Here is a 288358-nt window from a genome sequence, read left to right as displayed (position 1 = left end):
TTCTAGAGTACCGGCGGTACGGTTCGACAGGAACGTGCAAACCTTCCGGTTGTACCGTGATAGCTTTTTAAGAAAACTCGAGAAAATTTCCTGGTACGCTCTCCGAACGAGGCTTAGCTAACCGAGTAAAGGGGGGCAACTAGGGAGACAAAAACAAGAGCAAAAAGACAAAAAGCAAAACAAAAACCAAAAAAGAATAGAAAAAGGAACAAAAACCATAAAACGAAAAAAGACAGTGACTTTGACACCAGATTAGTTGGATCAAACCTTTATATTAATTAAATAGTATACCCATACTGTTTTACAAGTTCGATCGTTTCGATCAACCTAGCAATTTAAACCAGTAAACTGAATAAAGTGCCCGAAGTGGGGCGTGGTCAAAGGTTTTCAGATAGCTTGGAACTTAGCTGGACCAATAGGAGACTTGACTGGAAGAGGTGACCAGCCGAGTGGGAAAGTGGTTCAGGGACACTTGAGCTGAACCAATAGGAGACTTGACTGGAAGAGGTGACCAGCCGAGTGGGAAAGTGGTTCAGGGACACTTGAGCTGAACCAATAGGAGACTGGACTGGAACAGGTGACCAGTCGAGTGGGAAAGCAGCCAAGAAGGATTTGGCAATTCTCGAGTTCTCAAGTTGGGCAGAACGGGTATCGTTAGAATCCACATTACATTATAGGAGATAAGTGTAAAATTGGATAAGCGAAATCCCCCAGTTTTGAGGAACGTTTTTACTTGAGCAGGCCTGGAAACAGGTCTACGGTTTTCTCTTGAGAGGTTTAGCACCCGGCGCTTAAAGTAATTTTTAGGCTTAAGAAGGGGGGCTAGAAAGGGGGGAGGTTAGAAGGGGGGCTGGTTAAGTTAGAGGTTGGCGGTTGTAAATTGTAAAAAGGGGGAAATTAGAGTAACTAATTAGTCGACATCGTTGACTTAGTTACATTAGAAATTAACACGCGTTGGTAATATTAGGTGGAGATCCAAAATTCAACTCGAGTTAAGACTGGCACGCTGGTTGGTTTGGTAGGGGGGACCGGATATAGACAGCTTTTGTGATACCCCATAAGATCACTAGTGGGGGGAGGAAAACGCGTGGCAATTAGGTACCAGACATTTTTTTTAGACGAAAGGTAGACATTGGTCACCTTTGAATTTCAGGTGGGCTCATTTTTCTGTTTTTATTATTTTTCTTACTTAGATTTTTGTTGCATTTTAGTGAGGATTTGTGTTTGGTTTTATACGAACAGGTGATCACAAGATACCTGCGCACCTACATTGAAATAGAAACAACCAAAAAGAAGAGGGGGGTCAGCATTTGGCTTTTAAGAGAGGGTTTTTGGGAAAATTTTACTAGAGCTTGAGTGGTGGTACAAGGTACGGTGATTCAAGAAGACCCTACAACGAGGAAGACACTCCGTGACGAGTATTGGGACAAGACCGAAGAAGTTTTGGGACAGAGCAGTCTTGGGACAGTGGTCTTGGGACAGGGTCTTGGGACAGTGGTCTTGGGACAGGGTCTTGGGACAGTGGTCTTGGGACAGTGGTCTTGGGACAGGGTCTTGGGACAGGGTCTTGGGACAGGGTCTTGGGACAGTGGTCTTGGGGCAGGGTCTTGGGACAGTGGTCTTGGGACAGTGGTCTTGGGACAGGGTCTTGGGACAGGGTCTTGGGACAGGGTCTTGGGACAGGGTCTTGGGACAGTGGTCTTGGGACAGGGTCTTGGGACAGGGGTCTTGGGACAGTGGTCTTGGGACAGGGGTCTTGGGACAGGGTCTTGGGACAGTGGTCTTGGGACAGTGGTCTTGGGACACTAGTCTTGGGACACCAGTCTTGGGACACCAGCCTTGGGACACTGGTCTTGGGACACTACCCTTGGGACACTAGTCTTGGGACAGTAGTCTTGGGACACTAGCCTTGGGACACTAGTCTTGGGACAGTAGTCTTGGGACACTGGCCTTGGGACACTGGTCTTGGGACACTGCCCTTGGGACACTAGTCTTGGGACAGTAGTCTTGGGACACTAGCCTTGGGACACTAGTCTTGGGACAGTAGTCTTGGGACACTAGTCTTGGGACAGTAGTCTTGGAACAGGGGCCTTGGTACAAGGGTCTTAGGACACTAGCGGAGAATACTGTGATAGTGACGAATAGTCTTGGGACGGTATAAAAATTGAAGTAGAATTACAACAAGTGTGTTTTAAGACAGAATAAGACAAATCGAAACAGGTAGGGTTAAGACCAAATTAGGGAAAATTTTTCGGAGATTTTAGAAAGAGAATTGGATAAGGTTTTTAACACGTTGTACAGAATTTGTTACCACAAAAAATATTTTTTTAACCCTTAGAATAGAATCGTGTATATAATAAAATTGTAAATAGAAGCAGTTGTAAATAGAAATAATGAGGCGGAGTAGGGTACCGGTGCTCGAAAAAAGGTCAAGTGGATCAAACACGAAATATAATTCATCGCTGCGCGGAACGACATCAACGGGCCCAAAGATAACGAAGACGAACTTTTCAGTTAACATGGTCAGCACAAGGAGTACAGCGGAGAACAGGGCGAAAGAGGGCACGGAAGGGGAGCGAGTAGAACCCACCATCGAGATTGATCTAGAGACACCCGATCAAAGTGTGGATGAAACAAGGAAGATGGCGACAGAGTCAACTCCAATGCCCAATGCAGAGGAACCGAACCAGAAACCCATAGAGTTCTCACCGATAGATGACGCGGAAGATGCAATAGGCAACACCGAAGAAACGGTGAAAGAAGACTCTCAAGTAAAGAGGACATCTTTTACGGAAAAATTGGGAATAATGTTCGGAATAAAAACGAAAGAAAACGTGACTGAAGAACCAAAAGCAGAAAGAGCACGAACATTTGGGACAGTGAGCACGAAGACCTCAGAAGCCAATCCAAGAGAGGAACAAGCTAAAGCAGAGGCTACGGCCGAAGAGAGACCGACGGCTGACCATGAAGAGACTACCATTGAGCTGGGTGACTTGTTGGCGAAATTAAATCAGATTGACAAAAGACTTAAGCATAGTGAAGAAGACAGAGAGGTGATAAAAAAGGAGATAAGATACAACAAGCACGAGTATCTAGACAGTTATTTTAACCTAGCTAAGGCAACAGATGAGAGACTCAAGGAAATGTCAGATAAGGTAGAAGCCACCAATGAAGAACGAGAAAAGAACATCAAAACAGACATGCAACAGTTGAAGAACCGATATGATGATGTCAACAGCCAATTAGGGAGCCTGGAAAGGAGAATGGACACAATGAGCAAGAGTCAAGCCGAGAGTTCGTGTGCAATACAGGCGAAGTTGGATGCAATCTTGAGAGATTCTACTCCACAAGAAAGACCGGCAGCGGATCGTACGCAAGGCACCAGAGTCGACTTTGTAGAACCACAAAGGAACAAACGGCAATCGACACCGTTGCCCTTAACCAGGGATGCGATAAGCATAGCACCAACAGCTGCGAAAACAATAATGAAGAATGGAACGTCGAATACAACGACTGCTCTGGGAGATTCAACAGCTAACAGCAACACAGGACCGGATGTTATGACATGGGCCAGCACTTGGGAGATGATGAACAGGACTCTAAAGGCCTTCGCCACGAGGAACACTGACTCGAGCGACAGGAGAGAGGGAAAATCAAGAAAGACATTCAAGAAGCCAAAAGAATTCAAAGACGACTCCGATGGATGCATTGACACTTGGGTGGAAGTGATGAGATTACATCTAGAACAAGATAACTTGAGTGACGAAAGACAAGCATGTACAGCCTTACTGAGCAACTTGGAAGGAACGGCATTAAAATGCGTGGTCGCAAAGAAGGAGGAAGAACGCGACACCGCGGACAAGATCTTCGAGATATTGCTGAATCGATTCGGGTCAGGCATGAAGGGTCACCAAGCGATGATGCGATTTGAAAAGAGAAGGCAGAGGGACGACGAGTCAATAGATCGGTTCCTAGATGACCTCGAGAGCTTGAGAAGGAGGAGTGACCCAGAGGAGTCGACAAATAGACGGAACTTTAGCATTGCCTCGAAGTTCATCGATGGGGTGAAAAGTGATGACTTAAGGACAATGTTAGCAACATACTACACATTGTCGAAGGACAGCGCACCCACCCCAGAAGAAATGAGACAGAAATCAAGAGAATACATGCTGATGAAACCTAAGAAGTACTCATATTCCGAAAACAGGAACACGCAAGGGGGAAGCCAACCCCAGAGGTCATCATGGTACAAACCTAGAGATGATATGGACAAGCGCAGATCATGCGCGAACTGCGGGTCAGCGGATCATCATGTGGCTGACTGCACAACGTACAAACAAGGCATGAAGAGCCTAGGTTATGCACCGGATGAAGAGGATATGAGTCAGATGGAGGAACACGAGTACTATAATGGCTTAATCATCAAGATAGGCGCCAGATGCTTCTTCTGTAACCAGGAGGGGCACTTCAGAATGGATTGTCCCTTGTTCTGAAAAGCGGTCAAGGACCAGAATCACCCCAAACATAAGTTGGCATTAGCGGCGGTGCAGAATCAGCGGAACAGGCAAAACGAGTTTGAATCTAGGAACTTGGGGGCACCAAACACCGAATTGCCGACGAAGACAGTGAAAGCTGTTACACATGTTAGCGGTGCGTTAGAGTCCGCGGCCGGAAGCTCTCTAGAGATAAATTATGAGAAAGCGGCGACGGAAGCAATTGCCAAAGTGAAACAAGATCTGGCTGCGAAAGAAATAGAGCAACGACTAAAGTTGGAGATCGAAAGACAGAATTTTAACGAAGCATTAACCGGATCGAACTCAATACCAGAGGCTAGAACGGGCTCAATGAAGACCGGGAATTGTAACACCGTGAAAATGGTGACAGGTAAACCTTTTGGAATATCGAAAATCGGAGCAAGAATAATGTCGATAATCACAGTGGGCGGACACGAGGTAACCAGAAACTTGAGCGAGCCGAGCGACCAGACGATAATGCACATTGACGTGTATGCAGACTACTTGAGTGGAATAAGTCCACAAACGACATCCAGAGCGCTCAGGGCACTACTCACGAGAGGGGGCAGCAAGTCGGTACGTGTTGATAATAGGTACACTGAAGCTTATGGTCCACACGAGGTCATGCTAAATATAGATGGAATCAACATCTATACCAAGACGATGATAACATGCGACGAAGACCTAATTGGACAAATCTATGTAGGGAAAGAGGAATTGAAAGTAAGATCGATTGGACACTGTGCTATGCTTGAAGAAGATGCAATGCACATCGGGACGGAAGCAGACGTGACAGGGCACGTGCTAGACATAAATGGCAAAAGGACTCAGTTACGTGGATTACTTGACACGGGAGCAGTCTTGAGCGTCATACCAATCGAAACATGGGAAAAGATGGGCTTTGACAAAGGTGACTTGATAGACTCGAGAATACGGCTGTCAGCTGCAAACAAAGGGGCCCTTCGGGTGTTGGGCAGGACGCCGATAATAGCCCTCAATTTGGGGGAACGTAACCTGTGGATGAGCTTCATCGTGGTAGAAAACCTAGATGAATCTGACCAATTCATTTTGGGCAGAGACTTCATCAGGAATTTCGACGTAACGATAGATCTAAATAATGCAATGTTCAGGATACGGAACCCGGATAGGAGGTACGCAATCAAACCGGTAAATTTAATAATGGCAAATGAGAACAAAGCACCGGTATTCTTGAGTAGGAGAGTGAGGTTAAAAGCTAATGAAGCGGCAATCGTAAGCTTGAGGATGAAAAATTATAATGAACTAAGTGACAACAAGCAAGTGTGTATAGTTCCAAATCCTAATAGTCAAAGCGCTGCTGTTTTAGGAAGATCATTTTCGATAACGAAGAGCGGCCTCTGCGTCAGTGTCTTGTTGAATACCCTTGATATACCGATCACGATACAGAGAGGGAGGAAGCTGGGATATGCTTTACCGGTTAAAACTCGATATGAAACAATTGAAAACTCAAAACAAAATGAAGTTGTTGATTGTCCCAACCACAGGGACAAAATTTGTATCTTGAGACGATTGCAGAGAATAAAAGATTCTTCAGGTCTTATCAAATCACTTAAGTCAGAAACGGACGATGGGCTTTCGAGCTGTTCGAACTTTCCAGAGCGACCCACACCAGATGAAATGCAAACTGATAAACCGGTTCTGCCGGAGATTGAACATTTAAGGGGCAAACTGAAAGATGAACAGCTCGAAGCTATCAAGGACGTACTAGAGCGGAACGAGGAGGTTTTTTCAAGGCATAAGGCGGATATCGGGTGTTGTAATTTTGTTGAACATGAAATAGAACTTGAGGAAAACGCGGTACCACACAGGGAGGGGGCGAGGCGCTTGACCCCACACAAATCGGACGCGTGTAGAGAAGAAATCGAAACGTTACTAGAGTATGACATGATAGAACCATCCAAGTCACCGTGGGCGTGTGGAGTAGTGATGGCCAAAAAGAAAGGCGACCAGTTAAGGTTTTGTTGTGACTTTCGATACCTGAACTCCGTCACGGTGAAGGATGCCTATCCCATACCTAGAATTGATGAGAGCCTCTCGAAGTTAGGTGATGCGAAATTTTTTACGACTCTTGATTTAGGCTCGGCCTTTTGGCAGGTACCATTAAGGAAGCAAGACAGGGACAAGACAGGGTTCGCCTGCGAGTTGGGTCTGTTTCAATGGAAACGGATGCCGTTTGGACTCTGCAATGCAACAGCCACGTTTCAGCGGCTGATGGCACACGCGTTGATAGGCGTGACGAAGAAGTACGGCAACCTGGTAATGTGCTACGTGGACGACGTGGTAATAGCAACGCCAACACTAGAAGACCACATCGAGAGGCTTGACGAGGTGTTTGCGTGCATGAAAAGATCGGGGCTGAAGTGTAAACCATCAAAGTGCGAGATACTCAAGGACTCGATTAAATACTTGGGCAGGATGGTAGATAAACATGGTATCAGACCTGACCCAGACGCCGTGGAAGCAGTCCTAACCTGGAAATCACCGAAGACGGAGCACCAGCTGATGAGCTTCCTGGGTTTCGCCAACTATTATAGAGAATTCATCAAGGGCTATGCGGACAAGGTATACCCGATGCAACAATTAATGAGACATAAGGGCAAGAAGTTCACGTGGAACAACGCGGCAGAAGAGTCATTCCAGAGAATAAAGAAAGAGCTGTGTGAGGCACCAGTACTGGGTATGCCGACTGAGAAGGGGATGTACGTGCTAGACACGGATGCGTCAGTAGTCGCTATTTCTGGGATTCTCCATCAAGAACAAGAATGGAATGGGAAGACAGTCTTGAGACCAATAGCATACGGGAGCAAGGTCCTAAGTGACACAGAAATGAAGTACGGAGCACCGAAAGCTGAGATGTTCGCGGTGGTCACCTTTGTCGAAAAATACAGAGCATACTTAGGCAGTGAGCCCTTCAAGCTGCGAGTCGACAACCGAGCACTAAGCTGGCTGAAAACGTACTCAATGGACCAGAGCTATATTGGGAGGTGGATAGTTCGCTTGGATGGATACAACATGATAATTGAGCACAGAACACGAGATAAACATCAAAAAGCTGACAGCTTGAGTAAGAAGACGGAGTTCTACGAGAGGCAAGAACAAAGAGAGGCGGACAGAACTGAGATCAAAGACGGCTTCTCCTTTATGGACAAAGAAACGTACGACAGTCTTCCACTCACGAGATGGCTGGACAAATCAGGCAAACCGATTGAAGATCATCCCGAATTGCCGAAAGAGCCTCTTGAAAAGACCATCTTGAAGAAAAGCAGAGGGATTCCGATAGGAAAAATGCTCAAGTCCAAGATCGTGAGGGAAACACTCAAGGCAAAAGGTTATGATCTCATCCAGGTAGAGGAGGGAACGGTCCGAATAGATGAAGACTTAATGAGGTTGCTTGAGATCCAAGCAACCCGTGATCCAAGGGAAAGGTCAGGAAGCACCGGAACTAACCATACTTCGGAGAGAAGAAACAGTGAACAATACTGACGTCTCAAAAGGAAGCATCACTGATAGCAAGGAAGTCGTGCGATCACTAGTTGAAAAAATCCCCGAAAAAATTCTGGAGCAGACAAAAGTCAGGGATAAGAAAGTAACATTCAGAGAAGAAGTTGAACACCTGGGACTAGATCAAGAGTCCGGGGAGTGGTCCAGATTCATGGAAGAAGACGAAACCGGAGAAGGGAAATTGTCCGGGGAGCGTAAAGAGTGGGATGAAGACTCGGATGAGAGCAGCGAAGACCAAGACAGTCTATGCATGATACTGGCGGAAGAGAAGATAAGACAGCACGACAGGGAATTACAGACGGATCCATCTTCAGGGACGTATAATCTGGAAATACAAGAGGTACGAGGTGGTGAAGAGCTCGAGAAAATAGCAGTTTCAAGAAAACCACTAAGGGAACTATCGTGCAACTCAAACGTCAGAACGAATCTGGTACCAGAAGACGACATGAAAATCGTGAAAAGGATGATATGTGTGAAACTGAGCGATGACATCCACAACCCTGGTGAGATGAATGGACAGATCATGGCGCTAAAGGAGCACGTTAAGGCGAGATACAGGCTGTCTGACCTAATAAGGGCCCAGAAGAATGACAAAATGACAAGTAATCTCTCCAAATGGATCCATTCGGGAGTCAAGGAGAAGGGGGAACTTGAGGAAGACAGCTACAAGATCTTGAGCCAGTTCTACAAAGAAAAGAGAGACTTACTTTATCACACAGCTGAAGGGGTGGTAGCGTGCAAGAGAAGAGATGAGGAAAAAATATTACACAAACACAACCTCATCATACTACCACAATAGTACCAAACGGAGGTGCTTTTCAGATCACACGACCAGATGGGCCACCAGGGGATAGATAAAGTACAACAAAGGATACTTCACAGGTTCGACTGGCCGGGAATGAGAAAAGCTTGCGAGAGATGGGTGAATGCCTGCCTAACATGCCTTCAAGTAAAAGACCCAAGGAAGATGAAGTTTCCCCTCAAGTCTGTCGAAAGTTCGGAATTCAATGAAGTGGTGCAGATAGACCATCAGAAAATCTGCATGACGGAGTCGGGTTATAACCAAATACTAGTTATAATAGATCACTTCACCAAGTTGGCGGAAGCGGTTCCGTGCCAGACAGCCTCAGCAGAGGAGACATGTGATCACCTGATAACGCATTGGATATCGCGGTATGGTTGTCCAATGACTTTCCAGTCGGACAACGGCAAGGCTTTTGTGGGGGACTTGACAAAAGAATTGATGAAGAGATCACACATTGCTCAAGCACACTCGACGACCTATCATCCACAGACCAATGGGTTGGTAGAGAGACAGAACAGGACACTGGTCAACATGCTCAGGGTGTACTGCTCGAGATACATGACGGACTGGGACAAATACCTGCCACAGGTAGTAGGAGCCTATAATAGTACTCAGCACTCGACGACGGGTATCAGTCCTTTCATGATGTTGACAGGCAGGGAAAGGGCAATGCCCATAACATTCTTCTACCCGGAGTACGAGGGGAAGATGACGTCACCTCAAGCATACGTGAAGGAAGCGATCAAAAGACAACAAGAGCTAAACGAGCTATGTCGGAGAAACACGGCGCAAGCGCAAATGAGGCAACGCAAGAAATATGACGAAAAGATACTAAGAGCAAAGCCATACGAAGTGGGCCAATACGTGTGGGTCTTCCAAAATGTCATACCGCCCAAGGGAACAAAGAAACTACTCAAGAAATGGAGAGGACCGTTCATGATTACGGAAGTACATCAACAAGGACGGTTCTATCGCTTGAGTACAGGGCGAGCAGCACATTACGAAAATCTGAAGCCTCACGTCCCGTCCCCGGAGGACTGGTGCCTACCAAAAGACATGGAAGGTCTTGAGTACCTGGTGGTGGAACCAGCGTGCGAAGTGAATGAGAAAGGCACTAGAGAGAATAATGATGGTAATGAGAACTTGAGTTTGGACGACAACGAAAAGATAGAAGTGGAGTCGGATGCAGGTTCATTTGTAGAAGAAGACTGGAACGACCCAGAGCAAAACGAGGTACCGAAGTGGATGGAGCCGGATCGACCAACACCACCGGAAACCAGGACTGGCAATCGTAAACAAACAGGTATGAGGTACAATAGGTACGGGGATGACTTCTTGATCGATAAGATACAGCCAGACAAGTTGGGCGATGAACTACTAAGCGCAGGCGAACTGGAAGCCGAAGAGGAATGGCAGGTCATTGACGATGGTGGACATTATCCGCAGGATGATTACTCGACGCCAGAATTGGAGACGGATCTCGAGCAGAGTGAAATAGAAAGGAGGGAGAACACGAACTTGAGGATTCTAGAGTGGATGCGTGATGTCAAAGACGAGAGCCGCGAAGGACAAAGCATTCAGCAAATCGATGTATCAGCAGCAAATTACATGAAAACAGAGGACCCTCTTTTCGGATGGACAGCAACAGACAGGCCACTGGACATCCCCAAGGACAATTCAGACCCGACTACATCGACGGGGACGTCGATAAATATTTTTGTCCGGGGAGTGGGGGTAGGACTTACCCACACCGAAAATTTGATGATAAAGAAGCTCAAGGAAGTGAGGGAAACAAGCGGATTGGAACTGGAGGAAGAAGAACCAAAGCCTACCATAGGAAGGAATTTCAAAACGAAATTCGAAATACCCAATGAATACTCAGAGAACATCATGATAACGGATAGCGACTTCATCCTGTCAAACAGGACCAGCGCGATCTGCATCACGGTGGACATGAGTTTCAAATCAAGATTGGAGGCTGACTTCAAAAGAGAGTACCAGAACGTAGAGTTTCTGTTCAGACAGAGGCCAGGACTGGGAGGCATAGCAGCGCTTCCACCGTCAGTGGCACAAGTCCCGGGCAAATACCTCTGCTTCCTAGTAACGAGAGTCAACGACAGAAACACAATTGATCCCGAACACGTGATATTGGCACTGACAAGACTACGTGACTTCATGATTGAAAGAGGAATAGTGGAGGTCTCGATGCCGGTGTACGACCCAAACAGGGGCAAACTGAGCTCGAGGGAATTGTACGCTATCCTACATGTGGTCTTTGCAGAAACAGAGATAATGGTGCATCTTCACAAGAAGTACTACTTGAGCATCGCCTGAGTCGGGTACATGGAGGTATCAGGTCGGGTGTGAGGGAGGAGTCTTGAGTTAGGTACTGGGGTGCGGCGCAGGTAAAGGGATCTTAAGATGTGATTGGCATGACAATTGAATTTTAAAAGAAAGAATTGATGGTGCTAAAACATAAAATGAATCTGCATGTTCTTAAGGGAAAATCCAATCGAATTGCTTTAAGTGATATGAGAATGATAAGATTTTAACCAGATGGGTAGAAGGGGGGTCTCTAGGTTAGGAACGTGACATGCTAAGTTTTAATGAGCTTTCTGTTTTCAGATCAAGTTTGAAAAACAAAGTTGAAAATCCAACTACACTCAAGCGAGTAACAGAAAGAGAGAATCTTGATTGAACACGCGATAATCCGAATCTACAGCAAGTACTTGCAAGAGAACAGTTCTAGGTAATTCTTGAGTTGGTAAGGTAATTCTTGAGTTGGTAAGGTAATTCTTGAGCTGGTTAACATCTACCTACATACATCCCGAAGTTACAAAGAATGGCAGACCGATTCTGGAACTCCGTGCCCGCGGCCCTGAGGAAGCCCACTCTTGATGAGCTATACAGGCGCCTGAGGGACTTGGACTATACCCAAATAGACGAGAGAATGGCGGTGATGCTGAATGCCATCCTCCAGTTGGAGGACCAGGGTGAGTGCAGGGAGTCTGCAACGGAGGCTGTCTTGATGATCGGCTACACCACCGAGGGAATATCGAACCAAGAACAGACCAGATGGTTGTCTTGGAATGTGGATGGAGGAGTAAGGGGTTTTGACTTGGCAAGGAATCCTGGCCTGAATAACAATACCGAATATGGCGCAGGGGAATTCCCACTACCGACTAGGCCAACAGTAAGGTCCACCAGCCAGAGCTCGAGTAGGGTGCCATCGATGTCACGAATGCAACAGACGACCGAGGCATATCCGGATCTAGGTGTTCTAAAGAAAGAGCTCGAGAAGACGCAGAAGGAAAGGAATAAGGCGAACCTCGATCGGGATCAGGCAAATCTGGATCGGGAGAAGGTTCAGCTGGAAAGGGACCAGGCGGTCAATGAGCGAGACCAGGCTCTGAGGTTGCTTGAGATACAAAAAGCTGAGCATCAACAGGAGTTAAGGGTGCGGGAGAACGTCGCGAGTCGTGATCAATTGAAGTCGGAGTTGGAAAGGATAGAACAGCGACAACGCGAGCTTGACGCACAGAAGGGAGCCAGGTCAAACGAACGAGTGGTGACCAGCTCGAGGCCAGAGTCGCGCATGGAGGTGGATGAAGCTCCCAGGGCTAGAGGACGGTTCAATCTTGACCGCGAGGCCAGAGAACACATGAGTGAAGGGTTGGAGGTCTGGATACCGAATGACGTGACGCCTTCCCTGCGCAACCTAGAGACACAACCTGTACGTCCCCTGATTGATGTGGTGTTACCAGGATATACCCCAAGCTCGACCTCGAGTGGCAGTCAGGTGAGCGGCGCCTCATCGCGCCTGAAGGAGCTAGGCGAGAAATTGCAGCAGCAGAGTCGTGAAAGATCGACAAGGCCAGAGCTTCCCCCAACTTGGAGGGAACAGCCGGTCAGGAATGTCGTGATCGCAAGCTATAAGAAGAATACAGAAGGGAACTACCACAGGCACAATCGGCTGGACTGGAGTGCGGAACAGGGAGCCAGGAGGGACTGCTTCCATGACGCAGCCTGGGTGGAGTATCTAGCGCCACCTCGTGTGCCAGAGGGTGCAGTTCACCTAATTATAGGGGATAGCCTGGTGCGGGTGTTGACCCAGATACGGTCACATTGGCAGACAGGAGTCTTGAGTTTCGCTGGAGCTGCCACGCCACAGATGTTGGCAACCCTGGACATGCTAGGGATGACCAAAGTTTACACAGTGAACCTGATGGTTGGGACCAACGACGTGTCAAGGGGAGAAGCGAGGAAAGTAACGAGGTTGTGCGACAAGATGAGCTGCCTTCTTGAGGAACTGAGGATCCAGATGGACCCCATCCTGCTGACGGTATGCACAGTCCCCTACAACATGATGTTTGATCAGCACGCCCTAGAGATGAACCAGAAGGTGCGGAGCCTGAACAAGGTGATCCGAGACATACACCGAAAGAGTGTGCTTCCTCTCAGGCTGTTGGACATAGCAGAACGTATGGAGAAAAAGGGATTCCCTGAAGACACCTCAAAAGATGGAATCCATTTCGATAGGCCAAGGGGAGCGGAGTGGCTGAACGACGTCTTCCAGGAACACATAAACACGCTAGAGGCGGACCTGCTGGAGACAGCCCAATTCACTTTAGGACCACCTCCCAACCCACCATTCCTTGCCTCGAGGGCCTTGGCTGGTCGTTTGGGAGCGAGAGTTGATACTAGAGACAGTTCAAGGAGCAATCAGACCCGATTGCAGAGTGCCACGCCAATGGAGTCGGAGGAGGTAGAGTCATCAACACCTCCGGGCTCGGCGATGTCCTCTGTGGTGGTGGCAGATGGCAGGAGAGAAAAGAAGTCTATGGAGACTGCCCGCTTGAGATATCCTGAGAAGGTGAAGGAACTGGATTTAGAGAGTTTGGAATGCAGACGAGAGTTGGCGGAAACCCTGGGGGTCGAACGAGTGTCGCACGAGGATTTGAATAGACATCATTGCGTAGACTGGTTGAAAGCTCACGAGGCGCACTTCTCGAGAGCGAAGCTAATGGAGACCACAGACCTGACTGGAATTTCTACAAAAACGATCATGGGACCCATTAACTACAGGCCTCTCAAGCTGTTGGGGAGTCCTGGACTTATAATAGAACCTCCCAAGCACCGAACTGGCATCGCCAGGATCAGGTTGGCAACCCCGGGGCAGGTTAAAGGTGGTAGACAAGCTACTCAATCCGGGGGGAATGGAATTGCCTGATGCCGCTTACGAAGGTCCGAAGTTGGCAGAAGATCCCAGGTACGGGAAGCCCTGTGGTGGCACCCAACTGGCCAAAACTCTGGCAGTTTATGATAGAGCAGATCCAGCTGCTGCAAGAGTAGTCATTGTGGCGGGATCGGACTTCGAAGGAACGTCTCCCAAGTTGTTCTGGCCGGAGACTCTGGTATACTCCTTGCCAGGAGCCGAATTGAACCAGATGTTGACTCTAGTGGCGGCAATAAAGTCGGAGATGCCCTGTGAACCTGAGCTGCTATTGTTTGCAGGAATGAATGATCACCTGCACGCGATGGGACTTCTTGAGCGACTGAAGGGCAAGGAGATTCCGACATCAAGGAAGATATGGGAGGCTATTCAGGCGTTATTTGCGGCGATGAATGAGGTACAAGAGAACGTAGCCTCGAGATTTGGGTCTAAGACGAAGGTGGTGTTTACCACATCCCCAGGATACGCAAATATGCCACCCGCCCTACAATTCGTGTACGCGGTCTTGATCCTGATAGCAGAAGGGAGTGAATGGCGGATTCTGATGGCAGCCCCCAATCGAGAGCTGGAGCCATCGAACTTGAGGCTTTACAAATCAGAATTGCCGGCGGCATGGGCTGACATATCTCATGCACTGAGGGGTTTTTACGGACTGGCCGACGTCCTGATTGTATTGGATGAGGTACTCTTGCTAGAGATATCGAACTTTGCTAGACAACTCAAGTTCAGCCCAGTCATCGGGGACGACCACCCGGCGATAAACCAGTTGACGGCCAGCCTGTGGTTCCGGAGTATGGATGTGAAAGTCGCAAATTCCACCAGCAGGTCTAGAGGTCCCAGCAACGAGAGAAGAAATGTGGTCGAGACGGAGAAACAGTTAGAATCGATGAAATATCGCTTGACTCAAGAGAATGGCTGGTGGCCATTCCTGACACCAAGGCTGGAGAACGTCACGAATAAAACGAGGGAGGAAGCACCACTCCTCGTGAAACAAATCTGGAGTTTTCTAGAGAAGCAACTGGAGCTAGCTGAAACGAGAGACATGACGGTGGCTAGATTTGTCTCGGCCGCCAATGAAGTGACGATTGGAGGATTTTGGAGAGAGCACGCCAACGGCGAATTGAAGACTAGGAGAGATTACGAGATTCTCAAGTTCTTGAGTCCTTGCTGGGAGAAAGAATTCTTGGCAGGAGTGTTCGGCACCACGGCGACTATCTTCGGAGCCTTCGTACAGGAGATACTGGGCATGTCCATCAGCCTGCTCTTGGCCCTGTATTTGGTTTACCCCAGATACTTGTTCAACATGGGCCCAGCATACATGTTTAGTCGAGGAGTGGAGACACTTCGAGTTGATGGGTATCTGGCACTAGTACTCTTGACCCATGGGGAATTGGTGTCGTTTCATCGGTTAATGGAATATGGAGAACCTCTGTCTATGGGGAGAGTCCACACGAGCATTGAAACCAGCTCCTACAAGTGTGCCGCAGGGTTGAAGACACTGCTGGTGCAATACCTCATGATGCAGAATCGATACATGACGGGTGAAGATGAGAACCCAACCTCGAGAGAAGAATGGGAGAAGGCGAACAGAGGGATGCCTCTGTTGACGGACCTGTGTCTGGCAATGAGGTCGGACCCAATGGGGATAATCCGGGGTCTAGAGGAGGTGGTGACCTGCATCTATGGTCCAGCAGTGACGTACGCGTTTCCAGATCCCCTGGTGATAACGTATCGTCACTCGGTGACGCACTTGAGTCTCATCAGCGTACTGGATGGTACAGCGCTGAATTGGTGTCAGCAGGAGGTGCTCAGGGCGCGTATGAGCAACACGGTACTCTTCGGAAAAGTGAAAGATGCCGAGATGATGGTGTGCAACTTCAGGGGACAAATGCAATGTAGAATGGGAGGCAAGCGAGAGGGCCCCATTGAAATGTATCCAAAGTTTTGGAACCTAAACCCATTGACGGCCGACGGACGAGAAGTCTTGAGAATCCCCGCCTGGAAGGAGTGCTTTGCACTAGTCAAGAGGGAGCTGGAGGCCATAATGGAGAAAGAAATCCTACCAGCCACCATGCCTGAGTTCCCGACAGTCAGGAGGATGACCTTGGGAATGAATAGTCCCTTGGTGGTTCCCTCCATAATGGCGAAGATGATGACGGAGGAAACGCAGAGGCATTTCACGGATGGCTGGGATCCCCTGTTCATCGGCTACACGGCGGCAGTCTACTTCCACACCAGCGAGATGAAGGTAAATTCGTGGACGACGCAAGCGAAAAAGAGTAGAGGTTTGCAGCCCCCTGGATATGAAGTGCGGAAAGTCTTGAGGACTCTTGAGAAGGAAGGACTTGAGAATATGCTACCCATATGGGATGATGGCAGGATAATCGTGATGGAGGGGCACGTCGCATTGGTGGACGAAATGAAATTTGCCACGAGAAAATACAAGGCACCCTATGGCTTGGAACAAGTAGAAGTGACACAGGAGGGAACAGAACTAGATGCAGCAGGTCAACTGCATGTAGCCCTGACGGAATATAAAAAGCTGGATCCTACGACACCGTCACCACTGTCTGTAGACACGCCTGGAGACAAGAGGAGTGGACCCGTTGAGGATCGATTCAAAAGAATTCTCGAGAGAAGAAGAAATGAATCAGAGGAAGAGAGTATGGATGAAACTCTCAGTGAAGCTGGAGAAGACATGGAGGTGGGGAATACGCCTGAACCAGGGCCATCAGGGGAGGAACTCACCACTCAAGAGCTGTTGAAAGACTTGAGCGAAGAGAATTGGGCAGATACTGCCACCCCACCTCTGAACCCGTCCCCGCGGAAGAACCTAGAGTTGCCATTGGCAGGTGAGACCTTCAATATGGGGATGTTACTCTTGAGCTCGGAGGAAAGGGAGAAGAACACGTTCGAAGGGAACAGGGACATATTCTTGGGATCTCTCGAGGATGACGCTTGGCAGGAGTTCCTGGAGGAATTCAATCGAGAAGTGGGCAGCGAGACGACGCTGGACAAGTTCAAGAAGGAACTGTGGGACGCAGTAGTGAGATTCGGGGAACCGCTCCTGATAGGAACGGGCCTGGATGAGAAAGCAAGAAAAGAGCTGCTGAACAAGCTAGTGGAGCTGAGGAACGCACGATCGAAGACTAGAAAAGAGAAATGTGAGGACAGCTCTACTCTGAAACAAAAAACTGTGGATAAAATGGTTGATGATATAAAAAGGGATAAGGTTGGGACTAGTAATATGATTAAAAGTACTAATATCCTTAAGGCTCGAGCAGGGGGGAGGCAAGAGTTGGAAGGAGTGGATGGAGAGGTCGAATCAATGATGATAGCCACAACACCCTCGAGCAGAGATGTGAAGACTCGCAAGAGGAAGAGAGAAGTGGAAGGATGGGGTAGTCCTTCAGTGGATGCTGTTTCGGAAGGAAACTTGAGAGAGACGGCGCCCATCGTTTTGGCTCGATGCAAGACGGCGGCATACAAGAACAGCTCGGAGCTCAGGAAACCACTTGAAGTAGAAAAGGAAATAGAGGTTTCCGCCAGTTCGACGTCAGAAGAAGACTTCAAGCCTCAGAAGGTAAACGTGAAGAGAGGTTCAACGAACGGACAGGTAGGGGAAGTGGAGATCAGCAAAGAATGGATCTCGAAGGCACATCAGGACATGGGCAAGCAAGTGACGAGTGATCCATTGGAGAGGAACAAGACGAGGAACACTTCCCGGACGTGGTGGGTGGCCCTCGAAACATTGAAGGAAATGGAGGACTGCTTGAAGAAGTTGGACAGTGGAATAGCTCGCAAGCGACGCAATTGGGCCACCCAGCAAAAAGCCGAGGTTAATAAGATAGAGATGGCAAGTCATCTGAAGAGGTCCTGGCAGAGTTTGTTGAAGGATCATTTTGAAGAGGCGATGAGGACATCCTCATCAGCACCGCCACTGATGGCGAATCCCTTCGTTAGAGTTGCGGGACAATTAATGTTCACCTGGAGTCTGGTGGGAATAGAGTTGGAGACATTGACCTCGTATGACAGGCTGAAGTTGGGAAGCAAGAAGCTAGAGGTGTATCAGGCACTGATGCAACACGTGGCCAGGGACAATTCAGGCTTGAGCCTGGCTAGAAGAAAAGATGCCACATGTTTCTTGAGATGGATAATGTCAATGATGTCTGATAGCACCATCCTGGCATGCCACCAGAGAGCAAGTGGAAGTAAAACCATGGAGAAAAGAGTCTCAACGATCATCTTGAACGTATATCAGAGTACAGGAATAGAGAAAGAAGATGGTTCCAGACTATCCTTAGAGAACCATCGAAAGCTGGACGAGGTACGGAGGTTCTCTAATAAGAAGTTCGAGGAAGAACATGATGTTCACCGTAACCTGGCCTCGTCAGAACAGTACTCGAGACTCAGTGAGAGGGGGGAATACCAATATGTGTCTGGAGTGATGGGAATAGCCTACAATCCCTTCTTAGCCTCGGAAGCTGGAGGAGCCCACAGGAACCATGAGGTAGCAGAGCTACTGAAGTTTTGGACAGAAAGAATAATGGAGATAGACGCGGTGGAGAAAGAGGGGCCGAGCCTGGGCCTGATTCTTGAGAAAACACCAGAGGTGATAAGCATACCGCGCTCAAACAAGAGAGTTGAAGTGAACGTGGGCGGTGGAAATGGCTTGTTAACTACGAACTTGGGAGTGATATGGAAGCTACTAAGACCCTCCTGGTGTCCACATCCCCATGCGAGTCTAATCGAGGAAACCACCGAGCGAGTGAGGTTAGCACCAACGGAAGATGAAGATCTGGCGAAGTTGAGTGTGCTACATAAGCTAATCACGCCCCAGATGCAAGAGCCAAGCGAAAGGACGAGCGACCCCGGGTCAGCAAAGAAATTGGAGCCGGGTAGCTGTCTGGATTCGACGTGTGGGAACGGAGAGCACATCTGCGATGGACGGTCATGCGTCAGAATACTGTCGTTTCAAAAAGAAGACCTGGTCACTTGGTTCGAAGACATCACAGAAAGGGAGAAAAGTGAAGTGCAAATAACAGCGGAATGTTACGCGAGAACCACGGTGAATATAGCGACAGCTCTCGGATTCTTCTCGAGAATGTGTGGTCTGCAGGCACTGGAGAGACTGGAATCTGAACATCATTTAGTGACGGCGTTGAGCGTAGAATCATGGCCCGGGGTGTTGCAGGTGACTCAAAAACACATCCGGAGCTGGAAGGTTGGTCTTGAGGCGGAAATGGGATTTCCCATGAGCGAAGCTTATGGCTTGCCATTGAACGCGAAATCGCTGATAGGGTCAATGATGGCCAACTTGTGCGGAAGTCACTACCCGCTACACATGGCGATGGTGGAAGTGTCCAGCCAGAGAATACTGGTGGACAAGGCCTTCTCAGTGCCCAAGTGCGTGAGGTTGGCTCGGATGTCGCATCACTCGCACAAGCTGTTGAGAAAAATCAAAGGGACAGTACCAAAAGAATTGAGAGATGACTTAAGCGAAATCTGGGGAGAAGATCTTCTGAAGTTGGAAAGAGAAAACACAAGCGATCACGAGAGACAAAACGTGATCGGGAAACCTGTGGGAAGTACTCCGAACCTGGAAGACAACGACACGATGCACGAGAAAATGATGGAGCTTGAGCCTCTCTTGGAAGCCTCAGGGGAGCGTAATCTCAGGAGCATTGAGATCTCTCATGGGGAATGCCCATGCCACTGTTTGGCACAAACGGTGTGGTATCCAGATCACAAGAACCTTTGCCTGGTGTGGGATGTGGAAGAGATTCGGTCGATTGGACTACCGGATCACCGGCAGAAGGTGACGCTCGTAGTAGTGAGTACGATGTTAGCTCTGAGATGGATAGAAGAGAATATAACGAAGTATCGGGAGGCGACGACGCCAACGGCTGAGTCAATATACGCGATAGACTACAGCAGGAGACTCGAGTTGTTTGAGACTGCGTGCAAAGTATTCGCCATACCGACGGAAGTCAGGCACGTATGGAGTCGCTTGAGGTACTTTCCATGGTTTCGGGCGACACTGACGTCTTGGTTGTACATGACAACGAAAGATCACATGAGAAAACATCAAAAAGAGTATCGACAGTTCCAGGCCGAGATTGGGCCGGAAGCTTTCAAGAGACCCCTGCTAACCCATCGTAATGCGATCATGACAGGATGGAAAAGAGTGGGTAAGATGTCTAGAGACAATACCAAAGCGAGGGAGTCAATACTAGAGGAAGACCTGGCGAAGAACGTGAGCTTGAGCCTGCACAACTCCTTTTGCTTGAACCGAGAAGCTAGGGTGAAGGCACTACCCAACCAAGCAAAGAGGTTGCAGGAGCAGAGAGAATGGATGCGATCCTATGAACGGCTGAAGGCTTGGGAGGAGATTGTGATTAGTTCCGATGATGAAGAGGAACTGTTGAGACAGTTTGCCGCATCTAGCACTTCAGGATGCAGTACCTCCAAGGCGAAGAGTACGAGATGAATGGGCAAATCGGATGGATCTTGAGTCTTGAGAGGGAAGGGGGGCTTGAGCGTGGATCCGAGTGAAACTTGGATTCACGAAAAAGAAATTTTAACAAAGCAAATATTGTTACTAATATACTATATTTATTATATAAATCGAAATGCTGCATGACAATTTCCTGATTGAATAGGACAAAAGAGATTTTAAAATGATTGGCTTGAAAAGCGAAAATTCAAGGGTGCAGGTGTATGCAGATTTTGTTTGCTGTTTAGCAATAGTGTGAAAATTTTAAATGGCTGTGAATTTTGGGGTGTAGATAAGCTTAAATCTGCTGCAAACTTCTGTAAATGACCACTGGCACTGTATCTTGAGCAACACTCGGTTTTTCTGGGACTCACTGGCAGAAGACAGCGCGCGATGAGGAAATCGATCTCGAGTCCGGGGAGTATGTGCCAGTCGGTCATATTTGGAAGTTTGACCTTGAGAGAAGCAAAAAACACTTGATTTTGGAGTGAAATTTAATTTTTCAAAATTTCGAATGGAACCTGTCATGCACGATTTTCTCGCGAGAACTGAAAATCAGAAAAAGAGAGCAGAACAATTTCAGAACGATTGAGACACACACGCGGGAAAGTTGTAAGAAAAAGCAGTAGGAAATTGCTATTCGCAATTTCCATCACTATCATAATCGAGAGTAGAGCTGTCCCATCCGTGGCAGAGACGAGAGCATTCCCACGAATTGGATTATAGCGACTGGAGTGTTATTCGGAACTGGACTAGAGTGAACCTTCGGTGGAAAGGTGGACAACTTGAGTGTCCTAATGGTTCACAAGAAAACTATTGTCTAGAGTATAAACTCGTTCTCATTGTTAAAACTATAAAACATTAGACTCATTTAGTTACGTTATTTAATTCTTGAGTTAACTACCGACTGGATTATTTCCCACTTCTTGAGCGTGCTACTATGTGAGTACAAATTTAAATTCTAGAGTGTGTTTTATGATTGTTATGTTGAGGTAAGGCGAGTTTTAGGTTGATCCATCTGAAATGGATCAAAGTTCCACTGTCTAATAAAAAAGCAACTTAACGGATTGTTCCAACCCGGTTTTTAACGGCGTTCATGTATTTTGGGTATCTAGAGACCTAAGTATGGGGACGTTTCTAATTCTAGAGTGGGGGGATATTTTAGTAGTAGCCTTTAAGCTGTAACGGGTCGTAGTCTCATGTCACAAGCGAACCGAACTGGCTCCGACCGTTCTTGAGGTAGAAAAACACAAGAGATGGTGTCCCTGACCCTTGAGCCAGTGGTTATAGGGCCTATTTTTCTTAAGCCTCATGTGTGACTGCAGTAGACGAATGTTACAAGAATTGCAAAATTTTGTTCTTTACCTTATCAATATGCTGATGAAAATTCAATTTACAGTCAAGGAGAATTCCAAGATATTTAAAACATTCAACATCTTCTATTTGGGTGTCATTTAAAAAAAAATTTAATGGTCGTTCTTCAATTTTCGTGCTCCGAAAGTATCTCATGGTCTTGGTTTTTTTGACATTCAGTGTCAGTTTGTTCTTGTCTAACCAATCATTTACTTCAAGCAAAGCTGATCTATGTGCAAAAGCAATATAGTCTTTGTTGTTTGTGGATTTCAGAACAGTGTCATCAGCATACAAAAGTACCCCTGTGTTTTTTGTGGCTATTTGTAGATCGTTTATGTATAATATGAACAAAAGGGGGCCAAGGATAGATCCTTGAGGTACACCAAAGGATACCAGTTTAAGTTCGGTCTTAAAAGAGTTAGTTTCAATGTACTGATAGCGATTGTCAAGGTAAGATTCCAATAGATTTAAGACAGGCCCTCTGAATCCCATTTGTTCCAATTTTATTAACACACTAAGTGATCAACTGTGTCAAAAGCCTTTGTTAGGTCTAAAAACTTATTCTGAACAGTTAGTTTTTTTGTTCGAAAGCGATGTTGAAACTTCTTCCAACAATGTAAGGATGGCGTCAACTGTGCTTCTATTTGATCTGAAGCCAAACTGAGTGTTTCGGATGATATTAAACTTGTCTACATATGATTGGGCTCGTTCAAAAATTAAACGCTCAAAAATTTTGCCCAGAACTGGAAGAAGCGAAATTGGTCTATAGTCTGAGGGGTCATCGATGTCTCCCTCCTTGAAAATAGGAACAATTTTTGCAATTTTTAAACCATTTGGATAGATTCTTGAGGTTAGGCAGTCATTAAAAATTTCAGTCAAAGGGCCTGCTAGTATAGTTTTTAAATGCTTGACGAGAACAGTGTTGATATCATAGCAATCTGTACTATATTTATTTTTTTAACTTTCGATGACTTCAATGACTTCAATTAAATCAATTTTTTTCAAAAACAACAAATGCTGCTGACGTTTAACATTATTTTCCATGCAGTTGGGTTTGCTCTGTGTGAGTCTGGCGCCAATATTTGCGAAGTATTCGTTAAAATGCTCAGCGTCCCCGTTAGATAGATTTAAAGATTTAGATTTTTTCCCTTTACCACTCAATTCCTTAAAAGTTTCGAAAAAAGTTTTCGTTTTACAGTTAGACCCAAGCATTAGTTTATTTTGATAGTATTTTCGTTATTTACGGATGATAAAGTTTTTGACAATTTTATTTTGGGAACTATACTTATTCCGGGCATCCGTTGTTTTAATAATCAAAAACTCCTGTCGTAAAGGTCGCTTTTTTGCTGCTGCATTTTTTTTTACTTCATTGTCAATCCATGGATGTCTTTCTGATTGTACTAGTAAACGCTTTGGAAAAAAAATATCAACTGTCTTCATAAGGATCGAATTTATTTTTTCTAAAATCTAGAAGACATTTGAGGGTTATCGGGATTCCATAACTGCATACATTTGCCAATCTCATGTTGCAAATAAAAACTTAACTTCTCACTTAAATCTCTTGTTTTTCAACTTGTTCCAGTTTCTAGCAAAAGTTTTTTCAGTAAAAACGTCCTTTTTCAGAAAATTTGAAGAAAACTGAACACCAAAATAATCAGACACTGAATTTTTGATGGTTTTGGTTGAGAAACTTGATGTACAGAAAAATAAGTCAATCAAAGTGCTACTACGTTCTGTCACTCTTGTTGGAAGGCAGCTCACTTTGTTTTCTAACATGCCATTTCCTATCATAATATCCTCAATTTTTTTCCGCTTTGTCGAGTTTAACAGAAAATTTACGTTGAAATCACCACAAACTATGTGATCAGTTTCAGGCCCTAGCGTTACTCCATCCAAATAATTTTGCAGGCTTTCGAAGGTAGCGTTGTTTAGATAATTTGGTGGAATGTAAACACAGGTTACTACAATTTTCTGATTTATTTGTGTTTTTATGAGAACTGACAAGATTTGGATATTGTTATCTTTTTTTTTGTTTTTTTTATCCTATGATCTGACCCAGTGTTAACATATATGCCAATACCTCCTCCTCGTTTAATTCTAGCGCAACTATAGAGGTTCGTATCCTTGAATTTGGAAGATATCATTGTCAGAGTTATTTTTGAGCCAGGTTTCAGTTAAACAAATGATATCTGGACGTTGGGCCAACTGTTCTATTTCTAATTCATATTCTTCAAAGTTTCGGGGCAGTGATCTGATGTTTTGTAAAAACAATGAAAAAATTTTAGAATTTGTTTCCTCCATGTCTCTGTTAACCATATGACCTGTGTACAGTATAATTCTCGCGTGGTTTCTTAACTAGTTGAAAATTTAACCACTTTTTGAAGATCAATGAGTTGTCAGAAATCAGAAGCCACCCAGGGCAGTGCGGAAATCGCACAAACTCTAGGTAGTTTCTCCTTGTCTAGAATATTCGTTTTCTTCGCAAAAATACGAATATTGCTAGCTTTCAATTTTATACCCGTATAGGGTTCTTTAATTTCCCCTCCAATCCCTCGCATCCTTCTTTTCCTTTTTCAGCTTACAAAATTTTCCTTTTTCCTGACTTTTTCCATTTTTTTTTTCATTGTTTTCCTCATTTTCAGCATCTACAATTAAAGATCGCAAGAGCAGCGCGGAAAAACTATAACATAATTTAGTTTAAATAACCACAAAGCAGCGCGGAAATCGCACCAACTTATTATTGGTTTTTCTTTTTTAATGGAAGACTACTTGGACTGTTCTTCTTTATTAGGTATTAGAGCAGCAGTGCGGAAATCACACAAACTGACCTAAGGTCTTGTTAGAGAATAATCATTTACTTGTTTGCTGATAATTTGTTAAGAAAAATATGAAAACTAAACGCAAAAAAAAATATCTAAGAAAGAAAAAAATTATACGATAAAAAAATAGAAAAAAAAATCAATTTTTGTCACTCGTATTTTTGCTATTTTGTTGTCCGCCTAAGGGGAATAATAACAGAGAGTAATTCAACATGTTTTGTCACAAACATAACCACTCTGGGCTAGAATAGCAGTTCATATGCTTTACAGTTTAACTCAATTCATTTTGTGTTTTTCTGTCAAAGTTTAACAGGCGGCACACATTATCCGTTCAAAATCCAATCAATGAGTTGGTTTTTTTGTTTGCAGGGGATTCCCCTTCATTGTTGTCATGACGAGAGTCGGTGTAGATTCGTTTTTTTCGCTTAACAGCATTAATGGTTTGCAATTCATCTACTGCGTCAACTCGCATAAACTTTGTTTCGCCCCGACGCTTTTCATCATGGACAAGCACTGATACGATGCAGTTATGAATGGTAGTTATTAAGTCCATATCATTGGCCGCTTTCTTAATTATTGCCTCTTGTTCAGGAAGACGTTCCGTAATAAATATGTTACGCTTGTTTAAAATGTTTTTCTGATATTTCAGATTCCTCCTGGCCTTGTATACAGCGTGCTTATCGTCGAAATATACAAACTTGCAAAAGATAGTGGGCATATTATTTCCGTAATTTCCCATATACATGTGACAAGCTTTAATTCCCCCACGATAAATGTTAACTTTCAGACTTATCCTGAAAAAGTCAATTATCGCATCCGTAACGTCATCTACTGCCCTTGCATCGAATGGCGGATTCCATACAAGCACACTATCCTTGCTAGTATACCTTTCCTGAGCTTGCAGCCTGGTATCTATGTTTAACTGCTTAAGTTTAAGACCCGTAATTTCACATTCTTGTTTTTCAACTTTTTCCCGCAAAAATAACAGTTCCGTTTCCATATTACTCACTTTTTTATCTCCCGTATTTTTACTCACGGATACCTCTTGGGTTGCAGAAACCTGAAGCTGAGTTCCACTGTCGGTTTCCATCATAATAACAAATACTCAAATTGATAACAAAAAAAATCAAGGAAGAATCGCTTTTTTTTAAAACGTCTGAAATAATTACTCAGTATGGGAAATTATCTGAGAACTTTTGGTAACATCAGGGCTTATCAATTTATCAAGGCTTCCGAATTTGCCGTATTTTTGAATTTATTTGAGGCTTGATTCAATTTGAGGGGTTAGATTCGTAATTTTGTCATTCAAATTTTTTATTGTTTGATCATTTCTTTGTCGTTTCGAAACACGCGAGAAAAAAAAACGTTTAGAACATTTGCAAGGTCAACCGACCGATTTCCAAGTTTGAATTGCTCTTTTTTTGGTCGTAGGATCAAGGTCGTAGTGATCAAGAACATTATGTAGTCTGCGAGTCACCCGCAGTTCGGCGATATTAAATTAACTCTTTGTTTGATCATATTTTTATATGCAATATGTATTAATAAGATAAAAAAACGAGAAATACTTTTTTGATTTACCAGGGGCGGATTTAAGGGATCACGCTTTCGGGTTCACCGAAGAGTCGCATACTATCCCCCTCTCAGAGGTTTGTCGTTTGACCCCTACCGACTCGAAGGGTCACCCTTTGTACGAATTTATGACATCCATTCATGGCTGTCTGAAACTTACTTTTGAAGGCATGTTTGGCGCAAATATATATTGATTTTGATGGGGGAGCGCACCAAAAACGCAAATTTTTTGGTCAACATTTTCCTCAAATTGGCCAGATTTTAAATCCTGAAAGCCTAGTAGATTTACAAAAATAAATGTTCACTGGAGAAATATCTAAGATTTGAGCTCAAAACAAGAAAACCGTTCGTTGGAGGTGGAAAAAAACACCCCGAGCGTTTGTTTTGCAAGCCGGAACAGTAATTCGAATTTGTAGTTTTTGGTGAGATTTTTTGTGTGCGTGTGTGTAAGTTATCATTTTGATGTAATGCTGGGTAAAAGTCAAAACAAGGCCAAACTATTTCATGCGCTGATCTTCAGACATTCAGTGTGCTATTATGCATTCTATACTGCAACGAAAAAAATATATGAAAATTTAGATGTCATAAAACCCTTCTTTAACCTGAAACAAGGTTTGTTTTCATTGACGCAGTCAGCAGGTTTTACTAAATTAGCGAACAGGATGGCCTGAGAACTGTTTTCTGAGCAGCTCAAATTGTGGACCCACGTGGTCAGAAAAATTAAATTAGATCCGCAATTGTGTAAAATCAAAACAATTTACTCCCACCGCATACAGTGATTCCGGGAAACCAAACCGAAGACCGGAATCTCAGAAAAAAAAGAATTATCTTAAAAGAAGTATAAATCAACCACGAAGACACATGAAGCCAATAGATAAATGAAAACGCTTTAAGCAGCGTTTTTTGTGCAAGTAGCTAGTTCGGAACTAAGAGCTTTGGAAGAAGAGCTGTTAAGCGATTTGTTCAAATTCCGGATGAAAAAGGTTTGTCATAAAACACATTGTAACTTGTGTAAATGTTTTTCTCATTCCCCATCTCTGTTCGTGTTGTTCCTATGAGACCATTGATTCTTCAAGTATCTGCTGTTCGTTTTAAAAATTTATCTATTTTTAATTTGTTATCCTGAACTGGTCATGTTTTGCTCACTCCGTACTTGTGGTAGTGTCTCAAGGTACAATGTGTTTTATGACAAACCTTGTGTGTTTTATGACAAACAATGTGTTTTATGACAAACCTTTTCCATCCGGAATTTAAACAAATCGCTTAACAGCTCTTCCAAAGCTCTTAGTTCCGAGAGGGGGGGGGGGTGGATCTAACGAATTATCAGACAGCACAAAAAATGAAGCCTCCGAATGAAATTGAAATTATGTTGACCGAGATGAAAAACATTGACGACATCGAAAGTTCTTTTGAGAAAAACAATTGGAGACAATAACTAAAACGTAAAAACAGCATCAATTCATAACAAGAAAAATCTGACGTGAAGACACATATTTATTTTTCACTATTTGCATTTGTTAAATTAGACAACAATAATAAGCATTGTGGAGCCCAACCTCCCATAATATTTGGACAACGGCAACAAAAATCTTTGAGGCACAACGATCAGCAACAATGACCCATGGCAAAATGAATATAAATACAGTTTACTGAAAACAAAAAATGCCTCACAAAAAAGCCTCACAAAAAATGCGTGCTAGGGGCTGCAAGCAAAAACTAGACATCGACGCTTTGCGCGGTAAATCTCCGTAAATCGGTAAAAATACGAAATCAAATGCTAGAATTAATGAGAATTTGACTTCGAGCCGGCCTGAGCGCTCTGTTCATACGCAAGGCTGTAAACCTTTGGTCCAATCATTTTCAAGTTAGTCTTTCTTACGTTCATTTTATTTTCTCATTTCAATTTAAGCTATGAGCGAGAACCTCCAACGCCCATAAACAAAAAACAGGAGCGAGCTTAACGTTCGTTGCGGTCTTAACAAGGACGGATCGTGAGCAACCGTCCTTTCCATAGTTTAGCTTAACGATTCGGGCGATAGGTAGTACCCACGCCGACTATCAGGTTCAATCACCCATACAAGATCATACGCGAAGCCATGTAATTAGTTTATTTTCAGTAAATTCAGTGTATTGTGGTCTATTCAGTACCAATTTAACCACTCTCTATTGTTATGTTACGGTAAAAGCACATATGAAAATTCAGATATCAAATAACAGTTTTTTAACTTTTAACAAAAAGACAGTATCAATGAAAAAATCAAGTTATGAAGGAGTAGCCTTCGAAGTTGGAAATTTTGGCACGAAAGAAATTTCGACGCGAAGTTCTAACGAAGTTTAACCGAACAAATATATCGCAAACACAAATTGTGAGCTCTAAAATTGACAACACTATTTGCCCAGTCAAAGGACATTCTTTGAATAGTGAAACCAAGCAAATGATTGGACGTTGATATCGTTTGTTTCTTTGTACCAATGTACCCAAATGGAACAAACTCGAGAAACTAACGCGAGAACTTTTCACGATTGAATGGACAACGAAAACATTCGAACAATATCTGTTCGAAAAAAAACACGAGAGGAAGAGATCATCAGGCAATTTTGTCAGTGTTAAAAACCAAAAAGGCTAAGAAAGACTGATCATTCAGGATCAACACGGTTGTTCGATTGCTAACATTTTTTTAGTATATATCATCAGGGGCGCATCTAGGATTTTCTCGAGGGGGGGGGGGGGGGGGAGGGGGGAGTTTCAAAAAAATTTCGACCTTTTTTTTCTTTAGGTCGACCAAATTGATTTTATGAGCTTTTCCAAATCACTAAAAACTCCCCATTTTGACCGAAATTTTGCCACGTACGCAATTTTTTGAAAAAACAGTCCAAAATGACGTTTTTAGGCACTTGATGAAAAGTTTTGACCAAAATAGTTTTTTTTTCTGCGCGCGCTCCTCTCTCGCAATTAGTATATTTTGGCGCCAGAGGCACCTTCAGAAAATTTTCAAGCTCAGTCAGCCAAAAAGGATATCACAAAAGGTATCCCTAAGCATCCGCCCCCGCCCTCACCCCCTAAATTCGCTGGTGCATATCATGCATCTACCGGGGAAGGACATAAGTATAATAGAGTCTAGGATCAGTGCGCAGAATTGTTAGAGTAATCGAAAAGGAGTCGTCTAGATGAGAGACCCGGAAAAAAATTCTGTTCGAGCAGTGGAATTTCGGGATGATTGTAACAGCAATGCGAAGCAGTCGGAGGAGCTACGGAAGGTTTTAATAGACGCCTACAGAATGGAGTTAGCAGAGCATTAGCAGACCCAACGCAGAAAAGATTCAATCAGTTGGAGCAGTATCTGTTTAGATGGAAATGTGGCCCTAGACTTAAGCAGGACCTAGGATGCGAAATGGGAGACGAGTCTGGACGAACAAAAAAAGAAGTCGAAATAGAAAGGAAGAGAACCGAAAAGAGACGATTGATAAAGTATAAAAAGGTTAACGAAATTAACCGTTCCGCTTTAAGCAATGTGCGAGAAAAACAGTTCTTTAAACAATGTGCGAGCAAATTATATTACGTTATCTTATAGAAAAAAACTCAGTTGTGGTAGAAAATTTCTTCCAACGAGTGGGGGAAGAATGGACACTGCGTAGCTGCAGTAGCCATTTTTGGTCTTATTTTTGTTACTAAAATAATTTATTGATATCCAAGTTGCTTCATGTGCTGATCTTTAGGACATTCAGTGCTTTATTACATATCCGAAATTGACGATCAGTTACTCACGCTTTGTTTTTATGAAATGTTAAAAAGATACGTAAAATCAGCTTTCGCACAGCAGTTTTTCTAACCTTCAACATAAGGCTAGCACAGTATGATGATACAACTGTTCTTTAATCTTCAATCAGCGAGAAAAGAAGAAAATCAAAAAAGAAAATTCACGCAACTGAGAATCACGAAACTGAGAATATAACTTTGTTTTACATATGCTAAAGCCAAGAACCAACGCTGATTTTTTTCATCATTCAAACGATTTAGCACTCCAATCGGCGTTGTTGGTATTTAAAAAATACTCCATTTTCCTTTTTTTAGTTCTGCAGAAACACAATTCTTCCTAAATTATGCTGCGTTTTTCTATTTTTCACGATATTGATTCTAAGAAGTATGGCTCTTTTAGCTAAAAAGTTTTGTGCATAAAATTTTTTCCCAAACAAAATCGTTTTTAGATACCTACCTTCCTCTTCAGAAAAAGGTTATTTTGAAGCCATAATCGCCTTTCAATCATTCTGTTATTCAATTGGCAGAAAATCTAAGCAGTAAATAGTACCAAAAGCAGATCCAATTTCTTTACTAAAAAAATTTAACAATTTTGAAGCAAAGTTGACATAAAATAAAACCAAAAAGTAGTCCGGTCAGAAAATATACAATGACAGGCGCGCAGTCGCTTACACGTCTTGTCAACACAAGTTAAAAGCAGATGCAAAAATTAAAAGCAGATGTTATCTTGTTGTTCAGATTTTCGAAGGATATATATGCGAGGTTTGGTTTTTGTTCCATTTTTTGAAGAAAAGAGAATGTTTATGCTTTTTATGGTTTTTTATTCAGGCAACTTTTTGCGATCGAAATCTTAGTTTTTACCCAAAAGTTTTTTATGCCCCGTTGAAGATATTGACTCTCTGGATTCAAAATTAAAAAGTTATTTTACTTTAAACTTTTATCCATAAATTTAGATTTTATCTACAATTCTGACAGCGTAACGCTAATTATCCCGCACCACAAAAACCTTCTAAATTTGAATTGAGGCTAGCAAAGGGCTTACATAAATTTCGTACGGAAAAAAATTCACACTTGACCTTTGATATTGTCCAAAATTTATAGTTTATCAATTTTTTTTAAAGCTATTCGATGTGGATAGAGGGGCAGTCGGGACATTGTTTTTCATTCAGATGGATTATAGAAAAAATGACTGAGTATGGACAACGATCCCTAAATTTTGGGATTGTCAAACGACTATGCTTGCACAAGACTAAAGAGCTGCTTTGATGCTGGAATATTTTGTTTCAATAAGCAAATTGTTTCTGCGTGGCAAATTATCCGCGCTCATAATTGTTCCAAATTGAATTGAGGCAAGCTAATTGGCCTTATTAATTCCATAAACGACTCAAATTTTAACACTTTGATCGGCCTAAAATTTGTAGTTTGTCAAAACTTCACATGCCAAAAACGATTCCAGACCAAGTAATGGGCTAAATTGGAACATTCAGGTTTTATTAAGGTATTATGACCAGGTATACACGCTGGAAAGGACCAACATAGAAGCTGTACAGGTCAACGCGACGAACCTCTCTTGTGTCCTTGTTTAAGAACGACATGCAATTTTTTGGTTATTTTTCTGGCTGGGTAAGGCCGCCTCACCCTACAGAACTGAGCATGGATCATGGTGCGCCTCGTACATCCGACCTTTCGATTGAGAGGCGGAGACGTAACCACTTCACCACCGCTCGCTTCGTTTTGTCCTGCTGTGATCAGTCTTGTTACTTTGTATTTTAATTTAGTATTTGATAATGTTAGGTTTGTCCTAATAAAACCGACTCAAAAATTTCATAGCTAAATCAGTGTATCATCACCTCTGTAACCTGTTATCGCTGAATCAATTTTATGAAGCATTTGTTTCGAAAAACCATACCCAATGTTTGTTGCAGAATATTTTTACATATATAACAGCCTTCTGCATTAAACCGAAAGATCCTCAGAAAAATGACTGCCAATCACAATTCAAAGAGTCAATGAAATATGATTAAGACCGAAAAAACACCATTTTAAATTGATTGTTCTGCATATTTCACAAATCGAGCTAACTACAATGGTTTGAGTTATCAAATGAGTCTATTCAATGAGCTATTCGCGACTGCCGCCACATCCGTCAGACAGTGAGTCATCGTCATCGCTTGTGGAGACCTTTTCCAAGTCGCTATGCTTGATTCCATAGAAGAAATAAATCAACAGCCCGATGGAAATCCACACAAATGACCTGAAAAGCAAATGAATAAAAACTAAGAAACAACGGGTGACTAAAAAAATAAAACGAAGTGCGAAAAAGCTAGAATTTTAGCCATTTTAGCCTACTTATTATCAGAAAAATTATCACTTAATTCCGAATGGGTGGGATTTACAGGGATTATTTAGGAAAAAGCTAACAAAAAATCAGGATGAGTTGCAAGCTTCCTCATATTTTAAATTGAAAAGTAAAAATTTTCAGGACATGCCTCGACAAATCGCACAGTTTTTATTCATGTCCTTGGTTTTGGGATCTCTTTAACTGTTCATCCCCCTTTTTAACGAACGAAGTAGATTAGTTACAAGGCACAAAATTCACATATGCTTAACCGTTGAATTAGTTATTTTATGGGGTAGAGGGGAGATTCGTTACTTGGTGTCATAGAGGGAAGGAAATTATAATAGTTCTACTTGTAAGCGAGAAAACTAAGTCTGTCTCTTTTATCTATTGCCATACTGCCTAAATAATTTCAAATTCCTAAGCTTTACAAAACTCTGTGGTTACCTGATCCAAGTGATAGTACTCAATTGGACCATGAGGTAGAAATTGACGAATATTGAGAAGGCGGGAAAGAAGGGGACCAATGGCACTCGATAAACTGTTTCTGTGACAAGGTTCGTGTTCGATAGTCTCCAAAAGCACACCAAACAAGACATCATTGCAACCAGACAACAAGCACTTATCACTTGTCACAACAATAGTAGCTGAGCTGCTAAGCTCCGAGTTTTGCGCTATCCTCAGAAAAATACAAGCCAGAAAAGCAAAGACAAGAAGCCCCACTGCTGATATACACTGTCGCTGGTTCCACGTGTTATTTTTATCATTTCGGTTATCAATACTTAAGTTTTGATGATTTTCAGGTTCATTTTTGTTCTTTGTCTCAATCAGGGGGATTTTTTCATCGGATAAAAAATTTTATTAGCCTCCTGCTGAAGAAACTTTAGTGAAGTTGTTCTGAGTTTGATCACGGCGAAAGCGACGAATGCGTACGCCAAAAGGTTGCCGAACGCCAACATTTCTGTCAAATCCTGAAGTGGTATAAAAAACGTCATCAGAATTGTAATTGTGGCGCCAAAAATAGTTGCAAAAATTGGAACCTGGGTGGACCTATTGACTCGTGATAAAAATCTGAACAAGAGTCCTTCGGACGAGATTGCGTACGTGATTCTAGAAGTGCACATTATGTTGGAAATAACCGTGCAAGAAAGAGCAAAAATTGCCCCAATGGACACTATGTTTGCAGCCCAATGCATTCCGTTGTAATCGAGCGCCGAGGACAATGCAGTTGTTTCGGATATTTCCAGATATGGTACCATCAAAGTCAGAGCGAGCGCCAACGAAGACATCAGTGCTGTCATAGAAGAGATCAAGTTAAATCACGCTTCTTTCTACCCCAAACTAAAAGGACTCAAAAAAGGCTATCTGTCAACCTGCTTTTTCTAGCCCCAGTTTCTTATGTTTATGTTTATTTTTAAATTGCCTAGCTAAGTAAAAAGTCAGCGTATAATATAATATCAACGATGAGAGTCGACCAACTCAGACAGTGTCGGAAAATTGAAACAAAAAGTGGGACCTTCAATTCCTGCTTCAAAATACAACATGCATATTTTGAAGCAGGAATTGAAGTCCTGAATGAAAGGGAGAGAGGGCGTCACTTATGGGAGGGGCGGGCCGTTATTATCTGACAAAATATGATAACTTGATCCCTGTGATAAAAAGAACGGTGAAAATGAGTGCTATGGGCACTGATCGATTGGGATCTTTGGCTTCCTCGCTGCCGACCGTAATGGCATCGTATCCTGTGTACGCAAAGTATGCCCGCGAAGCTCCTTCGAATACAGAAGAGACTCCGTTCGGTAGAAAATCGTTCGTCCAGTTGGGCCAGTCGGCCAAGATGAAGCCCATAATGACAACGAATAAGAGCGTGAGAAGGTTCAGACTGGATAAGACATTATTTACCACAGTCGTCTGCCGAATTCCTAAAAAAACTAAGAATGAAATTTCTTTAACAAAATACGAAGTTATCGGAACAAAGGTGAAAATAAGACACTCAAAAATGTCTTGAACGTTAGCCTAATTTTGTGGTTAAACTATTAAGCAACAATGGAACCTGTTAACCTATCAAGCAAATAGTTCATCGCACACAAATAGTAGACCGACGAAATGATCCAAAAAAATGAATGCCCAACTAATGTTGAATTAGTGAATGATATTATTGAAGAAACTTAAGATCACAGTAATCAAGGTACGGCATACTTAAAGTAAGAAAGATTGAGGTGGCGGATCTAGAGCAACGGATATCAGACAAGGAACCTCCACATATCAGTATCAAGAAGGCGGCATTAAAACTGATTGACACCAGGAAAATTATCAGCGAGTTTTCATGAGCAAACGTGACGAAAGTGGTTTAGCTGATATAAAAGCTTTTTCCATCTCAGTAAGAATAATGGAACGTTTCCTCCGAAAGTGATAACCAATTTGTATTTTTTGAAGACAACAGCAACTTGTACCAATAGGCGAACCAGAGCTTCGCATCACTTGCGATGCAACACAGACATAAAAAACCTAAGATTTCGGAAAAATAAAAAAATTTGGAAAAAAACTAGGTCTACCAAAATTTTCGATAAACGCTCATTCTAGACAAACATGCCAAACAAAACATTTGAATATTAAATAAGCAACGGAACCAAACTTACGAAACGGAAGCAAGCCCAACAATCATTAAACAGACACCAATTGAGCCAAAACAATTTTTTCTGCCACACCATGGATTTTCCTAGTGCTGAGAGAGAGCAAATTTCGCTATTGCTGCAAAGAATGTATTTTGTAGTTTCAGTGCAAACTTGATTTTTTTTTGACAACAGAATTTTTTTTCCAGCTCAAGTCCGCCGTGAAACTGCAATGAACAAAAGTTGCAACTCAAAAGCAAACTGCTAACAACACAAGAAAAGTCCGTGATGTGTAACATTCGCCCGGAAGTACAAATCGACGGGAAAAAAGCTAGGTTCTAAAACGACTGGCCAGCGTCTAAACACAGCTCTACAGGCCTAAGCCAGTTCTTTTGATGGTCTTTCTAACATCGGGTCGACAAAACGTTACTGTTTCCGGCTTCGATCAGAACGCTCTAATTAACTTAATTAGATGCATACACAGTGAGCGCATGGCTGGGTCTCAGTATCCCCAGACCACGAGGTCACTCCTAAAAACAGGGCTACTACATATTTATCATATTACTATTATTTATGTTCAGTAGATAAAAATCATCATCTTCATCGAAAATGGATCAACCTTTCCCTCAACTCCTAGCTTCTCATAATCTGAAAACAAATTTAGATGTTATTAATTCAATTCAGGACATGACCAGAAGCTAAAAGTTCATAAAAACAGAGAGTTACAGTTTTGTCCCGAGACCCCTCCGGATTCTGGAACCGGGCAAATAACAGTCTTATTTCTTCCCGGAAGGCTGGGCACGTCGTCCCAATACCCTTCCTGGTTCTCGGGATTCGGGTTGTGACGATTGTAGCGACACAATCTTTACAACTCGGAATGGTTTTCTGATAGTTGTGTTCTAATTCAATCTCGATCTGTATCGCACAATTGCCGTTCACCGTTTTTCTCCACGAATTCTGTTGGTCTTTTTCTTTTTGCAGTTTTCAGTTGTCGCAAATTTTTGACGTCGTAATGTGTGTTTCTTTTCAAACGAAGTCTTAAAAATTAACACGTCAGTCCAAATTAATCATTCCGCGTTCGTCAAAACGAACGCTTAACACCGTTAATGTGCTAAAACCGCCAATTTTCCCGCTCAGCTGTCACAAAAAAAATTCGAATTCGAACTTGCATTTTGAGACATTCTGTTCGAATATCACATACTCCCCGGACAGCCCGGTCAATGTCATCATTGAGTCTCGTAGTCTTCATCGAAATGGTACAGTGTCATCGAACAGAATTTATAAAATGCATAAAATCACTTTTATCCACGTCATATCGACTCACTGCAGAAAATAAATGGCATCATACCACACTATTTTTGCCTTCCAAATTCTTTCACCAATCTGCACTTTTCGAGGATATACTTAAGATAAAACATCTTTTCAGACTTCCAATGTCTATGTCCCGACTTAAAAATTTTTCTCCTAGGTTTAAAAAGTGTGGGAACGCAGGACAGTCCTGCCAACCCACAAGCTAAAATTATCCTACTATGCTTCTTCCTTTTGTAAATCTAGTTGTCATTGGTCCTGAAGATTGAAATTAAGAAACTCAGTAGTTAGAAGGAACAATGAAATATTCTCCCTCTTCAAGAGATTACTCAAGCCTTTCATATCACCACAAAGTTGATTAAAAACAATCATGCAGGCTAGAATATTCAAAATACTCTCCACTCAAGCCTCTCTAAATGAAAAGTAAGTGTCTCTAAAGCCATTTACTAAAATCACAATGCAAATTTATAAAAGCAACAAATTCTTTAATCTTTAAAAATCAACTAAGAATTTTCTCTTCAGTTTTAATTGCCAGCTTAGTTGCTTTGTTTTTCATTTGAGTTTTTGACATACAAAAAAATATTTTACATTGAGTTTTTTACATTTTCTCTTTCAAAATTCCTTTGCTCGCTTTTTTGTTATTTTTTCTTTGTTTTAGTCGTTTAGAAGTTGTAAGACTTCTAAATTCTTCTAATTTTTTTCTTTTTGCGTCTTGTTTTTCGACTGTTTGTCATTGTTCCATCTCCTCCTCCTGCAAAACTGACTCCGCACTTTTAGTCTCAGTGTCTTGCAACACATCGGTGGCTATTCTGACGCAGTTGCAGGCAGTCCTCCAACACTTCTGCTCTTCTACTCTTTGTTTGCATCAAGGTAGAGGATCAACGTTAGTTTCCCTATTTCGGCAGAAGCTGTTAGGGAGGCACAATGTCACGTTTCGCTCCAAGTCTTCCTTCAACATTTCTTCTCCTTCTCTCCCGTCACATTCACTCTTTCTAGACCTCCACTTCACTGCGGTGGTCACTGCATTCCGATGAGTTACAAAAGCTCGCTTGAAAGCTCGTGCTTCAATGTCCAGCTGATACGCACTATACACTCTTCTACGGCATAATCGTACAACCATGCAGTCCTGTTGGCTCTAAACCATGGCATCAGTCGTCTTCTGGCCTATATCTTTTTCACTTCCATCGGACTGTTCAGGATTTTGCACGTTGTTTCGAAAAAATTTAAATATTTTAGACAATCTAATTACTGTAACTGTTCTCTCGTCGGCGTCTCCTGTCTTTTGTTCTCCTTTACATGAGCTTCCAGCCATCGTATTGCCATCATAACACCCACTATCACTATCGCTATGGGCTGTGATGAGTCGGGTAAACTCATGGAGAGAAGCTCTCCACTGTCCCAGATCAACACCAGATTACTACGCCCGAGGTGCCATCATGTTTGTAGTCAGCAATGGCAGGGGAAGTCACATCATGTGTGAACATACTGCTCCTCCAATTTCGCTTTCCCGACGCTTCCAGTATTGGTTCCATTTCCATCATCACTGGGTGGTTTTCATCATGCTCGTCTACTGCATTGTAATCTGTGGCTGTTGATCCTTTCTGCTTCTGTCTTTCAAAATCACTGAAGTTCCCACTGGCGTATCCCAGGAATTTCTTTCCCAGTATCGGTTCTAACTCTTCTTTGGTTCTCTCTTGAACTCCACTTTGTCTTCTCCGTTGCTCTTTGAGGCGGTCGTCATCAAATTGTAAATGATGTTCAGGTCACGCAAGTTACAGTCTGAATTCAATTCCCTCTGCACATCCGGTGTCGCACGCAATATCGAATCGGCGTTAGGACTCGGACACCATGATGGTTTCATCAGTTCCCACACTACCATCAAACTCGTTCTCAGCAGTTCATCTGAGAATCCCAATTCAAACTCCACTCGATTGTCCGATTTTGGCACTGAAGGTGCAGTCACCTTTTCTTCCAACACAAGTCCCAGTTAGCCTGCTGATTACCAACGCTTCTAATCGTCGCAAATCTTGACTTCCAGAATCTTAGCAACACTGCTTGTTCGTAATCGAAGAAACAATCGCGTATGTTTTCATTAATGAAAGGGTTGTTTGCCATTCCTACGATTCCGGATACGTAACTGTACGATTTCTTCCTGGTCGGTCCGCAATATTCACTGGAGTTCGGCGGTGCTCCCATGTATTCTTTTGTGAGCCTCAGCTCTTTGTTCGAGAATCTCCTAATTTTGCCAACCTTCTGCATTGGTTCCAGTTCCACAGGCTCCTTCATGTTCACTCGCATCAGTTTACTCTTATGTATGTCCAAAAGTGCTAGTAAGAGCAAGGCTTTCGCTCGCTCATCGCCTTCTCTTAGCATCTTGACACAAGTGTTCAACGCCGGCACTGATAATTGTTCTAGCATGAATCGAACGAAACAGAGAGCGTCTCTCCGCTTCGCGCAGGCTACTGCTGCTCCTTGTTGGGTCATCAGATCTCTCACACTCGTCATTAAGAACACTTTCTCCTCTTTCGATCTTTTTCTTTCTTCCGAATAATATTCCCCGCGAGTCAGTCCAATCATACACCAAGCTAACCTAAGTTGCCATTCTGTTCTCGCATAGGGTATCGCTATCAGAGCGTGTATCTTTGGCATGGTTTTCATCTCTTCTTCGAAGTATCGTAACACTACCGCTCTCCATGGAAGGCTTGCCAACTGCTCAATCGTTTCTGCGTGCATTTCGGACGATACCAAAGTCCCGTATGCCTTCTGTTTCAGGGTGGTGCCTTGCATCATCATCTCCAAGTAACCTTCCATAGCGCTTTTGTTTTCTAGAGCAATCAAGTGTCCTCTAGTCGAGTTTCTGTACACCACCATCTCCATGTATCCACCAGCGGGTTCATCAATCGAGAAGGTTTCTGACACTGTCAGTCGGTTCTCCTCCATTGGGATTAGCTGTCCTACGACGCTTTCCTTTCCATGATTCATGGAAGATGGTTTGAATTCTCGTAGGGTACTTTCTCCACATTGGCTGAGTATTTCCATTTCTAATGTTGCTGCAGTCAGAGTGTGGGCACTCATCTTGGTTTTATAACTGGCTGATCTTAATCCTGCCATGAGAATGGGTGGCACCATCGCTACGTCAGTCAACATTCTGTCTGTGCCAGGCAATCGGTCATCACCCTGTCCCATGTCCATAGCTTCTTCGACAAGCTTTCTTTTGGCTGAGTTGACAGCTTTCATCGAGGTTTCAGAGTCCACCTTCGTTTTTCCAGCTTTCCTCAATGTCACTTTGCTGCCAAGTTTCCTTTTCATATCGTTAATCTTGTCAATTCACCATCTTTCATCGCATCGTTCTTTTTCGGGTTTTGACGGATACACTACTTCATCATTGTCTTCTTGCGGTGTTGCCTTTATAGGAGAATTTGCTTCACTTTCGTCAGTGGCCGAGTCGATCAATAACTCGCTCAATCTCCCTTCACACTCGTCGAGTTTGTCAAGGATTTCCCGCATCAGTGGTCGGTTGAGACCTGTTTTCAGCATAGACTGCGTCACGTAGCTCTGAACTACCGTCCAGACCTCTTCCATGAAGGCAACTCTATCCATATTGCATCCTGTCCTATTCTCGTGGTCTCTGTGATGAAATTCCCACTTTTCTATGGCCAACGTTCCAAAAAAAGGTATTCTGACAGTGCCTTCTATTCTTCTTCTCCTCGGAGATTTCATCAAAAGTTTCTTTTCGACATTTTTAGAATCGCTCGGAGAGCTGCTCTCCAGCAAATTCCGGTTCATTTTCATGAAGGCCGACGGAGGTTCCAGCGTAGAAGTTCCCTCCTCTGCTGGCTCAGTCGTTCCTTCCACTGAGCCGGCGTCCAAGTCCGCCCTGCCTCTCATAACCATTGGCGCCAGGTCCAGTTTCGCCACTTCTTCGTGAAATCGTCCGGGTTTCGGAGTGGCTACATTATTCATACGTCTCCTCGTCGTTTCCTCCATGTAGGCGAACTGATTATACTGCAGCACAGCAGCGTTTCTGCCCACGAAGCACGGGTCCATCATCTCGGAGAGTTTTGCCACTCTCCCTTCGTTGGTTTCGAAGGCTCTCAACCTAAGGGTTAGTACTACGGAGTCTGCTCCGAGCAATATCCTTCTAATCAAGGGAAATTCAGGGCTATCTTCCGGCAGTTTCTTGTAGTCACTCCAGACTTTCGTTTCTTCTCACACGTTTCACACGTTATGATCGGAGGGGTCTGGCTGAGTTTCTTCAGTTGATTGTACTTGATTTATTTGTCTTTGATGTTTAGGTGTATTACTCCTATAATTTTGTTGCGAATTTTGATAACGTGTGTTATTCCTATGTGCTGATTGAGAGTAGTTTCTTTGTCTGTTGTTATAGCTTGAGCTTCTGTTCTGTAAATTATCGCGTGATCTATTTTGACAAATATTATATTTTGATCTGTTGTTTGAATAATCGCGTGATCGATTATTTTGATATCTAGGGTTTCGATTGTTTGAATAGTTTCTATTCCGATCTTCTCACAATGCAAATTTATAAATGCAACAACTTCTTTAATCTTCAAAATTCAATTAAAATTTTTCTCTTCAGTTTCAATTGCTAACTTAGTTGCTTTTTTTTCATTTGAGTTTTTGACACACAGAACAATTTTGAAATTTTTACATCTTCTCTTTCAATAATCCTTTGCTCGCGGCATTGTTTTTTTTCCTTTGTTTTAGTCGTTTAGAAGTTCTAAATTTTCTAAATTCTCCTAATTTTTCTTCTTTTTGCGTCTTGTTTTTCGACTGTTTGTCATTGTTCAATCTCCTCCTCCTTCGACACTGACTCCGCACTTTTAGTCTCAGTGTCTTGCAACACATCGGTGGCTATTCTGACGCAGTTGTAGGCAGTCTTCCAACACTTCTGCTCTTCTACTCTTTGTTTGCATCAAGGTAGAGGATCAACGTTAGTTTCCCTGTTTCGGCAGAAGCTGTTGTGGAGGCACAATGTCACGTTTCTCTCCAAGTCTTCCTTCAACATTTCTTCTCCTTCTCTCCCGTCACATTCACTTGTTCTAGACGTCCACGTCACTGCGGTGGTCACTGCATTCCGATGAGTTACAAAAGCTCGCTTGAAAGCTCCTGCTCCAATGTCCAGCTGATACGCACTATACACTCTGCTGTGCTTCGACATATGCTTCTGGGCATAATCGCACAACCATGCAGTCCTGTTGGCTCTAAACCATGGCATCAGTCGTCTTCTGGCCCATATCTTTTTCACTTCCATCGGAAAGTTCAGGATTTTGCACTTTGTCTTGAAATCTTTTAGACAATCTAATTCATGTAACTGTTCTCCCGTCGGCGTCTCCTGTCTATTGTTCTCCTTTACATAAGCTTCCAGCCATTGTAGTGCCTTCATAACTCCCACTATCACTATTGCTATGGGTTGTGATGAGTCGGATAAACCCATGAAGAGCAGCTCTCTACAGTCCCAGATCAACACCAGATTACTACGCCCGAGGTGCCACCATGTTTGTAGTCAGCAATGGCAGGGGAAGTCACATCATGTGTAAACATACTGCTGCTCCAATTACGCTTTCCCCACGCTTCCAGTATTGGTTCCATTTCCATCATCACTGGGTGGTTTTCATCATTCTCGTCTACTGCCTTGTAATCTGTGGCTGCTTATCCTTTCTGCTTCTGTCTTTCAAAATCACTGAAGTTCCCACTGGTGTATTCCATGAACTTCTTTCCCAGTATCGGTTCTAACTCATCTTTGGTTCTCTCTTGAACTCCACTTTGTCTTCTCCGTTGCTCTTAGAGGCGGTCGTCATCAAATTGTAAATGATGTTCAGGTCACGCAAGTTACAGTCTGAATTCAATTCCCTCTGCACATCCGGTGTCGCACGCAATATCGAATCGGCGTTAGGACTCGGACACCATGATGGTTTCATCAGTTCCCACACTACCATCAAACTCGTTCTCAGCAGTTCATCTGAGAATCCCAATTCAAACTCCACTCGATTGTCCGATTTTGGCACTGAAGGTGCAGTCACCTTTTCTTCCAACACAAGTCCCAGTTAGCCTGCTGATTACCAACGCTTCTAATCGTCGCAAATCTTGACTTCCAGAATCTTAGCAACACTGCTTGTTCGTAATCGAAGAAACAATCGCGTATGTTTTCATTAATGAAAGGGTTGTTTGCCATTCCTACGATTCCGGATACGTAACTGTACGATTTCTTCCTGGTCGGTCCGCAATATTCACTGGAGTTCGGCGGTGCTCCCATGTATTCTTTTGTGAGCCTCAGCTCTTTGTTCGAGAATCTCCTAATTTTGCCAACCTTCTGCATTGGTTCCAGTTCCACAGGCTCCTTCATGTTCACTCGCATCAGTTTACTCTTATGTATGTCCAAAAGTGCTAGTAAGAGCAAGGCTTTCGCTCGCTCATCGCCTTCTCTTAGCATCTTGACACAAGTGTTCAACGCCGGCACTGATAATTGTTCTAGCATGAATCGAACGAAACAGAGAGCGTCTCTCCGCTTCGCGCAGGCTACTGCTGCTCCTTGTTGGGTCATCAGATCTCTCACACCCGTCATTAGGAACACTTTCTCCTCTTTCGATCTGTTTCTTTCTTCCGAATAATATTCCCCGCGAGTTAGTCCAATCATACACCAAGCTAACCTAAGTTGCCATTCTGTTCTCGCATAGGGTATCGCTATCAGAGCGTGTATCTTTGGCATGGTTTTCATCTCTTCTTCGAAGTATCGTAACACTACCGCTCTCCATGGAAGGATCACCAACTGCTCAATCGTTTCTGTGTGCATTTCGGACGATACCAAAGTCCCGTATGCCTTCTGTTTCAGGGTGGTGCCTTGCATCATCATCTCCAAGTAACCTTCCATAGCGCTTTTGTTTTCTAGAGCAATCAAGTGTCCTCTAGCCGAGTTTCTGTACTCCACCATCTCCATGTATCCACCAGCGGGTTCATCAATCGAGAAGGTTTCCGACACTGTCATTCGGTTATCCTCCATTGGGATTAGCTGTCCTACGACGCTTTCCTTTCCATGATTCATGGAAGATGGTTTGAATTTGGCTGAGTGTTTCCATTTCTAATGTTGCTCCAGTCAGAGTGTAGTCACTCCTCTTGGTTTTATAACTGGCTGATCTTAATCCTGCCATGAGAATGGGTGGCACCATCGCTACGTCAGTCAACATTCTGTATGTGCCAGGCAATCGTTCATCACCCTGTCCCATGTCCATAGCTTCTTCGACAAGCTTTCTTTTGGCTGAGTTGACAGCTTTCATCGAGATTTCAGAGTCCACCTTCGTTTTTCCAGCTTTCCTCAATGTCACTTTGCTGCCAAGTTTCATTTTCATATCGTTAATCTTGTCAATCACCATCTTTCATCGCATCGTTCTTTTTCGGGTTTTTGACGGATACACTACTTCTTCATTGTCTTCTTGCGGTGTTGCCTTTATAGGAGAATTTGCTTCACTTTCGTCAGTGGCCGAGTCTATCAATAACTCGCTCAATCTCCCTTCACACTCGTCGATTTCCCGCATCAGTGGTCTGTTGAGACCTGTTTTCAGCATAGACTGCGTCACGTAGCTCTGAACTACCGTCCAGACCTCTTCCATGAAGGCAACTCTATCCATATTGCATCCTGTCCTAATGTCGCGTGGTCTCTGTGATGAAATTCCCACTCTTCTTTGGGCAACGTTCCAAAAAAAGGTACTCTGACAGTGACTTCTATTCTTCTTCTCCTCGGAGATTTCATCAAAAGTTTCTTTTCGGCATTTTTAGAATCGTTCGGAGAGCTGCTCTCCAGCAAAATCCGGTTCATTTCCATGAAGGCCGACGGAGGTTCCAGCGTAGAAGTTCCCTCCTCTGCTGGCTCAGTCGTTCCTTCTAACGTGTCTGTGACTTTTTCAAAGTCGATGAGGAAGTTGAAGCCCAGGCTGGACATCTCGCCTGTCAAAGCCTTGTCGTCCTCTTTTTCAGCCAGATCGGGATCCTATTGCATCGGCTCTTCCGATCGCCGGTTTCCTCCCAGCTCATCGTCTCGCTTCTGATTTTTTCCTGAATTCGAGGGGCCTTGCTCCTCACTCCTCGTTCTGTCTGGAAAGTTCGGTATAACTAGTCTGCCAGCTGATCGATCTTCTTCCTCTCCGTGTATTACTTTGACTTCTTCGCAGCCAAAGGAGCTAGCACAGTTCTAGTGTGTAGTTTCCCGCTCACTATTAACTCCGGTTTTACACTTATCAAGATCAGTGAGGCCTCTTGCAAGTCCGCCCTGCCTCTCATAACCATTGGCGCCAGGTCCAGTTTCGCCAATTCTTCGTGAAATCGTCCGGGTTTCGGAGTGGCTACATTATTCATACGTCTCCTCGTCGTTTCCTCCATGTAGGCGAACTGATTATACTGCAGCACGGCAGCGTTTCTGCCCACGAATTACGGGTCCATCATCTCGGAGAGTTTTGCGACTCTCCCTTCGTTGGTTTCGAAGGCTCTCAACCTAAGGGTTTGTCCTACGGAGTCTGCTCCGAGCAAGATCCTTCTAATCAAGGGAAATTCAGGGATTTCTTCCGGCAGTTTCTTGTAGTCACCCCAGACTTTCGTTTCTTCTCACACGTTTCACACGTTATGATCGGAGGGGTCTGGCTGAGTTTCTTCAGTTGATTGTACTTGATTTATTTGTCTTTGATGTTTAGGTGTATTACTCCTATAATTTTGTTGCGAATTTTGATAACGTGTGTTATTCCTATGTGCTGATTGAGAGTAGTTTCTTTGTCTGTTGTTATAGCTTGAGCTTCTGTTCTGTAAATTATTGCGTGATCTATTTTGACAAATATTATATTTTAATCTGTTGTTTGAATAATCGCGTGATCGATTATTTTGATATCTAGGGTTTCGATTGTTTGAATAGTTTCTATTCCGATCTTCTCACAATGCAAATTTATAAATGCAACAACTTCTTTAATCTTCAAAATTCAATTAAAATTTTTCTCTTCAGTTTCAATTGCTAACTTAGTTGCGTTTTTTTCATTTGAGTTTTTGACACACAGAACAATTCTGAAAATTTTACATCTTCTCTTTCAATACACCTTTGCTCGCTGCTTTGTTTTTTTCTTTTGTTTTAGTCGTTTAGAAGTTCTAAATTTTCTAAATTCTTCTAATTTTTCTTCTTTTTGCGTCTTGTTTTTCGACTGTTTGTCATTGTTCAATCTCCTCCTCCTGCGACACTGACTCCGCACTTTTAGTCTCAGTGTCTTGCAACACATCGGTGGCTATTCTGACGCAGTTGTAGGCAGTCCTCCAACACTTCTGCTCTTCTACTCTTTGTTTGCATCAAGGTAGAGGATCAACGTTAGTTTCCCTGTTTCGGCAGAAGCTGTTGTGGAGGCACAATGTCACGTTTCTCTCCAAGTCTTCCTTCAACATTTCTTCTCCTTCTCTTCCGTCACATTCACTTGTTCTAGACGTCCACATCACTGCGGTGGTCACTGCATTCCGATGAGTTACAAAAGCTCGCTTGAAAGCTCCTGCTCCAATGTCCTGCTGATACGCACTATACACTCTGCTGTGCTTCGACATATGCTTCTGGGCATAATCGCACAACCATGCAGTCCTGTAGGCTCTAAACCATGGATTCAGTCGTCTTCTGGCCCATATCTTTTTCACTTCCATCGGAACGTTCAGGATTTTGCACGTTGTCTTGAAAAAATCGAAATCTTTTAGACAATCTAATTCCTGTAACTGTTCTCTTGTCGGCGTCTCCTGTCTATTGTTCTCCTTTACATGAGCTTCCAGCCATTGTAGTGCCATCATAACTCCCACTATCACTATTGCTATGGGCTGTGATGAGTCGGGTAAACCCATGAAGAGCAGCTCTCTACAGTCCCAGATCAACACCAGATTACTACGCCCGAGGTGCCACCATGTTTGTAGTCAGCAATGGCAGGGGAAGTCACATCATGTGTAAACATACTGCTCCTCCAATTACGCTTTCCCGACGCTTCCAGTAGTGGTTTCACTTCCATCATCACTCGGTGGTTTTCATCATTCTCGTCTACTGCCTTGTAATCTGTGGCTGTTGATCCTTTCTGCTTCTGTCTTTCAAAATCACTGAAGTTCCCACTGGCGTATCCCATGAACTTCCTTCCCAGTATCGGTTCTAACTCTTCTTTGGTTCTCTCTTGAACTCCACTTTGTCTTCTCCGTTGCTCTTAGAGGCGGTCGTCATCAAATTGTAGATGATGTTCAGGTCACGCAAGTTACAGTCTGAATTCAATTCCCTCTGCACATCCTGTGTCGCACGCAATATCGAATCGGCGTTAGGACTCGGACACCATGATGGTTTCATCAGTTCCCACACTACCATCAAACTCGTTCTCAGCAGTTCATCTGAGAACCCCAATTCAAACTCCACTCGATTGTCCGATTTCTGCACTGAAGGTGCAGTCACCTTTTCTTCCAACACAAGTCCCAGCTTAGCCTGCTGATTACTAGCGCTTCTAATCGTTGCAAATCTTGACGTCCAGAATCTTAGCGACACTGCTTGCGCGTATGTCTTCAGTAATGAAAGGGTTGTATGCCATTCCTACGATTCCGGATACGTAACTGTACGATTTCTTCCTGATCGGTCCGCAATATTCACTGAAGTTCGGCGGTGCTCCCATAGATTCTTTTGTGAGCCTCAGTTTTTTGTTCGAGAATCTCCTAATTTTGCCAATCTTCTGCATTGGTTCCAGTTCCACAGGCTCCTTCATGTTCACTCGCATCGGTTTACTCTGATGTAGTTCCAAAAGGGCTAGTAAAAGCAAGGCTTTCGCTCGTTCATCGCCTTCTCCTAGCATCATGACACAAGTGTTCAACGCAGGCACTGTTAATTGTTCTAGCAAGAATCGAACGAAACAGAGAGCGTCTCTCCGCTTCGCGCACGCTACTGCTGCTCCTTGTTGGGTCATCAGATCTCTCACACTCGTCATTAAGAACACTTTCTCCTCTTTCGATCTTTTTCTTTCTTCCGAATCATATTCCCCGCGAGTCAGTCCAATCATACACCAAGCTAACCTAAGTTGCAATTCTGTTCTCGCATAGGGTATCGCTATCAGAGCGTGTATCTTTGGCATGGTTTTCATCTCTTCTTCGAAGTATCGTAACACTACCGCTCTCCATGGAAGGATCACCAACTGCTCAATCTTTTCTGCGTGCTTTTCGGACGATACCAAAGTCCCGTATGCCTTCTGTTTCAGGGTGGTGCCTTGCATCATCATCTCCAAGTAACCTTCCATAGCGCTTTTGTTTTCTAGAGCAATCAAGTGTCGTCTAGCCGAGTTTCTGTACTCCACCATCTCCATGTATCCACCAGCGGGTTCATCAATCGAGAGGGTTTCCGACACTGTCAGTCGGTTATCCTCCATTGGGATTAGCTGTCCTACGACAATTCCCTTTCCATGATTCATGGAAGCTGGTTTGAAATCTCCTAGGGTACTTTCTCAACATTGGCTGAGTATTTCCATTTCTAATGTTGCTCCAGTCAGAGTGTGGTCACTCCTCTTGGTTTTATAACTGGCTGATCTTAATCCTGCCATGAGAATGGGTGGCACCATCGCTACGTCAGTCAACATTCTGTCTGTGCCAGGCAATCGGTCATCACCCTGTCCCATGTCCATAGCTTCTTCGACAAGCTTTCTTTTGGCTGAGTTGACAGCTTTCATCGAGATTTTAGAGTCCATCTTCGTTTTTCCAGCTTTCCTCAATGTCACTTTGCTGCCAAGTTTCATTTTCATATCGTTAATCTTGTCAATCACCATCTTTCATCGCATCGTTCTTTTTCGGGTTTTTGACAGATACACTACTTCATCATTGCCTTCCTGCGGTGTTGCCTTTATAGGAGAATTTGCTTCACTTTCGTCAGTGGCCGAGTCGATCAATAATTTGCTCAATCTCCCTGTCCTATTCTCGTGGTCTCTGTGATGAAATTCCCACTCTTCTTTGGGCAACGTTCCAAAAAAGATACTCTGGCAGTGCCTTCTATTCTTCTTCTCCTCGGAGATTCCATCAAAATGTTCTTTTCGGCATTTTTAGAATCGCTCGGAGAGCTGCTCTCCAGCAAATTCTTGTTTGTTTCCATGAAGGCAGACGGAGGTTCCAGCGTAGAAGTTCCCTCCTCTGCTGGCTCAGTCGTACCTTCTAACATGTCTGTGCCTTTTTCAAAGTCGCTGAGGAAGTTGAAGTCCAGGCTGGATATCCCGCCTGTCAAAGCCTTGTCGTCCTCTTTCTCAGCCTGACCGGGATCCTGTTGCATCGGCTGTTCCGATCCCCGGTTTCCTCCCAGCTCATCGTCTCGCTTCTGATTTTTTCCTGAATTCGAGGGGCCTTGCTCCTCACTCCTCGTTCTGTCTGGAAAGTTCGGTATAACTAGTCTGCCAGCTGATCGATCTTCTTCCTCTCCGTGTATTACTTTGACTTCTTCGCAGCCAAAGGAGCTAGCACAGTTCTAGTGTGTAGTTTCCCGCTCACTATTAACTCCGGTTTTACACTTATCAAGATCAGTGAGGCCTCTTGCAAGTCCGCCCTGCCTCTCATAACCATTGGCGCCAGGTCCAGTTTCTCCCACTCTTCGTCAAATCGTCCGGGTTTGGGAGTGGCTACATTATTCATACGTCTCCTCGTCGTTTCCTCCATGTAGACGAACAGATTATAATGCAGCACGACAGCGTTTCTGCCAACGATGCACGGGTCCATCATCTCGGAGAGTTTTGCCACTCTCCCTTCGTTGGTTTCGAAGGCTCTCAACCTAAGGGTTTGTACTACGGAGTCTGCTCCGAGCAACATCCCTCTAATCAAGGGAAATTCAGAGATTTCTTCCGGCAGTTTCTTGTAGTCACCCCAGACTTTCGTTTCTTCTCACACTTTCTGATACGAGGCCGTCAGACGAGGAATTCTTGTAACTTCGCCGTTCGTCTTATTATAGTGCCTTAATTTCCGATATGGCCTCCATCCACTTCTCCCATACAATCACGGAAGGTATCATCAAAATTTATGACAGTCATCTCCGGCTCTGATATTTTTGCGAAAACCAAGTCCTCACTCATCATTTCTCGTAGTGCGTGCTGTTCACACCAGTTAAGTGCACTTCCGTCCACTGCTCAGATGAGGTTCAGGTGCAACACCGACCTCCTGTATGCCTCCACCCTAACGTCGGGGAACGCAAACGTGACTGCAGGACCGTATATCACCGTCACGAACTCCGTGCTCCTCTGATCAATGCTAAGGGATTGGTCCTCATAGCTAAGCTCAGATCAGTTAGTAGGGGCATGCCCCCAGCTTGACGTCGCACGTCTTCCTCCGCCTCAATCGTTTCATCCTTTCCTGTTCCAAAGCGATTCTGCTGCAGGAGGTACTGAATAAGAGTATGTCGCAGATCTCTCATCTTGGTCCAGGAGTCGGTGGGTCGCTTCACGTCGAGCCTCCTTACGTTCTCCCTCATTTGTTTTTGTGTATTTACTTACGTGTGTATTTACGTTCTTCCTATTTTCAGTGTATTTAGATTTACCACATCGGTAAAAGAATTTATAGATGAATTTACTGCTATGGAAAAGAAATTTTACTGCGTCATTTATTGCGGTTAGTTAATAAAAGTTTATGAATTATAAAAGAGTTTGCTTATTTGAAGAATTTATAATGTATAAAAGACTTTGCAGTTTTGTATTTCTGTTTTCTGTTTTCTTGTTTGTAGATGATGGTGATCTAAAGAGTAATGAAAAAACATTTAATAAGAAATAGTTAGTTTGTTTTGAATTTATTAGCGTAAATTTATTAATTCATACTTACTTAATTATCGGGGAAGAAGCCATGAGGGAAGATATTGTGTATTGAATCTGATGTGGTTACTAATTTTGCTAATATGCGGATGATGTTTTTAGTTTCGAGTAGTGGCCAAAGCAATTCAAGTGCTTTTATGGTGTTTAGTTCTTCAGTGCCAATGGAAAACTCGTGATCGGTGTGCTGGATGAGGTTAAAAAGCTTGTGATTATATTTAGTATTGTGAATGAATTCTAATACTGGGATTCTAATAAACTCATGTAGGACAATGAGGGGTCGGGATTCTTCTACATTAAAGGTCTTGGTGAGTGGACAAAATATATACATTTGGGTTATTGGGTCGTAATTTTTGAGGATTCCTTGGAAGTTAGTGTTTTTAAAACAGCATGTGATTTTTAAAAAAAATGGTAAAGTGAACTTCGAAGTAATAAACTGAAAACGATGGTGGGGTTGTCGTGAAGATCTGTGTAAATTAAAATGATTTTGAATGAATCTATAATATGTGTAAGTGTGCGTTTGTTTAGTTCGTAACATGATGTCGTGTGAACAGTGCAGATTTCTTTCTTTTGGGGTGAGGAAGTGAAAGGTTAGTGAAAAAATTTGAAATTTATCGTAAAATGATTCATAAGCTTGGATGTCGATTAGTGCTTCGGAAAGGATGTGGTCATGTTTTTTTATCTAGTGAGCTTAGTGTAAAGATGTAGCGTGTTTAAATGAAAAAATTTTCGATTAGTTGTGCGTTAGCGAACTTATCTTCGTCGAGAAATTGATCTTGATTAGGTCTGATGATGTTGTGATCATAGTATTCAACAGAGTGATCATTACCTCGGAGTGCAGTGAAAATTTTTAGTAGTTTTTATATCCTACATGCGTAAATTGTCTAGGTGTTAGTGCTGTAGTTAGTCTAAAAAGGTCAAGCTTACATCTTTCTACTTCGTGAGGTGTGTTATTTAGTGGTATACAAAGTGGATTTGAGAAATAATAAAATGATGTCCAGTGAAGTGTGGGGATTAGTAAATGCCTATCGACATAGTGGGGTTGTTCAGTGTGAGGGTTGGAATGACTAATGGTATAATGGGGGAAGAGGGGTAGGGAATTTTGGAGAAAGTTTGGAGTTCTAGTGTGGTCAGGGTGGTTTACATAATCGCGGGCTGTTCCGGGTTTGGAAGGAAACGGGTGGTTAGGAAATTTTCTTTTGAATGTTCTATATGCACGTTTAGTAGTGGATGATGAATGGGTTGATGTTGAGGATTGAGCTAAAGAAGAGAAATAATCTGAGGAGGGTGTAGGAGTTGGTGGATTTGATGATGTTATATTTGATGATAATTGGTGAATGGTTAGGGTGTGAGGGTGTTGTATTTGTTGCTGTAGTGTTATTAGATTATTTAGTTCTTGTGAGATTTGCGTGGTTTCTGGGGAATTATTGTTGGAACGGTCATTGTTAAAGGGGGAGTATGTCGGAGTTGCTTGAGAAAAATGAGAAATGGTAGAGGGGGAATCATTTGTGAATTGGGAGTTAATAGGTCGAAATGGGGGTTGAGAAAATGTTGATGGGCTGGGTTCGGAGTTTGCAAATTCGTATGGGGTTTCGATGTCTGACTTATTAAATTGGGAAATTGTAAATAAAAAAAATGATGTCTGAATAAGTGTCAGAATCCATGCCGGATGATGTGTTAACATGGGGTGATTCTTTGGCGGGAAAGCAAAAAGTGGGATGATGGGAATTGGGTTTTGGAGGTTGTCTGGATGGGAAATGGAACGGTGAAGGGATCCAACTTGTCGGCTCATCGTGGGCTAGAAAAAATGATTGTTCTGAGATTGAAAACGTTTGGTATGTGGTTGTTCGGTTATTTGTTCATATGTATCGTCATTTTGAGGTTGTTGTGTTACAATGTGTTGAATTAGACTTTGTATATGATTTGTTCTTGAATTTGCGATGATTACTAGTGCTAAGTTTCAGAAGTTTCGTGGTACTAGTGATAGTGGATGGTTACGATTTAAACTTGGTAGTTGTGGTGCTGTAGGTAATGTGTTTGCGTTATTCTGTGATTCATCATATGTGTTTGGTGTAGTTGATAATTTTGTATTGTATTCTTTTATTTGTGCATCTAAAAGTATTTTATTTATAGATGTGGAAAATATTCCAAAAAATCCTGCAAAAAGTATGCGTGCTACGCTTGCTTGTCTAATAACTTGTGTGTGGATTGCGCATGTGTTATAAATTCCTTTTAAAAAAGAAAAAATAAATCCAATAAAATTAAACATTGCGTATAATTTAGTCAATCTTTCTAAGATGTAATATGGTCAAAGGCTAAAAGTTAGTTTTTAAAATTTACAAAACAAATCATCTTGTGTCGATATTTTTCGACATTTAGATAAAAATAATCTTTTATATCTTTAAAATATCCGCTGTAATCTTGTGCGTAAATGTCTGATAATCCTGCTGTTTCTGCAAGTTTTCGTAAATTTTGATCTATTGATTGTCGTTGTATAGTGTCCATTTTGTAAATAGTTCTTGAAATTGTTGTGTACGTATGTGGTGTTGTATGTCGGATTTGGAATAGATGCCTATCGATTGTAAATCGATATTTGGGTTTCGGGCTATAGCTCTAATGCTTTCGGGTGAAAACTTTTTTAGTGGTGGCATTAATGTTGGATATGGTGTAAGTAGATAGTATTTATCTCCATCGGGATTTAATTGTACAATGTTGTGGCTATTTTTTGATCCACATGGTACTGCTGTATCCCAAAAATATGTTCTTCTTGAGAGTGTATCAACAAAATATTCTTTATTTTTGTAGAATTTTGGGATTCTTTAGTAACATCGTTTATCTTCAAAAACGTATAATGGTGATATTTTTTGGTACAAATTTAATACCATAAGATGTTTCCTTCATAATCAAGTAAATTTGATCTATTTCCGGATAATAAATATCCTGCATATGGTATTTTTAGAATTGCTAGTGGTAGTGACTGTAGAATTTGTGTTCTTTCAAGTTCACATAGTTGATGTGGTGTTTCTAATTCTGAAAGTGACCTTTCTTGAAAAATTCTGCTTATTGTGTAGCCTAATTTCATATCTAAATGTATATCATAGTGAATTGCGCCAAAATGTGTGATGTTCATAAGTGATAGTTCTTGTAATCGTGTACTTTCTGTGTCTTGTGGTTTTATTTTTCCACCGATTCATCCTGCGTTTTTCTGAAATTTTACTGAAACGTAGGGATTTTCGACAGTAAATGAGCGAGATGTGGCCATCGGGTTTACGATTAAATGTCCTGTATTCATGTCGGAACCATTTTCGTATTCGACAAGAATTTCTGAATACTGTGTTTTATAAATTGGCCTGTTGTATTTACATGCAAGTTCTGTTTCTGGGTATACTTGAAATCGTGTTAATTTATTTTCTATATTGTGGATGTTTCTAAATTTGTGTTTTGTAGTTCTGATTTGGTCAGGGTTTACATCTTCAAATGGAATTGATTCGATAAAATATTTTTGGTGAAATTTAATCATTCTAGCGTGTATTTTTGCTACTTGAAAAACTGTACAGGTTTCTTCGGGAAACCATACAATGGTTGCTTGTGTGCGTGTTGTAGGATCGCAACATCCTTGGTCATTTTTGCAAGGGAGTCTAATTCCTTGGTAAAGAATTGTATCGTCTTTTAAGTCGCGTGTAATTTGTACTTTTTCGAGTTGTATTTTCCAATCAAAAAACATTATCTCTTGGTATCCTTTGATCAATAGCATGGACACGAAACTATGATTGCTGCTAAAGGTTGTCGGCAGTAGCTTTTTTCCTGAAATTATAACAAAAAATTTGAAATTCTTGACATAAAATATCAATTCGACACATTAGGTTAAGCGTCGTGAGGGCAACGTCTGTGTCTGGCCCTAGAGCTATTAGATTTAGTTGATTGGAGTATTTTACTGAAAATAAAGACAAAGTTTGCATTGAGTCGTGTAACTCTGTCGGATATTAACCAATTTTAGATTAAAGACAAAAAAGTGTTCTTTTTACTAACCTATACATGCCATTATGGTGACGGCAAGGACTATTGCGACAGCATATGGATCCCAGTGCAGCTTACGGCACCAATCCATTGTCACTTTTTCCACAAAATTATTTGATACATCGTTAGTGTACAGAACAACACCTCTTGCCGCCACCGCAGCAACAAGAACATGCTCCAAGATTAAGTTCCAACCAATCACAAACGCGATACCTAAACGATTAATTACAACACAATATGCCGATTACAGCTAAAGCTAGAAAGAAGTCTATTGATTTTCAGGAGTACAATTATAACGGTTATTATTTTATTATGATCTCTCAAAACTGACATTACTAATCGAGAAACTTCAGTTGGTTCGAACCGCAGAAGTAGAAATTTGATTTCCAAAGGATGGGGGAGGGTCATTTTGTTGACCTGTTTTCATATACTTTGGAAAGTTTTTGGATTTTTGAAAGACGTTTTTAAAAGGCGCTCATCGTTCAAGCGAAATATATATTGGCGCCAAAGATAACAAAAGAAAAAACTTAGGGATGATTGGTAACAAATGGCCGCCGTACAAAAATAGTGGCAAAATGGGACCCTTTGGAAAAAAAATTGCATCTTCAATTTGACGTCCCCACCCCTCGGCCACGTCACTGTTTTTAGGTTTAATCGATTGTTTCGTCAAATGTAAGTTTTTTTAGCCAACCAGCCTGACCCAAAGGCTAATTATTTAGGTTGACGAAGCGTAAAAAACAGCGCCCATAGTAAGCTATGACTTACTTACAAGAGCTCACCAAGCAAATTGCACCCGCACTCATATGATTGCTGGGCACGATCACTACAGGAGCACAACTCTTTTTCTCCCCCCCCCCCTCGACCTGCAAATTTTTTAGAGTATTTTTAAATGCCACAGTAGTCTATTGTCTTACCTCGCCTAAAGTGATGTACGTGTAGAGATAGGATGCGCCTGTTTTGGGCATCTGACAACCGAACTCGGCGAAGCAAAGAGCCGTAAGTAGGTGTGCGAATCCAGCAATGAGAAAGGAGAGAAACAAAGCTGGCCCCGTGAGGTTATGTGCGATGACTCCCGACACAACGTAAACACCCCCGCCCACCGATGCTCCCACTCCCAGCATCACCAGGTCAAACGTCGAGAGACATCTTCTCAGTTCAGTTTTGCCCAAATCCGCCTCAAGTGGCCTCTTACGCAACAACTTATGACAAAACTCATTACAATTTATCGTCGAGAAAAAATTCATCTTAGAAATATGTTTTTTAAAATAGATATAAGCCCGCCGTCGCCGCTTTTTATTTTGTATATTGTTTGAACTTCATAACTTCAACCTCCAAAAAGGCTGCTTCGTGATTGATCATCATAATGAACTAAATCTTTCAACTACAAGCAGAGCCATCTCGGAAAAACTCACTCTACAGTTCTCAAAGTCCTTTGAATTTGGCAAATTTGATTTTGATTTAGTACTGTGAAAAAAACGTTGGTTAACAATCCGAGTCAAATGTGAGAAAAGGTCATTCACACAGAAATTTTTTCATGTATTATAGAATATTGCCAATAATTGCAGTAAGAGAAAAATCCTAGATTAACTTCGGTCGCAAAATGAAAAGAATTTATCAAAATTGAAACACAAAATGGGAGGCGAGAAAGCGCTGTGGCGGCGAGCCCAGTTTTTCTGTAAAACAAATGATCTAGAAACTTGTGCTATTTTTTTGTTTCAGAAAAAAATTGTTCTGACCGCTTTATGAATTGGGCTGAAGACGGTTTTTTCTAACGGAATTTATGGCACCTCAAAGAAAGCTTCTGTAGTGAAGACTGACGTAACCTATACATAGACTATGTTACTATGTATTATGCTTATTATGTATTATTAATGAGTACCACCAAGGTCAAAGTGGTAGTTAGCTTCACGTTTGAGTATCGCCATTGGCCACCGTGACCGATTAGAACTCAAGTTGGTTCTCTTACGTTTTGTCCGTGTTCACGCTACGTCCAATGTTCACGCTACTTCTACAGCCTGCAGAGGATCAAGTAAGACCATTCATTAATTACCGTTCACGAAAACCTATTTCGTTAGAATTCTTACTTATCTTTCTTGACTCGGGAAAACGGTTATATGTTATGTTCACAAAAAAAAAATTGGTGACTGGGCATTTAGCACAAAAAATTTCAATCACAGCCATAAGTATTTTAAGGCAAAATTTTTTCACATTTTGTTTTTTTTCTGATTTTTTCAATAGTTTGTGCGAAAGGGTCGTGAAGTCGCTTATTTACGTTTAAATCCTTGTCGAGAGGCAAATGGAAGTGAGTTAATAGTCTCAAGAACCGTGAGAACAACACGTTTTTCATCATTTTTAAAATCGTTTTTCAAATATAGGAAGCTTGCTAACTAGTTGGCAAAAGGTTACTTAAATCAACGAAACCAAAATCATAATCAAGAATTATTTTCTGAATATTTTTTTGAGTTTTAATTATCAAAAAAATACCAATTTAATGCATTCCAAAGTAAAATTTTTTTATGATTAGCACATTTTTGGTATACCCAGTTTGAGAAAATTGGATCAAATCAAAACCTGCTGGGATACCTTAAATGTTATGTACATTTACAAGAAAAATCACTCACATTTCTTCGAGCAGTTTGGACATGTGTTGTTTGAGTGTAACGTGCCTTCTACTCGACAAAGAATTCTAAATGATTGAATAAAACAACTTAAAAATTCAAAAAAGTTTGACAGTGCTCAGCTGTTAAGGTTAAAAAAAAACAAATAAAAACTATAAACGATCTATAAAACCCTAGTTGAGTTCACATCAAAAATTAGAAATAAAAATGAGAAAAAAAGCGATCGTCATTGATAGATTAATGATGTTCATGCCACAATAGAAAATGTTCTTGATAGATTATCGCTAATCTGGCTAATTTTTAGCAAGGAAACGGCAATAAAAAACCTATTAAAATGAGCAGAAATTAAGCGCTGCCGGGGTTCCCTCCAGTAACCATCAGTTAGGCAGACATTTAAGCTATTTCTGCACCACGCAGACTAAGCTATACATGCGTTATAGAGTTTATCAACCACACTATCATTTGAAAGCTTCTAGAACGACTTAACATTTCTCAGTTTTAGCGCTGATTTTTCACGAAATCATTACTGAAATAGCTCTGATTTATCTTAGGTTTAGTTATGCAAAAACTCTGATATATACATGAAACAGCGCTGGAAAAAGCGATCACTGGGATACTAGAGAAAAAGCATTAATTAACGGTGAGACTTCAACCCGGGAGTAATTTTGTTTTTTCAATTTCATTTGTGTTTAACCATATTAAATATCTAACAAAATTTTTTTATAGAGACTCTTTTCTGACAAAAAAAATTGATTTTGAGTGAACTGCATCAATGTGTATTTTCTGGCATTCCAAATTTTTGAATTTTTTGAAAGGTCAAGCACTAAGATCAAGTTCTATTTTCAGTGCCATTTAACATTTGTATAGGAAAACTCTTCTCCTTTCATTGGTTGAAAATTAGGCGGCGAATCAGGACGTTGTTGAAAGTCAAACTACCAAAATAAAACTGTGCAGATTTTTCCAGCAAAAAGAGACCAACAATTAGACTGAATTAACAAATAATCAGCACTTCGTTCAGTGAAACCTAATTCCAGTTTTTAATTGTCAAAATATGAAATATTGTTTAGATCTGTTAAATGATTTTATGTTCAGTCCTGATTTCGCTCTAAGCTTTTAAACTTTTTTCTGCTTTAAGCTGGTCTGAAACGCAAAATTGTTGACTGTTTTTGAATAAAAATGAGAGAGCAATTTGGAAATTTTCCATTGATTCAATTCCTTGAGGGCGTCAATACGATTTAACTTCAGTTGATGTTTTTGTGGCAATTGGATTTTTGCGGAAAAACAACGCAATACAAATTTTTTCTCACTTTTGGTGAACGAGACAATGAAGCAGGTTGGTGAACGAGACAATGAAGAAGTTTTTGAAGCCTAACAAAAAAGCTTTTTGGAGCCTAACAAAAATGGGGTGACCGATGCATAGACATTTGTGTCCCAGACATTCGATTCCTTGACAAAACTCTTCCAAATTAAAAAAATATACCAGACATTTGTGTACCAGTTAAAGTTGTCCGAAACTAAATTCTTTGATTTGACCTTGCGATCTCTAGTGCTTTGTTTTGCGTCCGTCCGTTTGATTGTTCTATAATGAAAGTGTGTGTGTACAAGATAACCATAGAACACTCAAAGCTATACCAGTTTTCCAAAAACCATTAATTAAAAAACTAAAGCGCGTTTGGTCGAGCGGAGAAGTCATTGGTACGGGGTACGGGTGTTAGAAGCTTGGGTCGGAAAGATCATTTCTCAATTTGATTAAAATTTCAAATTGAAAACCCAAAATTGGGTAAAGTAGGTTAATGGGTTGACTCGGTTGGGTCAAAAGGAAAGGGGATTGGAAAAGCTTGATATCCTTGATCTTTTAGTCGTTTAGCTCAATTTTGAAATTTTCTAAGAAAATAATCAATTTGGAAAAGCTAAGCAAAAGTTATTGCTTTTCTACGTCAATTTTGGATCATAGAATAGTAAACTGAGTTTTAATTTAAATTTAAAATTTTTGCAACAGTCTTTCAAAAAACTGAGAATTTTACTCCTCAGGTCATAGGCCGTAACAAACAGAGAAACGTTTTTGGCAAAAATGACACAATTCGGTTTTTTATAAGGGGAAACTCTTTGCCCGTCACACACTTTTTCTACAAAATTTTCGGCATTTTTGGTTCATCTTGAAATTTTTCGATGAGTTTTGACGAAGATGGGCGTTTTGCGTTGAGAGTTTGACAAAGTTGTTATTCCAATCTTGATCTGCTTTGTTGATTCTCGGATGCCCCGTTATGACACGTTGATGGCAACGCCAAATGTCCATATCAAATCTGGGTTTTTGACGTTGCAGTGTATGACATTACAATATACGACGTTGCAGTAAAAAATGTTACAATATGCTGCGGTCATATAGAGTAACCTAGATAAAAAAAAGGCAAAGAATAGACCTCAGTTTAAAAGCCTTTTATTATTAATCATGACAATTGAGGATTGAATGCAAAGGATTTATTTTTTTAAAGCGAAAAAATTTGTGTTAAAGTTCTATCAAAATTTCATAAAGATGATTCAGAGCTCCTCTGATTAACAGATAAAAATGTTCGATCACAGTTTGAAGTTTCAGAAATTACTTAAATGTTGTGATTACAATTTCGAGAAAAAGAATCATAGAGAAAATATGCACTATTTTGGGAGACTAAGGGAGAGGCATATTATAGTTCTTTGTTTTACAACCAATTAGTGACTTCTTTTCTGCAATCAAGCAAAACTTTTGTGATCTCAATGATACAACTATTCTTGTCGCTAAAGAACACGCCTTAACACAAGATCTGTTGTACGTAAAAAGGTTACTTAGAAAGGATGAAATTTATTGTGCGAGCACTCCCTTATTTTTTATTATTGAAAACAAAGCCAATGTTTGAGATAGAAAGAATGCAATGCGTTTCTTTCGAGGAAATCAGATGATAGTTTTCATTTTCATTGATTTTAATGAGAGATTATAACAAAGTCAGAGGCTAATAGCCAACAACTTCTCAGAACCAAACTGTACAGAAACTAATCTATTATATAAGGATCCAAATCAGGGGCGGACCTAGGATTTTCTCGAGGGGGGTTGGGCGGATTTTCAAAAAAAAAAATTCACAATTTTGTCCTTTTTTTAGGTCGACCAAATTGATATTCCGAGCTCCTCCAAAGCATTAAAAATTCCCGGTTATGGCCAAATTTTCTGCGCCGCAGGCAAAAAAATACAGGCCAAAAAAAGGCGTTTACAGGAAGTTTTTGGAAAATTTTGCCAAAAAACTGAGTTTTTTCGGCGCGTACTCCCCCCATCAAGGCGCCTTCAGAAATTTTTAAGGGTCCGTCACCAAATATGGATATCTCAAAATAGTACAAAGGGGGGATCCTTTGGGTCGGAAGGGGGTCTAATCCCCACGGTTGCCTCGCAGAGTTTTTTTTTTCTTCTCAGAATTCTTAACGGCTATTGTTAAATAGATATTATACTCCGATATGAGAACAAATGATTTTCGGAACTCCCTATTGGAACCAGTTCAAAACAAGTTTTACATATTGAAATGTATTCCATGATAATTATCTGTAAAATATTTAGAGCTAACCAATCATGATCCATTACTAAAACTCATGATAAATTGTAAAGTTGAAGCTATTTATAGTTTCAGCCAGAGAAGAAAAAATTGACTTAGAAAGCAGTTGGTCTTCCCCTCTTCTCCCTCTTAGTCTTCGGTATTAGACTAAGAAGTTGCACGAATGAATCTATCCAGCCAAAAATAAGATAGCGTAACAAACAGACGGTGTACCCCATCCGAAATTACTCTATGAGAAGGCCACCCCGGACCTAAACTCACTATATCTATTTTCAACTCCCTAGTTTCTATAAAGCTATTATTAGAAGGACTTGAGCGAAAACATAACTGAACAAATTTTGCCTATACAGATGAGCTTGTTGAAGATATCCACCTAATTGAAACGAACAGCAGGCGAATGTAGAAGTCACTGATTTTCAATTTTTCCACAATTAATAAATTTAGAATATGTCTTGCGCCCGATGGGTTTTTTCAGCTAGACAAAAAAATTAATAAATTTGGTTCAGTTAATACCAAGAAGAGTAGCAAAGTATATCCCACAATTATTTTTAAAAATTAAGACAAAGTAAACAATGCTCAAGCCCTCATAAAGTATGACGAAAGAACACAGGTGAAGAAACATTTCAAAACAAAATTATGCCAAAATTAGATCCTAAAAACTTGACTGTAAAAACAGCGACATGTTTTTCAAACAAGTTCAAAATCATTGCAAGAATCAAGAACAATAACGATCTAGCTATTCTCTTATACGTATGATTCATTAACATGACCAAATCAAACCATGCAAAATTGAAAGAAAAATAAACAAAATAAGTCGACAAAAATTAACCAGACAAGCAACACTCGGGAAAATATTCTTCGCCGAGCGGAAATCTTTTCGTTCTAAAAAAAACAAGTCCTGATTGGATCCGAACCAAATAACTTTGTCGTCTTTAGCATGAATGCTACCTCCGCGCTGCATGGTTCAAATTGATACCAGGAACTTCATATTTTAATAAGGTAAGCTTACCAAATGATTCAGTTATATTGTTGAACTGGTTGTCAACCCGAAGAAAACCTATTTTTTGGCTTAATAACACTGGCTAATCGCAAGCGTAAAAAAATCTGTCAAAAATTTTCATTAAACGAAAATAATTTGTAACCATGAAAAAATTTGCCTTGCAACTTCAGTCACTGTGCCAGCAATACGTGGGTAGATGCCCACTGAGCCAATAAAAAATACGAAAACATTGAACTCTTAAATTTTAAATTTACGAACTTATATCATAACCGACCTGAAGTACTATGTTAAAAACATAAATCAAAAATTGCAAACGAAACCTAAGGAATTTGGCTTAGCGGAAACCATGTCGGCCGAATGAAGAATTGAAGTGAAAATAATTACAAATTCTAAAAGTAAATCTGCAACACTTGCATTTTCAAGAACAAAATGCAAGAAACATAATGCAACAGCCACTGGGAACTTCAAGCACCAGCAAAAGTCATAATGTGGCAACTAAGTCGACATAAGATAAGCAGAGACACAGCAAGCCGACAATGCGAATTTCCCGGAATTTACCTACTGGAAAAACAAAGTACACTAGTGCAAAATATTTCCTTGAAAAATCAGACAAAACAATGTAAGTACAGTGGCAAAGCGGAGAGGTTCGCAACATTTGCGACACATTCAAAACATTGCATTAAAAGATGTTGATAGTGAAAAAACCTTTGAAGTCCTTTTAAACAAAATCTTTAAAAGATTTCGATTCAAACCTTTGAAGTCTTTGCGAATCAGTGAACGAGCTCAGGCAAAAAAAAATCATCGACCCTCATTCAGCCGAAAAAGAAACTGTAATAAAATTTTAAGCCATAATTTTTTTGAAATCGGAATTTTCATAATCCATCCCTCCTGAAAACGGCAGAAGCATTCAAAAATTCGCCAATGAAACTACACAACAACAGTTGATTAGGACGATAAAACATAATCCGAACCCAATCAAACAAAATTCAATACTTTTTTTTTAAATCACAGTTGATAAATTACAGCACAACCCTCAGCTATAGTTCAAACTACTAAGTGTCCAGCTAAAGCGACCGGTACTGGTTTGATCAACTTAAAATTTTTTACTGATGCACAAAGAAATGCGTTATTTTAAGCCTAAAATCTTAGTTGTTTCTCTACTAAAATAAATGATTAGCCACTAGCTTAGCTGAGATAGCTTTTTTATCTTATTACAAATAAGCTCAAAATAAAATTAGGCAGGGTAAAGACTTTTTCAGCAACCTGCTCACTTGATCGAAGTCGCGTGAATTTGAAGCGACTTATTTCGAGAACATTTCATAACCTGTGTTTTCGGTTGAACTCTAAAATTCAGATTTTTCAGGGCAATTTTCGAGACATTAAATTGTTTTCAAAAATTTTAGGAATGAATTTAGCTTCAAAATGTGAAAATCAATTCATTTTTATGAAAATTTAAAAAACAAAGCTTCTGCGGGAAAAACTTTCAGAACCACTTTAATTGATTTAATCCTGAATCTCTTTAATAGTATGGTACTTTATAAGAAGTCAAAAACATTTCAAAAAGTTTACTTTTCTGGGTATTATAGTTTTTTCTACAAAAAACAGGGCGAACCGGCTTATGCAGCGAAGAAGCCTACAATCTGTTTGTTCGATTGAACTATTAAACTGATAATTGGCAGGGTTGTTTTCGAGAAACACAAATTTTCCAAAGAACGGTCAAACGTTATTTCCGAAGGCGGTATTTTTTTTAAATAAAAATCACGGGTGGTATCTGCTTTTGCAGGGGAGCTTCTCACATCCAAAACTTGAGGTTTGACAGGGTAGTTTTCAGTAAAAAACCTAAACACGGTAAAAAAAAACAAAAAAAATTGACTTTTCCGAGAGCCATAAAATTTTCCGAGAGACATTATAACACGACCAAAAAGGAGCTCTATCGAATAACATTAAAAGTAGAAAAAGCCTCGAATTTGCAAAAACTCGAAGCTTAGCAAAAACTCGAATTAGCAAAAATCTGCGTCTTAGCAAATTTGAATCTCACGAACTAACCTTTCAGCCACGGATGCTTAAAATCCTCAAAAACTAGCCAATAATAACGCAGCTTTATATGCTAACAGATTGCCATTTCGATGCAGCAAAAGTAGCACCAAATACAAAAAAAAAAACAGTTTTATAAATAAATTATGCATGTAAAAAAATTGCGAGATATATTCAGGAAGAAAATTTCTGAAATCGAGATTTTATTTTTGTTATGTTGTTTGAAATAAATAGCTTTCTTCGGTTCACTTGATGAATTACAAATGCATCAATTGAGTAGACTTAGAACTATTCGAATGTCAAAGCACATGTTATTGATATGCTGTAAAACTGCAACAAATTGCCAGTCATTTTGTTTTGCCAATCCAATCGCAACAATATTTGGGAAAAAGTTCGAACTATAACACTTTGCTTCGCAAGTGTTAAGACAGGTTAGAGTTTAAACTTCCAATTTGGGTGGATAGTTATCGAGAAAATGAAAAATAATTGGGTCAAACACTCCTGCTACAAAACTTTTGAAAGCTGTAGAAAAAGGAATGAGGTGAAAAACTAATTAATTATTAACATAAATAGAGGAGTGGGCTGTCTTTTATATGCTTGAAAGTCGTATTACAAAAAAATAATTTACATTGAAAAAAAACGGAAAACCAGACGACAGAAATTGGGACAGTAAGAAAAACTGACTTTTATGAGTGCCATATAGTCTCCAGACAAAAAGACTTATGCAGAGGAATGAAATCAGAAATAGCTTTATTTGATTTTTGATTTATTAGAAAATTGAAAGTCAGCAGATGTGAAGCAGAAATGTGTAAGAAAAGTATTTTACGGGGAAAAAGTGTAGCTTCCAATTATAAGTCACTTGCTCTCTCAAGTGAAAAAAAAAACTACGCGTTAGTGTGAAATTTTTTAATTTGTGTTTGTGCGTGTTTCACAGGAGTTTCATACCAGATAAGCAAAGACTCATAATGCATCACGAAATCTGTTAACTATTCTACACCGCGAGTCGATTTGATCACAAAATTTATCGAATCAATATATAATCAATATTTTTTATTGCATATCAACAAATCTACAGTGCTGATTTAAATCAACCGGACAAAACGCGTTAAACTTGAAATTTAAAACCCGTTTTTCTCAAATTGGGTTGAATTTAGGTGAAAACTTATGAAGACAAAACTTGCTGAAAATTTTAGCAGAATTAATATGGTGTAATTTGTTTTGCGAAATTCGGGCCCCAAATTTTACCCCAAAAATGGGTCATTTTGGCTTTTCTTAGTTAATGAATAGTTTTGGCCAAAAATACCCAGTCAATCACAGACATAATTATATCAAAGTGAGCCCCTCATGTAGCCCAACAAACTTTAAGAAGGGTATAATCTCCAAAAAAATGCAAATTGTTTAAGAATTGTTTTGAAATAAAAAGTTGGTATTTTATGTAGTAAAAATGACCTTTTTTGCCTATCAAACAAAAATAAATTAACTTATACAATATTTTGGAGATCATACCTTCTTAAAGTTCGTTGGGCTACGTAAGGGGCTCAATTTGATATAATTATGTCTGTGATCGACTGGGTATTTTCAGCCAAAACTATTCATTAACTAAGAAAAGCCAAAAGGACGCATTTTCTGGGTAAAATTTCGGGCCCGAATTTCGCAAAACAAATTACACCATATTAATTCTGCTAAAATTTTCAGCAAGTTTTGTCTTCATAAGTTTTCACCTAAACTCAACCCAATTTGAGAAAAACGGGTTTTAAATTTCAAGTTTAACGCGTTTGTCCGGTTAATTCAAATCAGCACTGTACTACTTAAAAAACAAGACATAAGTAAGTGTCTGAAATGCAAATCCAACTAATTCACTTCGACTGTGGCAATTTATTTAATTCGGAGATACCATGTCCACCAGAACTGATATAAAGCTCGCTTAAGTTTTTTCTTTTGTTTTCTATCTTGAAACCACCAATATCGCATATTTTATTAAATTCATTCAATGAAACTACATTTTAAGCCATTACTTTAGTTGTTTAAACTTGATAGAGTTTGATAGCTTTTCGCCCAGGCACCTCGTCTTGCAGTATTTTCACTTTGGTGCCCGGTGCAACTGGTCCCAGTTTATCCAGCTCTTGTTTCACTCTTTCCACAGACTGGACAGGGTCAGGGGACTGCAAGGGAGCACAGTGTCTTCCTGCCACCCATCTCCATTAATTCATCAGCATGACTGATTTACTTATTAAAACCATACATTTTCTTATTCTCGTGAAGAAAAATCCGAAAGAGAACAAACACAGCCAACAAAAAGTTGGAAAATAGTCAACGAACGCAAGTAAACAAAAAAACTGACTTATGTTTAGGAAAAAATCTCAACTTTTGAATTTCGGAGGAAAAAATAGATGGCCTTCAAGCTGTTTGAAGTTCTAGTACAACTTGTGATTGACACTTTTTAAATCAATAACATTCAATCAATTGAGAAAACTGGAGCAATCAGGAAATTTTATATTTCGCTTGGAAATCTGAAAGTTTAAATCCACTTTCGAAACTAGAATTTTTGCTGTTCGATAGCGGAGCGAAAACTTGAGAAAAATAAAATTCAAACTGCCAAAAATTAAATTTGAGCGTGAACAAAATTTAGGACTTGCCTGAAAAAAAACCATTACGACCTTTATAAGAGTCTTCGCAACGTTCATCGACTCTAAATCATCTGAAGCGCCAAATTCAGGAGTGGAAAAAACCCAACTTTTTCTTCAACCATACAAATCTACCCCACATGCCACAGTTTAAGCCTTTCAATTGATGCGCGAAATAATTACACTTCCAAAATTGACCCGACCGAGTAATTATGTTTCAAATTTAGTTGTAACAAGCGAGCAACCGAAAACTCTAATTGTAGTATGGTCTTTGGGGATGAATGAAAATGGGGATGGCTGGTTGCCTGCTCTGATATGGTTCGCTCTCTCCATTGCGAGGCCTAGGTTGTTGGCTCTGGTTTCGAACGAGGGGTGTGTGCTCAAAAACGAGCCCTTCTCTTTGCCACCGCCAAAATCTTCCACCTGTACCTTCATAGACACTAGCTTCCACATGGCACAAGCCTCTCGGATGTCGTAACAAGCCTAAAAAAATCAAATTCTGATTTCTATGTTCAACATCACTGAACGATTTTGTTCAAGTAACTTTTCAAATTATCACTCTGTTTTTCGTGATTTTAACTCAAGCTGATCAGTATTTATCATCATGAAATTAGATCGATCAATGCTCGCATCCAAAGAAGTGATTTCAGTTAGAAGGAAAGAAACTATTTTCGGCCGGGATAGTTGGACTACAAGTTTTCAGATTGAGCCACGAGTTCCTTCTAGTATTAAGAAATCTTTGTTCCGACCAATGAAAATGGGGGAGCAACTGTCTTCAAAAGTGCTATAGTTTTTTTTTGCTTTTTTGTTCTCCACGTAAAAACAATTGCCACGAAAAATTATTGGAAAAAGTCGAGTGATATATCATATTACACCCCTTTCAGTCATAAATCGAACATTAAAAACTTCCAAAAACACTATCTTCCGAGAACACAGGTTTGAAAATTTTGACTTTTACTCGAGTTTCGAACAAAAAAAGCGAGCGAGCAGGTTTATAATGGACTAAAATAGGCATTTAATAGCAAGTTGATAAATCAAGTTCAGTCGAGAAAACTTATTTTCATTCCACAAAAACAATTTTTTGAACATTCTTTTAGCGCCTTCTGGAGAACTTCGAAAAAATCGAAAGTTAAAAAATGTTTTTTTTTTCGGGTTAGAAAAAATATTGTAAAATGTACCAAAGTTACTATAACTATCGAACCTTTAGGCTTTTTTTTAGATCCTCTCATCACACCGTGGACAAATAATGCGGCAATTTGAAAAAAAAATAAACATTTTTTAAGTTTTTTTTTACATTGAGGTCGAAACTTTCTGGGCTACTTGCAAAGAAATCGGGTATCGTTGACTTCATTTGTTGTCATTAATTTGATCTTCTGATGGATTTAGTCTCACCTTAGCAATGAGCATGAGTCCTACTTCGTCCGCCTCATTCTCCATCAGTCGCGAGTAAGGCTGGTCAAGCGCCAGCTAAAATGAACATTCTGTCTCATATCACCTGAAAAATGATGGGAGGGGATTTGAAGCTAATTAAAATGAGAAGGCAGCTTTCTTCCCATCGCTCATCTCTGAAATTAAACCCTGGCTTTTAATACTAAGCTCTTCCCCATCTGTCATTTTTAAGGTGACCAGTAGTTTATAAGATTGTGTATAAAGACCAGATGTTAATGGATTCCATTTATCCGGCCTCAGTTCAAGGTTTACAGAGGCTATGAGGAGCTTCGCACAATTTGCATTTCAAAAAAATCATCGAATGTTAAACTTGCCGGAAAAAATGAGACGAAAGCCGCCAAGTTGAAAACTATTTAAAATAACCTCTCGTTAAATACAATAGCTGAATATTAAATTAGCATCAGAAAACGAAGTGGTAACAAAATGAAAACGTTTCGAGCAGACACCGTTGAGCCCGACAAGGTAAGATGCGCGAAGGGTAGTAAGGTACCGCACTGAAGGATGGGGTTCTTCGTTCTATTTAGTAGCTGGACGTGGGGTTATCTCGGCGCCTGACTCTGGGGTGGATTGAATTCCTTAAGTGATAACACCTATCAAATACCTGTTCCTACGGGGGGCGAGGGGCTGGCAACCTAGGTTTAATAGCCTTTGTTTGAATTTTGTTGCAATCTTCTATTCAAGTCAACTTGTTTTCCCACTCATGTTAAGTCTGGTACTATGTTTACATTGAGATGCGGGAATAATCATGGTACAAATATTTACACAAAAATGCGGGAGGAATTCTTAATCAGTTCGTTCAATCATGAACACCCTTGCGGCGACCCGAACAAGAAATGGGTTTAAGGAACACATGTTCGAGCCTGACAGCAGGGCGGGCAAAACTCCCTAGAGCGATTTTCACTTCACATGACCTTGCTATACAACCGGGGCTTATGAATAGACGTATCACGCGTCCAACCGGCCGGATTCCACTTCCACTAAGGGTCCATTCTTCAAGTAGCCAAACGATATCGTCACTTTCTAACGAAGATTTTATGAGTCCGTTTTGATCTGCTGTTGAGATTTTACAGGTTTTCAGTAACAAGCCTGCCCTGGTTTTTTGTAACTTCTATTTTACTTGCGTCGAAGCTGAAGACTTGAGTGTAGAATTTTCGTTGAACATGAAGGATGGCAAAATTACTGAAGGCCTCCTCGGTATGAAAGTGTTGCATGAAATCAATGTTTTAACGATTGCTTCGTACATGGGTTAGTGGCCTTGAGTTCGAAAAAACTTCTGTTTCTACAATAGTTGTATTGAAGTTGTCCCATATAAATTTTAGCGAACCAAGGCTCATGAGAACAACTCGTTTGATAATCTGAACGAGTATCTCCCACACACCGCCATGATGAGGAGCGGACGGAGGGTTGGGCGGGCAAGGAACTATTGAGCATATGGTGTTCCAGAAATTCTTCATCCAGAGTGAGCGCTTTTCTTCGCAATTTATATCTGGCATCAAGGAAAATAGAACCGTTGTCAATAAGTTAAAAATGTAGGTTGTCCAAGAAAGCAAATGGACCTTCGAATAGCCGAAATACATGTTCTAGTCAAGTCCTCGGTAACTTCTGAGTTAATTGCCCTTTTTACGAGACAGTCGAACAAAGCAGATGTAGGCTTTTTGTACTTCCTTTTTCGCACAACAGTAAAAGGTCCAATGTCATCGAGGTCAACGTAAGAAAAGGGGACAAGTAGCTCGCTATGTGAGAACCTGATGGGAAGCAAGTCTGCCATTGAGTTTGAAAGTATCTACCTGCAAATTGTCGACAGACGAAACATCTGATTGCAATTTTCCGTAGAACATCTCGAAAACAAAAACGTAATACGTCAACTGAACAAAATTTTGTTTGTATTCTGTACTACAATGCATGCAAATTTCGTGGCACTTGATTAAAAACAAATGTGTAACAAAATTTTGGCACTAAGAATGATTGGGTGCATTACGCTTAACGGTAAACAACTTCATAAAGTTCTTCAACCAATACAAAGAAGATTGTTGTGGAAAATTGGAGATAGTTACAATATTGTGTTTTTCGTGGGTAGGGGTCAGTTGTCTGCTATGTCTGAGATCTCATACATATGTTTTGATATATTGTTGAACAAGAAATTACGTGGTTTGTCGAGATCTTTGATATGTAAGTTGCGATGATAGAAGTATCAAGGTTTTTCATTTAAAAAACTCTTGCGGTTGCGCCCAAAATTTTCGTCCATCGAGGAAACCTTTCAACGGTTACTGGTTTTAAAGTAAGTGCCTTGTTCATTGAATTCGTTGATGCACTTTATTCCACAGTTTTTCATCGCGTAGAAGGAAGTCTGGTGAATTCAATCACAAGGTATTTATATCTTGAGGTTGAAGACCACGTGTTATACGGACGGCAGGATTGAGTTTTCCCCTTATAAATTCCGGTTTTCAGTAATAACTTTCTCTTAATTTTTACGCACGCCATGAGCTACATAGCTATTCAGACGCTTTAATCCAGTCGAGCACAGCAGTGCTGTCACATAAAAACTATTTCAACTTGATTTTTACGAAGCGTTGGCTAACGATGAAGTTGGCTAAGCGAGCTCCAAGTACAGCTGCTTCTAAGTCGAATTTCGGCAAACTTATCTGTTTTATCGGTGCAATTTCGGCCCGACTTATCTGAAAGGAATACGAGATTTGATTATAATCACAAACACTAATTTAGATCACTGCGTCATAGGTACATTGTGATGCGCTGATGAAGACGTATAACTGATAATTTGGGTTAGAATTTTTTAAATTGAAACATCTTGGTATTTCGTTGGAAGGAAAAGCTAGATACCTGTCAATCCAAACTTGTATTTCTTGGCGTCTGTTTTTCGGCCGCAGGTCATCCCATGCAAGGCCTTCTGTCCAAACATCTCAGGACAATCTTCAAAGTTATCACTAATGGGGCGATGATACCAAGAGGTGTTTCCGTATAGTGTACATATTTTCTGCAGTATTCAAAATCGAAAAAATTAGCTGTAGGAGAAAGTCTTTGTTTTAACCCATATCAAATCAAGGACACGATGGTTGGACTCGTCTGGTCACACTGATCAACTAAATCAATTCAGACAATTGATTGAAAAAACTGACAGGTTGAATCCAATTTTTGAAAGGGTAGACTTAAGACTCTTTGAGGACGAGATTGCAGTTGTTTTATTCATGTGGGTGCACTAAGCCGTCAATGTAGAATCCGTTTCGAGATAGCTGCTTAACTTCCTCAGTCGGTGCGAATTCATCAGCTGTTTGCTGTAAAACGAAAATGGCGATTGATTGCGAGCACCTCTAAAAAGCAGCCGTCTATATTGATACTGTTTTATGACGGTCGTTGTTGGGCATGGGAACCGATGGACGGATCGATCTTTTTCCATGATAGCAATCCGCATGAACATGGCTGCCATGTCTGCTGTTACAGCGATTGGGTTTTCGCGAAACCGTAGGTGGAAACCAGCTAAACTATTGATAAGATCAGGCCCAGTCAGCAGACTGTTGTTGAATGAGTTTCATTTGAGCATTGATGCTGGATTGGACACTATTCGATTTTTTCCGGTTTGTTTGCGTTGGAAACAACATAATGGGCATGGTACCATAATCCTTCTGGTGGTTGATTGCTAAAAACTGCTTTTTTATGTAGTTCTTCTCAATGTCTGTTTCTAGAGTCTCAAAGTTTATCTCTGAGAGAAGTGATTGTTTTTCTAATCGCTTCTGAAGGCTTAGTAAATATGCTTTACCAGAGTTGTAATTGTTGAGTAAGTTGACTTTTTCTCTCCACAACAGACTAACCATTTTCTAACGGTCACCTACATGTATTGTTTCACGTTTCATGGAGAAATTTGTAGACCTGTTTTTCAATGACAGAAGACAGTTTATGGTGCTCCTTTTCGTTGGACTAGACAGATCAAAAATTTGTAAGAAAAGCTGCAAGCGGTCATTCGTCATCCGATGTAATTTCTCTAACGAATGCTTTATAGGTATGCGAAACTAACTGTTCCCATGGTTACCTTCTGTCGCTGCTTGTTGATTAGCCCGGTTTTAGTACAATCTAGGTTTTGTATTGCAAACGGTGTAATTTGAGGCCCTTGCTAAATTTCTCGCTCAATGATGTACTGCATTGCATTGCGTCAATTCCCAGAAGAACTTAAATTGAGGGAAAGCAATATACCGAGATGCCTGGATGAGGATACAATGCACAGACTTGATTGAGTTCTCAAACAGGAGCGTGATTGAATACTGAGTCTTCGAGGGAGTAAACGACGTTCAAACGGAACAGAGATTTGTTGTAACGCCTTACGTCCAAACGGACTAAGTTTGCGTTCTTTGATGAGTCCCCAAAAGCTGTTGCTACAGATAGGGCTGTTTAATTTCTCGGAGCGTTAACTTTCTTTGCTGTTGTGTATATTGCATATGATAAGGTCCTGCAATTGTCTAAAATTGCATAACATGAATAAAACAGTTAGAACTAAACAGTTTGATTGACATTAAAGGCAGTTCATTTATCATTCTTGAGGAAAACGCCGGTGCGCATGTTTAGGGGCTTGTGTTTCAATGGCAGCATTTTCCAGTGACTCGCAGAGCGATATTTAGTTGTGTATGGTCTTGGTTAACTCCGCTCGATTGAAGCTGTGATCATGAAGCAATGAATAATGTTTCCGCTTGTTAAGCCGGCAAAAAAAATGGACAAACCTTCTCTTGATCCGATTTCCACTTTAAAAATTATAGCAAAAGTAAATTTTTCTACTTCTTTTATTCTTTGATTTGCTAGAATTTTTCAACTTTAGGTCCCTTTCCAACCAAATGATAATGCTGATCGAGATGACATCGTTAAATAATGCTTCGTGAAAATTGTGATGAGTCGTGAATTGAAATCAACTTGATGCTGCTACTTTGTCGATTGAGTGTTTAAAACAGTTTTGAGCACAACTGCTGAAGCTATTGATCCATTGTTTTAATAAAAGAGTTGGAGTCGTGGCAAATACCTCAACTAAAAGACTGTACGGTTCTGATCAACTGCGCCGCTTTTCTCAGAAAACTGGTACAATTTTTAAAGCTCATGGGTTTAACGCCGCCCCAAAGTCAAGCTAATTGCTGAGAATAGCCAGCAGTAGATTACTTCTTTCACTAAAAATGAAGCGGAGTGGACTTCTGTTTGACAAAACATAGCATATCCGGGACTGGAAGATTTTTTATGGCGGATGCATAGACAGGCACGAGCCTGTTAACAGTTCCAGGCAACCATAAACTCCAAAAACCCATCCTCTCGGCAAACAACAGCCGTTTTTTGAGGCAAAAATTAAACGTTCAACATCCAAATCACTGGAAAGAAAACTTCAAAAACCAGTTTTTTTACATTTCTTGCTTGACCTATTGTTCTTCCCCATTTGTGCATTTTCACATAAGCTCAATCTCTCTATTTTAGTTTGGGAAATTAGTTTGGAAGTTTGTTCGTTTTCTATTGTTTTAAACTTTTTGTGATCTTCACTTAAATTCAATTCCCTGTCACCGTTGTCTATTTTCTGCACTTCTGCCAACAAATCCGTGTTATAATTATGCCAGTTTTGAGTGCAAAATTATCCTGCAAATGCTTTATGCCTAACTGTTCACCAGTGAACTTCCAAGCGTGCATTATTCTGCTAAGACTTGTTGTCATTACATTCATCTGCTCTTTCTTCTGTACATAGTTTAAACACTCTCTCGGCCTGTAAAAATAAATTCCTGTTCATGGACTAAATAAACGGTACAAAAATTCTGTTGAAAAAATTTAATAAGTGAAGCGTGTTCGGTTTAACAATCTTAAAGAAATTCTCCTTGAGTCATTTATGAATCGCGGAGCGTGCTCTTTGTATCACGCTATCCAGACCATACCACAGAGACAACAACGTGAATTGAAGAATTTAGTCATTGCAATTCCCGGACTTTGTTTAACCAAAAAGAAAATTGATCAATATTTTCTCAGAAACGATGTGATTAAAACAGCGAGAGTTATGATCGGGTGAGACATGATCAATTACTCATTAACGAAACATCTCAGCAATAACTTCACTACAAAATCAGGATTACAGACCGTGGAAAAATTTAACTTCTTTTCAAAATAAACCAAAGGAGTAGTGTTCTGCAACAGAGACGGAGCACCTGATATTTACTAATTTCGAAGAAAATCACAAAACAACAATAAAACTTTAGTTCTGAAGAAAAAAAAACACTGATATTACCAATAATTTCGTGTTTTTGAATTTTTAGCCATAGAACTCAGAACACTTAGAGCAATCTTCAATAGCCTTGATGCTCTCAGCAGACGAGGTTTGAGGGAAAACCTTTAAAGACTCTCCGAGAAACAAAAAGTTAACAGAAAAAGGCCGAACATTTTTGAATTAATACTTGCAGTTCTGATTTTGACAAAGGTTCATATTTGATTCTTCAGTGACAAATTTGAAGTATTAGGGCGCCTTTCGATATTAAACAGTGCTTAATCATTCTAAGTCATCATCGCCTTGATATCACCTTTCGTAGCCTTCCTAGGCATTTTATCACCCCTCAAAAAATTTCCTGAAAAGTACTGCTACATCGCTAGCATCTACTTTTTCAGACAAACTGAAAAATGCTTCAAGTCATTTTGTGTACCCCAGTCATTTTGAGTGCAGTTGAAAATGTAGCTCAAAAATCCAAACCTGAAATTGTAGTTCAAAAATAAGAGTTCAACAAACTACTCATTCAAGTGACAGATTTCATCGATGTAATGAGTCAATCGGATAGCTCAATTGTTAGTTGACCATTTGAAAAATTGAAGCTTTCTTTCTAGTGATTTGGAGGTTGAGTATTACTTTTTTTTGCCTCAAAAAATTGCTGTTGTTTGCCGAGAGGATGGGTTTTTGTGGAGTTTATGGTTGCTTGGAAAAGTTAACAGGCTCCTCCCTGTCTATCCATTCACCATAAAAACTCTTGGAGTCCCGGATATGCTATGTTTTTTCAATCAGATATTCACTCCACTTCATTTTAGTGAAAAATATAACCAACTCCTGACTATTCTCAGCAAGTAGCTTGACTTTGGGGCGGCGTTAAACCCATGAGCACTAAAAAATTGGACTAGTTTTCTGAGAAAAGCGGCGCAGTTGATCAGAACTGTACAGTCTTTCAGTTGAGGTATTTGCCACGACATCAACTCTTTTATTAAAGCGGCAACAAGTTTCCAATTCCCGAATGTTCGGTTGAGTTCATGTAAAACCATAAAAAAATCTTGGAGGCCCGGATATGCTATGTTTTGTCAATCAGATATTCACTCCACTTCATTTTAGTGAAAGATGTAACCGACTCCTGGCTATTCTCAGCAAGTAGCTTGACTTTGGGGCGGCGTTAAACCCATGAGCACTAAAAAATTGGACCAGTTTTCTGAGAAAAGCGGCGCAGTTGATCAGAACCGTACAGTCTTTCAGTTTAGGTATTTGCCACGACTACAACTCTATTATTAAAGCGGCAACAAGTTTCCAATTCTCGAATGTTCGGTTGAGTTCATGTAAAACTTAACGAAAAAATCAGGGCTGAAATGAATCCCGATATGGCTTCTCTAGCCGATCCTACATCCAGTGTTTGTAGATAGCTCATTCTTTCCTTGCTTGTGAAGTTTGAATGCCAATCTTAACATGTTAATCCGATCATTCTATTGGACGGATCTCCGTCAAACTTCTGGACACGAGTTTCGGCAGTTTCAACGAACGATGATTTCGGTATTTGTTTTGATTACGTGGTAATATGGTTGATTGTGGTTTATAATTAATGTTCCCAGTGAAATTAGTTGAAGGCATTTGGTTTGCAATGTAATTGTTTGATAGACCAAAGAGCTGCTAGCTCTAAAAGAGCAATGTTGTCATTCAATGTATAAGGATTGCTAGTTGCTGTCTATTTCTTTTCTGCAACGCCGCTGTTGAGTTCAGGCTAAAAACTGTTTTTTGATGATTGATTGAATGAGCAAAACTGAATACAATAACAGTTGATGAGCAGAAATGCTGCAGGACGAAACTATTCGGCTGAACACCATAAGAATTTGCATGATAATTTTGCAATCAAATTCGTATAATTATAACACGGAATTATTGGCAAAAACTCAGAAAACATAAACTTTTGTGAAGGTACACAAAAAGTTGGAAACAAAACGGTGCCCAAAAACTTTAAAACAATTGAACAATCTAAAACCGAGGGATTGAAATTTCGTGAAGTTACACAAACGGGGAAGAACAAGAGGTCAAGCACAAAACTGCCAAAAAAAATTATGCTCATCTTTATGAGAGGAGAACTGAGATGTTTGCGATATTGGACAAAATGTTAGACACAATAAGTTGCGCGTAAAACACACCCTAAACTGAAGCAGGAGATATGAGTTTTTTGTGCTATTGCACAAACGGTTACGCATAATGACTGTGCACAAAAAAGACCCAAAACTTTCACAATGAATTCACATCCGAACTGTTCGATAAATGAGTTTTAAAAATTCTATGTGCTACAGAAAGCAAACTTGATATAGCAAAAATGTTTTTCTGTCCAGCCTAACTGCAGCTGTCGGGGTTAGTGTCTAGTTTCTGCCAAATGGCAAGGAAAGATGGGTAAGGGGTAGAAGGGTACTCCACAGGGGGTGGGGTTTCTCGTCTTCTTTAGATGGAGGGTGGTGTTACCTCTGTACCTCACTCTGGGGTGAGTGTAAGTCTGTACCTCCTTCTGGGAAGCGGTTTATATCTCCGAACCTCACTTATCCAATAACTGTTTCTACTGGGGGTGAGCGGCTAGTAGTATTGTATCGTGTCCCGGATCCTAAGGGGGGGGGTCCTTCCTAAGGGGGGGGTCCTCACGTAAAGCAAAATCCTAGGAAAGGGGTCCTTAATTTTTTGGAGGACCCCTATCCTAGGATTTTGTAAATGATCGCAAGTTCCCACCCCTAAAGTAAAAGACCCCCTCCTTAGGATCTTGTTAAGCTGAGCTCAACAACCGGGACGCGATACAATAATTCCTTCTAATTCCTTTGAAAGCGGTCCCTTTTCCCGCGATAATTAAAATTAATCGTCCTAATTCCTGAACTTTTCTTTTTTCGTCCTAGTTTCATGTGGATATCATTTCCTGGCTTTCTTTCTTTTCGTCAAAGATTTGTCATGCTATTAAAGTTTATTATTCAAAACAAGCCTAAGGATTTCACACATTTGTTTGAATTAACACTTGGTTTGTGTCTACTAGTTTATTTGCCTGAAGCTATTTATGTTAAAACAGTGATTGAGCTCAATACGAGTATTTTATTAGTTGTAAATTGGTAAAAACCAAAACATATACAAGTCGAAGTATAAAAAGGACGAAGAGTAAAAATCATCTGAAAATATATGTTTCAGACTTTAATGTTTATTGTTTTGGTTTTCTTTGCGGTGTTTTTTAGATGGTCGTTCTTCTGAAGCTTCAGATAAAATAAATGGGTTTTTTATAGGGGGACGTTCACGGACTCGGCTACTAGAAGCTTCTTCTTCTTCTTGCAGCTCTGCTTCTGAGTAGGGCCGCTGTAAAAATCCCCAATCCGGGAGTGTAAAATCGGGAGAACTGTTATCAGTTTCATTGTATGAGTTGGCCCACTCGGTGTCCATGTAAATGTCTTCTAGAAAAGCATTTTCTTCAGCGGCTTTATGGCCAAAGGGCACTGTCGAAATTCCGTCGAAAAGTAGAAAACGTTTTGAGTCGAATGGTGATAATGCAAGTTTGTTTTGTTTCACTGTCATATTGGTGTGACCTTTCGAAACTATATTATAGTTGTATACTCTCATTGTTTTTCCAGTGAATAATGTGTCCCTGAAGGTTTGGTGGACCAGTTCTCTCTGTGCACTCCGTTTAATTCCTTTGGCACTCAATTTTTGAGTGCCTTCTAAACAATAGCAAAATTATTATTCTTTTCTACAACGTTGGGGATAGCTTCATTTCACTTCAGCAACTCAATTTATACCGAACAAAATTTGATTCATTTTACCAAAAAAGAGCAGAAGACTCTAAATTATGATTAAAAAAGAGGAAACAAGAGGGAATATGTTGTCAGATAAATCAACGTTTAGGCAACATTGTATAATGTTGCCTAAATCAGCTAAATGCCCATAGTTTAATGCAACAAATTAAGGGGTGTAGGTAGGTTGGTGGTGGTATTTTTGTTCTGTAAAAGGTAGGAATGGGGGGTGGAAGGGTGGCTTAAATTTTATTTACCATTAAGGACGACCGAATATAGTTTCGGTTTTAGGGCGATGAATTCTCTGATCGGCTTCCCACCAGTCTCGTCTTTGAACTTCAGCACAACTTTCTTGTTGGTATCCTCGAACAAGAAATGGTCCTTATCGTAATTTGAAAAGTCGAAATCAGCTTTTATTTTCTCCAAGTCACGGTAAACGTCATCAGTTTTTATGGCGTAAATAAAACTATCCGTGTCGGAGTAAAGGAGTTCCAAGTTTAGATTTGGTTTCATTTTTTGATAGTGAAACTGAAACATGAAACGCTTGGCGAGGTCTAGGATGGTCGCACCAACTATCATAGGTTTATCCCACAATATTTTTGTTACTGAAAAGCTAATTGTGGCTAATTGATCGTCAATGATTTGAAAGCTTTTCATTGTGCTCAGAGCTGTTTTTTGTAAAAGTTCTCTCTCATTCCTTACAATCTCCAGCTTCTTTCTTCCTAACTTAGACTCCATTGTCTTACCGAAAGCTGAATTAACAATTAGCTTGTAGAAGTTCTCCTGGAATTTATTTACCGCGGCTTTTCGTAGGCGGGTGTTGAGGTCGACAAAGGGTGCCATCCAGTGACTTTGGCGGAACTGAAGAACTTTTCCGAGGTGAGTTATTTTCATTCCCAGCTCATGGTACAATTTTAGGGTAAGGTAGTGCAAAACATAACCTTCTTTAGGATGCAAGGTCTGTAGAAGCTTTGGCACTTTTGGCAGTGTGGTGATTCCCAATTTTCCCAACATGTCGACTTGCTCGTTGCTCATTGCACCGATGTCCACTACTTCACGAGAGGGGGCAAGGGGGTAATCAGCAAAGAAGTCGTGAAGCTCTTCGGGTATGGTTAAATTGACTTCAACTATATAACCCCACTCTGAGGTTTCGCTGGTGAGCAGTATGTCTGCCAGACTTTTTTCAACTATTGAAAAATCGTTTAAGGGCAAAGGGCAGTGTTTCATTATCCCCCCGTACAAATTGTTTGCATCAATATTGAGGATGTAGCTTGATGGTTCTGAGGGCGAAAAATCGTCGAGGTATTTATTGTTTGCTTTGTAAAATCGGCGCGCGTAAACCGACGACATGCCTCCTCGTATCATTCGCTGCACAAGGTCTAGATGTTCACGGTCCGTTAAGAGTTTCAGTTCGGGCTTACAAACTTTTAGAAAGGCGTCCCCGGAAAGGTTACTTGCCGTGAAGTAACAGGCGCAATCCAGCCCGTATGTTTGATAGCAAACTTCACGAAAAGCTTCGAAAACGGAAGCAAGCAATAGCACATCTGTAGTCAAGTACAAGTCGTGGTAATCACCAAGTGAGCCACACTTCAGTTCGGTGAAAACTTTAAGGGCATGATTGTACTCGCTTCTTGAAACACTCACATCCCCTCCTGTTAGACTATTTTTCCACATTGCTCGTGGGGGAAGGCGAGTTTCTCGGAATTTTTCGAATGAGTTGAAGTATGAGTAGGGGTAATGCCCTTTCTGTTTCAACAGACTGACTTTTTCACGTGAGTGGCCGAGTTTTTCAAAATAGTTCTCCAGCAGAAAAAACTTTTCGTTGGGCAAATTATCGACAAGTTTTGCCAACGATGCTAGCATGAACCTATACGAATCGATGAATCTCAGATTTTCGTAGAGTTTTTTGATTTTTCCGTTTTTGTCCGTGTACGTTTTTATGTAGACTGAGATTGTCAAGGATATATATTTTTCTTCAGATGCGGGTATTACGGAAAAAGTGTTTTCCGAATCGCTTTTTGCCAGCGCTTTGATTATAAAGTGTAAATCATAATTTGACAAATTATGAGCTACCACTGGAATGTAATTTGTTGTTTTTCTATTAACGTTACACTCATTGTGTGCCCAACCCAGAAACTTGTTGGTGTAATGGCAATGATCAAGTACCACTTGATCATTGTCGGAAAAATCATTCTCGCATATCCAACAAATTGTAGCATCTTCCCGTTCCTGGTCTGTCATACCAGTGAAAGTGTAATATTTCCTTTTTTCTACGTAAATTTGTCTCGCTAACGATTCAAGGGAGCTAATTAGCTCTTCCATCACATTCGGTCCTCTTTTAAGCTCAAACTTTAACAGGTCTTTTTTCCCAAATTCGATTACTGCTAACGCGTAGCCGCACGGTTGATGGATTTCAATTGTTTGCGTGCTAGATTTTCGCGGATCAGGTTGCGGTCCGTATACTGGTAAGAGCAGTGACTCCAAATCAAAGTAGATTACTCTGGGTACGTACCAACGAGCTGTTAAGTTTTTGAACTTGTGGTCATCTTTTCCCGGCTTGGGCATTGTTATGACGACATCTTCGTCTTGGTAGCACAGTTCTTGATGTCTTCTCAAAGTTTCGAATGAAGCGCATGTGTGGAAACATTTGCGACAAATCTCAGATTGAAATCGGTGCACTTTGTGCCGCACGTACTCGACCAGTTTCTGGAGATCACTTATCAACACATAGTGATATTTTGATCCATCTGTCAGCAGCAACAAGTCCACAATCAGGCTAGTAGTGAATCTGCTCGATACTCTTATGGGCAACAATTCGCCATCGTTGTACCTGAACAGAAAAATAATTTTTATACCTAGGTTTGAAATGAAATAAAAAGGGTGTTTGAATAGGTGAAGAACATTATTGAAGGAATTTTAAAATTTTTAGAAGGAAATTAGAATTTGCTTACCGGAAGACGTTGATTTGACAATTGTTCAACTTTTCAAATCTGTCCATATCCATCAGACCCATTGGCATTTCGTATTCCCCATTGATTTTCACAATTCCTTCTTTGTCGAGATTGTAGGTTGAGACTTTGTTTTTCTCCAGCCACCGTCTAGATGTGGGGTAGAGGGCCGGCTCATTCACATTGTGATATGCGGCAACAAAGGAGTAGAGAAAGCAACGGTCATCATCTTTAGTGTTGATATTTGTGAGCAGAGTAGATGCTGCGCTGAGTGCATCAGGTAGCTCGAGGTAGGATCCTGCTCTTATTGGTGAGAAGGCCGCGAAACTGATTTGCAATTTTTCAATTCTGTCAATAATCCATCCGCTACCATGAGAAGAGAACGAATTGACTTGGTTGACCATATGTTCAATCAGTTCCAAGAATTGAACCCCAGCTATTCCCTCGAAGTACACTGTCAATGTCTTAGTGTTCAGAAACAGCATGGTCCTTTCGAAGTTTCCACTGTCCCCGTCTTGCGCAGTGGGAATTTTGATCATTCCCACTTCCACATGGAATTGCACCTTGTTCGGACCCTCTTTGACCCTTTCCAGTATAAGAGCATCTATTTCCTCCTTGTTTTGCATCATGACTTGAAGCAAATCCATTTCTTTTTCACCAACTTTGAGATCGTATCGACGCAATTTGCCTCTGAACGCGCTTTCCGTTGGGGCAGCGGAAGACGTCGTCTCAATGCCGTCCCAAACAGGCAATGCGTGCTTCTTCAGCAAGTGTTGTCCATAGCTTTCCGCGGTGAGAAATATTGTATGGCAATAGATACAATGACTATTCGAAGTCATGTCATGTACCAGCTCGACGTGCTCTCGGGCTTCCGACAAACTCTCGAATGACTCTAGACACTCATCGCAAACAGTTTGAGGAGGAGGGGGAGGAAGGATCTTGTGAACTTTTTGCTCATGTCTTCTCAAGTTCCTTTTAGAGCTCAGTATTTTTCCGCACTGCTGGCAAGGAACAGGTGTCGCGATAGAAGTAGAGTTCGGCATTGTTTGTTGAAGTTACTGAAGTAATTCAGGAAAATTTCAAGAAAATTTAGGAGAATTTCAAGTAGAACTGGTTATGGAAAAGCAAAAGCGAGAAGTGACTAGCACCAAAAAACTTTGCGGGTAAGGGCAAGTAGAAGCCATTAACGAGAGTTATACTTCGCCGTCTTGGCAATAAGTCTTTTCCTTTCCAAAAACAGGGTTTATTCTAGCTTTAAGCTCTATATGTCTCATCACTCTGCTCAAGTGGAGGGGTTTTGTATACTAAAAACTGATTCATTTACAGCCTCAAACTTTTGCTGTTAATTTTAAGGGTTAGCGATAAAATTTTGGCTTTTTTTAGGCGACTGGTTTAGACTTTCAATTAACATTTCAGCACTAAATTACAAAATTTAATGCTTAGAATGATTCAGATAGAGCCTAAAACTTTTTCTGACTAATTTTAACCGTGAAACAGTAATTTCCTAATGATTTCAAGCCCACTTCTTGGTTTGCGTAAATAGGTATAATAAAAAGTAGATTTATGAGATAAAAGTATTCAGAAAGTAAAGCCCTCAACTAACTAATTAAGTTGAAAAAATAGTAAACTTAAAAAATGAAAATTTTGCAAATTTGACACCTTGATAGTTACCGATGCATGATAAGCATAGATTGTCATTTGAATGTGTAAAAGATATCGGAATCAAAGTTTCCTTCATGTCATTCGGTGTCCCGTGAAACATTTCATATCATGTCCTTCGAAATATTAAGGCATGGCCGTTTGGTTTAAGGGGCAATAGCTAACCCGGCGTTGCTCGTCGCTACGCTCCTCGGGAACGCCTCCCGTTCTGTAATTTCAAGTGAAATTTTTTTTTCAAAATAAAGGAAAACCTCAAACTTTTTATGTTGTGAAAAAAGGAAAAGTAATGTTTAAAAAAGTGTCTTTTAAATCTATCAACAAAAAAACCAGTAAGTTTTGTGGGACCTCGAGCACAGTTCTACTGGTCAAGTTCGAAATTTAAAAAACATAATTTTTTAACTTCTTTTTTCCTTCATTTTTAGCTTGAATTATTCGTTCGTTTTAAATTCAAGTGAATGTGGTTTGAAATTTTTAGGAGCTATCTGATACGTAATTAGGACAAGCGTAGAAATTCAAAAAAAAAAAACAATTATAACCCAATCAATGAGAGTAGACGCCTGAAAAGTTGTGATTTTTTGAGAAAATCTGATTTTTGTGAAAATATTGAAAAAAAAAAATTGGGAAAAAATTTTTTTTCTCTCCAAATCCATTGAAACTACCCTCAATCAATTTGCCATGAATTTCTGAGCAGGGTTAAGGGTCATGTTCATTTTTCGAAAAAAAAAACATAATTTTTTTTTTTTCACATTCTTACCAAAAAATTGTCCGTTTTTCACCCAAAACATGTATATGAATGTAATATAATGCAGATTTATGGCTTAAAACACTCTCTGTTACTTTGCGTAAGACCTGGCTAACCCCACCGGGCACAAAGTATGATGAGAGAGAGAGGACAGAGAGTGTTTGATAAAAAAGCCAAATAAATATGGTTGGACTACCAACAAGAAAATGTTGGACCCTTCCATATTTATCTTTCTTTTGAAAAGAAAGCAATATCCCGAAAAGGATATTCCAAATGGGGTTCACTAGTGAGCAAGTGTATTTATCTCTCTCTCTCTCTCTCTCTCTCTCTCTCATTCTTTCTCAAACAACAATTTTAGCGTAAAATTATTCTCGATTTCTGATTTTTTTCTAGTTTTTCTCTAAGATTTTGCTGAAAACTTTACGGGGCAAACTTTAATTGATCTATTAAGCAAAATAAAAACTGAGACAAAAAATATACACACAGTAATGTTAAAACAGCTTAGAAGTCAAATCAAACAAAAATGAAAATATAAAACCTTGGAATAATATTTGAAACAAAAGAAGGAAAGTTTTTTGTTTAAGTTATTAGAAACCTCGAAACTGTAGTTTTCTCTTTTTTGGCGCATAGCAAGCTGCATTTGGAGGAGTGCCTTGAATGAGATCTGGGGTGGCTAGATCAATTGTCTCCGCACTAGATGAAACCCGAGCATCCGAATAGGAAGTTGATTGTTCTGGAGTTGAAACTGGTCCCCTAACAAACGACTCGGGAGACATTGCTGTCGGAATATCCCAGTACGCTTCGCGCTCTGCATAGTCACGAATACATCCCTCCTGATTTTCATACAACGGCATTGACTCGCAGTCATACGCGAAGAGAATTTTTCTTGGTGACTGCTCGAGCGAGGTTGTGTCGTTTATCTCCGTCTTTTCTAATGCCGGATAGCTCTCGTGAATAGTGCAACTCTCGTACATTCGTTTTCGATTCTGTCTAAGTAGATCGATGTGATCAAGGAGGTAGTTTGGTAGCATGATATGACTTTTTGTAGTCCATTCCTCGTTTTGATTCTCGTCGTTTTTTCGGGGAGCCAAGTCATTGAACGGACTTGCTGTAGACGGAGAGACTCTCTCTTTCTGTTGATGGATGACTGCAATCGACTCTCTCGTGTATGTTTGGTAGATAATGGTTCTTTCTCGATCAGACACTGAGATTATTTGTAAAGGACTAGTCATGACTTGAAGAGGTTTAAAGTTTTGTTAAAATGAAATGACTGAACTACCGAAATGAAATTGAGAGAATGAAAAGTATGAAAAGTTTATTAATGAAAATGAGATCAGGAAAGGGGTGGCATAGTTCAATTAGGTCAAAGCTAATAACTTTTTAGGCGAGGCTATCAAATTTTATTCATTCTTTTAAGCATGACGCCTGAGGTCATGTTAGGAATGAATGTGAAAACCCGATTTTTTAGATTTATGTGACAGCTTTATTATAGTGGTTACGGGCGAAAGCACTCAAAATCAAGTTTTCATGATAGTTTGCCAGACATTCATTGTTATGCTGTTAGAAATTCATTACCATGATTCATAACAGTCATTAAAATAACCGTCACAATAAATAACACTAGAAGATTTTTAGACAATAGCCGGGGGAAAAAGTAACTAAATACCCATATAAAAAGAGGTTTATCGTTAAAGAAATTATATCCTTGGTGATTAAGTCTTATCAATATGGCTTAGGGCGCTCGTAAACTTTAGCACCTAAATTTTTACTTTGGGAGCGCATGATCTGTCTCGTATACTGTGATCAGTCATTCTTCAACGTTCCACACTAAAAACCAGTTGGTTGTTATTCATTTATAATGTACGCTTCTCTTGACACGGATGTAGACTATTTCGATGATTTTAGGGATATATCTTCGAATGATAAACGTTTAGTTAGAGTCGGTGCAAAAACATTCGCACAGACCGGTACTTACATAACTATCAAATTGTACAAAAAAGACGAAGAGGGAACTTTTAAGTATCGACAAGGAATAACTTTGTCAACTGGTGAATTCGAGTCCTTGGCGGACAATTACACAAAAATTAAAAGGTTGACGAAAGCAAAAAACTGCGACGTGACTGAAAAACTTAGAAAAAAGCGAAACAAATCTAAAAAATCTTCATGCTCTGAAAAGGAATGCGAAAGTGAAAACGATGATAACTGTCGGGTTGTGTAACATTATCAACTCGTTATTCGATTGAAACTTCAAAGCAATGGTTGAAGCAATGTATGAGCAATCCCCTGATTATTTCAAACAATTCCGTAAAAATTACAAATTTTTCATCCTGAATCATGAACCCAACTTTTCAGGCTTCGCTTCAAAAGCAAATTTTGCAGTATCCTCCCATTCGAATAAATTAGATTTTTGCAACCATTCGATTGACAACGAAAAACATTATCATGTGCTGGTCGAATTTACGAAAGAGTCTACCGATTTACTTAACAAGATGACTTCAAAAGCCTTCGTTGTTCCTTGTCTTCTCTCTACATTCAAATATTTAATTTTGGGTTGCTCCAACTATGAATTGTCTGGCCCTCTGATGGAAAAACTGAAAATAGCTGTGAATTATAACTCTATCAACAACTTAGATGTTAGTGGTGTTCCAGTTCGCAGACGATTGCCTCAAGTTTGCTTCGGCTCGCAGACTAAATCTGTTCAAACTCAAACTGACCTGATTACTAACGTAACAATTGAACGCTTTACTAATATTTTGAATGGTGAAAACGCTGCTGAGTTTTCTAAAATAATTGACATAATTTTAAGTGGGTATGGTTGTATGGAAATTGATTCAAACACTTTGTTTGTGAAATTTATCATGGAGAAGAAATTCAAGTTTTAAATATTGGTTTTCTTTCGCTCTTGTATACCAAAAAACAAAAAAAAAAAAAAAAATTGTTACTACACAAGCGGGAGGCGTTCCCGAGGAGCGTAGCGACGAGCAACGCCGGGTTAGCTATTGCCCCTTAAACCAAACGGCCATGCCTTAATAATTCGAAGGACTTGATATGAAACTTTTCGCGGTTCACATAAACTTGCAGAAAAAAACTTTGTTGTTAATAAGAATGAATTGAAAAAAAAAAAACGAATTTATAAATTTTACAAAAACATCAATAAATTAATTTAGAATAACATATGTTTGGCAAATCTTATCAAATCATGATCATTAAGTTTGAAACCTATTGGAAATTTGTTTGTAATTATAACATGAGCAACATAAATACAATAAAGTCCGCATAACACTGAATCAGCTGATTGTATTGGTTTTTTCAACAGTAGCTGATTTCCCTCGTGAATTGTTCGTCGCATATTCTTGTACACGAGGGGATAATCACATAATCGTTTACCTAGAGGATCTGCGAAGAATATCTGTCCTCCAGCTTGAGCAAAAAGCAACCAGTGGGTTCCAGGTTGATCCGATGGTGAGGCATTCATAATCATGAACGTATTATCGTTTTTCAGTACTGAAGAGCATGGCAAATCTGCCGGAAAAACACCTCTAAAGCGATGTTTCAAATGTTTACAACGGTTAATAATTTCTACTAGTTGAAGATTATCCATGTCTATCTTAGGTCATAAGAGTGTTTTTGGTAATTTTTCTATCTGAACGCACATAAACTGTTGATGCACGCTCTCCCATAAACAATAACTCGACGTTATTAGCGAGACCTGCGTCAAACTTGAGTTCGAGCGAAATAGTGCAATTGGTCAATTCAGGATGAATAAAATCGTGTGAAGCCTCCTGAGTAGACGTGAGATCAAAAGCCATAATATAATGATTATCATAATTAGCGAGACTGATTCCATGACTAGTGTTTAAAACAAAATCAAGAGCCTCAAGCGTATTGTAATAAATTCTTTTATTGTCTGATGTTGAGATGGGAGTTCCGGCAATGGGTAGACCGTTTCTGTAAACAATGATCTCATTCAACCCAAATTTCTGGTAATGAAAAGGGTTTGTTCTATTAGTACCCAAATATGCTTCGTTTATGCTCATTGCTACTATCATTCTTCGAACAGGTTCTTTTGCAAAAACATCCTCTTGTCGCCAGCTTTGTACTCCTGCAGTTGCGAGAAACGTTTTTGGTACTACTTCGATGTAATTGTAAATTGCCGGGTTCTTCAACAAAGTTTTTTCTATTGATGAGAGAACATAGTCAGTCACAGTCATCTTTCTGACATAGAGGTTAGCTTCGATTATTTGGACCTTGTAGTGTTTAGCTGCATCTTCAGATATGACAACAAAATCATTAGGAGAACGTCTAAGAGACAATCTTATTGTCACACCGCTAAGTAGATGCTTGTCACACGACAAAAAATCGCAAGCAATTTTACCAAATAGCTTCAGCTCGCTCGAGGCCGCAACGAGACCTTTACGCTCCGTAACATCATCAGCTCTCCTTCCAGCACCGTCAATGGCTGATGGATTTTCTTCATAATAATAACCTTGACAAGCCAACCATGTTTTCTTGGCATCATTACCGTATGAAAACTCGGTCTCAATAAAGCTTTTATGGGCAAAATTAGCATTGGTAGTTGATATTTTTTCACCATTCAGAGACAGTGTACACTCAGAAAATAATGAAGATAAAGGATTGTTAACAAAATACGGCGTATCTCTGTTTGCCGCCTCTGTAGCATGTGTTCGAAGCACGTTTCCATTGCTTCGAACAATTCGTGCAACTATTTCCAAACGAGTACGTTGAAGATCGATGAAATTATTTCTGTCGCCGAGTACTTCAAACTCTAGCATAGGACCATCAGGGGAGTAGGAAGGTCCAATTTTTTGGGTGAATGCATTTTCAAAAGTGACAAGCAAAGGCGGTTTCTCAAATAAGTCCAAGGAGCTGTGAGTTGCTTCACTCGGGATTAAATTAGAAATCATTTTTAACCCTTGTAAAGAAATCGGAGCGACTTCTCTGTGCAGTTCGTTTTCTGGGAATGACGCGTCTCGTTTTTCGTTTAAACGCCGTCGTTCTTTTCGGATGACTTTTCCGAGATCTACTTCCTCCTCCTACTTGCTTTTTGATTGTTTTTCTAACGGTGCTTTTGAGTGCCTGCTTAGGACTTTTTCTTTTTGTTGCAACTTCTATCAGTTCTGGAGCTGCCTGAAGAAGTAGTTCTTTTCCGATTTTTTTAGCCGCGGGTATCACAAATTTTCGAGCCAGTGGAAGTGCGACTCTTCCTATTCCCAAGGCTAATGCACCGAAGCCACTGCCTCGTTGTCTATAATGCCCCGAGAAATGTGGTAGGTTTGCTTGGTTGTGGTAATATGAATCCATTTTGATCAATTGCTAAACTTTTGAAATTTCAAAGTCAGAACAACTTTTCCCCCTCCAGCGAAAGGAACAAGTCCTCCAGTTTCTGTGCGCAAGTTCACAGAAATATTGGAAATATTATTGAACAAAAGTTTTTTAAAATCCAAATTACTAAACACTTTACGATGATTCGGTTCAATTGTACATGCGTAACCGTTTTTCACTCGACGATTTGTATCAATGACTCGTAAAAGGGGTGCTTTTGTGTCTCCGACTATTTGATAATGAATTATGTCCAGATAAATAAACATAAGCTGAGTACCAGCGCATACATCAACGGGATAGTCAGCAATAAGATCTTGGGTAGAGAATGTGCTATGTTTCGTGCTTCCTTGTTTGTAACCTATATGATAACCAGTTCCATCTCTGACGCCTTTGAATCCAAGTAGACTAGGAATTTGCGGGCTTGAAAAAGTTATACCTTCCCAAAAATGCAGCCATAAGGAAAGATGTTTGGTTATTGGATCTATTACGTAATCCAATTTCTCTAATTCTGTCTTTCGACGAATCTCGTCCAGTATTTGATCAATGCTCGTATATTCTCCTTTTGTTATTTTTGCTGTTTCTCCAAGGTAAGGTCTGGAGATCTTGTCTTTCTCAACTTTCATGCTTGCTATAACCCGATCTTTTTTGTAGTACACAATGTTGTTGTCAGTTACGTTGTTTATCTGAGTAGGGAAGGTAATTTCTGTAACTGCTACTCTCCATTCACCTTGCAAATTTATTTCTTCACTCAGGAGATTTTTGAAGTTGGCCAGAGTGTTATCCTTAAAAACGTTCATTGATGCAGATGAAACTAGGGTAATTGTGAAGGAAGGGGGAACATTATGGGTGAAAAGACTGTCGGAAGTGCCCTCAGTCATGATTGTCCTTCTCCAGAACGCGAATCAGTTCAGACTCGTAAAATTTTCCCTCAATCGGTTCTCTGTTAGAATCAATCAAATTGTATGTTGGAGGATTTCGTGTTGGTATGTCAAAAACTTCAAACACTTCATCGGTGAACGATTGTTTGTAACCCTTGCGAAAACGTATGTCTACTTTGGCAAGTCTAACATAATCACCAACATAAAGCTTTGGACGTCGAACTAACTTCAAAGACTGTTCTGCTCTTAATGAAATCAGGCGAGGAACATCTTTTTTAGTTACTTTATTTGGTGCAAGATTTGTGACACGATTTGTTCTCGAATTAATTGCATTGACAAAATCTTGCAATTTGTCAATGTATGAGTAAGTCCATTTATCCTCCAAGTACTTATAAATAAGATTTTTCAAGGAACGGATATTTCTCTCAGCGAATGCGGACTTTTTCTCGCTCTCTGTGCTATATGTGTTTATGCCTTTCTTTTTACATAATGCTTCGAAGGACCCTTTAAACTCTGTGCCCTTGTCCACCCATACTTTTTCCGGTTGTTTTGTCGTTATCATTAGTTTGAACGCTTCTGCTGTTGTAGTAGCATACTTTGATTTCAAGGGTTGCACTCTGAGATAGCGGGACATGCAGTCAACTGCAACAAGCAGATACTTAACATCATGGTTGTACTGGGCAAGTTTATCAACAAAGGCCAGATCTAATGACCAGATTTCGTCGATATCGTAAACTATGACCTTGAGTCGCGGCGTTTTTCGGATCACAGTTCGATATTTTGTGTAAGCAGGTTCAGTATGAAGGAAATGTTTAACTTTCTTTCGCGACAAATTGCTTGCTTTTATCAAGTTGTTCACACTACCAAATAACGCGGGACCTTTGTCACTGTATTTAGTTTTCAACAATTTTTCTTCAATCTTGGTAATTTTCCCATTGTTTTGTTTGCGCCTTCGTCTTTTCTGACGTTGGAGAATCTGAATCGTTATGGGGCGTTCCGTATGAGTCAGAGCCTTCTTCTGACTCTTTTTCACGTTTTTGGTTTTGGGTTTTTCTATTACCGCTGAGACTTTTTCGTTTGTGTTTTTTACTTCTCTTAAGGTTTGCACTACTTTTTTCCTGCCAAGTGGGCGATGTTGAGCGGGTTCTTGAGGGTCCGGGTTCTCGTTTCTCTTGAGCGTTAAAAGACGCTGACTGAACCGCGTGTTTGGCATTTCGATTTATTACCAGGTTTTCATTCAAGTTGAGAGCAGTTAAAATGTTAATGAACGCCGGATTGTGTAGTTTTTTCGTTGGTTGTTGTATGTCGTATAAAAATATTGTAGCTTTAAGTCCTGTTGGTACTTTATCTACATATATCACCTCATTGTCATGGTTTATGGTTACTCTTTCTGAATTTTCTATAATTTCAAGTACGGTTTTTGCTCTAACAAATTTTTTGTCTTCTAAAACTTGTAACTGTCCTAAAATGCTTTCGGTCTGTCTATTGTGTTTCTCTTCTAGTTTTTCGTCTTTAACACGTTCGACCGGTACTTCTTCATCGTCCGTTAACAGTTTAAGCTGTTCTTGTTGGGGCTCAACATTATCCGTAAATGTTTCCTTCGTTGCAGTAGTCTTACTAGTTTGTGGAGGTAATTGGGGTCTAAGCCGGTTAAGATAGGACAGTTGAGCATTTTTATGTTTAATATTATTATCATGAAGAACACGTGCAGCATGTGGCTGCTCTTTAACATATAAATGTTTCGGAATTAGAATGAATTCTTCAGCAGTCATCATTAAGTTGTGAGGTACTTGTAACAAAAATAAAGTATTTGTCGAACTAAATGGAAGCCTTCTTTACTCAAAATAATCGCACGTTTTTTGACAACACTGGTTTTTGGAGTTAATAAGTATTTGTATGCTGTCTCGAATCGTTCGATGTTTGCGATTTTAACGGGTACGTTTCCATTGACTACATTGAGCAAACATTCACAAACAAGTGTTATGATCTCACGATTTGAAGTTTTTCTAATTAATCTTCTTAGCTGGTCAGGTTTCAGTTGTACCATATGCCGCAGAATAGATAAGTTTTTCTTTTTCATTTGTGATTGGAGTAGTTTCTGCTTCAGATAAGGGTAAATAAAAAACTGTTGGCCCAGGTGGTGTGATATTTGAACAATATCTCAAACAATCTGATGTACGGGGGTCCAAGTCGATTAGAAGATGTCCAAAAGAGTCTCTGGTAGCTAATTCGTAACAGTTTCTCAAAAATTTTGATACATTCAATTGTCTTCCTAATAGATCTAGTTGCTGAACGTCGCGAGGCGATTTGAACAGAATGATGTGTGAAGTGTTCAAATCAATCGTACGCGACCATCGACTTTGTTGAAACAAGTTATGCTTAACATATATTACATCTATCCCTCTATGTCTACCCGCTGTCGCTAACCTAACAAATTCCTTGTCAATATAGATGTCTTCACATGAATCATCGAAAACTAGAAGAACATTTTCTAATTTTCTCACAGATTCGAATCCGTCGAATTTCATGAACTCCATATTCACTTCGCGAGAAGACACTTTTTCTGAGAATGCAGGTTGCATCTCTTTGTAAAGATATAGAACGGTTCCAAATTTAGGGTAAAAAGTATTTCCCATCAGAAGTTTCAAAATTAACTCAGTTTTCCCGGATCCTGAAGGTCCCACTATCGCCATAAAAATTCTTGTCGAAGTATCAATCACTTTATTCATATTCTTGGGTTTGGTAGTACGTAACCAACCAAGCCTGATAAAATCGAGAACCAAACTGACGTTTCTTCGCAACTTAATTTAGTGAAAGAAAGTTTGAGAATGCAGAAAGTTAGTAAAATTAGAATTACTACCATTTGCGCAACAAAAACTACTTCAGACCTTGGCAAAGTTACATTGTTACAAAACTTCCATGATTTTTTTTCACTGTTTGTCTCGTTATAAACAAACTCTGTTACTAATGTTGCGTCAGGTTCATCTACTGCTGTTGTTGCTTCTGACATTTGAGAAACTATTTATTCTACAGACTGCGTTAGACTTTTTCTCTCTGCGAATGAAGCTTGTAAAAAATTAAATTACTTTTGAGAACAGTAAAAAATTTCATAACGTGTGAAATCTCTATCATTTATGTCATGCATTTCTAAAACAAAGTTTGCTGGGATATTTGCGGTTTTTTTGTAGTACATTATTTTCTTCACAGTATCCTCTTTCACAATCGTCTTAATCTCATCTGGCAATTCACTGCTGTTTAGATCCATCTGAACTCCTGGCTGACGTTTGGGTACTAAGACTAGTTCGGGAAGACATACTCCTCGCTTGCTGGCTAACATTTCTGATAAACTTGAATCTCTGGAAGTATACAAATTGATCAATAACTGGAAAAAACCTCTTCAACGTAGACAACTCTTCTTCGGAAATTATTATTTGCTCCTTCCTCTGAACAATTTGGCCACTGCAATCAATACGCTCTATTCTCGTTAATGAAATTTTAATATCACCCTCTGGAGTCATCCACGCACAAAGCATTGAATTTTGTGATAGGTATGTCTCCACTTTCGCTGATCTCTCGCTGTTGTTCATTTTTCAACCAATCATAAAAAACCTTGGTTTTCTTCAAGGCACAATGATTCCTGGAGTTGTAATGTGGAATATGTTTATTGCAACTTGGATAATTTTTAAAATATAAGTTTTCAACCCGAGGACAGCCCAAATCATCTAGGTTTTCAATCTTTCGGTCCAAGTACTTGGCCAAAAATTCTGTCTTTTCTTTTCCTTTAGCGTAAAAAACGGCACCAGGATTTCTCAGCACAAAACTCTGAAGTATTTGATTCAAGTTTATATAAAGATAATCACCGTTTTCCCAATGGAGACCGTGTAAATAATTAGTTAACCAGTTGTAAGCTTTTTGTTCAAGCTTTGGTAGTATATTGAAATTCACTGGAGGTAGGAAAATGAGTCGATCGCTGTAGTCTGAAGTTGTTATTGCTAATTCTTTAACCACAAAGGCGTTTTTCTTGTAACGAAAGCCTTCCACGTCAAGCACAACTGATCTCTCGCCTAGCATTCTAGTAAATGATAAACTTCTGGTTTTTTCAACTTAATGAAAAGGCAGAACGCTATTCCACTCAAATGTCCCAATAAGCTGTTGTTACAGTTCCAGGGCAACATGTAACAGTACGTGGGACCCTGTTGATAAAATTCGTGTATAAATCCGGCCGCATCGTGCAAAATAGCGTGCAATCGTAAAATTTTGGAATTTTTCAAATATTTGTCCAAGGAAGAGTTATCAATACCAATCAAGCCACCATAAGGTCTCAACTTAATTAAAATGTCGTAGTTAAGGTTATCAGAACTAACAAAAAACAGAGAACATGCAGCTAGAAAATAGTTGCGTCGGTTAGAATTATCAGGATAAGTTTGTTTCAAAGACGTATAAATTTCGTGAATTATTTTCAAATCAATAGGAGTTACTCTGCTTTTTTGCAATTTCATTATTTATTTTTTCCAACACCTCTCCAACCTGCTGAATTTCAAGCCAGTGGAAATAAAAGTGACCTTGCAAATACCATTTAGACTCATTAAGATAACGGTGGTAAATAATTAAATAAACCACCGGAAGTTTTTTGTATTTTGATAGCTTGTTGAAACATAGACGGATTTTTCTCTCCAAGTCTTTATCAACCCATAATGAGTTAAAGTCAAACGAATAGTCGAAAACGTTTTCATAATCAGCAATATTCAAATCGCTCACAGTGCCATACTTTTGTTTTGTAGAAATGCACCAAGAGATTTGTTGAAGCTCACTCAAATAAAATTGTTCTTTGAAAATCAACTCGTATTCTTTCTTTGAAATTTCCTTTGCCCTTTCGAGGAAGACGACGTAGCGTTCATTACATAATTTGAAAAATGAGTTTTTTTCTGCGGTTGAAAACACTCTTAATTGTAAATGTTCATTATCAATATCTTCAGTACACCAAGTTCCCTCTAATTTCATTTTTCTTATTTCAAAATTTGACAATTTTATCATTTGGTATATTTTGCCCAGAAACGGCCGCCGCCTTTTGAGAGTAATTTCAATTTACTGCCTTTTCACCATAAAATTTAGGTCAAGTTAAGGAATTAGTTTACTGCTGCCAACAGTTAAGCTACGCTGCCAAAATGGCCGGCGAATTTTTATTATATACCATAAAAGTCAATTCCCCGTTCACTAACAAATTTCAACTAGGTCGAAAGTTCATTTACCCTAAACAAGCATAACAATTAATATGATTCATATAATTAATCAGGACCAATAATTGGGACCCCAAAATTTGGAATTAGAAAGATTTTTGTATCGTGTCCCTTGTTGTTAAGCTAAACTTAGCAAGATCCTAAGTAGGGGGTCTTCTGCTTTTTGGGTGGAAAATCTCTTTCGTTTACAAAATCCTAGGATGAGGGTCCTCCAAAAAATTAAGGACCCCTTTCCTAGGATTTTGCTTTACGTGAGGACCCCCCCCTTAGGATCCGGGACCTCACTCTGGGGTGAGTGTAAGTCTGTACCTCCTTCTGGGAAGCGGTTTATATCTCCGAACCTCACTTATCCAATAACTGTTTCTACTGGGGGTGAGCGGCTACCTTGAATCAAAAGCCTTTGTTTGGATATTGTTGCAATCTTCTTTTCAACTATTTTACTTTCACACTCTTGCTAATTCTTTGATTTCGAAATAGTTACTTTGAAATGCGGAAATGATCATGATTACGATATTTACGCAAAAAAGCGAGAGGATTTCTTTATCAGATTGTTCAAACATTAATAGAGCCACAAAAACTGTTACCGATTTTTTTTTCGCTTTTGTCCCTTTTCAATTTACCAATTTTGACCGTATGATATGAAGCGCTTTACTTTTCGCAAAAGTAAAGCTGAGCTTCGCAAAAACAAGCGAGAAAGTGACAAGAAAGCAGCTCTATAAAATGAAAAAAAAAAAGTAAAATAAGCTTTGACAATAAAAAAACTCGAACCTACGACTAATCGATTTCGAGTCCCTTGTCCTCGAATCTGCGCCTAGAGCCTAGACAATTTACTAACACAAACCAGAAACAAAGCAGCTACAAATGCTACGAAATTGCCAAGGATATGCAGCAAAATTGGCACCAGATATAAAAAGACGCATATTTTTCACGTAATAACTTGGAATAAACTAACTTAAGGCGTCAACACTAACTTTGATGTAATCAATCGGAAAGCATGAAGCCAAATTATGAAAAAATTATGCATTTCAAAACAAATGGCAGATATACTGGGAAGGAAAATTTCTGAAAAGTAATTTCTATCATTGCAATTTTGTTCAAAACACATTGCTTTTTTCGGTTCATTTGATGAATCAAAAATGTTTTCGGTTCATTTGATGAATCTGTGTTAACTTATTGCTTATCGAACGTCAAAGCACATGCTATCAAATCCTGCAAAGGTGCAGCAACATTGGCATCAATAATTGCAACTTCAGTTGGAAAAAAGAATAGCCGTACTATTACACTACGCTTGCCAGTGTCAAAAATCTTTCTCATTTTGTTAAATATCTAAGAAGTTTTGTAGTTTTGGAAATTTTCTAACCACAAAACACTTTGTCTATAAAAAAATTCACCAATGGTATTATCACAGAAGCTAAGCATAGTTTCGTACTACTTGTCATATTCGGTAACATACTACGGCAAGCCAGGAATGCATACGTTATGAACGATGTATAAAAAACTTTCTCAATTGAAAACATCAAAATTGTAAAACGGTCGAGAAATTCGCTCGTCAGTATTATCAAACCAAATTTGACACTCACCAAAAGGTGATTTTTCAGTTTTTTTGGAAGGTTTTAAAACAAAAGCTAATCAAAAGTTCCTGCCGGCCACTTTCTTTGACACAGTCGGAACAAGTATTGGGTAAAATTAATATGAGCTTGAAAATTTATTCTCCTAGGAATCACCAGTTGAGTCATACCTCGTAGAAGTAGGATGCCATGATGGAGAGTAGAGAAGCAGACCACTCGCCCAGACCGACAAAAGCCAACAGAGTCACTGCCACATCGAACAACAACTTCCAGCTCAGTTGACTGTTCTTCTCCGCCTAGAACAAAAAATGAGTTTTAGTATATCGAAGGATAATCTTTATCGCATATAACTCTTAGTTTGAAGCCATAACTCGCAGGCAAAAATGCGCTCCCACATTTTTTTGAGAGCTATAATATCATTCCAAAATGCAAAAAAAAATTTAGAAAATTTTTGAATAGCTTTAAAGAAAATTGCGATGAAGTAATTTGAAAAATGTAACTTTTTCTATTGACGCCATTCTCAAGCAATGAATGTTTGAAATATTTCCTATTTTTTTTATAGCGCGAGTCAGTTTGCTTAAAGTTAATTTTTTTTGCGCATGGAGGTTACTGTTTTTGGTTGATTCGTTTCACAATGAAATGAATCTAAAAACGCAAAATTTTGGACAAAAATTGGGCAGAGGCTGTCTAGCCTTGAAGTTGAATCGAGTTCATGCTGTTTAAAGAGTTTCGGACTTTTTCAAAAACATTCTGAATATTCCAGACTGATTGACAATTCTTGCCTAAACGCCTTTCAACAATTGAGCCTGATGGTTGCACTGAATGATTCTTAAGCGTTCGGATGTAAGCCTTGTTAAAGGTTGTACTCGAAAGCAAAGTTAAAAAGCTGCGTCCATAACGTTATAAGACTTTCATTTTCTGCTCGTAACAAGACATAAGCCCTGAATGTTCTGACTGCTCTTAATTGGCCTCGGATAATTTTTGGTTCAAAAAATAGGCAAAACTATAATTTTTAGGCTGATAAAATCAAAAATCAAGTGTTGCAATTTGAGTCGTGAATGGAGTTAATAAAATTAACAAGCGTGTAACGCACCTCCGGTGCTTCGAATTTATGACAGTCATAAAAAAACGGTATATATTGGAAATAATATTTGCATCCTTTGAGTGTACTCTGACAGCACCCAATTACAGGGCTGGCAATTTCAAATTTTGCAAAGTTAGTCAAGTTTTTTTTTAATTCAAATTTTGAAAAAACATACAATTTTGTGATTCTTTTCTAATCGAAGTTTGTTGAAAAATTTTAAAATGACAGTCAAACCTCTCATCTCGGAAATTAAAAGCAATTGAGCATTTGAATTTTGACGCAAGATTTGTAACTTCTGAGGGTACTGACAGTAGTCAACTACAGGGTCGGAAACTTCGAATTTTGAGAAAACTCAAATTGAAGTTTTCTGATTATGTTTTTGAAAAAACCAAAAGTGCCATATCTCTAAAACTACAAAAAATTGAGCACTCATTTTGGAGGCAAGATTCGCAACCCCTGAGAATACTCTGGCAGCCCCCAACTTCAGGGTTAGGAATTCCACAAACTTTGAAAAATTAAATTTAGGTTTTCTGAATTTTTTTGAAAAAATCATTAAAACGACATATCTCGAAAACTACGACAATTTAGGCAGTCAAATTTGAAGTAAAAACTCGCAACCCCTAGGAGTGCCCTGATAAAGCCTCACTAAAAAGAGATGGGAACATAAGAAAATTTTTAAATCTAAATTCTTTGAACAATTAATAAAAACTACGAACGTCACATCTCAGAAATTGAAAGCATTAGAGCAGTTGCATTGGAACGCAAAACTTGTAACATGAAACCTTGAGAGTACCCTTACAGTACCCAACTACAAGTTTGAGAATTTCAAAATAGTTTGAATTTTTTAAAATCCAAGTTTTCTGAAAAATTAAAAAGAAATCATAAAACACGTCATATCTCAAAAAGCTGAGCAGTCATATTTGAAGGCAAGATACGCAACCCGAAAGACCCTGAGATGACTCTGACAGCCCCCATAACAAAAATTTCAAATTTCGAAGAAAAAAAATTAAATTTAAGTTTTCTGAAATTTTTTGAAAAAATCACAGAAAACTGGGAAAGTACAAGGATTTGAATAGTCAAATTCACAGGCAAGGTTATCCGCTACCATTGAGAGTAAGCTCAGAGTTTCTAACTACAGGATTGAGATCTTAAAAACTTTAGATTTTTTTAATCTTAGTTTTTTTTGAAAAGTTTTGAAAAAATCATAAAAAACGTCATATCTCGAAAACTACAAGGATTTGAGAAGTGAGATTTGGAGGAAATTTTTGGAGGAAGTGAGATTAGGAGAAAAATTTTTGGAGGAAGTGAGATTTGGAAATTTTCTGAAAATTGTTTGAAAAAATCCTAGAAAACGTCATATCTCGAAAACTACAAGAAATTGAGCAGCAGCCATATTCAGAGGCAAAACTTCCAACCACCTGAGAGTACCCTGACAGATTCCAATATCAGGATTGAGATCTTCAAAGTTTTTGATTTTTAATATTTAAGTTTTTTGAATATTTCGGAGAAAATAATAAAAAAAACATTATATCTCGAAAGAAAAACAAAGATTTCTGCAGTCATAATTGGCGGAAAATTCGCAACTCCTGAGAGTACCCTGAAAGAGCCTCACTACAGATACAGAGATGGTAATTTCAAGTTTTGTGAAATTTTTTATATCTTAGTTTTCTGAAAAATTCTGAAAATCCAAAAAACGTCATATCTCGAAAGCTACAAGGAATTGAGCAGCCACAATCAGTGCCAAAATTCGCAACCCCTGAAAGTACCCTCACAATATTCAACAACAGGATTGAGATCTTCAAAATTTTGGAATTTTTTAATATCTTAGTTTTTTTTTTTGAAAAGTTTTGAAAAAATCATAAAAAACTTCATATCTCGAAAACTAAAAGGATTTGAGAAGTGAGACTTGGAGGCAAGATTCGCAACGCCTGAGAGTACCCTGGCAGCACCTAACTACAGGGTTGAGAATTTCAAACTTTAAGAAATTTTTTAAAGTTACGGTTTCTAGAAATTTTTGAAAAATCTCAAAAATTGCCGTATCTCGTAAATTAAAAAGATTTGGTTACTCATATATGGAGGCCAAAATTGCAACACCTGGTGAAGCCCTGACAGCATCCAAATATTGGGCTGCTATTTTCAAACTTGGTGAAATAACACTGAACTCAAACTGAAAAATTGAAAAATCTTAACCAGTGCAATATACGATATAGCTTAAACGTGACAAAATTCTTTTGTTAAACATGCAAAAATAATAGGTTGAAAAAGCTTAAACATGGCGAGATAGTGAAGCCCTCATTTAAATATATAATAGATTAGCTGCTTCAATTCAATGTGGAACAATTTTGTAGTGCGGGATAATAAAACAAGCATTTTTTTACTAGGCTGGCCCCATGAAGATCAAGAGGTCGATCCCCCGAGGGTCCAGAGTTTTATACAAGTGGTCTGAACCTCCCCGAGCATATATATTCCTCACTTACTTTGAATTTCGGAACAATAAGTAACAGCAGGAGCAGCGGAGAAGCAAAAAAATCTACTCACAGAATGTTTCAGCAACACATGTGCGATCTCGTGTGCAAGCACAAAAGCCAACTGATGCTCATTTTGAACGAACTCTGTAATAAATCCGGTGAAGACGAAGATGTGGCCATTCTACTGAAACAAAACAACGAGTAAACACTTCAAGCTTCTTAAGGTGGAAAGACTTCTCCGCTGAGAGAAACATCTAAAAAAAGACCTGTTGAGCCAAAAAATAAATCTGAGTCCCATTTTAAAAACTAAGAAAATTCACGCGTATTAAGCGTGAACTGAGAAAATTCACGCGAGCGCGCACAAACAAAAAGCAATAAATTCGGATAGCGTCCCATATACTCACTAAAACTATCAGAAAAAATTTAAAAATCCAAACTTTATTCTCCACGTTGGGACAAATTGTCTATTCTTGTTTTTTTTAGCGTTTAGTCTTAAGTAACTGAATCATCAGTCTAGCGTTACACTAACCGGAAGCACGAATGCATTTTTGGTTGGTGAATGAACAACCGTGAGTTTCCAGGGTATGTTACTGACAGCTTCTAGATCGCGATTTGCTCGTAAGACTTTAGCGGCCGCTAATTCCACAACCTGAAAAGGAATTGGAATCTAAATACACGGGCGGATCTAGGATTTTCTGCACCGCAGGCTGAACTTTGAAATAAACAAGCCAAAAAAGTCGCTTTAGGCGCCTTAAGAAAAATTTAAGAGTCCTAAGCCAAAAACGGATATCTCAAATTACTACAAAGGGGGGACCCTTTAGGTCGGCAGCGGGTTGAATCCCTGAGGGGGGATACGCCATCCGCCCCCCTAAATCCGCTGGTGTCTAAACATTACATACCGTTGAAAATAATTTTCATTCCGCACATTGAATTTGAGGGAAAATTTAGTTCGTTAGTTACATTTTTTGCAATCAAAATGCATTCTATGCAATCTTATTTTGCAAAGAACATAGCTGAAATTAGGGAAAAAAATCTTTAAAACATTTTTTTTCCAATTTTTTCCAACCCTTCGTTTTTTAAGCAAGTCACAGGGGACTAAACTGATCAATCAGATTAAAAATAGCCAATAAGAGCAAAAAAAAATATTTGAAAAATGAGGAATACTTTGAGGATTGCAAATGCAGTGTGATGTCTTACCGGTCTGAAAAATAGTCTGAAAAAAGGAAAAAATCAGAACAATTTTTTTAAAAATCCAAATAACGGCTGAAAGTGCTGTAACATGATAAGAAAATGGACTGAGGGTTCTAAGAATGGATGCCTCTACGAGGCTGGAACACGCATCACCCAACAGAGTGGTGCCCAATATCTATTCATTTTACATCAGTCTCTTGTCTCTCTAACTCAATCAGAAGCTCAGCGCAGAGATCGATGTAGCTACAACAACATCAACAATATTGACTGAGTTTTCTTTAATCTTGTCAAAGTTAGGATCGAAATAAGACTGATGAATTGTTTGCTCATTCTGATATTTTTCTGAAAGTTTGAAAATGATGAACTCTATGTAGTACAGTCAACAATTTATATTCCACTCATATGAAAATTTCAAGCCAAATTTTCTCAAGCTAGGATGAAACGCAAATAAAACTCACTCAAATTCGGGCCTAGCTTAAAAGGCAGTCGGAACATTCAGGGCTTCGCCCTGATACGAGCAGTCTTGTTGGATTTGTTATCACTGAACAGTTTTGTCTGAACGAAAACTTTCGTACACAAAAATTTTGTTCACACTGAAATCGTAGAAAAACGAAGAGAAATTTTTTTCTTCTAGCTTTTGTTATATTTGGTTTCCGTTTTGCGAATTCCAATAACCATTTGAGAATAATTGGAGCTGTTCCAAATTTTGCCAAACTTGCTTGTCGACATTTTAAACGTAGCAGTAATTTGGAACTGAACTCAACTTTGCTATTTTGATGTATAATCCATTGTTAAAACTTTCTACAGTCCACGTACAAAAACAGCTGCTGCACCTTTGAATTGAACCAATACTTCTCTTTAAACCGAAAACAGCATTAAAGCCACACAGGTAAAGATTCAATTTTTTTTTCAAAATTAAAATTTAGTGATGCATCCCTTCACTATGTTCACTTAGAGACAGGCTGTCATACAAATCTTGGATTTTCTCGATCGGGTATTCCAGAAACTTTTTTTCACAACAAATCAAATAGTTCCTCACCAAAAGCTACAAAACCAGTTTCTAATTTCACTTTTCTTTTGCAGTCGAGCCATATATTCTATGTGATTTAGGTCAAGTGAGTGAGCTGGCCAGGTGGTCTGGTTTATGTTGTTTATCCAGAAATATCTAAGTCATTTCCTGGCTGTATGATTAGACGCATTTTCCTGATGAAAGACAATTTCATTGCCACAAAAAGAGTCAAATATATTGGGTAAGTAGGATTGTAGGGAATCGATATACTTATCTGCAACAACATTTGCACCTAAAGGACATAGTCATATTTCAAGAAATTTTGAAAAATGGTCAAAAAGAGGACGTTACTCTGCCCAAATTTCTAGAGAATTTAAGGGCTTTTTTCGCGATGTGGATGAGGCGTTAACTAATTTGTAAAAAAAAATTTAATTTTTTCTTTTTGCTATTTGGTTTCATAAATATTATATTTATCACTTATTCATAACTCATTGATGTGCTTTTCTTTTGTGTAATCTGTGGGGTACGCTCCTAGTGGGTTTGAAGAAAACCCTTTGCGTATCCTCACTTAACAATCCTGGGTAAACTGTTGACTCATTTATTATGTAATAAAAAATATTCTTTTTGTTTAATATAATAGTGTATCTGATTTTGTTAAGTGAAATTAATTCTTCTTCTTCTTCTAACGTTTCCAGACAATTTAAATACTTTTCTGGCTCCGTGAAAGGTAACAAACGCCCACACCATTAGAGCAAAAATTTTTGGATTTTTTGTAGCACACTGTTGATAGCAATAAGGTTGAGCTTTTGGACACCAAATACGTAATTTACTTTAATTATTTATCACAACCTGGCATTTCTGAGAAAATAAAATGTCTCCATTGAAAAATGTTCAAATTTAATCGAGTTCTGTACCAAACAATCTTCAGTTTCCCGTTTTTTGTTCCTAAAATTGCTGCAGATTTTTCTAAAAACTGGGCGAACATAGTTTGCGAGATACAATTTCTTATTGTTTTGTAGTGAACTTGATAATGAGTTCTTGCTGTAAGCATTTCATTAATATTTTGTAAAATTTCAGCTGGATTTTGGCGACAAAATTGCAATAATTTTCTAATTTCACGATCAGATTAAATTGATTTTCTCTTGTAACGCTGTTTTGCACTCGACAGTCTGTCTTTTGATTTCTTTCATTATTCTATGAATTGTAATCCTTGAGCAATTTAAAATACGAGCAACTTTTGTTACCTAGTAGTTCTGGCTCTTCAGTCTTAGAGCAATTTCTCTGAACTATTTTCATATTTTCCGCACTATTGTAAATGTCTTTATAATCGATTTGTACTATCTGTATTAATCTGTACTGATTAATCTGTACTGCTTGTAAAAAAAATCCACCTAGCCTTAAGCACAAATCTGTTACACTATATTTTACTACATGATTGCCCTGTAAGTTGTTTTAACTATGGTAACCATTTTTCAGTTTTTTCGAAGATCAATTGCGATATTTTTGGTCGGAACTGTCTTTGTTATTTGCAGGACAACAGATTAACCTTTTAAATACGATTTTTTCAACCTCTGTGTATCTAAGATCGATGCATAATTTTAGTTTAGGAGCAGAAACCACAAAATAATAGCTCGAAATAACTCGAAATATCAGTAAATTTTTCGGTAAAATCTCGGGCGATCCTCGAACTGGAAAAAAATATTCGGTTTCACTCTTATTTTAAATATTTTACTTTTTTTAAAATACTCGACTTCACTCTTTAAAATAGTTTTACCTTTCTTTGGAAAGGGAACTTTGTTGAAGGGAAATGCACTGCAGAAGAAGGAAAAAAAGCCTAATTCACAGATGGAATAATAGTTAAGCAACAATGAATTTTGGCTAAACAACAATGCATTTTGGCTATACATCTAATGGCTGAACATTATCACATTACAAATTGAATAAGAATTTGGTCTAAATTAGTTTCAAAAATAGTAAGTTGCTCTGTATTCATTTAAGTTCTCGATAAACCTATAAAATGGCAAGTTCTAAGAGCGACAACTTCGGCAGTAGTATTTAACGTAAAAAAAAACACAAAATATCAAAACCGAAAGCTCTCAAATTACTTTTGAAATAACAACTCACAGCCCGTCAAAAGATATCGAATTAGGCGCTAATGTCAATAACTTTAAGTCCCAATAGTTCATTGGCAGTTCTTGAACCACTGAAAACATGAATCGTCTGACTTGTGTTTGCTGTTTTCGCTTAGTATAAAATGACCAATTTTTTTTTCCAAATTTAGAGTCATGAGAAGCGAAAATAGGTCTCTGAGGGATGTCAATTCTTTAATTCAAATTTTCTACAGCAGAAATACATATTTTATCCAACTAAAGTTCCGCAAAATTATAATGGTGCAAATTTCAGCTGATGTTTAACGCTGATGAAAATGATTCGTTCTAGATTCAACGATATTTTTGAAAGGATGCTGATTGACCTTCAACTTTTTGTCAAATATGAAATCGATTGTATGTATAGTAGTAACGAGTGCTCTCTTCCAGCAAGATGGCTATTCATACAGGGGCGGATTTAGAGGAGGAAGGGGGAAGCGGACGCCCCCCCCCCTTCCCTCGTGAATTCGACCCCCTGCCGCCCCAAAGGGCACCCCTTTGTACTATTTTGAGAAGCCCTTTTTTGGCCTGTTGTTTTAAAAAATTTTTGGTGTTTTCAAAATTTTGCATGCGGCGCACAAATTTTGAACAAAACAGGGACTTTTTAGTGCTTTGAGAGAGCTCGAAAAATCAATTTGGTCGACCTAAAAAAAAGGTCCACAGCATTTTCGAAAAAATTAGGACAACAGATATAATTTCTGAAAATTTATCAACGACCACAAGTTTTGATTTCGAGTCGAATACTGAACTGAATTATTTATGGGAACCCACTGCTTTTTCCATGTCACTAGTTGTTCTTTCTAAACTAAATTGACACCAGGAACTTAAATAAATTAACACCAGGAACTGAACTAAAATGACACTTTCTGAACTAAAATGACACCAGGAAAAATGAGTTATTCTTGCTGATTTGATTTATTTTTGCTGAGCGAACGTAGGAGCTAAAGATGTTTTTTTTTGGAAATTGTCATATTGCACTTTTCAGCCAAAAGATACTCGTTGAGTTCAAAAGAGTCATTCAATTCAACGGTTTATTTTCTTGACTAGAAGTCAGAGCCAGAAAAGTCATTTTTTGTCGAGTTTATGTTGCATTGCACGTCGAGCCTTTAGTAATTTCAATGCATGAGAAAAATAAAAAAGAGCTAACACCTTTTTTTTTCTTGGTGAAGTAAGAATCAAAGCAGTAATATGAAACGAAATTTCCCATTTAAAAAAGAAGTTGATTTTGTCGCCATCTCAAAAGTTCAAAAGAGTCATTCAATTCAACGGTTTATTTTCTTGACTAGAAGTCAGAGCCAGAAAAGTCATTTTTTGTCGAGTTTATGTTGCATTGCACGTCGAGCCTTTAGTAATTTCAATGCATGAGAAAAATAAAAAAAGAGCTAACACCTTTTTTTTTTCTTGGTGAAGTAAGAATCAAAGCAGTAATATGAAACGAAATTTCCCATTTAAAAAAGAAGTTGATTTTGTCGCCATCTCAAAAGTTCAAAAGAGTTGAGTTCAAAAGAGTCATTCAATTCAACGGTTTATTTTCTTGACTAGAAGTCAGAGCCAGAAAAGTCATTTTTTGTCGAGTTTATGTTGCATTGCACGTCGAGCCTTTAGTAATTTCAATGCATGAGAAAAATAAAAAAAGAGCTAACACCTTTTTTTCTTGGTGAAGTAAGAATCAAAGCAGTAATATGAAACGAAATTTCCCATTTAAAAAAGAAGTTGATTTTGTCGCCATCTCAAAAGTTCAAAAGAGTTGAGTTCAAAAGAGTCATTCAATTCAACGGTTTATTTTCTTGACTAGAAGTCAGAGCCAGAAAAGTCATTTTTTGTCGAGTTTATGTTGCATTGCACGTCGAGCCTTTAGTAATTTCAATGCATGAGAAAAATAAAAAAAGAGCTAACACCTTTTTTTTCTTGGTGAAGTAAGAATCAAAGCAGTAATATGAAACGAAATTTCCCATTTAAAAAAGAAGTTGATTTTGTCGCCATCTCAAAAGTTCAAAAGAGTTGAGTTCAAAAGAGTCATTCAATTCAACGGTTTATTTTCTTGACTAGAAGTCAGAGCCAGAAAAGTCATTTTTTGTCGAGTTTATGTTGCATTGCACGTCGAGCCTTTAGTAATTTCAATGCATGAGAAAAATAAAAAAAGAGCTAACACCTTTTTTTTCTTGGTGAAGTGAGAATCAAAGCAGTAATATGAAACGAAATTTCCCATTTAAAAAAGAAGTTGATTTTGTCGCCATCTACTTCGGAAATCAAATGGACAAAAAGGTTTCAGGCTCCGTTGAACTTTGAATTTTTGAGCAAGGCATTAAAAACCAGAGTCGCTGCTACCTGCAATCTAGGTGAGCTTGTGTGAAAAACTACTAGACATTGGTCGCTAAAATATGTATCGGGAATATCGTAGGCCGAAGAATTTTGGTTGTTGAAAACTAAATCTATTTTTTCCGCCCCTGCAATGAGTCGCTGAACTGATTCAACCCAATTTCGAAAACATGGAAAGAAATAGCTAATAAACCGAGTTCGTTGCTGATGATAACCCTAGTTTATTATAGGTTTAATTAAATTGCCCATTAGAAATATGTTAAAGACAAGAAAAAATGCAAACTCGTGAAACAAAAGCGGATAACCGTTTTAAAAATTACATAATGTTGAAACATCTACTGGCACTAACACGTGGCTAATAATCAAAATTTAAAAAGACAAGAATAATTACCACTAAGAACACACACTGAAAAATTGAGTGTTCGAGAATCGAAAGATTGTAAGAGAACCTGAATTCATCGAAATAAGTTGCAATAACGGGTTCACCGTCTTTGCCATAACTTCAGTCACTTCTACAGAAGACTCATGTTTGCGCCATTAAAGATTTCTGGGCTCTTGATTTTATCGGATAACCAAGTTTCGGAAAAAAACGAGGCCAATAACAGAATTAGTAAAGATTATCTTTTGCCCATAGTACGCAGAGACTGATAGTTAATTGGTATCGAACTCAATTTCACAAAGCAATAGCTGTTTTCAGTTGTCAATAGAATGCCCTAACTGAAAAGTCCACTTTTTTATGCTGAAATATTTTCTTTCTTTTCCTTCTTTCGTTCATTTTATAACTTGCGGAAAGGATTTTCTTTTCAATTTCAAATTCCGCTTGAGACAGAAGTTCTTTCATAAACATGGATCTTAAAACGAAAAATTCTATGGTTTTTGAAATCGTTTTCTTTTCATTCTTTTTATGTTTGGTTTACATAGATGACATTTTTGCTCTGAGGAACACATCGGGCTCAATGCAGTTGTCTAAAATCCACAGACAGTTTTAAAGTTTCCCGAGATAAATCACATCGTGACTTGATAGATTTTTGCATATTACAAGGGAACCACCTGGAACAATTTTCACAGCATATGGCAGAATCGTCATCTTTTGACATTTATTGCATTTAGCAAACTTGATGAACCTATTTGAGATGAAATAGTTGCAGCTTTTAATTTTGAGCTACATAGAGAATAGAAAAATAGACGGAGTTTAAGCTCTAACAAGCTTACGGAAAAAGTAAAAAAGAGCCAACAGACAGTTGCAAAAAAAATAAAAAACTCAAGTAAATAGAAAAACATAGCCAACTGAAACTTGGAGAGTAATGAACGCAATAATACAGAAAAAAAACACTGACTTTGTTGAAAAAATTTCAACTTTCAAATTTCAAAGAAAAAATTTGATGCCTTTCAGCTCTTTGAATTTCTGGAACACTTTATGATTGCCACTTGTCTGATAAAAAGACCCAAGTTGAGAAAAAATGATCAATAGGTAAACTTTTTATTCCACTGCAAATCTACAAAAATAATTCCACTTTCGAAACTAGAAATCGTTCACGTTTTTTCGCGCCATCTCCACGTTCGTATTTGTAGAGTGCTATTCACGTAACTTTCAGCAGATGAATTTCCAGTGAACTCAACAAGTCCATATGTACCTAGTGCACTTCTAAATGCATTAATATGTACACAGAGGCGAAGCTGAGCTTCTCACCACTTGCGATACAAATTTGATTTAAATCAAACAGAAAAATTTGAAAAAAAATCAAACAATAGTTTTTGTCAATAAAAAATGTCAAGGAAACTGCAGTCTCAAGCAGTTGTGTCACCTCTACGCCAGATGCTTGATTGAATTTGAATTTATAATTACCATGTGGTACCAAAGCCGAAAATACCTGAGCAAAAACTTTTCATGCAGAAAAAAACTCTGAACAAATTAAAAAAAAAATTCTGTCCTTCCCCTCAGACAACACGCACGCATGCAAACTTTTTTCGATCCAGGAACGGCGCAATAAGTGGCTACTAGGTCGATATAAGTTAAGCCGAAACTTATTAACCCGATAAAAAAGACAAAAATGAAAACAAAAATTGACAAATCGAGTTGGTAAAATTACAACTAGTATTAGAAACAAACTTCGATTCTACCGGATTTTAAAAAAAATTAAAACACTTAAAGCAACTACGGAGAAATTTGTTTACAGCAAAAAAAAACGATTCTTAGATCTGGCAACTAAGCCGACAAAACATAAGCAGACAAATTATAGGCCGAATTTTTTCCAACCGGAATATTTACCATTTGAAAAACAGGTCCTAGTCAGATTAGAAACCAAGACCTTTACCGTCCTAGGCGTATTCGTTACCTCCAGGCTAAGTGTGCAGGAGACACTAAGAAACTTGAATTCATTATGAACCAAGGTACCACAAGTTCAGAAGAGTCCTGTGGACTAAGTTGTTTACGGGGGGAAAAGTCTAGGACCCGATTGCAATACCCCTGCTTATCGCAAGGGTAATGAATGCACATCTGTAATTATTAGAACATTATAGGAATTTTCCTGAAAAAAAAAACAAAAAAAATACCAAAACCTATATACGAGTCTTCACTACGTTCATTTCTCTTAAAAAACCACTAACTCATTCGTTGGAAAAAAATGGTAACTTACAAATTTCGAAAAAAAAGATGGCCTTAAAGCTCCTTGAACTTCTAGAACAATTTCAGATTGACAGTTTTTGATAACATTAGATCAATTTGAGAAAACTGGATCAATAGAAAAATTTTTCATTTTGCGTGGAAATTTCAGTTTCGAAACTAGAAGTTGAACATGTTTTTCCTGACCTGTACACTTTTGCAGTTGGATAGTAGAGCTTGCTTTCCTTTAAAAAAAAACGAAATGAAATGAACTTAAAAAGAAATCGAGATGAACTGAACTTAAAAAGAAATCAAAAGTCAAACTGCGATAAAGTAAATTTGAGCCGGAACAAAATTATGAATTTTCCTGAAAAAAAAATCAGGACCTATCCCGAGAGTTTTGCAGCTAGTTTCAATTGGTGAGTTGTATCGGTATCATCATCATCATGCAGCCCGATCTGTAAAATTTCTTCGTAAACAAGGGCTACCCAGTACTAATTGAGATTTGAAATTATTTAGAAATCTCTTTATCTACGATTGGCACAGCGTTTCGATTTAAGAGACACCAAAGTATGATTACCAAAGTATCATCCAACTACTAATACTTTTTTCCTCAAACTCAAGCCCTTTCGCAAATTACCCACATCAAAACAAAAAATGAGAAAGTCAAACTTTTGATTTTTTTCCAATATTTTTTCAGAAAGTAAAAGTGCACAGCAACAATGACCTCCGCACCATTTCATTTAAAAAAAAAACAAAATATAGTTGGTTACATATATTGAAAAATTTAAAACCGTAAATCTTCCCATTCTCAAAAAATCATAAAAAACATAGAAAAGGGTAGGATTACTCAATTGATCCAGAGAGAAAAAACTTCGATAAATGTTAGAATTAGAAAACATTTCAAATTTGTTCCACGTATTACCCAGAATTTGTAACCTGGGTTCAGAGCTGCACAGAATATCGATTAAAAATCTTCAATCATGAGCTTTTGGACAATTTTATTCTAGGAAATTATCAACTGGTTAAACTTATTTTTGAGTAGTAGTATTCAAAAGAAATTTTGCTGTCAAGGGTAGGTATACTGCTGAAATTTCCCTTTTTTTGGTTACACTTTTTTTTCACTAAATCATTCTTATTGATTAACTATCGATTTTACAAACCAACAGAAGTCATAGCAGGATCAGAGGCGCCTGAAAACGGGCTGCAAAGTTCCGCGGCTTTCTCGCAATGGGATTTCATTTGGTTGTAAGCGTAGTAAATTTTACAGTGAATGGAATCTACATTACAAACAATTTATTATTATTAATATAGTCGCAAAAAAATTGTGGTGATATGTTACAATAGGTGGTAATTTTGAGTCTAGAGCAGGTATTAATTTGAGAACTATAATGCAAAAAATAGTCATTTCATTTTCAATCACTTGTACTAAGACTAAGATAATTTTTGTAAATACATTACTCTGCCAAATGAGATGCTATTCAAAAATTCAAATTTCACACCTTTTGCTTAGAAAAATGGCTTTGAAATAATTTTTAAATAATGTGCGAAGTATAACAAAAAGCGATTCAGCTATTGAAATTGAACCTACCACCTATTGTTTTATAGCACCAAAATTGTTTATGCTGCTGACTTACACGGTGAATCTGTGACTTGGCTGACAGAACTTTGCCTTCATATTGATCCAAAATCTAAAACATCGAAAGAATTCAATTAGGGAAAAATGGATGTTAGGCAATACAAATTTGGAAGTCGATGACGGTCGTGTCAATCAGCCTCACACAAATACACATTTGTGTGAGGCTGATTGACACGACCGTGAGGCTGCTTCGCACCACTTACGATACAAAAATGAATGACTATAATTACCAGCAAATCAAAAGACAAACCAAAAATTGAAAAAATAATCTTCAAAAAAATCGTTTTTTTGTTAAGAAAAATTACGAAAAGGACAAAAACTTCCTGGAACAAAACTACCTGTACCATTAGAAACATTCTTCGAAACCTATTCCGACCGACAGAAATTAGAAGACACGAAAGTCTAAAATATTCAAAAAATTTTCTGTTTCCACTAAAAAACAAGTCCCGACAGGAATCGGACTTCATTGCTATGGCATCTCAAACATGAGTGTTACCACTGCCTCAAATGCACAGAACACTCCTTGATTTTGTAAACGAAACAACTTCCGAAACTTTTTTGTGAATAGCATAAAAAAATCAAAAAATAGCAAAAAAATAGGCAAAATTTCGTGGAACTCAATTGATTGCCCAAAACCGGAAAACACGAAAAAACAGGTCCTGGCCGGATTTGAACCCATTACCTTTCTCTTTTCGGCAGGTACGTTAACTCTATAACGTCTGAATTTTGATTTAATATGAACCAAAGGTAGAAAGATTCAAGTGATTCTGTTAAAAACTAGTTATTAGCCCGAAAAAAATCTATATTCCGTTTTGATAACACTTGCTAATTGCAAACGTAAACAAAAAAAGGCGTATCTTTGAACAATTTTTTTTAAATGAATGAGTCCGGAAACATATTATTCTTATCTGCAAGCGAAAAAAAAACGTGAAAAACAAAAAATGTGCAAAAACTACTGAGCTATTTTATTTGCATCAAAAAATAGAACCGATCGATCAACCAAAAACAAAAGATTGAACCAATTCGGTTACTTGAACTAAAAAAAATGTGAAAACTTTTTCATGTTGATGTTTTTTAAGAGTCTGAAAGGTAAAGTTACAGTTTTTAAAAAAAAAAACATCGAAAAAAAAACATTCGGAAAATAAGCCGACGAAATTAAAGTCGACCTCTTCCAGCGCTGAAATTCTACCGAAAATTTTCGGCACAGAAAAAAAATACTCTCGAAACATTAACAAGAACCTAAAGCCCATAGCTTAAATGCAACTACTACACTAACTTTGGTGCTATTGAAATGAATAAAAATTTTGCCCATTCTGTGAACAAAGTTGTTTACGGGAAAAGTCTAGTACCCGGTTATCAATATTGTTACCTAACGCATCTCTCATGGAACGATGTCGTTATTAGTAGTATTAGGTACCGAGACGCTACGTTGCACCTCGCATACGAACAAAACACGACTGTTCGTATCTGGAGGACACCCTGAATTTTCCGACTCTCCATTAGCGTTTCTGGAGTAGTGTTCAAAACAAAAAGTAAATGGCGACAACAAATTATCAAAAAATGATGACTTTTTCTGAAACATGCCTCATTTCAGTTTTGAAGGTTTTCTAAGCTGGATTAACTCGGCATTTACGCAATAGTGCTGGATTTCTCGCCTGTTGTTCCAAATTGACAAAGAATACCGCCAAAAATGGCTAGTTAAATTTCGAAAATGGTCTGCAGAAAAACCACCCCGAGCACAAATATTCTGTCACTTTCTTTGAGAGCCGGAAAAATTACAACAGATAACACTAGAAGAAACCAAGTCTTCGTATGCTATCACAACTCAAAAGATATCGTTTTTCTCTTTTCGCTGTTTTCCGGTCGAAACAAAAACAGTATAAAACTCCGGCCATTAAAAAAGAAAAAAAATAGGGTCGATTTTCCTGACAAAATACGCGCTGCAAACCGGTTTCCAACCTCTTTTTTCAACCTTGATCTGATCAACAAGAATTTTTAACAGACATGTGTATCTAAAATGATATTTCTTTTGTATTGAATTCTACTCATTTAATCTTACAGCTTTCTCTGTGAGGTCGGCAATTTCGCGCATCTGTTTTTCTCCAACTGTTACAGACCGCTTCCTTCCCGTGAACAAAACTCTGTCTCTGTGCTTCAAATACGACACTGACATTCCACACACTAATGCACCGCTCAAGATCCCGAAAAACTTCAATAGCGATTTCTTCTTCTGTTTTTGTTCCAACTCGGGAAGTTTAGATAGTTTTTTCCTCATAGACCTGCCTAGTAGAGCCGCACTAATCCGGCCACCGAAGCTAAGAGCTGAATAGATTATTGGGTGGAAATGTCTAGTTTGTTGTACTCCAATGGGTTCATGTAACACATGGGAGGACTTAATTTGAAATGATGGCTTCCGCTGGCGACATGTTACTCGCGCAAATAGGGTAATCATGCCTCTTTATGTTGTATCTATATGATTAATCTGAAATAATCTGCAGCTCTTCAAAATTCGAAAAACCGTAAAAATTCTAGGAGACATTTCAGTAAATTGAAGCGAAAATACAAACAAAACCATGCAGAATTAAACTGAAATCAGCATCATTATACCCTATTGCACTCAAATTGCGAAATAATAATAAAAAAGACTCACAGGTTATCAAAAAAAAATCAAATTTCAATACTGAAGTTGATCAAATTATAGTTCCTCGAAATCATCAGGGTTGTTAGCAGCCGAGGCAGCATTCGCCGCTTTGTCTTTCGCTTCTGAATACTCGTACTTCCGTCTGATTATCTCTTTAATCCTCAGCGCCTTCACGACTTTTTTCCAATTGCCTATTGCCCTTGTTTCTCTCACTTTCGCTTCTGCCGCACGTCTTTTCTCCTGCCAAAATTCTCGAAGCAGGTCCTCGTTTTCCGCACACACAACGAATCCCTCCAGAACTGGCCTCGCGTGAAAGCCACTGAAGTCCCAGCCTCGCATGGCCGGAACACAGTCCACATCCAGTTCTTTCGCCACCTTATCAAGTCCTGGCAGGTCTAAATAGACAGATCCTGGTGGCAACATGTGCATTTTGAACAGATTCACGTTATTGTACTCATTACGTGGGATTCGTCCATCGACTACAGGAGGCGACTTGTATAGTTCAACTTGCCAATCGCCGAACAGTCCGACCATTGGAACCTCTTGGCCTTCTAGTTTCCGCAACTTGAACTTCGATATCAAGGGACGCACATATTTAACCGCCTCCTCCCCTTCTTTTATACTCATTCCTTCCTTCATCCACGTTTGCTCTGTGTGACAAATTTTGACACATTTCCTAGAAAACACCGGCTCGTTGCGAACGTAGCCAAGTACTGGCGCTGTTTTCGGGTGCAGCACTTCAAATTTCAGCAGATGGCGCTCCAACACGTACAAGGGGTGGTCTTTTAATTCCGCGACTGTGCCTGGAATCGGCATGTTTGCCATTTGGTCTTGGATTTGAATGTCTTCTTTCGCATCAGCAGTTTTTTCCAGGGGCGCAAATAACTTGCATAATGAGCTATACCATGTTTTGCCTTGGTGTTTATCAATCCAGTCTAAACGGGTTTTTTGGTTGACTGATCCCCATCTTAACGCATATCGTTTCGTAACATCTTTCATACGATTTTGGTTATCGAAACTGAACACATAAGAAACTGGCTTCTGGGCTTGTTTTTCTAATACATATGGTTTATTGTAGATTTTATCAACAGGTGAGACAGGGATCCAACATTGCTCTTTAGCGAGATACACTTCGCACCAAAGATTGATTCCGAAATCTTGTGAATCAATTTCGGATTCCTCGGCTTCATCAGAAGCTTTTTTAACCTTCGAAGTTTCCTCTTTTTTATTTGATTTCGGCTTCATCTTTCCAGTCTTTGCAAAATTTTTGTCGACTTTCACATTTTCTTCTTTGAAATAAGACGATGTGGTTTCGTTACATTTATTTAAATCACTACTTATCAAGCTGTTTCTGTCGGTGTAGTTTTCAGTCTGCATCAAGAGTGCCCTCATATTTTCGATGTCATCTGGATTAATTTCCGGGGAGTTTTCAGGTTCACTTGCTGATTCCATTTCACTGTCATCCTCGTTTGATTCTTTCTGACCGGATTCAGTTTTTGTTTTTTCAGACTTTTCCTTTAATTCGACGCATTTTGTTTCTTGAAGTTTCTTTTCCTTCTCGATTTGATCGCGAGCAGCTAAAATTTGATTAGTAACTTTCCTTTCACATTCGGTCAAGTCACCTTTCGACTTAACGGCCGGCGGTTTTTGACAGTTCCAAGTTAACCTGCACTGGAACCCCAAACTTCTTAGAGCACAAACAAAGATCATAACAAATTCTGCATAATAATTGCAATTTCTAGTTTCAACGTTTGCTGACATGCTTTCAATTGTCACCCGATTTTTCCCAAACAAATTTTCTTTAATTTTAAATACTTTTCCAAACCAAGAATCAAATAATTTCAATGATTCGACATTCCAAGATTTCAACGGCTTCGATTGATGTTCTTTTGGGATTAAGCTAAATACTAACGATTGCAACAGAGGCGAATTACAAATTTCATTTCTGTACCGGCCTGCCGCACAGAAACACATCAAATAGGCCTTCAGCACTCCGATTTGTTGCAGTTTTCTGTTTTTCCGATAAACTTGACCTACATAACTCCTGAAGGCCTCATCTTTGTCTTTCTCGATTACAACTGTGACATCCTGTGAACTTTTCATCTGGGCCAATCTGTTGATAACTTCATTTTTGTTCACACCTTCGATCTCCTCCCACTCTTCTTCAGAATTCGAATCTTCACCAGACAAATTTCCGCTCTTCTTCGATTTCTTTTTACCGGTAGTGGCTTTTACTTTAGTCTTCGCCTGGTCTGATTTAGATAACTCCCTCTTTTTATTTTCAACTGGATCTTTTTTCGAGATTTTATAGGATTTTTTCTTCTTTTTCTTAGGAGCATCCGTTCCACTGTCCCAGGTTGATTCATTTATTGAATCCAGATCATCCATTTTCATCATTTTTTCATCTTCGTCGTCTGCATCAGAAAAATACTCAGATTTTGTTGCTTTCGCTTCTAATTTTGCTGACTTTTCCAAGCATTTCACAGCGTTTATCTTACTTTTTCGTGACAACCTCCCATTTTCAGTTTTTTGGTTTTCTGACGCATTAGATCTGTTTTTTCTATTTTGGGTTTCATTCTGATCATCATTTAACATTGGTTCAGATTTCACCTCTAATTTAGAAACTTTTGGAGATTTCCGCTTCCGCCCAACTTTTGCGTCATCTTTACCTTTACTAGAAATTAGATCTAATTTTGACGACACGCGACCTAAAGGTTCATCATCGGAACAAGGTTCAGCTTTCGGCTCAACAGTTTTTGCAGCTTCATGCACTTCCGTGTCGTCTTCAATACCAGCTCTAGTTGATCGTGTTTTACGTTTACCTTTGGAGCTCATTTTTGAATCACATGAAATGGACAGTTTTCTTTTCAGAGGGTCTCTTGTTAAATTGTTTGTTATTTCCTTCAAAATCGGAGACTGTCTCGCGTTCTCATTTTTGATTGAATCAACTTCAGCATCATTCTTTGATCTGGTACGCATCAGAAATCTAAAATTATGTTGAAAAAAAAATAACAGGAAATACTAAACTCCCGCTACAAAAAAAAATGTTTTTTTTTTCAACCATTGTACTTTGCGTAATGAAAGTTTCTCAACCTGCCGATGATGCACCTAAAGATATCAAAACAAAATATTAATAATAATAATAAAAACAAATTACACAAAATGGGAGCAGTTTAAATTTGCAGAGCGAGTTTCAATTATAAGGAGATTTGTCAGAAGATAATCCATGCGTTGGAACATAAGGTGACAAAAATATATTGATATTACATACATACAAAAAACAAGATCAGGCCGGGATTCAAACTTCAGACCTTAAAATCCAAAAGCACGTGTATAACCACTAGACAATATGAATCTAGACCACTAGATTCCATAATAAAGCCCTATTTCTTACAGATTTGTTTACGGGGAAAAAGGTCAAAATCCCGATTAAACATCACACTCCTGCAGGTGAAACAAATTACAGGAAAAATTGCAGGGGCGGATTTAGGGAAGGGGGGGCGGACGCCCCCCCCCCCTCAGGGATTCGAGACCCCCTGCCGACCCAATGGGTCCCCCCTTTGTACTATTTTGAAATATCCATTTTTGGTGACGGACCCTAAAATTTTTCTAAAGGCGCCAATACATACTAATTTTGAGGGGGAGCGCGCGCCGAAAAAACGCGATTTTTTGGTCAAAATTTTCCAAAAAGTGCCTATAAAAACGCCTTGTTTGGACTGTTTTTTAAAATTTTGCCTGCGGCGCAGAACATTTTGCCCAAACAGGTACTAAACCGTGCTTAGGGAGAGCTCAAAAAATCAATTTGGTCGACCTAAAAAAAAGGTCGACAAAATTATCGCCCCCCCCCCCCTCGAGAAAATCCTAGATCCGCCCCTGAAAAATCGTATTAACTTTCTGTTTGAGTACAGTTTATTTATATCCGCAAAAATTATGCTGTGAAAAATATACTGACGAAAAAAAAACAGCCAGCAGACAGAAAGTCAACGAACGCGAGGAAACAGAAAAAAAATACAAACCTGTGAATTTGTGAGTTAAAAATAGATGGCCTTAAAGCCCTTTGAACTTGAAAAAAATTTGATGAGCACTTTTTTGATAAAATGAACTCAATTTGAGAAAAATGGATCATTATACGAAATTGTTATTCCGCTGAGAATTCTGAAAAATAAAAGTCACTTTCAAAATTAGCGAATAACGTTTTGCTTGGCCTTTTCACTTTTGCTGTCCGATAATGGAGTTTGTCTTCCTTTTGAACGGAGCAAAGCAAATGAACTGAAGTTAAAAATAAATCAAAAGTAACACCGCAAAAAATCAAAAAGGAGCCTAGACAACCTTAAGACATTTTCCTGAAGAAAAACTTTAAAAAATCATCACATTTTTCAGTCTAAACTACGCACATCATTTCGTAACAAGCAGACAAAAAGGAGACCAACAATTAAGTTACAAATACAAGTTCCAGAACTCTTTTCAAGATCAAGAGTCCGCTGTAATAGCAACCAGTAGTTTAATCCCATTTTTCCAGAAATTGAGTATCTATTTAATAATGTTCACGTTTACTATTACCAATGATTCAGTAATTCTGGTGAACAAAATTATACCTGAAAAAAGTCAATGTTCCGATTGAATAAAGCTAACTTATCACAAGCGTTATCAACTCAGAGCAATTTAATACGTTTGGCTTGATACGTTAATTCAGATGAAAAAAATTTGTATGAATCAATGGTGTTGAGTTTTACTAGACATTCCATGTAAAACCAGATATATCATAAAATTAACTCGAAGAGTTTTACAAAATCTTATCGAACTCAGATTGATACTTGAAGAATGTCTGAGATACCAAGAGTGGCAACACTAGTGAGGCTTCTGAGAACACTTTTACCGGCTTCGCATTCACGTGAATTTTCCCCCATGACTTGCCTTCATCCGGTCTAGCTCCCGAGTCGCATCCGTCGAACTCCTGCGCAGTATTCACGAACACCGCATAGTCGCCACCGTGACGCATCGCGTTTGCATTTAGAATGTGATGTTTGGACACTCCTCCGCCGAGAAGAAAAAAGGCAGTAGACTTGGACTTGACAACAATATTCATAATTTTGCGAACGTCTTCAACAATATCAATTGACAGCGTGCGTCCGTCGTGTTTGTAGGCGTGGAAAAAGAGCAGATCCCCGATTCCTCCGTCTGTAAGCGCGGGACAGAGAACAGGGATGTTGTTTTTGTACGCCCAGTAGTAGACTGACTCTTCGTTGTTGATTTCTTTTCCTAGTCGTCGGATAAACCTTCAAATAACATTTATGCGCTAAAGTGACAAATAGATGTTAGGCATACTGTTATGCACCTCAAATCAAATCGCCCAATTCAAAATTTCGCGGTGGCAAAAAACAAAAAAAAAGGTAACTGGCGACTTTATTTCTGAAGAGTTCCTAATTATCAGAGCTGAGTTCTTTATTGAGTAACTACCAGAATCAGTTTTAAAGGCTCATAAATTCGAATTATTTATTCAGAAATCCAATTGGTTCCAAACAAAATAAATACTCCATCCAGTGCGTGAAAACAATTTTTGTATGTACGGTATGGTATCTAAGTTATATATTGTTTGAAAACAGATTGAAATGATTTGATAGTTGAATGAGTACCTCGACGGGGTCCAATGGTATCCGGCATCCTGCTCCTCCAGCATCTTGTCCACGATTGGTACTACCCAGTCTTCGAAGAGGGCGTAGTGCTTCAGAGACAGCAGAATATTTCCGTTCCTAATAATATGAGAAAAATTCAAGAAGAAAAATTGAAGCGGACCATAAGACTTTCATCAATTAACAAAGAAGAAAAGTTTAATAAGATAGTTCTTTATGACTGCAATTAAAAATTTGAATTAGAATACAAGTTTTTCTTTACAACTACTGATTAGCTCAAATTTTTAATTGAAGTAATGCAAAATCTGTAATAAATGACTTTGAAAGCGAGTGCTAGCATTGCAAACATTGCTAGTAGACAGTTGGAAAAAGGTGAATGAATTCGAGGAAACAGAATAAACGCGACTATTTTTTTAAATTCTCAAGTCTCAGAACAAATTATATCACTTAAGAGCTCTTCAAAATTCCAGAAGCTTCAATATTTGCATTTCTGTACTGAGAAAGCTTAAGTTGCTGTCCTTGTTTTGATTGAATTTGAAAAGCGATCTTCAAAATGAATCAGTTGTCAAACTTCCCTTCAAAAAAATTCAAAACCTCTCAAAAAAAGGAACAAAAACTTTGAAAAATCTATTATACAACCTAAATAACTGAAAAGTTACTTTAGTTTGTTTACGCTTCAAAAGTAGCTACTTCACTCCAAAAAATTTGCGCCGACTAAAACAAATCTACTTGAACTTATACACACCTGTTTATTCTCTGCCTGAAGAGATCTTCCCCGTCCAGGTCGAATGAGCCGATGGTGGTTGGGATCAAGCACTTGATGAAGTCCTCTTCGATACCCCCAGCAGTGCTCACTATACAGTCCACCATCTTGTGCTGCACCAGGTACCTGATGATCTCCCGGGTGCCTGCTGTCATCAAGTTGGACGTGTAGCCTAAACAATCCAGCTATGTCATGAATTGCAGAAAACCGTTCTTAAATAATTATTTCTTCAATTTTTGGCAGACCATTTACAACGAAGATTAAAAAAACTTACAATTTTAAAATTTTCTTTTTTATACAAAAACGTGCTTTTTTGAGTCATTACAGTCTAATAAATCTCACTCCAGAAAAAAAAAGAAATATAAAAAAAACAATTGAATTCAAACTTTTAATAAATGCATTATGAAAGTTGAACTTGAATGAACTGACTCATGAAGATGGTACAGGGCGTGGGTTTCCAGTCCACATCGGGCATCTCCTGTTTCTTACTCTCCTCCTCCGTCAAGTGTCCCTTCAACTTCGCCTCAATCATCCTCTTCAGTTCCACCACAGCTTTGCCAAACATCGTCGCCTGCGAGAATGCGGAGTTTGAATAGTGTTCTCACACTTCTTTTAAATTGGTGAGTGAAATTGTCATGAAACATTTATGCGGAAAAACTTTTTCGAGACCAATCTTTACAAAACATTTAGCGACAAGAGATCTTAACAGCTTAGAAAAAGAAATCATGGTCTCATTGAGTTTTTGATCCAAAGAAAAGCAAAAGTTTGCGGGCTATATTAAAAAAAAGTCATTTAAACTTGAGCAATTATCAAACTTTCAGCTGGAAGGCGATCTTCGTTATTTATATAACGTTATTTACAGCTGAAAAAAAATGACGCATTTGATAACAATTCTCATTCGTCTGCTATTTATTACCAGAAACTTTGTTTAACCTTCGGTTTTTTTTTGATACTTACTATCTGCAGTTGAGATATAATATCTCCACTTCTCCATTAGAAAAGTTATCAATGAAGAATTACGAAAACACCGACCTGAAGTCCAGTCGCGAGAGATGCCTCCGACAACATCTGGTCGAAATCAACGGTGTTTCCACACTTGGCAAAATCAAATCCGGATACTCTAGTGTTAAACTGATCCGGATATTTGACCTCTGTGTAACCTACTTGAGCTGCGAGGTCAGGAGGTAACTTCCCATCAAAACTGTCGCGATGCTCTTCCATGTTGAAGCTAATTTTTTAAATGGCAGATGTCCGACAAAAAACCGGTTTTTAGTATTTGCGTACCTATAGTGATACAGTTGCGGACTTAGATCCCTTCTAGAATCGAACTCGTTTGCCAACCCAAGCATCACTTTTGGTATAAATTTAGGAAATTTATTTGACTGTAGGCTACTTTGGGTGATATGTTACAATAGATGGTAGGTTCAATTTCAATAGCTGGATCGCTTTTTGCTATACTTCGCACACTATTTATAATTTATTTCAAAAGCCGAATTTTTTGGCAAAAGAAGTGTAAAATTTTGAATTGCATTTCATTTGGCAGAGCAATGTATTCACAAAAAAAATCTCAGTAGTAGAACAATTGATTGAAATTGAGATGATTATATTATGCATTATAGTTCTCAAATTTAATACATGCACTATACTCAAAATTACCACCTATTGTAACGTATCACCCAACTTTGATTTCAACAAAAAATATGTACTTTGCCAAACTTCTAAAAATGATGCCTTATAAGGCGAAAATTTTTCAAAATTTTTTCACTTTGAGATCTCAAAAAATTATTGTTGCCGGCTTGAAATGGTAAGAAAAAAAAATGAAATGAGGTGAAAATCTGGCTCTAAATCCGCGCCCGCAATATTCGATATATGTATGTGTTTTTTCAGTATGAGAATATTACAAACTGGAGTTTAAATCGTTATCTGCACAAGTTGATGCGCAATTGCTGTCAGATCATTAAACTGAGCTAAATACAAGATGGCGATAGTGGAAGATTCAAACACTAAACTGATCGCTAGTTGATTTAAGATACTGGTTAAAACAGCAGATGTAACGCAATCAAGCAAATTACTTCAAGCTCACCTTCATTATTAATCAACATCGGAGTATCTATCTTTAAAGCACAACGCTCCATTAATAACGCTGTTCATTCAAAACAGTCATTCCCAGAGGCGAATTCAAACAGAAACATAACCAAATCGAAAAAAAAAACGCAAAATTATCGTCCATCAAATTTAAAAACAAAGAAGATGCAAGAGCTTCATCTCACTTGCTATAAAAAATGAATGGTAAACAAAACATAGCCAACAGATGGTTCAAAAACTGTAAAAGAACTAGGAAGCCGATAAAAAGTTGAAGAAGCCGAAATTCTTTATTTTGAAGAAAAAATACATCACGTTGAATCTATTTGAATTGTTCAGGTTCGGCGATTTTTTTTTTTAGCTTATCCCATGTAGAAACAACAGGACTAAAAGGGAATTTATATTCCACTGAGAATTCAGAAAAGGAAAGTCCATTTTTGCAATTAGAAATCATTCACGGTTTTCGAGATTTTCACAATTTAGCTGTTCGATAGAGGCATTAGCCTTCCTTTAACAAACGGAAATGAAGTGAACTTAAAAAGAAATCAAAAGCCAAAGCACAAAAAAAAACAAATTTGAGTGTGATGAAAGTTTCAAACTGTTTCCAGGAAAAAAAAAGCCAAGAAAATCATCAAGACCAACATTATAGACAAATAGGTTGCACGCACAAACATCAGAAAATTGCAACACACATCCAATATTTTACAAAAAAATTTCTGAAAAGAAACATCACGCATGCGAAAATGCTTTTGGCGAAAACAAGCAAACAAAACTGCAAAAGGGAGTTTAAGGGATTCAAAAAATTACCAAAACGTGTCTGGAAAAATAAGTTGGTAAAATCTCTATTAGGAAAAAAAAGCCAAGGAAAATTTCCAGGAAAAAAAAGCCAAGAAAATCATCAAGACCAACATTATAGACAAATAGGTTGCACGCACAAACATCAGAAAATTGCAACACACATCCAATATTTTACAAAAAAATTTCTGAAAAGAAACATCACGCATGCGAAAATGCTTTTGGCGAAAACAAGCAAACAAAACTGCAAAAGGGAGTTTAAGGGATTCAAAAAATTACCAAAACGTGTCTGGAAAAATAAGTTGGTAAAATCTCTATTAATTTTTTGCGTAAATTCAACGACACGCAAAAAAATGGGGTTCAACTGTCTGCGAATTTCACTTGCAGAACATGAGTACTAGCGTGAAATAAGCAACTGAGATAGAGGTATCTTAATAAAAAATTAACACTCAAAAGTATGGCCTAATTTTTTGAATACTATGAGCTAATAGATGAATCTGGAAAGCCAATCGGTTTATTTGAAGCGAGAAAAAACAGAAAAAAGAAAAGGGGAGAGAGAGATATGAAACCTGTTTTTCTCAATTAAAAATTAGCATAAATTATTAGCTTAAATGATATTCAGACTTGAATAATTTGCAAAACTTTGGTATCTTCATAAATGGGGAAAAACTTCTCCACTCTCATTATTAAGCTTTAAATGAACCTTTTTTTCGGTAAATTTTTGCAGCAATTTATCATTCCAGCCTTAAACGATTTTATTGTCAAGTTTATAGTTTGAATCTGATTTTCCCTGCAAGAAAAACAGACAACACGATGCGTGTAATTACTAAACAGACAACACGATGCTCTTCTCGTGTAATTACAGCTCGAATGTTGGGTGGAAAAAACCATGATGATAAAATACATAACCCTGTATTTTCCCATCGCTAGGTTGCAAATTAAAAGAAAAACCAGCACGAGACTTATATCAGTGACATGGCAATCCGTTGACATAAGTTGCCACCCTTTGTTTCTCATTAAATTGTGATGCGTATCTCGATGTAAAGCAGCTGATTGTGGATTGGCAGTAAAGTGACCAAAGTTCTCGCTTCGCAGTCAAAAGTTCGAAGGTTTTAGGTCCACCATGATCCGTATCCACTGCTTGCATGTGAGGCAATAACTCCCTGCCAACAGGAACATAAAACAAATGAACTAATGCGTGTTTCAATAAGGGTCACAACAGCGGTTCTCTGTTAGGAGCTGAATAGTTTGTTTGGTGGTCCTTTTTTGTACATAAACGTTCTTCACTATTTGCTCTTGATAACATGAAATTATTTTAAAATTTGAGTAATTAAGACAGAAAATCAAATTCAATTCAGTTAAGAGGTAAGATGAGCAAATTAAAACCTGGGTTTTTATTAGCTGATTAAAATCAGAGAACAAAATTCAGCAAAATAAGGCAACACAAAAAGGCGTTGAGCAATATGGATATGGTAACATAGAATCAAGCAAATAAATTAGTGTTTAACAATACTCATGATGGCAGTTTTTGGATTGCTTAACAAGACTTCTAGTAAAAAAAATCAACATCGCAGAGAACTGCGATGTATAAACAACGACGTAGTCGAGCTTAGGTCTTTAATCGATACGAGTTTTTTTACTGAAACAGTCAAGCATCTGGGATCCATTAGTTCATACTGAGATACTTCGGTCCAAAGTACATATGATTTCTATTTGATGTGAGGCAAGATCGTGAGTCACAACGATTAACTAGATTTTTGCAGATCCACAATCATGTACTATATTTTGTTCTCAGCAGATCGTGGGATTGGGTTCGGGGTCATGGACCATTTGATGTGTTTCTCGTAGAAGGCGATGACCTTTTGAGGACAACAAACATCGGCGTCCTCGGCTGGAACCCACTCTGAAATGTCGTCTACGTCTGCCCACTTGACGAAGAAGAAGTGTTTCCCATCCTCCACTTTGGCACTCTCAATTTGTTCCACTTGGAAGCCTCTGTCGAAGCCCTTAAGCGTGGCACCTTTCGATCCCGGCTTCTGAAATTACATCACAGCCATCTCATATTACACTGATTCGTTTAGTCAAGAAACCGTGCACAAAAAAAACGAAAACCCTTTATGAACATCAACCAAATTTTCAACCAAAACTGCGCTGTAGTTGCACTCAGCTGTAGTTCAGCAACCTTGAATACCCACCCAAACTAACTAGAACTGCCAAAATTACAGCCCAAAAAAAACTAACTATTCCACTGCAGTTAAATAGTGGTTTGCCGATATCGGATAACTTATTAGCAATTGGAACAGATTTGCAACTTAGAGCAAGAAAACTCTATTGGCTGATAGGTGAGCCATTTGGTGAACCGAAAGGGCAGAAACAGAACATTCTGTGAGGTTGGTCATTCAATATTTCAATCCTCGATGCGACATTTTGTCTTCTGTGATAAATCACTTTGTTCAATCCCCTTGTCAAATAAAAGTTAACTCAACCATAAAATTAGAGTTTTATCAAATGGCTAAATAGTAGATACGTGAGGAAAAGTTCGAGTTTACTTACCAAATACCTCTTCTCCTCAAAGTTTTTGAGGAACACCTCGTAATGCTCTACCTCCTCCATGGACTCTTCGGGTTCCCACGTGTTCCACTTGCTGTCCCAGCCCCTCCACTTCACGTACAGGAATATAACGCCCTTCTCATTCATCCTCCGCTTCAATATCTTCTCAACTTCATACTCGTCTTCAGCCATGTCTTCTTCCTCTTCTTCGCCTTCTCCGTTTTGCTCCCCCTTTCCTGTTAATTCACATGGTTGAAAAGCAGCAACTTCCTCGAATTTTGTGTTAACATTCCGAAATGGACCGTTTTTTGCAGTAAAAAATAATTTTTTGTTTCTAGTCGTCCCTCGCTTCTTTGTTAGTTTCATAACGGATGGTTTTTAATGCTGCGTTTTTGCAACGGCTACGAAAGTCCAGTGCTATCAATTCATTAAAAAATAAGTTACATAAATTTGCACGGTTTTCAGGGCTTTTTCGAGAATTTAATCGACTATCGAAGCGAAACCAAAATAGATAAGATTTCAAGAAGTCGGATAAATCCGTGCATTTTATTTAAAAAAGAACTGCGCATTATCTAAACTTGCCTTCTGATTGCTTCAGCGCTTATTTCTGCATTGTCGATGTTTTATATGTAGAAACAATAGTCGATTTCAAATGAAAAGTGTTTACGTGAGTCGCGGTTTTTAAGGAAGATCAAGAATGAAAGGCTTTACATTGAGTCAAACATTTGATCTCTATTCCTAACCCTAAGAACCAAAAACAAACTTTAAACTTAAATTTGGCTGACTTTTTAAAAAACTTTAAACTTAAATTTGGTAGAATTTTTTTTGACTCAATATAAAAAAAAAATTATGAATGGGAAACAGGCCTATCCAACACCTCCACCAAAACTTCCCTCATGTTATATCCTAAGGTGGTTAAGCCAATACAATAATTGCAGATATTTTAGACAGAGGCGAGGCGGAGCTTCACACCACGTAAGATACAACACAAAGATAAGAAACAAGAGTAAAAAAAAAAAAAATTATGAAAAAAAACTTGGCCTACCAAAACTTCAATTTCATTCTAAGCAAATAAACCAGACACTTGAATACATATTAGCAATTGAGGAAAACTTAAGAAAAGGAAAAGCTGTTAATCTTTGGGCAGACGCAAGTTGAGCCGAAAAAACGATTATATAAAAAAATTAAAGTTTAAGGTCTCTCCTGAAACTACAATAAACAACACTTGCACTTGCAACTACAATGAAATTTGCTAACAGCACCTGAAAAACTGTAATGCGGTAACGCAGCAGATCAAAACTTGAGCAGAGGAAACAGAGTCGACAATATTTGAGCAGACACAAGCTGAGGTGAAAAAAATCATAAAATATTTTAAAAGTTTCAAGTCCATCCTGAAACAACAATGAGCAACACTTGAATTTTCAAGAACTATGAAACCTGATCACAGCACAAGTGAATCCCCTGACGTCCCAACTAAGCCGACATTATTTGAGTAGACACCGGTTGAGCCGAAGTTTTTTTTGTAGATTTCTTTCAACTTTCAAGTCCCTCCTGAAACTACACCGAACAAAACTTGCGCTTACAAATACAATCAAAATTGCTTAAAATTTCAACGACATACATACAAAAAACTAAGGTCTGACTTGGACTCAAACCCCAGGCCTTAGAGCGTTAAGGCAACGGCCTTACCTCTAGGCCAAGTGGGAAGGAAGCTGGAAGCTGTTCAGGTACAATGATGAAGCAAGTAAGAAAATCAAGTAATATTTGTAAGAAAAGATATTTACGAAAAAAAGTCTAGTTCCCGATTACAAGACACTTGCTCTGACAAAATTAAAAAGATCCAAAACAACTTCTTAAAAACACAGCAAAAATACAGTTGGACAAAAGTTAATGCACTCAACGAAGCCGAAAGAAGAGAGTTTGAGAGAAAACGTACCACCTTATAGATCTTTCAATTCTGAAAAACTTTTAGAATAAAACTTGAACAAACTTACCATTTTTGCGTCATTTTCTCTTAGCGAGCTTTATTTGTCTTTCATCGAGCAGAAGAATTTTGAATGATAACACTTAAAAAACTTTTCGTATCAGGGCACAACAGCCCTGAAAGCTCCGACTGCTTTATTACTGGTCTCGAAAAATTTGCTGATGTTCCTTCCAGGGGCCCATTTCAAGAAAAAATACAAAGAGTCGCATATGGACTTAATTGAACAAACTAACTTAGCTTACACCAATTTGAAAAGTTTTGAATACATGATAACTCGCCATGTTTATATAAATCGGGCTTACGCTTTCATCATTATCGATAGTCTTTTAACGAGCGTATACTTATTGGCAATCTTGGCAAACTGGCAATTTTCAAGACAGAGGCAAAGCTGCGCTTCGCAAGCACTAGCGATAACAAGACAAAAAACATCTCTTTAAAGGAAGAAGAAAAATAAGCTCAAATTAGTTTAAAAAATCGGCTACGACTCGGATTCGATCTGCGATCTAGAGTTTATGAGTCGATGAAATAAAGCAGAGAACAGATTCTATGAAATTTTACGACAGCTCATGAAAAACCGCATATATTGGAAACAACATCTGCAAACTTTTAGTGTACTCTGACTGCACCAAATTACAGGGTTGGTAATTTCGAACTTTTACATTTTTTTAGTTCCCATTTTAAAAGCGTCATCTCGAAAACTTAATGGGCCTCTGGAGAACTTTGAAGGCCAGATTTGCAACCACTAAGAGCACCCTATTATAGGGTTAGGAACCCCAAAATTTTGTGAATTTTTTTAAACCTAAGTTTCCGAAAAAAAAATTAAAAAAAAAACGTCTTATCTCGGATACTAAAAGGATTTGAGCATTCATATTAGGAGACAAGAATTGAGACGCCTGCGTGTACGCTGACAATAAGGTTGTATCTTCATCAAATTAGTATTTTCAAATTTTTTGAATTTCTTTGTAGATAAGTTCTTCGAGAAACTTTGAAAAAGTCAAAAAACGTCAGATCTCGGAAGCTAAAAGCATTAGAGCAGTCGCGTTTAGCAGTCGCTTGTGGCAAGGTTTGCAACTCTTTAGAGTACCCTGACAACACCGAACTATAGCGTTGGAAATTTCAAATTTTGAAAAAATAATTAATTTAAACTTTCTGAAATTTTCAGAAAATTTTTGGAAAAATCACAAAAAACGTCATATCTCGAAAACTACAAAGAATTGAGCAGTCATACTTGGAGGCAAGATTCGCAATCCTGGAGATTACTCTGACAGGACCCAACTACAGGGTTGGGAATTTCAGATTTTACGAAAAAAATTAATACGTTTTCTGAATTTTTTTTTTGAAAAATCACAAAAAACGTCATATCTCGAAAACCACAAAGATTTAAACTGTCATATTTGGAGGCAAGATTTGTAACTCCTTACAGTACTCTGACAGCACCCAAATACAAGATGATTATCTTTTCTTTCTTCACAAGCTGGATAACTTAATCAGAACTGCCACAAAAAAAGAAAATCGGCTACGTGTAGGATTCGAATCTTCGACCTACTGCAATTAAGAGATTTTGAGTCTCACGCACTATCCCCTCAGCCACGCAAGCTTAACAACCAACAAACGCTAGTCACGAACAAAGCAGCTACATATGCTAATAAATTGCCAATGCAATTCAGCAAAAGTGGCACCAAATACAAATAGACTCAATTTTTCAGTAACAATTTGGAATATAACAAACTGAAGGCATCCCTACTAACCACACTATGTATAAATTATTTGTTTCAAAAAATTTATGATATATTGAGTCACAAAAAATTTTATGATATAAATTTCTGAAATCGAGTTTTTGTTATTGTGGTGTTGTTTGAAACAAATAGCTTTTTTTCTGTTCATTTGATAAAATAAAAATGCATCAACTGTGTTAATTTAATACTATTCGAATGTCAAATCACATGCTATCAAAAAGCTGTAAAGATACCCCAAAAGTGGCACCAATATTTGCGACTTAAGTTAGAAAAAAAGGTTCGTACTAATACACAAGCTTCGCAAGTGTAAAAAAACCAATACTACTTTACCTTCTGCTTTTTCTTCTCTCTTGTCAACTTCCATTTTCTCAGTTTCACTCATTGTGCATAAGAGTGCAAGGATGATATTCTCGGAAGAAATATGCTGATCACAGTACAATCGGATATTCTACTTCAGAATGGTATAATCTAAATTCTCCGGTCTAATGAATGCAGCAGCACCATTGAACAATTCCCACGAGCACAAAGTTTTTAGCTCAATGAATCGACCGTTTCGTGCTCTTTTAACAAACTTTCAAACGTCACAAAATTCTTCCACACTTACTAGGCAGCACCAATACGGCAGATTTTCCGTTCGTGAAGACAAAAATCGCAACAATCAGATATCTGAAATTTAATGCAGACGTTCAATATGAAGAAGTTAGTTTCTGGTTCTCCTCAACTCAGTAGAGCGCCTCCGAATGGCTCTACTGGGCTTCCAATTTGGTTGAAAAAACTTGACCTCCATTCTGGTTGCCAAACGTTTCCAAAGACCCGCCTTGAGTACTACTTTACGACAATTATTTATAGTCGAAAAACCCGTGGCCGACAAACACTGAATTTTTTCTAATGAATCCAATCAATGCACTATCAATATGAGTTTGGACAGGCGTCTGGAAGATTTTTTTGACATTGAATTATAATCAGTCGTTCCAAGCTTTTGAGCTCTACTGAAGCCTAGAAGGATCAAACTTGGCATAAGCTTCTGCTTAGCCGGCTATTTGTGGAAGAGCAAAGCGTTTTTGGAAGGGTTTTATCCAAAAACGAGCGTTTTTCAGGGCGCACTCCCCGTAAAAATGGATAATTTGCGCCAATTATACTATTTTTGAGGAGTTCGGCCAAAACCACTGGAAAGCAGCATTTCCTTCCACAAAGAGCCGACTGCGCGGAAATTTTGCCAAGTTTCGTTATTCGAGGCTTCGGTAGGGCTCAAAAACCTATTTAAAAGCCCGTCAAAAAAGCATCCACACACCTGTCTAAACTTATACTGAAGATGAGTTGATAAGCTTCATTATATCTTGATGTACATTACGGTACTAATACTTTATCAGACCTTTTCACCTTTCCACTAAAATTAGACACCCAAAAGGTGTGGAAATACAAAAAGCAATTCAGAACATAGATGAATTCTATTAGATTAAATTAAGTGTCTAATCTATAAGATCAGATCTGAGTCCGGGATGGTCAAATTTGAATCACATGTGATCATCCATGGTTAAGAATCTGACTAATAAAGGTATCAAGGAGTGTTTTAATTAAGGAGTGTTAAGGAGTATTAAGGAGTGTTTTAATTGTTTTATGGATTCCAGGAAAGTTTTCAACAAGCATAAATTGAAGCCCCCCCCCCTATTGTATCTACTAAAGAACATCCACCCTAGTAAATAAAAACAGTAAATTCGCACTAGAGCGTTGTATGTTAGTTCGAATTTTGCTGCATTCTGATTAGTAGAAAATTCGCTGCTAGTAATCTACTTAACATTCTCCCCCCTTTCTTGAAAGGGGGGGGGGGGGGGAGATTGTTAAGTAGATCCAAATTGAATAACAAATAGTTTCAAGAAATCAACCAACAAACAAAAAAATCATTTTCTCGACCACTGATTTTTAGAAAACTGAACTGAGCGGTAATTTTATAAACAAAACTAAGCGACTCGATTCAGTTTGGAACAACATTTTTAGCCAATTTAATTCGCTAAGCGTTAATACAGAAACTATTAATGTTTAACACCTCGAATATCACAGATTTCAAGAAATGCTAGTTTTCAAAAACGATAAGACAAAGCAACAACAAAAATTGAGATCTATTTTCATGCAGCAAGTACAGTGTGACTTTATCCAAAGTTCTAATTATGGATGCAATGCACAAAATTGTTCAGAAGATAACTATGCAATAAATTGTTCGGAAGATTCGATGCAATGCAATAAATTGTTCAGAAGATTCAAGCGAGATAACTAGGTGAAAATTAGGTAAACTATATTGGGTAACCTTGAAAATAAACAAAATCAGATTGAATGCGAATCGACTATTTTTCTGACACTGGAGCTAAAAACGAGCTATGGTCTAAGATGGACTTTTGTTTGACAGAGTTTCAGTTAGTCTAAAAAGCACTCACAGGGATACGAGTGGTTAACATTCCAAAACATATTTCAAAAAAAATTCTACATGAAGAAAAATTGGTCTGAAATGTTTTTCCGTTCGAATTACATTACCGCTAGACATGGATTAAATAAAAAAATGGGCGTGAATAAGAAAGCCTCATATCAGGAGGCTTCTTGGAAGTAGTGCTCCTTAGAGGGTAAAAACCATTAAAATAAAGTTTACAAGTAAAACTGATTAACAGGCAAAATAAGAAAAAAAAACCTAACAGAACGTATTGAAAAATCAAAGTTGTTCAAAACGTTCAAAACTTGTTGATTGTCGAACGTACAAATTTAGGAAATGCATTCAAAGATTTTGTTAGAAGGAAAAATTAACCTGAAAACAGTCTGGTTCGATTTGAAAGCCTGTTTCGCAAAAGTTAAAAATTCCGGAATCGTTAATTTATTTTCACTTACGCTCAATTCTTGGGTACATAGAGACTGATAACATAACGCAAAAATTAGCTGAAATTATCCTGATCAAGCTTCAAAATTTTTTTATTAAAATCTGAATAAAATTATGTGGAATTACTTGATCAACAACAAGTTGATTCAAATAAGAGAAGATATTAGTCGCAAAACGGAAATATTCAGCAAATATTTCTCGACGATTCCAGATACGCGTTTTGTTTAATATATGATTGAGCCAAAAAGTCAATAGACAGAAAAGTAGCAGTAATAACATCCATGACCAGATAAAAAGGAAGTTGCTAATGCAGCCACTAAAAATATTTTGAAATAAAAACAAGGCTAGCCGGTTACAGTGCTAGTAGCACAGAATGTTCCGACTGTTGTCTAAAAAATTACAAAAAAGTTTTTTGAAATTAGTGTTGTTTTTCTGTGTGATGTGATTAAAGGGTCTGAAAATATTCGACTGTTAGACAAATTCGACATTTATAGTAAAATTGGCAAAATGGACAACAGCTTTTGTAGAAAAAATGACTAGAAAACTTAAAAAAAATCATAACAAATTTTTCAAAAAAAATTTTCAAAGTTTTTGCGGACTTTTTTTGAACTTTTGAAGATTCTGATTCCCAAAATGGCGTTAAAAAGCTCTAAGAACTAACTTTAAGATTAAATTTACAATTAAAAACAAGTAAGTTATTGTAAACGGCTTAAATTAAGCATAAACAAGCCTGGTCGCTGCTCGCGAAGTCAAAAATGTCGAACAGATTTTTCTAATGCACTTCGAATCACAATGAAAGCGCTTTGTTATGATCTCTACTTCAACACAGTCTGATGATTATTTGTGGTACCTGATTTTACGAGGAAAAAAACAAAAACAACCGAATACAAAGCTCCTCCCCATTTTCAAGGATCGGAACAAAAAAACTAAATCGCCCGAAAACAAAGTTCCTCCTCCCAAAAAAACAAATTAGCAGCTAAATTACAGCAAGACATGAGATTAGCCAACATGCAGTTGAAAAAACTCAAGGAACAAGGAAACCGTAAAAAAACGATTTTTTCCGTTATTTTTATATTTTCGAACTTCAAAGACAAAAAAAATCCCAATTTAAAGGTCTTACAGTTTCCAGTTGCACCTTTTACAAAAAACAATTTAAAAAAACTTATTTAATCGCTAAAATTTTCATTACTTTGGAAATTTTAAACACAAAAACCACGTTTGAGACTTGAAGTCATTTGAGAATTGGAGAGCGTTATTTGCCCTGTTTTCAGCATTTGATTTCGAGTTGAAGATCACAAAAAATCAATATTCAAACCGCGAAAAATCTTTGAGGAGCATGTGCAAGTTTTAGGACGTTGTCCTGAAATAAAATCACACAACCTAAATGAGATCTTGCGATACAACACATACATAAAAAGAACATAGAAGTACGAAAAAAATGTTGAAAAATTAGGTCTACTAAAATTTTCGTAAGTCTCGATAAAATTTCAATCCAGGAAAACATGCCAAGCTAAACATTTGAATTTTAAATGAGCGACGGAACAAAACTGACGAAGCTGAAACAAAGCCGACGATTTCTGCGCAAACATCAGTTGAGCCGAAAAAAAATGATTTTTAAAAAAAAAATTGTAGGTCCCCTTAAAAAAAACGAACAACACTTGCAACTATAATGAATATAGCCAAATTACAGTAGGAAAAGAGAAATGAATGCGAAAAAAAACTGATTTGTGTTCTGAAAAAATGTCAACCTTCAAATTTTGAAGAAAAAAATAGATGGCCTTAAGTCTCTTTGAATTTCTAGAACAACTAATTATAAGCACTGTTTTCATAAAGCTAAACCAATTTGAGAAAATTGGCTCAATGGGTAAAATTTTTATTCCGCTGGGAAATTGGTTAATTAAATCCAATTTTCAAAATAAGAAGTCGATTACGTTTTTCGTAATTTTTACATTCGATAGTGGAGTTTGGCTTCCTTTTACCAAAGGAAATGAACTGATTTTAAAAAGAAATCAGAAGTCAAACCGCAAAAAAAGTAAATTTGAGCCTGTACAAAATTTCTTTTCCCGAAAAACAAAAAACTAATCGTCGCGACCTATATAAGAGTCTGAACTACGTTTAACGAATTAGAAAAGATGGCAGCGTCTCAGATTCGAACGCTTGATCCTTCGCGATGCAGCCCCGCTCCTTGCCAACACACAACTGGACACATATTTTCATTAAAATTACTTTCATTAATAAAGCACGTTATCAAACGACTCAAGTGATTCTGTTAACCTCGTTATCACTAGAAAAGTCTTTATTCCAGTTTGATAACGCTTGCTTTTCGCAAACGTAATTAAAACCTGGAATAGAAACTGAATTGATTCAGTTTAAATTCAGTTACTAAGAGTATAGAAAAAAGAGTAACTGAAAGCTCCGCATGTGACAGATAACATTTTGACCTCACGAAAAAGTTTTGAAAACCTTCCTTAGTTTCTATTCATTTACGTCAGATATTGTTTTATTATTTTAATTTAGCACTTCGCAAGTAGTAGCAAACACAGCGGCAGGAAGGATTTTTTTGAGTGACATGACACTCAATTTACATGACCGTATTCTAATTACGACTTGATGGACTTATCTAGATGTATAGCAACTGATTGAGGAGCGGCATTTAAATACTAAGTTTCCGCTAGCCCTCAGTAGTTTTGGGCCTTCTAAGATCTATACTCAATGATTGAGGTGGTGAGGCAACAATTCCCATCCCACAGAAATAGCATATGTTTTAGCTATTTGATGAATGATTATAAAAAGATTCTAGACTAAAAACAGTAAACCAAAAAAAATCAAACCAGGATTTTCGATGACAAATTAAAATCATAGCAAAAAATAGCATAAACTTTAGCATAAAATAGCATAAACATAAGATAAAAATAAAAAAGCATGAAAAGTCGGTTGAATTTTTTGAAAGATGTTCAATTACATAATAGCCAATCAGATTTCAAGATACTAATACTATCCACAAACTTCCGGGTACCGACCTAAATATTTTATATGAAAAAATTGTTGCAAATGAGCAAAACGAAAGAATTGACTTAGCTTTTATTCAGTTTTTTGTTAAGAAATAGCCAAAAGGAATAAAATGTCATGCATCTGTCACAAAATGGTCATGCCGAAATGTTCTTCCAGAACCACGACAAGTATTGCTTTTCCAGAATGGCAAATTTAGTTACAAAAAGCTAGCAAACATTTATGCTATTTTTTCAATGTGATATTTTATACAGTCCCCATATAAACAGACAGACAATTTTATATTAATCATTAATTGTGATGGCACTTTTTGGACTCTTAAGTATAAGCAACAATAAGGCAGAAAAACGAGAAGGAAAACACCCACTTTTTAATCGAAAACTGTTTGAATTTTTGTATTAACTGGATTTATGTGAAACACGTTTTTCAAAACCCTGATTAATGTTCGAGCAGCAAATATTGTTACAACCGTTATCTCTGCAAAATCACTTTTGTATGGTTCATAGCTTTTAGGGGATGGAGGCTGTTTTAAGTTAGTAAATAGCAGCTTCAAAAAAGAATTAAAATATTCTTTGTTTTCTCATTCAAGTTATTGTTGAAGGCTTTCGATTTCCTTGACGTTTAACTTGATTGGTGATTGTTCCCAAAATACGAAAATTTCCAACCGAAATATCTTGACAACGAGATAAATTTTTAAACTTTATTCATTATGCTCAACTTTTGGCTAAAAAGATTTGAATATGATAAACAACTTCACCTTGCTTTTTTAAAATATGCTGGCCTGAAATTTAAAAAAAAAAAGACAATCAACGCAGTTGGATTTTCAAAAATGTTGATTTTTTTCAACTTTTAATTTTCAAAGCAATAATTTTATCCCTTCAAGGCTTTTTGAACTTCAGACATCTTTAAAGACTGACATTTTTCAAAAATACATAGGCAGTTAAAGTAGACAGTTGGAAAGTCGTAATTTCAAAGAAAAAAAGAAATCCTGAAAGCTCTTTTCATTTCTAAATTAATTTATGATTGATACATTTTGCTAAATTTAAACATTTGAGAAAATTGGATCAATACATTTTTTTTATTCCGCTGAGAAATCTGAAATTAAATTCCACTTTCGAAACTGGAGTTCAATCACGGTTTTTGTGACATTTACATTTTCGCTGTTCGATAGTAGACTTTGCCTTCCTTTTAAAAAAGGGAATAAACTGAACTTTAATCGAAATCATTTGTCAAACCTTGAAAAAGTGAATTTCAGCATGAACAAAGTTTAAGAATTCTGCTGAAGAAAAAATCCGAAAAAAATCACCGAGACCTATACAAGAGTCTGGAGCTACTTTCCCGACTCTAAAACAGTTTTTTTGCTGCAACGCAACCGCTAAGGCAAAAAATAGCCAACGGGAAAATGGAAAAGAGTCAATAAACGCAATTAAACAGAAAAAAATACCGACTTGTTTTTGAAAAAACCTTCCACTTTCGAAAAGAATTTTTTTTTCATCAATTCTTAAGAAAACCGATTGAATTAGAGAAAACTGGATTGTTAGCGAATTTGTACAATCCACGTTTGAATATAATAAATTCACCTTTTTGCGCTATTTGAAATTTCGTTATCAGAAAGCGTAATTTTCCCAAAATTTGGCGAATGAATTTGAAGTGAACTTTGAAAAAATAAAAATAAAAACCGCGAAAAAAGTGAACTACAGCGTGAACTATTATCTTGACTTCGTTGATTGACACCCAATAATCACTTTCAAATGTAGTAGTACACAGCTCAATCGTAAGAAAGTTTGGTCTGACATTGCTCAATTGCCCTGACATCTAAAACGACCAAGAAACAGACAGTCGATGGTCCGACAATTAAAACTTTCTACCCGGAATCTTTTCATCTACACTTAATGTCCCGAATCAAACGCTTGAATTGATATGATCACACTCATCGTAGGATTTTCAAATTAATTTAAAGAATCGTCCGGATTCAATATATTCATTCAATTTAAATTTTAAAAAAATGTTTCCGCAAGTTGACAAAAATTTTCTTATTTGAATAGAAAAAAACTATTTATTCCATATGAAAGGGTTCAACGAACTTTGAGATTAAACATAGACAAGGTATTGCATCACTATATAATACAAACTGATACAACTCTCTCATGTTAATTGTAATTGGATAAAATTTCTCAAAACCTAAGACCAAAATATGATGCCGTAATCTTGCGATGTTAATTATATTAAGGACGAGATTTTGGGAATTGCCCGATTTGAGAGCATCAAGTCAAGGAGTTGCATAAAAAATAGGCTGAAAAATCTATAAGCTGCGCCCATTTTTTTAACAAATGCTTAATTTTCAATATTAGATCAAGTGTCTCTATTTAAAAGTCATCGAACGAGGTGCAAAAAAATGAAGTCAATCCGCTATAAATCAGTTTGTTCTATATAATAACACTTCAAATGCAATTTTTCCTACTAATACACAAAAAAAACACTCTAAATTCCCTATGCCACAAAATGTGGCTAAAAACTATTATTTGAAAACTCAATTAGGATGAGAATTTTCAAGTTTTAAAACATAGCCAACAAACAGTTGGAAAAGAGCCAATGAACGCAAGTAAATTGAACAAAAAACTGACATTTTTTTGGAAAAAATCTCAATTTTCGACTTTCAAAGAAAAAAGAATAGATGATCTGAGAGCTCTTTGAAGTTCTAGAACATTTTATGATTGACACGTATTTGACAAAAATAACCCAATTTGAGAAAGCTGGATTGATAAGTAAATTTTTTATTTCGCTGGAAAACCTGAAAAATAAGTTCCACTTTCGAAACTATAAGTCGATCACGTTTTTCGTGACCTTTACAATTTCGCGGTTCGATAGTGGAATTTGCCTTCCTTTAAACAAAGGAAATGAACTGAACTAAAAAGAAATCAAAAGTCTAACCGCAAAAAAGTAGATTTGAACCTGAACCAATTTTCAGACTTTTCTTGAAGAAAAATCATCGCGACCTATATAAGAGTCTGAATTACATTCATCAACTCTTAACAAAATTCCCGCTTCATTTTTCGCACCAGTTTACCATTGAAAGCGTAATTTAACCTAGGTGTGGAAAACGAATTTAAATTAAACTCCAAAAAAGTCTGATACGAAGACCGCCAAAAAAGCTAAAATAACGTGGAAACTAGGTTCCCACAAGACACCAATCAGAGCTGGAAAAAAAACAACACAAATTTTAATGAAGTCAAATAAAGAATATTCGGCGTGTATAAAGAATATTTGATATCAAACTAAACTAAATAGATTTCAAGAAATTTATTGAACGTTGATTATGTGATAAAAACAGACCGGTAAAAAAATCAAAATATAAATCTTGCTTGCATTCGAATTGATCTCGCTTTCGATTTTTTGTGATACAACCGAAAAAAGGGGCATACGACATTTTCTAAGGGCAAACTAAGACTTTCGTTGAAAACAGTCCCAAACGAATAAACACCCCTCTATAAGAAAAATTCCTTTCGCTCATTAACACTGTCTAGAAGTCAGAAACAATAGAAGTTCAATGGAAACACACAAAAAAAAGCAGCAAGACCCAAATACACTAATTCCTTCGTTCAATAGAATTTAAACCCATAGTTTATTCTCGCCTTACGGCCCTAACCGAAACAAAAAACTCCGAAGTAGATTTGTACTTTAAACAGACTGCTACATGACTTTCAGAAAAGGAAATTCAAAAACAATGAGACAAGGAACTTTTAAATTTGAAAACAAGAACAACTAATTCTCCGAAAAATACAATTACAGGAAGCATATCTGTGCTTGCTGCTATTAAAATATACTGAGAAGTTTATTCCAAGCACGAAGCATATCATATATCCTTTTTTTAAATTTTTCATGGTTTCCACAGTTTAAGCAATCCGTCTTCAGCAAAAGTCGAAATCAGATTATTATGTGGGTGATGCGCTATCCCAATTACGTCTTTTTCGTGGACGGTTAAAGTTCGTTCCAATTTTCCTGTAGTTGTGCTGAAGCAATAAAGCACCTTGTCATCTGCAATGCAATAGACCCATTCGCCTCGGGGTGATACCTCGCAACAACAAAAGTCTCCGCCCTCCCGCTTTCCCGAGGTGAAACTCCTAACTACATGTCCTTGTATATTCATAATGACCAATGTACTCGATTTATTGCACACGACAAAATGATCCGCGTTCTTAGCCAGGAGATGGACACTATTGACCGGAATGTCGCCTCCACCAATCGACTTGAATGTGTTTATACATTCGTTCGTTTTCACGCTCCAGATTTTTACTGACCCGTCTGATGATGCACTTAGGATGTAGTGTCCATCGGCGGAAAAAATGGCACAGTTCACAAAAGATGTGTGACCTTTAAACTCTTTGAGGATCTTTCCCGATTTCAGACCCTGGATTCGAATAAGCTGGTCGAAAGACCCAGTCAGCAACTGACTTGAGTCTTTTGAGAAGTTGATTGACGTCACGCCCTTGCTGTGCGCCTTCTCGAATCGTCTCAGACATTGTCCAGTTTGGATCTTCCATACTTTAATTTTCCCATCTTGGGATCCACTCGCTAACATTTCGGAATCGGTACTGAACGCTAAAGACAAAACTGCGTCGTCCATCAACATGAAGTTCTCGGCAGCCTGGTATTTGAGATCCTTTCTAATTTTTCCAGTTTGAAAATTCCAAACTTCTATAAAGCCATCGACGCTTCCCGTAACTAAGTACTGACCATCCGGCGAAAAAGTACAGCACTCAACGTGCGAAGTTTGGCCAAATTTGATCAACTTTGACATCTGAGTAGGGTACTTTTCCTCTTCCAATTCTTTTACAGCCGCTTTTCCTCGGAATACATCAATAACGGTTCCCGGAGGAAGCAATCCTTGATATTGCTGCCATTTTAACGCCTGCGTAAGCAAGGCGAGGAGTCTCGATGATGGTACTACGGTGACTTCGTTAGACAGTGCGTCTGCGATGGCTTGACGGCGCTTTTCCTTCGAACTTCCGCCGGTATAAACTTCACGCGGATCGAAGTATGACCGAGTCAGTAAATTCTCCAGGTTCACAAACCTGTCAGGGAACTGTTGCTTCATTAACTTCATTGGTTCTGTTTGTCTCAACAAAGTCCTCGCTGCCCCTAGTTCTCGCAACTCAATGAGCTCCAGTACAATCTGCTCATAGAGTTCGATCAGGGTTTTATCTGGTAACTTCAGGGGTTGTATGGCCTCCAAGACTATGTCCCAGTGGCCTGATATAATATCATTTGTAAACTTTTCAAGGTTGTCAACAGTGTTGAGAGATATCGTACTTTCCTCTTGGAGAACCTGCAACGTTCTCTTTAAGTTGTTTTCCTTCAGAAACTGTTCGATAAGACGAACGACATCTGATGATTCGATTTCAAGAGACATATCTTCTGAAAAAATTGAGCAGTAAGTTCGATTCCTGACTTTTTGTTTGTTGCGGAGCCAGTCAAAAATGTGAACCACAAAGATCGATGAAGCTTATGACCAATGAGTGCAACGACCAAACCTTTAAAATTACAGAAATGTCACGTCTTTTTAAGTTTGGCGTTTCACTGAAAACATTCATCATCTTGAAGCTCTTTGTGTTTCAAAATCTTAACGAGCAGACCACCAAAACAATACAGAGCATGAACAACCTTTGAGAAGTTACTCCCCCACTCCCCTGCCTGTAAATACACGGACTAAATACGTAAAAACTTACTTCGGTCATAAACACTTCAAAATACAAACCAACAACCTCGATTTGCCCTTCCTAATGTTATCAACTAACGATTATACCCCCACCTCACATAAGCATAATCAATTTCATGGTGTAACGAGTAATTTGATAAGGTACAGTAAAACGACAAAATATAATAAGAAGAGCTTAATTAGTCTGCCTGCCATCTTGAAATAAAATGGCAGGAGGGGGGAGTGGGTGGGAGCAACAGCTGAGTTTCCCAAAATTTTGCGTGCATAGAAAGCAAGATCTCACCCAAAACTTTTCGTGCAAAACCAAAAACTAATACTCGTACTACGTCTATTATAGAACACAAGCACCGTATTTCCCCCTATTTACCATTGTAGTACTCAGCCCGTGATATACACTAAAATTGCTGATGAAAAAAATCGCTCATTTTTAGGGTATTAGGATAGATTGGAATAGGGTAAAAAGTCTATAACGTTTTTAGTGACCTTCACACTTTCGCTTTTCGACAGTGGAAAGTGCCTCCTTTTAAACGAGGAAACGAACTGAACTTAAAAAGAAAAGAAAAACCAAACCGCGAAAAAGTAAATTTGAGCCTAACAAATTATAATTTTTCCCGAAAAAAGGGGAAAAAATATCACGACCTATAAAAGAGTCTGAGCTACGTTCATCGACTCTTAATAATTTTAATTATTTGTTTTAATTGAACTCGGAGCTCGACTCTGCTGATATAACTAATCGCTCATCTTATTTAATAATTGGATACAACGATACCTCGCCTAATATAACGATACAACGATAATATTTAAATTTATAGGTTCCATGCCAATCTACCCGATTCCAGTCTACCCCATGCATTCTACCCGGTGATTCAATCTACCCTATGCCAATCAACCCTATGTTTTTAAAACAGTTATATAGGTATAAAGGGTATAATGGTATAGGGTAGTTTGGAATGGGCAACTTGTCCTGATGATTTCAAGGGTGGATTGAGAGGAATTCAACACTAATCAATTAAACGCCCCTACCCCTGTGATACATTCCGACATCAATTTTTGGCCGACTAACCTCGATTATGTAAAAAAAGTGCCTTCGGCTTCAACATATACTAACTATTTCCCCCCGCCCCGACAAACTCGAAGATCGGCCTGTTGCTAGATTCAAGTGTCATGAGGGACACACTGATAAAACAAAACAAAAAACATTTTAATTGACTTAAATTTTATCCAAGTTCAACATCACAACAATTGAAATCAAACACAGCAAAAAACGTTTAAAATAATACAAATTTCAGACCACAAGGGTGTAAGTAAATTGAAGTAAACTTAAAATTTGTTAAATACTGATGCACGGTTACTCAAATTTGTTCAATCAAATCGCAAAACAAACGCGCCAGACTCTAAACGACAGAGGGTAGATTTAGAATACAGCAATAAAACCGAGCTCAACAACACTCGCTTCCCCAAATGAAAATGTTATCTATAACATATTATTTAAGGATTCCAAGTGAATTAGAAAAAAGGACTCATAAAAGAAACCGTCCAAGTTGAAGCACTTATCTGATCAGCAATCATTTTTAAATAGATTATTGAAGAGCTTTTCTCGAAGAGACTATTTTCATTTGGAGAAGCATTGCAGAGCCGTTATAATAATGCGCATTTCCCGCCACAACTATTTCTATATTACAATACAATTTCCAGGCGCTAAATCAGAATCAGATCTGATCTGCACGACGAGTCCTTGTGCTTTGCTCTATTTTCTCTGTCACCTCAAAGGAGACGTGAAATATCTGGAGCCTTTCGTGATTCCCACATTCTTATATCTGGTCCTGTGAGCAACTGCACTGCTTGGCCCGTACATCACAGGGGTATCTGAATCAGTTCCGGTTCCAGCACTATCTAGGAGTCTGTCTTCACTGATTGTCCTCAAAACAGCTCCTGGAGTCCGCGGAACTCCAGGGGTCATAGGGTTATCCGATTCAGATGAGGTTGCATCGGTGTCATGTTGGACACCGCCACTAAAAAGAAATCTTTGCTACTTCTCTAAATTATACTTTTTCGAAAACTGGGATCTGTAAGAACAGTAACAGACAATCGCGATTCAAGAGTAACACTGGGTACAGACAGAAAGTAACATTTTGATAAACTAACATTTTCAATTTCGAGAAATACCGCAGAAGGTTATTTGTACATCTAATCAAACACAAAGGACAACAAATCATCAACACAGAGGCGAAGCTGCGATTTGCAAACACTAGAGCGAGAATACGACAAAAAGCAGCTCTATAAAGTGTAAGACAAAGTAGAAAAAAGCCTCGAATTAGTTTAAAAAAATCAGCTACGACTCGAATTCGATCTGCGACCCATAGATTATGAGTCTCGCACACTTACCACTCAGCCACGGACGCTTAATGAATCACAAACAAACACTAGCCAAAAATAAAGCAGAGAACAGATGCATTGAAAATTCAAATACTACAGATCGTGATTATAGCAAAAGCGCCACCAAATAAATGAACCATATTTGCGAGTTAGCTTAGAAAAAAAGGTTTGTACTAATACACTAATGCTCGCAAGCTGGCTAGTGTAAACAAACACTGAAAGAAGAAAAATGGATCGTCATCTGTGCTTAATGCGACAGTCGTTACTACTGTACGCGTTGATACTTTTTCTCATAATCACAGCTGAGTTTATTCCTGTAGTTAAAATTGGACGACATTTAAAATTTAACGCATACCTGGAGCTGGGTGTTAGGAACTGACTCCAAAAATGCTCGGGTATCTCAAACAACCTCTGCATCACAAGTGGATGTCGCTTAGACTCCTCTAGAATCATCATCTGGTTGTCTGAATGCACACTTGCGAGAGAGTTTCGGATAAGTGTGGGTCCGAAGATCTTACTGAGGTTGTCGGTGCCCATAGAACAGTGCTTCCACGTTGAAACTCTCTTCAGATGGAGCATAATAAATGCTAGAGTGTCCCTATTGACATGCGGAAGCTCCGAGACGAGAGAAAGCAGCGTTCTGTAAACAGATAAACACATCACAGTAAACGCATTCTTCATCACATATAACTAGATACCAATCTCTTCTATCAAATTATCATTGCTAGTGCAATTTTGTTTCACTGAGATACAGGTTGTTTTTTAAGAAACCAAAAATTCATCAAATAAAGGCACTTTCAAAGGAAACAATTTCGAGGTAAAAACAATGAGCTTTTTGCTTAAGACACTATAAATAGCGTCTGTCATCAATCAACAACTTAAGGAAATTTCAATCTTAATTAGTCAAATCAAAAATCAAAAAAATTCCAACATGATTAACAGGTTCATTGTGTCTCCAATTACGATCAAAACGATTCTTAATATAAAATATCAAAAATGCAAAAAAAAGTAAATTCCTCCCAGTCCCCACTACATGATGGGAACAAAAAATTCAGTAGAAACAACAGGATAAAACAAATCAAGTTTTCAAGGTATATGTACGAAGTGGCTTCGGAGGGTGGCAAGTCTGCTACTGCCATGAAGTGGTCGTGGAGTCTGTATGTGACAATGGGTTCCTCCAGGCGTCTGATGAAGTCCTTCATAACACTGCACACTGTGTGCACATCATGGCCAGACAGGTAGGGCGTCTTGTTCCTCGAAATCTGGTCCATAATATCTCCCACAATCCTTAAAAACATACAATAAATTCTTACTTTAACCAACTTCTTTCATCTGCCACTCATTTTATAGCTTGCAAGTACACTCAGAGTTGAAGCAGCAGAATGATTTTTTTCTTGAAAAAAGTTCAAAACTATCTATCAAAACTTTCATACCTTTACCTTGATTTTGTCTCAAACAAAAACTCATTGAAAAAACATGCCAAGTAGGACAATTGCATGTTAATTTAGCATCGGAACAAAGCCGACAATTCTTGAGCAGACTAGGCCGAAAAAAAAACTTTAAAAGCACGAAGACAAGTTTCCAAGTCTCTATGAAAACATTTAGATTGAAACAAACGTTGCTCATCCAATCTGTCAAAATAAGGACGCTAAGCCGATATTAAATAAGCACAAATACTTTGAACCTGAATAAAGAGAAGAAAAAAAACGATATGCTGAAATCTGAGTCGTTAAACTTACAATCAACACATAAAAATTTCGTTTAGAACGGGCATTTAAAATGCCGCCATGCTCAAAAAAAATTCGCGTAAGTACAGTTAGTTAACGTAAGTACAGACTTGGGGATGACTGAAAATTCAGTCAGCCTGTGATCAAAAAAATTAAATGGGAAAAAAAAGTTTAGGGCCCGGTTGCAACACCCATGCTGATCGCAAGGATAAAAAATTTATTTGTTTAGGCTTGGCAGGAAGCTATGTCTTATTTCGATGTCAAAACAGTTTATTAACTTACAAATTTCACAGGAAAAATATCACAGCATCATTACAAACACAGAGGTGAAACAGGTGAAGAGGAAAGGAAAGAAGAGTCACTAAGTCCAAAGAAAACGGAAAAAAATTTCGAAGAAACCTCAACTAAAAAAAAACTCAAAATTATGTCTGGAAGCATGTTCTACTTACGGAAACCACGCCCAGAAACATCATTTGACGGCGTTTAACGAAAATTCAAACACATTTTTGAGCGACAAAAAAATGTTGTCATGAAAAACTAAGAACTACAATTTCTATTCTGAAACTTTCAACGTTTTGCGCAATCCGGAGGAAAACGTACAAATTATGGTTCATTCGAACGACCTAAAATTGGTTTAGTAAGCCGATAAATATAAGCCGAAATCAAAACAGGAAAATAGACAAAGTCAAGGCTAGTAGAGTTACAAACTGCAGGAGTAAATGAAATTATAGAAAAGTAACTCCAATGAAAACTGCATAGAGCAAAAAAAATCTACGATGTGGCAAATAAGCCGACAAAACATAAGCAAACAAACAATCCGCCGACAATTTTTTTGAAACTGAATAATTCCCGTTTAAAAAAAACAGGTCCTGGTCAGATTCGAACACAGGGCCTTTGCCGTATTCGTTACCTCCAGGTTAAGTGTGCCGTAGACGCTTACAATTAGAATTCATTGTGAACCAAGAGACCAGGTGTTATAAGTTGTAAACAAGTTGTTAACCCGATAAAGTCTATATTCCACTTTGATAACGTTGCTAATCGCAAGCGTTACAAATTCAATGAAAAACAAAGCCAACTGACATTTGGAAAAAGTAATGAACGCAAGAAAACAGAAAAAAAAGACTTGTTTTTTGAAAAACTCTCAACTTTCGAATTTCAAAAGAAAAAAACTGATGCTCTTAAAGCTCTTTGAAGTTCTAGAACAATTTATGACCAGTATTTTTTGACAAAATTGACCCGATTGTAGCAAATTGTAACAATCGGTGAATTTTTATTTCGCTTGAAAATCTGAAAACTAAAATCCACATTCGAACACAGAGGCGAAGCTGCGCTTCGCAAACACTTGCGAGAACACGACCAAAAAGCAGCTCAATCAACAGACATAAGAAAGTAGAAATAAGCCTCGAATTTGCAAAAACTCGAATTAGCAAAAATTTGCGACCTAGCAAATTTGAGTCTCACGCACTAACCATTCAGCCAAGGATGCTTAAAATCCCCAAAAACTAGCCACCAATAACGCAGCTACACATGCTAATAAATTATCAATTCGATGCAGGAAAAGTAGCACCAAATACAAAAAGATACAACTTTGCATGTAATAAATTGCAAATCATAAAGCCACATTATGCGTAAACTATGCTTTTCAAAAAATTGCGAGATATATTGCGTTAGAAAACTTCTGAAATCGAGATTTCATTGTAGTTATGTTGTTTGAAACAAATAGATTCTACGGTTCACCTCATGAAATAAAAATGCATCAACTGTGTAACTTATACTTATTCGAATGTCAAAGCACATGTTATGAATAAGCTGTAAAGGTGCAACAAATTGCCTATCATTTTGTATTGCCAATTCGATGCAGCAAATATTGTTGCTTTAGGTTGGAAAAAAAAATAAAGTTCGTACTATAACACTATGCTTCGCAAGTGTAAGTAAGAAGTCGATCACATTGTTTGTGACCTTCACATTTTGGCCGTTCAATACTAGAGTTTGCCTTCCGTTTTAGGAAAATAAATTAAAAGTCAAACCGCGAGAAACCAAAATTGAGCGTGAACAAATTTTATGACTTTTTCCTGAAAAAAAAAAACAAAAAACTCACCAAGACCTATATAAAATTACTCTGAATAACTATGTTTATGACAATGTTGAAGAGACAGATCATAATGATTGTCATGGTCAGCTGTTCTACTAAATTTACTTCTATTCGAACTCGAGTTTTTTATTTCGTTGGAAGTGGAAAAATTCCATATTGTTAGGCTGTCCAGGTTACTTGCCTGTGTGTTCCTGGGATTCTGTAGATGCCCGACTCTGTTCGGCCCCTCTCCTCAATTTCCTTCACAATTGCAGCCAACACTTGGGGCACATAGGGTGCATGGCTGGGACAGAAGTTCGCAAGAGCCCCTATTGACCTCTTGTCATTCGTCACATTCTTCGGACATGGTCGAGTTAGCGCATGTAATTTGCATGCTGTGTGACAGACGAACTTGCAATTCTTGCATTTTTGAGCTTCGTTTCCAAACTTCAGTTTCTTCCCACACTGAGTGCAGTCTTCTGCTCTCAGAATGGTTTTCTTAGTGAATGCGTGCTGAAATTGAACACTTAATACTCCTCGTATAGAATCGAATTGAATAAACACAGCCAACATAAAGCTGGAAAAAAGTCAATGAACGTAAGTAAACAAAAAAAAATCGACTTATTTTCTGACAATCTCAACTTTCGAACTTCAAAGAAAAAAATAGATGGCCTTGAAACTCTTTGAATTTCTAGAACAATTTATGATGACTCTTTTTTTGATAAAATTAACCCAATTTGAGAAAATTGGATCAATTAGTAATTTTTTTGTTTCGCTGGTAAATCTGAAAAATAAATTCCACCATCAAAACTAGAAGTCGATCGCGTTTTTTGTTACTTTTACACTTTTGATGTTCGAAACATGCTTCTGCTCGACTATTAACATATCAACGAACATAAGAAAAAAGTTTTTTTTCATCTTGAAGCTTTGTTGCAGTTTTTTGATAAATTGAGCCTACTTATTTCAGATCATCCATTTCGAATTTTTCAAAAATTTCTCAGCCAAGAAAACTTGTTAAGGGTAGGTCAGCCAGAAATGGCGGCCATAACAAAAAACCCAAGCGGGGATACTTTGAAAAGTTTTGGCAGCCAGAATTGAGAGGGGGTCGACCGCCTTCTCGGAACGCTACTGGCTATGACTTGAAACAGTTTAGTACAGCCTTAAAAACTACGTACCTTTACGCCTCCAGACAAACTTTCCAAACTGGCCGAAGATGAGCCCCCGCTGGGTAGAACAGGAGCACTTCCCACTTGCGCACTCAGAGGCCACTTATTAGAGTTCTCGTATCTCACGTGCTTCTGTTTAGGAGTCTCCTCTGGTAAGTGAACACTCGACCTAATGTAATTAATTTAGATTTATTTCAAAGATAAAAACACAATTTGAATATTAAGTGCGTTCAACACGAAGAATCCAACTCCAAAAACTTGCAAAAACATATCTTGAGTTAAAATATAAAAATCGCAGGTTAAAGAAGTGATTATCTGCTACGGTTTCCACCTAGCAGTCGAGAAGTCGAAGACCAACCATGATCCGCGCTTGTAGCTCAAAGTTGAGACAACATTACCCAGAACACAATGTTAACCAAAATTTGTGTGCATTTTTTTACACAGAGGCAAAGCTTCGCTTCGCAAACACTAGCGAGAACACGACAAAAAGCAGCTCTATAAAAAGGCAATAAGAAAAATTAGAAATAAGCATTGGGATTTATTTAAATTCGGCTACGTCTGAGATTCGAACCTGCGATCTAGAAATTAAGAGTCTCACGCACTAACCACTCAGCTTAATAGGTACCAAATACTGTGCACAAATAAAGCAGAGAACAGATGCTATGCAATTTCCAATTCTACAGTGAAATTTCCAAAAAAGTGAAGATTTTATTTGCGAGGTAGGTTAGACAAAAAGAAGGTTCGTAATAATACACTGCGCTGATCGCTAGTGTAATAAAGGCAAAACAGCTATTATCTGATAAAAAGTAGACACCTCGAATGCGAGTCATTTCCCTCGAGAATAAACCGTCGTTAGCTAAAACTGAAGGCTTATTGGGGAACCGTAAATTTGACTACTGCCTTTGCACGGATCTATGGTCTTCATTTTGATCTTCTTATAGCGAGCAGGGCTCTAAAAAAGCTATTGTTCGGAAAAACATTTACTGTTTCATAATATAAGATACGTGAAATATACCAACCTTCTTTTGCTCTTTCGTTGGATCTCTTTCATTTTCAGATCCTCTTCAGATGAGAGTCCCTCTGGCTGACTGCTCGTTTCCCCGTCACTGCACCAGGAACGATGAGCACCCAGATTGAAGTCTGGAGTTCGATTCCATTTGTCTGAGATTCTCGGTTTACTGCGTCGCACTGTCTTCTCTCGTTTCAGAGTGTGTTGCGAGGCAGCCATGTCCAGCAGTTCTCGGTCTTTGTCACCTGCAAAAAAGCATACAACTTTCCACAAATAAATCATCAATATATAGCATCAATTTACTATTAAAACCTTAAGGTAATGGGAACCGAAGACTATAACGCACCTCGCATTTCTTGGAACTTCTACTCGAAATCCATGAAAATTATCCACGCCACTTTTCAATAAAATTTTGTTAATAATTTAGTCTCACAGTCAACATATACTGCAAAAAAGACTACACTTGAATTTGGGGAAAATAGACAAACAATTCTTCTATTTGAGCAAACGTTAATTTTTTACACAGAGGCGAAGCTGCACTTCGCAAACACTTGCGAGAACACGACCAAAAAGCAGCTCTATCAAGTGACCTAAGAAACCGTAGAGAAAAGCTTCGAATTTGGTTCCGTGGACTGCTTAGCAAAAACCCGAATTAGCAAAAACCTGCGATCTAGCAAATTTGAGTCTCACGCACTAACCATTCAGCAACGGATGCTTAAAATCCCCAAAAACTAGCCACCAATAACGCAGCTACAAAAGCATCAAATACAAAAAGATACAATTTTGCATATAGTAAATCGCAAATCATAGAGCCACATTATGTATAAAGTATGCATTTCAAAAAAAATGCGATATATATTGAGTTAGAAAATTTCTGAAATCAAATTTTTAAATTGTTATGTTGTTTGAAACAAATAGCTTTCTTCGATTCACTTGATGAATTAAGAATGCATCAACTAAGTAAACTTATAACTATTCGAATGTCAGAACACATGTTATCAATAAGCTCTTAAGGTGAAACAGAATATCAAAGGTGCAACAAAATATCTAATTGCCAATTCGATGCAGCAAATATTGTTGCTTTAAACCGCAACAATAATTGCGACTTAAGTTAGAAAAAAAGAAAGTTCGTACTATAACACATTGCTTCGCAAGAGTAAATAGGCCCCCGGTCCTGCTCTCGTAATTTTTTTATTAGCCCCTCGGTCCTGCTCAGGACCCACCTTAGGGAGGGAGATGTCATCTTTTTCGCCGCTCCCACCTTGAGGAGGCGGATGACTCTAGGAACCCTTCAACCGTGACCGAAGTGGGATTCGAACGCATGACCCTCGTCTTACGAAACTTGTGCCAAACCCACTCGGCCACGGCTGCTTTAGCAAACGTAGTCCTTTCTACGTAGGGCATCCACCAGTGCAAAAATCTATCCGTGCATCCACTAGTTTTATGAAATATTCAACACCGACTAAGTCAAAAAAGGTTTTTTTTATCCGGCGCGTGCTCCCAATCAAAACAACTTTATATTGGCGCTAAAATCACCTTAAATTTGTATCGTTTTGTTTAAATCGTGGTGGACTGTTTTTGTGACGTTTAAAGAAAGACAGAAAGAAAGAATAAATTTCTCCGGTCAATCATAATATAAATTTGTCAATTCATCGTTATTATTCATTATTAAAATGAGACTCGGAGAGGTTAGACACCGTGGCCATGTGCACACACAAACGCCTACCCTAGCTATGCATGTTTCTTTCACTATCTTTCACATTTAATCTAAAAATTCCACTTAATTTCTCGAAATGATTTCACGCTTTGGTGTTAAAGTTCTGGATGTCAGACTGAGGATATGGTCGTTAGAATTCTCAGAGTTTCAAGATAATGCTGGTTCAAAAAATGATTGAAATTTTTTTTCAGTTTTTTGTTTTGCTTTTTGGTTTTTCCTTTTCTGCATTTTCTTTTGAGCTGTCTGTTACTATCTAGGTTACAAATGTACTATATAACATGGCAGTATCAGTTGTGAGTTATTTATAGAATTGTTTATCTTCGATAAACAGATTTTCACTGAAGAAATTATTTTGCTCAAATTTTTAATGTTTGATATTTAAGTTCACAGTATCTGTGTTTACGGGTAGCCTGCTAACCATGCTAGTACCAGAAGTTCTACTGACCTAATGCGCTCAGATGTCCATCTCGATTTGTATTGCCAGAGTTGATCAGTTCTTTCAACAAAGCAATCAGTCTCGTGTAGTCTTCTAGTTCCCGCTCATACTTCAGTCTCAACTCTGCCTCCGAACTAACTGTGTGTCTGACGTCATCCAATGAGAAATGGAGTCTTTCCACCTCTGCTTTTAGCTTCATATTTTCGGCTTTTAGTCTGTTCACCTAATAACCAAACAGTTTTCACTTAAGTCACTCAAACGGGGCAGACATCCAATGGTTCACTTAGCATAGAGATATTTCAGATAGTTGGCAAACTTTTTTCTTCCCGCTTCTCGGATGTATTTAATATTTTTTGCATCCAAGTTTCTGATGACTGACTACAATATCGTTTAAAAAATATCAGTTTAAAAATTTTTTTCTCAGTGTATCTATGGTTAAACAGAGAATTCGATGCGACTTGTTACCTCGTCTGAGTTGACGAGGAAGCTGGCGTGGTAGTGTTGGAGGATCTCGAGAATGCGGACCATGCTGGACTCTGTCGAGTGCTGCAGAGGTCTGTGGTTAGACTGCAGCTCCATAAGCTTCTCTCTAGCTAACTTCACTTTAAATTCACTACTCATAACTAACTGCAACACAAAACCAATATTTTAACTCAGCGCTCGAGAGAGAAAACAATAAGACATATCTTAAAAGATTGAGATTTCGGACCAACAATTCGCAAGAAAAGGCACTAACATAGGAGTTATTCAGCTCATAACTACCAATCACTGTTGTGCCCCCTCTGTTGAAATTAAATGCCATTTATCAGGGCAATTCTCAATTACGCCTAAGCTGGACATAGAACAATAACTCTTCTGATGGAATGCAGGCTTAATTACACTACATAATTACGATAAAATAGATTTCATTTAAATATACTCAAGAAACCAAATGAACCAACTTTCTAGATTAGCACCAAACTGTAATCACTGCGAAGTCACATAAACAGTTGTAATATTATTGAAATCATAAGTCTTTCTGAGAAAAGAGTCGAACAGTTTGAAACCACTTAAGATATGGCTGCCAGGGTAGGATGCCACCATCATGGCATCAAATTTAATCGAGGCCCCCGTCTTGCTGTCTAGAGATCCGAGACTCCTTCCCGACACTCCCAACCACCTCAGGGGGTTCGCCTCCAAGTTCTGAAAGTGCACCTGCAGTTGCAACAACCTGTCACTGCAGTTGATTATATTCAGCGTGATTGGAAAAGGTATTTCTGATTGGATCACATGGGGTAACTTTTCCACGGTAACCCTGATTTCACCTGGATTCAGAACTCTTCTCAACAAATTACTTGTCTGAAGTCTTCCACGTTCTCCCATTTGCGTTCGCCATGTTATGTCTAACTTGCCGGCCACTTGCCCTTCAACTGACCTGTGAATTGCATTTGGGTTTTCAGGTGTCAATTTGTATATGTATTGTCTCATATCGCGAGGGTTCATATACGATACACCGTCGAAGCTATAAGACGCGTTGTTCATATCTGTAACTTTGTACTGACTCGAAGGTTCGAACAAAACACTTTCCATAACCATGGGGACGCTTGTTATATTCTGGATCTGGGCTTGTAAGTAAATATCGTTGGTCAATGGATTGAAGAAAGTGGTTTTCACGTCTAGTGGTTTGGCAACTTGAAACTTTTGATTCTTTTTGAATTTGTTCTTTTCACCGGTCAAAGTCACATAAGACACATGGACTACGATGTTGTGTGCTCCTATATCTTTGATTTCGTGATTAAGTACTATGTCGATTGAAGTATCCGCTTCCAGTGATTCTAATGGAGGGTTCCCGGAATTCAGAAGATGGGTCGTCGATGTAGTCTGAAGATCAATTTTTACAGATACATCTTTTACTTTCTGGTGACTATCGTTCGTCACTGTGACATAAAACGAGTAGGTTTCTCCGAGGTATACGCTTCCAAGCACTGTCGGTAATAACATCATTTGCGAAGTTGCAAGAGGTTTCTCGCATTCAGTGATGTCACGAATGTCCTCAAGAGCCATGCCTGGTGAGTCCCTCAGGTCTGATTTGATAGGATGACACTGGACGAACGAAGGCTTCGATAGCCGGTGCATCTTGACAGACAAGTAGTGATCTCTGTTAGATGCTGTTTCGGGAGGCATCATTTTATGATCTAAAAATTTAAGTATACTTTTGAAACAGTCATTGAGATGAGATACTGATATCATTTCATCACATTTTTCACACCGAGGCGAAACTGCCCTTCGCAAACACAAGCGGGAACGCGACAAAAAGCAGCTCTATAGGTGCAATCAGAAAAAGTAGAAATAAGCCTCGAATTAACAAAAAATAAATCGAATACATCTCGGATTCGAACCTACTGCGACCACAAGATTATGATTCTCACGCACTAACCACCCAGCCACTGACGCTTAATTGATGACAAAAACTATTCACAAATAAAGCAGATAACAGATGCTATGCAATTTCCAATGCTAAAGTGAAATTTCCGTATAAGTGAATAATTTCAATGAACACTTCTTTGCGAGTTAGGTTAGAAAAAAAATAAGGTTCGTAGAAATAATCTACGCTGATCGTTAGTGTAAACACATTGCAAGACTAAAATATCAAAGATAAAGGTAAATTCCGTGTCTAAATCTACAATTTTACGCCTCCAAACCAAAATGTTTCAAATTAAAATCCGTATTTCATCTGAGTCGCCTTTCTGTTCATTCGGTTATCTGCCCACTGGTTTTTCAACTGCACTTCTCTCGCCTTGGCCTGAGTGACGAGCCAATTAAGCTGGTGCTTGCTCTTCGCTCTTCTCTGGGTTGGATCTCCTTTGTCGCCCTGTTGCCCGGGTCCAAATCCAGTCGTCTGCTCCTGTTCTTCCGAGAGTCCTTTCGTAATTTGTATGCTTACATCTTCAAGCTGATCTTTAGCATTGACATCCACAATCTCAATATTTTCTTTCTTGCGTCTGCCTTGAAGTCTCTGCAGTACTTCCGAATCCAAATTGCTGCTAACAGTAGCATTTGACATTGACAAGGTACTACTATTAGAAACTTGATCGTAAGACGCTGACGTTTCTTCTGGAGACACTTCATCGTCGTAATAACTTTCAGTCCAACTATTTTTATTTTCACTCGCAGATGGGTCAGAAAAGAAGCCATTTGTTAGCGATCTACTAGAGTGAGGCTCACTTTCAGATAAATTAAAGTAAGACACCGGTTCTGCTGATTCTGAAGTTTTCTGTTCCTGAGAATCGCATTCTTCATTTACAGATTCTGAAGTTGTTATCTTTGTATTTGAAGATTTTTCTGTAGATTGATTGGTACCTGCTAGTCTTTTTCTGTTCTTTACGGAATCTGGCACCATAATTTGACTCTTCTTTAGATCTATCGATGTTTTGGCTTTGGGTAGTGAACCTGAAACGATTACGAATTGTAAGATACCTTATTAACGCTAAAACACACCTCTTATAAATGATCCTTTTAACGCAAAAACTTGAAAAACTTTAACGCAAAAACAGAATAAAAAAAGTAGCGCCCATCAAATGCTTTGTTAAAATCTTTAAGCATCTGATTTCGGTTAACCAAAACTTCTTTCAAAAATACGTGGCAAAAAACCACAGCTTAAGAATACCCAACGATTAATCGTTACATTTCTTTACAGGCCAATAATGCACCATTGAGAATACACTTGCATAAGAGTGGGTTGCTGAATTGCGCTGCTTCTGGTGCGTCGCTTGCAATCACGGGTGTCTTCAAATTCGACACTTTAGCTGACTTGAGATCACTGCTTTGAGCGTCTTCGTCTACGTCAGAATCATCTGATTCCTTTTCGTTTTCGGATCCAGACTTCGCTTTTTTGGAACTCCCGGTAAGAGATGTTAGTTTTTTGGGCAGAAGAAATTCGTTGAAGACAGATTCAGTCATCTTCACTCTTTTGCGTTTAGGCGGTGGAAGACCAGACAACAAGTCACTAACTGATGCAGAAAAATTTAGGGAGGAGAGTATTGATGTTGGTTCTTCATCCTTCAAAATGCTACTTTCCTCTACAATAGCGAGTCCATTGCGATCACATTCAACTTTGTTACTAGAACTTTCGGCTGCTTTCGAGCCTTCAACGATCTCTGCTTTGTTCGTTTCTTTCGAAATAACAGTTGACCTGGCGTCGTCATCTGATTCTGACTCACTATCAGAAGCTCCATAATTTACTATTGAGAGCATAATCACAGCATCTTAAACATTAAAATTTGGATATGACCTCTAGAACACCTTGAGATTAATGAAGGGTAACTTTCAACTTTGATCAACTTCAATTCAAAACAAATATATTGCAATTTTTGAAAATTAGAAAGAATACCCCTTCTCAGGCAGAAATGATTAACGACTAAAAATAAGTTTTTTATATTCAATTTATAATTAAAATCACATCTCTTTGATCACGTAGTCGACGTTGAGACAGGTCTAAAATTCGCGTAATAGTTCCTACAGGCCTCGTTCATCAGAAACTGTTGCGTCTCTGGCAAATCATCAACCCACTGTGCTGGCGAGCCTCCAAATATTGCAAAAGTTGGAACTACCGTATCTTGAGGAAGATAAGATCCGGGTAAGATAGCACAACAATCGCCCAGCTTGGCTCTTTTGCCGATAACCGATCCCTTCCCTATATGGACATAGCTTCCAACACTGGTCGCCTGAAGGATCACATCTTCTTCGACGTAAACACAATCTCCTATCTGCACAGGAATGAATGAAATCTTATTGGCTGATCGTTTCGAGGGCGGTCGGATCACAGACCGTTCACTGATGACACAATTTCGTCCAAACCTAAAAAAACTCCATGACATTCAACATCTGATATAATCTATAATCTGAGCTCACCTTTTATTCATGTTGTCCTGGCCCTTAGGACACAGACACAATCAACATAATCACTCATCCTAATACATAATCATACACCTACACGGGCATCTGCATACAAAAGTGAATAACAAAAAAAATGAAACCAGGGTACTTAAAAATTCAAGCTGTACTTTTCTGATCAACTCAAATTTCGCTGCTGATGACTATAACTTATCGTCCATTTGGTCAATTAAATTGTAGGTAACTTAAAAACAGGAAAATGAGAACAAATTTGTTGATTAAAAAACACGAAACATTAAATGAAAATCACTTCTTTCATTAATGCTTAAGATGTCTAAATCAAAGATGAAGCATATCAAATAGATAAACTCTCAGGTAAAAATATGGGAAAACACCGATGAGACAGAACCGACAAAAGTTGAGACACTTTCAATTACCTCGATTACATTTAAAAAACTCTTTAATAAAAAATATAGAAAGAGTTATAGAAATACCTTAAATTCAGACTGATTTCAGTAAAATTTAATTTAAAGCCGAAAAAAAACAACCAATTTGATACCACTTTCGTACTTAAAGAGTTTGATTTATCCTATCCATGACACTTCCAAAAACTTTATTTGAACGCAGGCGAAGCAGCGTTCGCTTTACTTGCAATGAACACAAAAAGAAATAACAAAATCCAAAAAAAAATACAGAAGAAATAAATTCTTTTCAGTTTCCCTAAACAAAGCGTCCAGGCAGTTTCAAAGAAAAAACATATATCACCTTAACGCTCTTTGAATAAGCTAATTGAATTGAACAGTGAACTTTTCATCGCTGACACTTCTGTAACAAAACCAACCCAATTCCAAAAAATGGACCAATAAGTAATTTTGTATTCGTGTGTGATTATCTTAAAAGTTATCAGGTTATCTTCAAAAATATATCAGATTAAAGCTCTTTGAATTTCAAGAACGGTTCATTATTGAAATTTTTCTTAAACTAAGACAATTTCAGAAAACTGGATCAATGGATACATTTTTTATTCGATTGGAAAATCTTAAATCTAAAATCCACTCTCAAAACTAGAAATCGCTCAAGCTTCGTAATTGTAGAGCGCAATTTGCCAAACTTTTATCACATTAATTTGAAACAAACTCGAAAGTTTCAGATAAACTAAATTGCCTCCTTAAATTCATTAATAAGTATGATGTACTTCTGTGGTGTATTTTAAGATTTTTCCTTTAAAAAAAAAAACAAAAAAAATCATCAAGACCTAAATAAACGAAAATCTTTTCTTTCTTTTACAAATATTTTTCAAGTTGATTGTAATGCACGTTTTTTTGCGCCATTCGCACTTTTGGTATTGAAGAGTTTAATTTACAATTTCTTCCTCCATGGAGTAAAAATTTCTTCCTCCATGGACACTTAACTATAGCCAACTATTCCCATTCTAGTACACCCGTTCAGCAGAGAATGGCAGCCAAATGCTTATTCGACAGGGAAGAAAATGACAAGAGTTAACATTCTCAAAATCATTCAATTTCGAAGCTAGGATCGTACATCAGTATCGCTTACCGAGTGGCAAATGAGACGACAAACTTACGGCAGAAGGCCCTTTAGACAAAAATTGCCGACAGAATTTGTCAAAATAAAACAAGAAATACATACTTTTTGCGCTTCAAAATACAGACTATAAGACGACTAAGCCGAAAAAAACACACAGAGGCGAAGCGGAGCTTCGCACCACTTATGATACAACACAATCATAAATAATCATGAAAATGAAACAAAAAAAGATGAAAAATGTTGAAAAAAATAGGTGAACAAAAAATTTCGCATCTCTCAATGAAGAACACCTAGGGTTCAGCTAAAGCAGGAGGTAATTTTTTTAACATTCTTTGAATTTTTTGGATGAAATGCGTAATTTCAAAAAATAAACTTTGCCCAAAACCTTCATTGTTTCCCAATTTTCGAAACTTTCACTTGTTTAAAGGTCATAACTTTTTTCTAGAGGAAACTGGGCGTAGCAAATTATAAAGTTAAGCTTTCAACAACCTGTTGGGTCGTTTAAACCTATGATACCAGTTTTGAGAGGATAGTTATCGAGAAAAAGACAAAACGGTCAACAAATTAGAGAGCTGACATTTCCGAGAAACATAACTTTTTGTTTAAAAAAATTGGGCGTAGCCGCTTATGTAGAAGAGATGCAACTAATCTGTCATTTCGATTGAACTCAAAAACCTAGATTTGGCTGTATAGTTCCCGAGAAAAGTCGAAAAGTTTTCAAAACCGGTCAAAAAAATCAAAATTCTGGCTTTTCCGAGGGTCATAATTTGTTTTTTTTTTTACAAAAATTTAGGCTTAGTCGCATTTGCAAAGAAACTCCCTGCAACCCGCTCTTTGGATTGAACCCCAAATCTCAGATATAGAAGGGTATCTTTTGGTCGAAATTACGAAGCGGAAACAAGGCAGACAATCTTTGAGCAGACACCAGTTGAGCCAGAAACTACTCTGTGGGAACTAGTACTTAGCCAGAAGTTAAGTTTGAATTTTCAAGAAACTGAGCATGTTTGGTTGCTGCAGAAATGATTCAACTGATTTTGTTAAACTAATTGTTAACTAGAAAAAAACTATATTCCAGTTTGATAACCCTTACTTATTGCAAACGTAATAAACCGAAACCATTTCAGTGAGGAAAAAACAGACAAATAAAAAAGAAATGAGTTAACACTCAACTCAGATTTTGTAAACTCACAAGAAACAGAACGATATGTCACTTAAAATTAAAGTTGTTTCAGAAGAATATTCAATATATAGGAATTTAAACCGACAAAAAATCATCAGACAAACGATAGTACAACTATTCAGAGTTTCACAGAAAAAATTCAAATTCATACCTATCGGAAAACCCAAGCTCCGGTCAGTAAAACAAAAAACGCCATCATAAAAATGTCGGAAAATAAAACTTGTGAATTCAGCCGACAAAAAATATGCAAACAAATTATTGTCCTCTTTTTTTTAAAAAAACAAGCTCTGGTTCCTTTTCGTGTGTAGAACCCGAGACCTTGAGATACCAGAGCACGCGAAAAATCTCAACACCAAGTAACAGGGGTTTCCTACAAATTCAAACTCAGATTTGTAGGAAAAGTTCGTTTCGACAAAAAAGTCTTGCTCCCATTTAGAAGTCACTTGCTCTCACAAAAGAAAACACAGGCAGCAGACAATTAGAACAGTCAATAAACGCAAGGAATCAAAACAAAAAATCTAAAAACTCAAAAACTAGATCTATCAAAAAGAAACAGCCAACTGACAGTTTGGAAAGGAGTAATGATCGCAAGTAAACAAAAAAACACTGACTTTGTTTAAAATTCTCAGTTTTCTAATTAAAAAAAAACTAAATTCTCTCTAAGCTCTTTGAGCTTCTAGAAAAAATTATGATTAAGCTTTTTTGATAACATTAACCCAACTTGAGCAAACTGGATCAATATATAAAATTTTTATTCTGCTGGAATTCTAAGAAGTAAATTCCACTTTTGAAACATCAAATTATTCACGTTTTTAGCACCATTTCTACAACTGTTTGTATTTCTGCTATTTGCGTAGCTCTCAGCAGATGAATTTCAATTGAACTCAAAAGGTGCATATTTACCTGAGTGCATTCATAAATGCATTAATATGTATGAATGCATATCTGTAGTTATTAGAGCATTTTAAGATTTTTCCTGAAAATAAAACAATAAAAAATCACCACGACCTATATAAGAGTATTCAATACAAAGAGTATTCAATACATTCATTACTCTTATTTAGGATAGTTTTGAAACAAACATACCAAAATGATAAAAAACATGCCGAAATTATTCAGCCGAAAAAGGTTGTAGTCCGCCCTCAGTCTGAAAACTCCTGAACACATACGCAAAAAAAATTCGCTCGTCGAACGACGCAAAATGAGGCCAATAAGGCAATTTAAGAAAGGCCAAAACCTATCAAACCGGACAAAAAATTACAAATTTTAACAAATCGAGTGGATAAATTTACAATTAAAATAAAAAGAAAATTTCGACAGAGGCGCAGCTGCGCTTCGTGAACACTAGCGAGAATACGGCAAAAAGCAGATCTAGTTTTCTACACAGAGGCGAAGTTGCGTTTCGCATACACAAGCAAAAACATGACCGACAACGCTACTGGAAAAAACTGAATGAGTGAAACTTTGAGTCTACAAAAATTCTTAAGTGACGCACGCCAGTTATGAGTGTACATAATTGCTAAGTGACGCAAGCCAATTATGACGCATTAGCAGTACTAGTCATTTGAAAACAAATTTTCCAACTAACACGCCTCAATTTAAAAAGCGGACGCGTTTTTACTTATATACGAAGAAGTTCATTAAAAAATCTGACCCTGCCCAGGTTCGAACCCTCTTATTTTGCAGCTGGTCTCCTTCCCTAACTCTACGCTACAGAACCATGATACCTTGAAGTTAAAGTGCTATTTGTAACATAATAGTCCGTGTTAATACCCATAGCATTGGCTGTACTTAATACCTGGATCAAAATGAACACTTTCAAAAAGAACACATTTTGTCGCAACAATTGCATCGCAACAAAATTCGCGACTTAGGTTGGAAAAAACACAAAATTCATACTATAACACTAGCTATGCTTGTGTTAAAAAGTACAATAAAAAAGACTCGAATTAGTAAAAAAAAAAGATTCGGCGACGTCTCGGACTCAAACCTACGAACTAGAAATTATGACTTCACGCACTAACCACTCAGCCATGGACGCATACTCTATTACATACACTAGCCACCAACAAAGCCAAGAACAGATGCTATGAAATTTCCAATGCTAGAGATCGTGATTATGGCTAAAAGACGCACAAGTAAACACTTATATTTGCGAGTTAGCTTAGAAAAAATGAAGGCTCGTACTAAAACACTGCTCGCTAGCATAAATAGGATAGATATTTAACATTCTAGCAGGAACAAAATTTGTCTGTTGCTGTACTGTTGTTGCTAACAGATTCTTCCAGTAAATGAGTCCAGACGACTTCTGTGAACAAATTTTTTTACGGGAAAAGTCTTGTACCGATTGTGTAATAATTGAAACTACTTTCAAAGTTTTTTTTTTGATTTTTTATTTAACTTTTCTATCAAAGGAAACATAAATCGGACATATAGATAGATATCCTTATAATACAATAGTTATTTTTAGGAGGCAAGGAACTTGAAAGGCGATGAATTTTTGGCTTTTGATTTCTTTTTTCGCAGTTTGGCTTTTGATTTCTATCTAAGTTCAGCTCATTTCCTTAGTTCAAAATTAGGCATTTTAACAGAGGATATGCACTCAAATTGAAAAGAAACCAAAAGTCTTAAACAACAAATTTCAAGATTTTTTACTGAACAAAAAAAATCATCACGACTTATTTAAGAGTCTTCACTACATTCATTGCCTCTTTAAAATAACTATTGTACTTTAGGGATCTCCTTTACATGACCGATTTATACTTTTTCTGATAAAAAATGAAGTTGAACAAAATAAACCCAAAAAAAACTCTGAAAGCTATTTAAGCCTAACAGAAAAAATATTTCAGAACAATTAACCTATGTTACCTGATTATTGGTTGAAAAAATCTGTACCCTACTTGATAGCACTTGCTAATCCCAAGAGTAACAATGCAAAACAATGCGAGTTCAGAGGGCACCAAGCGCTCAACAATGCGAGAAGCAGTTAGTTTCTAATAATATTTTCGTACCTGCATCCCGCCAAGTCGCCTCTGATGATGCAGTTCTGGTGTATGATGCTCTTGCCATTGAGTATGATGTTCTGACTGCCACAAAGCACTGAGTTTCTGCACACCTTATTCCCAGAGGCGGTCTCTATGTACTCCTGCGACACATAAGTCTTCTCGGGTAATTCCATGATCCCGAATCACAACTAAATCTGGAATTTAAATTGACCATTTTATATTTTCGTTGACTATTTTCCAAAATTCGGACTCCCGCAGGCAAACTTGCATTTTCATACCTTTAATGACACACTACACCTTGAAAACTTTATTTTTCATTAACCCTTCCCTTCTCTACTTTAGTTTGAGTGATTATTATTATAACATTGATAAATTAGCTTCTCTGCTGTTTGCTCAAAAACCGTCTCGGATTTCTATAGAAGATTGATATAAACGAATTATATTTGATCTATTATATATAGTTCGACATTGGAATAATTTGAATTTACCACATCCTTGTACTGTGATATACTATAGTGTAGACTGAACAATTAATTCGAACTTTTGTCAGATAAAAAAAAAATTTTCAATTAATCGATTCATTCGATTTTTTTTTTAGTTTATAAAAATGATAGTTTATTGTTCAGCAGCTAAAATACCATTCCTACATTTTCACCACATTGCAATTACATTGAAGCCAAAAAGCACCGACTCAATTTGACAGTGAGCAAAATATAACTCTTTACTTTTTACACCAAATGATTTTTAGTACTTTTTCGAAATTTACAATTGAAGACTGGGAAGAATGGCCACAAATATGACATTAAATATTCGCCTCATTAATAACTCGAAATGCAAAACATCACACAAAACAACCCAACAGTACTCGCAATACATTTTATACCGCAGTCCAATTTAACCATAACTTTAGCCACCGATAATCTTAAGCAAAGATCACAAAACTTGAAATGTCTCCGTAATTTAAGTTTTGACTTGAAAAAAAAAAATGAATAACCAACAAACACAACTTCCAGCTATGAACTAAAACTTGTTCGAATGCACCCTTAAACTATAAACAGATTATTATTGTTAGACAACAAAAAATGCAAATGTTGATCTGATGATTTTTGCGGTGGCGATCGTCTCATTGTCGTTTCCTTTTTTCGAATCTTCCGTCCTCCTCGGAGAATTTGTAAAAAGTTCAGTTGAGGAGGTTTCTGATCTCTTTATGCATGTGACATAAAAAGTCAACATAGCTCGGTGAGTTGTCCATTCCCTTATCTTCGAGGAGCATTGTTCGGAACCAGAGATCCAGCTTGTCTCGCTGCTTCACGATGAAAAGCTGCCAAACAAAATCAATTATCTAATAAAGCATTAAAATCTAACTTAGCAAAATTCTATTTCTACTTTTTAAACTTCAATATATTGCTTATTAAAAACAATCAAGCGAACATGAGCTCGAGTTCCGATCGAACAATAACTTAAGTAACAATAAAGGTTCAAGATATCTGATGTAGATTTCATTTTTTGAGTTTATTTGAAACAATCGATGTAGTAGCTGATTCCAGAAAACTCATCAAGGGCAGGCTTTCAAATTAAACATAACCAAAAGAGAGAACAGTCCCTTGGACGCAGAGGTAAGGCTGCGCTTCGCAGACACTAGCGACACTATGACACAAAGAAGCAGCTCTATAAATTGAATAAATAAAGAAGAGACTCGAATTGGAATGTGTCGTATTTGATACTGCTACCTCGAGATTGGGAGTCTCACATCCTTAAAACTCAGCCAAGGACGCTTAACAATCAGCAAACCCTACTCACAAATGAAACAGAGAACAGATGCTACAGATCGTGAATATAACAAGAACCCCACCAAATGAGCACTTTTATTTGCGATTTAGATATTAAAAAATTGAGCCACACTAATTCACTACGCTAACTAGTGTCAAAAGTCAATGGACGCAAGGAATTAACAAAACTGACTTGTTTTCTGGAAATAATTCATTTATCGGATTTCGCTGTGCTAAGTGAGTTCTGACCACAATAAAAAAATAAACATAACCAACACATAGTTGGAAAAGAGTCAACGAACGCATTAAAAAAAATACTGACTTGTTTTATTTTAAAAAATCTAAAATTCGGAATTCCTAGAAAAAATAGATGACCTAAAGCTTTTTGAACTTCTAGAAAATTTATGATTGACTTTTTTTGATAAAATAAACCCAACTTGAGAAAACTATATCAAGTATTAAAATTTCACTGGGAGATCTGATAATTAAATTCCATATTGAAAATTCGTGACCTTTACACTTTTTGCTGTTCGACAGCGGAAGTTTGCTTATAAGAATCTGAACAACGGTCATCAACACTTAAAAGATATATGGCCCAACGGCTCTAAGAATTTCTAGAATAAATTATGATTGACAATTTTTTTGATTAAATTAACCCAATTAGAGAAAACAGGACTAAAAGGTAATTTTTTCATACTGCTGGGTAATCTGAAAATTAAATTCCACTATCGAAATTAAAAATCAATCGTGTTTTTGTGGCCTTCAAATATTTTCTGCTCGATAGCGGAGTTTACCTTCTTTTCAACGAAGGAAATGAAGTGAACTTGAAAAAGATCTACAGTTGAACCGCGAAAAAGTACATTTGCGCTTGAACAAATTTGAAGACTTTCCTAAAAACTAAAAAATAATCACGAATTCTATAAGAGTCTTGACTACGTTCCTCGACTCTTAATAGGAACTAAAATTTCATCTAAGTTGTCTGCGCTTGAACATCAAGTTTTCAAAATTTACGCATGCAAACGAGCACTCACTTTCAGATACTTCTTTCGCTCTCCTCTGATGCTGGATATGATACTTCTCAATTTCTCATTCAATGCCGTCTCCGAAACAGGAACTGCGTGCCTTCCCGGCCCTTCTGTGTCCAGCTGATTGACTGAGTCGACACCAAACACTTGTTGCATCCAGTTCGGGCTGACTGCCTGGCCAAGCCAGAGAACCATGAGGAGTCCGTTTTCCAGAATATAGCATCCATGATCTTCCAGTTTGTCTGCAGAGCAGCGAATAGGGTTCGGAAGGAGTTGCTGAGCCGATGAGGAGGACTGGGATCCCTGCTGCGTCTGGTCTCCGGATCCTGCCGATGTCTCAATATTATGTAAGGGTAAAAGCCTGGGGTAGAAATATGCACATGAAGCGTTAATAGTCATTGAGTTCAGTAGATGCATGAGATTTGCTCTGTTGTCTACAGTAATGTCACTGGCACCTGAGAGTGCTTGACTCTTGAGGACGTTGTTGGCGTAAACTGGAAGCAATTTCATCGATTCAGGCAGAATCAGCTAAACAAAACAGTTTTCGAACTCAAGAGAACTAGGCAACAGAAGGGAACGATAAAAGTTCGATGCTTTGATTTAAAAAAAACTTGAAGACGTAGCCACGCTTCTCCTGTTCGTTAATAGTTAAAAAGAAAAAACAGAAGAGCCATGAATATGAAAGTTATCAAAAAAGAAAACCTTGCACTATCTGTGAAAGCAGATCATTTTAAAATCAGCACCTTATACATTGACTGAAATGAGAAGGAACCGTGGGGGTGGGGAATGTAGAAATTGTTTAACTACCTGTCCAGGGGAGGATGGGTTAGCGCAGTTTTTCCTGTAGCAGGCCAGACTATTTGCACACATGTCCACCATCTTTTCCTTCACCTAAAACGAACAACACTCATCGCTCACCTAAGGTCCTCCAAAATACAATTTTCTGACGTAGATATGATTTATATAGCTTGCAAATACTTAAATTTTAAATAAGTATCAAGTTAATTTTAGGCATAATTTAGGCATATAAGCTCATTATAGCAGGGGCGGATCTAGGATTTTCAAAAATGGTACAAAGGGGGGACCCTTTGGGTCGGCAGGGGATCCTATGCCCCCTCCCCCCCCCACCCCAAATCCGCCCCTGCATTATAGTATATATCAGCAACGCTTTGTGTTCAATTCAAAATGAACGTTAATTAGTAGATTAGCCATCTATTATGAGATTTAGTGTTGTGACGCGCGCTCATCAATCAAAAATAAACTCATCCTGCTTAACATTCAAATGTGCCTTCTGAATATTTTTAAGGGCCGATCGGTCGAAAAAACGGTGCAGTTATTTAGCACCGAGCGTAACTTCGATAAAAGATACAATCATAAATTGAAGTTTGCGTACGAGGATGGAGTTGACGTGACTTATGAACATTCTATTCACGACTGACCTGTTTAGGGTTGTCTTTGAGGAGTGCCCTGGCTGCCTCTTTGGCCATCCAGTTGATGAATACATCTGTCTCCACTGCCTTGTACATGTCACTCAACTGAGTGCAGCAGCTGAAAGACATATTGTGGATACGCAGTCTCCTCTCACCGCAGAACGAAGTATACAACAGCGCCACCTGCAGAACAGAACACGTCATCTATTCAAATCTTCATTTCAAACATAGCCAACAGACAGTTGGAAAATTATCAACGAACTCAAGAACGACTGAAAAACTTTTTTTTTAAAATTCAGTTGTTTTTTATTTTAAAGAGTTTTCAAGTTTCGAATTTTGGAGAAAAATATATCATGTTAAAGCTCGTTGAATTGAAAGAATCTTCAAGGGGAGGATTTTTTCCCAATAAAACTAGCCAAATTAAAGAAAAATGTGTCAATATTTGAAAATGTTATCTTTTTTTATGTTGTAGGTAACTCTCGTTATCAAAAGGTTGGTTTTTAATTATTTAGTGTCTACCTGCACATGTGCGCCAGCATTCTCGTCCAACTTATCATCGTGTTTCAACTCGACTAGAATGGCCTTGTCGGGATCCATGACACCCAGCTCTACATCTTGAGCTGTCTCCATGTAGAAGTTGCCGAAGAAGTCGCAGGGTCTGATACCTGCACTGGTGCGCACTCTCACCATGGCGTCGAAGCCATACTCCTTCTGCACACAGTTCGCCAGATCTGACATCAACATGTCCCCGTCCACTGTTGGCTACAGAAAAAAACACAGGATTACTTATAAAAACTGAACTGAGAAATAAATGATTTACATTGGAAAGAAGTGGACTCGTTTTATTAAACAAACGTTGCTTGTATAAAAAAATTGTAATTCAACTCAATCACTTTCTGGATCTCTACAAGTTCCCCCTCTACAAGTAACATGAGAGCAAATAGTTTCCAGGTAATAAGCTCGCATACGCTTTAATGTTGTGCTAGTTCTTTATGGGAGTGAGTAGTCTTTACTATGTACAACAGGGAGGTAGTTAAAGGGATCCCAGTTAGCAAATCAGGAGTAGTTACCTGGAAATTGTTGTACAAGTGCAGTTGTCCGCCTGTTAATTTAGGCACCTCTTGTAGAGTGGCAACATCCATGTGTGCGAAGGGGAAGAGAAACAGGTCCACGGAACAGCCTGCACGCACACATTCCACGCCCACTTTGGAGTAGAAGTCAGACTGGGGCTTCAGAATAGTCTACACACAAACACAAATATTGATCACGATAAGCGATACAATGAAATATATCAGGTGAAAACATAATGTTAGGCCAGCATACAAAATACGATTATCAAGACGAGCTGAAAAATGTATGAAGGACCATGATAGCTTTATTTAACTCAAAAAGAGGCTATTTCCAGGACAGAAGAAGCGAATGACCAAAAATTTTCAATCAATCATCACATTTTTAGCCTATGACTTGATTGTGTTCCTAATTTTTGATCGTTTGTGTAATTCTGCCTACTTGCTTTTAGGTCATCTGGGCTGGTTATTTCAGGATTCATACGTATTTTTTACTAAAGGGTAGCGGATCTATTTTTGCGGCAGAATGCCCGGACCGCAAAACATTTCCTACAAATCAAAGCACTTCAAACTTCTCAAAACGGCCACTTTTAGACGCTTGTGTCTGTAAATAATTTCCATACTGAATTCTGAGTTGTCATTGTAACTTTCTGTCATTTAGTTCCTCTGCGACGAAAGGTTTCTATCACAGAAAAATATGCTCTCACAGAAAACTAGGATGAAAGACCAATATATGAAAGACTGAATTCATTCTGCGATGGTGTTGAAATTTTAGAAACAAAGGAATTGTTCTGAACATATTTCATGAGCATCCAACGACCATCTATAGATAAAGAATAGCATCTCGGCCGGCTCAAAATTTTGCTGAACATCCTGGCGATTTAAGCAAACTTGAAATAGCTTCCGTCGAAAACTTCAGGTGAGATCTGATCTTCAGACATATAATTGATATTCGAAATTAACAAACCTTCTCTTTCTCTGTTCCTAGGAGTTTCTGTTGATCTCTCGGCTTCAGTTTGCCTGGCGCTTCTCTGGTCGGCATTGCAGTGTGAAATACGAATAATTTTCCTGACCTTCCGTCTGATTTGAGAGCATCCAAACCAGCCTGCATCACTGGTCCCAAAATTGGATCAGTTTCCAAATTGTTCGCAAACATTTTTGGAATCTGAGCGAGAACCCTGTAAAACGGAAAAGCGAACAATTGCTTCATAAATTTAAAATAATTGGTTTCAAATTATGGCGCCATTTACAATTAGTCAACACTCAGCTTGGAAATCTTAATATTTCGTTAAAAAAGAGCTTTACTAACTTTCGTTAAAAAGAGCTTCACTAACTTTTCGATAATATCTTTGGTTTCATTTGTGAACTCCACCAAGAAGCCTTCGAGACTCGGCAGAAAAATGTCAGTCGTGTCTGCTACCACTTGCATCTGCGGACGACTTTGCGATTTGCTCAAATTATAAAAATGCACCACGTGAGAATATGTCGCAAACCCAACTCTAAGAGGCGAAACTTCTGGGTTATCCGAGCTCGTCGATTTGGGTAAAACTTCCAAAATGTGCTTCATTTTATTGCATAACAGTTGCACCATACCAGATCTGATGGCAGGGGCTGACACATCAATCATAAAAATGTACGCAGGCTGCTTCGGTGCCTTTTCGTTTTTGCAGTACTCGACTGGAGCCAGGTATTCATAGGAACCGACACACAACTCTGCGCGATGGAAATTGTCCATTCGTAGTCCTGTGTGGTCCAGGTGACAGAAGTAGGGCTCCGGAACTTCGTTCACACACCCACACAGAAGGCACTCGAACTTGCGCCCGCCATCTACAAATACCATCAGAGGGGACATGTACGCTTTGCATCTGTTGCACCTGATGGGAATTCGCGTCGCCGAGCAGTCGGCCAGCGGAACTGGGTTCTGAAAAATAAACGCAAGTTCAACTTCGACACAATTTTTGTCAATTTAACCCGTGATTTCCAAAATTAAAATTTTTCAATTCAAACCTTAAATCATCTTAAAAATCCATATCTTGTCATCGAAAAGCTTTGATTGACTGTTCCGAGTTGAAAACGCAAATCTAACATTTGCTGAGTTATTTTGAAAGTTTGCTAAGAGAGCAGCATGTTTCAGCATACATTAGAAGAATAGTGGATTATTACCTCTCCAGGAGGAACTGCTGCCAATGGCTGTAGTGCCAGACAAATGGGGATTCTAGAATTGTTGCACATGTCCTTGGTTGTTGGGATGCTGTAGAGTGTGGATCTTAAGAACTGTGGTCTGCAGTTTCCTCGGTCAGCAGACACGAATTTAGTCGTACACAAGGGAGGCACTCCACCCGGCTGCATTCGACTACCGGTCTCGAAAGTTTCATCGCCTCTCGCTCTCTGGTCATCGGCCAGCACATTGATCTAAATAGACCAGATTATGTTCAATCATAACAAGCTTTCACGAATAGTTATTTTTCAGAAATTATTCAAATTCAAATAGGAGACTTTTATAATCAGACCACTCAGTACAAAGGAATACATTTTACCAGTCGAACTATATTTCACCAGCAATCAACAAACTGCTAATTATGAAAGGTTAACGGAGTTTTGATGCTAACCGGACTAGGCATCATATCTGGATCCAGTCTGTTTCTCTGCTGCGGTTGCTGAGGGGGTCCCGGGGGAGAATGCGGCTGAGTCATCGAGTGTTCCATGCCTCCTGAAGGAGCCATGTCTAAAGCCACAAAAATAATATAAAATCGGCAAAATATGAATGACATTTACGAGATTCGAAAAGTATTCCAGTCACCACCACCGGGAAAAGCACTCGGCGTTAGTCAGTCGATTGAGTGATTATATTTTGAAACGAGGAAAGAAGCCGACAAACAATTATAACTCACTACAAGAAACAAGTCCATCTGCTAGAGAAAAACAACAAATTTTAAGTAAGAGAAGGTTAAAAAGAACTACGGAGACGCAATCTATTCTTACTATTCATTTGATTCGGCATCGGTGGCTGTGGTGGATATCCTGGCGCATTCATGCCTCCATTTGCATTAGTCGGATGCATCGGTGGATATTGACCAGCAGGTGGTCCTCGAGCTCCCATGTTTTGACCAGGGCCTCTAGGCATAGGCGGAAATCCCGGCGCTGATGGCGGAGCGTTATTGACTTGAGGACCTAAAACTGTTCATTCTTCTAGGCCGTGACTCGCATGCCGATCTTAATCTGACCAAAAAGACACTAACCTGGTGGTGGGGGCGGCTGGGAAACGTATTGAGGCCTTTGACCTTGGTTTGGGTTGTTCTGTTGGTATGGATTTGAGTTGTACTGGTAAGATGGTGGATGCTGGGGAGGTTGCGGTGGACTCGTATTCTGAGGTCCATTTGATTGAAAACTTGGCGACTGGTTTACTTGCCCATGGTTATTACCTAAAGACTGCATACCCATGGTTTGTTGTGGATAGTTCATTTGTCCTTGAGTATTGCCCACGGGGGGCATACCCGGGTTCTGCTGCGGAGTTTGTGTTTGGGATGGGTGATGTTGCTGGGTGGTGTTTTGAGGTATACCGGGAGTTGATGATACTTGGGGCCTCATGGTGTTAGGAGGGTACGCCCCATAGCGAGGTTGTTGATGTTCATGATATGCATTTCCATTCGCCATACTCATTCTAGGCTGTTCCACTGCCGATGGCTGTGTATGGTGCTGCTGGATATTATAGTTATTTGTTGTGTTGTTTTCGGAGTTATTGGCTGCTTCTCGATTACCAGAGGCCGTATAGTTTACTATCCCAGGTCCATTTGCTGAACCATTATGACCATTGGCAGACCCATTCATTGCATTCTGGCTGGTATTTTCATTAGTTGGTTCCTGAGTCTGTTGCCCGTGGAACTGACCATTGTTCGTCTGCCAACTGTTTGTTGATGGATTAAATATCACTGAACTGCTTGTTTGAATTGGCGGCTGCTGCATCTGTGGACTAGGTTTTTGTACACTAAACGGCGGAGCAAACGATGACGGCGGAGCAGGCATCATTCCCCTTGGAGCATTCTACAGATCGAAACAATTTTTCAACTGCCACAAACATTTTTGCATTATATAAGAAAAAAAGTCACAAACCTTTAGGGACATACTTGCCATCCCTGCGTTCAGATGATGGTTATTTGACGCCATTTATTATCTTTAAATCAAAAAATCGAATGAGTTTAGATGTGTGACATTCGACCAGAATGTGAAAAATGCAATCTCTGTGGAATTCGAAATTTTAGCAGTGTAACATTCGTCTACTGCAGTCACACATGAGGCTTAAGAAAAATAGGCCCTATAACCATTGGCTCAAGAGTCAGGGACACTATCTCTTGTGTTTTTGTACCTCTGTAACATTCGCCCGGAAGATACATATCGACGGATAACAAAACTAAGTCTTAAGACGACTGGCTAGCGTCTAAACAGAGCTTTGCATGTTTTTCACCGTCTCTACCAAGCCAGTACTTTTCGGTGGTCTTTCTTACATCAGGCTGACAAAAACGTTACTGTTCTCCGGCTTCGACCAGAACGCTCAAATTAACTGAATTACATGCAAAGTTAGTGAGCTCATGGCTGGGTCTCTGTATCCCCAGACCACGAGGTCACTCCTAAAAACAGGGCTACTACTTATTATATTACTATTGTTTTTGTTCAGTAGATAAAAATCATCATCTCCATCGAAGATGGATCAACCCTTTCCCCCCTACTTCTAGCTCCTCATTCTTGTCAAAACGAATTAAGATCTTAATTAAATTCAAGTCAGGACATGACGGATGCTAAAATTCAATATAAGTTCATAAAAGTCCACGTCCCGAGACCCTTCCGGATTCCTGAATCCGGTGAATCAAGCTTCTTAATATCCAGTTCACAATAACTCGGAAGGCTGGGTTTTACCCTTCACCGTTGCTCGCAACGGCCTTGCAACTATTGTAACAGCACAATAGTTGCAACTCGGAACGCCCTCTGCTGTTCGGTAGTTCGTTGTTGTTTTTTAGTCTCGATTTCGTACTGTTCGTAATCGCAGATAAAAGTTGTTCTGTTCTTTCTGCTATTTTAGCTAAAATGGCCGTCTCTGACGTTTCTCAGAAATATGACGTCATAATTCGAATTTTTAAAAATTAGAATTCCAGAATCTTCTAGCCTTCACCGTTTGGCTAATCGTTCAAATAACGTCCTTATCCGTTCTAAATCGCCAATTCGGAAGGCTTGCTGCTAAAATACCGAATTCTGCAGAGACTGCATTTTGGCCATTCTGGTCGAATGTCACATACTCCCCGGACAGTCCGGTCAATGTCCTCATTGAATCGCGCAATGTTCTAAATGGTTACAGTGTCATCGAACAGAATTTACAAAATGCACGAAATTACTTTTACCTACGTCACATCGACTCACTGCAGAATATAAATGGCATCATACTACATCACTATAGCCTTCAAATTCTTTCATTAATCTGCACATTGAGGATATGACTTAAGATAAAACATATTTTCTGACTTCCAGTGTCAATATCCCGATTGAAACTTTTTCTCCTAGATTTAAAAGGTGTTGGCTTGCAGGACAGTCCTGCCAACCAACAAGCTAAAATTATCCTACTATGCTCCTTCCCTTCGGAAATCTTGCTTGTTTATTGTCCTGAATATTAAAACTAAGAAACTTTGTGGTTAGAAAGAACAATGCAACAACCTCCCTCCTCAAGAAGTTACTCAAGTTTTTCATGTCACCACAAAGTGATCAGTCTTCCTAAGTGATTAAAAACAATCATGCAGGCTGGAATATTTAAATATACTCTTCCCTCAAGCCTTTCTAAATAAATAATAAGTGAGTGTCTCTAAAGCCACTTCAACTAAAACCAAAATGCAAATTTATAAATGCAACAATTTCCAAACTCAACTTAAATGTTTCAGTTTTCAATTACAACTTGGTTGCTTGGTTTCTCACTTGAGTTTTTCACACACATAAAACAATTCTGAGTTTTAACTTTTCTTCATCATCCCTTTGTTCTCTTCTTTTTTCGTCGTTTAGAAGTTCTAAAACTTCTAAATTCTTCTAATTTTCTTTCTTGTTGCCTCTTGTTTTCTCGACCATTCATCAATGCTCCATTTCCTCCTCCTGTGACGCTGACTCTGCACTCTCGGTCTCCGTGTCTTGTAGCACGTCATTGACTATCCTGACGCTGTTGGAAGCCGTCCTCCAACACTTCTGCTCTTCCACCCTCTGTTTACAGCAAGGTAGGGGATCCACGTTTGATTCTCTGTTTCTACAGAAGCTGTTGTGGAGACACAACGCCACGTTTCTTTCCAAATCTTCTTTCAGCATCTCTGCCCTCTCACTTCCACTACGCTCGCTCGTCCTGGAAATTCTTTTCACAGCGGTGGTCACTGCATTCCGATGGGTCACGAAAGCTCGCTTGAAAGCTCCTGCCCCAACGTCCAGCTGATATTCACTGTACACTCTGCCATGTTTCGACATATGCTTTTTCGCATACTCGTACAACCATGCAGTCATGTTAGCTCTGAACCAGGGCATCAATCGTTTTCTTGCCCATATCCTCTTCACTTCCATCGGAATGTTTAGAACTTTGCACATTGTCTCAAAAAGATCTAAATCTTTTAGACAATCTAATTTCTGCAATTGTTCTCTCGTCGGTGCCTCCTGTCTATTATTTTCTCTCACATGAGCTTCCAGCCATCGTATCGCCATCATAACTCCCACTATCACTATTGTTATGGGCTGTGATGAATCTGGTAAACCCATGGAGAGCAGCTCTCCAGAGTCCCAGATCAACACCAGATTACTACGCTTGGGATACCACCAGGTCTGCAGCAAGCAGTGGCAAGGAAACTCGTCATGTGTCAACATGATGCTCCTCCAATTCCGTTTTCCCGAAGCTTCCAGCAATGGCTCCACTTCCATCATCACTCGGTGGATCTCATCATTCTCATCTACTGCATTGTAATCTGTGACAGTTGATCCTCTCTGTTTCTGTTTTTCAAAGTCACTGAAGTTCCCGCTCACATATCCCATGAACTTCTTTCCTAGTATTGACTCCAACTCCTCTTTGGTTCTTTCTGGGACTGCTGAGAACATCTTACACAGTAACTCGTAAGACTTTTCAGACATCCTCGCTAACCTCACACACTTCGGCACTGAGAAGGCTTGATCCACAATCGTTCTTGTACTCTTCACGTCCACAGCTACGAAATGTACAGGATATCTGCTCTTGCACATTGGAGCCAACATTGAACCCACCAAATATCGTGCTCCTGATGGTCTACAATAAGTTTCGCTGTGTCTGATGTTCATCTCCGTTTCGATTGCTTCCCTCCATTTTCCTATATACTTCTGCTCAGTCTGCAGAACCCCTGGGAATACTTCTACGCTGATGGCTGTGACCATCTCATGTTTCTGTTCTAGATTCAATAGTGACTCTAAAGAACCAAACATGCTGTAGAATCCTAGTGCTGTCACCAGATTCACATCGGTTCCTCCATGGCAATCTGCTATCAGTTTCGTTTCCGTTTTTGCTTTCATCACTACGTTTCCAAACAATACCGTCAACTGCTTGTGTTGTTTCTCCAGGGTTTTCACACAATCTAGACTTCCACAAACGTGACCCTCTAGTCCACAGACTTCCGCCAGACAGCTACCAGGCTTGACCCAGTCTTCTGGTCCCCAGCCAGGCAACTCCACTCCATCTTCTCCGTTGCTCTTAGAGGCTGTTGTCATCACATTATATATGATGTTGAGGTCACGCAGGTTACAGTCCACATTCAGTTCCCTCTGTATGTCCTGTGTCGCCCGTAATATTGAGTCAGCGTTGGGACTAGGACACCACGATGGCTTCATCAATTCCCACACTGCCATCAAGCTCGTTCTCAGTAATTCATCTGAGAATCCCAACCCAAATTCCACTCTCTTGTCGGATTTTGGTACTGAAGGTGCAGTCACCTCTTCTTCCAAGACCAATCCCAATTTGGCCTGTGGATTGTTAACGCTCTTAGTTGTCACAATTCTGGACGTCCAGAATCTTAGTAACACCGCCTGCTCATAATCAAAGAAGCAATCACGTATGTCTTCACTCAGGAAAGGATTGTATGCCATCCCTATAATCCCGGATACATAGCTATATGACTTCTTCTTGATCGGTCCACAGTATTCACTGGATTTTGGCATTGCTCCCATAGACTCTTTAGTGAGCCTCAACTCCTTGTTTGAGAATCTCCTGATCTCGTCTATCTTTTTCATGGGTTCCAATTCTTCAGGTTCTTTCATGTTCACCCTCATCGGTTTACTTTGCTGCATATCCAGCATTGCTAGCAAGAACATGGCTTTCGTTCGCTCATCGCCTTCCTTCAACATTTTAACACAAGTGCTTAATGCAGGTACTGAAATCTGCTCTATCAGGAATCGAATGAAACAGAGAGCGTCTCTCCGCTTTGCACACGCTACTGCTGCTCCCTCCTGGACTATCAGATCCCTCAGATTCGTCATAAGGAAAACTTTTTCCTCTTTTGATCTCTTCCTTTCTTCTGAATCATATTCTTCGCGAGTCAGTCCCATCATGCACCAGGCGAGCCTGAGTTGTAATTCCGTCCTTACGTAAGGTACTGCCACGAGAGCATGTATTCTTGGCGTAGTCCTCATTTCCTCTTCGAAATACCTCAATACTACTGCTTTCCATGGAAGGCTCACCAACTGCTCGATCGTCTCCGCCTGTATGTCAGACGACGCCAAAGTTCCGTACGCCTTCTGCTTGAGGGTGGTGCCTTGCAACATTGTTTCCAGATAACCCTCCATGGCTTTTTCCTCTTCCAGGGCCATTACATACCCTCTAGCCGAGTTCCGGTATTCCAACATCTCCATGTATCCACCGGTGGGTTCATCTATCGACACTGTCTCAGACACTGTCAGTCTGTTGTATTCCACTGGTGTTAGTTGTCCTGCAACACTTCCCTTTCCATGATTCATGGGAGATGGCTTGAAGTCCCTCATTTTACTCTCTCCACATTGACTGAGTATTTCCATTTCTAAAGTCGCTCCAGTCAGAGTGCGGTCACTCCTTTTGGATTTATAACCGGTTGACTTTATCCCCGCCATGAGAATGGGTGGCACCATCGCTATATCAGTTAATATTCTATCTGTGCCAGACAATTGATAATCACCTTGCCCCAAATCCATGACTTCCTCGACTCGTTTTCTTTTCGCTGAGTTACCAGCTTTCATCGATATTTCCGAATCCACTTTCGTCTTTCCAATCCTCCTCGGCATCACTCTGCTGCCTAACTTCATTTTCATCGCATTGATTTTATCAATCACCATTTTCGATCGCATCGTTCCTCTCCTGGTCCTTGACAGGTACACCACCTCTCCTTCATTGTCCTGCGGCGTCATCTTGATGGGAGAATTCGCTTCACTCTCATCAGTGGCTGAGTCGATCAATAACTCACTCAGTCTCCCTTCACACTCATCAAGCTTGTCAAGTACTTCTCTCATCAAGGGTTGATTGAGACCTGTTTTGAGAATGGACTGGGTCCCATAGCTCTGAATCACAGTCCAGACTTCTTCCATGAACGCCACTCTGTCCAGCTTACATCCCGTCCTACTCTCGTGGTCTCGGTGATGTACTTCCCATTCTTCTTCGGGTAGCGTTCCCAAGAAAGGTACTCTGGCTGAGGCCTCTATTCTTCTCCTCCGAGGTGATTCCATGAGGATTCTCTGATCGTTATTTCTTGTATTGCCAGGAGAGCTGCTCTCCGGCAAATTCCGTTTCATCTCCTCAAAGGCTGACGGAGGTTCCAGTGTCGAGATGCCTTCATCCGCTGGCTCAGTCGTTTCCAACGTGTCTGCATTATTCTCAAGATCACTGAAGATATTGAAATCCAGGCTGGATGTTTCTCCTGTCGATGCCCTGTCGTCCTCCCCACCAGCTTGATCTTGTTGCATAGGTTCTTCAGTCTGACGGTTTCCACCCTGTCCGTCATCTCCTTCTGACTTGTCCCTATTCGAGTTCGATGGTCCTTGTTTGTCATTGTCAGCTTCTTCCTGGAATCTCGGTATGAGCAATGTACCGGCTGATTTATCTTCCTCTTCTCCATGGACCACTTTGACTTCTTCGCAGCCGAAGGGTGCTAGGAAAATTCTCGTCTGCAATATTCCCGCAACTTTCATCTCTTTTCTCACACTGGTCAGGATTACTGAGGCTTCAGGCAATTCAGTCCTGCCTCTCATCCTCATTGGAGCTGAGCCTAGTCGTCTCCATTCCTCATCAAATCCTTCAGGCTTGGGAGTAGCGGCGTTGCTTATTCGCCTTCTCGTCGCTTGATCCGTGTACGCAAATCGTGTGTACTGTAACACGGCGGCATTTCTCCCCACGAAGTATGGATCCATCGTCGCCGAGAAATTCCCTACTCTCCTTTCATTGGTTTCTTAAGATGTTGTTCCATCTCATGACTCCCTCGTTGTGCCTTCTTCCTGATGCTGTCAGGTTTCTTGCGTTCATTGGCACCGTGCAAACGGTCAGTACCGCGCAACTGAACTTCTGCCAGAGAGTGGTGAACAAACACACCATCATTGATTCCCACTGTGCTTCCTGCTCGTCTGATCCTTTGGAGATATCATTCGTCCCAACTAATATCATCACACTGGGTATCCTCCCGGGATTCATCAGCTCCACCATCCGGTATAATTGGGCAATTGTCGCGCCTCCAAAGGCCATCACCGTGGTGACCCATGAGGTCCTCAAATTCGTTAGCACTCGGACTAAGCTGTCTCCCAATATCAGGTGAGATGTCCCGAGTGGTGGTTGCTGCAGGTTCACAGCCGGGCTCCAGGTAGCTCGATTGAAGCAGGCTCTCGGATCTGTCTCCGGAACTCCCGTGAAATTATACTTTAATTGATTATTCTTCTGCACGTCCATTACACGAGACACTTTCTTCGCTGGCATCTTCCTTACTTTTCTCTCTGTGATCTTCGAACTCCCCCTGAGTGGCGTCACGTCATTTATCCCTTGTCTGATTATTGTCTGGGAGAGTTGTATTCTGCCCGTATCGTCAATCGTTCCATAGGGTGCAGTCACCCCGGAACCTGGTGCATTCTTGTTAGCGACCAATCGTCCAGCGGTCTCTATCAGTTTTCTCACTGTCTGTTCTACGACGGGATCACCCAAGGTGTCACTAGGATCCGGGATTGTTACTCGGTTCGTCTCTGCTGGAAGCCGTGTCTCCGTTGTTTGACTCATTTCTCGAGGTGTCAAGAGCTCCATCGGGGACTGCCCACGAGGAATATCCCTTGCAGGTATCACTTTCTCAATGGACGTCGTCAACGCCACCTGCTCCGATCGCTCTTTGTATTCCTGCCTTAAGCGTTCGATCTCTTGACCCTGCTTTTTGTTGCAGTCTTCAAACAACTTTCTCCACATGTCCCGGTCTTCCTCCATCGCCAGCATGGTCTTCGTCATATCGTCTAACTCCTTCTTCGTACTTCTCAACTGATCGTTCATCTCGTCCAGATCTTGTATGGTTTGGTTCGTCTGAACCTTCTGTGTTACTTTCGCCCCTTTTGGTGGCACAGCTACTCTCAGTGGTGAACCAGACGAGGTCGCCTCGCTGTTCATCTCCCGATGCATTCTCGTCAGCCCAGGTTTGGGCTTGGAGGGCATTGGCATCTCACCTGGTTGGTAAGTCCTAGAACTTCCCAACCCAGGCTCATTCGCCAAGTCACTCCCTGAGAGAGCCCCGTTTCTCCACCTCATCACTCTCATGTTCGGGCGGTCTAGTACTCCTCTTTCTCCATATGCTGCCATCAACAGGACTTCCGTGGGGCGGTCCCCACGGTTGTCGTGCCCCAAGATGTTAATCAGGGCGGTCAGCAACATGACCACCTCTGGGTCCTCCAGAGCGAAGTCTCGTTCGATCAGCCGACGATAGATCGCATCTACCATCGGTCCTACATATGCCTCTGCCAGGTCCATCAATTCATCCAGGTTGAAATTGTCCATACTGTTCTTTCCAAGTTTGATTTGATTTCGATTTCAAGTTTTGACTCAAGTGAGCAATTAAATGATCAATCAGGATCTAGAAAAGAAATCACGAATGTCACACTTGTCAATTTCACCCTAACACACATCGTTAAAATTTGCTTAAAGACAGTTCAGATAAAAAGATATTTATCCTAAAATTTATTAAAATCAATTGGTTTCTAAAATTAAATTTTGGAATTCGACCTAAGATTGGACAGTCCAAACTTTGGATCTATTCCCAAGATCGTCATTTAGTTGTTCATGGTCACTAACCCCTACTTACCCATGATCTTAATAACCTAACACATCATAACATAACATAACATAACATGGCACACATATCACATATTACATGTAACTCGGTCTTTGGCCTAACACCCTCTCGCTCATCACTTAGCCTATACTTAAGTAATATTTCTTATGTAGATACACTTGTATGTTCGTATCAGAGAATATCACGTGTACAAGCGCGTATAATTCCCGAGGATGCAGTCTTCCTCTATTTGGATCGTACACTGGAAGCGAAAGCTCCTTCACGTCCATTTCCACAAGGAAGTCCCTCAGCCTCGTCAAAGACAAGACTAGGTTTTTTGGGTCCACGTGCTGCTTCTCCGTCGCCCTCGTTACCAAGAAGCACAAGTACTTTCCCGGTATCTGCGACACCGCCGGAGGTAAGGCTGCTACGCCCCCTATCCCCGGTCTTTGCTTCCAAAGGAATTCCACGTTTTTATATTCCCTCTTAAAATCTGCCGCTAGCGCCGTCCTAAAACTCATGTCTGCGGTGATAGCTACCGCACATGTTCTGTTTGTGAGTATGAAATCACTGTCTGTTAGTATTATGTTACTAGAATATTCATTTGGTAAATTAAAATATGACTCAACTACCCTGCCTATGTCAGGTTTCTTAGGTTCTTCACCTGTTTCTGCTTCTAAGTTTCCTGTTTCTCTTGCTATTCTCAATTTTTTTATTATCAAGTTTTCAGTGTGGGTAAGTCCTACCCCCACTCCCCGGACAAAAATATCCATCGGCGTCCTCGTCGATCGCATACCGGGTATTAAGTCAAGATTAGAAGCTGGAATGAGAAGTTGTCCTTCCTGGGCAGCCCAGGAAGGATCATCTCGTTCGGTCTTAATGTATTTAGCGCTTTCGCGATCTACGTCTTGAATCGTAACGCTGGTCTTTTCAGGGTCTGATGTCATTTCGTTCAGCCACTCTAAGACGCGCAGGTTCGTCAGGTCTTGTTCATTTGACTGCTGTTGCTCATCGTCGAACTCCACCTCGGGTTTCGACCAGTCGTCAACCCACTCGTCGTTGTGATCATCGACTATGTCAATGTCCTGTGACACTGTTATTTCTTCTAAACCCACTACTTCCTCCACTATTTTCTTTAGATCTATCCTATCCACTACAAAGTCGTCACCGTAAGGATTGTATTTCTTTCTTAGTCTCGTCCCGTCTTTCTGACGAGTCTGCATCGTGAACGGCAGATCTGGTTCCATGTTCTTGGGAACCTCTGTCTGTTCGGAATCCTGCCAATCTTCCTCTGCGTAGGGCAAGGTTTCATCGTCCGCTTCGATCTGTTCGTTTGGATCCAGGTCCAATGGTGTATCCGTACCTTCCTCTACGACTTCGTTTCCATCGTTCTTCTCCCTGGTGCCTTTTTCATTGACCTCACAAGCAGGATCCATCATTAGATAATCCCCTTCTTCCATGTCTGCAGGTATACACCAGTCTTCTGTCGATGGATTGTGTGGCTTGATGTTCTCGTAGTGGGCGGCTCGGCCAGTACTCAGTCTATAAAAGCGTCCCTCTTGGTGCACCTCTGTAATCATGAAGGGTCCCCTCCACTTCTTCAGAAGCTTTTTTGTCCCTTTCGGTGGTATAACGTTCTGAAATACCCATACGTAGTCTCCCACCGAGTAAGCCTTTGCACCAGCTGCTTTCTTGTCGAATCTTTTCCTCTGCCTTGCCTGTGCCTGCTGAGTGTTTCGTCTACACAAGTCGTTCAACTCCTGTTGGCGTCTGATCACATCCCTCACGTAGACCTGTGGGGATGTTTTCTTTCCCTCATACTCTGGGTAGAAGAATGTCAAGGGTAAAGACTTCTCGTGTCCCGTCAGCATCATGTGTGGACTGACTCCAGTGGTGGAGTGTTGCGTGCTATTATAAGCTCCCATCACCTGTGGAAGGTATCTGTCCCAATCGGTCATATACCTGGAACAGTATACTCTCAGCATCGATACTAACGTCCTATTCTGTCTTTCCACTAAGCCATTCGTCTGAGGGTGGTATGTCGTGGAGTGAGCCTGAGCGACTTGTGACCGTCTCATAAGCTCTTTCGTAAGCTCGCCTACGAAAGCCGTTCCATTGTCCGATTGAAACGTCATTGGACATCCGTGTCTTGCTATCCACGTATTGATCAGGTGGTCGCATGTCTCTTCCGCCGAGGCAGTTATGCAGGGCACGGCCTCTGCATACTTCGTGAAGTGATCTATCATGACCAAGACTTGGTTGTAACCGCTGTCTGTCATGCATATCTTCTGGTGATCTATCTGCACCACCTCGTTGAATTCAGACGACTCAATTGATTGTAAAGGAAATCGCAACTTCCTAGGATCCTTGACCTGTTGGCATGACAGACATGCTGTCACCCATTTCTCGCATGCCTTTTTCATCCCAGGCCACTCAAAGCGCTTCAGGATCCTCTGATACACTTTGTCGATCCCTTGATGGCCCATCTGATCATGCGACCTGAATAATAGTTCTGTCTGATAGAGTTGCGGCAACACTATCGCGTTATATTTGTATAAGACCTTGTCTTCTTCTCTTCTCCTGCAAGCCACGATCCCGTCCTTGTTCAGATATAATCTCCCCTCCTTCTGCATGAAGTATTGTCTCAGGATCCTATAGCTGTCTTCTTCCAGGTCACCTTTGTCAGGTGCACCGTTTTCTATCCACCTTTTTAGGTTGCTTGTCATGCGATCATTTCTCTGCGCCCTTAGAAGGTCCGAGAGTCTGTATCTCGCCTTCAAGTACGTCTTCATGACTCTCATCTGACTGTTCAGCTCGTTAGGCTGATGTGTGTCTTCTTCCATCTTAACGCACCAAATCTTCGCCAACGGTTGTGTTTCTTGTTGAAACGGCTGAAGATCAGTCCTGACTACCTCTTTCTGCGGCAACAGGCTTATCGAACGTTTCGATACCGCTATCGTTTCTAAGTCATCCGCTGCGTTGTCAAAGACTCTTTCGCTTGGTATTAGGTAGCGATCACTGTCAGGATCCTGGTACACCTCTCTGTCCAGGTTTCTCGCCCGAGTTTCCACTAGTAGCGTGTGTATCGCCAGTTCTGACAGTTCTGATCCCGAGGTCGAATCCCTGTCTGAATAGGTGTTCATTCTCGAGCTTTCTGACTTATCATCCGTCGAAGGTGTTGTGCTGGAGACTGCACGCTCCTCCAGATCATGTCCGTATTTCCTTCGCATCCATCTGAACTCCCCGGACAAAACTTTGTTCTCTAGGTCCTGTTTCTCATCAGGAATTTTCTCGTCTATCTCGGACTCCCCGGACAAATTTCCTTGTCCCGGGTGTTGATCTTGTGATCGCTGGTTTTTCTCCTTATCCTTCTCCCCGGACAAATAGTCTTGCAGCAGATTTTGTTTTACAACTCCACCCTCTTTATCCCGGTCTACAAAGGTGACAGTTTTCTTTTGCTTGCCGCTCTCCCGTCCTTTCTGTCCGTAGGAAGTACTGGTTAAAATCTCTTGGGGTATTGAGGATACTAGTTGCTGAACTATTGTCCTACAATCCCTCTTGTTCTCTTCGTGCTGTTGTCTGGACGGCATGATCTTCACTTTCTTACTGACTGTTAGCGATGCCACTGCTGCTGTCCACTCGGGGTCATCTCTGGTCACTTCTCTTTCTAACAATCCACCCAGCATCCGCATTACTTGTGGTGTGACTTGCACCGTTTTATCCAAAAATGAGAGGCTGTTTATATTCATGCGAGAGAGTTCTTGCTGGACCAGGTTCGAGCGCAGCAACAAATCTAAGGGGACTGGATCCTCCTTGGACAGGATCTTTATCTCAGCTGCTTTCTCTACAGGTAACTCAGGATGCCCTGGAATTGGATGTCCAGACTTATCCAACCATCTCGTTAAGGGAAGCGCTTCATAAGTTTCTTTGTCCAGAAACGAGAATCCCTCCTTTACTTCCGCCTGATTGGCCTGCTTCTGCTCCAATCTTTCATAGAACTCAGTTTTCTTGCTGAGACTGTCAGCATTCTGATGTTTATCACGCATCCTATGTTCGATTATCATATGGTAGCCATCCAATCTGACTATCCATCTACCAATATAACTCTGATCCATCGAGTAGGTCTTCAACCAGGATAACGCTCTGTTGTCCACGCGTAACTTGAAGGGAGCGCTCCCCAAGTATGCACGGTACTTCTCCACGAAGGTAACTACTGCAAACATTTCTGCTTTTGGTGCGCCATATTTCATCTCTGTGTCACTCAGGACCTTGCTGCCGTATGCAATGGGACGGAGAACTGTTCTTCCGTTCCATTCTTGCTCTTGATGCAAGATTCCTGAGATGGCCACCACCGATGCGTCCGTGTCAAGAACATACATGCCCTTTTCTGTAGGCATGCCTAGCACTGGCGCTTCGCACAGTTCCCGCTTTATGTTCTCGAAAGCAACTTGTGCTTCATCGTTCCATTCGAACTTCTTCCCTTTGTTGCGCATCAGCTTCTGCATCGGATACACTTTGTCCGCATATCCCTTAATGAATTCTCGGTAGTAATTGGCAAACCCTAGGAAGCTCATGAGCTGTGTGTCCGTTCTCGGAGCTTTCCATGTCAACACTGCTTCCACTGCGTCCGGATCTGGCCTCACACCATGCCTGTCCACCATTCTTCCCAGGTACTTGATCGAATCCCTAAGGATTTCACATTTCGATGGTTTGCATTTCAAGCCTGCTCTTTTCATACATCCAAAGACCTCATCGAGTCGATCAATGTGATCCTCCAGGGTTGGTGTCGCTATGACTACGTCATCCACGTAGCACATCAAGAGATTCCCGTACTTTTTGGTCACTCCTGTCAAAGCCTGAGCCATCAGCCTTTGAAAGGTTGCTGTTGCATTGCACAAGCCGAAGGGCATCCTCTTCCACTGGTACAACCCCAATTCGCACGCGAATCCGGTTTTCTCCCTGTCCTTCTTTCGCAGAGGAACCTGCCAGAAGGCAGAACCCAAGTCCAATGTGGTGAAGAACTTTGCATCACCAAGTTTGGATAGGCTCTCGTCTATTCGCGGTATCGGGTACGCATCTTTAATCGTTACCGCGTTCAAGTAACGAAAGTCGCAACAAAATCTAAGCTGCCCCCCTTTCTTTTTCGCCATTACTACTCCGCAAGCCCATGGTGATTTCGAGGGTTCTATCATGTCGTATTCAAGCAACATTTCTATTTCCGCTCGGCACGCTTCCGATTTATGTGGCGTCATTCGCCTTGCGCCTTCCCTATGGGGAACGGCACCCTCTTCTAGTTCGATTTCGTGTTCTACGAAATTACAGCAACCGATGTCCGCCTTATGTTTTGAAAATACCTCGGCGTTCCGATTTAGGAGGTCCCGCAATTTTTCAAAATCTCCCTCACCTATTTTTCCTTTTAAATGTTCTATTTCTGGCAAAACCGGTTTGTCAGAATCTAGTTCATATGACGAGGGGCGTTCCGGAAAATTCGAGCAGCTTGATAAGCCGTCGTCCGTTTCGGATTTCATTGAAAACAATTTATGAATAGATTTTAATTCATTAATTCTCTTTAAGATTTTATCCTTATTTGCATGATAAGGACAGTCTTTCACACTATATTTCTTCAAGTTTTGTGTCTCTTCATAGTCGGTCCTCATCGGCAATGCGTAACCAAGCTTCTTTCCACGCTGGATTGAAACCGTGGTGTCCAGTGTGTTCAACAACACACTGACACACAGTCCGTTTCGCGTTACCGAGAAGCTCCGGCCTAAAATCACCGAACTCTGACTATTTGGATTCGGTACTAAGCAAACCTGTTTGCTATCACTTAACGAATTTAAATTTCTCATTCTAAAAATTGCTACTACAGCTTTTCCTGGTTGTAACTTTACTTTTCTATCCAAAAAAACTGGTACCTTATTTTCATCTGTGATTATCCTATTAATGGGTCTCTTAACATACTTTCGGTCCGGGTTTCTAATCCGTATTAGACCGTTGTTCAAGTCAATCATCACATCAAAATTCCTGACAAAATCTCTGCCCAAGATGAATTGGTCGGCGTCGTCCAGATTCTCTACCACCAGGAAGCTCATCCAAAGGTTCCGTCCTCCCATGTGAAGGACCGTCACCGGTGTTCTTCCGGCTACGTAGATAGCTCCTCGATTTGCAGCGGCTAGTCGGAGATTCGTAGGAATCAGATCTTCCCGCGTGAAGCCCATTCTCTCCCAGGTTTTTATCGGCATCACACTTACCACCGCGCCTGTGTCCAGAAGCCCTGTGACTCCGATTTTTGTTCCGTTGGTGTCAAGCAGGTGTGCTGTCACATCTGCTTCATATCCAATATGTACCGCGTCTTGTTCCATCATGGCGTCATGGCCTATCCTGCGGACTTTGAGTTCCTCTTCACCCAAATAGATCTGCCCCATTTGGTCATCATCTGTTGTTATGTAAGTCCTGGTGTAGATGCTGATTCCATCCACGTTCAGCATTATTTGATACGGCCCATAGACCTCCAAGTAGCGTCCATGAAGTTTCTTCATGCGAGGGCCACCCGTCGTTAGTAGTGCTCGCACAGCTCTCGACTCAGTGCGTGGCTCCACCTGCCTCAGATAATCTGCATATGTGTCCAAATGCATTAAAGTGAACTCTGATGGTTCACTCAAATTTCTTATTACCTGGTGTCCAGCCACTGAGATTATCGACTGTATCTTCTTTCCCTGTGGCGCCATGCCGAACCTCTTACCGGAGATCACTTTAAGTTTCATATCTAAACTGCTTGGTGTTTTCGTCTCTTCGAACTCCGTTGCCTCGAAGGTATTCAGTTGCTCCTGAAGCTTTTCATTTTCCAGTTCAAGTTTCACTTTTTGTTCGATCTCTTTCGTCACCAATTCCTGCTGTACTCTATTTAGAGCATCCTTTGCGGCTGCCTTGTAATCGATCTTGAAGTCATCGGCCGCAGTTGCTGGTTCCGGTTCACATGCTTCTCCTGTTACCGCTTGCATTTTCTTTGCCGCCAGCTCTTGAGGTTTGTCCTTCCTGCGTGCCTCTGCTTCGTTTAAAAGTCGAGCCTTGCTTGCTTTCACTCCTGATAAAGCTTCTTCATGCCTTGGATGCTTGATGTCTGCCACTGCATCCCAGAATTGTGGACAGTCTGATTTAAAATGACCTTCCAAGTTGCAAAAGAAACACCTCGGGCCAAATTTCGCAATTACTCCTCTCATGAAATCCTCATGATCCAACTCTGACGCATCTTCGTCTTCGAGGCTAAAGCCTATTGCTTTCATGCCTTGTTTGTAAGCTGGGCATGCTGACACATGATGGTCTGTTGAACTGCAATTAGCACAAGAACGTCTCTTGTCCATATCATCCCTCGGTTTGTACCAATGGTTCCCTTGGTTCGCTGGTCCGTTGTTAAAATTGCCATAATTGTTCTTGTAATATCCAGATCTCGAAGGAGGTTTCAACAAAAGATACTCTTTTGATTTGAGCCTCAACTCCTCCGGTGTTGGCGCATTAGTTGATAGTGGTGTGTAATGCGTTGCTAGCATCGTACGAAGTTCATCATTTTTCACACCATCGATGAATTTTGAGGCTACGGCCAGGTTCATCCTTCGGTTTGACTCATCCGGTTGGCTGCGTCTTCTCAGCATTTCCAAATCATCGAGAAACTTGTCTATTGTTTCATCTTCTCGTTGCCTCCGTTTCTCGAAGCGCATCATCGCCTGGTGCCCCTGCACCCCTGATCCGAAACGGTTTAATAAGATTTCGAAGATTTTCTCAGCAGTGTCACGTTGATACTGTTTCTTGGCCATGACACAGTTCAGGGCTGTCCCTTCTAGGTTGCTGGTGAGCGCGCTGCATTCCTGTCTCTCAGACAAGTCTTCTTCCTCGAAATGCAGCTTCATTACCTCTATCCAGGTATCAATACAGCCATCAGATTCGTCTTTGTAGCATCTTGGTTTCTTAAAGACTCTTCTGGACTTTTCACTGCGTTCATTGGTTCTAGATAACCGCGTCAGGAATGTCTCCAAAGACCTGTTCAGGGGTTCAAATGCTGTGGCCATTGCCGTAGCATCCCTTGAGTGTCTCGCCTGAGTGTCCTCACACCTTGTCGAAGGCTCTATGTGCGGTGCATCCCTACAATCCGAATCACCATGAGCGTTTCCCGCTTGGCCCATGTGACTCCTCCTCGGGCTTGTATGCCCCATGTTGCCAGAATCGCTTCTCCCGGTCGCATGTGTGCTTTGCGTTGGTCGTTCGTTCGAGGTTTGTCTGTTCCCCGTCGAACTTGCTCTACTGTTCGGGCCCCATGCTGTATTACCCCTTGTGGCATAGCCTGATGAACTGCCCCTGCCCCTAGTGGATCCATTTGTCTTCCTCCTTTGATGTTCATTGAAGTTCACCCTCGGTTCCCTGCTGGGACCTCCCGAGTTCGGCTCTCCTTCTTTTGGTCCACTCTTGCTGTTTAGTAGCCCGTCCAACCTATCCATGATAGCCTGCGTTCGCCTCTCCATCATCGCGTCTATCTTTGTGTCAAGAGACCCAAGAGACTGCTCTTGCTGAATTCTTAACTTCTCCATGTCGGCTCTTAAGCGTAACTCCCTCTGTTCCGCTTCTCTTGTCATTCGCGACAAGTTCCTCGTCATATGTTCGTCCGTTCTTTCTCTCAAGCGTTTTTCGCTTCTGTCAACTTCTTGTCTGTTGCGGTTTATTTCTTCCCGCAGACTTTCTCTTTCAATGTGAACTGCTCTTTCTAGTTCACTCATCCTTATCGACATCTGTTCATTTTGTTCTCCTAAACTGCCCACTATGTTGTTTAAGGCTTCCTCTAGTGCTGCCCCGTTATCCATGAGTGGCGTCACTAGTGGTGGTGTAACTCTGTCGGTCCCAGGTAGCTTCGTGCTGGTCGAGATCCGGGCCTTGACTCTCTGTCTTGACGTCTTTTCATTATCCATTTCAGGATCCGCTAACGCGTTGCCAAGCCCTCTGGTTCTACTCTCTTCAGGTTGTGGCTCCGAACTTATCCTGATCGCGAAGTCCTTCGACTGGCCCGGTGTGTTTGCCTCTTTGCTTATCGTTGTCACTACACCAAATTTATCCAGGGTTCCAGTCTCTCTTCCGACGTGTGCCTCACTCTCATGGATCGAACTATTGAGGCTGACTTGAGATCCAAAGTCCCCTTGCTCCTCTTCATCCTCTTCCTCCTGGGACTCCCCTTCGTTTCCTGCTCCTCCTCCCATGCTGAATGGAAAGATGTTTCCGAAGGTGTTCTTCATTCTTTCTGAGAATGATGATGACGTTGTTTGTTTCCCCATTCCGCCTGCCATCATAGTGTTGTCTGTCGGAGATCTTCTAGTCGCCGTTACTTCAGTTGAGATGTCGGACAGTTCCGACATCTCCTCGCGATCCAATGTCCCGGTGGAAGTGGCGAAATCATGGCCTTGTTATACCGGAGTAGACTCACTCGCCAGCCTTCTGCCTCTCCCTTCCAGTCCATTTACTCCCTGGTTGTCGTTCATGGTATGGTCCGTATTGACCTCCACTTCTAACAGTTCTCTTCGCTCTTCTGAGGTCTTTTGACTTCTCGTTTCAACCATTCTGCCTGAAACCGTCCCCTCTTTATCGGACCGGGTTCGCTTGATCCAATCCACAAAAGGATCGGTCATCGTTTTTCTTTGCTTTTCAGGTATGAACTTCCTAGAGCTATTACCTCGTTTTGGTATCCTTGACTTGTCTAAACTCATTCTTTATTTGTCACTTTCCTATGCCTACTCTTGACTCAATTGCTAGAGACCTTATAGTTTTATTAACAATAATAATGACACAACACAATAAATTTCACCAGATTCTATTAAATAGTGACCACGAATCCCTGTATGTTGTCAGAGTACAGTTTGTATAAAATTTATTCACAATAGCCGATTATCGGTCCAAAGATCTGGAAACTAGCACAATATGATGTTATCAGTCAATTTAAAAGATAGTGTACTCACTACCCAATCAAGCACAGTTTAGGTTGATTTAAAATCAAAAAACAAAAAAAATATATATTGACACAATATGAATGTATATATATAAAAAAAAACGTATGTGTCTTGTACTCTTAGTCGGTCGCAGTACAATAGTCGAACCTGTCTTTTAAAGAAAAAGCTTTCCCTGCTTGGTGCTGCACCAAACAGACAAAACTTTGAAGGCAGTTATTTTCTCAAGTGGGCGTCTATTGCACCCACCGAGTATTGTGTTACCTATCTGCCTTCGGACTGCCCGAGCTAGACCTACTAAAATCCTCAGGGCAGTCACTTTCCCCAAAAACGTAATATGTTTCAATCCACACCAATGAGTCACGCTCTTTTTAATTTAGACTTAGTGTCGCGAATATCCGAGTTCGGACCTGTTTTGTGTTAGTCTGGTTCTTTTTGAGAGGCAAGTTACCAGTGCAGTCACTGATACCTAGCCTGTGTATTAATAACCTAATACCTCTCGCTCTTTAGTCTTTCTTTCGTTTACCTAAGTCCTTAATAAAATAATACCCCTCCGGATTGGCACAAATAGGACCCTTCCGGACTGTCAGAATATAGACCCCTCCGGATTGGGACCCCTCCGAGTTAGTTAATAGTAGACCCCTCCGGATTTGGACCCCTCCGAATTAGCGACTATAAGACCCTTCCGGATTCGGACCCCTCCGGTTTTGTGGAAAGTAGACCCCTCCGGATTCGGACCCCTCTGACTTCGGAGCCCTTAGCTCTGTCAAAGTAGCTTTTTGTAGTTTTCTTAATTTCAGCTTATACCCCTCCGGATACGTTCTGCGTTGCTATTATGCTGTTTGAATTAACTGGGAAGGGTATAGGGTCCTTTCCTAGACCCCTCCGGATTGAAGTTAAGGCACTTATTTGACAATTCACACTAACGGTGAAGGGTCTTATCACTTGCCTAATTTCGACTCTATTATGGTTGTCTTGTGCCTTCAGCCCTCCCCTTTTGGCTAGAACTGTCTTAAGTTGCTTAGTTCAATCGCTATCAACTTTTGGTAGGGGTATAAGGGTTTTTTTAGAAAAATTTATAAAACGTGAAGGGTGTACCCTTCCGGATTTGTGTAATTTGCTAAAAACAATCTCAAAAAATTTTCTCGCTCGCTTTTCCGAAAAATTTCTAATCCTATCAGTAAGCTCAGCTAATTTCTGATCTATTGGTACCAAGATCAACTCGATATGATCAGTAGTTCCAAAGTTATTAACCAAAACGTCTTTTTTTCGAACTCAAAAAATTTTCTCTCTTATGGGTTCCGCCTAACTTTTTCCGCAAATCTGGTCCTTTCGACCTAAAAATTATTGATCCGAGCTCAGAAGGCCTATACTCTTCTAGTTCAATGCAAAAGACCCGATCTAAAACGCTATTGTAGAAAAAATTTGCGAAAAACTATGCTACCTGGACCCCTCCGGATTGATGAATCCACCAAATCAAACACGTTATGTTCGATTTCTCTGCAACCCGGAAGGCTTTCGGGTAGCGGATTCTAAGACTTGTAGATTCACTAGTGGACGTTGTCCGAACAACTATTTTTACTGTCCTACCTCAAAAATTTCAAAAAATTTTCTAAATTTTTAGTGTTTCTTACTATCAAAAATTGGGAAAATTTGGTTTTTGGTACCAAACTAGTTCCAACCACTTCCGAACTAAAGTTAACCGGTTCTACTTATTACAGTAGTGCAGTTACGATGTAACACACTAACTTAGCGCTTTTTTCCGTTTCAAAAAATATCGATATCTCAAAAATCGCGACTTGTGGGGGGATCAAAATATCGCTATTTTGACCCTAAAAACCGGTCTGTTTTCGTTGTTTTTCACTGAAAAATGATATAAGACTATTAATATAGGCTATATAAGTAATAATATTAGTAATACTATACCCCTCCGGGTTTGTTTAATCTCCGAATTAAGGTGCTTAACTCGGATATTCGCAGTTCGGTGAAGGGTCACTACAGTGCAGCACTGTCGAGCCCCCCACAGATTACTATCCTACTTTTTGTACCAAAAGGGATACAAAACTTGTTAACGATACCCAACAGTCGATTGTAGTTGTCGTTGAGCCTCTTCCTGTTGTTCCCTGTACTGCTTGCCGGATCGGTCTTCACCCCGGACCCTTCCGAATTGAGCGCAAATCAGCTGACCCTTCCGGATTGGGCGCAATTTATCATTAACGTGCTTAAATGCTCAAATAACCCTACAGTACAAGCCTCACAAACGGGCCACAAAATTGATCGTAACGATCCTGACTGATATAATTGCCTGTAACAACAATATATCTATGAACAACAAACGGGGGGGTTGAATCACATCTTGTCTGGGGGGATGATTTCTACTGATTTTTTACTTTTTTACTGTTTTTGGTTTTTTCGGTTATTTTTTTATGTTTTTTGTTTTTCTTGGGTACTATACTACTTTTTGTTTGGTTTTACTTATATCTTTAAGTGTTTTTGGTCACCAACCGCTCAGGGGACGAGGGGACGGCCGATCCCCCCACCCTTCCTGGTTTGTGAATTTTCGGTCTTAACTAGGTTAAAAAACTATTCACGGCAATCCGGAAGGCCTCCGCGTTCCGAACTACCCTTCCGCCCCGGCGGTTTAGGCCTAATAAGGGCGTTAATGTGAGCATCCGCTCGGCGCGGAGTGCTCGTTAACGGTTCTGCCGATCATGATGTTAAAAAAGAATAACACCCAGGAGCGCCATAAAAACATACATGTAACATTCGCCCGGAAGATACATATCGACGGATAACAAAACTAAGTCTTAAGACGACTGGCTAGCGTCTAAACAGAGCTTTGCATGTTTTTCACCGTCTCTACCAAGCCAGTACTTTTCGGTGGTCTTTCTTACATCAGGCTGACAAAAACGTTACTGTTCTCCGGCTTCGACCAGAACGCTCAAATTAACTGAATTACATGCAAAGTTAGTGAGCTCATGGCTGGGTCTCTGTATCCCCAGACCACGAGGTCACTCCTAAAAACAGGGCTACTACTTATTATATTACTATTGTTTTTGTTCAGTAGATAAAAATCATCATCTCCATCGAAGATGGATCAACCCTTTCCCCCCTACTTCTAGCTCCTCATTCTTGTCAAAACGAATTAAGATCTTAATTAAATTCAAGTCAGGACATGACGGATGCTAAAATTCAATATAAGTTCATAAAAGTCCACGTCCCGAGACCCTTCCGGATTCCTGAATCCGGTGAATCAAGCTTCTTAATATCCAGTTCACAATAACTCGGAAGGCTGGGTTTTACCCTTCACCGTTGCTCGCAACGGCCTTGCAACTATTGTAACAGCACAATAGTTGCAACTCGGAACGCCCTCTGCTGTTCGGTAGTTCGTTGTTGTTTTTTAGTCTCGATTTCGTACTGTTCGTAATCGCAGATAAAAGTTGTTCTGTTCTTTCTGCTATTTTAGCTAAAATGGCCGTCTCTGACGTTTCTCAGAAATATGACGTCATAATTCGAATTTTTAAAAATTAGAATTCCAGAATCTTCTAGCCTTCACCGTTTGGCTAATCGTTCAAATAACGTCCTTATCCGTTCTAAATCGCCAATTCGGAAGGCTTGCTGCTAAAATACCGAATTCTGCAGAGACTGCATTTTGGCCATTCTGGTCGAATGTCACACTCAAATCAGTCGGAGCCAATTCGGTTCGCTTGTGACATGAGACTACGACCCGTTACAGCTTAAAGGCTACTACTAAAATATCCCCCCACTCTAGAATTAGAAACGTCCCCATACTTAGGTCTCTAGATACCCAAAATACATGAACGCCATTAAAAACCGGGTTGGAACAATCCGTTAAGTCACTTTTTATTAGACAGTGGAACTTTGATCCATTTCAGATGGATCAACCTAAAACTCGCCTTACCTCAACATAACGATCATAAAACACACTCTAGAAATTTAAATTAGTACTCACATTGTAGCACTCTCAAGAACCAGGAAGTAAATAAGTCGGTAAGCAACTCAAGAATCAATAAAGTAACTAAGATGACTTTAATGTCCGTCAGTTTTAACAACAAAACAAGTTTGTACTCTAGACTGTGAGTTCTCGTGAACCATTGGGACACTCTAGCTGTCCACCTTTCCACCGAAGGTTCACTCTAGTCCAGTTTAGAATAATGCTCCAATCACAACAATCCAGTTCGTGGGAATGCGCTCGTCTCTGTTTTAGATGGGACAGCTCTACTCTCGATTATTATTGCTACTGAAATTGCGAATAGCAATTTCCCACTGATTTTTCTAGCAACTTTCCCGCGATTGTCACTCGATCGTTCTGACTTCTCTTTTCTGATTTTCAGTTATCGCGAGAAAGTCGTGCATGACAGGTTCCATTCGAAATTTTGAAAAATTAAATTTCACTCCAAAATCAAGTGTTTTTTGCTTCTCTCAAGGTCAAACTTCCGAATATGACCGACTGGCACATACTCCCCGGACTCGAGATCGATGTCCTCATCGCGTGCTGTCTTCTGCCAGTGAGTCCCAGAAAACCGAGTGTTACTCAAGATACAGTGCCAGTGGTCATTTACAGAAGTTTGCAGCAGACTCAAGCTTATCTACACCCCAAAATTCACAGCCATGTAAAATTTTCACACTATCGCTAAACAGCAATCAAAATCTGCACACACCTGCACCCTTGAATTCTTGCTTTCCAAGCCAATCATTTAAAATTTCTTTTGTCCTATTCAATCAGGAAATTGTCATGCAGCATTTTGATTTATATAATAAATATAGTATATTAATAACAATATTTGCTTTGTTAAAACTTCTTTTTCGTGAATCCAAGTTTCACCCGGATCCACGCTCAAGCCCCCTTTCCCCTCTCAAGACTCAAGATCCATACGAGCCACCCACTCATCTCGCACTCTTCGCCTTGGAGGTACTACACCCTGAAGTACTAGATACGGCAAACTGTCTCAACAGTTCCTCTTCATCATCGGAGCTAATCACAATCTCCTCCCAAGCCTTCAGCTGTTCGTAGGATCGCATCCATTCTCTTTGCTCTTGCAACCTCTTTGCTTGGTTGGGTAGTGCCTTCACCCAAGATTCCCGGTTCAAACAAAAGGAGTTGTGCAGGCTCAAGCTCACGTTCTTCGCCAGGTCCTCCTCTAGTATCGATTCCCTCGCCTTGGTATTGTCTCTAGACATTTTACCCACTCTCTTCCATCCTGTCGTGATTGCATTACGATGGGTTAACAGGGGTCTCTTGAAAGCTTCCGGCCCAATCTCGGCCTGGAACTGTCGATACTCCTTTTGATGTTTTCTCATGTGATCTTTCGTTGTCATGTACAACCAGGACGTCAGCGTCGCCCGAAACCATGGGAAGTACCTCAAACGGCTCCAGACATGTCTGACTTCCGTTGGTATGGCGAATACCTTGCACGCAGTCTCAAACAACTCGAGTCTCCTACTGTAGTCTATCGCGTATATTGACTCTGCCGTTGGCGTCCCCGCTTCCCGATACTTCGTTATATTCTCTTCTATCCATCTCAGAGCCAAGATCGTACTCACTACCAAGATCGTCACCTTCTGTCGGTGATCCGGTAGTCCAATCGACCGGATTTCTCCCATATCCCACACCAGGCAAAGGTTCTTGTGATCTGGATACCACACCGTTTGCGCTAAACAGTGGCATGGGCATTCTCCATGGGTGATTTCAATGCTCCTGAGGTTACGCTCCCCCGAGGCTTCCAAGAGAGGCTCAAGCTCCATCATTTTCTCATGCATCGTGTCGTTATCTTCCAGGTTTGGAGCACTTCCCACAGGTTTTCCGATCACGTTTTGTCTCTCGTGATCGCTTGTGTTCTCTCTCTCCAACTTCAAAAGTTCTTCTCCCCAGATTTCACTCAAGTCATCTCTCAATTCTTTTGGTACTGCCCCTCTGATTTTTCTCAACAACTTGTGCGAGTGATGCGATATCCGAGCCAACCTCACGCACTTGGGCACTGAGAAGGCCTTGTCCACCAGTACTCTCTGGCTGGATGCTTCCACCATCACCATGTGCAGTGGGTAGTGACTTCCGCACAAGTTGGCCATCATTGACCCTATCAGCGATTTCGCGTTCAATGGCAAGCCATAAGCTTCGCTCATGGGAAATCCCATTTCCGCCTCGAGACCAACCTTCCAGCTCCGAATGTGTTTTTGAGTCACCTGCAACACCCCGGGCCATGATTCTACGCTCAACGCCGTCACTAAACGATGTTCAGATTCTAGTCTTTCCAGTGACTGCAGACTACACATTCTCGAGAAGAATCCGAGAGCTGTCGCTATATTCACCGTGGTTCTCGCGTAACACTCCGCTACTATTTGCACTTCATTTTTCTCCCTTTCTGTTATGTCTTCGAACCAAGTGACCAGGTCTTCTTTTTGAAATGACAGTATTCTAACGCATGACCGTCCATCGCAGGTGTGCTCTCCGTTTCCACACGTCGAATCCAGACAGCTACCCGGCTCCAATTTCTTTGCTGACCCGGGATTACTCGTCTTTTCGCCTGGCTCTTGCATCTGAGGTGAAATTAGCTTATGCAGCACACTCAACTTTGCCAGATCTTCATCTTCCGTTGGTGCTAACCTCACTCGCTCGGTGGTTTCCTCGATCAGACTAGCGTGGGGATGTGGACACCAGGAGGGTCTTAATAGCTTCCATACCACTCCCAAGTTCGTGGTTAACAAGCCATTTCCATCGCCCATGTTCACTTCAACTCTCTTGTTTGAACGCGGTATGCTCACCACCTCTGGTGTTTTCTCAAGAATCAGGCCCAGGCTCGGCCCCTCTTTTTCCACCGCGTCTATTTTCATTATTCTTTCTGTCCAAAACTTCAGTAGCTCCGCTACCTCATGGTTCCTGTGGGCGCCTCCAGCTTCCGAGTCTAAGAAGGGGTTGTAGGCCATTCCCATCACTCCAGACACATATTGGTATTCCCCCTTCTCGCTGAGCCTCGAGTACTGCTCTGACGAGGCCAGGTTACGGTGAACATCATGTTCTTCTTCGAACTTCTTATTATAAAACCTCCGCACCTCGTCTAGCTTCCTATGGTTCTCTAGGGATAGTCTGGAACCCTCTTCCTTTTCTATTCCTGTGCTCTGATACACGTTCAAGATGACCGTTGAGACTCTTTTTTCCATGGTTTTGCTTACGCTTGCTCTCTGTTGGCATGCCAGGATGGTGCTATCAGAAATCATCGACATTATCCATCTCAAGAAACACGTGGCGTCCTTTCTTCTAGCTAGGCTCAAGCCTGAATTATCCCTGGCTACGTGTTGCATCAGTGCCTGATACACATCTAGCTTCTTGCTTCCCAACTTCAGCCTGTCATACGAGGTCAGCGTTTCCAACTCTATCCCCACCAGACTCCAGGTGAACATTAATTGTCCTGCAGTTCTAACGAAGGGATTCGCCATTAATGGTGGTGCTGATGAGGGTGTCCTCATTGCTTCTTCAAAATGATCCTTCAACAAACTCTGCCAGGACCTCTTCAGATGAGTTTCCATTTCTATTTTATTAACCTCGGCCTTTTGCTGGGTGGCCCAATTGCGTCGCTTGCGAGCTACTCCACTGTCCAACTTCTTCCAGCAGTCCTCCATTTCTTTCAATGTTTCAAGGGCCACCCACCACGTCCGGGAGGTGTTCCTCGTCTTGTTCCTCTCCAATGGATCACTTGTCACTCGCTTGCCCGTGGCCTGGTGTGCCTTCGAGATCCATTCTTTGCCGACATCTACTTCCCATGTCTGTCCGTTCGTTGAACCTCTCTTCACGTTTATCTTCTGAGGCTTGAAGTCTTCCTCCGATGTCGAACTGGTGGAAACCTCTATTTCCCTCTCTACTTCAAGTGGTCTTCTGAGCTCCGAGCTGCTCTTGTATGCCGCCGTCTTGCATCGAGCCAAAATCATGGGCGCCGTCTCTCTCAAGTTTCCTTCCGAAACAGCATCCACTGAAGGACTACCCAATCCTTCCACTTCTCTCTTCCTCTTGCGAGTCTTCACATCTCTACTTGAGGGTGTTGTGGCTACCATCACTGATTCGACCTCTCCATCCACTCCTTCCAACTCTTGCCTCCCCCCTGCTCGAGCCTTAAGGATATTAGTACTTTTAATCATATTACTAGTCCCAACCTTATCCCTTTTTATATCATCAACCATTTTATCTACAGTTTTTTGTCTCCGAGTAGAGCTGTCCTCACATTTTTCTTCTCTAGTCTTCGATCGTGAATTCCTCAGCTCTACCAGCTTGCTCAGTAGCTCTTTTCTCGCCTTCTCATCTAGGCCCGTTCATATCAGAAGCGGTTCTCCAAATCTTACGACTGTGTCCCACAGTTCCTCCTTGAATTTGTCCAGCGTCGTCTCGCTGCCCACTTCTTGATTGAATTCTTCCAAGAACTCCTGCCAAGCATCGTCCTTCAGGGATCCCAGGAATATGTCCCTGTTCCCTTCGAAAGCGTTTCTTTCCCTTTCCTCCGAGCTCAAGAGTATCATCCCCATATTGAAGGTTTCACTTGCCAATGGCAATTCCAGATTCTTCCGGGGGGACGGATTCAGGGGTGGTGTGGCCGTATCTGCCCAATTCTCCTCGCTCAAGTCTTTCAACAGCTCTTGAGTGGTGAGCTCCTCCCCTGATGGCCCTGGTTCAGGCGTATTCCCCACTTCCATGTCTTCACCGGCTTCACTGAGAGTTTCATCCATACTCTCTTCTTCTGAGTCATGTCTCCTTCTCTCGAGAATTTTCTTAAATCGGTCCTCGACGGGTCCACTCCTCTTGTCTCCAGGCGTGTCCACTGACAGTGGTGATGGTGTCGTAGGATCCAGCTTTTTGTATTCCGTCAGTGCTACATGCAGTTGACCTGCTGCATCTAGTTCTGTTCCCTCCTGTCTTAATTCCACCTGTTCCAAGCCATAGGGTGCCTTATATTTTCTCGTGGCAAATTTCATGTCGTCCACCAATGCGACGTGCCCCTCCATCACGATCATCCTGCCATCATCCCATATGGGTAGCATGTTCTCAAGTCCCTCCTTCTCTAGAGTTCTCAAGACCTTCCGCACCTCATATCCTGGGGGCTGCGAACCTCTACTCTTTTTCGCTTGCGTCGTCCACGAATTTACCTTCGTCTCGCTGGTATGGAAGTAGACCGCCGCCGTGTAGCCGATGAACAGGGGGTCCCAGCCATTAGTGAAATCCTTCTGCATTTCCTCCGTCGTCATCCTCGCCATTATGGAGGGAACTACCAAGGGACTATTCATTCCTAAGGTCATCCTCCTGACTATTGGGAACTCAGGCATGGTGGCTGGGAGGATTTTTTTCTCCATTATGGTCTCCAGCTCCCTCTTCACCAGTGCGAAGCACTCCTTCCAGGCAGGAATTCTCAAGATTTCTCGTCCGTCTGCCGTCAATGGGTTCAAGTTCCAGAATTTGGGATACATTTCGATGGGACCCTCTCTCTTGCCTCCCATTCTACATTGCATTTGCCCCCTGAAGTTGTACACTATTAGCTCGGCATCTTTCACCTTTCCAAAGAGTACCGTGTTGCTCATTCGCCCTCTGAGCACCTCCTGCTGACACCAATTTAACGCCGTCCCATCCAGTATACTGATAAGACTCAAGTGCGTTACAGAGTGACGATACGTTGTCACCAGGGGGTCTGGGAACGCGTACGTCACTGCTGGACCATAAATGCAGGTCACCACCTCCTCTAGGCCCCGGATTATCCCCATTGGGTCCGACCTCATTGCCAGGCATAGGTCCGTCAACAGAGGCATCCCTCTGTTCGTCTTCTTCCATTCTTCTCTCGAAGTTGGATTCTCATCTTCATCCGTCATGTGCCGATTTTGCATCATGAGGTATTGTACTAGCAACGTCTTCAACCCTGCGGCACACTTGTAGGAGCTGGTTTCGATGCTCGTGTGGACTTTCCCCATGGACAGAGGCTCTCCATATTCCATTAATCGATGAAACGACACCAATTCCCCATGGGTCAAGAGTACTAGTGCCAGGTACCCATCAACTCGAAGTGTCTCCACTCCTCGACTAAACATGTATGCTGGGCCCATGTTGAACATGTATCTGGGGTAGACCAAATACAGGGCCAAGAGCAGGCTGATGGGCATGCCCAGTATCTCCTGCACGAAGGCTCCAAAGATAGTCGCCGTGGTACCGAATATTCCTGCCAAGAATTCCTTCTCCCAGCCAGGACTCAAGAACTTGAGAATCTCGTAATCCCTCCTAGTCTTCAATTCGCCTTTGGCGTGCTCTCTCCAGAACCCTCCAATCGTCACTTCATTGGCGGCCGAGACAAATCTAGCCACCGTCATGTCTCTTGTTTCGGCCAGCTCCAGTTGTTTCTCCAGAAAACTCCAGACTTGTTTCACGAGGGGTGGTGCTTCCTCCCTTGTCTTGTTCGTGGCGTTCTCCAGCCTTGGTGTCAAAAATGGCCACCAGCCATTCTCTTGAGTCAAACGATATTTCATCGATTCTAATTGCTTTTCCGTTTCGGCCACATTTCTTCTCTCGTTACTGGGACCTCTAGACTTGCTGGTGGAGTTTGTGATCTTCACATCCATACTCCGAAACCACAAGCTGGCCGTTAATTTGCTTATCGCCGGGTGATCGTCCCCGATGACTGGGCTGAACTTGAGTTGCCTGGCAAAGTTCGATATCTCTAGCAAGAGCACCTCGTCTAATACGATCAGGATGTCGGCTAGTCCATAAAAGCCCCTCAGTGCATGAGATATGTCCGCCCATGCCGTCGCCAATTCTGACTTGCGAAGCCTCAGGTTCGATGGCTCCAACTCCCGATTGGGGGCTGCCATTAGAATCCGCCATTCATTCCCTTCTGCTATCAGGATCAAGACCGCGTACACGAACTGTAGGGCGGGTGGCATATTCGCGTATCCAGGGGATGTGGTAAACACCACCTTCGTCTTGGACCCAAATCTCGAGACAACACTCTCTTGCACTTCATTCATCGCCGCAAACAACGCCTGAATGGCTTCCCATATCTTCCTCGATGTCGGAATTTCATCGCCCTTTAGTTGCTCAAGAAGTCCCATCGCGTGCAGGTGATCATTCATTCCTGCAAACAATAGCAGCTCAGGTTCACAGGGCATCTCCGACTTTATTGCCACCACCAGAGTTAACATCTGATTTAATTCAGCTCCTGGCAAAGAGTATATCAAAGTCTCCGGCCAGATCAACTTGGGAGACTCTCCTTCGAAGTCTGATCCCGCCACAATGACTACTCTCGCAGCAGCTGGATCTGCTCTATCATAAACTGCCAGGGTTTTGGCCAGCTGGGTACTCCCACAGGGCTTCCCGTACCTGGGGTCTTCCGCCAATTTCGAGCCTTCGTAAGCGGCATCTGGCAATCCCGTTCCTCCCGGATTGAGTAGCTTGTCTACCACCTTTAACTGTGCCGGGGTTGCCAACCTGATCCTGGCGATGCTAGTTCGGTGCTTGGGAGGTTCTGCTATAAGTCCAGGACTCCCCAGCAGCTTGAGAGGTCTGTAGTTAATGGGTCCCATGATCGCTTTTGTGGGAATTCCAGTCAGGTCTGTGGTCTCCATCAACTTCGCTCTCGAGAAGTGCGCCTCATGAGCTTTCAACCAGTCCACGCAATGATGCCTATTCAAATCCTCGTGTGACACTCGTTCGATCCCCAGGGTTTCCGCCAATTCTCGCCTGCATTCCAAACTCTCTAGATCCAGTTCTTTCACCTTCTCAGGATATCTCAAGCGAGCGGTCTCCATAGACTTCTTTTCCCGTTTGCTCTCTGCCACTACCACTGAGGATATCGCCGACCTGGAGGTGTTGATGACGTCACCTCCTCAGACTCCATTGGCGTGGCACTCTGCAATCTGGTCTGGCTGCTCCTCGAACTGTCTCTAGTGTCAACTCTCGGTCCCAAGCGACCAGACAAGGCCCTTGAGGCAAGGAATGGTGGGTTCGGAGGTGGTCCTAATGTGAATTGGGCTGTCTCTAGCAGATCCGCCTCTAGCGCGTTTATGTGTTCTTGGAAGACGTCGTTTAGCCACTCTGCTCCCCTTGGTCTATCAAAATGGATTCCATCATTGGAGGTGTCTTCAGGGAATCCCTCTTTCTCCATGCGCTCTGCCACGTCCAACAGTCTGACAGGGAGCACACTCTTCCGGTGGATGTCTCTTATCACCTTGTTTAGGTTCCGCACCTTCTCGTTCATCTCCAAGGCGTGCTGATCAAACATCATGTTGTAGGGGACAGTACATACCGTCAACAGGATGGGGTCCATCTGAATCCTCAGTTCCTCAAGAAGGCAGCTCACCTTATCGTGCAGCCTTGTTATTTTCCTCGCTTCTCCCCTTGATACATCGTTGGTCCCGACCATCAGGGTCACCGTGTATACTTTGGTCATCCCCAGCATGTCAAGCGTTGCCAACATCTGTGGCGTGGCAGCTCCAGCGAAACTCAAGATTCCTGTCTGCCAGTGCGATCGGATCCGGGTCAACACCCGCACCAGGCTGTCCCCTACGATTAGGTGAACCGCACCTTCTGGTACCCGGGGTGGCGCCAAGTACTGCACCCAGGCCGCATCATGAAAGCAGTCTCTCCTAGCTTTCTGCTCCGCACTCCAGTCCAGCCGATTGTGCCTGTGGTACCTCCCCTCTGTATTCTTCTTATAACTCGAGATCACGACACTCCTAACCGGCTGTTCCCTCCACGTCGGGGGAAGCTCCGGTCTTGCCGAACTCTCGCGACTCTTTTGTCGCAATCTCTCGCCCAGTTCTTTCAGACGCGATGAGCCGCCGCTCACCTGACTGTCACTCGAGGTCGAGGTTGGGGTGTATCCCGGCAGCTCCACATCCATCAGTGGGCGTATGGGTTGCGTCTCTAGGCTACGCAAGGAAGACGTTGCGTCATTCGGTATCCAGACTTCCAACCCTTCACTCATGTGTTCTCGGGCCTCGCGGTCAAGGTTGAACCGTGCTCTTGCTCTGGGGGCTTCATCCACCTCCATACGTGACTCTGGCCTCGAGCTGGTGACCACTCGCTCCTTCGGCCTGGCTCCCTTCTGTGCATCAAGCTCGCGTTGTCGTTGTTCTATTCTGTCCAACTCCGACCTCAGTTGATCACGATTTGCGGCGTTCTCCCGCACCCTTAGCTCCTGTTGATGTTCAGCTTTTTGCATCTCAAGCAACCTCAGAGCCTGGTCTCGCTCGTTGACCGCCTGGTCCCTTTCCAGCTGAACCTTCTCCCGATCCAGCTTTGCCTGATCCCGATCGAGGTTCGCCTTATTCCTTTCCTTCTGCGTCTTCTCGAGCTCTTTCTTTAGAACACCTAGATCCGGATATGCCTCGGTCGTCTGTTGTGTTCGTGACATCGATGGCACCCTACTCGAGCTCTGGCTTGTGGATCTTACTGTTGGCCTAGTCGGTAGTGGGAATTCCCCTGCGCCATATTCGGTATTGTTATTCAGGCCAGGATTCCTTGCCAAGTCAAAACCCCTTACTCCTCCATCCACATTCCAAGACAACCATCTGGTCTGTTCTTGGTTCGATATTCCCTCGGTGGTGTAGCCGATCATCAAGACAGCCTCCGTCGCAGACTCCCTGCATTCACCCTGGTCTTCCAACTGGAGGATGGCATTCAGCATTATCGCCATTCTCTCGTCTATTTGGGTATAATCCAGGTCCCTCAGGCGTCTGTACAGCTCATCAAGTGTAGGCTTCTTCAGGGCCGCGGGCATGGATTTCCAGAATCTGTCTGCCATTCTCTGTGACTTCGGGATGTATACAGGTATGTGTTAACCAGCTCAAGAATTACCTTACCGGCTCAAGAATTACCTTACCGACTCAAGTATTACCCAACTCAAGAATTCTCTCGAAATGTTCCCTTGCAAATACTTGCTGTAAGTGCCGATTATCGCGAGTTCGATCAAGGTTTCTCTCTCTGTTTCTCGCTTGAGTATAGTTGGACTCTCAACTTTGTTTTTCAAACTTGATCTGAAAGCAGAAAGCATATTGAAACCTGACATGTCATGTTCCTAACCTAGGGACCCCCCTTTTACCAGTATGGTTAAAATCTTATCATTCTCATATCACTTAAAACAATTCAATTGGAATTTCCTTAAAAGCATGCAGATTCATTTTATGTTTTAGCACCGTTAACTCTTTTTTAAAATTCAATTGTGATGCCAATCATATCTTAAGATCCCTTTACCTGCGCCGCACCCCAGTACCTAACTCAAGACTCCTCCCTCACACCCGACTCGATACCCCATGTACCCGACTCAGGTGATGCTCAAGTAGTACTTCTTATGAAGATACACCATTATCTCAGTTTCTGCAAAGACCACATGTAGGATAGCGTACAATTCCCTCGGGCTCAGTTTGCCCCTGTTTGGGTCATACACCGGCATTGAGACTTCTGTTATCCCTCTTTCAATCATGAAGTCTCGTAATCTTGTTAGTGCCAATATCACGTGTTCGGGATCGATTGTGTTCCTGTCATTGACCCTCGTTACTAGGAAGCACAGATATTTGCCCGGGACTTGTGCCACTGACGGTGGAAGCGCTGCCATCCCTCCCAGTCCTGGTCTCTGTCTGAACAGAAACTCTACATTCTGGTACTCTCTTTTGAAGTCAGCTTCCAATCTTGATTTGAAACTCATGTCCGCCGTGATGCAGATCGCGCTGGTCCTGTTTGACAGGATGAAGTCGCTATCCGTTATCATGATGTTCTCCGAGTATTCGTTGGGTATTTCGAATTTCGTTTTGAAGTTCCGACCTATAGTAGGCTCTGGCTCTTCTTCCTCCAGTTCCAATTCGCTCGTTTCTCTCACTTCCTTGAGCTTCTTTATCATCAAATTTTCGGTGTGGGTAAGTCCTACCCCCACTCCCCGGACAAAAATATTTATCGACGTCCCCGTCGATGTTGTCGGGTCTGAATTGTCCTGAGGAATGTCCAGTGGCCTGTCTGTTGCCGTCCATCCGAAAAGAGGGTCCTCTGTCTTCATGTAATTCGCTGCTGATACATCGACTTGCTGAATGCTTTGTCCTTCGCGGCTCTCGTCTTTGACATCACGCATCCACTCTAGAATCCTCAAGTTCGTGTTCTCCCTCCTCTCTATCTCACTCTGTTCGAGATCCGTTTCTAATTCTGGCGTCGAGTAATCATCCTGCGGATAATGACCACCATCATCAATGACCTGCCATTCCTCTCCGGCTTCCAGTTCGCCTGCCTTCAGTAATTCCTCGCCCAAATTGTCTGGCTGTATCCTATCGATCAAGAAGTCATCCCCGTACCTGTTGTACCTCATGCCGGTGCGTTTACGATTGTCAGTCCTAGTTTCCGGTGGTGTTGGTCGATCCGGCTCCATCCACTTCGGCACCTCGTCTTGCTCCGGGTCGTTCCAGTCTTCTTCTACAAATGATCCTGCATCAGACCCCACTCCTATCTTTTCATTGTCGTCCAAACTCAAGTTCTCATTACCATCATTTTTCTCTCTAGTGCCTTTCTCATTCACTTCACACGCTGGCTCTACCACCAGGTACTCAAGACCCTCCATGTCCTTCGGTATGCACCAATCCTCTGGGGATGGGACGTGAGGCTTCAGATTTTCATAATGTGCCGCTCGCCCAGTACTCAAGCGATAGAACCGTCCTTGTTGATGAACCTCCGTTATCATGAATGGTCCCCTCCACTTCTTGAGTAGTTTCTTTGTTCCCTTGGGCGGTATTACATTTTGGAAGACCCACACATATTGGCCCACTTCATATGGCTTTGCTCTTAATATTTTTTCGTCATATTTCCTACGTTGCCTCATTTGCGCTTGCGCCGTGTTCCTCCTGCATAGCTCGTTCAACTCCTGTTGTCTTTTGATCGCTTCTTTCACGTATGCCTGAGGCGACGTCCTTTTCCCCTCGTATTCCGGGTAAAAGAATGTCAGAGGCATTGCTCTCTCCCTGCCTGTCAACATCATGAAAGGACTGATGCCCGTAGTTGAGTGCTGTGTACTGTTGTAGGCTCCTACTACCTGTGGCAGGTATTTGTCCCAGTCCGTCATGTATCTTGAGCAGTACACCCTTAACATGTTGACCAGTGTCCTGTTTTGTCTCTCTACCAACCCATTGGTCTGCGGATGCTAGGTCGTCGAGTGTGCTTGAGCAATGTGCGATCTCTTCATCAATTCTTTTGTCAAGTCCCCCACGAAAGCTTTGCCGTTGTCCGACTGGAAAGTCATTGGACAACCATACCGCGATATCCAATGCGTTATCAGATGATCACATGTCTCTTTGGCCGAGGCTGTCTGGCACGGAACCGCTTCCGCCAACTTTGTGAAGTGATCTATTATAACCAGTATCTGGTTGTATCCCGACTCTGTCATAAAGATTTTTTGATGGTCTATCTGCACCACTTCATTGAACTCTGAGCTCTCAACTGACTTGAGTGGAAACTTCATCTTCCTTGGGTCTTTTACCTGGAGACATGCCAGGCAGGCATTCACCCATCTCTCGCAAGCTTTTCTCATTCCTGGCCAATCAAATCTGTGAAGTATCCTTTGTTGTACTTTATCTATCCCCTGGTGACCCATCTGGTCGTGTGATCTGAAAAGCACCTCTGTCTGGTACAATTGTGGTAGTATGATGAGGTTGTGTTTGTGTAATATTTTTTCCTCATCTCTCCTCTTGCACGCTACCACTCCATCAGCTGTGTGATAAAGTAAGTCTTTCTTTTCTTTGTAGAACTGGCTCAAGATCTTGTAGCTGTCTTCCTCAAGTTCCCCCTTCTCCTTGACCCCCGACTGGATCCATTTGGAGAGGTTACTTGTCATTTTGTCATTCTTCTGGGCTCTTATTAGGTCTGACAGCCTATATCTTGCCTTGACATGCTCCTTTAGCGCCATGATCTGTCCATTCATCTCACCAGGGTTGTGGATGTCATCACTCAGTTTCACGCATATCATCCTTTTCACGATTTTCATATCATCTTCTGGCACCAGATTCGTTCTGATGTTTGAGTTGCATGATAGTTCCCTGAATGGTTTCCTTGCGACCGCAATTTTCTCAAGTTCCTCACCACCTCGCATCTCCTGTATGTCCATGTTGTATGTTCCTGAAGATGGATCCGTCTGTAACTCCCTGTCGTGGTGCCTTGTCTTCTCTTCCGCCAATATCATGCACAGACTGTCTTGGTTTTCGCTGTCTCTGGTTTTCGCTGTCATCCGAGTCTTCATCCCATCCTTCACGCTCCCCGGACAATTTTCCTTCTCCGGTTCCTTCTTCCGTGAACCTGGAACACTCCCCGGACTCTTGACCTAGTCCCAGGTGTTCAGTATCTTCCTTGAACGTCACTTTCTTTTTCCTAACCTTGGTCTGCTCCAAAATGTCTTCGGGGATTTTGTCAACTAGTGACCGCACGACATCTTTGCTGTCAGTGACGCTTCCTCTTGATGAGTCAGTATCGTTCACTGTCTCTTTTCTCCGAAGTATAGTGAATTCCGGTTTCTCTTGACCCTTCTCCTGGATCACGGGCTTATCATCTGATAGTTTCTCGAGCAACCTCATTAAGTCATCATCTATCTCTGCAGTTCCTGCTTCCACCTGGTTAAGATCATAGCCTTTTGCCTTGAGCGTCTCCTTCACGATCTTCGACTTGAGTATAATCTCAATCGGAATCCTCTTGCTCTTCCTCAAGATGTTCTTCTCTGGAGGCTCTTTAGGCAATTCAGGATGATCTTCTATCGGTTTGCCTGACTTGTCCAGCCATCTCGTGAGTGGAAGACTGTCGTACGTTTCCTTGTCCATGAATGAGAAGCCATCTTTGATTTCAGGTCTGTCTGCTTCTCTTTGCTCTTGTCTCTCATAGAACTCCGTCTTCTTACTCAAGCTGTCGGCATTCTGATGTTTATCTCGCGTTCTATGCTCAATTATCATGTTGTATCCGTCCAGGCGAACTATCCACCTCCAAATGTAACTTTGGTCCATTGAGTACGTTTTCAGCCAGCTCAGTGCTCTGTTGTCGACTCGCAACTTGAATGGCTCACTGCCCAGGTATGCCCTGTATTTCTCGACAAAGGTAACCACCGCGAACATCTCAGCTTTCGGTGCTCCGTACTTCATTTCCGTGTCACTCAGGACTTTGCTCCCGTACGCTATTGGTCTCAAGACTGTCTTCCCATTCCATTCTTGTTCTTGGTGGAGAATCCCAGAAATCGCGACCACCGACGCATCCGTGTCCAGCACGTACATCCCTTTCTCAGTCGGCATACCCAGTACTGGTGCCTCACATAGCTCTTTCTTTATCCTCTGGAATGACTCTTCTGCTGCGTTGTTCCACGTGAACTTCTTGCCCTTGTGTCTCATTAATTGTTGCATCGGGTATACCTTGTCTGCATAGCCTTTGATGAACTCTCTATAATAGTTAGCGAAACCCAGGAAGCTCATCAACTGGTGCTCTGTCTTCGGTGATTTCCAGGTCAGGACTGCTTCCACGGCGTCCGTATCAGGTCTGATGCCGTGCTTGTCTACCATCCTGCCCAAGTATTTTATTGAGTCCTTGAGTATCTCGCACTTTGATGGTTTACACTTTAGCCCCGACCTCTTCATGCATGCAAACACTTCGTCTAGTCTCTCAATGTGGTCTTCCAGTGTTGGCGTCGCTATTACCACGTCATCCACGTAGCACATTACCAGGTTGCCATACTTCTTCGTTACGCCTATCAGCGCGTGTGCCATCAACCGCTGAAACGTGGCTGTGGCATTGCAAAGTCCAAACGGCATCCGTTTCCATTGAAACAGACCCAACTCGCAGGCAAACCCTGTCTTGTCCCTGTCCTGCTTCCTTAGTGGTACTTGCCAAAAGATCGAGCCTAAATCAAGAGTCGTAAAAAATTTTGCATCACCTAACTTCGAGAGGCTCTCATCAATCCTAGGTATGGGATAGGCATCCTTCACCGTGACGGAGTTCAGGTATCGAAAGTCACAACAAAACCTCAACTGGTCGCCTTTCTTTTTGGCCATCACTACTCCACACGCCCACGGTGACTTGTATGGTTCTATCATGTCATACTCTAGTAACGTCTCGATCTCTTTTCTACACGCGTCCGATTTGTGTGGGGTCATGCGCCTCGCCCCCTCCCTGTGTGGTACCGCGTTTTCCTCAAGTTCTATTTCATGCTCAACGAAATTACAACACCCGATATCCGCCTTATGCCTCGAAAAAACTTCCTCGTTCCGCTCTAGTACGTCCTTGATGGCTTCGAGCTGTTCATCTTTCAGTTTGCCCCTCAAATGTTCAATCTCCGGCAGGACCGGTTTTTCATTTTGCATTTCATCTAGTGTGGGTCGTTCTGGAAAGTTCGAACAGCTCGAAAGACCATCATCCGTTTCTGACTTAAGTGATTTAATAAGACCTGAAGAATCTTTTATTTTCTGCAATCGTCTCAAGATACAAATTTTGTCCCTGTGATTGGGACAATCAACAACTTCATTTTGTTTTGAGTTCTCAATTGTTTCATATCGAGTTTTAACCGGTAAAGCATATCCCAGTTTCCTCCCTCTCTGTATCGTGATCGGTATATCAAGGGTATTCAACAAGACACTGACGCAGAGGCCGCTCTTCGTTATCGAAAATGATCTTCCTAAAACAGCAGCACTTTGACTATTAGGATTCGGAACTATGCACACTTGCTTGTTGTCACTTAGTTCATTGTAATTTTTCATCCTCAAACTTACGATTGCCGCTTCATTAGCTTTTAACCTCACCCTCCTACTCAAGAATACCGGTGCTTTGTTTTCATTTGCCATTATTAAATTTACCGGTTTGATTGCGTACCTCCTATCCGGGATCCGTATCCTGAACATTGCGTTATTTAGATCAATCGTTACGTCGAAATTCCTGATGAAGTCTCTACCCAAAATAAATTGGTCAGATTCATCTAGGTTTTCTACCACGATAAAGCTCATCCACAGGTTACGTTCCCCCAAATTGAGGGCTATTATTGGCGTCCTGCCCAGCACCCGAAGGGCCCCTTTGTTTGCAGCCGACAGCCGTATTCTCGAGTCTATCAAGTCGCCTTTGCCCAAGTTTCGATTGGTATGACGCTCAAGACTGCTCCCGTGTCAAGCAACCCACGCAACTGAGTCTTTTTGCCACTTATATCCAGCACGTGCCCTGTCACATCTGCCTCCGTCCCGATGTGCATTGCATCTTCTTCAAGCATGGCGCAGTGTCCAATCGATCTCACTTTCAATTCTTCTTTCCCTACGTAGATTTGTCCAATTAGGTCTTCGTCACATGTTATCATCGTCTTGGTATAGATGTTAATCCCATCTATATTTAGCATCACCTCGTGTGGACCATAAGCTTCAGTATATCTGCTATCAACACGTACCGACTTGCTGCCCCCTCTCATGAGTAGTGCTCTCAGTGCTCTAGAAGTCGTTTGTGGGCTTATACCACTCAAATAGTCTGCATACACGTCAATGTGCATTATTGTCTGGTCGCTCGGCTCGCTCAAGTTTCTGGTTACCTCGTGGCCGCCCACTGTGATTATCGACATTATCCTTGCCCCGATTTTCGATATGCCAAAAGGCTTACCTGTCACCATTTTCACAGTATTGCAATTCCCGGTCTTTGTTGAGCCTGGTACAGCCTCTGGTATTTGTTTCGATCCGGTTAATGCTTCGTTAAAATTCTGTCTTTCTATCTCCAGCTTTAGTCGTTGCTCTATTTCTTTCGCTGCCAGATCCTGTTTCACTTTGGCAATTGCTTCCGTCGCCGCTTTCTCATAATTTATCTCTAGAGATTTCCCGGCCGCGGATTCTATCGCACCGTTAACATGTGTTACAGTTTTCACTGTTCTCGTCGGCAATTCGGTGTTTGGTGCCCCTAAGTTCCTAGATTCAAACTCGTTTTGCCTATTCCGCTGATTCTGTACCGCCGCTAATGCCAACTTATGTTTGGGGTGATTCTGGTCCTTGACCGCTTCCCAGAACAAGGGACAATCCATTCTGAAGTGCCCCTCCTGGTTACAGAAGAAGCATCTGGCGCCTATCTTGATGATTAAGCCATTATAGTACTCGTGTTCCTCCATCTGGCTCATGTCCTCCTCATCCGGTGCGTATCCTAGGCTCTTCATGCCTTGTTTGTATGTTGTGCAGTCAGCCACGTGGTGATCCGCCGACCCGCAGTTCGCGCATGATCTGCGCTTGTCCATGTCATCTCTAGGCTTGTACCATGACGACCTCTGGGGTTGACTTCCCCCCTGCGTGTTCCTGTTTTCTGTATATGAGTATTTCTTGGGTTTCATCAGCATGTATTCCCTTGATTTCTGTATCATTTCTTCTGGGGTTGGTGCGCTGTCTTTCGACAATGTGTAGTATGTTGCTAACATTGTCCTTAAGTCGTCACTTTTTACCCCATCAATGAACTTCGAGGCAATGCTAAAGTTTCTTCTGTTTGTCGATTCCTCTGGGTCACTCCTTCTTCTCAAGCTCTCGAGATCATCTAGGAACCGATCTATTGACTCGTCGTCCCTCTGCCTTCTCTTTTCAAATCGCATCATCGCTTGGTGACCCTTCATGCCTGACCCGAATCGATTCAGCAATATCTCGAAGATCTTGTCCGCGGTATCGCGTTCTTCTTCTTTCTTTGCAACCACGCATTTCAATGCCGTGCCTTCCAGGTTACTGAGTATGGCTGTGCATGCTTGCCTTTCATCATTTAAGTTATCTTGTTCTAGATGTAATCTCATCACTTCCACCCACGTGTCAATGCATCCATCTGAGTCGTCTTTGAATTCTTTTGGCTTCTTGAAAGTTTTCCCTGATTTTCCGTCTCTCCTATCGCTCGAGTTAGTGTTCCTCGTGGCGAAGGCCTCTAGAGTCCTGTTCATCATCTCCCAAGTGCTTGCCCACGTCATGGCATCCGGACCTGCGTTGCTGCTAGCTGTTGAGTCCCCCGGACCACTTGTTGTGTTTGAATTCCCACTTTTCATGATTGTTTTATCAGCCGTTGGTGCTATGCTCACCGTATCCCGGGTTAAGGGCAACGGTGTCGATTGCCGTTTACCCCTTTGTGGTTCTACAAAGTCAACTCTGGTGCCTTGCGTGCGATCCGCTGCCGGTCTTTCTTGTGAGGTAGAATTTCTCAAGATTGCATCCAATTTCGTCTGTATTGCACCTGAACTTTCGGCCTGATTCTTGCTCCTTGTGTCCAGCCTCTTTTCCAGGCTACCTATTTGGCTGTTGACATCATCATATCGGTTTTTCAACTGTTGCAAATCTTTTTTGATGTTCCCTTCTCTTTCTTTTTGGTGGCTTCTACCTTATCTGTCATCTCCTTGAGTCTCTCGTCTGTTGCCTTAGCCAGGTTAAAATAACTATCCAGATACTCGTGTTTGTTGTATCTTAATTCTTTTCTTATCACTTCCCTGTCCTCTTCGCTGTGCTTCAGCTTTTTGTCGATCTGATTCAGTTTTGCCATCAAGTCACCTAGCTCAAGAGTAGCCTCTTCATGGTCAGCCGTTGATCTTTTTTCGGCCGTTGCTTCTGCTTTAGTTTGTTCCTCTCTCGGATCGGCTTCTGTCGTCTTCGTGCTCACTGTCCCAAATGTTCGTGCTCTTTCAGCTTTTGGTTCTTCAGTCACGTTCTCTTTCGTTTTTATTCCGACCATCATCGCCAACCTTTCTGTAAAAGATGTCTTTTTTACTTGAGAGTCTTCTTTCACCGTTTCTTCGGTGTTGCCTATTGCATCTTCCACATCGTCTATTGGTGAGAACTCTATGGGTTTCTGGTTTGGTTCTTCTGCATTGGGCATTGGAGTTGACTCCGTCGTCTTCTTCTCCAGTTCATCTACGCTCTGGTCTGGTGTCTCTAGGTCGATTTCGATTGTAGGTTCTACTCGTTCTCCTTCCGTGCCCTCTCTTGCTCTGTTCTCCGCTGTACTCCTTGTGCTGACCATGTTAACTGAAAAGTTCTTCTTTGTTATCTTTGGGCCCATTGATGTTGTTTTGCGTGGCGGCGAATTATACTTGGCTTCGGTAGGTCTTTTTTCAGCTACCGGTACCCTGCTCCGCCTCATTATTTCTATTTACAACTGCTCTTATTTACAATTTTACTATATACACAATCCTATTCTAAGAATAAAATCTTTCGAGAGAAAAAAAAATATTTCTTAAAAAAAATATACAACGTGGTGAAAACCTTGTTTCAGTTCTCTTTATTGACTTTTCGAGAAACTTTCCTTATTTGTGGTCTCAACCGTACCTGGTTCCAATTAGTCTTGTTCTATCTTAATTCTGTCTTAAAACACTTCTTGTAATTTTACTTCAATTTTTATACTGTCCCAAGACTTCCAATTGCCGTCCTTACTCTTCTTTGCACCGTCCCAGGCTCCTTTCTCCTGTCCCAAGACTGTTCGGGACCGTCCCAGTACTTTCCGGCCGTGTCCCAAGACTCTTGTCCAAGACTACTGTCCCAAGACTAGTGTCCCAAGACTAGTGTCCCAAGACTACTGTCCCAAGACTAGTGTCCTAAGACTACTGTCCCAAGACTACTGTCCCAAGACTACTGTCCCAAGGCTAGTGTCCCAAGACTAGTGTCCCAAGACCAGTGTCCCAAGACTAGTGTCCCAAGACTAGTGTCCCAAGACTACTGTCCCAAGACCCCTGTCCCAAGACCCGTGTCCCAAGACCCTGTCCCAAGACCCTCGTCCCAAGACCCTGTCCCAAGACCCTGTCCCAAGACCCTTGTCCCAAGACCTTGTCCCAAGACCCCGTCCCAAGACCTTGTCCCAAGACCCTGTCCCAAGACCTTGTCCCAAGACCCTGTCCCAAGACCCTGTCCCAAGACCCTTGTCCCAAGACCTTGTCCCAAGACCTTGTCCCAAGACCCTGTCCCAAGACCCTTGTCCCAAGACCCTGTCCCAAGACCCTGTCCCAAGACCACTGTCCCAAGACTGTACTGTCCCAAGACTGTCCCCAGACTGCTCTGTCCTAAGACTTCTTCGGCACTGTCCCAAGACTGTTGACAAGTGACTGGGTGGTGGGACTTCTTTCCTCTTCGTTATGGGGACTTCTTGATTCGCCGTACCTTGTACCACCACTCAAGCTCTTGTAAAATTTTCCCAAAATCCTCTCTTAAAAGCCAAATGCTGACCCCCCTTTTTCTTATTTCTCTTTTTGGCTACCTCTATTTCAATGTTCCAAGTAACTTGAGACCAAAACCTGTGCGCAGGTATCTTGTGATCACCTGTTCGTACAAAATTTCAACACAAATCCTCACCAAAATGCAACAAAAATCTAAGCAAGAAAAAGTAATAAAAACAGAAAGATGAGCCCACCTAAAATTCAAAGGTGACAAATGTCTACCTTCTATCGAAAAAAAAAATGTCTGGTACCTAATTGCCACGCGTTTCCTTCCCCCCTGCTAGCGATCTTATGGGGTATCACAAAAACTGTCTATGTCCGTTCCCCCCTACCGATCCGACCAGGGTACCTACCTTAACCTAATTCCAATTTTGCATATCCGCTTCCTATGACCAACGCGTGTAAATGACTAATGTAACTAAATCAACGATGTCGACTAATTAGTTACTCTAATTTCTCCCCTTTTTACAATTTACAACCGCCAACCTCTAACTTAACCAGCCCCCTTCTAACCTCCCCCCTTTTTAGCCCCCCTTCTTAAACCTAAAATCACCTTAAGCGCCGGGTGCTAAACCTCTCAAGAGAAAACCGTAGACCTGTCTCCAGGCCTGCTCAAGTAAAAACGTTTCTCAAAACCGGGGGATATCGCCTATCCAATTTTACACTTATTTCCTATAATGTAGTATGAGTTTTAACGATACCCGTTCTGCCCAACTTGAGAACTCGAGAACTGCCAAATCCCTCTTGGCTACTTTCCCACTCGACTGGTCACCTCTTCCAGTCCAGTCTCCTATTGGTTCAGCTCAAGTGCTCCTGAACCACTTTCCCACTAGGCTGGTCACCTCTTCCAGTCAAGTCTCCTATTGGTTCAGCTCAAGTGCTCCTGAACCACTTTCCCACTCGGCTGGTTACCTCCTCCAGTCAAGTCTCCTTGTTGTCCAGCTAAGTTCCAAGCTATCTAAAAACCCTTGACAACGCCCCACACTCGGGCACTTTATTGAGGTTACTGGGTTAAATTGCTAGGTTGATCGAAACGATCGAACTTGTAAAACAGTATGGGTATACTATTTAATTAATATAAAGGTTTGATCCAACTAATCTGGTGTCAAAGTCACTGTCTTTTTTCGTTTTGTGGTTTTTGTTTCGCTTTTTGTCTTTTTGCTCGTGTTTTTGTCCCCCTAGTTGCCCCCCTTTACTCGGTTAGCTAAGCCTCGTTCGGAGAGCGTACCAGGAAGTTTTCTTGAGTTTTCTTAAAAAGCTATCACGGTACAACCGGAAGGTTTGCACGTTCCTGTCGAACCGTACCGCCGGTACTCTAGAATGGGCATTCAGCCCGAAGCTGTCTCAAGTGGGTTCGACTCCGTAGTCTTGATGTCGTAAACACCCAGGAGCGCCATAAAAACACTATGTAACATTCGTCTACTGCAGTCACACATGAGGCTTAAGAAAAATAGGCCCTATAACCATTGGCTCAAGAGTCAGGGACACTATCTCTTGTGTTTTTGTACCTCAAATCAGTCGGAGCCAATTCGGTTCGCTTGTGACATGAGACTACGACCCGTTACAGCTTAAAGGCTACTACTAAAATATCCCCCCACTCTAGAATTAGAAACGTCCCCATACTTAGGTCTCTAGATACCCAAAATACATGAACGCCATTAAAAACCGGGTTGGAACAATCCGTTAAGTCACTTTTTATTAGACAGTGGAACTTTGATCCATTTCAGATGGATCAACCTAAAACTCGCCTTACCTCAACATAACGATCATAAAACACACTCTAGAAATTTAAATTAGTACTCACATTGTAGCACTCTCAAGAACCAGGAAGTAAATAAGTCGGTAAGCAACTCAAGAATCAATAAAGTAACTAAGATGAGTTTAATGTCCGTCAGTTTTAACAACAAAACAAGTTTGTACTCTAGACTGTGAGTTCTCGTGAACCATTGGGACACTCTAGCTGTCCACCTTTCCACCGAAGGTTCACTCTAGTCCAGTTTAGAATAATGCTCCAATCACAACAATCCAGTTCGTGGGAATGCGCTCGTCTCTGTTTTAGATGGGACAGCTCTACTCTCGATTATTATTGCTACTGAAATTGCGAATAGCAATTTCCCACTGATTTTTCTAGCAACTTTCCCGCGATTGTCACTCGATCGTTCTGACTTCTCTTTTCTGATTTTCAGTTATCGCGAGAAAGTCGTGCATGACAGGTTCCATTCGAAATTTTGAAAAATTAAATTTCACTCCAAAATCAAGTGTTTTTTGCTTCTCTCAAGGTCAAATATCCGAATAATTTTGGAGTGAAATTTGATTTTTCAAAAATTCGAATGGAGCCTGTCATGCACGATTCTCTCGCGATAACTGAAAACCGAAAAAGAGAAATGAGAATGATCGAGTAACAATCGCGGGAAAGTTGCCAGATAAAGCAGTAGGAAATTGCCATTCGCAATTTCCGTCACAATAAAACTAGAGTAGAGCTGTCCTATCTGAAACAGAAGGAAGCTTATTCCCGAGAATTTGTAACATTCGCCCGGAAGATACATATCGACGGATAACAAAACTAAGTCTTAGGACGACTGGCTAGCGTCTAAACAGAGCTTTGCATGTTTTTCACCGTCTCTACCAAGCCAGTACTTTTCGGTGGTCTTTCTTACATCGGGTCGACAAAAACGTTACTGTTCTCCGGCTTCGACCAGAACGCTCAAATTAACTGAATTACATGCAAAAATAGTGAGCTCATGGCTGGGTCTCAGTATCCCCAGACCACGAGGTCACTCCTAAAAACAGGGCTACTACTTATTATATTACTATTGTTTTTGTTCAGTAGATAAAAATCATCATCTCCATCGAAGATGGATCAACCCTTTCCCCCCACTCTTAGCACCTCATCCTTGTCAAAACTAATCCAAATATCAATTAAATTCAAGTCAGGACATGACAGGATGCTAAAAGTTCATATGAGTCAATAAAAGTTTTCCGTCCCGAGACCCTTCCGGATTCTTGAATCCGGTGAATCAAGCTCCTTGATCTTGATTTCTTCCTAATCCGGAAGGCTGGTTTCTTACCCTTCACCGTTGTTTGCAACGGCCTTGCAACTATTGTAGCAGCACAATAGTTGCAACTCGGAACGTTCTCTGCACTCTGCTGCTGTTTTTCTTCAATCTCGACTTCTTCAATTTCAATAAAGTTGTTCTCTTCAGCGCAACTAACGTTGTTGTTCTGTTTCCTCTCTCGTTTTTTGTTAAAATGGCCGTTTCGGCATTTCTCAGAAATGTGACGTCATCATTCGAATTTTTGAAATTTTAAAATACTAGAATATTCCAGCCTTCACCGTTTGGCTAAACGTTCCAATAACGCCCTTAGTTCTTAAAAACCACCAGTCCGGAAGGCTTACTGCTAAAATTCCGAATTCTGCAGAGATTGCATTTTTCACATTCTGGTCGAATGTCACATACTCCCCGGACAGTCCGGTCAATGTCCTCATTGAATCGCGCAATGTTCTAAATGGTTACAGTGTCATCGAACAGAATTTACAAAATGCACGAAATTACTTTTATCTACGTCACATCGACTCACTGCAGAATATAAATGGCATCATACTACATCACTATAGCCTTCAAATTCTTTCATTAATCTGCACATTGAGGATATGACTTAAGATAAAATATTTTTTTCTGACTTCCAGTGTCAATGTCCCGATTAAAACTTCTTCTCTTATATTTAAAAGGTGTTGGCTTGCAGGACAGTCCTGCCAACCAACAAGCTAAAATTATCCTACTACGCTCCTTCCCTTCGGAAATCTTGCTTGTTTATTGTCCTGAATATTAAAACTAAGAAACTTTGTGGTTAGAAAGAACAATGCAACAACCTCCCTCTTCAAGAGATTACTCAAGCCTTCCACGTCACCACAAAGTGATCAATCTTCCTAAGTGATTAAAAACAATCATGCAGGCTGGAATATTTAAATATATTCTTCCCTTAAGCCTTTCTAAATAAATAATAAGTGTCTCTAAAGCCACTTCTGTTAAAATCAAAATGCAAATTTATAAATGCAACAATTTCAAAACTCAACTAAATGTTTCAGTTTTCAATTACAACTTGGTTGCTTGGTTTCTCACTTGAGTTTTTCACACACACAAAACAATTCTGAGTTTTAACTTTTCTTCATCATCCCTTTGTTCTCTTCTTCTTTCGTCGTTTAGAAGTTCTAAAACTTCTAAATTCTTCTAATTTTCTTTCTTGCTGCCTCTTGTTTTCTCGACCATTCGTCAATGCTCCATTTCCTCTTCCTGTGACACTGACTCCGCACTTTCGGTTTCCGTGTCTTGTAGCACGTCATTGACTATCCTGACGCTGTTGGAAGCCGTCCTCCAACACTTCTGCTCTTCCACCCTCTGCTTACAGCAAGGTAGGGGATCCACGTTTGATTCTCTGTTTCTACAGAAGCTGTTGTGGAGACACAACGTCACGTTTCTCTCCAAATCTTCTTTCAGCATCTCTGCCTTCTCATTTCCACTACGCTCGCTCGTCCTGCAAGTTCTTTTCACAGCGGTGGTCACTGCATTCCGATGAGTCACGAAAGCTCGCTTGAAAGCTCCTGCCCCAATGTCCAGCTGATATTCACTGTACACTCTGCTATGCTTCGACATATGCTTTTTTGCATACTCGTACAACCATGCAGTCATGTTAGCTCTGAACCATGGCATCAATCGTTTTCTTGCCCATATCTTCTTCACTTCCATCGGAATGTTTAGAACTTTGCACATTGTCTCAAAAAGATCTAAATCTTTTAGACAATCTAATTTCCGCAATTGTTCTCTCGTCGGTGCCTCCTGTCTATTATTTTCTCTCACATGAGCTTCCAGCCATCGTATTGCCATCATAACTCCCACTATCACTATTCTTACGGGCTGTGATGAATCTGGTAAACCCATGGAGAGCAGCTCTCCAGAGTCCCAGATCAACATCAGATTACTACGCTTAGGATACCACCAGGTCTGCAGCAAGCAGTGGCAAGGAAACTCATCATGCGTCAACATGATGCTCCTCCAATTACGTTTTCCCGAAGCTTCCAGCAATGGTTCCACTTCCATCATCACTCGGTGGATTTCATCATTCTCATCTACTGCATTGTAATCTGTGACAGTTGATCCTCCCTGTTTCTGTTTTTCGAAGTCACTGAAGTTCCCGCTCACATATCCCATGAACTTCTTTCCCAGTATTGACTCCAACTCTTCTTTGGTTCTCTCTGGAATTGCTGAGAACATCTTACATAGTAACTTGTAAGACTTTTCAGACATCCTCGCTAATCTCACACACTTCGGCACTGAGAAGGCTTGATCCACAATCGTTCTTGTACTCTTTACGTCCACAGCTACGAAATGTACAGGATATCTGCTCTTGCACATTGGAGCCAACGTTGAGCCCACCAAATATCGTGCTCCTGATGGTCTACAATAAGTTTCGCTGTGTCTGATGTTCATCTCTGTTTCGATTGCTTCCCTCCATTTTCCTATATACTTCTGCTCAGTCTGCAGAACTCCTGGGAATACTTCTACGCTGATGGCTGTGACCATCTCATGTTTCTGTTCTAGATTCAATAGTGACTCTAAAGAACCAAACATGCTGTAGAATCCTAGTGCTGTCACTAGATTCACATCGGTTCCTCCATGGCAATCTGCTATCAGTTCCGTTTCCGTTCTTGCTTTCATCACTACATTTCCAAACAATACTGTCAACTGCTTGTGTTGTTTCTCCAGGGTTTTCACACAGTCTAAACTTCCACAAACGTGACCCTCTAGTCCACAGACTTCCGCCAGACAGCTACCAGGTTTGACCCAGTCTTCTGGTCCCCAGCCAGGCAACTCCACTTTATCTTCTCCGTTGCTCTTAGAGGCTGTTATCATCACATTATATATGATGTTGAGGTCACGCAGGTTGCAGTCTGCATTCAGTTCCCTCTGTACGTCTTGTGTCGCCCGTAATATTGAGTCAGCGTTGGGACTAGGACACCATGATGGCCTCATCAATTCCCACACTGCCATCAAGCTCGTTCTCAGTAATTCATCTGAGAATCCCAACCCAAACTCCACTCTCTTGTCGGATTTTGGTACTGAAGGTGCAGTCACCTCTTCTTCCAAGACCAGTCCCAATTTGGCCTGTGAATTGTTGACGCTTTTAATCGTTACAATTCTGGACGTCCAGTATCTTAGTAACACCGCCTGCTCATAATCAAAGAAGCAATCACGTATGTCTTCACTCAGGAAAGGATTGTATGCTATCCCTAAGATCCCAGATACATAGCTATATGACTTCTTCTTGATCGGTCCACAATATTCACTGGATTTCGGCAATGCTCCCATAGATTCTTTAGTGAGTCTCAACTCCTTGTTTGAGAATCTCCTGATCTCGTCTATTTTTTTCATGGGTTCCAATTCTTCAGTCCGACGGCTTCCACCCTGTCCGTCATCTCCTTCTGACTTATGCTTACTCGAGTTCGATGGTCCTTGTTCGTCATTGTCGGCTTCTTCATGGAATCTCGGTATGAGCAATGTACCGGCCGATTTATCTTCCTCTCCTCCATGGACCACTTTGATTTCGTCGCAGCCGAAGGGTGCTAGGAAAGTTCTCGTCTGCAATACTCCTCCAACTTTCATCTCCTTCCTCACACTGGTCAGGATCAATGAGGCTTCAGGCAATTCTGTCCTGCCTCTCATTCTCATCGGAGCTAAGCCTAGTCCTTTCCATTCCTCATCAAATCTTCCAGGCTTGGGAGTAGCGGCGTTGCTTATTCGCCTTCTCGTCGCTTGATCCGTGTATGCAAATCGTGTGTACTGTAACACGGCGGCATTTCTCCCTACGAAGTATGGATCCATCGTTCCCATGAAATTCCCTACTCTCCTTTCATTGGTTTCGAATGCTCTCAATCTAGGAGTTTGTACTACGGAGACTGCTCCGAGCAGCATCCTTCTTATCAGAGGGAATTCAGGGATTGCCTCCGGTAGCTTCTTGTAATCGCCCCAGTCCTTCGTCTCTTCTCTCACCTTGTGATACGCTGCTGTGAGACGAGGCACTCTGGTCATTTCACCATTCGTTTTGTCATAGGGCCTCAGATTCCAAAGCTTTGGAAACACCTCGATGTGCCCTCTTTCTACTTCTCCCATGCGGTCACAGAAGTGATCGTCAAAACTGATGACTGTCATCTCTGGCTCCGATATTTTCGCAAATAACAGATCTTCACTCATGAGCTCTCGCAATGCGTGCTGCTCACACCAGTTCAGTGTACTACCGTCCACTGCCGATATGAGGTTCAGGTGCAGCACCGACCTCCTATATGCTTCCACTTTAACGTCAGGGAACGCAAAGGTGACTGCTGGTCCATAGATCACTGTCACGAACTCCGTGACTCCTCTGATCAGCGCCAAGGGATCGATTCTCATAGTTAAGCTCAAATCTGTTAAAAGCGGCATGCCTCCAACATGTCGTCTAACATCTTCCTCTCTTTCAATTGTCTCGTCTTCTCCGGTTCCAAAGCGATTTTGCTGCAAGAGATACTGGATAAGAGTGTGTCTCAGGTCTCTTATTTTGTTCCACGAGTCCGTGGATTTCTTCATATCCAGATTCCTCACTCTCTCTTTCATCTGCTCTGGACAACGTGCCAGTTTCATCAGTCCTCCCAAGTTTCCATGGGTTATTGCGATCAATGTCAGAAGTCCATCTAGTCGCAGGTTCTGTATTCCATCCGTAAGCAGTATCGCCGGTCCTTTTACGAAACTCTCCGCTCCGAACGTCACGAACAAGGCTATTAATTCCACTATCGATACTTTCACTACTGCTTGGAGGAATTCCTTTATCAAATAGTGCGAGACTTTCGGGTAAACTTTTGCCAAGAAGGACGCGGTCCATCCGGCTCCAAACCCTTCTAGCATGCTGTCTGTCCTTTCAAATCCCTCCTGTCCCTTCACTTCCTGGGTCCAGAAGGTTTCCAGAGTAATCTGACACATTCTGTTCACGAACTCAGCTGTCTTTTCTCCGGCATTTTCCGCCAGGTTCACCTCCTTCAACAAGTAGGCGTGTATCTTAGTGATCATTACTGGGCCTTGCTGAAAAGCATCTGCACCCAATGCCGCTACTCTAGGATTCAGGTGTAGCCACTGGTTTGCTTCCGGCTTGGTTCTCAGCACCATCGCTTCCAGATGAGCTCTCGTCTCCAGTGAATTCTTTCTTCTCGTGTCTTCACTCGCCACTTCCATTGCTCGGAACCACAAGTCGTTGGACATTGCCGTGATTACTCGATGGTCGTCATCTATTCCTGGTTTCAGTTTGAGTTGCCGACTGAAGTTGGACAGTTCCAACCCCAGCACTTCGTCCAACACCAACATGTGTAGCGCGTGGTCCTTGAACCCTCTCATCGCGTTTGAGATATCTGACCATACTGCAGGCAGTTCAGCCTTAAGTGGCCTCAGGTTCTCCATTTCTATCATGCGATTCGGGGCTGATATGATCACATCATATTTTCCCTCCGAAAGTAAGGCTACCATTGCATACACAAATTTCAATCCATCCGGGAGATGTGCATATCCCGGAGACAACACAAATACTACTCTCAACGTCACTTTATTGAATGATCCCTCCTTCGTCGCGTCCACCACTTCACCCATCGACTCCAGGATGTCTTTTATCGCTGGCCATACTGCGTTTTCTGCTGTTGCAGAATCACTGAGCCTGCTCAGAAAACCTCTACTGTGCAGATGGTCATTGATGCCAGCAAACACGATCGTTATCGGGTTCATTTCTGTCTGCCTTTGTACCCCTATAGCCAATGACACTGATTGCAATAGGTCTAGGTCAACTGCGGCCAGCATTATGACGTCCGGCCAAAACAAAGACTTAGAGGTGTACACGAACTCTGAATTCGCTACTACCATGATTTTGGCCTTTCTCATCTCTGCTTTGTCGTAGGCGGCGAAGATGGTCTCATCTTTCTTTATCGCTGTCAATCCGCCATATCTCTGGGCATCACCATCTTGGTTCACTAGTTTTGGGTACACCCTCTCCTTCACATGACCAGGTGGTGTCGTCAGTTGCCTAAATATCTTCACGTGTTGTCCAATCGGCGCTCTCGCCGTCAGGAATCTTCCTGGTCTTTCTTCACGATTCCTCTCATCATGGTTCAATCTTACATCCTGCAACGGTCTTGCATTCACAGGTCCCATTGTGTTGTTGGAGGGCAGTCAATCCAAGTCGGCAAATCTCAAGGCCGTCGTGGAACTGAAATTTATGCTAGCGGCTATCAACCAGTCTACGCCGGTTATCGAGTACAATCTGCTGACGGATAGCGTCGCTCCATTCAGCATCCTCCTTGCATCTTCGATGAAGCTCACTCTCTGTAGGTCCAGCTTCATTAGTTCGTCTTTGTATATATGCCAAGGAGACGGTATGGATCGCGACCACATCAATGAGCCTCTTCTCGGTCTCTCCTCTCGACTGGTACTCGTCGTCTCCGATCTAGTGTCCGATCTAGATGTGCCTGCTACTTCTTCGATTGGTTGGTTGACAGGTCCTATCCTTCTCCTAGGATGAATTGTCCTCCTCATCGGTGCTTCTCCCAACCGATCCTGTACGTCTGTTCTTCGACCTGGTTCACTGGAGCTTTGTTGCCGGTAATTTGTGACGGCTGGGACCGTATCCAAGCGTGTTTCCAGGTTAGGAGGCACAAAGGTGGTGATCACCGTATCACTCACCGTTCCCTCTTCCTTCAGCACTCCTGTGTCGAAGAGTTCTGCTTCCAGCTCATCCAACCGTTCTTGGAAGACTCGATTCAACCAAGCTTGTCCTTCGACACTGTCGAAGTGGATGCCATCTGTGGTCAGTCTGGCTTGATCCATGGCTCTCAATTCATGTTCAATGTCCATGAGGATCATTCTTCCGGCATTTCGATTTGCTAGGTTTCTCAAGATGTTGTTCCATCTCATGACTCCCTCGTTGTGCCTTCTTCCTGATGCTGTCAGGCTTCTTGCGTTCATTGGCACCGTGCAAACGGTCAGTACCGCGCAACTGAACTTCTGCCAGAGAGTAGTGAACAAACACACCATCATTGATTCCCACAGTGCTTCCTGCTCATCTGATCCTCTGGAGATATCATTCGTCCCAACTAAGATCATCACATTGGGTATCTTCCCTGGATTCATCAGCTCCACCATGCGATATAATTGGGCAATCGTCGCGCCTCCAAAGGCCATCACCGTGGTGACCCATGAGGTCCTCAAATTCGACAGCACTCTGACTAAGCTGTCTCCCAATATCAGGTGAGATGTCCCGAGTGGTGGTTGCTGCAGGTTCACAGCCGGGCTCCAGGTAGCTCGATTGAAGCAGGCCCTCGGATCTGTCTCCGGAACTCCCGTGAAATTATACTTCAATTGATTATTCTTCTGCACGTCTATTACACGAGACAGTTTCTTCGCTGGCATCTTCCTTACTTTCCTCTCTGGGATTCTCGAGTTCCCCATGAGTGGTGTCACGTTACTCATCCCTTGTCTGATTACTGTCTGGGAGAGTTGTACTCTGCCCGTATCGTCAATCGTTCCATAGGGTGCAGTCACCCCGGAACCTGGCACATTCTTGTTAGCGACCAGTCGTTCAGCTGTCTCTATCAGTTTCCTCACTGTCTGTTCTACGACGGGGTCACCCAAGGTGTCGCTAGGATCCGGGATCGTTACTCGATTTGTCTCTACTGGAGGTCGTGTCTCCGTTGTTTGACTCATTTCTCGAGGCGTCAAGAGCTCCATCGGGGACTGCCCACGAGGAATATCCCTTGCAGTTATCACTTTCTCCACGGCCGTTGTCAACGCCGCCTGTTCCGATCGCTCTTTGTATTCCTGCCTTAAGCGTTCGATCTCTTGACCCTGTTTTTTGTTGCAGTCTTCAAACAACTTTCTCCACATGTCCCGGTCTTCCTCCATCGCCAGCATGGTCTTCGTCATATCTTCTAACTCCTTCTTCGTACTTCTCAGCTGATCGTTCATCTCGTCCAGATCTTGTATGGTTTGGTTCGTCTGAACCTTCTGTGTTACTTTCGCCCTTTTTGGTGGCACAGCTGCTCTCAGTGGTGAACCAGACGAGGTCGCCTCGCTGTTCATCTCCCGATGCATTCTCGTCAGCCCAGGTTTAGGCTTAGAGGGCATTGGCATCTCACCTGGTTGGTAAGTCCTAGAACTTCCCAATCCAGGCTCATTCGCCAAGTCACTCCCTGAGAGAGCCCCGTTTCTCCACCTCATCACTCTCATGTTCGGGCGGTCTAGTACTCCTCTTTCTCCATATGCTGCCATCAACAGGACTTCCGTGGGGCGGTCCCCACGGTTGTCGTGCCCCAAGATGTTGATCAGGGCGGTCAGCAACATGACCACCTCTGGGTCCTCCTGAGCGAAGTCTCGTTCGATCAGCCGACGATAGATCGCATCTACCATCGGTCCTACACATGCCTCTGCCAGGTCCATCAATTCATCCAGGTTGAAGTTGTCCATTCTATTCTTTCCAAGTTTGATTTGATTTCGATTTCAAGTTTTGACTCAAATGAGCAATTAAATGATCAATCAGGATCTAGAAAAGGAATCACGACTGTCACAACTGTCAGTTTCACCTTAACATATATCGTTAAAATCTGCTTAAAACAGTTTAGATAAAAAGATATTTATCCTAAAATTTATTAAAATCAATTGGTTTCTAAAGTTTTGGAATTCGACCTAAGATTGGACAGTCCAAACTTTGGATCTATTCCCAAGATCGTCATTTAGTTGTTCATGGTCACTAACGCTTACTTACCCATGATCTTAATAACCTAACACATAACATAACATAACATAACACACATATCACATATTACATGCAACTTGGTCTTTGGCCTAACACTCTTTCGCACATCACTCAGCCTATACTTAAGTAATATTTCTTATGTAGATATACTTGTATGTTCGTATCAGAGAATATCACGTGTACAAGCGCGTACAATTCCCGAGGATGCAGTCTTCCTCTATTTGGATCGTACACTGGAAGCGAGAGCTCCTTCACGTCCATTTCCACAAGGAAGTCCCTCAGCCTCGTCAAAGACAAGACTAGGTTTTCTGGGTCCACGTGCTGCTTCTCCGTCGCCCTCGTTACCAAGAAGCACAAGTACTTTCCCGGTATCTGCGACACCGCCGGAGGTAAGGCTGCTACGCCCCCTATCCCTGGTCTTTGCTTCCAAAGGAATTCCACGTTTTTATATTCCCTCTTAAAATCTGCCGCTAACGCTGTCCTAAAACTCATGTCTGCGGTGATTGCTATCGCACATGTTCTGTTTGTGAGTATGAAATCACTGTCTGTTAGTATTATGTTACTAGAATATTCATTTGGTAAATTAAAATATGACTCAACTACCCTGCCTATATCAGGTTTCTTAGGTTCTTCGCCTGTTTCTGCTTCTAAGTCTCCTGTTTCTCTTGCTATTCTTAATTTTTTTATTATCAAGTTTTCAGTGTGGGTAAGTCCTACCCCCACTCCCCGGACAAAAATATCCATCGGCGTCCCCGTCGATCGCATACCGGGTATTAAGTCAAGGTTAGAAGCTGGAATGAGAAGTTGTCCTTCCGGGGCAGCCCAGGAAGGACCATCTCGTTCGGTCTTAATGTATTTCGCGCTTTCGCGATCTACGTCTTGAATCGTAACGTTGGTCTCTTTAGGGTCTGATGTCATTTCGTTCAGCCACTCTAAGACGCGCAGGTTCGTCAGGTCTTGTTCATTTGACTGCTGTTGCTCATCGTCGAATTCTACTTCGGGTTTCGACCAGTCATCAACCCACTCATCGTTGTGATCATCGACTATGTCAATGTCTTGTGACACGGTTATTTCCTCTAAACCCACTACTTCCTCCACTATTTTCTTTAGATCTATCCTATCCACTACAAATTCGTCACCGTAAGGATTGTATTTCTTTCTTTGTCTCGTCCCGTCCTTCTGACGAGTCTGAATCGTGAACGGAAGATCTGGTTCCAAGTTCTTGGGAACCTCTGTCTGTTCGGGATCCTGCCAATCTTCCTCTGCGTAGGGTAAGGTTTCATCGTCCACTTCGATCTGTTCGTTTGGATCCAAGTCCAATGGTGTATCCGTACCTTCCTCTACGACCTCGTTTCCATCGTTCTTCTCCCTGGTGCCTTTTTCATTGACCTCACAAGCAGGATCCATCATTAGATAATCCCCTTCTTCCATGTCTGCAGGTATACACCAGTCTTCTATCGATGGATTGTGTGGCTTGATGTTTTCGTAGTGGGCGGCTCGGCCAGTACTCAGTCTATAAAAGCGTCCCTCTTGGTGCACCTCTGTAATCATGAATGGTCCCCTCCATTTCTTTAGAAGCTTCTTTGTCCCTTTCGGTGGTATAACGTTCTGAAATACCCATACGTAGTCTCCCACCGAGTGAGCCTTTGCACCAGCTGCTTTCTTGTCGAATCTTTTCCTCTGCCTTGCCTGTGCCTGCTGAGTGTTTCGTCTACACAAATCGTTCAACTCCTGTTGGCGTTTGATCACATCCCTCACGTAGACCTGTGGGGACGTTTTCTTTCCCTCATATTCTGGGTAGAAGAATGTCAAGGGTAAAGACTTTTCGTTTCCAGTTAGCATCTTGTGTGGACTAACTCCAGTGGTGGAGTGTTGCGTGCTATTATAAGCTCCCATCACCTGTGGAAGGTATCTGTCCCAATCGGTCATGTACCTGGAACAATATACCCTCAGCATCGACACTAACGTCCTATTCTGTCTTTCCACTAAGCCATTCGTCTGAGGGTGGTATGTCGTGGAGTGAGCCTGAGCGACTTGTGACCGTCTCATAAGCTCTTTCGTAAGCTCGCCTACGAAAGCCGTTCCATTGTCCGATTGAAACGTCATTGGACAACCATGTCTTGCTATCCACGTGTTGATCAGGTGGTCGCATGTCTCTTCCGCCGAGGCTGTTATGCAGGGCACGGCCTCTGCATACTTCGTGAAGTGATCTATCATGACCAAGACTTGGTTATAACCGCTGTCTGTCATGCATATCTTTTGGTGATCTATCTGCACCACCTCGTTGAATTCAGACGACTCAATCGATTGTAAAGGAAATCGTAATTTCCTTGGATCCTTGACATGTTGGCATGACAGGCACGCTGTTACCCATTTCTCACATGCCTTTTTCATTCCAGGCCACTCAAAGCGCTACAGGATCCTCTGATACACTTTGTCGATCCCTTGATGGCCCATCTGATCATGCGACCTGAATAATAGTTCTGTCTGATATAGTTGCGGCAACACTATCGCGTTATATTTGTATAAGACCCTGTCTTCTTCTCTTCTCCTGCAAGCCAAGATCCCGTCCTTGTTCAGATATAATCTCCCCTCCTTCTGCATGAAGTATTGTCTCAGGATCCTATAGCTATCTTCTTCTAGGTCACCTTTGTCAGGTGCACCGTTTTCTATCCACCTTTTTAGGTTGCTTGTCATGCGATCATTTCTCTGCGCCCTTAGAAGGTCCGAGAGTCTGTATCTCGCCTTCAAGTACGTGATCATGACTCTCATCTGACTATTCAGCTCGTTGGGCTGATGTGTGTCTTCTTCCATCTTAACGCACCAAATCTTCGCCAACGGTTGTGTTTCTTGCTAAAACGGCTGAAGATCAGTCCTGACTACCTCTTTCTGCGGCAACAGGCTTATCGAACATTTCGATACCGCTATCGTTTCTAAGTCATCCGCTGCGTTGTCAAAGACTCTTTGGCTTGGTATTAGGTAGCGATCACTGTCAGGATCCTGGTACACCTCTCTGTCCAGGTCTCTCGCCCGAGTTTCCACTAGTAGCGTGTGTATCGCCAGTTCTGACAGTTCGGATCCCGAACTCGAGTTCCTGTCTGAATAGGTGTCCATTCCTGAGTTTCGGGAAGCATCATCCGTCGAAGAGGTTGTGCTGGAGACTGCACGCTCCTCCAGATCATGTCTGTGCTTTCTTCGCATCCACCTGAACTCCCCGGACAAAACCTTGTTCTCTGGGTCCTGTCTCTCATCAGGAATTTCCTCGTCTATCTCGGACTCCCCGGACCAATTCACTTGTCCCGGGTGTTGATCTTGTGATCGCTGGTTTTTCTCCTTATCCTTCTCCCCGGACAAATAGTCTTGCAGCAGATTTTGTTTTACAACTTCACCCTCTTTATCCCGGTCCACAAAGGTGACGGTTTTCTTTCGCTTGCTGCTCCCCTGTTCTTTCTGTCCGTAAGAAGTACTTGTTAAAATCTCCTGGGGTATTGAGGATACTAGTTGCTGAACTATTGTCCTACAATCCCTTTCGTTTTCTTCGTGCTGTCGTCTGGACGGCATGATCTTCACCTTCTCACTGACTGTCAGCGATGCCACTGCTGCTGTCCACTCGGGGTCATCTCTGGTCACTTCTCTTTCTAACAATCCACCCAGCATCCGCATTACTTGTGGTGTGACTTGCACCGTTTTATCCAATAATGAGAGGCTGTTTATATTCATGCGAGAGAGTTCTTGCTGGACCAGGTTCGAGCGCAGCAACAAATCCAAGGGGACCGGATCCTCCTTGGACAGGATCTTTATCTCGGCTGCTTTCTCTACAGGTAACTCAGGGTGCCCTGGAATTGGATGTCCTGATTTATCCAACCATCTCGTTAAGGGAAGCGCTTCATAAGTTTCTTTGTCCAAAAACGAGAATCCCTCCTTTACTTCCGCCTGATTGGCCTGCTTCTGCTCCAATCTTTCATAGAACTCAGTTTTCTTACTGAGGCTGTCAGCATTCTGGTGTTTATCACGCATCCTATGTTCGATTATCATATGGTAGCCATCCAGTCTTACTATCCATCTACCAATATAACTCTGATCCATCGAGTAGGTCTTCAACCAGGATAACGCTCTGTTGTCCACGCGTAACTTGAAGGGAGCGCTCCCCAGGTATGCACGGTACTTCTCCACGAAGGTGACTACTGCAAACATTTCTGCTTTTGGTGCGCCATATTTCATCTCTGTGTCACTCAAGACTTTGCTGCCGTATGCAATGGGACGGAGAACTGTTCTTCCGTTCCATTCTTGCTCTTGATGCAATATTCCTGAGATGGCCACCACCGATGCGTCTGTGTCAAGAACATACATGCCCTTTTCTGTAGGCATGCCCAGCACTGGCGCTTCGCACAGTTCCCGCTTTATGTTCTCGAAAGCAACTTGTGCCTCATCGTTCCATTCGAACTTCTTCCCTTTGTTGCGCATCAGCTTCTGCATCGGATACACCTTGTCCGCATATCCTTTAATGAATTCACGGTAATAATTGGCAAACCCTAGGAAGCTCATGAGCTGTGTGTCCGTTCTGGGAGCTTTCCATGTCAGCACAGCCTCTACTGCTTCTGGATCTGGCCTCACACCATGCCTGTCCACCATTCTTCCTAGGTACTTGATCGAATCCCTAAGGATTTCACATTTCGATGGTTTGCATTTCAAGCCTGCTCTTTTCATACATCCGAAGACCTCATCGAGTCGATCAATGTGATCCTCCAGGGTTGGTGTCGCTATGACTACGTCATCCACGTAGCACGTACTTTTTGGTCACTCCTGTCAAAGCCTGAGCCATCAGCCTTTGAAAAGTTGCTGTTGCATTGCACAAGCCGAAGGGCATCCTCTTCCACTGGTACAACCCCAATTCGCACGCGAATCCGGTTTTCTCTCTGTCCTTCTTTCGCAGAGGAACCTGCCAGAAGGCAGAACCCAAGTCCAATGTGGTGAAGAACTTTGCATCACCAAGTTTGGATAGGCTCTCGTCTATTCGCGGTATCGGGTACGCATCTTTAATCGTTACCGCGTTCAAGTAACGAAAGTCGCAACAAAATCTAAGCTGCGCCCCTTTCTTTTTCGCCATGACTACCCCGCAAGCCCACGGCGATTTCGAGGGTTCTATCATGTCGTATTCAAGCAACATTTCTATTTCCGCTCGGCACGCTTCCGATTTATGTGGCGTCATTCGCCTTGCGCCTTCCCTATGGGGAACGGCGCCCTCTTCTAGTTCGATTTCGTGTTCGACGAAATTACAGCAACCGATGTCCGCCTTATGTTTTGAAAATACTTCGGCGTTCCGATCTAGGAGGTCCCGCAATTTTTCGAAATCTCCCTCACCTATTTTTCCTTTTAAATGTTCTATTTCTGGCAAAACCGGTTTGTCAGAATCTAGTTCATATGACGAGGGGCGTTCCGGAAAATTCGAGCAGCTTGATAAGCCGTCGTCCGTTTCGGATTTCATTGAAAACAATTTATGAATAGATTTTAATTCATTAATTCTCTTTAAGATTTTATCTTTATTTGCATGATAAGGACAGTCTTTCACATTATGTTTCTTCAAGTTTTGTGTATCCTCATAGTCGGTCCTCATCGGCAAGGCGTAGCCAAGCTTCTTTCCACGCTGGATTGAAACCTTGTTGTCCAGTGTGTTCAACAACACACTGACACACAGTCCGTTTCGCGTTACCGAGAAGCTCCGGCCTAAAATCACCGAACTCTGACTATTTGGATTCGGTACTAAGCAAACCTGTTTGCTATCACTTAACGAATTTAAATTTCTCATTCTAAAAATTGCTACTACAGCTTGTCCTGGTTGTAACTTTACTTTTCTATCCAAAAAAACTGGTACCTTATTTTCATCTGTTATTATCCTATTAATTGGTCTCTTAACATACTTTCGGTCCGGGTTTCTAATCCGTATTAGACCGTTGTTCAAGTCAATCATCAGGTCAAAATTCCTGACAAAATCTCTGCCCAAGATGAATTGGTCGGCGTCGTCCAGATTCTCTACCACCAGGAAGCTCATCCAAAGGTCTCGTCCTCCCATGTGAAGGACCGTTATCGGTGTTCTTCCGGCTACGTAGATGGCTCCTCGATTTGCGGCGGCCAGTCGGAGGTTCGTAGGAATCAGATCTTCCCGTGTGAAGCCCATTCTTTCCCAATTTTTTATCGGCATCACACTCACCACCGCTCCTGTGTCCAGAAGCCCTGTGACTCCGATTTTTGTTCCGTTGGTGTCGAGCAGGTGTGCTGTCACATCTGCTTCATATCCAATGTGTACCGCGTCTTGTTCCATCATGGCGTCATGGCCTATCCTGCGGACTTTGAGTTCCTCTTCACCCAAATAGATCTGCCCTATTTGGTCATCATCTGTTGTTACATAAGTCCTGGTGTAGATACTGATCCCATCCACGTTCAGCATCACTTGATACGGCCCATAGACTTCTAGGTAGCGTCCATGAAGTTTCTTCATGCGAGGGCCACCCGTGGTTAGTAGTGCCCTCACAGCCCTCGACTCGGTGCGTGGCTCCATCTGCCTCAGATAGTCTGCATATGTGTCCAAATGCATCAAAGTGAACTCAGATGGTTCACTCAGATTTCTGATTACCTGATGCCCTGCCACCGAGATTATCGACTGTATTTTACTTCCTTGCGGTGCCATACCGAACCTCTGACCAGAGATAACATTAAGTTTCATGCTCAAGCTGCTTGGTGCTTTTGCCTCTTCAACTTCCGTTGCTTCAAAGGCGTTCAGTTGCTCCTGTAATTTTTCATTTTCCAGCTCGAGTTTCACCTTTTGCTCAATCTCTTTCGTCACTAGTTCCTGCTGTACTCTATTTATAGCATCCCTCGCAGCTGCCCTATAATCGATTTCGAAGTCATCGGCCGCAGTTGCTGGTTCCGGATCACGTGCTTCCTCTGTTACCGCTTGCATCTTCTTTGCCACCAGCTCTTGAGGTTTATCCTTTCTGCGTGCCTCCGCTTCACTAAAAGTCGAGCCTTGCTGGCTTTCACTCCTGACAAAGCTTCTTCATGTCTTGGATGCTTGATGTCTGCTACTGCATCCCAGAATTGCGGACAATCTGATTTAAAATGACCTTCCAAGTTACAAAAGAAACACCTCGGGCCGAATTTCGCAATTACTCCTCTCATGAAATCCTCATGATCCAACTCTGACGCATGTTCGTCCTCGAGGCTAAAGCCTATTGCTTTCATGCCTTGTTTGTAAGCTGGGCATGCTGACACATGATGGTCTGTTGAACTGCAATTAGCACAAGAACGTCTCTTGTCCATATCATCCCTCGGTTTGTACCAATTGTTCCCTTGGTTTGCTGGTCCGTTGTTAAAATTGCCATAATTGTTCTTGTAATATCCAGATCTCGAAGGAGGTTTCAACAAAAGATACTCTTTTGATTTGAGCCTCAACTCCTCCGGTGTTGGCGCATTAGTTGATAGTGGTGTGTAATGCGTTGCTAGCATCGTACGAAGTTCATCATTTTTCACACCATCGATGAATTTTGAGGCTACGGCCAGGTTCATCCTTCGGTTTGACTCATCCGGTTGGCTGCGTCTTCTCAGCATTTCCAAATCATCGAGAAACTTGTCTATTGTTTCATCTTCTCGTTGCCTCCGTTTCTCGAAGCGCATCATCGCCTGGTGCCCCTGCACCCCTGATCCGAAACGGTTTAACAAGATTTCGAAGATTTTCTCAGCAGTGTCACGTTGATACTGTTTCTTGGCCATGACACAGTTCAGGGCTGTCCCTTCTAAGTTGCTGGTGAGCGCGCTGCATTCCTGTCTCTCCGACAAGTCCTCTTCCTCGAAATGCAGCTTCATTACCTCTATCCAGGTATCAATACAGATTCGTCTTTGTAGCATCTTGGTTTCTTAAAGACTCTTCTGGACTTCTCACTGCGTTCATTGGTTCTTGATAACCTTGTCAGGAATGTCTCCAAAGACCTGTTTAGGGGTTCAAATGCTGTGGCCATTGCCGTAGCATCCCTTGAGTGTCCTGCTTGAGTGTCCTCACACCTCGTCGAAGGCTCTGTATGAGGTGCATCCCTGCAATCCGAATCGCCGTGAGTGTTTCCCTCTTGACCTACATGACTCCTCTTCGGGCTTGCATGCCCCCTGTTGCCGGAATCACTTCTCCCAGTCGCATGTGTGCCTTGCGTTGGTCGTTCGTTAGAGGTCTGTCTGTTCCCCGTTGAATTTGCTCTACTGTTCGGGCCCCATGCTGTATTACCCCTTGTGGCATAGCCTGATGAACTGCCCCTGCCTCTAGTGGATCCATACGTCTTCCTCCTTTGATGTTCATTGAAGTTCACCCTCGGTTCCCTGCTGGGACCTCCCGAGTTCGGTTCTCCTTCTTTTGGTCCACTCTTGCTGCTTAGTAGCCCGTCCAACCTATCCATGATAGCCTGAGTTCGCCTCTCCATCATCGCGTCTATCTTTGTGTCAAGAGACCCAAGAGACTGCTCTTGCTGAATTCTTAACTTCTCCATGTCGGCTCTTAAGCGTAACTCCCTCTGTTCCGCCTCCCTTGTCATTCGCGACAAGTTCCTCGTCATATGTTCGTCCGTTCTTTCTTTCAAGCGTTTTTCGCTTCTGTCAACTTCTTGCCTGTTGCGGTTTATTTCTTCCCGCAGACTTTCTCTTTCAATGTGAACTGCTCTTTCTAGTTCACTCATCCTTATCGACATCTGTTCATTTTGTTCTCCTAAACTGCCCACTATGTTGTTTAAGGCTTCCTCTAGTGCTGCCCCGTTATCCATGAGTGGCGTCACTAGTGGTGGTGTAACCCTGTCGGTCCCAGGTAACTTCGTGCTTGTCGAGATCCGGGCCTTGACTCTCTGCTTCAACGTCTTTTCATTATTTAATTCAGCATCCATTAACGCGTTGCCAAGCCCTCTGGTTCTACTCTCTTCAGGTTGTGGCTCCGAACTTGTCCTAATCGCGAAGTCCTTTGACTGGCCCGGTGTGTTTGCCTCTTTGCTTATCGTTGTCACTACACCAAATTTGTCCATGGTTCCAGTCTCTCTTCCGACGTGTGCCTCACTCTCCTGGATCGAACTATTGAGGCTGACTTGAGATCCAAAGTCCCCTTGCTCCTCTTCATCCTCTTCCTCCTGGGACTCACCATCGTTTCCTGCTCCTCCTCCCATGCTGAATGGAAAGATGTTTCCGAAGGTGTTCTTCATTCTTTCTGAGAACGATGATAAGGTTGTTTGTTTCCCAGTTCCGCTTGCCATCATAGTGTTGTCTGTCGGAGATCTTCTAGTTGCCGTTACTTCAGTTGAGATGTCGGACAGTTCCGACATCTCCTCTCGATCCAATGTCCCGGTGGAAGTGGCAAAATCATGGCCTTGTTCTACCGGAGTAGATTCACTCGCCAGCCTTCTGCCTCTCCCTTCCAGTCCATTTACTCCCTGGTTGTCGTTCATGGTATGGTCCGTATTGACCTCCACTTCTAACAGTTATCTTCGCTCTTCTGAGGTCTTCTGACTTCTCGTTTCAACCATTCTGCCTGAAACCGTCTCCTCCTTATCGGACCGGGATCGCTTGATCCAATCCACAAAAGGATCGGTCATCGTTTTTCTTTGCTTTTCAGGTATGAATTTCCTAGAGCTATTACCTCGTTTTGGTATCCTTGACTTGTCTAAACTCATTCTTTATTTGTCACTTTCCTATGCCTACTCTTGATTCAATTGCTAGAGACCTTATAGTTTTATTAACAATAATAATGACACAACACAATAAATTTCACCAGATCCTATTAAATAGTGACCACGAATCCCTGTATGTTGTCAGAGTACAGTTTGTATAAAATTTATTCACACTAGCCGATTATCGGTCCAAAGATCTGGAAACTAGCACAATATGATGTTATCAGTCAATTTAAAAGATAGTGTACTCACTACCCAATCAAACACAGTTTAGGTTGATTTAAAATCAAAAACAAAAAACATATATTGACACAATATGAATGTATATATAAAAAATGTATGTGTTTTGTACTCTTAGTCGGTCGCAGTACAATTGTCGAACCTGTCTTTTAAAGAAAAAGCTTTCCCTGCTTGGTGCTGCACCAAACAGACAAAACTTTGAAGGCAGTTATTTTCTCAAGTGGGCGTCTATTGCACCCACCGAGTACTGTGTTACCTATCTGCCTTCGGACTGCCCGAGCTAGACCTACTAAAATCGTCAGGGCAGTCACTTTTCCCAAAAACGTATTATGTTCCAATCCACACCAATGAGTCACGCTCTTTTTAATTTAGACTTAGTGTCGCGAATATCCGAGTTCGGACCTGTTTTGTATTAGTCTGGTTCTTTTTGAAAGGCAAGTTACCAGTGCAGTCACTGATACCTAGCCTGTGTATTAATAACCTAATACCTCTCGCTTTTTAGTCTTTCTTTCGTTTACCTAAGTCCTTAATAAAATAATACCCCTCCGGATTGGCACAAATAGGACCCTTCCGGACTGTCAGAATATGGACCCCTCCGGATTGGTAACTATAAGACCCCTCGGACCCCTCTAACTTTGAAAAATTTCGACCCCTCCGGATTGGGAGCCCTTAGCTCTGTCAAAGTAGCTTTTTGTAGTTTTCTTAATTTCAGCTTATACCCCTCCGGATACGTTCTGCGTTGCTTTTATGCTGTTTGAATTAACTGGGAAGGGTATAGGGTCCTTTCCTAGACCCCTCCGGATTGAAGTTAATGCACTTATTTGACAATTCACACTAACGGTGAAGGGTCTTATCACTTGCCTAATTTCGACTCTATCATGGTTGTCTTGTGCCTTCAGCCCTCCCTTTTTGTCTAGAACTGTCCTAAGTTACTTAGTTCAATCGCTATCAACTTTTGGTAGGGGTATAAGGGTTTTTCAGAAAAATTTATAAAACGTGAAGGGTGTACCCCTCCGGATTTGTGTAATTTGCTAAAAACAATCTCAAAAAATTTTCTCGCTCGCTCTTTCGAGTAATTCTCTTTCCTACTAGTAAGTTCAGCTAATTTCTGATCTAATGGTACCAAGATTGACTCGATATGCTCTGTAGTTCCAAAGTTATTAACCAAATTGTCTTTTTTCCAAACTCAAAAATTTTCTCTCTTATAGGTTCCGCCTAACTTTTTCCGCAAATCTGGTCCTTTCGACCTAAAAATTATTGATCTGAGCTCAGAAGGCCTATACTCTTCTAGTTCAATGCAAAAGACCCGATCTAAAACGCTTTTGTAGAAAAAATTTGCGAAAAACTATGCTACCTGGACCCCTCCGGATTGATGAATCCACCAAATCAAACACGTTATGTTCGATTTCTCTGCAACCCGGAAGGCTTTCGGGTAGCGGGTTTTAAAACTCGTAGATTCACTAGTGGACGTTGTCCGAACAACTATTTTTACTGTCCTAACTCAAAGAATTCAAAAAATTTTCTGATTTTATAGTGCTTCCTACTATCAAAAAATGGGAAATTTTGGTTTTTGGTACCAAACTAGTTCCAACCACCTCCGAACTAAAGTTAACCGGTTCTACTTATTACAGTAGTGCAGTTACGATGTAACACACTAACTTAGCGCTTTTTTCCGTTTCAAAAAATATCGATATCTCAAAAATCGCGACTTGTGGGGGGATCAAAATATCGCTATTTTGACCCTAAAAACCGGTCTGTTTTCGTTGTTTTTCACTGAAAAACGATATAAGACTATTAATATAGGCTATATAAGTAATAATATTAGTAATACTATACCCCTCCGGGTTTGTTTATTATCCGAATTAAGGTGCTTAACTCGGATATTCGCAGTTCGGTGAAGGGTCACTACAGTGCAGCACTGTCGAGCCCCCCACAGATTACTATCTTACTTTTTGTACCAAAAGGGATACAAAACTTGTTAACGATACCCAACAGTCGATTGTTGTTGTCGTTGAGCCCCTTCTTGTTGCTCCTTGTACTGCTTGCCGGATCGGTCTTCACCCAGGACCCTTCCGAATTGAGCGCAAATCAGCTGACCCTTCCGGATTGAGCGCAATTTATCATTAACGTGCTTAAATGCTCAAATAACCCTACAGTACAAGCCTCACAAACGGGCCACAAAATTGATCGTAACGATCCTGACTGATATAAATGCCTGTAACAACAATATATCTATCAACAACAAACGGGGGGGTTGAATCACATCTTGTCTGGGGGGATGATTTCTACTGATTTTTTACTTTTTTTTACTGTTTTTGGTTTTTTCGGTTATTTTTTATGTTTTTTGTTTTTCTTGGGTACTATACTACTTTTTGTTTGGTTTTGCTTATATCTTTAAGGGTTTTTGGTCACAAACCACTCAGGGGATGAGGGGTTCATGATTCCCCCCACCCTTCCTGGTTCGTGAATTTTCGGTCTTAACTAGGTTAAAAAAACTATTCACGGTAATCCGGAAGGCTTCCGCGTTCCGAACTACCCTTCCGCCCCGGCAGTTTAGGCCTATTAAGGGCGTTAATGTGAGCATCCGCTCGGCGCGGAGTGCTCGTTAACGGTTCCGCCGGTCATGATGTTATGAAAGAATAACACCCAGGAGCGCCATAAAAACATACATGTAACATTCGCCCGGAAGATACATATCGACGGATAACAAAACTAAGTCTTAGGACGACTGGCTAGCGTCTAAACAGAGCTTTGCATGTTTTTCACCGTCTCTACCAAGCCAGTACTTTTCGGTGGTCTTTCTTACATCGGGTCGACAAAAACGTTACTGTTCTCCGGCTTCGACCAGAACGCTCAAATTAACTGAATTACATGCAAAAATAGTGAGCTCATGGCTGGGTCTCAGTATCCCCAGACCACGAGGTCACTCCTAAAAACAGGGCTTCTACTTATTATATTACTATTGTTTTTGTTCAGTAGATAAAAATCATCATCTCCATCGAAGATGGATCAACCCTTTCCCCCCACTCTTAGCACCTCATCCTTGTCAAAACTAATCCAAATATCAATTAAATTCAAGTCAGGACATGACAGGATGCTAAAAGTTCATATGAGTCAATAAAAGTTTTCCGTCCCGAGACCCTTCCGGATTCTTGAATCCGGTGAATCAAGCTCCTTGATCTTGATTTCTTCCTAATCCGGAAGGCTGGTTTCTTACCCTTCACCGTTGTTTGCAACGGCCTTGCAACTATTGTAGCAGCACAATAGTTGCAACTCGGAACGTTCTCTGCACTCTGCTGCTGTTTTTCTTCAATCTCGACTTCTTCAATTTCGATAAAGTTGTTCTCGTCAGCGCAACTAACGTTGTTGTTCTGTTTCCTCTCTCGTTTTTTGTTAAAATGGCCGTTTCAGCATTTCTCAGAAATGTGACGTCATCATTCGAATTTTTGAAATTTTAAAATACTAGAATATTCCAGCCTTCACCGTTTGGCTAAACGTTCCAATAACGCCCTTAGTTCTTAAAAACCACCAGTCCGGAAGGCTTACTGCTAAAATTCCGAATTCTGCAGAGATTGCATTTTTCACATTCTGGTCGAATGTCACAATTGGACTATTGTTGCTCGACTGGATTATCATTCAAACTGGACTAGAGCAAACCTTCGATGGAAAGGTGGACAGCTTGAGTGTCCCAATGGTTCACGAGAAACTATACTCTAGAGTTCAAACTTGTTCCTGTTATTGAAACTAACAAACATTAAACTCATTTAGTTACATTATTTAATTCTCGAGTTGTTTACTAACTTAATTACTCCCAGTTCTTGAGCGTGCTACGTTGTGAGTACCCAATTTAAATTTCTAGAGTGTGTCTTATGATTGTTATGTTGAGGTAAGGCGAGTTTTAGGTTGATCCATCTGAAATGGATCAAAGTTCCACTGTCTAATAAAAAGTAACTTAACGGATTGTTCCGACCCGGTTTTTAACGGCGTTCATGTATTTTGGGTATCTAGAGACCTAAGTATGGGGACGTTCTTATTTCTAGAGTGGGGGGATATTTTGGTAGTAGCCTTTAAGCTGTAACGGGTCGTAGTCTCATGTCACAAGCGAACCGAATTGGCTCCGACTGATTTGAGGTAGGAAAACACAAGAGATTGTGTCCCTGACTCTTGAGCCAATGGTTATAGGGCCTATTTTTCTTAAGCCTCATGTGTGACTACAGTAGACGAATGTTACATAGTGTTTTTATGGCGCTCCTGAGTGTTTACGACATCAAGACTACGGAGTCGAACCCACTTGAGACAGCTTCGGGCTGCATGCCCATTCTAGAGTACCGGTGGTACGGTTCGGCAGGAACGTGCAAACCTTCCGGCTGTACCGTGATAGCTTTTTAAGAAAACTCGAGAAAACTTCCTGGTACGCTCTCCGAACGAGGCTTAGCTAACCGAGTAAAAGAGGGCAACTAGGGGGACAAAAACACGAGCAAAAAAACAAAAAGCAAAACAAAAACCAGAAAAGAATAGAAAAAGGAACAAAAACCATAAAACGAAAAAAGACAGTGACTTTGACACCAGATTAGTTGGATCAAACCTTTATATTAATTAAATAGTATACCCATACTGTTTTACAAGTTCGATCGTTTCGATCAACCTAGCAATTTAACCCAGTAACCTCAATAAAGTGCCCGAATGTGGGGGCGTTGTCAAGGGTTTTCAGATAGCTTGGAACTTAGCTGGAAAACAAGGAGACTTGACTGGAAGAGGTAACCAGCCGAGTGGGAAAGTGGTTCAGGAGCACTTGAGCTGAACCAATAGGAGACTTGACTTGAAGAGGTGACCAGCCGAGTGGGAAAGTGGTTCAGGAGCACTTGAGCTGAACCAATAGGAGACTTGACTGGAAGAGGTGACCAGCCGAGTGGGAAAGTGGTTCAGGAGCACTTGAGCTGAACCAATAGGAGACTGGACTGGAAGAGGTGACCAGTCGAGTGGGAAAGTAGCCAAGAAGGATTTGGCAGTTCTCGAGTTCTCAAGTTGGGCAGAACGGGTATCGTTAAAATCCACATTACATTATAGGAGATAAGTGTAAAATTGGATAAGCGAAATCCCCCGGTTTTGAGGAACGTTTTTACTTGAGGAGGCCTGGAGACAGGTCTACGGTTTTCTCTTGAGAGGTTTAGCACCCGGCGCTTAAGATAATTTCAGGCTTGAGAAGGGGGGCTAAAAAGGGGGGAGGTTAGAAGGGGGTCTGGTTAAGTTAGAGGTTGGCGGTTATAATTTGTAAAAAGGGGGACACATTAGAGTAACTAATTGCTCGGCATCGTCGACTTAGTTACATTAGATATTTACACGCGTTGGTCATAGGAAGCGGATATCCAAAATTAGAATCAGGTTAAGGTAGGTACCCTGGTCGGATCGGTAGGGGGGAACGGACATAGACAGTTTTTGTGATACCCCATAAGATCGCTAGCAGGGGGGAGGAAAACGCGTGGCAATTAAGTACCAGACATTTTTTCGATAGAAGGTAGACATTTGTCACCTTTGTATTTTTTAGGGTCATCTCTTTGTTTTTATTAATTTTTCTTGCTTAGATTTTTGTTGCATTTTGGTAAGGATTTGTGTTTGGTTTTTATACCAACAGGTGATCACAAGATACTTGCGCACAGGTTTTGGTTTCAAGTTGCTTGGAACATTGAAAAAGAGGTAACTAAAAAAGGGGGGTCAGCATTTGGCCACTAAGAGAGGGTTTTTGGGAAAATTTTTACTAGAGCTTGAGTGGTGGTACAAGGTACAGTGAATCAAGAAGTCCCTACAACGAAGAAGATGGAGGTCCCACCGCTCAAACACTTGTTAACTGTCTTGGGACAGTGCCAAAGAAGTCTTGGGACAGTACCAGAGAGGTCTTGGGACAGTGCCAAAGAAGTCTTGGGACAGTGCAGTCTGGGGACAGTCTTGGGACAGTGCAGTCCTGGGATAGTCTTGGACCAGAGCAGTCTTGGTACAGTCTTGGGACAGTACAGCCTTGAGACAGTACAGTCTTGGGACGGCACAGTCTTGGGACAGTGGTCTTGGGACAGTGGTCTTGGGACAGTGGTCCTGGGACAGTGGTCTTGGGACAGTGGTCTTGGGACAGTGGTCTTGGGACAGTGGTCCTGGGACAGTGGTCTTGGGACAGTGGTCTTGGGACAGTAGCCTTGGGACAGTAGTCTTGGGACAGTAGCCTTGGGAAACTGGTCTTGGGACAGTAGCCTTGGGACAGTAGTCTTGGGACAGTAGTCTTGGGACACTAGCCTGGGGACACTAGTCTTGGGACAGTAGTCTTGGGACACTAGTCTTAGGACAGTAGTCTTGGGACAGTCTTGGGACAGTGGTCCTGGGATAGTACTCTCGGGACAGGGGTCTTGGGACACTGACAAAAAGTACTGGGACAGTACCGAACATTCTTGGGACAGTAGAAAGAAGCCTGGGACGGTACAAAGAAGAGTAGGGACGGTAACTGGAAGTCTTGGGACGGTATAAAAATTGGAGTAAAATTGCAATAAGTATTTTAAGACAGAATTAAAACAGAACAGGACTAGTCGGAACCCAGTACGGTTGTGACCACAAATAAAGAAAGTTTGTCGAAAGGTTTTGAAAGAGAACTGGGAACATCGTTTTTATCACGTTGTATATTTCCTTTTAATAATTTTTCCACAAAAGATATTATCCTTAGAATAGAATTGTGTATATAGTAAAATTGTAAATAGGAGCAATTGTAAATAGAAATAATGAGACGGAGTAGGGTACCGGTGCTCGAAAAAAGGTCAACTGGACCAAACACGAATTATAACTCGTCGCTGCGCGGAACGACATCAATGGGCCAAAAGAAGACAAAAGATAACTTTTCAGTTAGTATGGTCAGCACGAGGAGTAGTACTGAGAACAAGACGAGAGAAGGTGCTAAAGACAAACAGGCGGAGCCCACAATTGAAATCGATCTAGAGACACCAGACCAGAGCGTAGATGAAGTGGAGAAGAAGACAACGGAATCCACACCGATGCCCCATATGGAAGATCAAAATCCAAAAACCGTGGAGTTTTCGCCGATAGACGCGTTGGAAGACACAACAGGCAATACCCGAGAAACGGTGAAAGACGACTCCCAACTAAAGAAGACATCTTTTACAGAAAAGTTGGCGATAATGGTCGGAATGAAATCGAGAGACAACACGGCCGAAGAATCAAAAACTGAAAGAGTACGAACATTTGGGACAGTGAGCACGAAGGCGACAGAAGCCGACCTAAATGAAGAACAAGCCAGAACGGAAGCGACAGCCGAAAACAAGACAACGGCTGATCATGAAACAGCTACTCTTGAGCTTGGCGACCTGATGACAAAACTAAATCAGATCGACAAAAAACTAAAGTACAGTGAGGAAGATAGAGACTTATTAAGGAAAGAGTTGAAATACAACAAACACGAGTATCTGGATAGTTATTTTAACCTGGCTAAGGCGACAGACGAGAGACTCCAGCAGATGTCGGACAAGGTAGATGCCACCAATGAAGAACGAGATAAGAACATCAAAAAAGATATGCAACAGTTGAAAAACCGATATGATGATGTCAACAGCCAATTAGGTAGCCTGGAAAAGAGAATGGACACAATGAACAGGAATCAGGCCGAAAGTTCGTGTGCAATACAGGCGAAATTGAATGCAATCTTGAGAAATTCTACCTCACAAGAAAGACCAGCAGCGGATCGCACTCAAGGCACCAGAGTTGACTTTGTGAACCACAAAGGAACAAACGGCAATCGACACCGTTGCCTTTAAACCGGGATGCGGTAAGCATAGCACCAACGGCTGCTAAAACAATCATGAAAAATGGAACATCAAACACAATGAGTGGTCCGGGGGACTCAACAGCTAACAGCAACGCAGGTCCGGATGCCATGACGTGGGCAAGCACTTGGGAGATGATGAACAGGACTCTAGAGGCCTTCGCCACGAGGAACACTGACTCGAGCGATAGGAGAGACGGAAAATCAAGTAAAACTTTCAAGAAGCCAAAAGAATTCAAAGACGACTCCGATGGATGCATTGACACTTGGGTGGAAGTGATGAGATTACACCTAGAGCAAGATAACTTAAATGATGAAAGACAAGCATGCACAGCCATACTCAGCAATTTGGAAGGCACCGCATTAAAATGCGTGGTTGAAAAGAAAGAAGAAGAACGCGATACCGCGGACAAAATCTTCGAAATATTGCTGAATCGATTCGGGTCAGGCATGAAGGGTCACCAAGCGATGATGCGATTTGAAAAGAGAAGGCAGAGGGACGATAAGTCAATTGATCGGTTCCTAGATGACCTTGAGAGCTTGAAAAGAAGGAGTGACCCAGAGGAGTCGACAAACAGAAGAAACTTTAGCATTGCCTCGAAGTTCATTGATGGGGTAAAAAGTGATGACTTAAGAACAATGTTAGCAACATACTACACATTGTCGAAAGACAGCGCACCGACCCCAGAAGAAATGAGACAGAAATCAAGGGAATACATGCTGATGAAGCCCAAGAAATACTCATATTCAGAAAACAGGAACACGCAAGGGGGAAGCCAACCTCAGAGGTCGTCATGGTACAAGCCTAGAGATGACATGGACAAGCGCAGATCATGCGCGAACTCGGGTCGGCGGATCACCACGTGGCTGACTGCACAACATACAAACAAGGCATGAAGAGTCTAGGATACGCACCGGATGAGGAGGACATGAGCCAGATGGAGGAACGCGAGTACTATAGTGGCTTAATCATCAAGATAGGCGCGAGATGCTTCTTCTGTAACCAAGAAGCGCACTTCAGAACGGATTGTCCCTTGTTCTGGGAAGCGGTCAGGACCAGAGTCACCCCAAACATAAGTTGGCATTAGCGGCGGTGCAGAATCAGCGGAATAGACAAAACGAGTTCGAATCTAGGAAATTAGGAGCACCAAGCACGGAATTGCCGACGAAAACAGTGAAAGCTGTAACACATGTTAATGGTGCGATAGAATCCGCAGCCGGGAACTCTCTAGAGATAAATTATGAGAAAGCGGCGACGGAAGCAATTACCAAAGTGAAACAGGATCTGCCTGCGAAAGAAATAGAGCAACGACTAAAGCAGGAGATCGAAAGACGGAATTTCAACGAAGCATTAACTGGATCAAAGCCAACACCAGAGGCTGTACCGGGCTCGACAAAGACCGGGAATTGTAACACTGTAAAATTGGTGACGGGAAAGCCATTCGGCATATCGAAAATCGGGGCTAGAATAATGTCGATAATCACAGTGGGCGGCCACGAGGTAACCAGAAACTTGAGCGAACCGAGCGACCAGACAATAATGCACATTGACGTGTACGCAGATTACTTGAGTTGTATAAGCCCACAAACGACTTCTAGAGCGTTGAGAGCACTACTCACGAGAGGGGGCAGCAAGTCGGTACGTGTTGATAACAGGCATACTGAAGCTTATGGTCCACACGAGGTGATGCTAAATATAGATGGAATCAACATCTGTACCAAGACAATGATAACATGTGACGAAGACCTAATTGGGCAAATCTACGTAGGGAAAGAAGAGTTGAAAGTGAGATCGATTGGACACTGCGCCATGCTTAAAGAAGATGCGATGCACATCGGGACGGAGGCAGATGTGACAGGGCACGTGCTAGACATAAGTGGCAAAAAGACTCAGTTACGTGGGTTACTTGATACGGGAGCAGTCTTGAGCGTCATACCAATCGAAATTTGGGAACGAATGGGCTTTAACAAAGGTGATTTGATAGACTCGAGAATACGGCTGTCAGCTGCAAACAAAGGGGCCCTTTGGGTGCTGGGCAGGACGCCGATAATTGCCCTCAATTTGGGGGAACGTAACCTGTGGATGAGCTTTCTCGTGGTAGAAAACCTAGATGAATCTGACCAATTCATTTTGGGCAGAGACTTCATCAGGAATTTCGATGTAGCGATTGATCTAAATAACGCAATGTTCAGGATACGGAACCCGGATAGGAGGTACGCAATCAAACCGGTAAATTTAATAATGGCAAATGAAACCAAAGCACCGGTATTCATGAGTAGGAGGGTGAGGTTAAAGGCGAATGAAGCGGCAATCGTAGGCTTGAGGATGAAAAATTACAATGAACTAAGTGACAACAAGCAAGTGTGTATAGTTCCGAATGCTAATAGTCAAAGTGCTGCTGTTTTAGGAAGATCCTTTTCGATAACGAAGAGCGGCCTCTGAGTCAGTGTCTTGTTGAATACTCTTGATATACCGATCACGATACAGAGAGGGAGGAAACTGGGATATGCTTTACCGGTTAAAACCCGATATGAAACAACTGAGAACTCAAAACAAAATGAAGTTGTTGATTGTCCCAATCATAGGGACAAAATTTGTATCTTGAGACGATTGCAGAAAATTAAAAAATTCTTCCGGTCTTGTCAAATCACTTAAGTCAGAGACGGACGATGGGCTGTCGAGCTGTTCGAACTTTCCAGAGCGGCCCACACTAGATGAAATGCAAACTGATAAACCGGTTCTGCCGGAGATTGAACATTTGAGAGGTAAACTGACAGATGAACAGCTCGAAGCCATCAAGGACGTACTAGAGCGGAACGAAGAAGTTTTTTCGAGGCATAAAGCGGATATCGGGTGTTTTAATTTCGTTGAGCATGAAATAGAACTTGAGGAGAACGCGGTACCGCACAGGGAGGGGGCGAGGCGCATGACCCCACAAAAATCGGAGGCGTGTAGAAAAGAAATCGAGACGTTACTAGAGTATGACATGATAGAACCATCCAAGTCACCGTGGGCGTGTGGAGTAGTGATGGCCAAAAAGAAAGGCGACCAGTTGAGGTTTTGTTGTGACTTTCGGTACCTGAACTCCGTCACGGTGAAGGATGCCTATCCCATACCTAGGATTGATGAGAGCCTCTCGAAGTTAGGTGATGCAAAATTTTTTACGACTCTTGATTTAGGCTCGGCGTTTTGGCAGGTACCACTAAGGAAGCAGGACAGGGACAAGACAGGGTTTGCCTGCGAGTTGGGTCTGTTTCAATGGAAATGGATGCCGTTTGGACTTTGCAATGCCACAGCCACGTTTCAGCGGTTGATGGCACACGCGCTGATAGGCGTGACGAAGAAGTATGGCAATCTGGTAATGTGCTACGTGGATGACGTAGTAATAGCGACGCCCACACTAGAAGACCACATTGAGAGACTTGACGAAGTGTTTGCATGCATGAAAAGGTCGGGGCTAAAGTGTAAACCATCAAAGTGCGGGATACTCAAGGACTCAATAAAATACTTGGGCAGGATGGTAGACAAGCACGGCATCAGACCTGATCCGGACGCCGTGGAAGCAGTCCTAACCTGGAAATCACCGAAGACAGAACACCAGTTGATGAGCTTCCTGGGTTTCGCTAACTATTATAGAGAGTTCATCAAAGGCTATGCGGACAAGGTATACCCGATGCAACAATTAATGAGACACAAGGGCAAGAAGTTCACGTGGAACAACGCAGCAGAAGAGTCATTCCAGAGAATGAAGAAAGAGCTATGTGAGGCACCAGTACTGGGTATGCCGACTGAGAAAGGGCTGTACGTGCTGGACACGGATGCGTCGGTAGTCGCGATTTCTGGAATTCTCCATCAAGAACAAGAATGGAATGGGAAGACAGTCTTGAGACCAATAGCGTACGGGAGCAAAGTCCTAAGTGACACGGAAATGAAGTACGGAGCACCGAAAGCAGAGATGTTCGCGGTGGTTACCTTTGTCGAGAAATACAGGGCATACCTGGGCAGTGAGCCATTCAAGTTGCGAGTCGACAACAGAGCACTGAGCTGACTGAAAACGTACTCAATGGAGCAAAGTTACATTGTTGGGTGGATAGTTCGCCTGGACGGATAAAACATGATAATTGAGCATAGAACACGAGATAAACATCAGAATGCCGACAGCTTGAGTAAGAAGACGGAGTTCTATGAGAGACAAGAGCAAAGAGAGGCAGACAGACCTGAAATCAAAGATGGCTTCTCCTTCATGGACAAGGAAACGTACGACAGTCTTCCACCCACGAGATGGCTGGACAAATCAGGCAAACCGATTGAAGATCAGCCTGAATTACCTAAAGAACCTCCAGGAAAGACCATCTTGTAGAAGAGCAGAAGGATTCCGATAGAGATAATACTCAAGTCGAAGATCGTGAGGGAGACGCTCAAGGCAAAAGGCTATGATCTTAACCAGGTAGAAGCGGGAATTGCACAGATAGATAATAACTTAATGAGGTTGTTCGAGAAACTATCAGATGATAAGCCCGTGATCCAAGAGAAGGGTCAAGAGGAACCGGAAGTCACTATACTTCGGAGAAAAGAAACAGTGAACAATACTGACTCCTCAAGAGGAAGCGTCACTGACAGCAAAGATGTCGTGCGGTCACTAGTTGACAAAATCCCCGAAAACATTCTGGAGCAGACCAAGGTTAGGAAAAAGAAAGTGGCGTTCAAAGAAGATACTGAACACCTGGGACTAGGTCAAGAGTCCGGGGAGTGGACCATGTTCACGGAAGAAGAAACCGGAGAAGGAAAATTGTCCAGTGAAGAATGGGATGAAGACTCAGATGAGAGCAGCGAAAACCAAGACAGTCTGTGCATGATATTGGCGGAAGAGAAGATAAGGCACCACGACAGGGAGTTACAGACGGATCCATCTTCAGGAACGTACAATCTGGACATACAGGATATACGAGGTGGTGAAGAACTTGAGAAAATTGCGGTTTCAAGGAAGCCATTCAGGGAACTATCATGCAACTCAAACGTCAGAACGAATCTGGTGCCAGAAGATGATATGAAAATCGTGAAAAGGATGATATGCGTGAAGCTGAGTGATGACATCCAGAACCCTTGTGAGATGAATGGACAGATCATGGCGCTAAAGGAGCATGTCAAGGCGAGATATAGGCTGTCAGACCTAATAAGAGCCCAAAAGAATGACAAAATGACAAGTAACCTATCCAAATGGATCCAGTCGGGGGTCAAGGAGAAGGGGGAACTCGAGGAAGACAGCTACAAGATCTTGAACCAGTTCTACAAAGAAAAGAAAGACTTACTCTACCACACAGCTGATGGGGTGGTAGCATGCAAGAGGAAAGATGAGGAGAAGATATTACACAAACACAACCTCATCATACTACCACAATTGTATCAAACGGAGGTGCTTTTCAGATCGCACGACCAGATGGGGCACCAGGGGATAGATAAAGTACAACAAAGGATACTTCACAGGTTTGATTGGCCAGGAATGAGAAAAGCTTGCGAGAGATGGGTGAATGCCTGCCTGGCATGCCTCCAGGTAAAAGACCCAAGGAAGATGAAGTTCCCCCTCAAGTCCATCGAGAGCTCAGAGTTCAATGAAGTGGTGCAGATAGACCATCAAAAAATCTGCATGACGGAGTCAGGATATAACCAGATACTGGTTATAATAGATCACTTCACAAAGTTGGCGGAAGCGGTTCCGTGCCAGACAGCCTCGGCCGAGGAGACATGTGATCATCTGATAACGCATTGGATATCGCGGTATGGTTGTCCAATGACTTTCCAGTCGGACAACGGCAAAGCTTTTGTGGGGGACTTGACAAAAGAATTGATGAGGAGATCGCACATTGCTCAAGCACACTCGACGACCTACCATCCACAGACCAATGGGTTGGTAGAGAGACAGAACAGGACACTGGTCAACATGTTAAGGGTGTACTGCTCAAGATACATGACGGACTGGGATAAATACCTGCCACAGGTAGTAGGGGCCTACAACAGTACACAGCACTCAACGACGGGCATCAGTCCTTTCATGATGTTGACGGGCAGTGAGAGAGCAATGCCTCTGACATTCTTTTACCCGGAATACGAGGGGAAAAGGACGTCGCCTCAGGCATACGTGAAAGAAGCGATCAAAAGACAACAGGAGCTAAACGAGCTATGCAGGAGGAACACGGCGCAAGCGCAAATGAGACAACGCAGAAAATATGACGAAAAAATATTACAAGCAAAGCCATATGAAGTGGGCCAATACGTGTGGGTCTTCCAAAATGTCATACCGCCCAAAGGAACAAAGAAACTACTCAAGAAGTGGAGGGGACCATTCATGATAACGGAAGTGCATCAACAAGGACGGTTCTACCGCTTGAGTACTGGGCGAGCAGCACATTATGAAAATCTGAAGCCTCACGTCCCGTCCCCGGAGGACTGGTGCATACCTAAGGACATGGAGGGTCTCGAGTACCTGGTGGTAGAGCCAGCGTGTGAAGTGAATGAAAAAGGCACCAGAGAGAAAAATGATGGTAATGAGAACTTGAGTTTGGACGACAATGAAAAGATAGAGGTGGAGTCTGAAGCAGGATCGTTTGTAGAAGAAGACTGGAACGACCCGGAGCAAGATGAGGTGCCGAAGTGGATGGAGCCAGATCGACCAATACCACTGGGAACCAGGACTGTCAATCGTAAACGGACCGGCATGAGGTACAACAGATACGGGGATGACTTCTTGATCGATAAGATACAGCCAGACAAATTGGGCGAGAAACTACTGAGTACAGGCGAACTGGAAGCCGAAGAGGAATGGCAGGTCATTGACGATGGTGGACACTATCCGCAGGAAGACTACTCGACACCAGAATTGGAGACGGATCTCGAACAGAGTGAGATAGAGAGGAGGGAGAACACGAACTTGAGGATACTAGAGTGGATGCGCGATGTCAAAGACGAGAGCCACGAAGGACAAAGCATTCAACAAGTCGACGTTTCATCGGCAAATTATATGAGCAAAGAGGACCCTCTTTTCGGATGGACGGCAACAGACAGGCCGCTGGACATTCCTCCGGACAATTCAGACCCGACAACATCGACGGGGACGTCGATAAATATTTTTGTCCGGGGAGTGGGGGTAGGACTTACCCACACCGAAAATTTGATGATAAAGAAGCTCAAGGAATTGAGAGAAACAAGCGAATTGGAACTGGAAGAAGAAGAGCCAGAGCCTACCATAGGTCGGAATTTCAAAACGAAATTTGAAATACCCAATGAGTACTCGGAAAACATCATGATAACGGATAGCGACTTCATCCTGTCAAACAGGACTAGCGCGATCTGCATCACGACGGACATGAGTTTCAAATCAAGATTGGAAGCTGAATTCAAAAGAGAGTACCAGAACGTGGAGTTTCTCTTCAGACAGAGACCAGGACTGGGAGGGATGGCAGCGCTTCCACCATCAGTAGCACAAGTCCCGGGCAAATATCTGTGCTTCCTAGTGACGAGGGTCAATGACAGGAATACAATTGATCCCGAACACGTGATGTTGGCACTAACAAGACTACGAGACTTCATGATTGAAAAAGGAATACCGGAGGTCTCAATGCCGGTGTATGACCCAAACAGGGGCAAATTGAGCTCAAGGGAATTGTACGCTATCCTACACGTAGTCTTCGCGGAAACGGAGATGATAGTGTATCTTCACAAGAAATACTACTTGAGCATCGCCTGAGTTGGGCACACGGGGGTCTCCAGTTGGGCGTGAGGGAGGAGTCTCGAGTTAGGTACTGGGGTGCCGCACAGGTAAAGGGATCTTAAGACGCGATTGGCATGACAATTGAATTTTAGAAGGATTAACGGTGCTAAAACATAAAATGAATCTGCATGCTTTTAAAGAAATTCCAATTGAATTGTTTTAAGTGAAATGAAAATGATAAGATTTTAACCATACTGGTAAAAGGGGGGTTTCTAGGTTAGGAACATGACATATTAAGTCTTAATATGGTTTCTGTTTTCAGATCAAGTTTGATAAACAAAGTTGAAAATCCAACTATACTCAAGCGAGAGACAGAAAGGGAAATCTTGATTGAACTCGCGATAATCGACACCTGCAGCAAGCATTTGCAAGGAGACATTTCTAGAGAATTTTTAAGTTGGTCAGTTCTTGAGTTGGTAAGGTAGTTCTTGAGCTGGTTAACACTTGAATACATCCCGAAGTCACAGAAAAAGGCAGACAGGTTCTAGAAATCCATGCCCGCGGCCCTGAAGAAGCCTACTCTCGATGAGCTGTACAGACGCCTGAGGGACCTGGATTATACCCAGATAGACGAGAGAATGGCGGTAATGCTGAATGCCATCCTCCAGTTGAAAGAACAGGGTGAGTGCAGGGAGTCTGCGACGGAGGCTGTCTTGATAGTCGGCTACACCACCGAGGGAATATCAAATCAGGAACAGACCAGATGGTTGTCTTGGAATGTGGATGGAGGAGTAAGGGGCTTTGACTTGGCAAGGAATCCTGGCCTGAGTAACAATACCGAATATGGCGCAGGAGAATTCCCACTACCAACTAGGCCATCAGCGAGATCGACAGGCCAGAGCTCGAGTAAGGTGCCATTGATGACGCGAGTGCAACAGACGACTGAGGCATATCCGGATCTTGGTGTTCTAAAGAAAGAGCTCGAGAAGACGCAGAGGGAAAGGAACAAGGCGAACCTCGATCTGGATCAGGCAAAGCTGGATCGGGAAAAGGCTCAGCTGGAAAGGGACCAGGTGGTCATCGAACGAGATCAGACTCTGAGGTTGCTGGAGATGCTGCGGGCTGAACATCAGCAGGAACTAAGGGTGCGGGAGAATGCCGCGAATTGTGAGCAACTGAAGTCGGAGATGGAGAGAATAGAACAACGACAGCGTGAACTTGATGCACAGAAGGGAGCCAGGCCAAAGGAGCGAGTGGTTACCAGCTCGAGGCCAGAGTCACGCATTGAAGTGGATGAAGACCCCAGGGCAAGAGGACGGTTCAACCTTGACCGCGAGGCTCGAGAACACATGAGTGAAGGGTTGGAAGTCTGGATACCGAATGAAGCAACGTCCTCCCTGCGCAGCCTAGAAACGCAACCCATACGCCCGCTGATGGATGTGGTACTGCCGGGATATACCCCAACCTCAACCTCGAGCGGCAGTCAGGTGAGCGTTAGCTCATCGCGTCTGAAGGAGCTAAACGAGAAATTTCGGCAGAGAAGTCGTGAAAGTTCGGCAAGGGCGGAGCTTCCTCTAACGTGGAGGGAACAGCCGGTCAGGAGCGTCATGATCTCGAGTTATAAGAAGAACACCGAAAAGAGGTACCACAGGCACAATCGGCTGGATTGGAATGCGGAACAGAAGGCCAGGAGGGATTGCTTTCATGATGCAGCCTGGGTGGAATATCTTGCGCCACCCCGTGTGCCAGAAGGCGCGGTCCACCTAATTATAGGGGACAGCCTATTGCGGGTGTTGACCCGGATCCAATCGCACTGGCAGAAAGGAGTCTTGAGTTTCGCTGGAGCTGCCACGCCACAGATATTGGCAACGCTTGAGATGCTAGGGATGACGAAAGTATACACGGTGACCCTGATGATCGGAACGAATGATGTATCAAGAGGAGAAGCGAGTAAAGTAACGAGGCTGCACGACAAGATGAGCTGCCTTCTCGAGGAGCTGATGATCCAGATGGATCCCATCCTGTTGACAGTATGTACTGTCCCTTATAACATGAAGTTCGATCAGCACGCCTGGGAAATGAACGAGAAGGTGCGGAACCTAAACGGGATGATCCGAGAAATCCACCGGAAGAGTGTGCTCCCCATCAGACTGTTGGACGTGGCAGAGCGCATGGAGCAAGCGGGATTCCCTGAAGACACCTCCAATGATGGAATCCACTTCGACAGACCGAGGGGAGCAGAGTGGCTGAATGACGTCTTTCAAGGACACATAAATCCGCTAGAGGCGGATCTGCTAGAGACGGCCCAATTCACATTAGGGCCACCTCCGAACCCACCATTCCTTGCCTCGAGGGCCTTGTCTAGTCGTTTGGGACCGAGGGTCGACTCTAGAGACAGCTCAAGGAGCAACCAGGCCAGATTGCCGAGTACCATGCCAATGGAGTCTGAGGAGGTCACGTCATCAACGCCTCCAGGTTCGGTAATATCCTCAGTGGTAGTGGCAGAGAGCAAGCGGGTGGAGAGGCCTATGGAGACCGCTCGCTTGAGATATCCAGAGAAGGTGAAAGGGCTGGACCTAGAAGGTTTGGAATGCAGGCGAGAATTGGCGGAGACTCTGGGTATTGAACGAGTGTCGCACGAAGACTTGAGCAGACATCATTGCGTGGATTGGTTGAAGGCTCATGAGACGCATTTCTCGAGAGCAAAACTGATGGAGACCGCGGACCTGACCGGAATTCCCACGAAAGTGATCATGGGACCCATCAACTATAGACCTCTCAAGCTGCTGGGGAGTCCTGGACTAATAGCAGAACCCCCCAAACACCGAACGAGCATTGCCAGGATCAGATTGGCGACCCCGGCACAGTTGGGGGTGGTGGACAAGCTGCTGAATCCGGGGGAAATGGAATTGCCAGATGCCGCTTATGAAGGCTCGAAGTTGGCGGAAAATCCCAGGTACGGGAAGCCCTGTGGGAGCACCCAGCTGGCCAAGACTTTGGCAGTTTACGATAGAGCAGATCCAGCTGCTGCGAGGGTAGTCATTGTGGCGGGATCAGACTTCGAAGGAACGTCTCCTAAGCTGTTTTGGCCGGAGACTCTGATATACTCTTTGCCAGGAGCCGAACTAAACCAGATGTTAACTCTAGTGGTGGCAATAAAGTCGGAGATGCCCTGTGAGCCTGAGCTGCTATTGTTTGCAGGAATGAATGATCATCTGCACGCGGCTGGACTTCTTGAGCAGCTGAAGGGCAATGAACCAACACCGAGGAAGATATGGGAAGCCATTGTCAGACGTTGTTTGCGGCGATGAATGAGGTGCAAGAGAGTGTTGTCTCGAGATTCGGCTCCAAGACTAAGGTGGTGTTCACTACATCCCCTGGATACGCGAATATGCCACCCGCCCTACAATTCGTGTACGCGGTCTTGATCCTGATAGCAGAGGGAAACGAATGGCAAATTCTAATGGCAGCCCCCAATCGGGAATTGGAGCCATCGAACCTGAGGCTCCGCAAGTCAGAATTGGCAGCGGCATGGGTGGACATATCTCATGCACTGAGGGGCTTTCATGGATTAGCCGACATCCTGATCGTATTGGACGAGGTGCTCTTGCTAGAGATATTGAACTTTGCCAGGCAACTTAAGTCAGCCCAGTCATCGGGGACGATCACCCGGCGATAAACCAATTGACGGCCAGCTTGTGGTTTTGGAGCATGGAGGTGACGATCACAGGTTCCACCGGCAAGTCTGGAGGCACGAGCAACGAGAGAAGAAATGTGGCCGAAACGGAGAAACACTTGGAGTCGATGGCATATCGTCTGACGCAAGGGAATGGCTGGTGGCCATTTTTGACACCAAGGCTAGAGAACGCCACGAATAAGACGAGGGAGGATGCACCACCCCTCGTGAAACAAGTCTGGAGTTTTCTGGAGAAACAACTGGAGCTGGCCGAAGGAAGAGAGATGACGGTGGCCAGGTTTGTCTCGGCGGCCAATGAAGTGACGATTGGAGGGTTCTGGAGAGAGCACGCAGAGGGTGAGCTGAGGACTAGAAGGGATCATGAGATTCTTAAGTTCTTGAGTCCTTGCTGGGGGAAAGAATTCATGGCGGAAATGTTCGGCACCAAAGCGACTATCTTTGGAGCCTTCGTGCAGGAGATACTGGGCATGCCCATCAGCCTGCTCTTGGCTTTATATCTGGTCTACCCCAGATACTTGTTCAACATGGGCCCAGCGTACATGTTTAGTCTAGGAGTGGAGACACTTCGGGTTGATGGGTATCTGACACTAGTGCTCTTAACCCATGGGGAACTGGTGTCATTTCATCGATTGATGAAATATGGGGAGCCCCTGTCAATGGGGAAGGTACACTCGAGTATCGACACCTATTCTTACAAGTGTGCCGCGGGGTTGAAGACGCTGTTAGTGCAATACCTCATGATGCAGAATCGGCACATGACGAGTGAAGAGAAGAACCCAAAATCGAGAGAAGAGTGGAAGAAGATGAATGGAGGTATGCCTCTGTTGACGGACCTGTGCCTGGCAATGAGGTCGGACCCGATGGGGATAATCGGGGTCTAGAGGAGGTGGTAACCTGCATTTACGGTCCAGCAGTGACGTACGCATTTCCAGATCCCCTGGTAACAACGTATCGTTACTCTGTAACGCACTTGAGTCTTATCAGCGTACTGGATGGGACGGCGCTCAATTGGTGTCGGCAGGAGGTGCTCAGGGCACAAATGAGCAATACGGTACTCTTTGCAAAAGTAAAAGATGCCGAGTTGATAGTGTACAACTTCAGGGGACAGCTGCAATGTAGAATGGGAGGCAAACGCGAGGGCCCCATCGAGACATATCCCAAGTTCTGGAACTTGAACCCACTGACAGCAGACGGACGGGAGATCTTGAGGATTCCTGCTTGGAAGGACAGCTTTGCACTGGTTAAGAGGGAGCTGGAGGCCATAATGGAGAAAGAAATCCTGCCAGCCACCATGCCTGAGATCCCCATAGTCAGGAGGATGACCTTAGGGATGAACAGTCCCTTAGTAGTTCCATCCATAATTGCGAGGATGACAACGGAGGAAATGCAGAAAGACTTCACTGATGGCTGGGACCCCCTGTTCGTCGGCTATACGGTGTTTATTTCCACACTAGCGAGGCGAAGATAAATTCGTGGACGACGCAAGCTAAAAAGATGAGAGGCTCGCAGCCCCCCGGATATGAGGTGCGAAGGGTCTTGAGAGCTCTTGAGCAGGAGGGACTTGAGAACATGCTACCAGTATGGGATGATGGCAGGATGATCATGAAGGAGGGGCATATTGCATTGACGGACGACATGAAATTCGCGACACGAAAGTATAGGTCACCCTATGGCTTAGAACAGGTGGAAAGGAGACAGGAGGGAAAAGAACTGGATGCAGCAGGTCAACTGTATGTGGCCCTGACGTAGTACAAGAGATTGGACCCGGCGACACCATCACCACTGTCAGTAGATACACCTGGAGACAAGAGGAGTGGACCTGTGGAAGACCGGTTCAAAAGAATTCTCGAGAGAAAATGAGCTGAGTCAGAAGAAGAGAGTATGGATGAAACTCTCAGCGAAGCCGGCGAGGACATGGAAGTGGGGAATACGCCTGAACCAAGACCATCAGGGGAGGAGCTCACCACTCAGGAGCTGTTGAAAGACTTGAGCGAGGAGGAGAATTGGGCAGATACTGCCACTCCACCTCTGACCCCGTCTCCCCGGAAGAATCTGGAATTGCCATTGGCGAGCGAGACCTCCAATATGGGGATGATACTCTTGAGTTCGGAGGAAAGGGAAAAGAATACATTCGAAGGAAATAAGGACATGTTCATGGGGACTCTGGAGGACGACGCTTGGCAAAAGTTCTTGAAGGAATTCAATCAAGAAGTGGGCAGCGAGACGACGCTGGACAAATTCAAGGATGAACTGTGGGACACAGTTGTGAAGTTTGGAGAACCGCTTCTGATGGGGACGGGCCTGGATGAGAAGGCGAGAAAGGAGCTGCTGAACAAGCTGATAGAGCTGAGGAAGTCACGATCAAAGACTAGAGACGAAAAATGTGAAGACAGCTCTACTCTGAAACAAAAAACTGTAGATAAAATAGTTGATGATATAAAAGGGGATAAGGTTGGGACTAGTAATATGATTAAAAGTACTAATATCCTTAAGGCTCGAGCAGGGGGGAGGCAAGAGTTGGAAGGGTTGAAGGTAGATAGAGAGGTCGAATCAGTGATGATTACCACAACACCCTCAAGCAGAGATGTGAAGACTCGCAAGAGGAAGAGAGAAGTAGAGGGATTTAGTAGTCCTTCAGTGGATGCTGTCTCGGAAGGAAACTTGAGAGAGACGGCGCCCATGGTTTTGGCGCGATGCAAGACGGCGGCATACAAGAGCAACACGGAGCTCAGAAGACCACTCGAAGTAGAGAGGGAAATAGAGGCTTCCACCAGTTCGACATCGGAGGAAGACTTCAAGCCCCAGAAGATAAACGTGAAGAGAGGTCCAACGGACGGACAGACATGGGAAGTGGATGTCGGCGAGGAATGGGTCTCGAAGGGACACCAGGCCACGGGGAAGCAAGTGACGAGTGATCCACTGGAGAGGAGCAAGACGAGCAAGATGAGATGGTGGGCGGCCCTCGAGACATTGAAGGAAATTGAAGACTGCTTGAAGAAGTTGGACAGTGGAGTAGCTCGCAAACGACGCAATTGGGCCACCCAGCAAAAGGCTGAGGTTAACAAGATAGAATTGACGAACCAGCTGAAGAGGTCCTGGCAGAACTTATTGAAGGATCATTTTGAAGAGGCAATGAGGACACCCTCATCAGCACCGCCATTGATGGCGAATCCCTTCGTTAGAACCGCAGGACAATTGATGTTCACCTGGAGTCTGGTGGGAATAGAGTTGGAGACATTGACCTCGTATGACAGGTTGAAGTTGGGAAGCAAGAAGCTAGAAGTGTATCAAGCACTGATGCAGCACGTGGCCAGGGATAATTCAAGCTTGAGCCTGGCTAGGAGGAAGGATGCCACATGTTTCTTGAGGTGGATAATGTCAATGATGTCTGATAGCACCATATTGGCGTGCTACCAAAGAGCAAGCGGAAGTAAAACCGTGGAAAAGAGAGTCTCAACGATCATATTAAACGTATATCAGAGTACTGGAATAGAGAAGGAAGATGGTTCCAGACTATCCCTAGAGAACCACAGAAAGCTGGACGAGGTACGGAGGTTTTACAATAAGAAGTTCGAAGAAGAACATGATGTTCACCGTAACCTGGCCTCGCCAGAGCAGTACTCGAGACTCATTGGGGATACCAATACGTGTCTGGACTCAGAAACTGGAGGCGCTCACAGGAACCACGAGGTAGCGGAGCTGCTGAAGTTTTGGACAGAAAAAATAGTGGAAATAGACGCGGTGGAGAAAGAGAGGCCGAGCCTGGGCCTGATTCTTGAGAAAACACCGGAGGTGGTGATCATACCGCGCTCGAACAAGAGAGTTGAAGTGAACATGGGTGATGGCAATGGCTTGTTGATCACGAACTTGGGAGTGGTATGGAAGTTACTAAGACCCTCCTGGTGCCCACATCTCCACGCGAATCTGATCGAGGAGACCACCGAGCGGGTGAGGTTAGCACCAACGGAAGATGAAGATTTGGTAAAGTTGAGTGTGGTGCACAAACTGATCTTACCTCAGATGAAGGAGTCAGGCGAAAAGACGAACAATCTCGAGTCAGCAAAGAAGATGGAGCCGGGTAGCTGTCTGGATTCTACGTGTGGGAGTGGAGAGCACACCTGCGATGGACGATCATGTGTCAGGATACTGCCCTTTCAAAAAGAAGATCTGGTTACTTGGTTTGAAGACATCGCGGAAAGGGAGAAAAGTGAAGTACAAATAGTGGCGGAGTGTTACGCCAGAACTACGGTGAACATAGCGACAGCTCTCGGATTCTTCTCGCGAATGTGTAGTCTGCAGTCACTGGAGAGGCTAGAGTCTGAACACCATTTAGTGACTGCGTTGAGCGTGGAATCATGGCCTGGGGTGTTGCAGGTGACTCAAAAACATATCCGGAGCTGGAAGGTTGGTCTCGAGGCGGAAATGGGGTTTCCCATGAGCGAAGCTTATGGCCTGCCATTGAACGCAAAATCCCTGATAGGGTCAATGATGGCCAATTTGTGCGGAAGCCACTACCCACTGCACATGGCGATGGTGGAAGCATCCAGCCAGAGAGTATTGGTGGACAAGGCCTTCTCAGTGCCCAAGTGCGTGAGGTTGGCTCGGGTATCGGATCACTCGCACAAGTTGTTGAGGAAAATCAGAGGGACAGTACCGAAAGAGTTGAGAGATGACCTGAGTGAAATCTGGGGAGAAGAGCTTTTGAAATTGGAAAGTGAGAACACAAGCGATCACGAGGGACAAAACGTGATCGGAAAACCTGTGGGGGGTGCTCCAAACGTGGGAGAGAACGACACGATGCATGAGAAAATGATGGAGCTTGAGCCTCTCTTGGAAGCCTCGGGGAGCGTAACCTCAGGAGCATTGAGATCACCCATGGAGAATGCCCATGCCACTGTTTGGCACAAACGGTGTGGTATCCAGATCACAAGAACCTCTGCCTGGTGTGGGATATGGAAGAAATTCGGTCGATCGGATTACCGGATCACCGGCAGAAGGTGACGCTCTTAGTAGTGAGTACGATGCTGGCTCTGAGATGGATAGAAGAGAATATAACGAAGTATCGGGAAGCGAAGACGCCAACGGCTGAGTCAATATATGCGATAGACTACAGCAGGAGACTCGAGTTGTTTGAGACTGCATGCAAAGTATTCGCCATACCAATGGAAGTCAGACACGTATGGAGCCGCTTGAGGTACTTTCTATGGTTTCGAGCGACACTGACGTCTTGGTTATACATGACAACGAAAGATCACATGAGAAAGCATCAAAATGAGTATCGACAGTTCCAGGCCGAGATTGGACCGGAAGCTTTCAAGAGACCCCTGTTGACCCATCGAAATGTGATCATGACAGGATGGAAAAGAGTGGGTAAAATGTCTAGAGACAATACCAAAGCGAGGGAATCGATACTAGAGGAGGACTTGGAGAAGAACGTGAGCCTGAACTCCTTTTGTTTGAACCGGGAATCTAGGGTGAAGGCACTACCCAACCAGGCAAAGAGGTTGCAGGAGCAAAGGGAATGGATGCGATCCTATGAACAGCTGAAGGCTTGGGAGGAGATCGTGATTAGCTCCGATGATGAAGAAGAACTGTTGAGACAGTTTGCCGTATCCAGTACTTCAGGGGACGGCACCTCCAAGGCGAAGAGTGCGAAATGAGCGGATGGTTCGAAGAGATCTTGAGTCTTGAGAGGGAAAGAGGGGCTTGAGTGTGAATCCGGATGAAACCTGGGTTCACGAAAAAGAAATTTTAACGAATCAGATATTGTTATTAATATGCTATATTTACTATATAAATCAAAATGCTGCATGACAATTTCCTGATTGAATGGGACAAAAGAAATTTTAAATAATTGGCTTGAAAAGCGAGAGTTCAAGGGTGCAGGTGTGTGCAGATTTTGATTGCTGTTTAGCGATAGTGTGTAAATTTTACATGGCCGTGAATTTTGGGGTGTAGATAAGCTTAAGTCTGCTGCAAACTTCTGTAAATGACCACTGGCACTGTACCTTGAGCAACACTCGGTTTTCTGGGACTTACTGGCAGACGACAGCACGCGATGAGGACATCGATCTTGAGTCCGGGAAATATGTGCCAGTCGGTCATATTTGGAAGTTTGACCTTGAGAAAAACAAGAACGCTTAATTTTGGAGTGAAATTTGATTTTTCTGAATTTTTCTCGCGATAACTGAAAACCGAAAAAGAGAAATGAGAACGATCGAGTAACAATCGCGGGAAAGTTGCCAGTTAAAGCAGTAGGAAATTGCCATTCGCAATTTCCGTCACAATAAAACTAGAGTAGAGCTGTCCTATCTGAAACAGAAGGAAGCGTATTCCCGAGAATTGGACTATTGTTGCTCGACTGGATTATCATTCAAACTGGACTAGAGTGAACCTTCGATGGAAAGGTGGACAGCTTGAGTGTCCCAATGGTTCACGAGAAACTATACTCTAGAGTTCAAACTTGTTCCTGTTATTGAAACTAACAAACATTAAACTCATTTAGTTACATTATTTAATTCTCGAGTTGTTTACTAACTTAATTACTCCCAGTTCTTTAGCGTGCTACGATGTGAGTACCCAATTTAAATTTCTAGAGTGTGTTTTATGATTGTTATGTTGAGGTAAGGCGAGTTTTAGCTTGATCCATCTGAAATGGATCAAAGTTCCACTGTCTAATAAAAAGTAACTTAACGGATTGTTCCGACCCGGTTTTTAACGGCGTTCATGTATTTTGGGTATCTAGAGACCTAAGTATGGGGACGTTCTTATTTCTAGAGTGGGGGGGATATTTTGGTAGTAGCCTTTAAGCTGTAACGGGTCGTAGTCTCATGTCACAAGCGAACCGAATTGGCTCCGACTGATTTGAGGTAGAAAAACACAAGAGATAGTGTCCCTGACTCTTGAGCCAATGGTTATAGGGCCTATTTTTCTTAAGCCTCATGTGTGACTACAGTAGACGAATGTTATAAGTAACCCTGTTTTTAGGAGTGACCTCGTGGTCTGGGGATACTGAGACCCAGCCATGAGCTCACTATTTCTGCATGTAATTAAGTTAATTTGAGTGTTTTGACCGAAGCCGAAGGCAGTAACGTTTTTTGTCGACCCGATGTTGGAAAAGACCTCCGAAAGTACTGGCTTGGTAGAGACGGTGAAAAGCATATAAAGCTCTGTTTAGACGTTAGCCAGTCGTATTAGGACTTAATTTTATTTTCCGTCGATATGTATCTTCCGGGCAAATGTTACTTAGATGTTTTTATGGCGCTTCTGGGTGTTATTCTTTTTTAACATCATGACCGGCAGAACCGTTAACGAGCACTCCGCGCCGAGCGGATGCTCACATTAACGCCCTTAATAGGCCTAAACCGCCGGGGCGGAAGGGTAGTTCGGAACGCGGAAGCCTTCCGGATTACCGTGAATAGATTTTTAACTTAGTTAAGACCGAAAATTCACGAACCAGGAAGGATGGAGGGATCGGCCATTCCCTCGTTCCCTGCGAGCTTTGTGACCAAAAACACTTAAAGATATATATAAAACCAAACAAAAAGTAGTATAGTACCCAAGAAAAACAAAAAACATAAAAAATAACCGAAAAAAGCAAAAAACAGTAAAAAAAAAAAGTAAAAAATCAGTAGAAATCATCCCCCCAGACAAGATGTGATCCAACACCCGTTGTTGTTGATAGATATATTGTTGTTACAGGCATTTATATCAGTCAGGATTGTTACGATCATTTTTGTAGCCCGTTTGTGAGGCTTGTACTGTAGGGTTATTTGAGCATTTAAGCACGTTAATGATAAATTGCGCTCAATCCGGAAGGGTCAGCTGATTTGCGCTCAATTCGGAGGGGTCCTGGGAGAAGACTGATCCGGCAAGCAGTACAAGGAGCAACAAGAAGAGGCTCAACGACAACAACAATCGACTGTTGGGTATCGTTACCAAGTTTTGTATCCCTTTTGGTACAAAAATTAAAATATTAATCTGTGGGGGGCTCGACAGTGACCCTTCACCGAACTGCGAACATCCGAGTTAAGCACCTTAAAGCGGATATTAAACAAACCCGGAGGGGTATAGTATTACTAATATTATTACTTATATAGCCTATATTAATAGTCTTATATCGTTTTTCAGTGAAAAACAACGAAAACAGACCGGTTTTTAGGGTCAAAATAGCGATATTTTGACCCCCCCACAAGTCGCGATTTTTGAGATATCGATAATTTGTGGAACGGAAAAAAGCGTTAAAGTAGTGTGTTACATCGTAATTGCACTACCATAATAGATAGAACCGGTTAAGTTTACTTCGGAAGTGGTTGGAACTATTTTGGAACCAAAAACCGAATTTTCGTGATTTTTGAGAAACCGAAACAATAAAAATTCAGAAAATTTTTTGAAATTTTTGAGTTACAACAGTAAAAATATTTGTTCGGACAACGTCCACTAGTGAATCTACAAGTTTTAAAACCCGCTACCAGAAAACTTTCCGGGTTGCAGAGAAATCGAACTTAACGTGTTTGATTTGGTGGATTCATCAATCCGGAGGGGTACAGGTAGCATAGTTTTTGCAAATTGTTTCAACTAAAGCGTTTTAGATCGGGTCTTTTGCATTGAACTAGAAGAGTATAGGCCTTCTGAGCTCGGATCAATAATTTTTAGGTCGAAAGGACCAGATTTGCGGAAAAAGTTAGGCGGAACCTATAAGAGAGAAATTTCTTGACTTTAGAAAAAAGACGTTTTGGTTAATAACTTTGGAACTACTTGGCATATTGTGTTGATCTTAGTACCAATAGATCAGAAATTAGCCGAACTTACTGATAGCGACAAAATTTTTTTGGAAAAGTAAGCGTGAAATTTTTGTTTGAGATTGTTTTTAGCAAATTCCTCAATTTGGAAGGGTACACCCTTCACGTTTTACAAATTTCTTTTAGAAAAGCCCTTATACTCCTACTAAAAAGTAATAGCGGTTGAATAAAGTAACTTTAGGCCGTTCTAGACGAAAAGGGAAGGCTAGGGGCACAGCAAAACTTTAATCGAGCCGAAGTTAGGCAAGCGACAAGACCCTTCACCGTTAGGGTGAATTGTAAAATAAGAGGCTTAACTTCAATCCGGAAGGGTCTAGGAAAGTAGTACATACCCTTCCTAGTTAATTGAAAAAGCAAAATTGCATCGAAGAACGTATCCTGAGGGGTATAGGTTGAAAGAAGGAAATCTCCGAAAAGCTACTTTGACAGAACCGGAGGGCTCCCAATCCGGAGGGGTCAAAATTTTTTTCAAGTTAGGAGGGGTCCGAATCCGGAGGGGTCTTCTAGTTGCTAATTCGAAGGGGTCCAAATCCGGAGGGGTCTTGTGTTAACTAACTCGGAGGGGTCCCATTCCGGAAGGGTCTAGATTTTGTTAGTCCGGAAGGGTCCTATTTGTGCCAATCCGGAGGGGTATTATTTTATTAAAGGACTTAGGTAGGCGAAAGAAAGACCAAAGTGAGAGGTATTAGGTTATTAGCACACAGGCCAGGAATCAGTGACTGCACTGGTAACTTGCCTTTCAATAACAACCAGACCAAAACAAAACAGGTCCGAACTCGGATATTCGCGACACTAAGTCTATATTAAAAAGAGCGTGATTCGTTGGTGTGGATTGTAACATAATACGTTTTTGTGAAAAGTGACTGCCCTGAGGATTTTAGTAGGTCTAGCTCGGGAAGTCCGAAGGCAGATAGGTAACACAGTACTCGGTGGGTGCAATAGACGCCCACTTGAGAAAAGTACTGCCTTCAAAGTTTTGTCTGTTTGGTGCAGCACCAAGCAGGGAAAGCTTTTTCTTTAAAAAGACAAGTTTGACTATTGTACTGTGACAGACTAAAATTACACTACACATACGTTTTTTTCATAGAGGCTTTAATATTCTGTCAGTATATATATTTTTTTGTTTTGGATTTTAAATCAACATAAACTGTGCTTGATTGGGTAGTGAGTACACTATCTTTTAAATTGACTGATAACAACATATTGTGCTAGTTTTCGAATCTTACGACCGATAATCGGTTAGTGTGAATAAAGTTTATACAGACTGTACTCTGAAAACATACAGGGATTCGTGGTCACTATTTAATAGAATCTTGTGAAATTTATTGTGTTGTGTCATTATTATTTATAGTCAAACTATAAGATCACTAGCAATCGAATTAAGTGTATAGGCATTAAGAAGTGACAAATAGAAAATGAGTCTAGATAAGTCAAGGATACCAAAACGAGGTAATAGCTCTAGGAAATTCATACCTGAAAAACAAAGAAAAACGATGACCGATCCTTTTGTGGATTGGATCAAGCGATCCCGGTCCGACAAAGAGGAGACGATTTCAGGCAGAATGGTTGAAACGAGAAGTCAGAAGACCTCAGAAGAGCGTAAAGAACTGTTAGAAGTGGAGGTCAATACGGACCATGCCATGAACGACGACCAGGAAGTACAGGGACTGGAAGGAAGAGGCAGAAGGCTGGCGAGTGAGTCTACTCCGGTAGAACAAGGCCATGATTTTGCCACTTCCACCGGGACACTGGATCGTGAAGAGATGTCGGAACTGTCTGACATCTCAACTGAAATAGCGGCAACGAGAAGATCTCCGACAGACAACACTATGATGGCAGGCGGAACTGGGAAACAAACAACGTCATCATCGTTCTCAGAAAGAATGAAGAACACCTTCGGAAACATCTTTCCATTCACCATGGGAGGAGGCGCAGGAAACGAACGTGAATCCCAGGAGGAAGAGGATGAAGAGGAGCAAGGGGACTTTGGATCTCAAGTCAGCCTCGATAGTTCGATCCAGGAGAATGAGGCATACTTCGGAAGAGAGACTGGGACCATGGACAAATTTGATGTAGTGACAACGATAAGCAAAGAGGCAAACACACCGGGCCAGTCAGAAGACTTCGCGATTATGACAAGTTCAGAGCCACAAACTGGAGAGAGTACAACCAGAGGGCTAGGAAACGCGTTAGCGGATCCTGAGATAGATAAGGAAAAGACGTCGAGACAGAGAGTCAAGGCCCGGATCTCGACCAGCACGAAGCTACCTGGGACCGACAGGGTTGCACCGCCACTAGTAACGCCACTCGTGATTAACGGGGCAGCACTAGAAGAAGCCTTAAACAACATAGTGGACAGTTTAGGAGAACAAAATGAACAGATGTCAATAAGGATGAGTGAACTAGAAAGAGCAGTTCACATTGAAAGAGAAAGTCTGCGGGAAGAAATAAACCGCAATAGACAAGAAGTTGGCAGGAGCGAAAAACGCTTGAAAGAAAGAACGGACGAGCATATGGCAAAGAACTTGTCGCGAATGACAAGAGAAGCGGAACAGCGAGAGTTACGCTTAAGAGACGACATGGAGAAGTTAAGAATTCAGCAAGAGCAGTCTCTTGGGACTCTTGACACAAAGATAGACGCGATGATGGAGAGGCGAACTCAGGCTATCATGGATACGTTGGACGGGCTACTAAGCAGCAAGAGTGGACCAAAAGAAGGAGAACCGAACTCGGGGGGTCCCAGCAGGGAACCGAGGGTGAACTTCAATGAACATCAAAAGAGGAAGACGTATGGATCCACTAGAGGCAGGGGCAGTTCATCAGTATATGCCACAAGGGGTAATGGAACATGGGGCTCGAACAGTAGAACAAGTTCAACGGGGAACAGACAGACCTCTAACGAACGACCAACGCAAGGCACACATGTGACTGGGAGAAGTGATTCCGGCAACAGGGGGCATGCGATCCCGAGGAGGAGTCATGTGGGCCAAGCGGGAAACACTCACGGCGATTCGGATTGCAGGGATGCACCGCATACAGAGCCTTTGACGAGGTGTGAGGACACTCAAGCGGGACACTCACGGGATGCTACGGCAATGGCCTCAGCATTTGAACCCCTAAACAGGTCTTTGGAGACATTCCTGACAAGGTTATCCAGAACCAATGAACGCAGTGAGAAGTCCAGAAGAGTCTTTGAGAAACCAAGATGCTATAAAGATGAATCTGATGGCTGCATTGATACCTGGATAGAGGTAATGAAGCTGCATTTCGAGGAAGAGGACTTGTCGGAGAGACAGGAATGCAGTGCGCTCACCAGCAACTTGGTAGGGACAGCCCTGAACTGTGTCATGGCGAAGAAGCAATATCAACGTGACACTGCTGAGAAAATCTTCGAAATCTTGTTAAACCGTTTCGGATCAGGGGTGCAGGGGCACCAGGCGATGATGCGCTTCGAGAAACGGAGGCAACGAGAAGATGAAACGATAGACAAGTTTCTCGATGATTTGGAGATGCTGAGAAGACGCAGCCAACCGGATGAGTCAAACCGAAGGATGAACCTGGCCATAGCCTCAAAATTCATCGATGGTGTGAAAAATGATGAACTTCGTACGATGCTAGCAACGCATTACACACCACTATCAACCAATGCGCCAACACCGGAGGAGTTGAGGCTCAAGTCAAAAGAGTATCTTTTGTTGAAACCTCCTTCGAGATCTGGATACTATAAGAACAATTATGGCAATTTTAACAACGGACCAGCAAACCAAGGGAACAATTGGTACAAACCGAGGGATGATATGGACAAGAGACGCTCTTGTGCCAATTGCAGTTCAACGGACCATCATGTGTCAGCATGCCCAGCTTACAAACAAGGCATGAAAGCAATAGGCTTTAGCCTCGAGGACGAAGATGCGTCAGAATTGGACCATGAGGATTTCATGAGTGGAGTAATTGCGAAATTCGGACAGAGGTGTTTCTTTTGCAACTTGGAAGGTCATTTTAAATCAGATTGTCCGCAATTCTGGGATGCAGTGGCCGACATCAAGCATCCAAGACATGAAGAAGCTTTGTCAGAGGTGAAAGCCAGCAAGGCTCGACTTTTGAGTGAAGCAGAGGCACGCAGAAAGGATAAACCTCAAGAGCTGGCGGCAAAGAAAATGCAAGCGGTAACAGAGGAGACACGTGAGCCGGAACCAGCAACTGCGGCTGATGACTTCAAGATCGATTATAGGGCAGCCGCGAGGGATGCTCTAAATAGAGTACAGCAGGAATTGGTGACGAAAGAGATCGAACAAAAAGTGAAACTTGAACTGGAAAATGAGAAACTTCAGGAGCAACTGAATACCTTCGAAGCAACGGAGTTCGAAGAAACGAAAGCACCAAGCAGTTTGAACATGAAAATTAATGTGATCTCCAGTCAGAGGTTCGGCATGGTGCAGCAAGGAAGCAAGATCCAGTCGATAATCTCAGTGGCTGGACATCAGGTGATCAGAAATCTGAGTGAACCATCCGAGTTCACTTTGATGCATTTGGACACATATGCAGATTATCTGAAGCAGGTGGAGCCACGCACCGAGTCGAGAGCTGTGCAAGCACTACTAACGACGGGTGGCCCTCGCATGAAGAAACTTCATGGACGCTACCTAGAGGTCTATGGGCCGTATCAAGTAATGCTGAACGTGGATGGAATCAGTATCTACACCAGGACTTAGGTAACAACAGATGATGACCAAATGGGGCAGATTTATTTGGGAGAAGAGGAACTCAAGGTCCGCAGGATAGGCCATGACGCCATGATGGAACAAGACGCAGTACACATTGGGTATGAAGCAGTTGTGACTGCACATCTGCTCGACATCAACGGAACAAAACTCGGAGTCACAGGGCTTCTGGACACAGGAGCGGTAGTGAGTGTGATGCCGATAAAAACTTGGGAGAGAATGGGCTTCACGCGGGAAGATCTAATTCCAACGAATCTCCGACTGGCCTCCGCCAATCGAGGAGCTATCTACGTGGCCGGAAGAACACCAATAACGGTCCTCCACATGGGAGGACGGGATCTTTGGATGAGCTTTCTGGTGGTAGAGAATGTGGACGACGCCGACCAATTCATCTTGGGCAGAGATTTTGTCAGGAATTTTGACGTGATGATTGACTTGAACAACGGTCTGATACGGATTAGAAACCCGGACCGAAAGTATGTTAAGAGACCAATTAAAAGGATAATAACAGACGAAAACAAGGTACCAATTTTTTTGGATAGAAAAGTAAAATTACAACCAGGACAGGCCGTGGTAGCAATTTTTAGAATGAGAAATTTGAATTCGTTAAGTGATAGTAAACAGGTTTGCTTAGTACCGAATCCGAATAGTCAGAGTTCGGTGATTTTAGGCCGGAGCTTCTCGGTAACGCAAAACGGACTGTGTGTCAGTGTGTTGTTGAACACACTGGACACTACGGCTTCAATCCAGCGTGGAAAGAAGCTTGGCTACGCTTTGCTGATCAGGACCAACTAGGAGGAGATACAAAACTTGAAGAAATATAGTGTGAAAGACTGTCCTTATCATGCCAATAAAGATAAAATTTTAAAGAGGATTAATGAATTAAAATCTATTCATAAAATGTTTTCAATGAAGTCCGAAACGGACGACGGTTTATCAAGCTGCTCGAATTTCCCGGAACGCCCCTCGTCATATGAACTAGAATCTGACAAACCGGTTTTGCCAGAGATAGAACATTTAAAAGGGAAAATAGGTGAGGGAGATTTCGAAAAATTGCGGGACCTCCTAAATCGGAACGCAGATGTTTTTTCAAAACATAAGGCGGATATCGGTTGCTGTAATTTCGTCGAACACGAAATCGAATTAGAAGAAGGCGCCGTTCCCCATAGGGAAGGCGCAAGACGAATGACGCCACACAAATTGGAAGCGTGCCGAGCGGAAATAGAAATGTTGCTTGAATACGACATGATAGAACCCTCGAAATCGCCATGGGCTTGCGGGGTAGTAATGGCGAAAAAGAAAGGGGGGCAGCTTAGATTTTGTTGCGACTTTCGTTACTTGAACGCGGTAACGATAAAAGATGCGTACCCGATACCGCGAATAGACGAGAGCCTATCGAAGGTTGGTGATGCCAAGTTCTTCACCACATTGGACTTAGGTTCTGCCTTCTAGCAGGTACCTCTGCGGAAGAAGGACAGAGAGAAAACCGGATTCGCGTGCGAATTGGGATTGTACCAGTGGAAGAGGATGCCCTTCGACTTGTGCAATGCAACGGCCACTTTTCAAAGACTGATGGCTCAGGCTTTGACGAGAGTGACCAAGAAGTACGGGAATCTCGTGATGTGTTACGTGGATGACGTAGTCATAGCGACACCGACCCTGGAAGACCACATTGATAGGCTCGATGAGGTCTTTGGATGCATGAAAAGAGCTGGATTGAAGTGCAAACCATCGAAATGTGAAATCCTTAGGGATTCGATTAAGTACCTAGGAAGAATGGTGGATAGGCATGGTGTGAGGCCGGACCCGGAAGCAGTGGAAGCAGTGTTGACATGGAAGGCCCCCAGAACGGACACACAGCTGCTGAGCTTCCTAGGGTTTGCCAATTACTACCGAGAATTCATAAAAGGATATGCGGACAAGGTGTATCCGATGCAGAAGCTGATGCGCAACAAGGGAAAAAGTTCGAATGGAACGATGAGGCACAAGTTGCTTTCGAGAACATAAAGCGGGAACTGTGCGAAGCGCCAGTGCTGGACATGCCTACAGACAAGGGCATGTATGTTCTCGACACAGACGCATCGGTGGTAGCCATCTCAGGAATCTTGCATCAAGAGCAAGAATGGAACGGAAGAACAGTTCTCCGTCCCATTGCATACGGCAGCAAGGTCTTGAGTGACACAGAGATGAAATATGGCGCACCAAAAGCAGAAATGTTTGCAGTAGTCACCTTCGTGGAAAAGTACCGTGCATACTTGGGGAGCGCTCCCTTCAAGTTACGCGTGGACAACAGAGCGTTATCCTGGTTGAAAAACTACTCGATGGATCAGAGTTATATTGGTAGATGGATAGTCAGATTGGATGGCTACCATATGATAATCGAACATAGGATGCGTGATAAACACCAGAATGCTGACAGCCTCAGCAAGAAAACTGAGTTTTATGAAAGACTGGAACAGAAGCAGGCCAATCAGGCGGAAATAAAGGAGGGATTCTCGTTTCTGGACAAAGAAACTTATGAAGCGCTTCCCTTAACGAGATGGTTGGATAAGTCTGGACATCCAATTCCAGGGCACCCTGACTCACTTGTAGAGAAAGCAGCCGAGATAAAGATCCTATCCAAGGAGGACCCAGTCCCCTTGGATCTGTTGCTGCGCTCGAACCTGGTCCAGCAAGAACTCTCTCGCATGAACATAAACAGCCTCTCATTATTGGATAAAACGGTGCAAGTCACACCGCAAGTGATGCGGATGCTGGGTGGATTGTTAGAAAGAGAAGTGACCAGAGATGACCCCGAGTGGACAGCAGCAGTGGCATCGCTAACAGTTAGTGAGAAGGTGAAGATCATGCCGTCCAGACGACAGCACGAAGAGAACGAGAGGGATTGTAGGACGATAGTTCAGCAACTAGTATCCTCAATACCCCAAGAGATTTTAACCAGTACTTCTTACGGACAGAAAGAACAGGGGAGCAGCAAGCGAAAGAAAACCGTCACCTTCGTGGACCAGGATAAGGAAGGTAAAAAGGTAGAACAAAATCTGCTGCAAGACTATTTGTCCGGGGAGTCGAATGATGAAAAGAACCAGCGATCACAAGATCAACACTCGGGACAAGAAAATTTGTCCGGGGAGTCTGAGATAGACGAGAAAATTCCTGATGAGAAACAGGACCTAGAGAACAAGGTTTTGTCCGGGGAGTTCAAATGGATGCGAAGAAGACACAGACATGATCTGGAGGAGCGTGCAGTCTCCAGCACAACCTCTTCGACGGATGATGATTCCCGAAACTCAGGAATGGACACCTATTCAGACAGGAACTCGAGTTCGGGATCAGAACTGTCAGAACTAGCGATACACACGCTACTAGTGGAAACTCGGGCAAGGGACCTGGACAGAGAGGTGTACCAGGATCCTGGCAGTGATCGCTACCTAATACCAAGCGAAAGAGTTTTTGACAACGCAGCGGATGACTTGGAGACAATAGCGGTATAGAAACGCTCGATAAGCCTGCTGCCACAGAAAGAGGTAGTCAGGACTGATCTTCAGCCGTTTAAACAAGAAACACAGCCGTTGGTGAAGATTTGGTGCGTTAAGATGGAAGAAGACACACACCAGCCCAACGAGCTGAATAGTCAGATGAGGGTCATGAAGACGTACTTAAAGGCGAGATACCGACTCTCGGACCTTCTAAGGGCGCAGAGAAATGATCGCATGACAAGCAACCTGAAAAGGTGGATCGAGAATGGTTCGCCGGATAAAGGGGACCTCGAGGAAGATAGTTATCGCATCCTGAGACAATACTTCATGCAGAAGGAGGTGAGGTTATATTTGAACAAAGACGGGAATGTGGCTTGTAAGAGAAGAGAAGAAGACAGAGTCCTATACAAGTATAACGCGATAGTGTTACCGCAACTCTATCAGACAGAAATATTATTCAGGTCACATGATCAGATGGGCCATCAGGGGATCGACAAAGTATATCAGAGGATCCTGAAGCGCTTTGAGTGGCCTGGGATGAAAAAGGCATGCGAGAAATGGGTAACAGCATGTCTGTCATGCCAACAGGTCAAGCATCCAAGGAAGTTGCGATTTCCTTTACAATCGATCGAGTCGTCTGAATTCAACGAGGTGGTGCAAAAAGATCACCAAAAGATATGCATGACAGACAATGGTTATAATCAGGTGCTGGTCATGATAGATCATTTTACGAAGTATGCAGAGGCCGTGCCCTGCATAACTGCCTCGGCGGAAGAGACATGCGACCACTTGATCAATACGTGGATAGCAAGACATGGTTGTCCGATGACGTTTCAATCGGATAAGGGAACAGCTTTCGTAGGAGAGCTTACGAAAGAGCTTATGAGACGCTCACAGGTCGCTCAAGCTCACTCCACGACATACCACCCTCAGACGAACGGCTTAGTGGAAAGACAGGATAGGACGTTAGTGTCGATGCTGAGAGTATATTGTTCCAGGTACATGACCGATTGGGACAGATAACTTCCACAGGTGATGGGAGCATATAACAGCACGCAACACTCCACCACCGGAGTCAGTCCACACATGATGCTAACTGGACACGAAAAGTCATTACCATTAACCTTCTTCTACCCAGAGTATGAGGGAAAGAAAACGTCCCCACAGGTCTACGTGAGGGATGTGATCAGACGCCAACAGGAGTTGAACGATTTGTGTAGACGAAATACTCAGCAGGCACAGGCAAGGCAGAGGAAAAGATTCGACAAGAAAGCAGCTGGTGCAAAGTCTTACTCGGTGGGAGACTACGTATGGGTATTTCAGAACGTTATACCACCGAAAGGGACGAAAAAGCTCCTAAAAAAGTGGAGGGGACCCTTCATGATTACAGAGGTGCACCAGGAGGGACGCTTTTATAGACTGAGTACTGGCCGAGCCGCCCACTACGAGAACATCAAGCCACACAATCCATCGACAGAAGACTGGTGTATACCTGCAGACATGGAAGAAGGGGATTATCTAATGATGGATCCGGCTTGTGAGGTCAATGAAAAGGGCACCATGGATAAGAACGATGGAAACGAAGTCGTAGAGGAAGGTACGGATACACCGCTGGACCTGGATCCAAACGAGCAGATCGAAGCGGACGATGAAACATTACCCTACGCAGAGGAAGATTGGCAGGATCCCGAACATATAGAGGTTCCCAAGAACTTGGAACCGGATCTTCCGTTCACGATACAGACTCGTCAGAAGGACGGGATGAGACCAAGAAAGAAATACAATCCTTTTGGTGACGACTTTGTAGTGGATAGGATAGATCTGAAGAAGATAGTGGAGGAAGTAGTGGGTCTAGAGGAAATAATTGTGTCACAAGACATTGACATAGTCGATGATCACGACGATGAGTGGGTTCACGACTGGTTAAAACCCGAGGTAGAATTCGAAGACGAGCAACAGCATTCATACGAACAAGACTTGACGAACCTGCGTGTCTTAGAGTGGCTGAATGAAACGACCTCGGATCCTGAGGAGACCAGCGTCACGATTCAAGACGTGGATCGTGAAAGCATGAAATACATCAAGACCGAACGAGACGATCCTTCCTGGGCTGCCCAGGAAGGAGGACTACTCATTCCAGCTTCTAACCTCGACTTGATACCCGGTATGCGATCGACGGGGATGTCGATGGATATTTTTGTCCGGGGAGTGGGGGAAGAACTTACCCACACTGAAAACTTGATAATAAAAAATTAAGAATAGCAAGAGAAACAGAAGACTTAGAAGCAGAAACAGGTGAAGAGCCTAAGAAACCTGACATAGGCAGGGTAGTTGAGTCATGTTTTAACTTACCAAATGAATATTCAAGTAACATAATACTAACAGACAGTGATTTCATACTCACAAATAGAACATGTGCGATAGCAATCACGGCAGACATGAGTTTTAGGACAGCGTTAGCGGCAGATTTTAGGAGAGAATATAAAAACATAGAGTTCCTGTGGAAGCAACGACCAGGGGTAGGGGGCGTAGCAGATACCGGGAAAATACCTATGCTTCTTGGTAACGAGGGCGACGGAGAAGCAGCACGTGGACCCAGAGAACCTAGTCTTGTCCTTGACGAGGCTGAGGGACTTCCTTAAGGAAATGGACGTGAAGGAGCTCTCGCTTCCAGTGTACGATCCAAACAGAGGAAGACCGCATCCTCGGGAACTGTACGCGCTTGTACACGTGATATTCTCTGATACGAACATACAAGTATATCTACATAAGAAATATTACTTAAGTATAGGCTGAGTGATGTGCGAGAGGGTGTTAGGCCACAGACTAAGTTGTATGTAATATGTGTTATATTATTTTATGTTATGTGTTAGGTTATTAAGATCATGGGTAAGTAGGGGTTAGTGACCATGAACAACTGAATGACGATCTTAGGAATAGATCCAAAGTTTGGACTGTCCAATCTTAGGTCGAATTCCAAAATTTTAGAGACCAATTGATTTTAATAAACTTTTAGGATAAATATCTTTTTATCTGAACTGTTTTTAAGCAAATTTTAACGATATATGTTATGGTGAAACTGACAAGTGTGATATTTGTGACTTCTTTTCTAGATCCTGATTGATCATTTAATTACTCACTTGAGTCAAAACCTTGGAATCGAATCGAATCAAATCAAACTTGAAAGAATAGAATGGATAACTTCAACTTGGATGAATTGATGGACCTGGCAGAGGCATATGTAGGACCGATGATAGATGCGATCTATCGTCGGCTGATCGATCGAGACTTCGCTCTGGAGGACCCAGAGGTAGTCATGTTGCTGACCGCCCTGATCAACATCTTGGGGCACGACAACCGTGGGGACCGCCCCACGGAAGTCCTGTTGATGGCAGCATATGGAGAAAGAGGAGTACTAGACCGCCCGAACATGAGAGTGATGAGGTGGAGAAACGGGGCTCTCTCAGGGAGTGACTTGGCGAATGAGCCTCGATTGGGAAGTTCTAGGACTTACCAACCAGGTGAGATGCCAATGCCCTCCAAGCCCAAACCTGGGTTGACGAGAATGCATCGGGAGATGAACAGCGAGGCGACCTCTTCTGGTTCACCACTGAGAGCAGCTGTGCCACCAAAAAGGGCGAAAGTAGGACAGGAAGTTCAGACGAACCAAACCATGCAAGATCTGGATGAGATGAACGATGAACTGAAAAGTACGAAGAAGGAGCTGGACGAGATGACCAGAAGCATGCTCCAGATGGAGGAAGATCGGGACATGTGGAGAAAGTTGTTTGAAGACTGCAACAAAAAGCAGGGTCAAGAGATTGAGCGCTTAAGGCAGGAATACAAAGAGCGATTGGAGCAGATGGCGTTGACAACGGCCGTGGAGAAAGTGATACCTCCAAGGGATATTCCTCGTGGGCAGTCCCCGATGGAGCTCTTGACGCCTCGAGAAATGAGTCAAACAACGGAGACACGACTCCCAGTAGAGACAAATCGAGTAACGATCCCGGATCCTAGTGACACCTTGCGTGACCCCGTCGTGGAACAGACAGTGAGGAAGCTGATAGAGACAGCTGGACGACTGGTCGCTAACAAGAATGCGCCAGGTTCCGGGGTGACTGCACCCTATGGAACGATTGACGATACGGGCAAAGTGCGACTCTCCCAGACCGTGATCAGACAGGGGATAAGTGACGTGACACCACTCATGGGGAGCTCGAGAATCCCAGAGAGGAAAGTACGGAAGATGCCAGCGAAGAAAGTGTCTCGCATAATAGACGTGCAAAAGAATAATCAATTGAAATATAATTTCACGGGAGTTCCGGAGACAGATCCGAGGGCCTGCTTCAACCGAGCTACTTGGAGTCCGGCTGTAAACCTGCAGCGACCACCACTCGGGGCATCTCATCTGATACTGGGAGACAGCTTGGTCAGAGTGCTGTCGAATTTGAGGACCTCGTGGGTCACCACGGTGATGGCCTTTGGAGGCGCGACGATAGCCCAATTATATCGGATGGTGGAACTGATGAATCCAGGGAGGATTCCCAATGTGATGATCTTAGTTGGGACGAATGACATCTCCAGAGGTTCAGATGAGCAGGAAGCACTATGGGAGTTATGATGGCGATACGATGGCTGGAAGCTCATGTGAGAGAAAGGAGGCAACTGACAGTAACAGACAGGAGGCACCGACGAGAGAACAGTTGCGGAAGTTAGAATGTCTAAAAGATTTAGATCTTTTTGAGACAATGTGCAAAGTTCTAAACTTTCCGATGAAAGTGAAGAAGATATGGGCGAGGAAACGATTGATGCCATGGTTCAGAGCTAACATGACTGCATGGTTGTATGAATATGCGAAAAAGCATATGTCGAAGCATGGCAGAGTGTACAGTGAATATCAGCTGGACATTGGAGCAGGAGCTTTTAAGCGAGCTCTCGTGACTCATCGGAATGCAGTGACCACCGCTGTGAAGAGAATTTCCAGGACAAGTGAACGTAGTGGAAAGGAGAAGGCAGAGATGTTAAAGGAAGATTTGGAGAGAAACGTGACGTTGTGTCTCCACAACAGCTTCTGCAGGAACAGAGAATCTAACGTGGATCCCCTACCTTGTTGTAAACAGAGGGTGGAAGATCAGAAGTGTTGGAGGACGGCTTCCAGCAGCGTCAGGATTGCTAATGATGTGTTACAAGATACGGAGACTGAGAGTGCAGAGTCAGTATCACAGGAGGAAGAAATGGAGCATTGACGAATGGCCGAAAATCAAGATGGAAAAAGAGACGAAAATTAGAAGAATTTAGAAGTTTTAGAACTTCTAAACGATGGAAAAAGAAGAAAACAAAGGAGTAATGAAGAAAAAGTTAAAACTCAGATTTGTTTTATGTGTGTGAAAAAACTCAAGTGAGAAACCAAGCAACCAAGTTGTAATTGAAAACTGAAACATTTAGTTGAGTTTTGAAATTGTTGCATTTATAAATTTGCATTTTGATTTTAGTGGAGTGGCTTTAGAGACACTCACTTACTATTTATTTAGAAAGGCTCAAGTGAAGGAGTATATTTAAATATTCCAGCCTGCATGACTGTTTTTAATCAGCTAGGATTACTGATCACTTTGTGGTGACATGGAAGGCTTGAGTAATCTCTCGAAGAGGAAGATTGTTTCATTGTTCTTGCTTACCACAAAGTTTCTTAGTTTTAGTATTCAGGACAATAACCAGCAAGATTTCCGAAGGGAGAAGCATAGTAGAATAATTTTAGCTTGTTGGATGGCAGGACTGTCCTGCAAGCCAGAACCTTTTAAATCTAAGAGAAAAAGTTTTAATCGGGACATTGACACTGGAAGTCAGAAAAAATGTTTTATCTTAAGTCATATCCTCAAGCTGCAGATTAATGAAAGAATTTGAAGGCTATAGTGATGTAGTATGATGCCATTTGTATTCTGCAGTGAGTCGATGTGACGTGGATAAAAGTAATTTCGTGCATATTGTAAATTCTGTTCGATGACACTGTACCTATTTTACGAACATTGCGTGATTCAATGAGGACATTGACCGGACTGTCCGGGGAGTATGTGACATTCGACCAGAATGTGAAAAATGCAATCTCTGCGGAATTCAAAATTTTAGCAGCGACCCTTCCGAATTAGTGATTTTAAAGGATTAACGACGTTATTTGAACGATGGGACAAAACGTGAAGGTTAAAGGATTCGGGAATTGCTAATTTTTAAATTTTCGAAGTGATTACGTAACATTTCTGAGAAACGTCAGAAACGGCCATTTTGGCAAAAAGGTCGAAGAAAAACACAACAACATTAGTTGCGCGGACGATAACTACGAGAATCGTGATCAAAAAACAACAGCAGATTGCAGGAATAGCAGAAAAGGTTCCGAGTTGCAACTATTGTGTCGCTACAATAGTTGCAAGGCCGTTGCGGACAACGGTGAAGGGTGGAGGACAGCCTTCCGGATTAAGAAGAAATCAAGAATAACGAGCTTGATTCAGTGGATTCAAGAATCCGGAAGGGTTTCGGAACTGAGACTTTTATCCTTTTATATAGACTTTTAGCTTCTTGTCATGTCCTGATTTGAATTTAATTAACAACTGGATTCATTTTGATAAGGATGAGAAGCTAGGAGTTGGGGGAAAGGGTTGATCCATCTTCGATGGAGATGATGATTTTTATCTACTGAGCAAAAACAATAGTAATATAATACTTAGTAGTAACCCTGTTTTAGGAGTGACCTCGTGGTTTGGGGATACTGAGACCCAGCCATGAGCTCACTATTTCTGCATTTAATTAAGTTAATTTGAGTGTTTTGACCGAAACCGAAGGCAGTAACGTTTTTTGTCGACCCGATGTTGGAAAAGACCACCGAAAGTACTGGCTTGGTAGAGACGGTGAAAAGCATATAAAGCTCTGTTTAGACGTTAGCCAGTCGTCTTAGGACTTAGTTTTATTTTCCGTCGATATGTATCTTCCGGGCAAATGTTACACTGTCTTTTTTACAGATTGAAGAGGTCCGTTTCAAAACTTATCGCAACAATTACAAACCTGATCGTAATCATTCAGTAAAATCCATGTTTAAAATCAAGTATTCTTCATTAAATAAAAAAAAACTAAATTACAAAAGGGGCCTTTCCGTTTAGTTACGGTAAGTGCACAAGCTGGATAGGGCCATACCAGCGATATAAAAATGCATATATATCAGCAATGAAGTCATAAATCAGCATTAAGTGCATCGTCATAATGTTAATTTATCTTAGCCGTCCTTCCTCTACAATAGCACTTATGGAGTTGTCGATAAATTGAACTTTGCGTAGTGATCTGCACCCCCTTATACAAAGTATAGAGCTCCTCAGGAACGCGAAGCTTATTTTAGTTCTTATGTAGTTTATAGACTCTGGATAGCTTTCTTGTCTTTTTTCACTTAGTTTTTCGGCCAATCGCTGCATCGTCCGCGTGGCTGTTGGAGCAGCGCCACCGGTGCATCCAAAAATTAGCGGGCAGAAGCTACTCTGCTCTACGTTTAAAATTCTTTGCTGATATTTGGAGTTCTTCAGCGTTTCGTGGTATTTGTATGCATCCTTCTGCAGTTTTCGCGATGTTTTGGCATGGGGGTTGAAAATTTTCACATCAAAGAAAGCGCGGCTGAATCGTGAACCCCAGAGTCCGTTTGCCTTAATGTCAAGTCGTGCCTCATCTTCAATTGTAGTTGAATTGTTGACAAAGCTTTCGCCTTGCAACGGCTGAAGTTTCGGCTCAATCTCGACGTCATGGCAAGCCTCGTTCATGAGGTTGGCGAATGTGTCTCTGATTTCATTGTGTCTTATGTGTGTGTAACCACCCTTTGCACAGTGAAGCGCATGTGTCAAGTTAAAATCAGCACCACATGCACATGTGAGTGGTGTTTTGGTTGGTTCCCATCCGTATCTTAAGTAAATACCATCTCTGAACTCTGATTTATTCAGGTTGAAGTTGTATCTGCTCAGTGGTAGAGCATTGAGCCAGTTAGAGGCTCCCTTTTCAGAGGCCAGGTCGATTGCGTATTTATCTGTTTCATTTAAGGAGTTAATGAGGTTTGTCTTTTTTCGATTTGTTCTATCAGTTTTCAATTTTTTGACTTTCGTACATATTTTTTCTTGCTGTGTTACTGCTGTAATAGGATCTTGAGATTCCAGTACCAGTGATGTTTCCTTAGACCATTCTAGGTAGCTTTCATGATCGGATGGCAGCTTGATGTTAAGTCCGCCCATTTTAAGGGGTAAGGAAGATATCTCACGGAACTGGGGGTTTAAAGTGTCTTTACCGACTAGGTTAGGTAATAATTGTTCTTTGATAATATTTTCACATATTTCTAAGTTTTCCATAGTGTTAGGCGTTGTCCTGGCAAGAAATGAAAGCTTTTCTTGAACTCCTTTAGTATAGCAGGCATAAACATTTTGAGGGGAGGTTTTAGCAATTTTGGTTAGTTTTTTCAAAATTTTGATTTGCTCATTCTGTTGAAATTCGAGGAAATTTTTACATTCAGATTCTGTTCTTATAACTGAACCAAGCACTCGGGCTCCTGCTTTTATAGTGATTCCTGTATTTGCGAAAATTTTCTGAGCTTCACCAAGTTTTTCATCTTTGACAATGAGTTGGCATTTGGATGCTTTCACGTGGTAGCCGAAAAATTTACCCAGTGATACAATTTTATCGAGGACGGTTCGTAGATTGCTTAATTTACCGACTGCGTTTCCGTCGTCTGCGTACCATTTCTGGGTTACATCGTCTACTGATAAGAGTTTTATGAGGGGTATTATGGCTAGACCGTACATGGCCATTGCTAGTGGATCCCCCTGGGTTGTCCTTTCTTGAGAGTAGATTGTTTTTTTTCTTATTGAATAGTTTAGTTGGATTGGAGTAGGAGTTCTTAATCGCTGTTAAAAGGGAAGGGCAGGTATTTTCGATGTTTTTTAATGCCAGCTTTCGGTTCAGCGAGTTGAAAGCGTTTTCGGCATCTATCAGTAAAACAGCATCGGCGGAAGTTTTGCTGTATTGATCTCTTAGCGTGTGGATCGCATATTCAATGCCACAATTTTGTCCTAGGCAGAGTTGGTAGTTTGAACCGAGCGACATGAGTTCGTTTTTTAGGCATTTAGTTTTTGTTCGCCCTATTATCCTACGCATAACTTCTACTATGCCTATGGGTTTTACCCCTGGGTTCTTATCTAAGGGTATTAATCTGCATGCGTTATATGGTTCCATTAGTTCTGGATTTAGTTCTTCTGTGGCCAATTTTTTGGCAATTTTAGCAATTGTTTTTGAAATTTCAACTGATTGTTGCCCGAAGTGTGTTAGAATACGTCTCCATTCATTCGCATCAAGGCCAGATGGTCCATGCGATCCGTGCGTTCTCATGGCTGCCTTCTTGATATGTTGACCGTTTATCTGATCAAATATCGATGGATGGAAAGGAATTGTTTCGTTTGAGACTGGTGTAATATAGTTCTCATTAATTGGTTCAGATGGTGGGTGTTTCTCTATGAGAGTCTGTCCAACTGTCTTACCTTTGACAATCTCGTCGAGCGAAAGAACGCCTTTAGATGTGTCTGTTAATTTTACAATTGCGCTTGATATTTTTCCAGTGTTCATTAGTTTGTTGAACTGTTGTGCTTCAGTTTCAATTTTTCTTTTACTTCCTTTCAACAAGCGCATTTGCAGCGCCTTTCCTTCGTTGTATAGTCCATCCAGGTCTCCGTCTTGCCATTGCTTAAGTCGCCTTGCTATTGTTTTGGATAAAGATCCATCAATTTCGGACTTTGTTTTGCACAGTAATAAGTGTGGAAAAATCATTGCTGCGTGCATTGCGAAGGTATTTTTGTTGTTTTCTATTAGGCTGTTCAAAACTCTATTGAGGGTTTCAATAAAGTTATAACCAACTTTATTTTTTGACAAGATCATAAAGACCGGTTTCCAGTGGACCACTTCGGTGTATATTTTCCTGGTGGTTTCTATTAGTTCTGGACAGGGGTTTGACCATGGGTCTTGTATTGTTCTGGGTTCTATAGTGGAAGACTCTCCTGAGTTTTGTGAGTGTGGGGCAGTGGAAGGGTGAGGGTGCATTTGGGGGAGCGTGGTTGTAGCTAGGGTTGGGGGATTGCATTCATGCTTGTCGTTAGCTGAATGAAATTGGGAGGTGCAGCGATGACAACTGAAATCGTCATAGTGATCACTGCTGCGGGCTAGGCCGCTGCATTTTACATGCATGTAGCCTGGGCATGTGAAGCACCAAACACCTCCGCCTCGCAGGCTGCTTTTACAAATAAGGCAGTGTGTTTGAGTAGCCGTTTTAGGAAGGACGGCGGTGTCAAGTTAGCGAGAGAATTTATAGATTAAATTTGCGAGAAATCTTGTAAAGAAATCATTACCGTAGAACGAGAAATGGATCAGTTAACAGGGGCATGCCCCCAGCATGACTTCGCACGTCTTCTTTTTTTTCAATTGTCTCATCCTCTCCGGTTCCAAAGCGATTCTGCTGCAGGAGTTACTGGATAAAAGTATGTCACAGATATCTTGTCTAGGTCCAGGAGTCAGTGGGTCGCTTCACGTCAAACCTCCTTACATTCCCTCTCATTTGTTCAGGGTGGTGGGTCAGATTCATTAATCCTCCCAAGTTCCCGCGCTTGATCGCAATTAGCGTCAGAAGTCCATCTAACCGCATCTTCTGCACTCCTTCAGTGAGCAGTACCACTGGTCCTCTCACAAAAGTCTCCGCTCCAAACGTCACGAAAAGGGCTAGTATTTCCACGATTGATAATTCTGTGACTGCTTGCACAAACTCCCTGATCAAGTATCGAGAGAGCGAGGGGTAGACTTTTGCCTGGAAGCACGCGGTCCATTCTGCTCCCAACCCTTCCAGCATGATGTCAGTCCGGTCAAAGCCTTCTTCTCCCTTCACATTATGCGTCCAGAAAACTTTCAGGGTAACTTGGCACACTCTGTTCACAAATTCGGCTGACTTCTCTTCTGCATTCTCGGCCTGGTTAACCTCTTTCACCAGGTAGGCATGAATCTTCGTGATCATCGCTGGGCCTCGCTCGAAAGCGTATGTGCCCAATGCGGCTATCCAAGGAGTCAATCGCAGCCAATTGTTAGCTTCTGGTTTCGTTCGCAATACCATCGCTTCCAAGTTCTTTCTCCTTCCTCTTTTATCTCCATTCCTCGGAATCACAAGTCGTTGGACATCGCCAATATCACTCGATGGTCATCATCAATTCCTGGTTTCAGTTTGAGCTGTCGGCTGAGGTTGGACACTTCCAACCCCAAAACTTCATCTAACGCCAACATGTGTAATGAATCCTCGCCTTGTATTCGAGATGTCCGACCATACTGCCGACAATTCCGCCCTGAGTGGTCTCAGGTTCTCCACTTCTATTCCGCGATTCGGGGCAGATATGATCACATCATTTTTTCCTTCTGAGAGCAATGCCAACAGCGCGTACACGAACTAAAATCCATCCAGGAGATGTGCATATCCGGGAGATAGTGCGAACACAGCTTTCGGTGTTATTTTTGGGAATGCACCTTCTTTCAGCGTAATCATTATTTCGCCCATCGATTCGAGGATATCTTTTATCGCTGGCCATACTGCGTTCACCGCCGTTATAAGCTCTCTGAGAAGGCTTAAGAAACCCCTACTGTATAGATGGTCGTTTAAGCCGGCAAACACGATCGTGATCGGGTTCATTTCTGTTTGTCGTTGTATACCAATCGCCATTGACACAGACTGCATCAGGTCCAGGTCGATTGCTGCCAGCATTATAACAACAGGCCAAAACAGAGACTTTGAGGTATGCGCAAAGTCCGAGTTGGTAACTATCAAAATCTTTTGCTTTCCTCTTTTCCTTTTTAACGCAGCAAAGATAATCTCGTCCTTCCGAATCTTAATCACGCCATATCTTCTCAAAATCGCCTTCTTGATTCACCTGTTTTGGGTTTGCCCTTTCTTTCATCTGAGATGGGGGTGCTCGTACTTGTTTGAACATTTTCACATGTTGCCCTCGTTGTCAAGAATCTTCCGGTTCTTTCTTCTTGATTACCTTCGTTATGATTCATTTTCACGTCCTGCAAAGATCTCGCATTCACTCGACCCGTTGTGTTGTTCGAGGGCAGTCCCTCTAAATTGACAAACCTTATGGTGGTCGTGGAACTGAAGTTAATACCAGCTCCTATCAACCAGTCCACACCTGCGATTGAGTATAGTCCGTTGACGGATAGCCTCGCTCCATTCAGCATCCTTATGGCATCGGCTGCAAACCTTACCGTCTGAAGGTTCAGTTTCATCAAGTCCTGTTTGTAGACATGCCAGGGGGAAGTTATGAACCTCGACCACATCGAATAGTTTTTGTCTGGTCATCGTTCTTCTCGGCTGGTACTCGTGGTTTCCGATCTAGTTTCCGATCTCGAGGTGCCTGATGTCTCCGTTGTCGAATTAACAGGTCCTAATCTTCGTCATGGATGAGTGGTCCTCCTTACTGGCGCTTCCCCCAGTCGTTACAGCACGTCCGTTCCCTGCCCTGGCTCGCTGGAGCTTTTCGGTCTGTAGGTCACGGCAGGGACTTCCCTCAGACGTGTTTTTAGGTTAAGGGGTACAAAGGTTGAGAGTGCCGGCTCATTCGTGGTTTTCTCCTTCGTTAGTACTCTGTGTCAAAGAACTCGACCTCCAATTCATCTAGTCGCTCCCGGAATACTCGATTCATACAGGCTTGTCCTTCTATACTGTCAAAGTGGATTCCATCGGTGGTGAGTCTGGCCTGATTCATGGCTCTGATTTCATATTCGATATCCATGAGGATCATGCGTCCAGCATTACGACTCGCCAGATTTCTCACTATGTTGTTCCACCTGATAACCCCTTCATTTTGCCTCTCTCTCGCCAATGTCAGTGTTTTCGTGCTCATCGGTACGGTGCACACGGTCAGTACCGCGCACTTGAACGTCTGCCAGAGAGTAGTAAATAGGCACACCGTCATCGATTCCCACTATTTCTCTTCCTTATCTGAAACTCTGGACACATTAGGATCTTTATTTTAGGGATTCTTCCTGGGTTCATGAGCTCCAGCATTCGATATAGCTAGGCTATAGTGGCACCTCCAAAGGCCATCACTGTGGTGATCCAGGAGGTCCTCAGGTTTTGGAGAACTCTCACCAAACTGTCACCCAGTACCAAATGTGATGTCCCGAGCGGCGGTTGTTGCATATTTATTGCCGGACACAAAGTCGATCGATTAAAGCAGGCTCACGGATCAGCATCCGGAACTCCCGTGAAATTGTTCCTTACCTGGTTGTTCTTCTGCACATCAAACACTCGGGACACTTTTTTCATCGGCATCTCTCTTACTTTTCTGTCCGGGAATTCAGAGGTCTTTGTTGGTAACTTGGCTTTGTCAGCTCTCGTTCTCTTTATCGTTTCTGGGTAGATTTCGACTCTGACCGTGTCGTCAATTTTTCCATGACGTGCAGTCACCCCGGAACCTGGCGCACTCCTATTAGCGACAAGTCGTCCAGCTGTTTCTATCAACTTCCGCACTGTCTGTTCCAAGACTGGGTCACCTAGGGTGTCACTTGGGTCCGGGATTGTCACTCTAACGGCCGCACTCGAGGGTCGCACCTCCGTCGTTTGACTTAGTTCGCGAGGCGTTAGGAACACCATCGGGGACTGCCCACGAGGTACATTCCTTGCAGGTATCGCTCTTTCTACAGCTGTTGTCAACGCCAGCCGTTCCGATCGCTCTTTATATTCTCGCCTTAAGCGTTCTATTTCTTCACTCTGTTTCTTGTTACAACCTTCAAACAGTCTTTTCCACATATCTCTGTCTTCTTCTACACTGAGCATAGTCTTAATCACTTGATCTATTTTTTTCTTGTCTTCTCCAGTTCTTGCATCGTCCCGTTCAGATGTTGCATATTTTCATTTGTCTAAACTTCTTCTTCTACTTTCGCCCTCTTTAGTGGCACAGCTGCTCTCAGTTGTGAACTAGACGAGGTGGCCTCGCTGTTCATCTCTTGATGCATTCTCCTCAATCCAGGCCTAGGCTTAGTCGGCAGAGGCATCTCACCTGCTTGGTAGGTCCTGGAACTTCCCAAACCAGGCTTGTTCGCCAAGTCACTTCCTGAGAGAGCCCCGTTTCTTCAACTCATTACCATTATGTTCGGGCAGTCTAGTACTCCTCGTTCTCCATATGCGGCCATAAATAAGACTTCCGTGGGGCGGTCGCCTTAATAAACATCTTAGGGCATGATGACCGTGGCGACCGCCCCACGGAAGTCTTATTTATGGCCGCATATAGAGAACGAGGAGTACTAGACCGCCCGAACATAATGGTAATGAGTTGAAGAAACGGGGCTCTCTCAGGAAGTGACTTGGCGAACAAGCCTGGCTTGGGAAGTTCCAGGACCTACCAAGCAGGTGAGATGCCTCTGCCGACTAAGCCTAGGCCTGGATTGAGGAGAATGCATCAAGAGATGAACAGCGAGGCCGCCTCGTCTAGTTCACAACTGAGAGCAGCTGTGCCTATTTCTGCTTCTAGGTCCCCTGTCTCCCTTGCTAACTTAACTATTTTATTAATAATTTTTCAGTGTGGGTAAGTTCTACCCCCACTCCCCGGACAAAAATATCCATCGACGTCCCCATCGATTGCATACCGGAGATTAAACTGAGGTTAGACGCAGGAATGGGTAATTGCCCTTCCTGGGCAGCCTAGGAAGGATCCTCCCTTTCGGTTTTTATGTATTTCTTGCTCTAACGGTCTACATCTTGAATCGTCTCTTGAAACTGGTCTCTTTTGGGTCCGATGTCATCTCGTTCAGCCATTCCAAGGCACGCAGATTCGCCAAATCTTGTTTGTTCTATTGCTGTTGTTCGTTGTCGGATTCTGCCTCGGGTTGAGACCGGTCATCGATACATTCCTCGTTGTGGTCGTCCACCATGTCTACGTCCTGTGACACGGTTATTTCTTCTAGACTCACCAATTCTTCCACTATCCTCTTCAGATCTATTCTGTCCACTACGAAGTCGTCTCCGTAAGTATTGTACTTCTTCGTGAGTCTTGTCCTGCCACTCTGTCGCAAACGATAGGTCTTGTTCCAAATTCTTGGGGACCCCTCCACTTCTTTAGGAGCTTTTTCGTTCCTTTCGGTTGTATAACGTTTTGAAATACCCATACGTAGTCTCCTACCGAGTAAACTTTTGCATCAGCTGCTTTCCTATCGAACCTTTTCCTCTGCCTTGCCTGTGCCTGCTGAGTGTTCCGTCTGCACAAGTCGTTCAAATCTTAATGACGTCGAATCACATCCCTTAGGTAGACATGTGGTGTTGTTTTCTTTCCCTGATACTCTGGGTAAAAGAAAGTCAAGGGCAAAGACTTCTCCTGTCCGGTTAACATCATGTGTAGACAAACTCCGTTGGTGGAGTTTTGCGTGATGTTGTAAGCTCCCATCACCTGTGGAAGGTATCTGTCCCAATCGGTCATGTACCTGGAACAATATACCATCAGCATCGACACCAGCGTCCGATTTTACCTCTCCACTAAGTCATTCGTCTGGGAATGGTATGTCGTGGAATGAGCTTGGGCCAACTGAGAGCGTCTCATGAGCTCTTCAGTAAGTTCTCCTACGAAAGCCGTTCCATTGTCCGATTGAAACATCATCGGACTGTAACATTCGCCCAAACACTACACAGTGACGGAGCGTAAAAAAAGTACCTATAGATGAATGGCTGGCGTCAGTTACCTAAATTTTACTAGTTTTTCACCATTTCGACCGAGCCAGTTGATTTTCTGGTCTGTTTCGGGCTAAGTAAAAAGTTACTATTTTCAGGCCATCAGTCAAACGACTTTTGATCAGCTTCCGTTTACATGCGAAGATAACCACATAGCTGGGTCTCGGATTTGCGGATTACATGACTAGCATTAAAGACACGGCTCGAATATCCTATTTTACTATATTTATGGTGACAGTTCTATATTGAATCCATTGGAGATGGATTGACCCTTTCCTCTTCCTAGCTACTCATATTCTAAACTAACGAAAGATATCGGTGTTAATTCAAAGGTTTATGAAATCAGAGTAGCTAAAAAGTCAGTTTTTTACAGTTTTTCACCGTGTGATGGTCTCTAGGGGGGGGGGGGGGCGAGCCTCCGACTCTGGGCTTTTTCTATAATAACGTCGTGCGCGATTGTCACGATAAGAGGCTTCGTGTTTTCTTCTATATTTGCGACCGTCTGTCACTTTCTATTTCAAATGTTGTTCTGTTTTTTGTCACCTTTTAGCTAAACATGGCCATTTCCCGCATTTTTCAGACAATCGAAATTTCGAAAATTGAAAATTCCGGAACATTCTAGCCTCCTTGTCAACAATTTACGATCACTAAGGCCTCTTACGTCGTTTTCGTGCTGCAATGGAAGGCTCCACTGTGTCAATCCGGGGGAATGCCACATACTCCCCGGACAGTCCCTTCCAAAGTCCACATTGATCGCATAACGCCGGGTTATCGTCAAGTAGTGTTCCAGTTCTCTATAATCAACCTTACAAATCGCATTAGAAAGTGAAACTTATCTACTCCGCCTGAACTCACTGCGTGTCATAAATGGCATCGTACTACATCTCACTGCTTTTGAACATTTTCACAAAATTTGCTTTATGAGGAGTGTCATTTCTTTTCTAACTACTTACGTCATTTCGCCATGAAATTTCTTCCCGCTCTTGCTGGCTGATTGAAAAATTGGTACGTGGCCCGGCCACGAACCCAATAAAAATAATTTAATGCCACTCTCCAAGTATAATCAGTTATTTATGCTGTCGTCCTCAATATTAAAACCAAGGAACTCTGTTGCTAGGAAGGTAATGAGGTACTCATCCTCTTTGAGCGAGCGTACCCAAACCTCACCAGGTCGCTACACAGTGAATATGTGTCTTACACAGGTTAAAAACATGAGTTGGATTTAAATAGGTAAATATACTCACCTATGTTTTGTATATATGTAAATAGCATCAACAAAAATTTTCATTGTTATTCAACAATTGCAACAATTTAACAATCCTTAACTGTTTCGACAGTATCATGGTCTGCTTTTAATTCAGCCCTCACAAAAAAAAATTAAAAGTTTCAATGATCAATCTCAGTTGATTGTTATCAGTTTTAACGCACAAAAACAATTAAGTTTTTCTCCTTCTCTCTTCGCTCTCACTTCCATAGAGTGACACATTTTCGTCTTCACTCTATGCTTCTTGTCCTTGTTCTTCTGCCTCACTGTCTTCTAGGACTTTCTCCAGCATGTCCACGGAGTTGCGGGCCGTGCCCCAACTTTCCTGCTCTAACAGCCTCGGTTTGCAACAAGGTAGTGAGTACACATTCACCTTTTGCTCCCGGTTCCTGTAAAAGCTGTTGTGCAGAGACAGGCTCACATTCCGTTCTAGGTCAGCTAGCAAGACCTCTCTCTTTTCGGCTTCAGTAGCACAAG

The 288358-nt window shown here is 41.6% G+C and overlaps 10 protein-coding genes and 1 long non-coding RNA gene across 20 annotated transcripts; all 11 read right to left on the bottom strand.

Annotated features, from left to right (window-relative positions):
* Positions 1-32112: 32112 nt before the first annotated feature.
* On the bottom strand, positions 32113-36719 carry LOC134844366 (uncharacterized). The gene is made up of 2 exons (XR_010162679.1): positions 32872-36719; positions 32113-32340 (listed from the first exon to the last, which is right to left on the bottom strand). It is a non-coding gene; the product is annotated as an uncharacterized LOC134844366 (long non-coding RNA).
* Positions 36720-65186: 28467 nt separating this feature from the next.
* Positions 65187-112780, bottom strand: LOC134843924 (metalloendopeptidase OMA1, mitochondrial-like). Of its 4 annotated transcripts, XM_063860267.1 has the most exons (9): positions 112362-112780; positions 110301-110354; positions 99925-100044; positions 99466-99576; positions 96014-96139; positions 69260-69310; positions 67416-67490; positions 66329-66506; positions 65187-65584 (listed from the first exon to the last, which is right to left on the bottom strand). In XM_063860267.1, exons 1-9 carry the CDS (start codon positions 112752-112754, stop codon positions 65424-65426), a joined length of 1269 nt encoding a protein of 422 aa, XP_063716337.1. In that variant the 5' UTR covers positions 112755-112780; the 3' UTR covers positions 65187-65423. The 4 variants fall into 4 exon arrangements, with proteins under 4 accessions (XP_063716337.1, XP_063716338.1, XP_063716339.1 ...); XM_063860268.1 differs by lacking the exon at positions 69260-69310; XM_063860269.1 differs by lacking the exon at positions 110301-110354.
* Positions 112781-112881: 101 nt separating this feature from the next.
* On the bottom strand, positions 112882-115926 carry LOC134843653 (DNA repair protein complementing XP-C cells-like). The gene has a single exon (XM_063859848.1). It carries the CDS (start codon positions 115920-115922, stop codon positions 112998-113000), a length of 2925 nt encoding a protein of 974 aa, XP_063715918.1. The 5' UTR covers positions 115923-115926; the 3' UTR covers positions 112882-112997.
* Positions 115927-117613: 1687 nt separating this feature from the next.
* LOC134843654 (deoxyhypusine synthase-like) lies at positions 117614-121600 on the bottom strand. Of its 5 annotated transcripts, none has more exons than XM_063859853.1 (6): positions 121242-121600; positions 120369-120564; positions 119766-119907; positions 119319-119508; positions 118577-118693; positions 117614-118219 (listed from the first exon to the last, which is right to left on the bottom strand). In XM_063859853.1, the coding sequence occupies exons 2-6, from the start codon at positions 120555-120557 to the stop codon at positions 117727-117729; spliced, it is 1131 nt and encodes a 376-aa protein (XP_063715923.1). In that variant the 5' UTR covers positions 120558-120564; positions 121242-121600; the 3' UTR covers positions 117614-117726. The 5 variants fall into 5 exon arrangements, with proteins under 5 accessions (XP_063715923.1, XP_063715921.1, XP_063715922.1 ...); XM_063859851.1 differs by having other exon boundaries at positions 120369-120620; positions 121177-121597; XM_063859852.1 differs by having other exon boundaries at positions 120369-120620; positions 121194-121597.
* A 1943-nt stretch (positions 121601-123543) lies between these two features.
* LOC134844004 (chromobox protein homolog 3-like) lies at positions 123544-129145 on the bottom strand. The gene is made up of 3 exons (XM_063860444.1): positions 128814-129145; positions 124767-124999; positions 123544-124249 (listed from the first exon to the last, which is right to left on the bottom strand). The coding sequence occupies exons 1-3, from the start codon at positions 128863-128865 to the stop codon at positions 123992-123994; spliced, it is 543 nt and encodes a 180-aa protein (XP_063716514.1). The 5' UTR covers positions 128866-129145; the 3' UTR covers positions 123544-123991.
* Positions 129146-138077: 8932 nt separating this feature from the next.
* Positions 138078-139772, bottom strand: LOC134843794 (WD40 repeat-containing protein SMU1-like). The gene has a single exon (XM_063860075.1). The coding sequence runs from the start codon at positions 139760-139762 to the stop codon at positions 138230-138232; it is 1533 nt and encodes a 510-aa protein (XP_063716145.1). The 5' UTR covers positions 139763-139772; the 3' UTR covers positions 138078-138229.
* A 1481-nt stretch (positions 139773-141253) lies between these two features.
* Positions 141254-208161, bottom strand: LOC134843534 (rac GTPase-activating protein 1-like). Its single transcript, XM_063859639.1, has 9 exons — positions 208152-208161; positions 151036-151199; positions 150580-150793; positions 148428-148662; positions 147418-147577; positions 146445-146755; positions 143546-143731; positions 142800-143084; positions 141254-142080 (listed from the first exon to the last, which is right to left on the bottom strand). The coding sequence occupies exons 2-9, from the start codon at positions 151189-151191 to the stop codon at positions 141828-141830; spliced, it is 1800 nt and encodes a 599-aa protein (XP_063715709.1). The 5' UTR covers positions 151192-151199; positions 208152-208161; the 3' UTR covers positions 141254-141827.
* Positions 151440-152741, bottom strand: LOC134844226 (trafficking protein particle complex subunit 13-like). Its single transcript, XM_063860809.1, has one exon. The coding sequence runs from the start codon at positions 152734-152736 to the stop codon at positions 151537-151539; it is 1200 nt and encodes a 399-aa protein (XP_063716879.1). The 5' UTR covers positions 152737-152741; the 3' UTR covers positions 151440-151536.
* LOC134843535 (proline-rich protein PRCC-like) lies at positions 153199-154884 on the bottom strand. Its single transcript, XM_063859640.1, has 2 exons — positions 154278-154884; positions 153199-153999 (listed from the first exon to the last, which is right to left on the bottom strand). The coding sequence occupies exons 1-2, from the start codon at positions 154801-154803 to the stop codon at positions 153266-153268; spliced, it is 1260 nt and encodes a 419-aa protein (XP_063715710.1). The 5' UTR covers positions 154804-154884; the 3' UTR covers positions 153199-153265.
* LOC134843536 (dynactin subunit 5-like) lies at positions 154909-161365 on the bottom strand. Its single transcript, XM_063859641.1, has 2 exons — positions 161182-161365; positions 154909-155406 (listed from the first exon to the last, which is right to left on the bottom strand). The coding sequence occupies exons 1-2, from the start codon at positions 161346-161348 to the stop codon at positions 155019-155021; spliced, it is 555 nt and encodes a 184-aa protein (XP_063715711.1). The 5' UTR covers positions 161349-161365; the 3' UTR covers positions 154909-155018.
* LOC134843937 (protein transport protein Sec24C-like) lies at positions 161790-170644 on the bottom strand. 3 transcript variants are annotated; one of them, XM_063860290.1, is made up of 14 exons: positions 170577-170644; positions 169706-170507; positions 169449-169643; positions 169358-169378; positions 169076-169191; positions 168630-168878; positions 167801-168387; positions 167434-167644; positions 166470-166640; positions 165919-166161; positions 165409-165582; positions 164777-164860; positions 163976-164497; positions 161790-162496 (listed from the first exon to the last, which is right to left on the bottom strand). In XM_063860290.1, exons 1-14 carry the CDS (start codon positions 170628-170630, stop codon positions 162356-162358), a joined length of 3570 nt encoding a protein of 1189 aa, XP_063716360.1. In that variant the 5' UTR covers positions 170631-170644; the 3' UTR covers positions 161790-162355. The 3 variants fall into 3 exon arrangements, with proteins under 3 accessions (XP_063716360.1, XP_063716361.1, XP_063716362.1); XM_063860291.1 differs by having other exon boundaries at positions 169449-169637; XM_063860292.1 differs by lacking the exon at positions 169358-169378.
* Positions 208162-288358: the final 80197 nt, after the last annotated feature.

The sequence above is a fragment of the Symsagittifera roscoffensis genome, chromosome 4 (genome assembly GCF_963678635.1).
Source record: "Symsagittifera roscoffensis chromosome 4, txSymRosc1.1, whole genome shotgun sequence".
Taxonomy (NCBI): Eukaryota; Metazoa; Xenacoelomorpha; order Acoela; family Convolutidae; genus Symsagittifera; species Symsagittifera roscoffensis.
Note: the sequence above shows the minus strand (reverse complement) of the source record. Positions and strands in the feature narration are given on the sequence as shown.

What these genes read in the sequence shown, in the direction of transcription:
- LOC134843924 (XM_063860267.1), bottom strand. Translation starts at nt 112,754, where the DNA reads ATGATTACCCTATTTGCGCGAGTAACATGTCGCCAGCGGAAGCCATCA. An exon ending in AAAATGCATTCGTGCTTCCG is followed by an intron (nt 99,577 to 99,924) that starts GTTAGTGTAACG and finishes TTGTTTCAGTAG; the next exon opens with AATGGCCACATCTTCGTCTT. An exon ending in AGCGAACCATATCAGAGCAG is followed by an intron (nt 65,585 to 66,328) that starts GCAACCAGCCAT and finishes GATGGGTGGCAG; the next exon opens with GAAGACACTGTGCTCCCTTG.
- LOC134843653 (XM_063859848.1), bottom strand. Translation starts at nt 115,922, where the DNA reads ATGCGTACCAGATCAAAGAATGATGCTGAAGTTGATTCAATCAAAAAT.
- LOC134843654 (XM_063859853.1), bottom strand. Translation starts at nt 120,557, where the DNA reads ATGGAAGAGCATCGCGACAGTTTTGATGGGAAGTTACCTCCTGACCTC. An exon ending in CTCTCGCGACTGGACTTCAG is followed by an intron (nt 119,908 to 120,368) that starts GTCGGTGTTTTC and finishes GCATTCTCGCAG; the next exon opens with GCGACGATGTTTGGCAAAGC. An exon ending in TACCATTGGACCCCGTCGAG is followed by an intron (nt 118,220 to 118,576) that starts GTACTCATTCAA and finishes TGTTATTTGAAG; the next exon opens with GTTTATCCGACGACTAGGAA.
- LOC134844004 (XM_063860444.1), bottom strand. Translation starts at nt 128,865, where the DNA reads ATGAGTGAAACTGAGAAAATGGAAGTTGACAAGAGAGAAGAAAAAGCA. An exon ending in GAGAGAAGAAAAAGCAGAAG is followed by an intron (nt 125,000 to 128,813) that starts GTAAAGTAGTAT and finishes GTGAATTAACAG; the next exon opens with GAAAGGGGGAGCAAAACGGA. An exon ending in TTGAGGAGAAGAGGTATTTG is followed by an intron (nt 124,250 to 124,766) that starts GTAAGTAAACTC and finishes ATGTAATTTCAG; the next exon opens with AAGCCGGGATCGAAAGGTGC.
- LOC134843794 (XM_063860075.1), bottom strand. Translation starts at nt 139,762, where the DNA reads ATGTCTCTTGAAATCGAATCATCAGATGTCGTTCGTCTTATCGAACAG.
- LOC134843534 (XM_063859639.1), bottom strand. Translation starts at nt 151,191, where the DNA reads ATGAGTAGTGAATTTAAAGTGAAGTTAGCTAGAGAGAAGCTTATGGAG. An exon ending in TCCTCGTCAACTCAGACGAG is followed by an intron (nt 150,794 to 151,035) that starts GTAACAAGTCGC and finishes TTTGGTTATTAG; the next exon opens with GTGAACAGACTAAAAGCCGA. An exon ending in CAACGAAAGAGCAAAAGAAG is followed by an intron (nt 147,578 to 148,427) that starts GTTGGTATATTT and finishes TAATTACATTAG; the next exon opens with GTCGAGTGTTCACTTACCAG.
- LOC134844226 (XM_063860809.1), bottom strand. Translation starts at nt 152,736, where the DNA reads ATGATGCCTCCCGAAACAGCATCTAACAGAGATCACTACTTGTCTGTC.
- LOC134843535 (XM_063859640.1), bottom strand. Translation starts at nt 154,803, where the DNA reads ATGCTCTCAATAGTAAATTATGGAGCTTCTGATAGTGAGTCAGAATCA. An exon ending in ATTCAGCAACCCACTCTTAT is followed by an intron (nt 154,000 to 154,277) that starts GCAAGTGTATTC and finishes TAATCGTTTCAG; the next exon opens with GTTCACTACCCAAAGCCAAA.
- LOC134843536 (XM_063859641.1), bottom strand. Translation starts at nt 161,348, where the DNA reads ATGGAATTACCCGAGAAGACTTATGTGTCGCAGGAGTACATAGAGACC. An exon ending in GGCGACTTGGCGGGATGCAG is followed by an intron (nt 155,407 to 161,181) that starts GTACGAAAATAT and finishes GAGTTTTTTTAG; the next exon opens with GTTTGGACGAAATTGTGTCA.
- LOC134843937 (XM_063860290.1), bottom strand. Translation starts at nt 170,630, where the DNA reads ATGGCGTCAAATAACCATCATCTGAACGCAGGGATGGCAAGTATGTCC. An exon ending in TGGCAAGTATGTCCCTAAAG is followed by an intron (nt 170,508 to 170,576) that starts GTTTGTGACTTT and finishes TTCGATCTGTAG; the next exon opens with AATGCTCCAAGGGGAATGAT. An exon ending in GATGCCGAATCAAATGAATA is followed by an intron (nt 169,379 to 169,448) that starts GTAAGAATAGAT and finishes GTTTTTCTCTAG; the next exon opens with CAGATGGACTTGTTTCTTGT.